This window comes from Schistocerca cancellata, chromosome 1 (assembly GCF_023864275.1).
Source record: "Schistocerca cancellata isolate TAMUIC-IGC-003103 chromosome 1, iqSchCanc2.1, whole genome shotgun sequence".
Classification (NCBI taxonomy): domain Eukaryota; kingdom Metazoa; phylum Arthropoda; class Insecta; order Orthoptera; family Acrididae; genus Schistocerca; species Schistocerca cancellata.
The window spans coordinates 14,338,662-14,591,481 of NC_064626.1; the positions used below are offsets into that span (position 1 = coordinate 14,338,662).

The 252,820-nt window shown below is 42.3% G+C and overlaps 1 protein-coding gene across 2 annotated transcripts; it reads left to right on the forward strand.

Annotated features, from left to right (window-relative positions):
- The first annotated feature begins 76,387 nt into the window (after positions 1-76,387).
- Positions 76,388-237,420, forward strand: LOC126164356 (cystathionine beta-synthase). 2 transcript variants are annotated; one of them, XM_049920233.1, is made up of 11 exons: positions 76,388-76,514; positions 140,537-140,696; positions 169,543-169,649; positions 175,942-176,076; positions 189,047-189,261; positions 192,258-192,537; positions 192,635-192,727; positions 199,804-199,981; positions 209,836-209,970; positions 215,243-215,436; positions 236,436-237,420. In XM_049920233.1, exons 1-11 carry the CDS (start codon positions 76,508-76,510, stop codon positions 236,582-236,584), a joined length of 1,653 nt encoding a protein of 550 aa, XP_049776190.1. In that variant the 5' UTR covers positions 76,388-76,507; the 3' UTR covers positions 236,585-237,420. The 2 variants fall into 2 exon arrangements, with proteins under 2 accessions (XP_049776190.1, XP_049776191.1); XM_049920234.1 differs by lacking the exon at positions 76,388-76,514 and adding an exon at positions 76,854-76,992.
- Positions 237,421-252,820: the final 15,400 nt, after the last annotated feature.

Sequence of the window (252,820 nt, forward strand, 5' to 3'; positions counted from 1 at the left end):
ATAGTCAGCTACCCTATGCAGCTGTCTTATGAAAGCTAAGACCACATTCCAACTTTTACAAAGGATCTAATAAAGGCACTCCAGTGCTTCGCCAAATATTTAGTAGAAGGTCGTTTCTAAAATACGTCTGACAAAGTTATTTTGCAGTGCAATTTGCGCATAGTGCCGGTCCACCCGAAATTTCTAGCCTTCACATTCCCGGGGACTACTTTTTTCGTCTGCTTTGCCGGCTACCTCTTCATTTCTGAATAAAAGCCCAGGTTCTGCGTGTGTTTTTAGGTTTGGGGGCGATTCAGTAGATGCGACATGGAGTAGGGAATTGAGAAAACTGTCTTTCAGCAGTTACGCTATGCGTAGGTTGTTTAGCGGCGTTAATGATAATCATAATAAGAAAAAAATGCAACACAATGCAACATTTGTGACAATTCTTCGTGATATAAATATCTAAGTGATTGACGACATCGGAGCTACAGACCAAAATACGTTCTACAAGAAAAAAATAAGAGATCTAAGAGTCATGACGATACCTTCAAGCATTTGGAAACTTCTAGAGGAGCTCCTGGTTCGATAAGAAGCCGTTCTGAAGAGACTGACTTTACCTAAAGCACATGTCTGCAACTGCTGAACTTACCCAAACAATACAATGTTCAGCTAACTGTACAAATAGAAAACTTAATATGCGCAAACCGAAAAGTTCAGTGTCAGAAGTCGAAAACAGGAAGCTCCGCAAATAGGTAGCATCACAAATATGTGGAACAAAACTTGACAACTGTAGTTTTTGGAACGCGACGTGACGAAGAATAAAAATATCCTCTTCTCTAAAAAAAAAACGGTGTGTGCAATCCAGTTTCAATTCCGAATTTTCATGCATTAGTGTATCTTCTTTCCTTAAGCGTCTGACTTCATTCTTAGGTGGTTGAAGCTGCTTCTGGAGTAAGCTGCTTCGTCTCTAGCCACCCGACCTGACGTCTTGTGTTTACCCAGTCACGAAATTAAACACGTTTGTTCCTTTTCTTTTGTACTGATTTCAAGTAGACAAGCCTGAACATGGTATCTTCTAATGTTATTGCCACAAGTTTCATTTCAGAGTTGAAACTGCTGCTTCGGTACTCATAGAATGTTGAAACTGATGGCGCCGTGTACATAGCCATTTGCGAAACTAGTTACGCAGCTGTAGTTTGTGAAGCGAGTTTCGCAACTGAGTATCTCCGTATAGACGAGACTTTAGGGTTTAACGTCCCATCGACGGCAGCGAGGTCGGTAGAAACGCAGCATTTGAGAAGGAAAGGGAAGGAAATCGGCCGGAATTTGCGTTGAGCCATTTGGTAAATCCACAGGTGTCCATATGGGGATTTGAACCGCGGTCCCTCCCGGATAGAACTGACGTGTCTTACGAGTGTGCACTTCGCTCGATCGGAAGCCTTGCTGCACATTCAAGTGACCTTCCAACCAATGAAATAAAGTGCGCCTACCAAGAGTTACAATGGAACCCTTGCCATTGTTCACCGTGAAGGCAGTAGTAAGGATATAATTTAGAATCGTTAACAAGGGTTTACTCTCACACGCTTTGTTCATTTATCAATCCTGTATGGCAGAACTTTATCACATTTTCCAAAGGATGTACCTCATATTTATCTGTGTGTTGTTCTGATGAATGCTACTCTTCACTACTTTTCTGTTTATTTTATTAATCGTTGCTCCGAAATATGTGTTCATCAGCCTGTCCATTGAATTTAATAGTTAATTCTTTCTCACTCACAGGCAGCCGGTTTCCACTGCCTCCTTCAGGACGGCTTAGCTGCCGATCGGCCTACGGCACCGGACTACATTGGTGCTCTCTCCCCTCTCCCCCGCACTTGCCCGTGCTGCTCCGGCTCTTCGAAGGGGGGAGGGGCGTCATGCTGTCGCCAAGGTAGCCCCCGTGGGCCGGCAACACATCTATGACGATACAGGTTCGAGGTTGTCTATGCCCAAAGGCGTAAGCAATGGTAAACATCAGCTGTTTTGGAAACAGACATTCCGTGTACTATTTACTGCACAGGGAGTTCGAGATGGCCTGCAGAAAGTATTACTACACCAACATCTGATTGGCTGATCAATACTATTTAAAGGCTAGAATCAGCACCGAACATCAGTTCATGCCAAATACCGACCTCAGTGATGTCTCCACGGAAGACTACATCTTCGCCATCGGAATAGGACTTGGAATTTAAGTGTCTGTGTGTATTACAACGGAGTCTTACGGGAAACTTAGAAGTTATCTTTTGTTGCCTCTAGTGGGAAATTCTTACTGGCTTTGTGATTGTGACTTTTCGTTTTTATTCAGTCATTTCCATGTAGACACACGTAAATAAAAGTTGTATTGTAAAAACGTTCGAATTGTTAGTTACAGCACTGGTGTTGACTTGCCAAGGAGAGGTGTAAAGCTTTGTGTCGTGCATTCGTCAAGTGTACACGAATGGGTCTTCGGCTTCAAAGGACCATATGGATGATGTTTCGTTGAATGGTTCGCACCCTGACACTTGTTGATGGCGTAGCAGTGAAATCTGCAGCAGTGAGCAGAAGGGTTGCACTTCTGTCACATTGAACGATGCTCTTCAGTCGTCAGTCCTTTCTTGCAGGATCTTCTTCTGGCCGCAGCGATGCGGAGATTTGATGTTTTACCGGATTCCTGATATTCACGGTACACTCGTGAAATGGTCGTAAGGGAGAATCCGCACTTCATCGCTACGTCGCAGATACTGTGTCTCATCATTCGTGCGCCGACAATAACACCACGTTCAGATTCGCATAAATCTAGATAACCTGCCATTGTAGCAGCAGTAACTGGTCTAACAACTGCGCCAGGCACTTGTCTCGTACAGGCGTTGCCGGCCGCAGCGCCGTATTCTGCCTCTGTATTTGAATACGCATGCCTATACATTTCTTTGGTGCTTCAACGTATAAGAGGTGGAGATATAAAAATCGCTCCTTTCTTTGATCAGATATTGTAATAGGTGAATTCTGTAAGTAAACTTTAATTTTTTTATTTGATCTATAATGGATGAGTAGAAGACGGGGAAGTGATTTATTGTGACTACAAAAGCTCACAGTTCAAGGATATTAATTTTTGAAATAAGCTGGTGCAGTTGTTCTGTAAGATGGCAAGAACTATGCCCCTTACATGAAGTCATTAAAGATCACCTAACTCACGTTGAGCAAACAGTAGGGCTGAACAAAAATGACTGACAAGGCACAATGCATATTGTAGAGGGTATAGTATGGGCGTATTGGAATAATTAATGTCGGGTGATGGTTTTAAAGTAATTCACGCGACATGAAAGATTTGTGGAAATGCATCGATTTACTGGAGGCTAGTTTATCCCAGGGAAGTATTCGAGTTGACCACTGTAGCCGGCGGGAGAGCGGCGAAGGGAAGCGACAATAGGCGGCTTAGGGCGGCTCGAGCTCTGAGAAAGCGGTAACGGGGCGCGGCCTCCAGCTGCCTTAAGATGAGTGACAGTGAGTCGGTGGTTGACCCCATGCTGGTGTACCGGGAAGCAGACGGAGAACTTGTATGCCTGTTGATAAATGTCCGTCGTCCCGTTTTCAGTGAAACATATGACAAAGCCGTGCAAAGCTATGGTGGAGCAGTCAACAGAGGTCAAAATATGCGTATTTGTGACTATAGCAACTTCACGCTGAATTCACGGTCTGCAGAGTCTGAAGTAAATCAGGTGAAGAGCGACAGAATGAAATACGCTGGCCTTCGATGGGAACGTAGGACCAAGGAATTTGAAGTACTCTCCTGGGAGTCAGAATTCCGGAAAAATTGGTGTTTGTGCAGACGCTAACCTTGATGGGTGGCCTGGGAAGAGCAGAAGTTGAGAGGAAGGGAAATTTTGTGGAAATTTGATCACTTCCCAGAGCAGGCATTGGTCGGCGATGGGAAGCGACGCATAATTAACGTGACTTGCGCTGCAATTGGCGTACGTGATTTTGCTGGAGGGGAAACCGAGGCGAAGAGTGGACTGGGAGAAGTCTCCGTAGGGGTCTTCCATTCCCAGCTTGCCTTGAGTGCGGACGTGGCGTTCTTTACTCAGCTTGCCTGAGAAACAGTGAGCATCTCTGCAGTTTAGGACTTAGCAAATGGAACGATTGAGCTTGGAGATAGGAAGTTTTGGTTCAGCTATGTGCTGAGCAAGATAGCTAGGAGGGAATAGACGAGCATAGCCTTGCAGCACCACGAGGTCGGCCAACATCTGCACGACGACGCCGCTCCGCCACGCTGTATTCGGTGATATTGCGCGTGCTCCGGCCACTGATTAATTTGTTGGATCACGTCGGCAAAGTTTCCTCGAGGGTTTCGTGGGCCGTGTATTGTAGAATTCTTCTCGCACTTCGCATTATGCCTGGGTCAGTCGATAGGAATTACTTTTGAGTTATCACGCTTTACTCCATGTAAACGCAATTTATTACCACTGCCTGATAGGAGAGTCTTGTAATGTGATGATTGAAGGTTGGGAGTTAAAATAAATTTGTGCTAATCGACTGCATCTGTTTTCAGTCAAGTAGTTGAAATCTCAAGTCACTTTCTTAATTAATTTTATGTTCAACATTTGCATCTGGTGTTCAATAGCTGAATACAACATCAATGTGCACCCCTTTTTAATTAAAAGTGATCAATTTGAATCAATTTATGTCAACACTGCCACCGCAGTTCAATCAGGAGTCACAGGGCCTTATTACTTTTTTTTGCGTTATCCGATATTGCGGCAGTTTTGCACTCTCTGTTGATCTGGTTAGCTGGGGCGAACACACGCCAAAACCAGATAAGTGATGGGTGGGGTGTTATAGTTCTTTTAGACTGTTACTACAATATTTATGTATCTACCACGTTTTTCGATACTGTATGTTCTGTAAAATGTAATTCTGTGAAAAGTGCATGGAAATATCCTTATTTGGTAGGAAGGGATGGTTTTGGGTACAATTTTGTTTTTATCTAGAGAGTAGCTTTGAATACACTTCTATTCCTTAAGACATTGCAGAGTTATTTTACGCAGTTCTGTCCTTTCGGTTTCCCCTTTGGTAACTGGTGCTTACTGGGGCCGGAATGGCCTGTGGAATATGTTTTATGCATATAATAATTGCATTATACAATGAAGGTAAGTTTCTGTATAACAGTATTTTGCTATTCTCTTATTGTTAGATAAGAAATAACTTTCACCGCGCGGTCTAGGGCGTCTTGTCACGGTCCGCACGGCTTTCCCCGTTGGAGGTTCGAGTCCTCCCTCGGGCGTGGGTGTGTGTGTTGTCCTTAGCGTAAATTAGTTTAAGTTAGATTAAGTAGTGTGTAAGCTTAGGGACCGGTAACCTCAGCTGTTTCGTCCTATAGGACTTACTACAAATTAAAATTAAACAACGTTTGGGGAGCAAGTTTTGTAAGGTTGAGTTACTATTTGGATGTACATACGATTTTGTGATGTTATTCTTACGTATGTGTCGTCCTGGAACTGTAGTTAATTGACTTGCATACTTCATGATGTTGGAGTTCGGCGTTTTCGAGTACATGTCAACTGAACACTTCACCTTCAGTGCGTGTTGGTTGTGTATCGATATTGCCGTCCATACGCATTGAAAGTTATCTAAATTAATAAAAATGTGGACAGAAATACTCTGTTTCTGATTGTAAACTCTGAGCTGTGATAATAAATGAACTGAATTAATGAAACTTGTACTGTCGTAGTGTGAAATACAATACAAGCTGCACTGTAAAAGTAATTAATTGTCGTAATGAAAAGGGAATTCTTTCATACTGTAAAAGTTAGCAATCTGGCTGCAAGAATTTTTAACAGTATAAATTGCCTGAATAATTAACTTGAACATGAAATCTAGAGTCAATAGTTTTGCAAAATTTGATCCAAAAAACTGTCTCTGAATAACATAAGTTGCCCCTGATTGAATAAATAAAAAACTCATAATCTTTTCTCCTTATCTTTATTCTGCGCAAATCTGTCGTTCTGCTCTGTCTTGCGCGCCGCTATGCTAAAGCTGCAAATTACTGTATTACTGTATTACTGAGACACTCGAGAGGTGCTATGAGTTTTCTGTTTATTACAAATCGAACTGTTTATCGAACATACTTGGTTGGATAATCCATTAAGAAGAATTGTAAGAGAAAGATTGATAAGAAAATGAAATATGCGCAAAAATGACAACATTATGTTTTTTTTTTTATATTGAGAAAAAGAGCTCAAGGCAGATTTTAAATTTAATGAAGTTCTCAACATCCCAAACAATATACTTTCCTATCTCTCAAATCTAACAACTTTCAGTACAATAACCAAGTTAGTTCTATGGCGCAGCAATAGTGGAAAAAAAGTAACATCATTATTGTATTTACCTGACATTCCATTAGATTTCTTCCTTCACAAATCAGTTTCACAATCATGTCGACAGAACAAAATGATAAATTGAGACATTAAATTTGAATCATAATATTTCCATAGCTTCCTCACTAACACTGGTTAATATTATCATCCTTACTCTAACACTGTTGAACTTCGACACCTTGTCTCCACCAAAGCTAAACGGAGTCTGCTTCACTGTGTCCTCGCGCAGCTCAAAGATACTTAGGTTCTGCGATACAGCGATTCAGATACCAAAAATTCATACACCAAAATTACACATGACACCTATCACACTTATCTACTTCAGTCCTTAGGTGTTCGTTCCACTTCATATTGCTGTGCAACGTTGCCTCTAGAAATTTAATCGACACGACTGTGTGAAGCAGCACACGACTAATGCTGTACCCGTACACTAAAGGTCTGTCTTCTCTCTTCGTCCCCTTCAAGTTAATTTCTTCTACGTTTAGAGAAAGCTGCCACTCATCACACCGAACAGAAATTCTGTGTAAGTCATCCTGCGCCCTTCTAGAGTCATTCAACGGCGACACGTTTCTGTACGCTGCAGCGTCATCAGCAAACAGCCGCAGACTGGTTTCACACAGTCAGTCAGATCGTCTACGTACACAGAGAACACTGGCCCTGACGATAACACTCGCCGTGCAGAACGACATGTCCCCACGATCGTGTTGCTTATCTTAATTACTTACTTATGCAAAGTAGTAATTTGGCTCCTTAACAGACCAAGTACGGTTGTACGCTTTTACTCTGATTGCGGAGTACGTAACAACGCAAGATATACCTTACGTAATGACAATGATAGTAGATTAGAGGAAATCGCGTTTACACCTCGGAAAACAGACAAATTTCCTTCCCTCGCGTGATTCTGTAATGGAACAGGAAAGGAGGAAATAGTAATGGTATTCTAAGTGCCCTCAGCCACGCACTCTCGGTGGACAGGGGAATACGGACCTGGATATCGTGGTCCCCCTCAGCCTTGAGAGTTGGGGAGCAGCTCGTTACGAAGGACCTCCAGGCAGCTACGGCGCGCGCCTCCCCTAGTACAACTGCAGGTTTTTGTAAGCAGCGGTTGCCGTCCCGTAGGACGCAGGTACTGTCGTTATCGCACCCCTTTTTTTTACGTCATTTTTCTCGGCCCGGTAGATGGCTACCCCCAAGTAACGATTTCTCCGTGGGACCCACGACTTTTCCGCCACTCTTTCCTTGGTGGCAGGGGTGTAGCGTGTATGGTCACGGCTTACAGTCACTGCATAGCAAAGCGGGCACTTTAAATGTTCCGTTATTGTGTGCGTTCTATGTAGGTGAAGAAAATGCGAGAATGTGTGTGGTAAATGAGGACCAACGAGAAAATATTACTATGATGACTGCACACTAATTAGAAAAAATCATCAAATAAAGTGCAACATACCTCGCATTTAAACCTCAGGTATCAAATGTGGTTGAAAGGACGATGTCCGTAGGCCTTATCCTGAAAATAATTAATTTCAAACGTTATGTAAACAGCTCAGTTATTACGAATATGGTGACACTTCAAGAATTTTGCGACTAAATATCTAAAGCGCATTAAGCTAACGAATAGTGACGGAAGAATCTACAAAAAACTGTTGAAAAACGAACAACTTTCAAGAACAATGTAAGCTACATACAATGAAGACTAAATGTAGTCTCAAAACATTAAAACCTAATAAGATAATCTCTTAAAAATAATAATGAACATAAAATTATTATTGGTTACCAGTCGAATTACCCGTTTTCCTGGAGAGTCGTGGAACAGATGCACTCGTCTACAAGGGGCCATCTAAAAGTTTCCGTTACGGGCGTTGCTGCAGCTTCTACGATAGCCAGCGCGACACCTATGCGGGTATATAAACACAGACGTGTAGGCAAGGGGTCAGTGTTGCCTTCCAACAGAAACTTTTCGATCTCATCTTCTACGTATATCACTGATTTCAGTCAGTTGTGTAATTTCTGAACACGTTTATGATCGCGTGTTATAACCTTTCTGAGGACCGAAAATCTCCTCTGCAAGAATCAATATGTATTCCCCAACAAACAACAGTCGTGTGAGGCCCACCTCACTCTGTTCGTCCTCGAGACGCATAATGCAGTAGATACCGGCGCCTAGATTGATTGACGGTTATTCCTTGACTTTCAGAAAGCATTCGATACCGAAATATGAGACCAGCATTGTCATTGGACGAAGAACTCTTCGCAAACAGAATACTGGATGTCAATTTTTGTTGAAGAGAAATCGTTAAACCCAAAGACTCTTACAGCATTACTGCTGTCGAAATTATACATAATTGTTATTAGATGCGATGGTATCCTATCGGATTACGAAAGCTATTATGTTTCAATCTTCAGGGCTTCGAAGTAGCTCTCATTTTCCATTTTTCTTCCTCCACTTCATTTTCGTCCTGGTCTGGTAGTGACTTAATTCTCTGGCAATATTTCCCAATTGCTAAATTTTTGTCTGCATAACTTTCTGCCGAGAAAGTGAAATTATACATGTGGCTTTTCTAGATGCTTTTTGATGTGGTGTATCCAGGGTATGGTTTTGAGTTTTTTTATCTACGTCACAATTTTGTGAGTGAGTCTTGTTCATGGGAGTCTGTGAATATGCCCATGAAATTTCAGTTTCCTCTTTCTGACATCTGCCGCGACAATCGATAGTTTTTCGGTTTTTTTAGAACTGTGGTTTATATCCAAGTTCTGTTCTTTTGGGACCAATTGTACTGGAATTTTGGGTTCTTCTTTAAGGATATCTTCCAGATCATCTTTACTGTGTAGGGAAAGCGTTGCTGACATAGCTGGTCTCCAAATATCGTTCGAAATACCAAATACATCCGTTGGAAACGCACTACTCAAAGACACTTCACAAAATATGGAGTCGAGAGAGCTCCATACTTCAGTATTAGGGCAAAATCTTTGAACCAACAGGGGGAGAGATAATGGCATAGATAATTCGGATGCTAGAAGAAGAACTTACAGTAAAATCTGCAATGTCCATACTCACGAAAATCGGGCACCGCAAAACAGTTATCAAGCCTGAAGTCTTGTGCACAAGCGATACGCTTATACTTCACAGGAAAGGTGGTCTGGAATATATCCCATAATAAGAACACTAAATTCTGAGAAAGCTACCCAGCCCCAAATTCTACAGGGTGTGAGGGGAGTAAGTGCAGATGTTTTTACTGGTGTCTGAGAATAGTCTGCTGAACGGCGTAACATCAGTAAATATATCATTTGCAGACTAATAATCATAGCTATTGTGAAAAGTATGTTTTCAGGTCGGTTAGAACCTCCAAGTACATGTGGCAAGAGCAAGGCAATAGTATTTATATACCCCTGGGAAGAGGTCAGGTGTTGAAGTGTGGGCACAAAACGATTAGCCTATACTGGAAGGTATAGTCCACTTAATGGTGCAGTTACGACCGTGCAGAAAACATCAAGTAGTAAATTAGATAATGTGTTTGTGGAAAGACTGTTCGAGGCAGAGAAAAAAACAAACAACGCACTAATGTGTGTACATAATGCGGTAAGAGCTGTTCTTTGACTACTCAGTTGCTGACCAAATGCAAGAGACAGTCACATCAATCAAAACTGGGTATTAGAATGAAACGATCACATAAAACTTATCATAGAAAAAGAAGATACCAAAATGAGATTCACAGAAATAGTCCTTAGACAGTGTATAGACCACTATAGTCCACCCACTAATAAGATAGCTTACAAATTCTTCCTTCGACCGGTACTTGAGTTTTGCTTCTCAGTATGAGACAGTTACTAGGCAGTATTGATAGAGGAAATAGAGAGAATTCAAAGACGAGCAGCGTGTTAAGTGACTGGATTCTTTACTAAAGCTGTCCTCACACGGGACGAGGCACCAAAAAATTGATGTGGACGCAGGTAGGAAATCGAATCTCACGGGAGACAGCACCCCTATCACACGAAACGAGCTGGTTAACGTGATTTCCGAATATAGCGCTCTCCAGCGGTAGTTCTCGGCTGTATCTGGCTCACCGATCACACAGTTTATTAGCGAAAATGGACCCCCGTAAAATTCCCACGTATGCTCCATTAGAATGCACAGTTCTTCCTTTGTCCGTATGCTAGTCGTGTTATTGTTCTGTCCGTAGTATAAATTAATAAAAATTTCGATACCCATGAAGATGTTATACACTACTGTCCATTAAAATTGCTACACCACAAAGATAACGTGATACAGACGCGAAATTTAACAGACAGGAAGAAGATGCTGTGATATGCAAATGATTAGCTTTTCAGAGCATTCACACAAGGTTGCGGCCGGTGGCGACACCTACAACGTGTTGACATGAGGAAAGTTTCCAACCGATTTCTCACACATCAACAGCAGTTGACCGGCGTTGCCCGGTGAAACGTTGTTGTGATGCCTCGTGTAAGGAGGAGAAATGCGTACCATCACGTTTCCGACTTTGATAAAGGTCGGATTGTGGCCTATCACGATTGCGGTTTATCGTATGGTGACAGTGCTGCTCGCGTTGGTCGAGATCGAATGACTGTGAGCAGAATATGGAATCGGTGGGTTCAGGAGGGTAATACGGAACGCCGTGCTGGATCCCAACGGTCTCGTATCAATAGCAGTCGAGATGACAGGCATCTTATCCGCATGGCTATAACGGATCGTGCAGCCACGTCTCGATCCCTCAGTCAACAGATGAGGACGTTTGCAAGACAACAACCATCTGCACGAACAGTTCGACGATGTTTGCAGCAGCATGGACTATCAGCTCGGAGACCATGGCTGCGGTTACCCTTGACGTTGCATCACAGACAGGAGCGCCTGCGATGGTGTACTCAGCGACGAACCTAGGTGCACGAATGGCAAAACGTCATTTTTTCGGATGAATCCAGGTTCTGTTTACAGCATGTTGATGGTCGCATCCGTGTTTGGCGACATCGCAGTGAACGCACATTGGAAGCGTGAATTCGTCATCGCCATACTGGCGTATCACCCGAGGTGATGGTATGAAGTGCCATTGGTTACACGTCTCGGTCACCTCTTGTTCGCATTGACGGCACTTTGAACAGTGGACGTTACATTTCAGATGTGTTACGACCCGTGGCTCTACCCTTCATTCTATCCCTGCAAAACCCTACATTTCAGCAGGATAATGCACGACCGCATGTTGCAGGTCCTGAACGGGCCTTTCTGGATACAGAAAATGTTCGACTGCCGCCCTGGCCAGCACATTCTCCAGATCGCCACCAACTGAAAACGACTGGTCAATGGTGGTCGAGCAACTGGCTAGTCACAATACGCCAGTCACTACTCTTGATGAACTGTAGTATCGTGTTATCGTGTTGAATCTGCATGGGCAGCTGTACCTGTACACGCCATGCAGGCTCTGATTGACACAATGCCCAGGCGTATCAAGGCTGTTATTACGGCCAGGGGTGGTTGTTCCGGCTACTGATTTCTCAGGATCTATGCACCCAAATTGCGTGAAAATGCAATCAAATGTCAGTTCTAGTATAATGTATTTGTCCATATGTTTATCATCTGCATTTCTTCTTGGTGTAGCAATTTCAATGACCAGTAGAATATGACGGAAAGGAAACATCCATGTCAAGACAGTAAGGAAATCAGCTTATAGAACTTCACAAAATCGAACAAACTAATGCCTGCGAGAGGGCACATTTATATTAGGTTGGCGCGTAAGTCCGTAGCGTTTTCCATAACTCTAATAAACACAAACGTAAGAGAAATGTTAGTCATCAATAACATATTCCCCTTCATTATTTACAACAATCTGCCAACGCTGGGGAGACTTTTCGATTTCGTGGCTATAGAAGTCACGTGGTTTTGAGGCGAAGAACTCGTCTAACCATATTCGGAGCGCGTTTTCATCCGAAAAGAAAGTTCCTTGAAGAATGTTTACTGTGAAAATATGGGGGCGCAAGATCAGGTGAATAACGTGTGCGGAATGATTTCCCAACTCGACTTCTGTTCAGTGTTTCTTATCAGTCTAGCAGAATCCGGGCGGGCGTTATGGTGGAGTAGCATCACTTCTTACAGTCTTGTCCTAGGATTGCGTGTGGAAGACGTCTCAGTTCTCGACAATAAATGTCAGCTGTGATTGTTGCACCTCGGGGAAGCAGTTCGTACTACACCGCACCGTCGCTGTTCCACCAGGTGCATAACGGTATCTTTTGTGGGTGAGAGCAGGTCTTCCTTTTCCTCATATTAGCGTAAAGACACTATTTCTCGTCACTAGTATCGATACAGGATAGGATCGTCGGTGTTGTCCACGAGTCAGTTGATGACGAGCAAGGAAGGATGCACATATGGCCATCGGCTGATTTTCGCTTAGAGCATGCGGTACCCATACACCCGATTTTTGAACCTTCCCACTGCATACAAATGTCGCACACTGGCGAAATAATCACAGTTCATAACATCTGCCAGTTCTCGAGCACACTGATGTTGAAAATTGGATCATTGTGGATTAATGCGTTTAAACGATCTTCATCAAATATCGAAGGTCTTCCTGAACGTGGTGAGTCATTTATGTCAAAATGATCCTGTTTAAAACGAGAAAACCATTTTGTTATCGTGATCTGTCCAATGGAATTATCCCCCATACACGGCGCAAATGTTTCTGCCTGCCCCCGCTGCTGTCACCCCTCTACTGAACTCAAACAGAAGAATATGTCCGAAATGTTCCGATTTCTCCACTTGGCACTCCATTTTCTAGCGTCCACGGCTCCACTCACTATGGCCAAATGAGAAAATGACAAATTGTCAACTCAGATAGCTACTGAGAACTACTAATAAAAAATGACAATCCATAAATAAGCACATAGCAACCGGAATACCAACATGCAAAACAAAAACACTACCAGCCTTCGGATCACACTAATATTTATATAACATCGAATATAACTGAAAATATTTCTATTAAGAAATTTCCTAAACCTTTCAGAAAACGCAGAGATAAAAGAAAAATGGGATACAAGGGACAAGCCCACTACAAGTTGCTTCGTAACTTAGCGCTTCTACCAAGTATGCTATGTTGACCTTCTACAGCAAATGACCTCGTGTTTTATGTTACGTTCTTCTCAAGTCTTTTGGTTCTTAAAACGACTTATTTTCATAACACGTTAATTATATCAGGAAAATGAATACGAAACTTCTTTAGCCATCGATGTGGTGTCTCCCGTCATTTTATTACAGCTAATCGTACCAATAACGACGCGTTTTGGAGAAATTTTCACTGTACTGGTGCTTAGAAGCAGTATACAGAGTGGTCCATTGATAGTGACCGGGCCAAATATCTCACGAAATAAGCATCAAACGAAAAAACTACAAAGAACGAAACTCGTCTAGCTTGAAGGGGAAAACCAGATGGCGTTATGGTTGGCCCGCTAGATGGCGCTGTCATAGGTCAACGGATATCAACTGCGTATTTTTAAAATAGGAACCCCCATTTTTTATTAAATATTCGTTTAGTACGTAAAGAAATATGAATGTTTTGTTGGACCACTGTTTTCGTTTTGTGATAGATGGCGCTGTAATAGTCACAAACATATAAGTACGTGGTATCACGTAACATTCCGCCAATGCGGACGGTATTTGCTTCGTGATACATTACCCGTGTTAAAATGGCCCGTTTACCAATTGCGGAAAAGGTCGATGTCTTCTTGATGTATGGCTATTGTGATCAAAATGCCCAACGGGCGTGAGCTATGCATGCTGCTCGGTATCCTGGGCGACATCATCCAAGTGTCCGGACCGTTCGCCGGAACGTTACGTTGTTTAAGGAAACAGGAAGTGTTCAGCCACATGTGAAACGTCAACCACGACCTGCAACAAAAGATGATGCCCAAGTAGGTGTTTTAGCTGCTGTCGCGGCTAATCCGCACATCAGTAGCAGACAAATTGCGCGAGAATCGGGAATCTCAAAAACGTCGGTGTTGAGAATGCTACATCAACATCGATTTCACCCGCATCATATTTCTATGCACCAGGAATTGCATGGCGACGACTTTGAACGTCGTGTACAGTTCTGCCATTGGGCACAAGAGAAATTACGGGACGATGACAGATTTTTTGCACGCGTTCTATTGAGCGACGAAGCGTCATTCACCAACAGCGGTAACGTAAACCGGCGTAATATGCATTATTGGGCATCGGAAAATTCTCGATGGCTGCGACAAGTGGAATATCAATGACCTTGGCAGATTAATGTATGGCGCGGCATTATGGGAGGAAGGATAATTGGCCCTCATTTTATCGATGGCAATCTAAATGGTGCAATGTATGCTGATTTTCTCCGTAATGTTCTACCGATGTTACTACAAGATGTTTCACTGCATGGCGATGTACTTCCAACATGATGGATGTCCGGCACATAGCTCGAGTGCTGTTGAAGCGGTATTGAATAGCATATTTCATGGCAGATGGATTGGTCGTCGAAGCAGCATACCATGGCCCGCACGTTCACCGGATCTGACGTCCCCGGATTTCTTTCTGTGGGGAAAGTTGAAGGATATTTGCTATCGTCATCCACCGACAACGCCTGACAACATGCGTCAACGCATTGTCAATGCATGTGCGAAGATTACGGAAGGCGAACTACATGCTGTTGAGAGGAATGTCATTAGACGTATTGCCAAATGCACTGAGGTTGACGGACATCATTTTGAGCATTTATTGCATTAATGTGGTATTTACAGGTAATCACGCTGTGTAACAACGTGCGTTCTTAGAAATGACAAGTTCACAAAGATACATGTATCACATTGGAACAACCGAAATAAAATGTTCAAACGTACCTTCGTTCTGTATTTTAATTTTAAAAACCTACCTGTTACCAACTGTTCGTATAAAATTGTGAGCCATATGCTATTATAGCGCCATGTATCACAAAGTGAAAAAAGTTGTCTAACTAGAACATTCATATTTCTTTTCATACTACACGAATATGTAATAAAAAATGGGGGTTCCTATTTAAAAAAAACGCAGTTGATATCCGTTTGACCTACGACAGCGCCATTTAGCAGGCGAACCATAGTGCCATCTGGTTTCCCCCTTCAAGCTGGACGAGTTTCGTTCTTTGTAGTTTTTTCGTTTGACGCTTATTTCGTGAGATATTTGACCCTGTCACTATCAATGGACGACCCTATATGTTCATAGCATGTAAGGTATAATACAAAAATAAAAAATATAGGTTTCAGCCGAAAACGAGGAATACAATATGGCGTCTCGTAAGTACTGCTTGTGGCGCAGAGTGCGTTCTTGCCTCTTATTGTTCAACCGTTTGTAGCACGTTTCCGAAGTACTGCAGAAGTGAGTTTCAAGTGAGGAAAAGGCTCGTCAACGTGAAAATAACGGGAACTGCCATCACGAAACGCGTATAGCTCCACGTCAACGTTAGCTAACTCGTCCCGTGTGAGGACAGCCGCGGGGCGAAGGCGACACACAGCTGATCATCAGCTCCAGTGACAGGCGCTCCAGAGGAGGCCGTAAGACTCACTGTGTGGCTTCCTACTAAAATTTCTGTGGTCGAGCGGTTCTGGGCGCTTCAGTCCGGAACCGCGCTGCTGCTATGGTCGCAGGCTCGAAACCTGCCTCGAGCATGGACGTGTATGATGTCCTTAGGTTAGTTAGGTTTAAGTAGTTCTAAGTTCTAGGGGGCTGATGACCTCAGATGCTAAGTCCCATAGTGCTTAGAGCCATTTGAACCATTTGAACCTACTAAAATTTCGAGAGCGAACGTTTTTGAAAGAGTGATCCAATATACTTAATATTCCTCGATAAATCTCGCTAAAAGACAATGAAGGTAAAATTAGAGACGTTCAAACCCACCCGTTAGCTTTCCAACAATTGTTCTCTCAGCGCTCCATTGGCGACTGGAGCGGGAGATAGTAAGGTTGCGGAGTGACGATGCAGACGTAGGTGAACAATAAAGAATATAAATTAGACACCCGGAACATGTACAAGGATTTTCATTCAGATCAACATACGAGGGGTGTTCGATAAGTAATACAGTACATTTTTTTTCTGAAAGCAGGTTGGTTTTATTCGGAATTCCAGAATACCATGTTATTCCCCACCCTTTGGGCTACAAAATCCTATTTTTCGACATAATCTCATTTCAATGCGATGGCCTTACGTCACCTTATTGGAAGGGCCTATATGCCCGCATGATACTACTCTACTGGTTGACGTCGCAGCACACGTCTTGCTGCATCAGTAACCTCTTGATCGTCCACGTACTGCTTCCCGCGAAATGCATCCTTTATTGGGCCAAAGAGATGGAAGTCGGAAAGCGCCAGATTCGCACTGTAGGCTGGATGAGGGAAAGCAGCCCAATGAAATTTTGAGAGCTCCTTCCTTGTGCGCATGCTTGTCCGAGCCCTTTCGTTGTCATGGAGAAGGAGAAGTTCGTAGCACAAAACACTTCAGAGTTGATCGTTCTACCGTTCGGGAGGCCTTCAAATACCCTAATCACTTCAACGTCCCAGAAGACCGTCGCCACGACTTTACCGGGTAAGGACGTGGCTTTGAACCTTTGCTTCGGAGGAGAGGTGGCGTAGGCCGCTCTGTCGATTGCCATTTTGTTTCCGGTTCAAAGTGATGAACGCATGTTTTACTGCCTGTGCCGATGTTGGAGAAAAAATCGTCACGACCAGCCTCCTGACACGCGAGCAGTTCCGCGCAGTCGGTCCTTCGCTGCCCCTTGTGGTCTTCTGTTGGGCGGCGAGGAGCCCAGCGGGTGCACACCTTTGAGTACCCCAGCTGGTGGACCAGTGCGTCAGCACCACCAACAGAGACGTCCGTTTGAGCAGCGGGGTGTTTCACTGATCCGTCGATCGACTCGAACGAGAGTGTCCGCACGTTACAACACTAAAGGAGTCGCATCTGTGTGCGGCCGGACGGCACGCGAGAAGTGGAACAGGTTTGCGCGACCTTGAAGCGATGATGACAGAAGGTTCGCCCACCAACTCACCGTGCTTTTGTTCACCTTCAGGTTTCCGCAGACATTCTGCAAGTGCCTACGAATGTCTACGACGCTCTGGGTTTTGTCCAAAGAAACTCAGTGACAGCTCTCTGCTTGGAATGCACCTCACTCAGCCGGCCGCGGTGGCCGAGCGGTTCTAGGCGCTTCAGTCCGCAACCGCGCGACTGCTACGGTCGCAGGTTCGAGTCCTGCCTCGGGCATGGATGTGTGTGATGTCCTTAGGTTAGTTAGGTTTAAGCATTTCTAAGTTCTAGGGGACTGATGACCTCAGATGTCAAGTCCCATAGTGCTCAGAGCCATTTGAACGATTTTTTTTCACCTCTCTTACAGACGCCATTTTGAAGGCCACGTATAGCGCCGCCACCTATTTCAGCTTCTTGAAACTATTGTGACTGAAGCGGGAATATTCCACGACGTCCCACAACAAATTCCGATTTTTTTCAACCGAAATTGCCCGAGAAAAAATTGTGTTACATTGTGTATTGAACGCTCCTCGTATTTAAGAACGGGTCTGAGAGGCGCGATACAACCTGATATCTTGCCAACTTGCCAAAGAAAATATATCAAAAATTGTAATTTGGATAATTCATAAATTTAAGTGAAATTATGCAAGAATGTTTTGTTTCTGTTAGTGTTGATTGTTCTGTCGGGAATTTCGACTTTTTTCCCTTGTTGTTTGTTACCGTTTATAAAGTAACATCATTTGCGACATTTTGTTGTGTGTTTCGACAGTCACATGCGAAGTAATATAAAATGGTAATCAACAGGTCCCTTGAAAAGCCTTACCCTACGGAAATCCACTAATAATCAAATGTAAAAACGCATGTCAATGACGGTACAAATAAGTTTCTCGTACGTGTCGCCGTAGATACGCCAGCATTTCCATTTAAAATGCGATGTCTGCTTCAGTATCTTGGTGGAAAATTGTTTTCAAACAACAAGGTTTGTAGAATTTTGATCTCACAATAGTTGGTTGTCACTTTGTTTGCTTTTAGTGGTTGATAAATTCATTTCGTTGTTTTCAACTACTTACGTCTATATCGGCTATAGCCCTTAGTGTTAGGTACAAATGAGTATTATAATATAGTATGCCGAAATGGATTCCGCCATTTCAGATAACTAATAATAGATGTGAAACCTCTAAGACAAAAGTGTAAGTCTCTCTGAGTTAACTTGTCGCTACTTCTCCGTTGACTTCATAGCCCACAGAGTCTCAAAATAGGGAGTATTTCCATTCGTCTGTACTTCAAAGAGTGACAACTCACTCACCACTTCGGCTGCAATGTGACCAGCACAGTCATCTATTTTCACACTGCCAACTGATTTCGGTGGTAGTGATAACGCTAAAGCAAATAACTGTGATCATAGTGCAGCGAAGATATAAAATGGAATTATCTTTTAATAAGTCCGTGACTGTGAAACTTTGGAACCATCAAGGTTTATTGGAAGCCACAGTGCTTTAGGATGGGTACAAATGGCGCAGCATGTTATCTTTGATAAAGGGTCATTGAGAAATGTGGAAGTAACTTCGGTTGTGCTCAAGCGAAGTGTGTTGGGTCCCTTACTGTTCATGTTATATATTAATGACACTGCATACAATATTGGTAGCAGCCTCAGATTTTTCGCAGATGATGTGTCTATTTATTATGAAGTACTAGCTGAAAAAAATTGCACAAATATTCAGTCGAATCTTAATAAGATTTAAAAATGTTCAAATACTGGTAACGTGCTTCAAAAGTTCATAAATGTGAAACTGTGCACTTCATAAAAGGAGAAAACGTATTATATGGCTCTAATATCAATAAGACACAGTTAACATCGGTCAACTCATACAAATACCTGGGTGTTACACTTTGTATGAACGTGAAGATCACATAAGCTCAGTCGTAGGTAAGGTAGGTGGAAGACTTCGGTTTATTGACAAAGTAAGAGCGAAACGCAGACAGTCTGCAAAGAAAATTGCCTACAGAACACTGGTGGAACCCATCCGATAGCTCGTGTGTGGGAGATGTACCAAGTAGGTTTAACAGGGAATGTTGAACGTGTACAGAATACATGCAGTATCTGCGAGAAGTGCAACATGGATGGTCATAGATACTGACACTTGAAGGTAGGTGCAAACTATTCCGAGGAAGCCTGCTTACAAAGTATCGAGAATCAGCTTTAAATGACGAATCTAGAAACATACGGCGCCTTACACGTCTTTCTCGCAGGGATTATTTACGGCGCGCACAGACATATTTTCGCGCACGGATATATTTTTCCGCGCTCCATACGTGAATGGAACGGGAAGAAGCCTTGATACACCACCAATAGCATGTAAAAGAATGTTTTTGCTCTTTCCATGCTTATGGCGTTTTACCAAACGCTAACATTTCTCGTGTCGGAAAATAAAGAACAGGGAGATTAGTGAATGGCATTGAGCCGAGTTGCGGCTCACGTTGGCGCCGTTGGTAGGTTGGCATCGTGTAATAGGGATGGTGGCGTCTGGTTTTCTTCTTGTCTATACACACGCCATGACGTTTGCTAGCGTTGTCTGTCCTCGAGTGGCAGCAGCAGCGGTTATCGATATCTAGTACGGTGGTACTATCTTTGGAGGGACGTCAAGTGTTTTCCGGGTCGGAGTGTGTCGAGTAGTTTGGTTGGGACGGAGCAGCAGTGAGGTCAGACACTGCAGGGACATGCTGGGACCGCTGAAGGCACGCAGGCGCTGCCGGATTGAGGGTTTGTGGTTGCGAGGGCGACAACCTCTTTCTCCACCGGACCCAGGACGTTTTAGTTGAGAAAAGATTAACCCAGTAGTGGAACCTCCACTATTTTGAGATCACGCCATTTGTTCGCTCGTTGTTGCTCACAGGGTCGCTGAGATGAAGAGTAACGAGTGGAGTGTTTGGAGTTCGCGAAATTAATTAGCCGTCCTCCACCTTTTTTTATTAATCATCGAATTCCTTCTGTTTATTGATGAAGTTCAACCAGCAGTATTTTTCTGCGTAGTGGCCGCTAACGCCCCATTTACCTGCGATGGAGGTTAGCGTATTTTCGCGGCAGTGTACCTTTCCTCACCTTGCCGCTGCTGTCCGGTAAGGCATGTAGTTCGACAGCCTCCTTGACTGTGGTTCGGATATTTCGTTCCTTTGGACTACTTTGGTCGTAGTGCATCCTTCGGCGTCGGGATGTTCTAAACACTGGATTCAGAAGACGAAGTGCCGTCTGCCGGTTCCGCCTTGCCTGGGTTATCCCATCGTTGTGTTGGTCATCAGACGTTAGGTAGATGTTGCAAGAGTGTTGGCCGGCGTTTAAACTGTCACTAGTTTGAGTTGCCATCCAGTTAAGAGGGCTACGTGGGGTTTCCTACCGTGGGGTTTCCTACAAGGGTGCGGCAGGTAGCGAAGCTGTCCCGAGCAACCGGTTCCCTAACGAGGTGTTTGCGAACTGAGCCTCTCCCACTGCTTTTCTACCCCAGTCGCTCACCCTCAGTGCAGGTTTCTCAGACAGTGTCGACGTCGATAGCTTTCGTTCCGTGCGTTTTCCTATACGACTTCTGTTCTATGCAGTGAACACGATGGAAGTGATAACAACAACGAAAGGGAGGCTGTGTCTTATCAAGGATGGTCGTCGCTGCCGTATTTATAGAAAAAATGAAGAATATACGAACTGGATGTGCGTCAATTATAAACGGAGTACGTGCAAAGCCCGTTTAAAAATTGCAAATGGTGAAATCGTTGCTCAACAGCAACATTCTTGTCCACCTGACAAAACAGATGTGGAGATAGAGAAAAGACTACATAATTGCAGAAAAAGAGTTTGTGAAGAAAAGACAGTGCCTATAGCCCAAATTTTTAAGCAGGAATTTCAAGATTTGAAAGATAAAGGATTAGAATTCGTGGCATATATTCCAAATTACGACAGCTCCAAGACTATTGTGTAAGGCGAGAAGAGGAGCTATTGGGACAACCCAGAACCCTGGCTCTATTTCGGAAATTCACCTTACCGAAGGCCTTTTGAAATTAACGGAAGGTAATAGTTTTTTGAAGATTGATGGTGGCTCTGTTCCAGGCAAGAGACTTCTAGTATTTGCTTGTGAAGAAGCAGAGAAAATCCTTTGTGACAATGGAACTGTGATTATGGATGCGACATTTGACAGCTGTTCGAAACAGTTCAAACAATTGTACATAATCCATGTCGACATCGGAAGTACGGAAGAGGCAACTAAGATATTTCCTGTTTTATTTGCTTTGCTGCCAGACAAAAGTAAAAATTCATACGAAAGACTTTTTTCTGGATTGAAATCTAAGATGCCTGGGCGGCCACCAAAAACTGCAGTGCTAGATTTTGAAATGGCTACAATTAAAGCAATGAATTCAGTGTTCCCTGAAACACAACTTTCCGGTTGTAATTTTCACTTTAACCAGTGTCTGTGGAAGAAGATACAGGAACTGGGATTAACGGAAGACTACAGGGATAGGGAGGAAGTCCAACTGTTTTGTCGCATGTGTGCTGTAGTGGCACGTCTTCCACTTAACACTGTCGATGAAGTGTGGATTTTAATAATGGAACAAATACCCAGTGGAGAGAAGATCACAGCATTTGCAGACTATATGGTTGATCAGCAGATGGAAAATCCTAATATACCTATTGAAATGTGGAATGTTTTTAACCAACGACACAGAACGATGAATGCTGTCGAAGGTTGGCATAGAAAACTGAACTCCTCAATAAATCAGAAACATCCAAATGTGTACTTTCTGATTCAAAAGCTGAAGGAGGAGGCAGTGAATGCTATTATTGAAATTTAAAAAGATTCCATTGGCCTACCTCTTTGAAGAAGAAAGGAAAGGTACATAGATCTTGACAAAAGATTGAAAGACATTACGAAAACATATGAAGACTCTGAAGATTTAAAGAGGTGTTTAAAATCTCTAGCCTTTTCACAAAAAATTGAATAAGAAATTACGATTGATAAGAAAAAAGGTTATCAATTTTCTACTGTAATGTTGAACAACAACAAAAACAACAAAAAATAAATAAAATGAAAAAAAATTAAACATGCCTATGTACTACGTGCATAGCCAGTCCTAAGCCTGGATAAAATGTGAGGGGATGTTCCTATTTTCACGTCAGTCGGAAAGTTCACGGTTATATTTCTAAAGTTCTAATACAAAATCTGCTATTTATTGAATTTTTAACTCAACAAAACTGAAATTTTACTTGGTAAATTTCTTACATAACATGGTCACTCGTCCTGTAAAGCTTCCAGAATTTTTTGTGAGGAAGGCGGAATGGGGACTCACTTTTCTGTCAGAGTCTTTTAAACACGATCATATTTGCCTTTATTGTGCTCCAACAGGAGCATTTTTCAACTGATTATTATGTAGTTCATTTTATAAAGATGAAATTCCAACTAGATGAACTTTGGTGGAGTTATCTATATCGAGCAGCGAATTTTATCATCTGTAGACGTCAAGAACAACACTCTAGTTATCGAGACTTTATACGCCGCATCTAACCATAGAAAAATATTCGGTAATTTCTTTCAGATGAACACGCCCATTATCACGTAAATCTTTATCTAATTACTAATAGTAAACCCAGCGTTGCCTGGGTATTTATTCATCCCAGTTTTATGTCAGTTCATCCCCTCTTCCCTCATCTCTCTTGTCCATTAGTCCTGTCTCGTCTCTCCTCCTTCCGCCTATCCGTTTCTCTTTCCATCTCCTCCATCTGCCCCCCTCTCTCACAACACTTCATCCTCTCCACCCTCCTCTCCTTCTCCATCCATCTTCCCGTCTCTGTCCACCTCCTCCTCCGCTTTTTCTAATAGTACATCAAATTCTCAATAACACAACTAATTTATGTATTTATTACAGTGTTCCATTAGTCATTCATCAGCTTCCCCCTTTCTCTGTTTACCTGCTGCTCCCTCTCTCTTTTAATCTGCTTCTCTCACTTCTCTGGATGCACCTCCTCCCCCTCCCCGCCCCCATCACGTTTTTCTCTCTCCGTATACCTCCTCCTCCGCCTCCGTCATGCCATTTCCTCTGTCCCCATCAATGAAAAAATACGTAGATCTGCCAACTTTCATGCTGACTGACGAGACGATGTTGAATTTATTTGAAGGTAGGGCAATCCTCAGCCATCCAGCATATATAAATGCCTTCATCACGAAAACATACATACATGAGCCAACTCCCAAGCTGATCAGTCAAACGGTGTGTAATTCTGTTGTAAGGTACCCTCCGCCATACACCGTATGAAATTTCACGTAGATGGTGAGGTTCCCCTTGTTTTGAAGATCAAATGTATAAATTTTCAATAAGATGGGAGCAGCACTGTGGATTTTGTTGAAATCCGTAAGTAAAGTACCCTGCACCATGCACTGAACGAGGTTTTATGTAGACAGTGACCTTCCACTTGGTTTGAGAAATAGGGATTCATTTTTATACACCCTGCTCGCTTTACGCCGACTTAGTCGCGAAACATAAATAATAGATTCGAACAACAGAAATCATGTAATGATTTCTGTCGTATAAGGGGCAACATAGCTATTAAATAATAGCAACGACATTACGAGAGCAGTCACTTTCAGTGTTACGTAAAATAACGTTATACCTTGTAAATTATCACGACACAAAATGAAGATGATAAGCAATGTGGGACTTTCTTCCGTTTGCGTTTGAAACTCCCGGAGAAATCCTGTGAGGAGGGTGGGAGAGAGCAGCAAGGGAAGCCTCGATTTGTTTTGCCGGCCCGGACCTCTGACAGGTTTAGTGCACCACTACTCGTAGCAAACCACCCGGTAGGAAACCCCACGACACCGTTAAGTGAATACAACTCTTGGCTGCCTGTCTCATCGTTTACGAAGTTGAGCGACTTTCCCAGGTCGATCCTTGGAGCACTGTGTGAGGCCCACTTCTCTCTTGATTTGGTCTGAGTGTGGTGATTGTCATTAAGGCCTTCAGCCGTGAATGCATTTGTCTTAAGAATTTTGATTAGATATTGTCTCTTAATATGGTAGTCCTTTTGTTTTTTATAACATTTTAGTAAGAATTTGCTATCTAGGCTTTCAGCCGTCAAATTCTTTTTGAGTAATTACTATTGGGGCCTTCAGCTGACAAATAATTTGAATTTCTTGTCAATAAACCTTCAGCCGTGAATGCAATTTGTCTTAAAAATTTTTAATTAGAGACTGTCTCTTAATATGGTGGTTGTGGTGTCATCGCCCGACACCACACTTGCTAGGTGGTAGCTTTTAAATCGGCCGCGGTCCGCTAGTATACGACAGACCCGCGTGTCGCCACTGTCAGTGATGGCAGACCGAGCGCCGCCACACGGCAGGTCTAGAGAGACGTACTAGCACTCGCCCAGTTGGACAGCAGACTTTGCTAGCGATGCTACATTGACAAATACGCTCTCATTTGCCGAGACGATAGTTAGCACAGCCTTCAGCTACGTCATTTGCTACGACCTAGCAAGGCGCCATAGCATTTGATAATTAATATTTTGAAGCCTGTACAGTAACAAGAGCGATGTTCTACAATTGTGGATTAAAGTTAAGTATTCTACCAGTTACTCTTGTTTTGCTAGTCTTATTTCTCTGACCTGTTCCAGACCTCATGGCAGCCTGCGTGAGCTTAATCGCGTGCCTTTCGGCTTCCTCCAAACTCCGTGAATTGGCTCCTGCCAATTCACAACAGTGGTCCCTTTTCTTTTTATAATATTTTAGTAAGAATTTGCTCTCTAGGCCTTCACCGTCAAATCGATTTGAGTAATTACTATTGGGGCCTTCAGCTGACAAATAATTTGAATTTGTTGCCAATAAGGCTTTTAGCTGTGAATGCAATTTATCTAAAGAATTTTTAATTATATATTGTCTTAACAGTCAAATTTGGTAATTGTTCCTTATTGTCAACTTTGTATGCAATTGGTTCCAAATAAAGTGTACGTGATTTTTTTTTAACTGATCAACCAACGGTAACTGAGTAAGGCCCCGTCCACACCCAGATCTGCCTTCCCCTAAGCACCACGTCTGTTATGCAATGAAACGCCGCTCCAAATCATTTACGCGTTTCACCGATTTGTCATAGTAGTGTTAATGGTGGCCACAGCTTCAAACGCCACAGAGACAGAACGGCCGGCCGAACGTTGCCTTCTTGTTTGTGTTGGCAGGGCGGGAGGCTAACCGATTCGTCGTCCTCACCTTAGCAGTGCCACACACGTACAGGTGGCGTGAAAGGTTTGCGCGTTGGGTTCAATGGTTCAAATGGCTCTGAGCACTATGGGACTCAACTGCTGTGGTCATCAGTGCCCTAGAACTTAGAGCTACTTAAACCTAAGTAACCTAAGGACATCACACACATCCATGCCCGAGGCAGGATTCGAACCTGCGACCGTAGCGGTCGCACGGTTCCAGACTGTAGCGCCTGTAACCGCGCGGCCACTCAGGCCGGCTTGCGCGCTGGCAACGTGTGCATAACGAAGCTTCACAGATCCGTTCGCCTCCACAGGCGACCACAGAGAATACACAGGTTCATCCGAAGTACGCTCACCTCAATGAACCGTGGAGCTGGCCGAGGTCGGCTGGCTTGCTGGCCTCAGCAACGCAGACAGCCGTGCAGTAGGAGGGGTGTGTGTTGAGACGCTAGGCAAACATGTTGCTCCTGAAGGGCGGCAGCTGCCTTTTCATACACTACTAGCCATTAAAATTGCTAGACCACGAAGATGACGTGCTACAGACGCGAAATTAAATTGACAGGAAGAAAATGCTGTGATATGCAAATGATTAGCTTTTCGGAGCATTCACACAAGGTTGGCGAGGAAAGTTTCCAACCGATTTCTCATACACAAACAGCAGTTGACCGGCGTTGCCTGGTGAAACGTTGTTGTGATGCCTCGTGTAAAGAGGAGAAATGCGTACCATCACGTTTCCGACTTTGATAAAGGTCGGATTGTGGCCTATCGCGATTGCGGTTTATCGTATCGCGACATTGCTGCTCGCGTTGGTCGAGATCGAATGACTGTGAGCAGAATATGGAATCGGTGGGATCAGGAGGGTAATACGGAACGCCGTGCTGGATCCCAACGGCCTCGTATCACTAGCAGTCGAGATGACAGGCATCTTATCCGCATGGCTGTAACGGATCGTGCAGCCACGTCTTGATCCCTCAGTCAACAGATGGGGACGTTTGCAAGACAACAACCATCTGCACGAACAGTTCGACGACGTTTGCAGCAGCATGGACTATCAGCTCGGAGACCATGGCTGCGGTTACCCTTGACGTTGCATCACAGACAGGAGCGCCTGCGATGGTGTACTCAGCGACGAACCTAGGTGCACGAATGGCAAAACGTCATTTTTTCGGATGAATCCAGGTTCTGTTTACAACATCATGATGGTCACATCCGTGTTTGGCGACATCGCAGTGAACGCACATTGGAAGCGTGAATTCGTCATCGCCATACTGGCGTATCACCCGAGATGATGGTATGAAGTGCCATTGGTTACACGTCTCGGTCACCTCTTGTTCGCATTGACGGCACTTTGAACAGTGGACGTTACATTTCGGGTGTGTCTACCCTTCATTCGATCCCTGCAAAACCCTACATTTCAGCAGGATAATGAACGACCGCATGTTGCGGGTCCTGTACGGGCCTTTCTGCATACAGAAAATGTTCGACTGCTGCCCTGGCCAGCACATTCTCCACATCTCTCACCAATTGAAAACGTCTGGTCAATGGTGGCCGAGCAGCTGGCTCGTCACAATACGCCAGTCACTACTCTTGACGAACTGTGGTATCGTCTTGAAGCTGCATGGGCAGCTGTACCTGTACACGCCATCCAAGCTCTGTTTGACTCAATACCCTGGCGAATCAAGGGCGTTATTACGGCCAGAGGTGGTTGTTCTGGGTACTGATTTCTCAGGATCTATGCACCCAAATTGCGTGAAAATGTAATCACATTTCAGTTCTAGTATAATATATTTGTCCAATGAATACCCGTTTGTCATCTGCATTTCTTCTTGGTGTAGCAATTTTAATGGCCAGTAGAGTAGTTGCAGTGACATGTGGTTGTCTGACTGATCTGACAATTTAAAATTAACCGACGTGACCTTGCTGTGTTGGTACTGTGAACAGCTAAAAACAAGGAGAAACTACAGCCGTTACATTTCCTCAGGGCATACAGATCGACGATATGGCTTAATGAGGATGACGTCGTTTTGTGCCAGTCTCACCATCCCAGAGCAGCACTTCAGCAGGTTCAAATGGACGTGGCCTGCAGAATGGCGTTGGCCATTTACCACCAGAGTCGGTATACAACATCACACATACATTAGAAACTACATTAATTTTTTGGTAAACTTCATGGTACAGTCTGTACATTCACGCACTCAACATAGTCCTTATATCACAACTTCTTACACTGGAACCTTTGAGTCTGACTTATAACTGGATACCACTTCTTGCAGAAATTGGGAACGGTGCCACAGTCCGTTGTGGTCAGCTATCGAAACAGGTCCGTCACAGACATACGATGAGGAATTCCTTCTCTGATCAAGGCCTTAAGAAACTTGCGGCGTTGTGTGTCATAGCGTGAACATCCTAGTATCACATGGTTGAATTGTGCAATTTTAGCTGGGCGGTCTTCGCAGTATGGAGATGGCTGACATTTCAGCGTATAAAGATGTGAAGGATAACAGCCGTGACCCAGCCGGACATTCATTACGGTAGTGCTATGACGTATAAATAGCTCTATTTGGGACAACCAGGTTTTTCGCGGAATACTCGGTTGTACTGCGGCATAGTGTCTTCCTTTGGACTGTTGCGAGATCTCCCACATTTGCGATCATTCTTGATGAGCCTTTTTCTTCATGCCAGCAACAAAATCTGTATGTGGATGGCAGGTGTAGAAAGGCTGGCCATCAGTCACTCGGTGCTTTGCCAGGTGGTCCGCCGCCTCATTTCATGAGATACCGGAATACCGCTTGGTCCATAATAACTGGACACGTTTATGTTGACTTTCACACTGCCAGAGTAACTTAATTACACCGCGTACATGCCGGTTTGTGTTGGAGCCCCATTGCTTCTTTTCCAGGTTTTTCAATACACTCCTCGAATCCGTGACAATAAGGATGTCGTTGAACGAATTTGCCGCATATTGGAGGGCTTCGTAAATGCAAGGACTTCGGCAGTAAAGATGCTCTTTGTCGTCGATAGCTTAAACATATTCCAAGGTAGCGGATCTTCACAGAAGTAAGCGAAGTCGGTGTTATAACGATATGTTTACGTAATGTGTATACATAAACATACAGTTATAAACGTCCCCGTTCGTAGTCTCTAATTATAACAATATGTTACTTTTATGCTGTAACATATAGCTATAATCAGCGGTGGAAACATATTTGCGAACGCCGACCGTGTGCGGCTATTTCTTGTTGGATCGTCTGATCAGTCGGAAGTTGCATTGCATAGGAGAGTAAATGCCTATTCAAAATATAATTATTTTGGATAGCTCAACATGAATTTCCTAAGGGACCGTAGTTTATCATGCATTTACCAGTAGAATATGGCGCGGAGAAAATATTTCGCCTCATGCAACTTCCGTCCGAACTCGACGAAAGAATTCGTGACTGTGAACTCTCTATTTGGCAGAAACATATAGAAAATTAAATAACTTCATGAAGGAGTGAGACATAGATTCTATATTAAATAAATAGTCCATACACCAGTTCCATTTAACTCTGAATTTATGGCAATTAATAGACGAACTTACACTGCGATGAAGGATTTAACATGGATGCCGTTTTGACTGGCACTTCTCTTAATGGAAACAATTCCTTGGACGTTTTCACATACACGTCGCACAATAAATCTACTGCTAGGCACTTTTAGTATTACACATTTACTTTACACTAGAACAATATTAATTTTGACAATAATAATACGGCGGCAAGACATGCGCGTCCGACACAAGTTACCGGAGACAAGAGAAGAATGAGTAACTGTTCATCGAGAATATCTCGTACCTCAAAAAAAAAAAAAAAATGGAATAAAAGTGTTCTTCTTCTGACCGTTTTTCGCGCCGCGGTTTTCAAAGTCAATAACTCACTGCATCTCTGACGGCGCTTCCACAATAAACAACTTACGTCACAGGTCGTTCACCTTTTACATTCTCGCAACATTATTTGCTAACTGTAGCTGTTGCCGAGCGACTGCTCGATTAGTGAATGATTTAAAATGATAAGACAATCACATAATGTTACAGTGTCCTCTCTTGTTTAGGGTGTAATCAAATGGGAAACGCCAGTAGAAGTAGTGTAGTTTCGATCCGATCCTCTGAGCTGACAGAAGGTTGTGGGCTGGTAGTTTAATAAGTCATATTCCAAACTAAATGCAGGAGGAAAAGAGTCGTTTAGGACCAGGGGTATCAAATTTCTTTGCTGGCTGAAACTTTGAACCAGGAGGGATACTCTCCTCCTTCGAATCCTACCGACGTACCCGTTGTCCTCAATGAAGCAGTTAAAATTTTGGAGAAGAGGATGAGGTGTTTGCGCTGCTCCACTAAGGATGAATTTCAGAGCCAAGATAGTCCTCCAAAACAGAAGAGGCTTCTGCCTTTCTTCCATCAGAAGCGCATTCACGAGTGTAGAATTCATTTCCCCAAGACAGTTAGCGTAAGGAGGAGGGCTATGTGTGAAGCGTTCAGTGAATTCGAAAGTAAAATTCTATGTACCGACTTGACAGAAAATCCTAGGAAGTACTGGCCTTACGTTAAATCAGTAAGTGGATCGAAACAACATATCCAGGTACTCTGGGATGATAATGGCATAATTCGATTCTCCACAGAGTACGCGAAAGAACTTGCCCCCCTTCTAACAGCCGTGTAGCGCAAGTCTCTAGAGGAACGGAAGGTTCCAAATGTTTGGAAAAGAGCACAGATAGTTCCAGTTTTCAAAAAGGGTCGTCGAGCAGATGCACAAAACTATAGGCCTATATCTCTGACATCGATCTATTGTAGAATTTTGGAACATGTTTTCTGGTCGCGTATCATGTCATTTCAGGAAACCCAGGATCTCTTCTGTAGGAATCAACATGGATTCCGGAAACAGCGATCGTGTGAGACCCAACTCGCTTTATTTGTTCATGAGACCCAGAAAATATTAGATACAGGCTCCCAGGTAGATGCGATTTTCCTTGACTTCCGGAAGCCATTCGATACAGTACCGCACTGTCACCTGATAAACAAAGTAAGAGCCTACGGAATATCAGACAAGCTGTGTGGCCGGACTGAAGAGTTTCTTGCAAACAGAACACAGCATGTTGTTCTCAATGGAGAGACGTCTACAGACGTCAAAGTAACCTCTGGCGTGCCACAGGGGAGTGTTATGGAACCATTGCTTTTCACAATATATATAAATGACCTAGTAGATAGTGTCGGAAGTTCCATGCGGCTTTTCGCGGATGACGCTGTAGTACACAGCATTAGAAAATTGCAGCGAAATGCAGGAAGATTTGTAGCGGATAGGCACTTGGTGCAGGGAGTGGCAACTGACCCTTAACATTCACAAATGTAATGTATTGCGAATACATAGAAAGAAGGATCCTTTATTGTATGATTATATGATAGCGGAACAAACACTGGTAGCAGTTACTTCTGTAAAATATTTGGGAGTACGCGTACGGAACGATTTGAAGTGGAATGATCATATAAAATTAATTGTTGGTAACACGGGTGCCAGGTTGAAATTCATTGGGAGAGTCCTTAGATATTGTAGTCCATCACCAAAGGAGGTGGCTTATAAAACACTCGTTCGACCTATACTTGAGTATTGCTCATGAGTGTAGGATCCGTACCAGGTCGGGTTGACAGAGGAGTTAGAGAAGATCCAAAGAAGAGCGGCGCTTTCCCTCAAATGGATATTTGTTAATTGTGGTAGCGTTACGGAGATATTTAGCAAATTCAAGTGACAGACTCTGCAAGAGAGGCGCTCTGCATCGCGGTGTAGCTTGCTGTCCAGGTTTCGAGAGGGTGCGTAGAGGAGATCACGAATGTAAAATTAGAGAGATTCGAGCGCGCACGGAGGCTTTCCGGCAGTCGTTCTTCCCGCGAACCATACGCGACTGGAACAGGAACGGGAGGTAATGACAGTGGCATGTAAAGTGCCCTCCGCCACACACCGTTGGGTGGCTTGCGGAGTATAAATGTAGATGTAGATGTAGACAGATGCTTATGGCACGGTACTATAGCGTAACGATATTTCTTAGTAGAGATGTCGAAGCACTGTCTTATAACGTGCGCCCATAATGCAGTATAGACCGAATCTTGCCACTGTGCAGAGAGAGTAGGACTGTATCATCAGCTCCCCACCATACGCGAGACACCGATTGTAGGATATTGAGCGATAGACCGGTCTTGGAAACCAAATATTCCGTATGGCTTGCCCACGTCGTTCTTCTGTCGACAAAGAGTCCAAGCCATTTGACTAAGCTCCTTACTGGAATAGTAAAAGGCTCTAATCGTATCTAGGGCGTTGTTGACGTCCATCTCTGCAGTGTAAAGACAACCGCCGAAGATGTGGTATCTGACAGATTCATTCCAGTTCTGCACGTCGACTAATACAGTACATACGCCACTCGACCAACCACCTTAGCGTCACCGTCAAGCTGAGAGATAACGCGTACATGCAGATGTCATCGGTGTGCATTAGAACTTTTACTGAAGGACCACAAAGTGTGCTAAGCTAAGACGAGCACACTGCGTAAAGAACAGGACTTAAGCTGCAGCCTTGCGGCAGTCGTCTGTGGACAATGCAAAATATTGTCCTGTTGTCTGACACAGTTTACACGTTGCCGTAGGAGAGAGTAAAGGTTGAAGGCAATGAAGTCTGGCACACCCATTGACTGGAGCTTCCGTATCAGGATGTTCACGTCCGCACTGTCATGCACACCGGAAACATAGTGTCGTCACGACCCACTAGAAGCATAAATAGGTTCTATGTCGGTAGTTAAGAGACTTGGGCAATCTATGGTGCCTCTTCTTTTTCGGAATCCGTATTGAGAGAGGGCCAAAGGGACATCCTCACAACCCACCATCCCAAACGGCGCTTCGTGATCCTTTCTAATGCTTTAAACACACAACAACAAAGAGCGATGGGACGGTACGAACTGTCTAAATAGCATCTTTTCCGGGATTAATTATGGGAACGACTACGTACGTGCACCAATCGTCTGGGAAGTTGCCTAATTCCTATACGTGTCGAGCAATATGTATAAGACTTCGTCCGGCAAATTGGCCAGCATTTTGTAGTGGATGTTGTAATACCCGGAGCAGCACTGCTGGTACCTTTTAAGATGTTCCACAGTTGTGAGAATTGGAAAGGAGTCAGTGAACATTGCGTCGATCCCAGAGACGAAGGAGAAGCAGCACGTGAAGTTGGCAGTGACTCAGGGATGACCGATGTGGGCGCGACGATTTGTGCCAAGTCATCCAGCCAGCAATGTAAACCTTTACTCAGTGCGGACCTGTTTCGGAATTTGCATGTGGTGGACGAAACCGATGACAACGGAGTTTCTCTGGTGAGTGTCTCACAAAACTGCTCCCAAGATTGTTTCTTTCGCTGCTTCAAAAACAGTTTGGTAGCGGCGACCAGCTGTGTGTATTTGAGAAAATTCGCCCAGGTGCGTTCTCGTTTATCGATTCTGTAGGATAGTTTTCGGTTAGCAACTCGTCTCGAGCAGTCCTGATTCCACCATGGAACTGAAAGATTTTTGGTCTCCGGATCGGTTTGACTTGACATTTGGAAAATACGGACGCCTCATTTATCAGGGAAATGAACAGTTTTTAACTTTCGTCTGCGGGCCCTCGCAATACACATGCGTGAAGGTGTACCTCGATGTATGTTTTATACGCCTCCCAGATTGCTTCGCGCATGTTCCATTTTGATGACGACAGATATGGACCTGCATCACTCTCATTTATCATCGTTATTCGAATAGCAAAATGATCAGACCCAAGCGGGTAGGGACAAACCTCCCACTTAAGTTCTTGGGATATATTCGAACAACGCAGGGTGATGTCTATTGCAGACGACCGTATTCCAGGTGCCGGGATGAAAGCAGGGCACCTGTACTCTAGAATATAAAGTGCATTCACCTACGATGTCCAAACTAGCTCCTAGATACCGATCGTTCATCTAGCATCCCCATGACGTATGGTCCGCATTGAAGTCCCCACAAGACAGGAAAGAGGGGGGGGGGGGATGAAACTGATTAACGTATGCTACTCATCAGTTTCGCTTTTGGTTCTTGGAGAGGTCTAAAGTTTTGTAGCGAGTGCGCCCCTCAACAGGCTGAAAGACTATTACATACGTGGGGACGACGTATCCAGCAGAAGTGGGAACTGAGGATCGAACAAACGGCGCAGCTCCGCCTTTTCCGTCGTGTCTGCCTTTCCGTAAAATGTGGAAGCCTGGGAGCGAGAAATTGAATGTGGTGTAAACCAATTTTCTGAGATAGCAGCAATATGTAAGTCTTGTAAAAGTAATTCTCTTTGCAGGGTCGCTCTGCTGAAATGGTAGACCTGGTATTCCATTGTCGAATTCTAATCTCCTGATTAATTTCCAATAACATCTGGCGTATCGCTGAGGAATTGACTGGTTCTTGTGGTGTCGTCTGGATTTCGTGAATGACCTGCATGATAAGATTAAAAAGTTTGTCTTGCAATGTGAGTGATGCCAGAACGGACAGTCTGCCTGTTTCCTTCTTCGGAATTGTTGGCCGACTTGGAGACTTGGTAATAGTAAACGTTTCTCGGGCTTCCAGCCACTTCAAGTGGTTTGAAATCCACGAGCTTTCGGCGGAGTTCTCCTCGGCCGTTGTCAAGTGGTGACTGTCTACTGGTTGCTGCTGCCATCTTTATATAGCGGCACTGCCTTCCGTGACGTCACTGGTACCCGCTCCAGCACCATATATTGAGCGTGTTGTCGCAAATTTTTATTTCGATCGCTTCTTTTATTATGGTATCCCAGAAGCTGTTGTCCGTGTGATAATAGATGTCTTGTCGAATGCAATACGATGACCGTTTTCTAATGTATGCTCTGCTACCGCTGACTTCTCTGGGTACCGTAGACGAAAACATCTCTCGTCTTCTACACAGCTCACAGTCTGTCTGATATAGAACTGTCCACACCCACAAGGTATTTTATATACTCCTGACGTTCTGAGGCCTACGTTGTCTTTCACAGGCCGCAAGAGTCGTCGAATTTTTGCTGGAGCCCCGAAGACCGAATCGATTTTATGCCTCTTTAGGAGCCGGCTTATCTTTCTTGTTATTGCGCCACAGAACAGCAAGAACGCAAACTTTTTCGAGTCCTCCTCGGAGTCTTTCGGAAAGATAAAAAACACTCCGTCTTCAGGTCACAAGTGGCCCATCGCGACCATCCGGCCGCCGTGTCATCCTAAGTTGAGGATGCGGATAGGAGGGGCGTGGGGTCAGCACACCGTTCTCCCGGTCGTTAGGATGGTATTCTTCGCCGAAGCCGCTACTATTCGGTCGAGTAGCTCCTCAATTGGCATCACGAAGCTGAGTGCACCCTGAAAAATGGCAACAGCGCATGGCGGCCTGGATGGTCACCCATCCAAGCGCCGACCACGCCCGACAGCGCTTAACTTCTGTGATCCCACGGGAATTGGTGTATCCACTGCGGCAACGCTTCTGCCATTTTCGGAAAGATAGCTTGCGAAATCTGGCGGTTGATGTAGCCGTTTTCCTTGAATACTTTCTGTAAGTGGCTCAATTCCTTCGGCAAGTTTTCAGAATCTGAGATGGTTTCGGCTCGATGCAGTAAGGTCCTCAGAAGAGAACGTTTCTGCGACGGATGGTGATAGCTGTCAGTGTGCATATATCGGTCTGTGTGGGTGGGTTTCCGGTAAACGTTGTGGCTAAGACACCCATTTACTTCGCGGCGGACATCAAGGAACGGCAGGCACCATCTGCCTCTATCTCCATCGTGAACTTGATGTTGTCGTGGGTGTTGTTGATGGGGTCCAAGAATTCGCCCAGCTTTTCACGTCCGTGAGACCAGACAACGAACGTGTCGTCCACGTAACGATAAAAGCAAATAGGCTCTTCAGGAGCCGTGTCCAGGGCGATGTTTTCAAAGTACTCCATTAACAGATTGGCTACAACTGGAGCTAATGGGCTTCCCATCCCAGCGCCGTCCGTCTAGTTGAAATATTCTCCATCATACAAGAAATATGATGACGTCAGAGTATCCTTGAATAAATCCACAACGCTGTCGTCAAATAACTGGGAGAGCAGATCTATAGATTCTTCAATGGGAACACGCGTGAACAATGACACTACATCAGAGCTGACCATAATATCCCCCTCTCCAACACGCAAGCATTTAATTCGGCTCATAAAGTCGGCTGTATTATTCTCCCATCAAGACAACGCAAACATTACCATATATGGTGCTGGAGTGGGTACTAGTGACGTCACGGAAGGCAGTGATGCCATACAAGGACGGCAGCAGCAACCAGAAGACAGTCACCACTTCACAATGGCCAAGGAATACTCGGCGGAAAGCTCGTGGATTTCACACCACTTGACGTGGCTGGAAGCCCGAGAATTATTAGTGCATATCGCCGTTACACTACGCACTCCCATATGGAGACTTGGTGTTGCGCTGGGTTCGGGTTGCTGCGGTTCGGTCCCAGTGACAGGGTGTTTGGGTGCAGAGGAGGTCGTAGCGTTCATCGGGGTTGTGGGCGAAGGGCGGGCGGCGTGGTGTGGCTGTTTCGTGACTGCGTATCTGTGCGGCTGAGATGGCAGAGACGGGAAGACGGGTTCATCGTGGAGGGGTGGAGGAGACTGCACTGCTTCGGCATACGGCCTATGTGATACAGCCACTTCGACTTCCACGAAAGTGACGCCTTGCCTAATAGCGACTTAACCTACTTTGGCGCACGTACTCTGGACACTCCCGGTTTATAACCTCGTGCGCGTCATTGCAGTGTACACGCCGCGGAGTCGGCTCGCGCATAATTTCCACATGTGGCGCATCTTAGGGCAGAGGAGCATTGGCTGCTAACATGGTTAAATCTGAGACAGTTAAAACAACGTCGTACAGAAGGTACATATACATCCACCAGGCAACGGATGTAATAAATTGAATCAAAATCTGGCAGTAATTGTTAGGCAAACTGAACCACACACATGCCAAATGGCGCGGTAGTGCTAATCCGCTCTTCTACATCTACATCATCTACATCTACATACATACTCAGCAATCCACCATACGGTGCGTGGCGGAGGGTACCTCGTACCACAACTAGCATCTTCTCTCCCTGTTCCACTCCCAAACAGAACGAGGGAAAAATGACTGCCTATATGCCTCTGTACGAGTCCTAATCTCTCTCATCTTTGTGGTCCTTCCGCGAAATAAGTTGGCGGCAGTAAAATTATACTGCAGTCAACCTCAAATGCTGGTTCTCTAAATTTCCTCAGTAGCGATTCACGAAAAGAACGCCTCCTTTCCTCTAGAGACTCCCACCCGAGTTCCTGAAGCATTTCCGTAACACTCGCGTGATGATAAAACCTACCAGTAACAAATCTAGCAGCCCGCCTCTGAATTGCTTCTACACTCCTGGAAATGGAAAAAAGAACACATTGACACCGGTGTGTCAGACCCACCATACTTGCTCCGGACACTGCGAGAGGGCTGTACAAGCAATGATCACACGCACGGCACAGCGGACACACCAGGAACCGCGGTGTTGGCCGTCGAATGGCGCTAGCTGCGCAGCATTTGTGCACCGCCGCCGTCAGTGTCAGCCAGTTTGCCGTGGCATACGGAGCTCCATCGCAGTCTTTAACACTGGTAGCATGCCGCGACAGCGTGAACGTGAACCGTATGTGCAGTTGACGGACTTTGAGCGAGGGCGTATAGTGGGCATGCGGGAGGCCGGGTGGACGTACCGCCGAATTGCTCAACACGTGGGGCGTGAGGTCTCCACAGTACATCGATGTTGTCGCCAGTGGTCGGCGGAAGGTGCACGTGCCCGTCGACCTGGGACCGGACCGCAGCGACGCACGGATGCACGCCAAGACCGTAGGATCCTACGCAGTGCCGTAGGGGACCGCACCGCCACTTCCCAGCAAATTAGGGACACTGTTGCTCCTGGGGAATCGGCGAGGACCATTCGCTACCGTCTCCATGAAACTGGGCTACGGTCCCGCACATCGTTAGGCCGTCTTCCGCTCACGCCCCAACATCGTGCAGCCCGCCTCCAGTGGTGTCGCGACAGGCATGAATGGAGGGACGAATGGAGACGTGTCGTCTTCAGCGATGAGAGTCGCTTCTGCCTTGGTGCCAATGATGGTCGTATGCGTGTTTGGCGCCGTGCAGGTGAGCGCCACAATCAGGACTGCATACGACCGAGGCACACAGGGCCAACACCCGGCATCATGGTGTGGGGAGCGATCTCCTACACTGGCCGTACACCACTGGTGATCGTCGAGGGGACACTGAATAGTGCACGGTACATCCAAACCGTCATCGAACCCATCGTTCTACCATTCCTAGACCGGCAAGGGAACGTGCTGTTCCAACAGGACAATGCACGTCCGCATGTATCCCGTGCCACCCAACGTGCTCTAGAAGGTGTAAGCCAACTACCCTGGCCAGCAAGATCTCCGGATCTGTCCCCCATTGAGCATGTTTGGGACTGGATGAAGCGTCGTCTCACGCGGTCTGCACGTCCAGCACGAACGCTGGTCCAACTGAGGCGCCAGGTGGAAATGGCATGGCAAGCCGTTCCACAGGACTACATCCAGCATCTCTACGATCGTCTCCATGGGAGAATAGCAGCCTGCATTGCTGCGAAAGGTGGATATACACTGTACTAGTGCCGACATTGTGCATGCTCTGTTGCCTGTGTCTATGTGCCTGTGGTTCTGTCAGTGTGATCATGTGATGTATCTGACCCCAGGAATGTGTCAATAAAGTTTCCCCTTCCTGGGACAATGAATTCACGGTGTTCTTATTTCAATTTCCAGGAGTGTATGTCCTCCCTCAATCCGACATGATAGGGACCCCAAACGCTCGAGCAGTACTCACGAATAGGTGGTATTAGTGTTTTATAAGCGGTCTCCTTTACAGTTGAACCACATCTTCTCAAAATTCTACCAATGAACCGAAGACGACTATCCGACGTCCCCACAACTGCCATTACATGCTTTTCCCACTTCATATCGCTCTGCACTGTTACACCCAAATATTTTATCGACGTGACTGTGTCAAGCGCTACACTACTAATGGAGTATTCAAACATTACTACACTACTAATGGAGTATTCAAACATTACGGTATTATTTTTCCTATTCATCTGCATTAATTTACATTTATCTATATTCAGAGTTAGCTGCCATTCTTTATACCAATCACAAATCCTGTCCAAGTCATCTTGTATCCTCCTACAGTCACTCAACAACGACATCCTCCCGTACACCACAGCATCATCAGCAAACAGCCGCACATTCCTATCCACCCTATCCAAAATATCATTTATGTAGATAGAAAACAACAGCAGACCTACCACACTTCCATGGGGCACTCCAGATGATACCCTCACCTCCGATGAACACTCACCATCACCTTTCTCGACATGGGCCTGACACGAAAGACTATATAGGGTGGAACTATCGCATGCAAGAGTTCTCCCTCTTTCAATCTGGTGTCAACTCTTCGGATTACACCCTGGCGCGTAATGACGTGACATAGTATGTAGGCCCCCAGATGATGACCTGAAAATACCGGGTACTAAGGAGCGAGGTGGCGCAGTGGTTCGCACATTGGAGAACGACGGTTCAAACCCACCTCCGGCCATTCTCATTGAGGTTTCCCATGATTTCACTAACTCGTTTCAGGCAAATGCTGGGATGGTTTCTTTGAAAGGGCGCGGCCGACTTCCTTCCCCATCTTTTCTTAACCCGACGGGACCGATGACGCCGTTGTTTGGTCCGCTCCCCCAAATCAATCAACCAACCGGGGACTCTACTAGTAAGTTAGCTGCTCTGGGAAAGTTAAGTTCAATTTTGATTCTGTTGCGTCCTATTGATAAGATGTCTACATCTACGTCTATGTTTATACTCCGCAAGCCACTCAATGGTGATCTCCTCGGGAGGTATAAGTAGAGGGAAACAATATATTCGATACCTCATCCAGAAACGCACCCTCTCGAAACCTGGACAGCAAGCTACACCGCGATGCAGAGCGCCTCTCTTGCAGAGTCTGCCACTTGAGTTTGCTAAACATCTCCGTAACGCTATCACGCTTACCAAATAACCCTGTGATGAAACGCGCCGCTCTTCTTTGGATCTTCTCTATCTCCTCTGTCAACCCGACCTGGTACGGATCCCACACTGATGAGCAATACTCAATTATAGGTCGAACGAATGTTTTGTAAGCCACCTCCTTTGTTGATGGACTACATTTTCTAAGGACTCTCCCAATGAATCTAAACCTGGCACCCGCCTTACCAACAATTAATTTTATATGATCATTCCACTTCAAATCGTTCCGCAAGGATACTCCCAGATATTTTACAGAAGTACGTGCTACCATTGTTGGTTCCGCTATCATATAATCATACAATAAAGGTTCCTTCTTTCTATGTATTCGCAATACGTTACATTTGTCTATGTTAAGGGTCAGTTGTCACTCCCTGCACCAAGTGCCTATCCCCTGGAGATCTTCCTGCATTTCGCTGCAATTTTCTTATGCTGCAACTTCTCTGTGTACTACAGCATCATCCGCGAAAAGCCGCATGGAACTTCCGACACTATCTGCTAGGTCATTTATATATATTGTGAAAAGCTATGGTCCCATAACACTCCCCTGTGGCACGCCAGAGGTTACTTTAACGTCTGTAGACGTCTATCCATTGAGAACAACATGCTGTGTTCTGTTTGCTATAAACTGTTCAATCTAGCCACACAGCTGGTCTGATATTCCGTACGCTCTTACTTTGTTTATCAGGCAACATTGCGGAACTGTATCGAACGCCTTCCGGAAGTCAAGGAAAATGGCATCTACCTGGGAACCTGTATCTGATATTTTCTGGGTCTCATGAACAAATAAAGCGAGTTGGGTCTCACACGATCGCTATTTCCGGAATCCATGTTGATTCCTACAGAGTAGATTGTGGGTTTCCAGAAATGAAAAGAGAGCCTATGGTTTTACGCATCTGCTCGACGACCCTTCTTGAAAACTCGGACTACCTGTGCTCTTTTCCCATCATTTAGAACCTTCCGTTCATCTAGAGACTTGCGGTACACGGCTGTTAGAAGGGGGGCAAGTTCTTTCGCGTACTCTGTGTAGAATCAAACTGGTATCCTGTCAGGTCCAGTGGACTTTCCTCTGTTGAGTGATTTCAGTTGTTTTTCTATTCCTTGGACACTTATTTCGATGGCAGCCATTTTTTCGTTTGTGCGAGGATTTAGAGAAGGAACTGCAGACTGTTATATCTTGGTCTTGCCTGCACTGCAAATTCGTTGTATACACGAGCTTTGCAAATGGCATAGGATGCAGCCTACCAACGTTCCTGCACGTCCTTCCACTTACATACAGAAAAGGCAAATATCATTGTATCGATACCGGTTATTTTCATTCACTGTATAAGCTGACCGATCGGAGGGAAGAGCATTGTTTGTATCACGAGTTGGTGCACCACTAGAAGAGCTTAGGAAGTGCAGAGTCAGGGATGGGTCTACAGCTGAGGGGCTCCCTGATGGCAAAGCTGTATCTACGCGCTGTTGCGATAAGCTGGCTTCTTCCCTTGTTTGGTTTTCGTACTGCTCCGCGGCGAGTGCTGCTCGTTTGTCGCTCTTCTGTTCTCCCTCGTGCTGCAGCGTCCGCTTCTGTACGCCACTGGAAGCACCGGAACCGGATGAGGTGATGGTGTCATTGCTGGGATAATAACTGACAACTACCATAGCCTTCGCGACCGCTTAGGATTGTGGCTGCTGGTTTGCTGTCACGTGTCGCACGGCCGCAGGCAAAAGGTCCCGGTAGCCGCATTCCCCGTAGGGCCTGCTGTCCATGTTTAGAATAATTTTACGTGGCTCCTGGGCTAACTATTGCACGCTATCAGCGTGTCGCAAGCAGAAGAATTTAGGTCTTCCTCACGCACGTACCACGAGCACAAGTGGCTGAGTGACACTAGACACGCAAACAGAAGTAAACAACGGTCCGCGACTACGAGAAAGTTAATGCCCTGCAGTCTCGGCGCAGTATGTGGATTACAATAATCATTCAGACATGAAGAGCATTGCACAGATAGACTTCCGTGGAGGGCTAGATCAGAATAGTCTTCGGACAGAAGACGACGACGACGACGACGACGACGACAACAAGCTCACTGGACAAAATATTACTCACCCCTCGGTATGGCAGAATGGCCGCTTTAGAGTGTTGTAGATAGATTGTTTACAAACTGCTTCTTGCAGCGCTGGGTATGTGTGGGTTCTTGATGTTTCTATGGTACACTGAAGCTTCAAAAAAACTGCTACAGACATGCATATTCAAATACAGAGATATGTAAACAGGCAAAATACAGCGCAGCTGGTTTTTTTTCTTTATTGAATTTCGATTTCCCTCGAAGGGAGCTGGCAGTAGCTTAGTACGCCGCTTTTCAGCATACAGAGTTTGTTTTAAAAAGATAAAGATAATAAATAATAAAAGCAGGCGATAAAATCGGTGACTTAAATGGTAAAATGGCGGAAAATCGTGGAATTTAAAACATAAAACAAAGGGTTGATGATGTTAATAAAATACATATGAAACAGACAGGTAAAATAATAGACAGACAATTAAAAAACACGGTGACAGTCTGGTTTCTGTTCGCAACAGATATAAAATTCACGCTCAGTGACAGCATGATTTCTTGACTTTGGAAAGACGAACAACACTGAACATTCACTTGAACACTGCACTAAAAAGTTGGCACAAATGTGACATACCACAGCCGAGGGCAGACGAGGAGAACCTGGACAGATGATGGGAAACAAAAGGGGGGGAAGGAGAGGAAAAAACGAAGTGGGGGGAGGCGGGAAAGGAGCCGATGGAGGACAAGGACACATAAGAAGGGGGGAGGGATGCTTGACAGACACGACAGGGAAGGGGAAAGGCAGAGGAGGGAATACAAAAGGACTCGGGTGGGGGGGAGGGGGAGAAGGGAGGCAGAGAGAGGTTAGGCGGGGAGAAAACAGGAAGGAAGGGGGGGAGAGGGAGCCTGGGGAAAGGACAGAGGAAAGGATTGGGGGTGAGGATCAGAGTTGATAGGAGGGATAAATGGGGGGGAGAAGGGGTCATCCGGGAGGGGGAGTTGACAGAAGCCACCTTGGGAAAGGAGATGAAGGGTGTAGAGATGGAGGGTAGGGGGACACAACAGTGAAGGCGTGGCAGGGGGCGGGGACGGGAAAGGAGAGGAGCAACCAGGGGGTGAGGGGGATCAAGGCGGCGGGAGGTGTAGAGTATGTGGATATGTTCAAGGAATAGGACCAGATGGGGGAAAGGAATGAGGTCATAGAGGATCCACGTGGGGGACGGGAGGCATATACGGAAGTCGAGGCAGAGTGCATGGCGCTCGAGGATCTGGAGGGACATAGAATTTGAGGGGGGGGGGGATATCCAGGTGGGACTGGTATAACAGAGGAGGGGACAGAGTAAGGATTTGTAGGTGTGGAGGATGGTAGAGGGGTGCAACCCCCATGTCCGGCAGCACTGCGGTTGGCAATGCCTATATAAGACCAGTTTCTGGCACAGTTGTTAGATCGGTTACTGCTGCTGCAAAGACAGGTTATCAAAATTTAACCCTTTCGGTCATGGCGTCCTCATATAAGGACATACTAAATAAATGTTTAGGCTATTAAAATTCATTAAATTTACCATTTGTGATTGTTTTCTCTTATTGTCACAAGGAGAAAGTTTATTTGAGAACAGTGTCGACATGTCCTGTCAACTTGTGCACAGTCACATGGGCGCTTCCTAGCAATCTTTGTACCTCCCATCAGCCGGTTAATGTCATCTGAGTTTAGGTAAACAAAATTATTTGTGCGTAGATAGTTGCATTCTTGAAGATGAAAACTAAATTAGTCTTTCAGAACGAAAGGTAAGTGACATATTTATAACTTTATACATGTCTGCAAATGAAGACACTGTGATTGAAAGATTGTAATAGCATAAAATTTGAGACATTATTTCACTGTGTTTTTAGTCATCTTATGGTGATTTCACAGTACCCCGAGTCCAAGATAGACAAAGGCCACGTACAGTAGAAGAAGTTATAGAGCTCCTTCATTCATTTGAAACTGACGGTTATCCGATGATCCTGGTGATAATTTTGAACAAAGGACTATGATGGAGGTAATTTTAGACGTTTTATATCATAAGGTATATTGTAAGCTGAGTAGCCTAGACGCAAAGCCAGCTAACTGCATGGTAAGTGACTCTGAGATAATCACGAAACACTCGTTCCGTCCAAACGACTACGCAATGGCAGCGGGAACGATATTGTTGCCTACGAATTTGTTACTGAACAGCCAACCTAAACCTTAATAAGAAAAATATCCATTATAATCGTAACAGACCGAAAGGTAGCTTTGAATGTCCACCCTGATGTCTGTTCACGTGCTTTGCATCCGGACATAGCACGGCGACAGCCACGCCTGTTGGGCATTTAACGGGCTTTGCACCCGAAGACGAGCCGGCCGCTGTGGCCGAGCGGTTCTAGGCGCTTCAGTCCGGAGCCGCACGTTTGCTACGGTAGCAGGTTCGAATTCTGCCTCGGGTATGGATGTCTGTGATGTCCTTAGGTTAGTTAGGTTTAAGTAGTTCTAAGTTCTAGGGGAATCATGACCTCAGATGTTAAGTCCCATAGTGCTCAGAGCCATTTGAACCATTTGCACCCGAAGACAACATGAAGTTAGCTACTTCTGAAACCCAACACCATTTTCAACAGCTATTTTCAACGGTTTACAGCCGGTTTTGCAACCTGGAACATATTCCATCATGTAGGCGCTGAAAAAAATCTATAGCGCCGTGTGTCCACCTCAAAATCGACATAAAATGAAATTAGCGGCTTTTGCATCTGGGTTACTCAGATGTACGTCTTTTATGAGTTTTTGTTTTCGTAATAGCAACTTTTATTATAGGGTCTGGGGATATATGTTGAAATCGATCGGCCAGAAGTTATTCAAGTTTACATACGGGAGGGGTCGACATGATGGAATTTCTGATCGCAACTTATCGCACATTCATCAGACCGCGAAAGTGGACCCTTCGCACGTCATCTCATGCAATTGATAATGCATGTGTAAATGCATGGAATATTTGACACATCTGAAAAATCATAATTCGAAGGACTGGATAGCAAAACAATGATTTTTTCAGGAAAAAATAATTCGTGAGCGAAAGGGTTAAGTGAGCTTCAATGTGGTGTACCGTGAATATCAGGTATCCGATGAAACATAAAATCTCCGACTCGCACAGGCCGGAAAAAATACTGCAAGAACGGGACCAACGAGAATCGTTCAACGCGACGGAAGTGCAACCCTTCCGCAAATTGCTGCAGATTTCATTGCTGGGCCATCAACAAGTGTCAGCGTGCGAACCATTCAGCGAAACATCATCGATTTGGGCATTCGGAGCCGTAGACCAACTCGTGTATCCTCGATGACTGCACGACACAAAGCTTTACGTCTCGCCTGGGCCTGTCTACACCGACATTGGACTGTTGATGACGAAATATGTTACCTGATCGGACGATTCTCGTTTCAAATTGTATCGAGCGGATGGACGTGTACGGCTATGGAGACAACCTCATGAATCCACGGACCCTGCATGTCAGCAGGGAACTGTTCAAGCTGGTGGAGGCTCTGTAATGGTGTGGGGCGTGTGCAGTTGGAGTGATATGGGACCCCTGATACGTCTACATACGGCTCTGACAGGTGACACGTACGTAGGCATCCCGTCTGATCACCTGCATCCATTCATGCCCATTGTGCATTCCGACGGACTTGGGCAACTCTAGCAGGACAATGTGACACCTCACACTACCAGAATTGCTACAGAGTGACTCCAGGTACAGTCCTCTGAGCTTAAGCACTTCACTGGCCACCAAACACTCCGGACATGAACATTATTGAGCATATCTGGGCTGCCTTACAACCTGTTGTTCAGAAGAGATCTCCAGCCCCCTGCAGGATTCCTGGTGTCAGTTTCCTCCAGCACTATTTCAGACATTAGTAGAGTCCATGCCACGTCGTGTTGCGGCACTTCTGCGTTCTCGCGGGGGAGCTACACGATATTAGGCAGGTGTACCAATTTCTTTGGTTCTTCATTGTATTTGTTGTATCTTTTTGTAATGTTATACTTACGTAATTTTTATACAGCTGCCCCCTTTTTTTTCCTTTCTCAGCTTAGATCTGAAGATGATGTGCTAAGCAGACCGAAAACGGTAAACGTGAATAAAGTAAATAATGATCCAGAGGGTGTTTATTCATTCAAATGTCAAATGGTTGCGTCTCATTGGGCAATACAAATGTGAAATTGAATTTTGTTTGGGCAAAGTATTTCGAAAATTATGGTGTATTTCCATTTATGTTTTAAATATTTAAAAGTAATGAATACGTGGTATCTTTAGGTAAAACGATCTATCTGAAGGGAGGTAGGACCGCTTTCAGACCAGGCAGTTCACCGCACGCACACAAACCAAGAAGAGAACGCCGCCATCAATCCCTGTTGTAAATATGACATCGCAAACTATTTTCGCCCTACTGCAGCAACGGCTGCAAGGACCTGGTACGTTCGCATCTAGGAGGGTTCACTGTGGTGCTCTACGGACATCCTTCACCACGTAGAAAACAAACAGAACTTGCAACCTGCACTCACAGTCCATGCCCTTTGCTCTTGTAGAGCACACATATCAGAGCTCATTTCCTCTGCTGAGTGCGTAGTGTGAAGTGGGAGACTTCAAAGTGATCCCATCTTGAATTTTATTTTCCAGGCATGGGTTCCTTATCAAAAGTGTATTAAGTAAGTATCCTCTACAGCCGCTAGGAGCCTATAACGGGATTTATGAAACACCCTGCATATTCATTATCTTATTTGTTAACCAGTTACAGATCGACTTGAGAATCGCTTGGATGTCGACGCCGAAACCAGGTGTGGATCAATTTTTGGGAATGTAGTAGGACGGCGTAGGTTATCTTCGATCAGGAAGATTCCCAACAATTAGTAATAAAATCGTTGTTATTAAATGTGAGGAAATAATCAAGTTGAATTATGCTTCTTCTTGTGAAATGCCCAGCACAATTACGCGTTTGAAATTATTACGTCCTCTTAAATATTAAAGTCCTGTCGCTGTGCCTCTGAGTGATGCCCATGTAGAGTCCAGAAGTGGCCTATGATGCTTTTGGAGCCTAAATTCCGGAGACGACGGGCGAACACTACAGCTTGTAGACTCGGCGGTAACTGGAAGCTGCACAGGACTCGGCGCACTGAAGAGAACTGTCCACCGTAGCTCATTCCTCCAGTATTTAACAAGACATCGACCAATCGCTATCCACACACTTGATGTCCGTGGGTTGGCAGCTGTGGCCCCTGGAGGACCTCGGTATAGTCAGTACTGCCAACCCCTACAGCTGCTGCGCTACGAGTGTTTCGAGCGCGGCTCGTCGATTCTGGTGCGGTACTCTCTGGAGTCGTGAGTGCCGACGTCGCATTAAATAAAGTAATGATCAGTAACTGGGGGCGGCTTTCAGTAATTGAATGTACCGCGCAGCGCAGCAGGAACGGTTTTGATGCGGGCATTCTGACCAGAATCGTCAATTGAAATAATAAAGCAACGAATTCCAAAAAGAGTCCCAGAGGTTTTATACGTGGAAGACGGGTATGCATTTGAGACACCTGCAGAAAAAAACCAATAGCTTGGAAAGGTAGCCAATAGTGCCACAGTCCGAGGATGGCGTAGGAGAGTGGAAGAGAGACGTGTTATCAGGGCAGGCGAGCAAGAGAGCTAAGCGACCGCTGTCCTAACCCTGTCTGACAGCTTCCGGAGCACCACGTGATCCCCTGTCGCAGCCCCATCGTCCAGGGGGTGTGAACGAAGTTCATTCAAGATGTACCCCGGTCAGCAACCCTTCCTTTGTCGGACAACAACAGGTCAGCACCATGTGCTGAAGCCGTGAGTGGGTTGTGAACACAGCGTCTCAGCTGGGAATGGAAATTCGTAATACAAACTTTTAAAATTTACTGCCCCTGTCCCCTCCGAGCAGTTGGTTCCCGTAGAGTGCAGCTGCCGAACAACTTCTCGCTCTGAACAAGGAGAAACTAATAACATTACGCAGATGCTCCGTGCACTCAAATGGCAATCCCTGGAAGAAAGAGGGCGTTCTTTTCGAAAAACTATTGGGAAACTCCAGAGACAGATCACAGAATCATCCTACACCAACATACGAGTACATCTCGCGTAGGACCACGAAGGCGAGATAAGAGAAGTCACGGCTCGCACGCAGGCTTGCAGACGGCCGTTTTTCCTTCGCTCTATTTCCGAGTGGAAAGGAAATTAGTAGTGATACAAGGTACCCTCTGCCATGTTCCTTACGGTCGCTTGCGGGATATTATGTCGCTGTAGATGTAGAAGATGAGGTCCTGACTTTAAAAAAATGCTAGTAATGTTGGTCACAACTTCTAAACAGGAAACCAAAAGCGAAAAGCTGCTCACACAACTCATAGAGTAAATATAGACTAGCTAGCTGTTAAGAAAAGAGGCGGATAATTTTAAGCGATTTTTTGTTATATCCGCAAACGTGTAACACGTAACATCATGACCAACTTTTGTTACAAGCAAATTCTGTTCGTACTGAAAAAAGAGCATTCCATTTGAAATGATTAGTTACATGTAGATCAAATACTGTCAAAAAGAGCGGAGAATTTAGCAGATTTTAACCACAGCGTAAGTGTAACTCAACAATTGGAATTTGATACTCGAAGGAAAACCACTTGCAAAACAAACTCGAAATTTTACATTTTCCAATCTGGATACCGTATCGAAAGCTGGAAAACAAAATCAAATTGACGAGTCCATTGAAAAGAAACCTAAATGTACGGTGTGGATGCAGGATTGGAATAAAAACACAACTGAAGCTCAGTCAATGAAATGGTGGGACGTCTCAGGGAAAGAACGAATGAGAGACGGAGGAAATGTACATCACAATGGACGCCGCCGAACGGAAAAAAGAAGACGGTAAAGAGGAAACTGGTAACATCAACTGAGAGTGTACACACATTCGTTGCTGCCAACGACAGCGAGAAGTAGGAATCGAGCGATAGGCGGTGGGCTCTCTACCCAGCTGCAGGACGCTAACGGCTGGCGAGTCTGAGGACCTACCTTCTTGATTCTATGAGAGAAGATGTCATTAACTTCTCATGGCCGGCAATCACAGTTATACAGAATTTTTTAAGGACCTCATATTCGCCGTTGACTGTAGAAACTACTCATTTCACAATTGCAGTTTCGTCCTTTGGGCCATTTTCAAGTGGTACCGCAAAATATTACACTTCAGCACGTGTCAGACTTCAAAATCCTCCGTCAAGGCTTATTTCTGACAGTGACGTGCGTACATGTCGGAGAGTTTTAAAGTCTGACCTGTGCTGGAGCGTAAATTTTTCCAGTAAACTGCAGTTGTGAAATGAATTTCTACGGCCAACGGCGGGTATGAAGTCCTTTAAAGAAGTAGTCATGCCCTAGAGGTTATCTGAGAGAAGAACAATAGACGTAAATTAGAGAAACAGATACTGACAAGGGATGTCGGCTCGTATAGGAGTGATTAGGATGGTGAAAGCGTTCGATTGTGTTACCCTTAGTTTGCCCACTATCTGACTTTAAAAATGTGCATGAAATTCCTCGACGAAATGCATAAAACAAAATGCAGATCCACAATAGGGATGTCCGTCGAAATCAATATCTAGACAGTCCTCAGAATCACATTCTTGAGCTGCAAAATCAAATTGAATTCAATAGCATGCGCGGGAGTATTCAGACTCTTTCTTGCAATATTGAAGCATAAGCTGATGCCTTGGAGCAGACAGCTGGTTATGAATAATAGAATGCGTTTTCGTTATGAAAATTCTCTTTCCTAATTTAGTGTCGAAGTCACTTATAGAGTTTGCTATCCTTCTTGCATAAATTTTATACTGTCGGAAGAAATATAGATTCAAAAGCTGTACGTATTTCATTGTGTTTGGGGAATGATCATGCATTCATTGTCTTCATCCACAGATAATTCATTTACCATTGTCGTGTTCTTGTGAGCACATCAAGGATCACAAAGTAGTATACACTTCTGGTCATTTGTAATACCGTCTTTAACAACATTCACGAAAAAAATATTAAATGGTCTTTTCACATTTTCCCACGTGTGCTTGCCTCCAGATGTATATTTGGTGGAAGACTGTCTTCAACAGTCTACTGCGTTTTGCGCTGAAAGTTTTTTCCTGAAGACAAATGTAGTTTTTTTGTTAGGTGTCCACTCATTGGCAATCCATCATCTATTGGATAGCTATGAGCTGTGTTGTGTGCAGATTCACTCAAGGTAACTGTTGATTTTTCCGTTTTATAGATAATGTCACACCAGAAGTTAGTTCATAATTAAATCCACTTCTATCAGTGTTCCAAATGCTGTGTGGCTGTGTTGGAAAATTTTCAGTTTCCTGGTCGTCCCCTCCGATGAAACGGACCCCATACTGGAGGATATCTTGGTCTTCCTATACATAGCTGTAAAAAAAAATGGCTCTGAGCACTATGGGACTTAACATCTGTGGTCATCAGTCCCGTAGAACCAGAACTACCTAACTAACTAACCTAAGGACATCACACACATTCATGCCCGAGGCAGGATTCGAACCTGCGACCGTAGCGGTCACGCGGTTCCAGACTGAAGCGCCTAGAACCGCACGGCCACACCGACCGGCATAGCTGTCATGAAAGCAGTGATGTGTCTATTGCAAAATTTGTTTTCTTCCTTGAGACTTGCTGTGAAAGCTACAGAACATTTAAAATTGGTGAGCCCAATTTGTCTTGCTTTTTGCATTGTCCAAATTTCTAGTGCCAGTAATGGACACATTTTACTTCATTCCCTGCTATGTCAATTTTGAATAGAATGTATTGTTTATCTCCAGTTCTTTGATTGCCTTGTTTCCTCGAAGTGGCTGTTCATTGACACATATTCGATGTGCTTTTTATAGATGGCTGTCTCTTCAATAACGAGTTGTTGGCGCAACTCTACGTAGAGGTGTATGGTAATCATAATAAACCTGTTTAAGAGGTTTTTCCAAAAATTTTGTTAAAATACTAACAATATTGGATTTCTTGTCTGGTGAAAGTTCGTAGCCACCAGAACTGTTAGCTTCTCCTCGAGTAGCACTGTTTCTGTCACTGCTACTAGCACTACAATCTTGAACATTTTTAATCGCGTTACCGTCTGTGAAGTCATTTTCTTCATCCAGTATCTTATCCAATGTAACGTGAGTTGAGCAGTCAACTGAATATTCATGTTTCTGAATAATCAGACCCATCAAAAACATTGCAAAATTGTCATCATCCTGTCCTACAGCGTGTCACGCTGGATTACGCCCTTGGATGCCACAGTATTTAAAACGATCCAGACATTATTGATTTCGTTCACTTATGCTGCATATGGATGGCAGTACTGTCACACGTATACTAAACATGTCAACTACTTGCTGACGTAACTGACTGACTGGCGTGTTAACCTCCCCCCCCCCCCCCTCCTCCTACAAAACTGCAAGCACCGTTGTGTAAGAACCAAGAGAAACTCAATTACACGCCGTCGCAGGCGTGGTTAGAAATGTCTGATGGTCGGTATACAAATATTTAAATACAAATTGCTGTTGGAGCCGACAAACGTCCCTTGTGAATAACCATTGTACAATACGATTCGAATACTGTGAACAGAGATAGAAAATGCGCTGGAAGACAAGCCGGAAAGTAGTTTCTGAATGGATATAAATTAAACCGCCTGTAACCTGAAATTCTCCCAAGCAAATATACTATTCACCATAGTCACCAGCGTTTTCAATTAATTCACGCTACCAGTGAATTCACCTGCGGAATTTTATGTCAGAGAGATCCGATCTGCTTTCTATCCTCTCATGGAGTAGAGCACCTGTTAACTTCGATTGATTTGTGTTAAACTTCTTCATGTACATAGCAGTTTTTTTTTAAACATGTGTCTTCCATTTAGAGTTTCTTTAGGTGGGCGAATTTCTTTCACTCAAGTTGCGGAATAGATCGTTATATTCGTAGGCGGTTCGTATAACTTAACTTCGGAAGTACGAGTACATGCGAGCAAATTGATGATATCTATAACGTCTTACGTGAATATTTATAGGTAATAAAGTAGTTGCAGCTACTGGAGTGTCAATTTTTTGATCAGTTCTCGTATCCAATCTCTGACTGAAATATTGCAATAAGATAACGATTTTGCGACAGTGCGATGATTGTGGGAAGAAAGGTATTGCAGTGATATAACCATGCTATAGATCTTCGATGACAGTGAAACGCTGTCAAACAGCTTCTGATATCTTAAAATACAGTTGTGGTGATCGACTTCATAGCGAAAGAAATCGGATTTGACAACCTTAATCCAGAATTTATACATATAACCATGCTATAGATCTTCGATGACATTAAAATGCTGTCAAACAACTTCTGATATCTTAAAATACAGTTGTGGTGATCGATTTCATAGCGAAACAAATCAGATTTGACAATCTTAATCCAGAATATTTACATTTGAAAGAGACGAGTTGAACATTACTTGACAATTGGAACAAATGTTTCTGCAGATTTCGACTAGTTTTACTACTCAGCAGACACTTATAACTGCAGCGACACAAAATCGACTGCAGGTACTAACCACCTACCGTATCTGACTTACCGCAAGTAACCTTACGACGAGGGATGCCCTACAAACGAGTTGGTTAAATAAGAAAAAACAAATATAATAATTATGTAGCAAAACATTTTTCCCTCTCTTGAACACGCCGTCATGATCAGCACACACCTCCAAGCACACGACGGAGAAAATTGTGTGATGTTCGTTGAAGATAACGTGAATGAGATATGAGTAAACATTACAGAAGCACTTAACGTTTAAAGGTTTATGCTGCCTAATTTAGTTCCGTTACTAAAGTGGAAATAATTGGCTGCGGAATTTCTCGAAGGAAACACAAACGATCTTGTACCTCCGTAAGCTGCGGAAGTTCTTTTAGTTACTCGTACGCCGAAAGAGACTTTCCTTATTGAAAATAATCATTTCGTATATGGCTTTTAAAAATATTTGTGATTACAATTTCGAAATTTTGTCATTGTCAAGTATTGTGAGAGCGAAGTCACCAAATGAAATACGCTGGAGTTAAAAATGAAGTAACTGAACTACAATTGAAAATACACTCCTGGAAATTGAAATAAGAACACCGTGAATTCATTGTCCCAGGAAGGGGAAACTTTATTGACACATTCCTGGGGTCAGATACATCACATGATCACACTGACAGAACCACAGGCACATAGACACAGGCAACAGAGCATGCACAATGTCGGCACTAGTACAGTGTATATCCACCTTTCGCAGCAATGCAGGCTGCTATTCTCCCATGGAGACGATCGTAGAGATGCTGGATGTAGTCCTGTGGAACGGCTTGCCATGCCATTTCCACCTGGCGCCTCAGTTGGACCAGCGTTCGTGCTGGACGTCCAGACCGCGTGAGACGACGCTTCATCCAGTCCCAAACATGCTCAATGGGGGACAGATCCGGTGATCTTGCTGGCCATGGTAGTTGACTTACACCTTCTAGAGCACGTTGGGTGGCACGGGATACATGCGGACGTGCATTGTCCTGTTGGAACAGCAAGTTCCCTTGCCGGTCTAGGAATGGTAGAACGATGGGTTCGATGACGGTTTGGATGTACCGTGCACTATTCAGTGTCCCCTCGACGATCACCAGTGGTGTACGGCCAGTGTAGGAGATCGCTCCCCACACCATGATGCCGGGTGTTGGCCCTGTGTGCCTCGGTCGTATGCAGTCCTGATTGTGGCGCTCACCTGCATGGCGCCAAACACGCATACGACTATCATTGGCACCAAGGCAGAAGCGACTCTCATCGCTGAAGACGACACGTCTCCATTCGTCCCTCCATTCACGCCTGTCGCGACACCACTGGAGGCGGGCTGCACGATGTTGGGGCGTGAGCGGAAGACGGCCTAACGGTGTGCGGGACCGTAGCCCAGCTTCATGGAGACGGTTGCGAATGGTCCTCGCCGATACCCCAGGAGCAACAGTGTCCCTAATTTGCTGGGAAGTGGCGGTGCGGTCCCCTACGGCACTGCGTAGGATCCTACGGTCTTGGCGTGCATCCGTGCGTCGCTGCGGTCCGGTCCCAGGTCGACGGGCACGTGCACCTTCCGCCGACCACTGGCGACAACATCGATGTACTGTGGAGACCTCACGCCCCACGTGGTGAGCAATTCGGCGGTACGTCCACCCGGCCTGCCGCATGCCCACTATACGCCCTCGCTCAAAGTCCGTCAACTGCACATACGGTTCACGTCCACGCTGTCGCGGCATGCTACCAGTGTTAAAGACTGCGATGGAGCTCCGTATGCCACGGCAAACTGGCTGACACTGACGGCGGCGGTGCACAAATGCTGCGCAGCTAGCGCCATTCGACGGCCAACACCGCGGTTCCTGGTGTGTCCGCTGTGCCGTGCGTGTGATCATTGCTTGTAGAGCCCTCTCGCAGTGTCCGGAGCAAGTATGGTGGGTCTGACACACCGGTGTCAATGTGTTCTTTTTTCCATTTCCAGGAGTGTATAACGGTACTTTCGTAGGATGTCAAGACCCACTATGCAACGTGAAACTACAGGTCCGGACACAGTTCGCAGAAGTCTGAATCCAAATACGAATGGTGGTGTAAGTATGGCCGCTCTTCCACGCACTATGCATGCGAGCACGAGCAGTGTGGCAAGCAAAATAACAGCTTGCATAAAAATAAAAACAAAAACTATGGCATCACCGTGCAGCAAAACGAACCGCACGTATAGCCAACGTGGTGACTGGATTACAATAGCGGTAAAAAAAATATTGTAGTGCATTTACGTATCTTGGATGACTAGATTGACCTCAAAAATATGACTTTATCAGACTACTTCTGGAAAATCTCATAAGACGGTGACTTTATATACGATCGGAATTTGTGTGATGCGGATGTGTGCAATTATTCTTGGCTATACTACTGTAGTTCATAATTAGTATCTGCTTGTAGACTACTGCACTCATGTGCGACTGTATCTCACATGCTTTACCTTTACAGTTAGGATTCTAGACCCTGTTAACATCCGTGTTTTAAAGCGTAGTTTCCTCTGACTAGGCAAACCATTTCATTTTTGTCATATGACGTGTCAGTATCATTAGAGGTACATGAACTTGTGTGATACGTGTTACAAACCGGACACAACGGGAAGGACCAGGCCCCTTTGCTTTTTTCTTTTATCACTCGTTTATTACATCAGAGAAATACACATTTTAAGACAAAATTTAACCACATTCAATATTGCTCCCAGTAAAGGTTAACATAAACAGTGACAAAACTCTCCTAAGGGTTTCTGATGGCAACAAATTTTAAGAAGGCAATGTAAGGTTTATATCAATTTAGCTCAAACACGTAGCTAGTGATTGAATCACGACACAGACACTTTAACAATTTCGGCAACAAATAAATAGCGTGAATTTGTACTCACAGTAACCAACTAATCAACAGCCTTGCCATTGAATAAGTAGTAGGCCATTTGGAACGAATTAGCAATACCCAGCAACTAGGGGAGTTAATACCAACCGTCTTTAAATGTCTTGCTCCCCAGTAAATAAACAAACTTACAGTAATTAAATGAATAACAAATCAAACACACTACGCTCCACTCAAACTCTTCAGTGGAAGCCAAGCCGAAATGAAGATTCCATTAACTGACTAGCACTGAAGTCACAGTAAAGCTCATCTCTGTGTTCCCAGACACACATGGGGCATACTTATATAAGACAAGATTTTGAACGGAGCACATCAGTAAAACCGGTAGTGGAGCTAACTCGCGCCACAGAAAATTAAGGTACTAGACTGGGGCACAAGGTGGTATACAATGAGGTTGCCTTAGTGCTATACTGCGACCCAAAATATTAATTTCAAATGGCCAATTCAAAATTAAGTACACATAAACCAGCATTAATTAACGAGGATTGACACCAGGTCGCTCGAAGGGATGACAATACTTAATTGAAAAGACGAATGCCGGAGGCGGCAGTAACATCAAACACCTTCTCCGAGTTTTAACCAGGAGTCACTTCCCGCTATACAAGTAAACATTTAACCAAGCACAATGAAGGAACCCCAAAGAGAAAATTCAAATGAAAGCCCCCAAAAGGTTATAAAGGACAGGGAACCCCAACTATTTAAATTTAAAAGAGCTCTCCCCAAAGGCAGTGTAAACTCTAAGTCCACCAAAACTGGTTACAAAAATCTTATACATTTGCTCCTTTTTCTAGAAGAAACACTTCTGCTGAACGTCCGGAGTGGCTCGTGTAGGATCGACCAGGCAGCAACCGAAGCTAGGCGGTCGCAAGGCACGGCGTGCAAAATCAGGAGAGCAGACAGGCAGGCAGGCAGCCAACACACATCCTCCATCCTGAACCGGCAGACCGCGTACAACCGACTCCACATACACGTGGTTGCTTCCCACCTCGTACCTCGCGGCGTCTCAGCAGGTAGCCCGAGCAAACGTCAACTGCAACTCGCCCCGCGAATGCGGAAAACAACAAGGCAAGCAACGATAAGAAACATCGAAGGAACTATAATGGACATCCAAGAGACTGGTGCGCCAGTAACGAGCGCCACGGCTCATAGTGTATGTAGACATTACCTACTTTTAATTTGACAGCATGTTTACACTCGTTTGGCTGGCTCTGAGCACTATGGGACTTAACTTCTGAGGTCATCAGTCCCCTAGAACTTAGAACTACTTAAAGGTAACTAACCTAAGGACATCACACACGTTCATGCTCCGAGGCAGGATTGGAACTGTGTACATTGTGGGCGTAGCTTTTATTTTTACGCAAGCTGATTGCTGCTGTTGTGCTAAACAATACGGCCATTCTCGCGTGGTGTGTGGAAGAGCCTATTGTACGTACTTGGATTCATACTGCTGGAAACTATGTCCCAGTATGTCGAGAGACTCATACCTGATGTCCCCACCAGACATAGAATGAATCATCCTCCAGTGTCGTATGCGCTTGTTGTCTGGTAATTTGGAACTGTAGACTGCCCCTCACCGTGGCCTTCTCCCCCCCCCCCCCCCCAATTTGGTGACAATTCCAGACGAAAAAACATTCTCAAATCACCAGGATTCGAACCAATGGACTGTGTCTCGGGCTTCACCACGAGCTGGCAACCTGCGGAACTAACTGAAGGGCACCTGGTAGAGAATTATCCCTAGTCCTCCAGAGTATGAACCAACTCGACAGTTATGTCCCACCTTGGTGGCTTTTCCGGTTAGATGTGGCACATAAACATGTAAGACGAAAAATTAAAAGCAGACTAGTGTACTAGTGAAAAACACGCGATACTGACGTAAGATCTCGTGTCCCACCAGTAAAAAGGTAGTAGCTGACTCCGAACGTGTCTGTCGCAGAATATGCAACTAGCATACGAGTAAACACATTCACTCGGTGCTTCGCCTCAGGACACGTTTCAGGCACTCGGCACGTCTGCTCCAGTTCTACCTTCCAGGTTCCACAATAGCGTAACATTCTGCTCTGCAACGCGGAGAAAACTTGTGAAACACATGTAAAAAAAGTACGGACAAGCACAACGCAAAAGGTGGCGGGTGACACTACTTAATCTACTGCTAACTGCCCAGTAGCTTCTGCTTTCACATCACTTGCAAGCTACCGTCTGCTGTTGTGTGCTAAGAGACTTGGTTCAGTGTTTAAGACAATGAATTCGTATTCGTGGTAGGTGGGATTCAAATCCACGTTCTCCAAGCCGGTTTAGGGTTCCCAAGCTAAACTTAAGCGAATGCTGGGATGATTCCTACCCTACCCTAGTCGAAATCTAGCTTATGTCCGAATGATCTCGCTACTGAATTAATCTTTCTTTCTTTACTTTTTTGTCACAATTTGTTTTGAAGTATGCGCAAATAACTACTCCATTAGATAAGATGCGATTTCTCAATGCGCGAAAACTTACTGAAGCTAAATTTCTTGATTGCTAGCACCGTTTACTCAACTGATGTCGAGGAGGAATAGAAAAGTTTTTCTCGATAACAGGTCGCTTCTGCACACCGTTGTTTGCGCAGTAAGGCAATTAACAAAACACTTCTGCTCTTGTTCTTGGAGACTACCTTGCGTCCAGACTATTAAACAACAAAGCGATGGCTTTGAAAAGTTCAGTGCATAGCCGGGTGTGCGTCCTCCACGAGGAATTTTAATTGTAGAGTGTTAGTAAAAAGATTATTTCGCGATGTGGAACGTTCATAATTACATGGTGACTATCATGAGAAGTCGTACGTATATGTGATCACTGGCACCTTTTTCATTTTCTTAATTGCTCTCCCTCTATAACTGACTTTCTCTTGCTTTGGAGACACGCTACGTGTTTTTCACTTTTAACTGGATACTGCTTCTTTGAAGCATACAAAGGATGATTCTTTCCAATCACGTAGGTTTTAAGACTGTACGTGCGTGGTGCCTAACAAGACTTTTAAAAATATAACAGCATCTCACGAAAACCATGGAGCATCGCAGAGAGACTTGTTTCTCTCCCTACATAAATCACACTTCTATCATCTATAGAAGTAAAATACGCCGTTTACAAGACCCGTAACTACGTATCGGCTGCTACTCACCAGCAAACTAAAGTTGTGATTATAGCACGCTGACGTCACATGTTTCCTAACGCTAACTGCGGATCAGAACTTGAGCCACTGACGCTAGCTGTCGAGACGCTGACACGCGCAGTCGCTCGAGGCCAGTTAGCAGAAACAGACCCCCAGTTAACACACTGGAGATGGTGCCCGAGTTTCACTCGAACAGTAGTATAGAAAGGGTTACTTAAAATTACTTTCATATTCCTACGAACTCCTAATATTTCTTTGTAGTTAGCGTGCTGGTGTACTTCAGTTTTTTATATTAATTTTATTTCCATGTTTGCGTAACTCTATACACAAATTTCTCCCTGAGAGAAAAATCGGAGACAAAGGCGACAGTGATAGGCAGATTGCTTACCTACTAGAGACCAGCATATCCGAATGTTATCTCTGATACGATCGTTATGAGAGAAGTTACTATTTTCATCAAAACAGTCGTGACCGTTAACAACAGCTAAAAATTTAAATAACTCCTTTTTCTTCTTCAGAGAGGCGCCTTGGTACGAGATACGTACATCGTTGCGTTGCGTTGGTTTGCGTCGAGGCAGGATGGGGGACCTCTGAGGTTCAAATGGTTCAAATGGCTCTGAGCACTATGGGAGTTAACTTCTAAGGTCATCAGTCCCCTAGAACTTAGAACTACTTAAACCTAACTAACCTAAGGACATCACACACATCCATCCCCGAGGCAGGATTCGAACCTGCGACCGTAGCGGTCACGCGGTTCCAGACTGAAGCGCCTAGAACCGCACGGCCACATCAGCCGGCGACCTCTGAGGAACAAAGGCATTGTCTATTTTCTATTTCTCAGCAGGTAAAAATTCGCCACTGCCTTTCTCAGCAATTGGCAAGAGACCTACTTTTTGAGCTCGGAAGCTTACTCTGGAGCCGTCGCTCTGAATAGAGATGGACAGAAACTAGAACCCTAAGAAATCGAGAAGAAAAAGGAATCGAATACACATCCGAAAACCGAGAAGTTCGGTAAGTACAGCGGCTCACCGACGGCAGAAGAGAGTGTACATATACTGTACAGCGCTCCTAGAAGGAGTGGTCAGTGTTCAGAGATATGACAGGAACGAAAAACATGGGCTCTAAGATGCACGCTTTAAGAGTTATGAGCATTTCATCTTCGACACTGTGGAACACATCTCTTCACTTGAAGCTCTTTGCTTTCCACATTTTGGGAGGAGGTAGTGTAGTATGGACCAAAACGAGAAAATATTCTCTAGTAAACTTCGGTTCTAAAATGTATGTTTTAACAGCTATGAGCATTTGCTCAGTAAAAGTGATCTTTCACAGTAGCAAAGATAAACAAGCGCTCACCGCTCTTAATGTGTGCGCTTCAGGATCCATGCTTACCGGACTCTTATTCTAATAGTGGTTCATACTAAGACCTCTCAAAATACGGAAAGCAAATAGAAGATACTTGTTTCACAGCGTTGTGCTTCAAATAAGAGTTCCTGTCATATCCCAGAATATTGACTGTTCGTCGTGGGACGCTCTCTACTTGGCGCGAAGAGTCTTCCGCGCTTCGGAGAATGAAAAATGCGTGCGGCAGTTTTCACTCTCATATTAATTCCTTGTCTGAATCGGCTAATTGGAAATTACGAGTTTGTGAGTAGCTTATTAAGAGTACAAACACTCTTACATTCGGGTAAATAAAGTCGGTTGTAGTACAGTATCAGAAACCGACATGAAAACGTTTGTAAACACTGGACGCCAGTTTCGCAAAGGCTTCGTCGCTACTGCTGTGGAGGCCGAGTTGCCACCGTTGTTAGCGGTAGGCAGAGTCTGCGAGTGCGTGAGACGCCTTCTGGTGCGGTACATCGCCAAGACAATTTCTTCCTCCAACTATTACACAGCTATGCCCCAGAGACAACTAACAGGATAGGGGAACGAAGGTTCTACAGCAGTCCAACAAATTGGTAACAAAGTCACACAAATAAGTTAAAAGGTTTACTTATGTTTGTGATTAGTTGAATAATGAAGTCTGAAAGACCGATGGTAACATAATACAAAAATATGCCCTCAATGGGCAAAGTGCAAATAATCGCGGTTAAACTTCACAGTAGCCGGCCGCGGTAGCCGAGCGGTTCTAGGCGCTTCGGTCCGGAACCGCGCGACTGCTACGGTCGCAGCTTCGAATCCTGCCTCGGGCATGGATATGTGTGATGTCCTTAGGTTAGTTAGGTTTAAGTAGTTCTAAGTTCTAGGGGAGTGATGACCTCCGCTGTTAAGTCACATAGTGCTCGGAGCCATTTGAACCATTTTTTAAACTTCACAGTACATAGCAAATGCAATTTACAGCAATTCCCTGTTCAGTTCTAAGATTTCACCAAACGACGTTCCCTGTCTAAGTCAGCCCTGTAACCAAGAGGGCGAGAGCTGCTCTTCTGAGTAGGTTCAAAATGGTCCAAATGGCTCTGAGCACTATGGGACTCGACTGCTGTGGTCATAAGTCCCCTAGAACTTAGAACTACTTAAACCTAACTAACCTAAGGACATCACACACATCCATGCCCGAGGCAGGATTCGAACCTGCGACCGTAGCAGTCGCGCGGTTCCGGACTGTAGCGCCTTTAACCGCTCTGTCACTCCGGCCGGCTCTTCTGAGTAGGCTCCCGTCCGTTGTCGTCCGGTCATTCGCGGAATGTGCTCGGCGGTCATTGGCCCAGGCAAAGTCGATGGCTTCGGCCCCAGCGCCGCCCGTGGCGGGTCTCAGTGGCGCCGGCACCAGCTCGCACCTCTGGGCGTGTGGTGCTTTTGCCCTGGCTGTATCTCGTTCGGACGACAAAGCAAAAACTAAAGAAAGACACGTATTTATTCACAACAAAATTATGCAATGGCGAAATGGTGAAACGGGCAAATGCATTTATTGAAATTTATTTTGTACAAAGCTCAAACATTATCAAATGGTCCAAATGGCTCTGAGCTCTATGGGACTTAACTGCAGAGGTCATCAGCCCCCTAGAACTTAGAACTACTTAAACCTAACTAACCTAAGGACATCACACACATCCATGCCCGAGACAGGATTCGAACCTGCGACCGTAGCAGTCGCGCGGTTCCGGACCGAAGCGCCTAGAACCGCTCGGCCACCCCGGCCGGCCAAATATTATCGTAAGCTTAAAAGTATGTCCTGAATGAAAATACTTGCAATTATAGCTCGTTATTATATATTTTCTTTTCTTTAAATTCTTCTTCGTCATCCATCTGCCAGTTGGGAATTTAAGATAATTACTAACCTTCATTTCAAATTTTGTAAAATTTAGCTTGACATTGCTACAAGTCTACGCTATGCCTTGATGACGTATATCACGGAGTGGTCAAAAGAAAAATTCAGGTCGGCTGCTATACTTTGTTCATCGTAAGAACAAACCTTATGTAAACAAACACAAACGCTATGATTGGTCAGCAGTCGTACCTCTGCGTACACTGTTGTTGGTCCGCTCCTGGAAGTAAGCCCGACCTATGTATTAATTGTCTTACTACTATGTCACTGTAAATGAAACTTTAAGACATTCTCATGTATTAATAGCCATCAACGTTTTTCCTAATCGTACTTTGGCTACGAAATTTTTATTTGAAAATTCGCGTATAGTCGCAGTGTCTGTAAGCGCTACTTGTGCTCTAAATGTCTCGCTGTTCACACGTACCACCAAAATGGATGGCACTGCTTTCTGTTTCGTGGTGAAACATGCGCGCGGAACACCGTCAATTGGTAGAAACAAATTGTTCCTAATATTTTTCACGAGGTTACAGATAAAAATGAGCTTTGACGTTTTTCGAGAAACAGTATGTAATAAGTATAAAAGATTGTCTCTGAGTTTTATCCGTAGCGTCATTGGTAGCGTCCGAACTTGATAATCGAGTGGGCTGGCAGGCGGCGATTCCAAACTTGTTGTGATCTACAATTTTTTTCTGTTTGAATACCTGCATCATTTAAATACGAAATTCATCAAATGTATGGTAAATAACTCATACTTAAGCATCATTTCTTCAAGAAAACTGTACGTCTTCTAATTTTGAATTACATGTTAAACGCAAAATTCTGGTTTTTGTAGCAAATACACGTTGTTAATTATTGCTGTTTTATAAAAGATTGTTGAAGTTAAGAGCACATTAAACAATAAATTTTTAGAGGAAAATGAAAAATCAAATTCTCTTCGTTTGAATATGCCCATTGCTTTGCAGTACTGACGTCTCACACGAGCCACAGTGATACAGCTTCGTAGAAACACGGAAAACAATTTTCACAGCGTCGAGCACACTGTACAAATGCTGCATTATTACAGCTGTCACAGCGCCACTGCTATCTGAACGCAGCAGAACTGATCTGGAGCCAAGTTAAGGGATTTGTCGCGAGACATACAAAGACATTTAAGCTGCCAAACGAATCTTTGTGACACGCCACTGTCAATGACACGCCACTGTCAAACGATGGTGAAATGCAGAAGAGCCGTCATAAAAGGGGAGGAGGAGGAAATGTGGACTTTTTGGTGGCTTAGGATTCTGTTGATCGCCTCGTGATCAACATGGCAGTATACCACATTCCTCAGAGTCTGATATGGAAGGAGTTCAAAGATTACCAGACGACTGACTGTAATACCTTCAATGGCTTCAATATTCAACTGTGTGGTGAAACCCCAGCAGTGCACTTTTACGCCGCATATAGCTCATGCAAAAAATTTCCCCTGTTAAAGTAAAGAATTCCATCAGTCTTGTTTTTAACTGATGATGATGATGAGATCCCATACTCCGAGGAACGTAGAGGGCGATGCGGGAGACTCGCACCGCTGTACTAGGCAAGGTCGTAGTGGAGGTGATTTGCCATTGCCTTCCTCCGACCGTAATGGGGATGAATGATGATGAGGATGGCGGCACAACAACACCCAGTCATCTTGAGGCAGGAAAAAATCGCTGGCCCTGCCGGCAATCGAACGCGGAACCCCTTGCCCGGGAAGCGAGAACGCTACCGCAAGACGAGGAGCTGCACTGTTTTTAATCACAATAATATAGTAGCTAAGACCGAGAGCAGGTTATGTTTTCCATCAGATCACCTTAGAAGCGTATCGTTTGAGTTTTGCCATTATTTTCTCCTGTTCAAAAATTAAATGACATTCAAGGCTATGTTGTTCTCTGCTCGTCTCTTTTTACATCTTTACTGCAACTTCACATCGCGGCAGGTTAGTTGAACCAGGTGGCTGGCCAGTGCCGTCCAAGTTAAATGCACCGATAAAGCTGTTGTACCGAATTATGGCTGAGTTGATGTACGCGTAACGCACAGTATAAAACGTATCTTCATTACTGTTCTTGGCTCTACTAAAGAAAACTTGGCTTCCGCTCCACGTAAAACGAAATCCAATGAGGTTGCAGCAAACGCAGAAGTATACATAGTGTAATGATTACATGAGGTTTATTCTTATGACGAACGGAGTACAGTTTGGAAGATCGTGTAGTGGCGGTAAGGGCAGTTTCGGGCAAATTGTGGATTTCGTGTGTCGAGCAGGTAAAAGTTGCGGAGTTTGTGTGAGCCGAGGACATGTAGATAGCTATTTTGCTAGCTAGAGCCACCGTATGTACGCTGATGTACGTAAGCTTTTCCAAGGGAAACAGAGACACCCTGTAGAGGGCCGAAGCTTGTGATGATTACCGAAGGGAAAAGCGAGAGGTGAGAGTGGGGTGAGGTGAGGAACAAATAACGTAAATACCGACCAGGCAGGTATGAAACGCACGGAGCTATTTTTTGCACAAAATACGGAAACACAGCGAGAAAGCATGCTTGAGCATAAACGTACATACTAGCCAAGACTGCAGATGGCGCCACTGTACTTGACCACTAACAACACTTGTGGAATGTCCTCAGAACGTCGCAAGTGTCGGTCATGGTCAGAACAGTGTACTGCGCAGTTGTGCGTGTATTAGAAGTCAGTTGGAACGAGGGCAATTTGTTGGCGCTCGTGTGGTGGACGCTGATGAAACCAAGGCAGCCGGAATGTTTGGAGGTCCGAGAGGCACCCTATCGAAGATGTATACCCATATAAGGAAAGCGGAAAAACATCATCCGCTAAGTCACATCGCGGACGAAAGTGTGTTGAATGATTGTGATAGAGAGTCACTGCAGAGGATTGTGACGTAAAGTAAGAGGACGACAGCTGCAAAAATTACTGCAGAACTGAACGTCGCGAACTCTGTCGGCACTAACACAACACGAAAGGAGAGAAAACCATAAGCTGGGAATTACAGGGCGAACTAAATTCCAATATCTTTGACACAGATGTCAACAGCAAAACGTGATGCCGAATCCATAATACCTGGACTATAGAGTAATGGAAGAAAGTCATTTGTTAAGATGAGTGTTGTTTGATAATGTTTCCAGTTTCTGGCCGAATTTACGTCCCAAGAACGAAACATGGCAGGGGTTCGGTAATAATTTGGGTAGCCATATGGTGGTATTCCGTGGGCTCTGCAACGTCGCATTACCGTCGAAGATTATGTGACCATTTTGGCAGATCAAGTCTATCTCATGGTACAGTGTTTGTTCCACATTTCAATATCTACAAATAGGCCTCCCGTTTTGTCCCACTAAAGAAAAAACTAAATGCACTTTACAGGTTTAAAAACAAATCGTTAACAAGCACTGCGACCATCTAGCGTGTTCATTAAAGGACAAAAATTTACACCACTGGCCATTAAAATTGCTACATGAAGGAGAAATGCAGATGATAAACGGATATTCATTGGACATGTGATTACATTTTCACGCAATTTGGGTGCATAGATACTGACAAATCAGTACCCAGAATAACGGCCTTGATACGCCTGGGCATTGTGTCAAACAGAGCTAGGATGGCGTGTACACATACAGCTGCCCATGCAGGTTCAGCACAATACCACAGTTCATCAAGAGTGGCGTATTGTGACGAGCCAGTTGCTCGGCCACCATCGACTAGACGTTTTCAATTGGTGAGGGATCTGGAGAATGTGCTGGCCAAGGCAGCAGTCGAACATTTTCTGTATCCAGAAACGTCTGTACAGGACCTGCAACATACAGTCGTGCATTATCCTGCTGAAATGTAGGGTAGAGCCACGGGTTGAAACACATCAGAAATGTAACGTCCAGTGTTCAAAGTGCCGTCAATGCGAACAAGAGGCGACCGCGACGTGTAACCAATGGCACTCCATACCATCACGCCAGGTGATTCGCCAGTACGGCGATGACGAATACACGCTTCCAATGTGCGTTCACCGCGATGTCGCCAAACACGGATGCGACCATCAACATGCTGTAAACAGAACCTGGGTTCATCCGAAAAAATGACGTTTTGCCATTCGTGCACACAGGTTCGTCGTTGAGTACACCATCGCAGGCGCTCCTGTCTGTGATGCAGCGTCAACGGTAACCGCAGCCGTGGTCTCCAAGCTGATAGTCCATGCTGCTACGAACGTCGTCGAACTGTTCGTGCAGATGGTTGTTGTCTTGTATACGTCCCCATGTTGACTCAGGGATCGAGACGTGGCTGCACGATCCGTTACAGCCATGCGGATAAGATGCCTGTCATCTCGACTGCTAGTGACACGAGGCCGTTGGGATCCAGCACGGCGTTCCGTATTACCCTCCTGAACCCACCGATTCCATATTCTGCTAACAGTCTTTGGATCTCGACCAACGCGAGCAGCAATGTCGCGATACGATAAACCGCAATCGCGATAAGCTACAATCCGACCTTTATCAAAGTCGGAAACGTGATGGTACGCATTTCTCCTCCTTATACGAGGCATCACAACAACGTTTCACCAGGCGACGCCGGTCAACTGCTGTTTGTGTATGAGAAATCAGTTGGAAACTTTCCTCATGTCAGCACGTTGTAGGTGTCGCCACCGATGCCAACCTTGTGTGAATGCTCTGAAAAGCTAATCATTTGCATATCACAGCATCTTCTTCCTGTCGGTTAAATTTCGCGTCTTCGTGGTGTAGCAATTTTAATGGCCGGTACTGTAGATTCACCCCTACCTGATGTTGGTAGTAACTTCATCTACTTGAACTTGCGTTACAAAGACACTTCTGGGCCTGAAGTGGATGAAAAGATTTCAGAGGTATGCCTAGAGTCAAGAATGTGTTCCAGGCGTCTGAACACGACTCCACTATATTCGCTAAACAAGAAAGAGAAGTAAATTTCACGTAAAGCACGGTAAATGAAAGGACTGAATGCTGCGTTGGAGTGCGAATAACAGCACAATATGTTGTGAAAGTGAAATGAAATTTTTCATAAGGACACCAATGAGTTCATTTTAAGAATTATTCTTTTGAAAATGTTCCATAATGTTATTGCTGAGATCTTTTCACTTTGAAAATAATTAATTCAAGAACCGGTGGCCCAACGGCAACGGGGGGCGAGGGTATCTGCGGACACACCAGACAACCTACAATTCCTGAAGAGGGGCAGCAGAATTTTCAGGAGTTACAGGGACAACAGTCTGGATAGCTGACTGATTTGCCTTTGCTGTGCTGGTACTGCAACCGGTTGAAAGTAATATTGCCGCAATATTTTTCCCGAGGCCTTCGACTCTTCTCCAATGGCTTAGAGGAATTTGTTGACATAAAATATCAATGTAAGCTCTAAATATGATTGAACGGTTTGTAATTATTCTTTCTCATATAATTACAATGACTATAATGAGTCCTACAATTGTGAAGGTCTTTGTATTGTAGTCTTATATGAAAGTGAAACGTAGACAATAAGCAGTTCGGGCAAGAAGAGAACAGTACTTTTGAAACGGGGCGCTGTGAAAGAATACTGAAGAACAGATTAGATTGGCAGATCGAATAACAGTCTTCTGACTGGTTTGATACAGCCCGCCATGAATTCCTTCTCTTCATCTCAGAGTAGCACCAATGTAAGGTGGGCATGTCATTTTTTATTTTTGTAAGTTATCGACGTGCACGTCAGAGAGAGAACAAGCTATGTTACCGTTAAACAATCTTTGGTCTTGTGGCACAATCTTTGCCTCTGCACAGTCTGATACGTTGTTAGTTGACGAGTGGTAGGCGATGGATGTGTTTAGTAGTGCGTGTTGGCTTGTGACCGTATCTCTTAAGTGAAGAAAAATATATTGTAAAGGACAGCAAACATCAATATGATGTACATATTGAAAGGCGGAAAGAGCTTAAACATTGAATAATTTTTTTTAATAAAAGAGAAGTTTAAGACTGCAGCTCTACCGAGCTAGTTTGTCGGAAGCTAGCGAACCTAATTCACTTCCTCAGAGGTGAGAGGAAGACCACCCCACTTCCCCAACTCATGCATTAACATGTCTACTGATTAAGCGGTTTGATTTTTTATAGAAACTTTCTCTTAACGTTGTACTCTTTTCAAATCATTGTTCACTTTGTGAAGCATAGTATTGTTCAGATCAATGTCAAATGTAAAGATCACGCCAAGTTTTACTCGAAATTCAATAAATACTTCATTCTAAAATCGTTATCATTGAAATAGTTACTCTCCCCGTTCCTCTGTTTAAAGAAGGTTTATCATTACGCATTACTACATTGCTCCATGTGGTATGAAACAGTTTGTGTACTGTTTGGAAATTTGGGCTAAATTTCATACAGAAACACATAGTGGCGAACTTACTCTTGCAATCTACATCTTTCGTTTTTGCTGGATATATTCCAATCTCTGCCTTCTTCTACAGTTTTTACCGTCTACATCTCCCACTAGTACCATGGAAGTTAGTTTGCAATGTCTTAACAAAAGTCGTAGCATCCAGTCCCTGCTTCTTGTCAGTATTTTCCATATATTCCTTTCCTCGCCAGTTCCCCGAAGAACCTCCTCATTCCTTGCCTTATCAGTCTATTTAATTTTCAACATTCTTCTGTAGCTTCACATCTCAAATGCTTCCTCTTCTTCTCCAATTTTCCCACAATCCGTATTTCACCGCCATACAATGCTGTGTTCCAAACGTACGTTTTCAAAATTTCTTCCACAAATTAAGGCCTATATTTGATACTAGTAGTCTTCTCTTACCACGAATGCCCTGCTTGTCGGTGCTAGTCTGCTTTTGATGTCCTCCTTGCTCCGTCTGTCGTGGGTTATCTTGCTGCCTAGGTAGCAGAATCCCTTAACTTCATCTACTTCGTGATCATTTTCTGCTACTTCACATTACTTTCGTTTTTCTTCGATTTAGTGTCAATACGTGTTCTGTACTCAGTAGGCTGTTCATTCCATTCAGCAGATCCTGTAATTGGTCTTCACTTTCACTGAGGTTAACAATGTCATCAGCGAATCTCATCGTCGATTTCCTTTCACCTCGAATTTTAATTCCGCTCTTGAACCTTTTTTTTATTTCTATCACTGCTTCTTAGAACAGCAGAGGTGAAAGGCTACGTCTCTGTCTTACACTCATTTTAATCCGAACACTTCATTCTTGGTCTTCCAATCTTATTGTTTCCTCTTGTTTCTTGTACATATTATTTATTACCCGTCTTTCCCTCTGGCTTCCTAGAACTGCATCTCTGGGGCCTTTATCTCTCTTAAAGCCAAACTGATCGTCATCTAACACATGCTAAATTTTCTTTTCAATTCTTCTGTACATTATTCTTGTCAGCTACTTGGATGCAGATCTGTTAAGCTGATTATGCGATAATTCTCGCACTTGTCGACGCTCGTAGTTTTCGGAATTGTGTGAGTGATGTTTTTCGGAAAGTATGGTGGTATATCGCTAGGCTCATACATTCTGCACACCAACGTGAATTGTCGTTTTATTGCCATATCCTCCAATGATTTTAGAAATTCCGATGGAATGTTAGGTAACATCCATTCTGCCTTATTTGATCTTAAGTCTTCCAAAGCTCTTTTAAATTCTGATTCTAATACTGGATCTCCTATCTCTTCCACATCGACTTACGTTTCTTCTTCTGTCACGTCATCAGACAAGTTTTTCCCCTCACAGAGGCCTTCAATGTACTCTTTCCATCTAACAGCTCTCTCCTCTGCATTTAACAGGGGATTTCCCATTGCACTATTAATGTTACAGCCCATACTTTTAATTTCACCTAAGGTTATTTTGACTTCCCTATATGTTGAATCAGCCCTTTCCACAATCATTTCTTTTTTGATTTCTTTACTTTTTCATGAAGCCAATTCACCTTAGCTTCCGTGCAATTACCATTTATTTCATTCATAAGTGATTTGTATTTCTGTCATCCTGAGTTCCCCTAAACATTTTTGTACTTCCTTTCTTCATTGGTAAAGTGAAGTATTTCTTCTGCTACCCATGGTTTCTTTGCAGTTACCTACTTTGTTTTTTTTTTCCAGCACCTGTGATTGCACGTTTCAGATATGTTCATTCCTCTTCAACTGAACTGCCTATTTACCTATTCCTTGTCGCAGTATATATAGACTCAGCGAACTTTAGGTGTATCTCTTCATTCCTTAGTACTTCTGTATCCTACTTTTTGGCACGTTGATTCTTCCTGACTAATCTCTCTCATTTCAGCATACTCCTCATCACGACTAAATTGTTGTCTGAGTCTATATCTGCTCCTGCGTACACCTTACATCTACATCTACATGGATGCTCTGCAAACCACAGTGAAGTGCATGGCAGAGGGTATGTCACATTGTACCAGTTACTAGGATTTCTTCCCGATCCGTTCGCGTATGGAATGCAGGAAGAATGTCTGGATGCGCCGCGCGGGATTAGCCGAGCGGTCTAGGGCGCTGCAGTCATGGACTGTGCGGCTGGTCCCGGCGGAGGTTCGAATCCTCCCTCGGGCGGGGGTGTGTGTGTTTGTCCTTAGGATAATTTAAGTAGTGTGTAAGCTTAGGGACTGATGATCTTAGCAGTTAAGTCCCATAAGATTTCACACATATTTGAACTGTCTGGATGCGTCTGTGCGTGCTATAATTATTCTAATCTTGTCCTCACAGTCTCTCTGTAGGTGATACAGTCCACTAGCTGATATCGGAATCTCTGCCTGACCATCATGTAATCTAACCGAAATCTTCCCGTATCTCTCGGCCTTTTCCAAGTGTATCTCCTCCTCTTATACTTCTTGAACAAAATATTCGCTGTTACTAACTGAAATTTATTGCAAAACTCAATTAGCCTTTCTCATTCCTAATATGAAGTCTACATTCTCCTGTAACCCTTTCTTATACTCCTGTCCGTACAACATCATTCCAGTCCCCCTTTTCATCTCCCTTTACGTAGTGTTACCTCTTCAATATCCTAATATACTTTAGTGGTTAGACACTGGACTCGCATTCGGGAGGACGACGGTTCAATCCCGCGTCCGGCCATCCCGATTTAGGTTTTCCGTGATTTCCCTAAATCGCTCCAGACAAATGCCGGGATGGTTCCTTTCAAAGGGCACGGCCGACTTCCTTCCCCGTCCTTCCATAATCCGATGAGACCGATGACCTCGCTGTCTGGTCTCCTTCCCCAACAACCAACCAACCAACCTAATATACTTTCTCTGTCTCTTCATCTTCAGCTTGCAACATCAGCATGTACGCCTGAATTATCGTTGCTGATGCTGTTTTGCTGTTGATTCTGATGAGAAAACCCTGTCACGGAACTTGTCACAGTAACTCACTCTCTACCTTACCTTCCTACTCCTAACAAATCACACCTCTTTATACCATTTTCTGCTGCTGTTGATATTATTGTATACTGCTCTGATCAGAAATCCTTGTCTTCTTTCCATTTCACTTCACTGATCCCCAGTATATCTAGATTGAGCCTTAGCTTTTCTCTTTTCAGATTTTCTGGCTTCTCTACCACTATCAAACTTTCGACATTCTGTGCATCTACTCATAGAACGTAATCCTTTCGTTGGTTATTCAATCTTTTTCTCATGGTCACCTCCCACTTGGCAGTCCCCACCTGGAGATCCATGACACTTTTTTTATTTACAGGCCACATGTCCTGTGGATACACATTATGTGTCTTTAATGCAGTGGTTTCCATTGCCTTCTGAATCCTTATGTCGTTAATCATAGCTGATTCTTCCACCCTTAGGGGCTGCTTCCCTCCACAAGGGGGAGAGACTGCCCTGAACCTCTGTCTGCTCCTCCGCCTTCTTTAACAAGGCCATTGGCTAAATGAGGGTGACTTCTTTTGCTGGAAGTTTTCAGCCACCATTGATGCTGATTTTTATTCAAAGTTTAAGCAGTTGCGGGGTTCTAGCGCGGGACCGAGACTCTTTAATTGCTAATCAAAGACTCTCCCCCCAGATCACGGGTGCAAGGAGGTACTGAACTGAATTGTGGAAAAGGAAATTTATGGTACAGCTTGACTAAAAGAGGCGATCAGCTGATAGGACACATACTGAGGCGTCAAGGAATTGTCAATTTGGCAGTGGAAATTTTAGAGTGAGACCAAGGTTCGAATGCAGTAAAAAGGTTCAAATGGACGTAGGTTCCGGTGGTTTTGCAGAGATGAATAGGCTTACACAAGATACACTAACGCAGAGACTTGCATCAAACCAGTCGTCAATCTGAAGACAAAAACAACAATATTTGAGACAGTAGTTCCAACATACCGGAATTCGAAAGAGCTACAAAGATGCATTAACCTAAGACGGTTGCTGTTTTCAGATAGTACGATATTTACAACAAGAAGTCAGAAACTGTAAATAAACAAACATAATGTAACCAGTCACTAGACTTTGTTTCCTTAAGATGCATTTCGGAAGTTTATCTGGCGACAGTTTTATTTATTAGCCATGTCATCAAGCCAACAACAATGTCTAAATTACTTATTTCCGATCAGTATTTTCCTCGAGAACTCTGCATTTGGGGTTTACGTATTCACTCTTTGTGACAGCAGAAATTTGCTTGGGAGTAATGTAGTTGAGCTAATAGGCAAAACTATAGCCTGATAATGGCGCTAGTCTCCGAAACACGTCCTAATTGCAGAATTAAGTTATGCGTCTGTTTCTTTGTAATTTAAAAGTACAGCCACAGAATGATCCATAAAATTGTTGTTGCTCTGGTCTTCAGTCCAGAGATTGCTTTGATGCAGCTCACCATGCTACTCTATCCTGTGCAAGTTTCTTCATCTCCCAGTACCTACTGCAACCTACATCCTTCTGAATCTGCTTAGTGTATTCATCTCTTGGTCTCCCTCTATGATTTTTACCCCCCACGCTGCCCTCCAGTACTAAATTGGTGATCCCTTGATGCCTCAGAACATGTCCTACCAACCGACCCCTTCTTCTAGTCAAGTTGGGCCACAAACTTCTCTTCTCCCCAATTCTATTCAATACTTCCACATTAGTTATGTGGTCCACCCATCTAATCTTCAGCATTCTTCTGTAGCACCACATTTCGAAAGCTTCTATTCTCTTCTTAACTATTTATCGTCCATGTTTCACTTCCATGCACGGCTACACTCCATACAAATACATTCAGAAACGACTTCCTGACACTTAAATCAATACTCGATGTTAACAATTTCTCTTCTTCAGAAACGCTTTCCTTGCCATTGCCAGTCTACATTTTATATCCTCTCCACTTCGACCATCATCAGTTATTTTGCTCCACAAATAGCAAAACTACTTTACTACTTTAAGCGTGTCATTTACTAATCTAATTTCCGCAGCATCACCCGACTTAATTCGACTACATTCCATTATCCTCGTTTTGCTTTTGTTGATGTTCATCTTATATCCGCCTTTCACGACACTATCCATTCCGTTCAGCTGCTCTTCCAGATGCTATGCTGTCTCTGACAGAATTACAATGTCATCGGCGAACCTCAAAGATTTTATTTCTTCTCCATGGATTTTAATTCCTACTCCGAATTTTTCTTTTGTTTCCTTTACTGCTTGTTCAATATACAGATTGAATAACATCAGGGACAGGCTACAACCCTGTCTCACTCCTTTCCCAACCACTGCTTCCCTTTGATGCCCCTCGACTCTTATAACCGCTATCTGATTTCTTTACAAATTGTATTTTACCCCTGCCACCTTCAGAATTTGAAAGAGAGTATTCCAGTCAATATTGTCAAAAGCATTCTCTACAAATGCTAGAAACGTAGGTTTGCCTTTCCTTAATCTGTTTTCTAAGATAAGTCGTAGTCAGTATTGCCTCACGTGTTCCAACCTTTCTACGGAATCCAAACTGATCATCCCCGAAGTCGGCTTCTACCAGTTTTTCGATTCGTCTGTAAAGAATTCGTGTTAGTATTTTGCAGCCGTGGTTATTACACTGAAATGACAGTTAAATGGACACCCTAGCTGCAAACAGGCATTGATATACTTCATTGGGGAGATGTTGAAAATGTGTGCCCCGACCGGGACTCGAACCCGGGATCTCCTGCTTACATGGCAAACGCTCTATCCATCTGAGCCACTGAGGGCACAGAGGATAGCGCGACTACAGGGAATTATCCCGTGAGACCCACATTCCCAACATGTCCACACCACCACATTCGTAGTGCGCCTAATAGATGTTTGCCCATCACACTCATTACTCGTGGCAGATTTATCTACCAAGTCCCGTACAAGTTCGGGCATAGCGTGTGCGTTCGCACAAGAAGGTCAATGGCCGGGATTCCATATTTTAACTATATATGACGGTAGTATCTGTTCCCGAAAGAACAGTTACCGTTGATGACCATGCAGCTTTTGCTAGAATGAAATGATAGTTAAATGGACACCCTAGCTGATACGGGACTTGGTAGATTAATCTGCCACGAGTAATGAGTATGATGGGCAAACATCTATTAGGCGCACTACGAATGTAATGGTGTGGACATGTTGGGAATGTGGGTCTCACGGGGAGCGTGCAAGGGATAAGACCCTGCACTCACACAATCCTCTGTGCCCTCGGTGTGTCAGATGGAGAGAGCATCTGCCATGTATGCAGGAGATCCCAGGTTCGAGTCCCACTCGGGGCACACATTTTCAACATGTCCCCAATGAAATATATCAACGCCTGTTTGCAGCTAGGGTGTCCATTTAACTATCATTTCATTCTAGCAAAAGCTGCATGGTCATCAACGGTAACTGTTCTTTCGGGAACAGATACTACCGTCATATATATCTTATTAAACTGATAGTTCGGTAATTTTCATATCTCTCAATACCTGCTTTCTTTGGCATTGGAATTATTATATTCTTCTTGAAGTCTGAGGGTATTCCGCCTGTCTCATACATCTTGCTCACCAGATGTTAGAGTTTTGTCAGGGCTAGCTCTCCCAAGGCTATGAGTAGTTCTGATGGAATGTTGTCTATTCCCGGGGCCTTGTTTTGGCTTAGGTCTTTCAGTGCTCTGTCAAACTCTTCACACAGTATCATATTTCCCATTTCATCTTTATCTACATACTCTTCCATTTCCGTAATATTTTCCTCCAGTACATCACTCTTGTACAGACCCTCTATATACTCTTTACACCTTTGTGCTTTCTCTTCTTTGTTTAGAACTGGGTTTCCATTTGAACTCTTGATATTTGTACAAGTGGTTCTCTTTTCTCCAAACGTCTCTTTAACTTTCCTGTAGGCAGTATCTATCTTAGCCCTAGTGATATATGCCTCTACATCCTTACATTTGTCCTCTAGCCATCCCTGCTTAGCCATTTTGCACTTCCTGCCGATCTCATTTTTGAGGCGTTTGTATTCCTTTTTGCCTGCTTCATTTACTGCATTTTTATATTTTCTCCTTTCATCAAATAAATTCAAAATCTCTTCTGTTACCCAAGGCTTTCTACTAGCCCTCGTCTTTCTACCTACTTGATCCTCTGCTGCCTTCCCTGTTTCATCCATCAAAGCTACCCTTTCTTCTTCTACTGTATTTCTTTCCTCCATTTCTCTGAATCGTTCCCTTATGTTCTTCCTGAAACTCTGTACAACCTCTGGTTTAGTCAGTTTATCCAGGTTCCATCTCCTTAAATTCCCACCTTTTTGCAGTTTCTTCAGTTTTAATCTACAGTTCATAACCAATAGATTGTGGTCAGAGCCCATATCTGCCCCTGGAAATGTCTTACAATCTCTGTCTTACCATTATTTAATCTATCTGAAACCTTCGAGTATCTCCAGGCCTCTTCCATGTATACAACCTTCTTTTATGGTTATTGAACCAACTGTGAGCTATGATTAAGCTATGCTCTGTGCAGAATTCTACCTGGCGGCTTCCTCTTTCATTTCTTACCCCCATTCCAGATTCACCTACTACGTTTCCTTCTCTTCCTTTTCCTACTACCGAATTCCAGTCACCCATGACTATAAAATTTCGTCTCCCTTCACTATCTGAATAATTTCTTTTATCCCATCATACATTTCTTCAATCACTTCGTCATCTGCGGAGCTAGTTGGCATATAAATTTGTTCAAATGGCTCTGAGCACTATGGGACTTCTGAGGTCATCAGTCCCCTAGAACTACTTAAACCTAACTAGCCTAAGGACATCACACACATCCATGTCCGAGGCAGGATTCGGACCTGCGACCGTAGCGGTCGCGCGGTTCCAGACTGTAGCGCCTAGAACTGCTCGGTCACTTCGGGCGGCTATAAACTTGTACTGCTGTGATAGGCGTGGGCTTCGTGTCTATCTTGGCCACAATAATGCGTTCACTATGCTGTTTGCAGTAGCTTACCCGCGCTCCTATTTTTTTATTCATTATTATACCTACTCCTGCACTACCCCTACCCATAAAATATATTTATTTATATAGAAGTTAGAAACACTTCACATAAAATAGTGGCGAAATAGAGGATCGGACAAGTGTTGCCCTCTGCTGCCTAATGTTACATTTAGTTCGCAGAAAACTACACGGACTGAGAGCCGTATTTTGGCAGACAGGGAGAGCGTCAGCACAGGATTTCGCGCGGCAGGTCAGGATAGGACCGGCGCGCCCACTGTCAAGGACGCTGCCCCCTCTCCTCCCCACCAGCGGCCGCCATGGGGCGAACCCCCTCCACCCCCCACCATTGTGCGTAGGCTAACGCGCTGGCCAGATTCGCCAGCGTGGAAAGCTACAGTACCACCCGGCATCCCACAGCACGAGACGGGGCACCGTACACAATGGAGAGTAAGTACACGCGAGAAATTCCTGGCCTGCCGCCAAGCCCGCTTCCTTAACGGCGCACGTGTTCTGCCAGGTGCTCGTACAACACGGTGCTCCGGCATTCCATGTGACGCTATTGCGCTTAAGTGACATCCCTTCTCCTTCAAAAATAGCAATAACTTCACTTTTCACTCAGTGCAACTATTGTCCATTGTCAATTAGGCTATGTACATGGACGACATTACCGTAACTCACTGTATAGTGTTCCTGTGAGTGCGCTTTATCTGTGAGGATACTCGAGTGATTGATGTCTGACCATACGATTGCAGCTTTGCGCAGTCTGTTGGAGCAGTGTTTACGATCTAGTCGTTTCAGTCGAGCGGTGCGTCAGCAGCTCTTGAATACTGCTACGTAGCGGATAAGCGATAACCGTTCTGCGAATTCCGTACCCGTGTCACATTTCTATCGGTGGCATTGGCGTCTTCAGGCAGCCTCACATAAAGTAAGTTTTACAGCACATCGACGCTGTATTCCTTGTTACTTGTTAGTTACTTGGGTTGGACAAGCACCGTGTTTTGTTACATGAGTCGCGAGTCGTTTGTCTTTACTTTCCGTGGTGCATATCGCTGAAAAAGAAACAATGAATTCTCTTTGCCATCTGTTTTGTAATAACTTTGATTATCACTGGCGTACGAAAAGGAATAGCTTCCTTTTCCTTGATGTAGCGTATGGGTGTTGTTTTTGTTGGCAGTGTTTGTTGTCGTTCTTGGAGATTCGCTTTTTCGTGAATTTGCTCTAGCGACGTTGAACGATTTACAAATAGCGTGGTGAACGTGTGAGAAAAACCTGCAAAATCTCCAGCTCTATGAATAAATTATTGTTTTGTTGCCATACGGAAACACTGTCAAATAGTAGCAGAGCGTAGCTTTTTTAGTGTATCGTAATACCACGCTGTTCTCAGTATTATAACGCAAATATAAAACATACGATGTATGTAGCAACTCTTATTCTCACTGTTATATTAATTCATTTACTGTATGTATATCATTCGGAACAAAAGTCAGCTGTTTTGCCATCGCTTATTCGGCAACATCCTTTCCAACGCTTATATTTTATTTCTTGCTGCCTCAGCATGTACGAATATTTAGCTTTTTCTCTTGATCTGTGGGCTGATTCTTTCAAAGAAGAACTCAGCAACCAGCCGCTACTGATAATGCAATTTATTTGCGTAAGCAGTGCAGTAACCAGTGTCAAACCGACAGGTCCATCTTCATAGACGGCTGTTCACAAGATGCACATTTGTTGAAGCTTACGTAAGTTTTTGGTTCTTTATTCCTCCTTGTGGTGAAAGATTCTTGGGATGGTGTCGCCTTACGTTAAAAGAAAAAAAAAACGGTGGTGGAAACGATCTATTTAAACATAAATGCCCTATTTCGTTTGCCTTATCAAACTGGTAATTTCGAATAGTAGCGCTGTAACCAAAGACAATGCAGATAGTGTGTTTCTGTATGGATAACATGAAAAACACAACTGCCATCAACAACTTTGAAAGCCCACCGGGAACGACGTTCACATTAAACAACTGTTTTCCGCATTTAATTCGTGTCATTTAAAGCATCAGTTACCGATAGCTCCAATGTCATTTAAAGGATCACGTACCGATAGCTGCAATGTCATTTAAAGCAACAGTTATCCGTAGTTCCAGGAATGGTAGTTTCTTAAATGTGTGCAGGGTTCTGTGGCTACTGAAGCAAGCTTAGTGACTCAATGCAACTACAGATTAAGGAGGGGAATGGTGTTTTGTATTAAAGATTCCAAAATTTGTGTCTCACTTCATTTTATGTTGTGAGTAAAGCTCAATGGAGAGCGTAAGGTATTCTGCCCGGAGGCCGAGCAAGAGATAGAAAACGAAAATTAACTCATGGCTGGTGAGTACGTCTTCTGTGGCAGTACTCTCTAATTTCATCGATTCAACGAAACGTGTGTTACTGTTTCGTTTGTCGTCTCGAACGTCCAGATTTAATAATTGTCGACACAAGCCCTTCAAGTGATGTAGCTCCGGGGAAAGGATTGGATGAGGAAAACACACTGTCGGGCGATGTGATGACTCTGCTTCATAGAAACCAAAACAAGCTTATGAAGAACTGTTGATGTTTTTCTATCTGAGGAGAAACAAAAAATATCGAAACGGTTATATGTTCGTGATGCAGAGCTTAAGCGAAAATAAACAACGCCGATCACGCGTCCTGATTAACGAAAATAAGCTAAGTGTCTCTTTGGCTCGGACCACGTTGTCATTTCTGGCGGGCGACCTTCAATTTGCGAAACAGTCTTCTCTGTTGGCGGCGCCACTTTCGTCGACAGCTGCCAATCACCTCTGGCATCGAGTTGCGCACTTGAAAAGCACACGTCACGCAAAAACATCTGTTCTTAATTGGCGCAGGTTGCAGCGTGCACGACGATGTTCGTATTTGTGCTTTCGTGTACTGGTGATTAATTTGGCAATGACGAAAGCGTTTCTGAAAGTTTGCGTTTGGAGCGTACTGGTACTTGCTACTTCAGCAAATCGTGGACGGTGGGAAAACTAGATAAAAGAAATAAATCATTAGTCTTGCGATACAAAGCGCATACTTAAGGAACTAAAGCTGCGAGCGAATTATGGTTTGAAGGTTGTTATATAGAACAAACTTAAGACAGAATTATATGGGGGGAATTTTAAAGAAGGAAAAACATGATATAGGCGGCCACAATCTTATCCATAGGAGGATCGGTAGACTAAACATATAATAGGGCTTCAAAAAGATTGGATTATGCAGTTCGGGTTAACGAAGACGATACGGTGATGGAGCTGTGCACACGACATTTCATTTCAGGATATCGCCAAAAATGATCGCTGGCAGAAGATATGCACATTACAGATACAGGGTGAAGCAGCAAGGACCAGTCACCCCAAATATGTCAAGAAGGCGCAAACATATGAAGATGCAGCGCTCCCTGAGCTGCATCGGACAATGTGGCGAATTACTGACGTACGCAAGAAACTTTGTACGTTTATAGCTGCTCACATATGACAGCAACTTTCTTTGTTTTAAAGTAACTATATACCTTTTTCTGTACCGATGCAAAGAGCCTTCGAAGAGGACTTCAACTACATAACATCCGTGGTATTTGCTCAATAATAGTAGAAAGGTACAGGAAGAGTCCCAGAAACGTCTACCAAATGTAATCGAAGCTCGAAATGTAGATCTGACATACCGTAATGTGGTTTTAGAAGACAGTACAGCACACTGAATTTCATCTGTACTGTTAGCTGCTCACAGGCCAGTGTTATACTGCAGTTGAAGTGTTCTGAAGTGGTCCGTCTTTCCTTGTAAGACATCTTGTTATCGTTTGTCTCCATGTAAAAGACCAGAGGCGTTAACTCTGGTGAGCGTGCAGTCCATTTTGTGCTAATAATTACCTGTACAAAATGGGCGGACATTAGTCATATTAGTACCATGGCCGTAATTACAACCTGTGGGCTCTGTGACAGAAGTACTGCACGCGCGCCAGATGTAACACCTCAGGACTTTTAATTGTGCGGAAAACTGAAGCAAAAGGTCTACAGGGAAACACCGACAACTACGGATGACGTGACATATCCTCCATATGAAATTCAATGGGCAGTATTGTCGTTGCGCAATTGCTTGTATCACTGGCACTTGGTTTGACAGCTATAATAATAAACACACTAACTGCACCATTTGGTATAGCATGGAAGACGTTAGTGGGACCCCTTTTCCTGACGCTGGGCCAGTTCGTGATGTTGTTTGTATCAGTGTAAGAGTTGTTTGCCACGACGACAATCCGTATTACTTCAGTTGCATTTCAACAAGGTGAAGTCAAACTCCACCGACAAAATTTCAATTTTATCCGCGCGATATTGTCTGAGTATTTAGGTATAACGGACCGGTGGTATCCTGTGGCTCATTATATACTAATTGTACGTCGTTTGAGTTGTTGCCGCCATTGCTGTACGTGTCTGTATTGCACTGAAAATACCTGCACGATTGTGCAAATGTGGACGGTATGCGCCGTGTATCTTTTTGGAAGCAAGCTTGTTCCATTCACACAGAGTACTCGCCGTCGACATCACTGATGGCCAGTTTACTGATCATCAACAACACTTCACTCACTGGCAGTACTATCTCGTTTTTTTCTTTTTTTTTTTATATTTTGGCCGATATGCACCTCGCGTATGAGACCCTACTATGGAGCTGTGCATGTGGGGACTATTGCATTATTGTGTGTCTTGTGATGTACATTTTTGTGACTACATATTACACTCTTTTTGACTACTGTGAAAGGTATTTTCACGGAAACGAAGATAAATGGGAAAACAAACTGAGTAACTCATTGCTCTATTATTCAGCAACGAGCCACCGAAGACCAAGGATGACTTGCACCAAAATAATCAGAAAGTATCCCTGAACAGGCACGGAAATTATAACCGTGGATTTCGGGTTTACCCGGTATTCTTGTTAAATTGTAAGTTAGATTTAATTTAAGACTATTTACTGTTGAGGAACGGGGTTGGGCTGAGTGAAGTTTCCAAGATGATCTTTCTTTTCCCTTAGATGGGTTATGTGTAGTTTAGTCCACTGTGTATTAAAATACTCGTTTTCTTAATTGTACGTTTCTCTTCACTTAAAACATTTTTTTTTTGTACACAGTGGCGCAGTTCTCTTTTGTGCATTATTGCGTACAATAATCTAATCTACATGTACACCACTGGTCTGCAATTCAGATCCAAATATTTGACAGAGGGTTCACAAAACCAATTTCAGATTCTCGGCCGTTCCACTCTCCTATCAGACGTGGGAAAAATCGAACACTTAAATCTTTCCGTACGAGCTCTGATTTCTCTTATTTTATTACTATGGCCATTTTGCCCTTTGTAGGCGGGAGTCAACAAAATATTTCCGCATTCAGGGGAGAAAAATGTTGATTGAAATTTTGTGAAAAGATCTCGCCGCAACAAAAAGGGCCTTTATTTAATGTTTGCCACACCAGTTCGTGTGTTGTATCCTTAACAATTACTCCCCTGTTTCCCGATAATACATAAAGTACTGTCCTTTTTTCTGTGATGTCCTCCGTCAGTACCGTCTGGTAAAGATCCCATACTGCGCAGCAATACTCCAGCAGAGGACGGACAAGTGTATAGTGCAGGCAGTCTCTTTAGTAGACCTGTTACATCTTCTAAGTGTTCTGCCAATAAAACGCAGTCTTTGGTTCGCCTTCCCCACAACATTATCTATGTGATCGTTGCAATTTAAGTCGCTCGTAACTGCAAACCCCAGATATTTGGTTAAATCGACAACATGAAAAATCATCGACGTTTGTCGTATTTCCTTTTTTTCTACTCTTCCTTTCCACTTTTAATTCTCCTTAAGAACATTTTTACTTTATTTTTGGCGGAAGGAACCCCCAGCTCCCAGGAGACCCTGCCGCACCATCTGCTTAGCGCTTGTGGTTGCTACCACACGGATTGCCGTAAGTCCAGTTGGATGGCTTCCAATAACTGTGGCTGCATATCTATTGGGGGAGTGTAGATACTTGTGTCTATTTAGAGTACCAACAATGGCCAAGTGCTATGTGTGTGTGTGTGGGGGGGGGGGAGGGGCGGGGAGGGGGGGGGGGAAGCGGCGCGCGCCTGTGAGTCCGTATATGATGAGTCCGTTCTCTGTTCCTCCTATGTACGTACCAAAAATGAAAAGAGCGGACCATTCCTTCTACAGAAAGTCGCGTAACTAATTAGCCACTGAAAGAGAACTAAGATACAATATTTATTCCAGTGAGGGCCAGTTTCCCCACAGAGGTATTTTTTGTTTTACTTTGGTATTTCTGAAGTATTAATACAATCGATTTCAAGACAATATTGCACCATCTTCAGGTACCACGCCGAATAGGGACATGCAGATGAGTTTGTATGTGTCGCATTCGATTGTACGTAGGTCAAAATAAAGAGAACATGAAAATGAAACAAAAAAATTAACTGCAGGAAAGTTAACGCCCATTGGAATAAATAAATAACAGCTGACAGTCCTGCGGATGTCTGATACGTAATAGGCTCCACGGAAAGTCAGTATAAATTTGAAAACGGAATAAATCACGGAATAATGTAGATAGAGAAGTACAAATTGACACAAATGCTTGGAATGACATGGGGTTTTATTAGACAAAAAAAAGTTTACAAAACGTCCGACAGATGGCGCTGGACAGCAAAACGTCAGTGACTGCGCATGACAATCGTGTATAAAAGGAGCTGTAATCAGAATCAGATGCGCCAGCAGTCGCAGCATGTTGACGTTACCTGAAAAGGCGCTTTTAGTGAAGCTGTATTATCAGAATGGGTAATATGCTAATTCAACGTTACGATCCTATCGCCATAGGAAGGGGATTCGAACGGGTAAAGGTCCGTTGACAAATGCAGCTGTGGCGAGAATGATTTCGAAGTTCGAAGCCACGGATTGTTTAGACGATAGACCCCGTAGTGGCCGACCGAGCACAAGGCGTAATGCTGCTGAGACAGTTCGGGAAGAAATGGAGACTGTAGCGGGTTCGTCTATGCACTGGGAAGTCAGGGCTCGTGCAGTCGCACGTCGCACCGACATTCCATACACTACTGTTTGGTTGGCACTTAGGCGTACCCTCCGATGCTATCGGTACAAAATCCATCGGCATCATGAACTGTTACCTGGCGATTTAGTGAAGCGGAGGGCATTTGCGGTGTGGGCGTTTCAAAAGATGGCGGAAGATGACGATTGGTTGAGTAACGTGTTGTGGACCGACGAAGCTCATTTCTCGCTCCGAGGGTCTGTCAGCGCCCACAACTGCAGAATTTGGGCTACCGAAAATCCTAGAACTGTCGTGGAAACTCCGTTGCACGACGAGAAAGTCACGGTGTGGGTTGGATTTACCACATCTACCGTTATCGGGCCTTTTTTCTTCGAGGAAATGCGTGATTCTGGTTTTGTAACTGCTAACGTGACGGGTGAGAGGTACGCCGATATGTTACAGAATCGCATCATCCCCAGCCTGGCTGATAAACACCTGCTGGAACGTACGATGTTTATGCAGGATGGCGCTCCACCCCATATTGCTAGAAGCGTGAACGATCTCTTGCGGGCGTCGTTTGGTGATGATCGTGTGCTCAGCCGCCACTTTCGTCATGCTTGGCCTCCCAGGTCCCCAGATCTCAGACCGTGCGATTATTGGCTTTGGGGTTACCTGAAGTCGCAAGTGAATCGTGATCGACCGACATCTCTAGGGATGCTGAAAGACAACATGCGACGCCAATGCCTCACCATAACTGCGGATATGCTTTACAGTGCTGTTCACAACATTATTCCTCGACTGCAGCTATTGTTGAGGAATGATGGTGGACATATTGAGTGAGCATTTCCTGTAAAGAACATCATCTTTGCTTTGTCTTACTTTGTTATGCTAATTATTGCTATTCTTATCAGAGAAGCGCCATCTGTCGGACATTTTTTGAACGTTTGTATTTTTTTGGTTCTAATAAAACCCCATGTCATTTCGAGCATGTGTGTCAATTTGTACCTCCGTGATTTATTCAGTTTTCAAATTTATACTGACTTTATCATCACCCGGTAAAATCCAAGCTGAGCATTACCGGATTCACTCTCCGCGTTTCAAACAGTAACATCAGCTCGTAAAGACAGAGAGAGCTGCTGTCTGCCACACCTAATGGCTGCTGCTCTGTCAGAACTACGAATAAACGACACTTTTTTACGGACTATGGGACGTGTTGGCATTGTGGGAATGAGAAGGCTGACCAACTAGCAAAGAACGCAGAAGAAAATGGAATACAAGAGAGAAGCATTCCGGTTGGAGATATAATTGGTTTAGCCAGAGTCAAGGCTAGAAGTGAATGGAACGTGGCGTGGAAGACGGAAGATCTGCACGCGTCACATGCTACAAGCAAATCCATTCAAACGTGCCGAAGGTACATTGGTGCGCCAAAAAGTGCGATACGAAACGCTGAGCCACTGGCAAAGGGAACAAGACCCATTTAGTAATGTCCGTTACCAGACTGGAATTCAACCACGACTGATGACGACACCATCTCCATAGAATTCACGTCATAACATCGTCACAGTGCGACTGTGGGAAGATGCAGCACATCAGCCACGTCTGAAAAGTTTCGAGACGAGTAAACAAGGACGCTAAAAAGCGTACATCAAAACTTATGAGTACTCGTAAATCTTCGCTACTGTCAGGCGCATCTTTTCTATTGCAAGCTCTTTGCTTTCCATATTTTGGGAGAAATTAGTATGGATCAAAACAAGGAAAAAATGTCCAGTAAGCATGGGCTCCAAAATGGATACCTTAAGAACTATGAACACTTCTTCAGTGGAAGGGATGTGTTTCACAGCAAGACGAACGAATGCTCATTGCTCTTAAGGTAAGCACTTTGGAGCCCATGTTTGCTAAACATCTGTTTTTTATTTTGGTCCATACTACTACCACCTTCGAAAGTTCATTGTTGTAATTCTGGCTCACCCTGTATGTTTGTGTAGCATATAATTAGTCTATGCCATTAATTATTAGCAGAAATGGTAAAGCTTATAGGACGAATCTGTTTCGAATATTTTTATTGTCAGGACCAATCTGTTTGAAGTATTTTTCTTAATATTTGTGATAACCTGTAAGTTACAGTGTGTGTTTCTGATACAATGAAATAAATAAATGAAAAGTATTAAGCATAACGAGTGGAAGACTTATTTTTTTGGGAAGGATCCTGGGGAAGTCCAATGCATCCGTAAAGAAAAGGCGTACGACATGCTAGTGAATTACGGTTCTAGATTATTGTTGCAGTGTTCGGAGTCGTTATCAAGCAGGTATGCAAATAGGCATTGATTGGTTTCAGGGACGTAGGCGTCGTAAGGATTCAGGGTCGCTCTGCTATGAACGTAACAGTGCAGTATAGCCCATATCGAACGCTCAGGGAATTTAAAATGGAATTATTCAAGGTATTTTTATTCCTTCTTTGCAACGACAAGAAAGTGCGTGTTTTTGTCACCAAACGCCTTCCGTTTTATCGAAATAAAACACGTTCAGTGGTCTACAATGTGATATATTCAGAAATTGGCTTCCTTTCTAGATCGAAACACATTTCGTTTAAAAGATGTTCATTGTAGTTAACAGTACGTCGTGCCTAGTTTTCGTTCACATCAGGAAACGCCGTCTGCTCGCGCGATTACGAGTTATTCATCCTTGTGCAGCGGTTGATTCTGGCCTAATCCCATGTTGCTTTTCAGAACGATGTATTTGTCGACGTAAATCTTGCATCTTTCTGGCAACATATCCCTCAAGTGTTTTGTGTACTGTTGCGAATGTTACCGCTAGTTTTCTCTATGACCTAGAGGTGTACTGTTTTTCTGTTATTCGTCATATGTGTGTAATGTCATTTAATTATGTTATTATGTATTTATGTAATGTGCAAGAGAAATTATAGTGTTGTGATGGAGTTGAAGGTTTAGCGAATAGATGGCGGTGCTGGGGGGATGATTTGACAGGGCAGGGCGGGGAGATGATTGCATAGTGAATGCAGAGTATATTTTCAGTAAATGACGCCCCACGGGTTGTGGGTATTTGAAAAATATCATGCTTAAAACAATGTGCTGCTGGTAAGAACTGTATTTAAACAACGAGTTTTGCTCGGCTGACCATCAGGTTCCTGTATACCGAATTGAAATAATACACAATTAGCACTACAAGATTAAACCGTCACAAATCTGTTAACTGACGTAAATGGTAACGACAACACACACTTAACAAAATGTCTCGTTCTCACTTAAAAGCACTTACAGCATCATATTAGGCGAATATAAAATAATGGACACCGGCTAATAACGGTTTACTTCCATATCTCCTTAAGCTGGCTTCTCCGACCCCGGGTTTCCTACCTAAAACTGTTCACTGGAGCATTCTCTATGTCCTGTTACATTTTTACACCTTCCTACGAAAAGACCCCGTATAAGCTGTGCCAGGCAGTGCGCTGTTTTAGGTTACTTCAGCAATCGGAGTTACCACACAGCGGATTACGTACTTAATCGCTGTTTACTGGTAGAGCCAAAAATGTCATAGAGGTCTTCATACATCGATAGTGATTAGTATCTTACGATTATACAACATGTGTGTCGTAAGCGACGACAAAATAAATGAGACCGTCATAACAGATAGTATGTTGCTACTACTAGCCACTTATCGTGTTACAATCGTAGTTGCGGTGAGAGAAATAAATGCAAAAAAGTAAGGACTTACATAGACACATAAACGCTCATGTGAAACAATCTACAGCGACATTCCACATGTGCACCGCTTTACTCGTACAGTGATTTTCAAGGCGCAGGCCGTACAGATACATAAAATGCTTTCGTATATATTACTCTATTACAGTTTAACGTATGCAACACGTTCGATTTCATAGACAATAACTTCGATTAACATCTCACGTAACACACTAAAGCGGTATTTGCGTCTCTTGTATGATGAGTTAAAATTTTATACAGTAAAGGACACTGCATAAAATTTTATTCGTCATATATTTGACGCAACTGTCGCTTTAGTTTGTTACGCGAGATGTTAATCGAAGTTATTGTCTATGACATCAGACGTGTTATACTGTGATTCACTGACGGAAAAAATCACAACACCAAAAAATAATTAATGTAGAGTAATGACATTTCGGGGATGCATTTATCTAGGTAACATGTTTAAGTGATTAATATTGCAAGATCACAGGTTAACGTAAGCCCGAGATAATCCAATGCAAATGTGAAGTGCTGCTACGTTAATAGCCGGTGTAACCGTCAAAATGTTGAATGCATGCATGCAAACATACATGCACTGCGTTGCAGGTGCCGGATGTCAGTTTATAGGAGGGAGTTCCATGACTGTTGCACTTGGTCGGTCAATACAGGTACGGTTAATGCTGTTTGTGGATAACGCTGGAATTATCGCCCAGTGATGTCCCATAGGTATTCGATTTAAAGACAGATCTGCTGATCGAGCAGGCCAAGGCGACTTGTCAACACTCCGTAGAGCATGTTGGGTTACAACAGTGGTATGTGAGCCAGCATTATCCTGTTGGAAAACACCTCTTGGGGTGCTGCTCACGAAAGGCAGCACAAGAGGTCGAAGGACTAGATTGACGTACAGATTTGCAGTCAGAGTGCGTGGAATAACAACAAGAGCGCTCCTGCAGTCATATGAAATCGCATGCCATACGAGGTCCAGCGTGTCTAGCACGTAGACGCATTGGCTGCATTCCCTCAGCTTGTCTTCTCCTACCCAATACACGGCCATCACTGGTTCTGAGGCAGCACCAGCTTCCATCAGGAAACAAAACAGAAAAATTGTACGTTAAAAGCCGGCGGCAGGCATAAAACGTCTTCCTAAATTGTGCTGAATGCTTTCTCAGAAAACTATTTTAAACAATTAGTTCATGAACACACTCGAAGCGTAAATGGTTGCGAAAGCGTACTTGATCTCTTAGCAACAAATAATCCTGGACAAATGGGGAGTATCATGACGGATACAGGGATTACCTACCACAAGGCAGTTGCTGCTAGGCTGAATACCGTAACACCCACAACCATCAAAAAGAAACGAGAAGTACATCTATTTAAAAAAGCTGATAAAATGCTCTTAACGCATTGTTAATAGACAATCTCTACTCCTTCCGATCGGATCATGCAACCCTAGAAAAGATACGGAATTATTTCAAAGAAATAGAGATATGTGCCACATAAATTAATAAGTGATGGTATTGATCTCCCATGGTGCACAAAACGGGTCAGAAGCAACGAAAAAAGCACGTCAAATTTAAAAGAACGCAAAATCCCCAAGATTGGCAAATTTCGAAATATAGCGCGTGCTTCAATGCGAGATGCTTTTAAAAATTTCCTCAACGAAATTCGGAATCTGGCAGAAAACCCAAATAGATTCTTGTCATACATAAAGCAAACCAGTGGCAAGACGCAATCAACACTTTTACTGCGCGACAACAATGGTGAAGTCACTGATGACAGTGCCACTAAAGCAGAGTTATTAAACACGGTTTTCCGAAACTCCTTCACCAAAGAAGACGAAGTAAATATTCCTGAATTCCAATCAAGAACAGGTGACAAGATAAGAAACATAGAAGTAGATATACTCGGTGTAGCAAAGCAGCTTAAATCACTTAATGAAGGCAAGGCCTCCGGTCCAGATTGTATACCAGTCAGGTTCCTTTCAGAGTATGCTGATACAATAGCTCCATGTTTAGCAATTATACACAACCACTCGCTCACAGAAACATCCGTACCTAAAGAATGGAAAATTTCTCAAGTCATACCAATACCCGGTCAGGGATTTTCTCTGCCTCGTGATGACTGGGTGTTGTGTGATGTCCTTAGGTTAGTTAGGTTTAATTAGTTCTAAGTCCTAGGGGACTGATGACCGTAGATGTTAAGTCCCATAGTGCTCAGAGCCATTTGAACCATACCAATACCCAAAAATGGAAACGGGACTAACCTGCTGAATTACAGGCCCATATCACTAACGTCGATTTGCAGTAGGGTTTTCGAACATATACTGTGATCGAACATTATGAATTACCTTGAAGGAAACGATTTATTCACACATAGCACCGATTCAGGAAATATAACTAGCTCGTTATACTCATCAAGTAATGAGTGCTACCAACAGGGGATGTCAAATTGATTCCATATTTTTAGATTGCCAGAAGGTTTTCGACACTGTTCCTCACTAACATCTTCTAACCAAACTGCGTGCCTATGGAATATCGCTTCAATTCTGCGATCGGATTCGTGATTTCCTCTCAGAAAGGCCACAGTTCGTAGTAATAGATTTAAAGTCATCGAGTAAAACAGAAGTAATATCCAGCGTCCCCCAAGGAAGTGTTATAGACGCTCTATTGTTCCTGATCTATATTAACGACATAGAAGACAATTTGAGTAGCCCTCTTAGATTGCTTGTAGATGATTCTGTCATTTACCGTCTTGTTAAGTCATCAGATGGCCTAGACGAATTGCAAAATGATTTAGATAAGATATCTGTATGGTACGAAAAGTGGCAGTTGACCCTGTATAAAGAAAAGTATGAAGTTATTCACATGAGTACTAAAAGAAATCCGCTAAATTTCGATTGCACGATAAGGCAACAAATCTGAAGGCTGTAAATTCAACTAAATACTTAGGGATTACAATTACAAAAAAACTTAGTTGGAACAATCACATGGATAATATTGTGGGTAGAGCAAACCAAAGACTGCGATTCATTGGCAGAACACTTAGAAGGTGCAACAGATCTACCAAAGAGACTGCTTACACTACGCTTGTCCGCCCTATTCTGGAGTACAGCTGTGCGGTGTGGGATCCGCATCAGGTGGGACTGACGGATGACATCGAAAAAGTACATAGAAGGGCTGCTCGTTTTGTATTATCGCGACATCGGGGAGATAGTGCTACAGCCATGATATGTGAATTGGAATGGCAATCTTTAAAACAAAAGCGTTTTTCGTTGCGAATGGGTGTTCTCACGAAATTTCAGTGACCAGGTTTCTCCTCCGATTGCGAAAACATTCTGTTGGCACCCACCTACTTAGGAAGAAATGATCACCATGATTAAATAAGAGAAATCAGAAAAATTTCAGTGCTCGTTTTTCCCCGCGCGCCGTGCGAGAGTGGAACAGTAGAGAGACATCTTGAAGATGTTCAGTGAACCCTCTACCAGGCACTTTATTGTGAATAGCAGAGTAATCACGTAGTCGTAGACCTCCATCCTGCCCTCCAATGAGTTCTCGCTTGACACTATTGAAGTCGAAAATGGCGGTGGTTTGGGGTCGGTGGAATGCACCTACATGGCATCAGGCTTGGAGCTGGCCTGAAAGTAAACGATTTATAGTAGTTCGTTGTGTGACTGTGGCGCCAGGTGGCTGCACATGCAGTACGACGCGCCGCAGCCACACGCCAGACACGGTGGTCTTTCTTCTCGGTAGTGCCACGCTGCCGTCCGGAACGCAGTCTTCTTGTGATGGTACATTGTCGTCAACACAGCTGCCAACAATCATGTACAGGGGCTCCATTTCTGCCAAGTTTTTCTGCGGTATCGCAGAAGGAACATCCGGTCTCTCGTAGCCCTATTACACAACCTCGTTCAAAGTCACTGAAGTATCGATAATGGCGTCTTTGTCGCCTTAAAGGTATGGTTGACTACCGTCAACTCACCACGTCCACTGTCGACGACCGTTGCAGCGCGTATCTGAAGCAAACCTGAAGTGCATCGTCGTGGTGGCGCTACAAGCGTCGCTCTATGCGACTGGCGCGAATTTGAGTAGACTGGACTTGGCCACTGTTTCTATGTTTCGATACAGTGTATCGATACCTGGAACTGTTTCAGTGTTTCGGAACGGCTATGGTTCACTGTTTCGAAACAGTGGTGTTTCATTCCGCCCTTGTCTCGGATCTCGAGCCAGACACACAAACTGTATCGTTGTTTCAAACTAAGACTGTTTCAGTCCACCTGCGCCTGGAACGGACTAATTGTATCGAAACAGTGATGTTTCATTCCGCTCTGTCTCTGACGAGATTCGGGCTCGGCACAGGTACTGAAACACAACATACCACTTCATGAAACACTTTCAAGAGTGTCGAAATCTTTTGACAAGCAATAGCATGAAGCTCAAGATATCCGAAAATAAAGCTTCGTTTCTAGCTGACTGTCCTATTCCGAAATGGCGTAACATCTGCTTTATTAACCAAATAATAAAACAACGCATACTATTCGCATTCAAAATAATAAATATGTGAAAATCATTCAGTTAAATTACACTTTTTTTATAACATACGCTTCTCTGTTCATGTACAGTAATCATATTAAGAAACGCAAGTAAGATTACAACATTTTAAATAAAAAAAAGGCGTAGAGTGACAGTTATTAGACATGTATATAAATTTGATGTAGGTATAATTGCAAGCAATCTGTTTGACATATCACCGACAGTGTAATGGTGAACGGTAAGCATCGTAAATTCATAGTAACGGTTCGAAACACATTGAAACACAATTTTTTTCTGTTATATTTTGTTATTTATTCGAATTATTTGGCGTTATTTGTGAGTCTATAGTCACTGTGTCTATTATCCACAATGATTCCCTTTGTGTGCATGGAAATTAGTAGGATGGGTATATTAGCCATACTAATGGAATGTGGGAATCCCAGTAGCATATCTGTTGTTTCTGCAGTTTGCTCCCACCTCCAGTTCCGTTCGTGGAGGTCCTTCTGTCTTCAGCTAAGGCTTTCCTCAGCCAATTGAAAAGTATGAAAGTCGTACATGATACAAAAGCAGCGCATTTGCTGCAGGAAATACGAAACTGCCAAGATGCCTAAGTGATAGTTTCATACTTTCTGCGATATGATTAGCGCTCTCGCACCTCATTTGTGTTTATATGGACATACTTATACAGTAGACATTCAAGATGATAAAATGTGTAGGTTTATTAGATTACAAAACAAGCTGTTTCACTGTTTCGAAAGACCGTATCTAAACATTACATTGTACTGCTTCATTTGTTTCGAAACATTTACGTGTTTCAGTTTGCCCATCTCTAGAGTAGACGTTATGTTGCAGTTGTAGAAACACGCCTGCCAACTTTCGTTGCACAGCTCCTTCTTGGTGTTGCGAGTTTTTTTCCCACCAGTGTATATTCACCCAATGCGGAATTAAAACGGTGTTGTATGAAGTGCACAGCTAACGTACGTTTACTAAATGTAGTGACCTTCACATTAGCATCTTTGCGGGTATGTAAGTTGTTACTTCTATGCATATATTTCCGTCACCTCGACGAGGTATGTAACACGCGTATGTTGCTCTTAGGTGCAATATGCAGACTATCTGTTACGACTGGCACATTTGCTTACCATATCATACGACTCGCGGCTTGTATAATCGTAAGCTACTAGTCACCATCGGTATATGAGGGAAGATCTCTATGACCTACTTTGGTTCTACCAGTAAACAGTGATCAGCCGTGCATTTGCCTCTGTGTGCTATGCATCCATCGAAAGCCGATTGCTGATGTAACATGAAAGAGTGGACTGCCTAGCATAGTTCACGTATTGACGATGTAATTTGTATTACGGTGTGACAACAGGTAATGTTTTTGTGTTATGATTTGTTCATAATGTGTCGCATCACTGTGTATGCCATACAGTTTTCAGTGACACATTCATGGTTTTATTATTTGATGTGAATGATTTTATATCCACCTAATACTGTACTGTAAATGATTTTAAGTGAGTATGTGAGTTGTCGTTTCCATTCATATCAGTTAACAGACTTGTCACAGGTTAATATTGTAATACTACTTGTGTGCTAGTTTCATTTGGTATAGAGGAACCGGGTGATCGTCAGTCAGCTGCAAGTTGTTGTTTAAGTAAAGATTTTATCAGCAGATGAAGGCGGCAATCGTGACATTTTTCGGATGCAAAGTACTGGAGTTGAGAGTCTGCTGGAGGAAATAAAAGGGCGAGAAAGTGATAGAAAGTGAAGGTGAGGAAGGAAAAGATTTTTTTGCACCTTCAATAGAAAAGTAACTACGAGCAATATGGCCACACAAATGAAGAATCAAACAGTGATGCTTGAAAGAAAGATGGCACAGTGCTTGTGCAAACCTGCTGGGTAGATTTAGGCTACCCGAATTCGAAAGGGAGTTTGCCACCATTCTGAGGCCACCACCCAATATCTAGCGTGGGGAGCATGAGAAAGATAAGGGCGATTAGGGCGAGTACGGGGGCATACGGACAGCCATTTGCTCCTCGTTCGATACGACAGTAGGAGAGAAAATCGATATGTCGCACTGTTCTGTACAATGGCTTGCGGAGTAGCTACATGGGGAGGACACAAATGTGGAAAGACCATAAACACTCCACATTACTGTGTGTAGTACGGTGTAGTAAAGCCGTGGGGTTCAAGACAGGTTCAAGTCATCTCGGAGTGGATAAATACAAGGCGTGTATGGTTTTCAAGAGAATCTTGTATGATTCTTTCTGGCAAAGAGTGGCAAGTTCAGGAAACGGTGATGGAGGGTCACAGTAGGGATCACGCACCCTTCTCTCCAAAGTAGATCAGAAAGGCTCAGTAATGATGACATATGGCCACTGTCGTTCAATATGCGGCAGTACATCCTCGTGCTCGCAAAACCGGTCCTGGACGACCCGAGCTGTGTGAACAAGGGCCCTGTCATCTTGGAACACATCATTATCACTGCGGACGGACCTGATCAGCCAAAAATGGTCACTTTATCCTTGGCAGTAATGTCTCCTTACAGAGTAACCATGGCTCCCATGGAATAACATGCTATGGCTGGCTAAATCATCGCCGACCCCTGCCAGGTTTCAGAAGTTGGAAACAGTGGGAAAGCGGACTCTTTCTCGCATTGCCCCTGTGCATCTCTGCTGAATGGTGATGTGACTGCGTCTCGCCCTCAGTTCCCCCTTGTGGAGCTCCCTTCGCGTTGTCTGGGTGCTGACAGCGATCGTGAAGGCGACGTTCAGTTCTGCAGCGACTTTTGCAGCTAACGTGATCTTATTTGTGGCTACCATCCTTTTCAGTCACCATCTGCCACGATCACTCAACACACACTTTCGTCTGCACTGTAACGTAGCGGACAAGTTTTTCCGCATTCCCTGTGTGCGGTTATAATCTTCGATTCGGTGCCTCCGGCTCCCTTGTTTAGTGAAGCGTCCAGCACGCGAGGCCGAACAATTTGCCCACGTTCAGATTCACCTAGCTCCGACACACCGTGATGCACTCCCACCTACACAGGACTCTGTTCTGACGACGACTGACGCTTCCAACATACACGAGAACATCGCACAGGCGCCGTTCGTGGCCAAATACGACAGCGTAACCTGCAAGCTAGGCCAGCATCTGCATTTATGCTCAACCATTTTATCGGATATTAATGTACTTTTCTCCAACCCCTGTACACGGGGTGATTCACGAAGATATATGTTATCAAGGTTAGGAAACGACTGAAATAACTCACTAACGGTTGCCAATAATGACATAAACGTTTCTACATTCTTAATGGAAAGGAAACAAACTTAGCCGAGCGGTCTATAGCGCTGCAGTCATGGACTGTGTGGCTGCTCCCGGCGGAGGTTCGAGTCCTCCCTCGGGCATGGGTGTGTGTGTTTGTCCTTAGGATAATTTAGGTTAAGTAGTGTGTAAGGTTAGGGACTGATGACCTTAGCAGTCAAGTCCCATAAGATTTCACACACATTTGAACAAACAAACATACTTGTATACAAACTTACTTGCTTCTCTTGATGTTCTGGAAAACTACTGCAGATACATATCTGGGACATGTTTTAATAGATTCTACAGACCAATAACAACAAAATAAATGGAAAACGTGCTTTGCGATGGCTTCATATTAACGAAGTTGCTAAATTTCAGGCAAAATCTTTTATTAGCCATAACATAACTCCGTAACTAAACGTTTGCGGACCTATGTTTATATGAACTTTTTTCTTTAGTTATACTTGTAGAATAACATATAAAAATATTTGCGTATCTTCGTGAATCACCCTGTATACAGTATATAGATGTGGATCCACACACGTCAAAAAAATCTTTGCATCATCTTGATATCCGAGAGTTCCGGAACCTGTACAGAAAAATGGAATAGAGATCAACATAAACATCATTTTCGCCATTTTTATTGCTCAAGAAAACCATACATGTTCTACCACCGTACAGGAAGACCTTGCTGTACACACCGGTACCTCTAATACCCAGTAGCACGTCTTCTTGCATTGATCATTCCTGTATTCGTCGTGGCATACTATTCACAAGTTCATCAAGGTACTATTGGTCCAAATCGTCTCGCTCCTCAACGGCGATAAGCAGCCCTTTTCAATCCATCCCAGGCATGTTCGATTGGGTTCCTGTCTGGAGAACATGCTCGCCACTCTAGTCGAGCGATGTCGTTGTCCTGAAGCAAGCCATTCACAAGATGTGCACGATGGGGGCGCGGATTGTCGTCCATGAAGACGAAAGCCTCGTCAATATGTTGTCGATATGGTTGCACTATCGGTCGGAGGATGGCATCCACGTATCGTACAGCCGTTACGGCGCCTTCCGTGACCAGCAGCGGTGTACCTCGGCCCCAGATAATGCTACCCAAAACAGCGAGGAACTTCCACCTTGCTGCACTCGCTGGATAGTGTGTCTAAGACGTTCAGCCTGACCGGGTTGCCCCCAAACACGTCTCCGACGTTTGTCTGGTTGAAGGCATTTGCGACACTCATCGGTGACGAGAACGTGATGACAGTCCTGAGCAGTCCATTGGGCATGTTGTTGGCCCCATCCATACCGCGCTGCATGGTCTCGTGGTTGCAAAGATAGTCCTCCCCATGGAAGTTGGAAGAGAAGTTGCGCATCATGCAGTCTATTGTGCACAATTTGAGTTGTAACACGACGTCCTGTGGCTGCACGAAACGCATTATTCAATGAACCTCCGAGCCATCCACTGCAGTAGTAGCCCTTGGGCGGCCTGAGCGAGGCATGTCATAGTTGCTGTCTCTCTATATCTCCTCCATGTCCGAAGAACATCGCTTTGTTCACTCCGAGACGCCTGGACATTTCCCTTGTTGAGAACCCTTGCTGGCACCAAATAACAATGCGGACGCGATGGACGCGCGGTATTGACCGTCTAGGCATGGTTGAACTACAGACAACACGAGCCGTGTACCTCCTTCCTGGTGGAATGACTGGAACTGATCGGCTGTCGGACCCCCTCCGTCTAATAGCCACTGCCCATGCATGGTTGTTTACATCTTTGGGCGGGTTTAGTTACATCTCTGAACAGCCAAAAGGACTGTGTCTGTGATATAACATCCACAGTCAACGTCTGGCTTTAGGAGTTCTGGGAACCGGGGTGATGGAAAACTTTTTCTGATGTGTGTATGAGGCACATGTTTGCCGATTGAAGTGAAGGCCACCATGCGTAAGACCGCTTCAGTAAGACCTCGAGTCAGAAAGTAAACCGACGGTATTAAAAAAAAAAAACCTCCGTTTTCGTTAATGGGTTTTGGTCGTACTGTGCCGGTTCCCGGAAGAGACACTTGTGGAACATGGTGCGCCATGTGTTTATAAAATTGGCTGCAGCCGATATTTTAAATGGTTGAATGGAACGAAAGATTTATGGCTCAGAGAACAGAAGATCTGCTATATTATGTTCGTGTTGCTGTCCTAGCATGTCGAATTTAAGGGAACGAAAGGCTGAAAATCGATGCTGCCACAAAACACAGTACGCTCAAAATACTGTCTTAAGAATATCGAATTTCGCGCTTTCGTTTGAGAGATTTCTCGTCATTGACAGTTGGCTCTGTAAGACACTAAAAGCTAGCGCACAGGCGAACGGTGATTAAAGCCTATAACCCGCTACTGCACTTCAGCTTGTTGGCCAAAGTGCGGCGACAAAAACTATTTCAATCATCATATTCGAAGTGGCTTTAGTGTGTCGAGTGCCCTCGCATTTTGAGTTACCAAGTAAACTGGAGGTCTGAATAACGGCAGTCAGAAACGGTCTAAGGCTCTTTCCTCGCATCTGCAGTCAACGAAATTTTTATGATGCTAAATTTTAAGATGACCAGCTATATTTTGTTTTAATAAGTCTCGTAACAGAGTAATTTTGTGATGCTAGGTCGATATCTTCACTCCAGTAGTGTGTCATCTATACGTGATACAAGAATAACTTTTTGCTGGAAGAACAGATAAACATGCAGTTATGTAATGTGCTGAGTAACGAAAACCAGCTGCTGTACTATAGACACTTGGAGATCATCGGTAGTGGTTGTCTTGCGCTGAGTCGACAAGAACAGAAGAAAGCCGACGGCACTGAACTATGTAGGCATTGATAGCAAAATATGGTGGCTGTGTGTAATGTCGTACTTTCTCCTAGATTTGCATCAGTATGACGACAGTTCGCACCGCTTCACCTAATAAAGTTGTGAAGAATTTTGCGATCGATATGGGTTTCGCATAACAACAACGACTTTGAAACGGTTTTTCAGCCAGTTTCACGAAATAGTGAAGGCGTAGTTAGGCAGTTGGGACTGCCAATAAATTATTACCGTGAATGTCGGTCCATGTTTAGAAAAAAATATGGAAGCACAGGAGGAAATGAAAATATCCATAAAGATATCAGAGTTGTCATACGCCTACGTTGACGCACATGCACGTGTACAAAAGTGGCCTAATGCAAACAGCTGCATCGTCTTACCAGGTTCCCAACTGCTTCATTATGTCTCCTCCTCAGCAATGCTTCTACTCAAAGTGCTGTAAATGATTTACGCCCTGTTTTCAAAATCCTGCTTGATCAACATCTGCTAGCAGAACATTTATTTAAATAAAGTTTATTTTAACAGATAATCCGGTTTGGCTTTAAAGATATGCTCAGACCTACAGGAGGAAAATAAAAGTATTTCAGAATTTGTGACAATGAACCTGTTACCTACAAAGAGTAAAACAAGTAAATGTGTTAGCTTATTAGGTAGCAGCACAGAGGACGCCAAGTCGTTAAGTGAACTGCCTATTGTTAACGACTACGCGTTTCCTCGAAAGGTCAAAGCAACTTCATTTCAAGAGTGTTTATCCTCTTGCTCGTAAAACGTTTTAAGAAGGAAGAAGAATTCGGGTTTGACGTCCCGTCGACTATGAGGTCATCAAAAACATGCTGCAAGCTCGGATTCGGGTAGGAAATTGCTTACATTCTTTCCAAACGAATTTGTCTGGAGTGATTTACGGAAACGAAGAAGAACGTAAATCTAGATACCTTATATTGGATCTGAACCACAGTTCTCTCAAATGTGACTCCAATCTCTTACCACTGCACCACCTCACTCGTTCAGTTTATGTGGGGAGAAGGTACCGGTGACCGTTGTTGACTACTAGTAGGCGAGATTAGTTTCCTAGACGGCATACGGTCGTCTTCAGGTTATCGTGTTTTGATATTCTCTTTACTATGGCTGGGTTATTCTTTTTGTTTCTATATGCAGATACACTCTAACACAGAAAAAAAAACCGCACCACGAAGGAATTATCCGAATGAGACGGAAATCGGTAGACGTGATCCACATGTACGGGCAAACAAATAGTTTCTCAGATAAATAGGATTAATTGTTGAAGAGAAAGAGCCTCACAGATTGAGCAGTTCAGTAACGCGTATGTTGACCTCTGACCCTTATACAAGCAGTTGCTCGCTTTGGCGTTGATTGAAAGGGTTCTTGGGTGTCCTCCTGAGGGATATCGTCCAACTGGCGCGTTAGATCTTCAAAATCCCGAGCTGGTTGGAGGTCCCTGCCTATAATGTTCCAAACGTTCTCAGTTGGGCAGAGATCCGGCCACTCTGCTCGCCAAGATAGGGTTCGGCAAGCGCGAAGACGAGCAGCAGACACTCTCCTCGCGCGCGGGCGCCCGTTATCTTGCTAAAATGTAAGTCCAGGGAAGCATGTGATGAAAGGCATCATAATGGAGAGTAGAATAACATCGACGTACCGCTGTGCTGTAAGGGTGCTGCAGATGACAAGCGAAGAGGTCTTGCTACGAAAACAATTGTCACCCCAAACCATCCGTCTTGATGGTGGGACGGTACGTCGGCGACAATTAGATTGGTATCTCACCGCTTTCCGGGGCGTCTGCAAACACTTCTTCTGCCCGGAATCTCATTTACTGGAGTATGATTGTCTTCTGTGATGAGTCCTGCTTTGAACTGAGCCACGATCAACAGCAAAGAAATGCCTAGAAACGGCGCAGACAGCAGTGGGATACTGAACTGTTGTCGCTTGCCATACCGACCTACCTACGCAAGATTTGAATACAAACAGTGGTTTCACAGCGGAGAGTCATATCTCTTATATCAACTTTTGCAAAAAGCGACAAGTTGCTCCATTGTTTGAGTTCTGTATTAATCATTACTGACGTTCCTCCGTGCCGGCCGCGGTGGTCTAGCGGTTCAGGCGCTCAGTCCGGAACCGCGCGACTACTACGGTCGCAGGTTCGAATCCTGCCTCGGGCGTGGATGTGTGTGATGTCCTTAGGTTAGTTAGGTTTAAGTAGTTCTAAGTTCTAGGGGACTGATGACCACAGATGTTAAGTCCCATAGTGCTCAGAGCCATTTGACGTTCCTCCGTAACCGCTAAGTGAGTTCCAAGGTTGGAGGAAGGCCACAGCAGACCACCCGCTACATATCCTTTCCTGGCAAAGCTCTGTGTTATTCTACTGATGACAACATTACTTAGATATTTTGAAACGAGGCGCGAACGTTACGCTAGAGCTACGGAGCGAACAACAAATGATGTAATCCTCACTAAACGGGACATCAGCCGTAGCGTCTGACGCATCACGCGCCCCATCATCGATAGCTGGAGGCGTTAATAACTGGACCTAATAGAGACGCGTTACTGACGTATCTCTGAAGGCAAATAGGTCGATAGCCGGGCAGTGGTGAACGCGAATTTTAAAAAGCAGTCTGTTGTGAGGAATGCTGTCGTCGAAGACTTGTGGTTCGATGAACGCTCTTCCAGGCCCTTAAGTGTGTTTTGCAGAGTATTCATGTAGATGTACATGTACATGAGAGGCGTAGTTACACAGTGCGAGCCAGCATTCGAGCTGGCCTAGTCATTCAGTGCAGTGCAGCTACCCATACGAGGTATTGTCAAGTGCGAGCCGATCAGTACCTCGCATCCGAATAACTAAAACATATTTCGTTTTTAATAGCCTCTCGTCTCCCCCACCATGCCACCGTCGGCAGCTTTCATGCTACTCGGAGGCCACTAACCTCTACACCAACAAGGCCAGCTTATTATCAGCGTGATGAACGTTTAGTGTATGTACACTCTGCACAATTGGAACAATTTTCGCAATCAATACTCGCTAGTGATGTACTTCATGCAGCAACGACGTTCTCTAATGTAATAAACGAAGCTACGAAGTACTGTATTACTATGCAGGGTTCATTTTTAATATACACAAAAAATTTAACAAACGAGTTATGAATTTGATTATGAATAATAAAAGTTACTTGCTTTCATAAAATTTTTTAGGTTTTCATTTATAGCGTCACACACTTCTGGTATTATTTTAATTACAGACGCTTTTGAAATTCTGAAAAATCGACGATAATATATACGATATCCCAGAAGAAAGGTATAATAGTTTTGTTTCTAACTTCACTCTTGCATCCCTTATGCGTGTACCTTCACGTCGAATTTTTAGAGCAATTAAATTTAAGAGCGTTTCTCCTTGTGTAGGTGTCACTATCATTACTGTTTTATAATCTCGCGGACCTTCATTATTTAGTTCTTTAAATGTTATATGCGTAGCCTTTTTCCTTTGCATCTAGTTCCTAACCCAGATCGTTTTTTTTTTAATTTTTTAATTTTCTTCATTACACTTTGAGATCGAAGCATTCTAGCATAAAGCATTTTTGTTAACTCCATTCATTATGGTATGAACTGTGATCAGTCGTGTATTTTGCGACGACATTGCACGAGATATTGCTACTGAAAAGATGCGAGTACATGCGTGCTTTAGGTGTCCACTTTCATGTCAGCAACTGGCACTCGTGTAGCCGTGCAATGCGATTTGTAGCTATCTACTGTCAGGTCAGGAACTCGTATTGTGTAACCGAGCTCTTAAGGCGAGGAATTGACACTCGCTTGGACGTGTCACGACAAGATCCGGTGAATGTTGGAGCTAATTTATCCAAGAATGAATACCACAGGGAAGGAAGAAAGAGACGGACAAACGGGGGAAGAAGCTGGCGATATGAACTGTGAAAATCCGGAAGCCGTCTTGGTCATCTATAGCGCGAAATGTACCTGGGAGAGCTTTTCTTCTAGTAGTGCGACACTCACTACTAAAAACAACCTTGTTTTCTACTTGTTGGCTTCAGGGGTACTTTAAATTCATTTGATTTCATTGTGTCACAATATGTTTTACCGCGGCTGACCTACCCTGTATGGTACAAGCCAAATAAGTGTACACAGCTCAAAAAATATTGAACAAAGACTATGGCTTGTATTCTCTTTGTTGATTCCCGTGGAGATATGAATAGTGCGGAACGGGGATTCGTCAACTGTAGATTTATGAAGCAATGTTACATGTATACTCATGCATACTTATGTACATTTCTGTACAAAAGTTGAGGAAAAAGGAAAAGGAAATAGCGCGAAGGACTCCTCAGACCAGCTTAACATAATTGACACAGATGAGTAACGACGACATAAATACACGATTAACGTTTAGAGCTTCAATAGCTACATTACTGCTACAAGGCGGGTACTTGCACATGTTATGCTGGACTGCAGTTTTATTTTCCAAGTCACCAGTATTATTATTATTATTATTATTTTATTTATTTATTTTTTTTTTTTTTGCGGGGCGCCATGAATTCTTCTCTTGTGCCGACCTGTTAGTCTCGAGAGTAGCGCCTGCACCTTACGTCCTCAGTTATTTGCTGGATGCATTCCAAACTCTGTCTTCCCCTACACTTTTTACAATCTCCAGCTCCCACTGGTACCATTGAAGTTATTCTCTGATGTCTAAGCACTTGTCCTATCATCCTATCTCTTGTCACTGTTTTCCATATGTTCCGCTCATAGCAAACTCTGCGGAAAACCTTCCCATTTCTTATCTTATTTGTGCACCAAATTTTAAATATTTTTCTGTAGCACCATGTCTCAAACGCTTGAATATTTTTTCTGTTCCAGTTTTCTCAGAGAGTCATAATTCGCTAGCATACAATACTGTGATGCAGACGTACATTCTCAGACATTTCTTCCTAGATTAAGACCTATGTTTGTTTCATATTAAGAGATTTCTCGTGGCAATGGGTGCCTTCGTGGCCTTTGCTAGTCTGCTTTTTAGTTCGTAGCTGTTTCGACTTCCGTACGTTATTTTGCTTCCCAGGTAGCAAATTTCCTTAGCATCGTCTACTTCGTGGTCACCAATTTTGTGCCGAGTTCATTGGTTCAAAAATGGTTCAAATGGCTCTGAGCACTATGGGACTTATCTGAGGTCATCAGTCCCCTAGAACGTAGAACTACTTAAACCTAACCAACCTAAGGACATCACACACATCCATGCCCGAGGCAGGGTTCGAACCTGCGACCGTAACGGTTGCGCGGTTCCAGACTGAAGCGCCTAGAACTGCTCGGTCACAGCGGCCGGCAGTTCATTGGTAATCTCATTTGTGCTTCTCCATATTATTTTCGTTTTTCCTCGGTTTTCTCTCAATCGATATTCTGTATGCATTATACTGTTAATTTAATTCAACAAATTTCAGGAAGGATAACTATGTCGGCAACAAATATTATCATTGAAATCCTTTCAACTTGAATTTGGATACCAATTTTGAATTTTTCTTTTATAGCCGTCATTGCTTCTTCGGTGTATAAATCGAACAGTAGGAACGAAAGAGTGCATGCATGTCTTACACCCTTTGTAATCCAAGCACTTTGTTGTCGGTCTTTCGTTCTTATTGTTCTCTCTTGGTTGTTGTACATATTGTATATTACCTGTCTTCCCCTATAAATTATTCCGATTTTTATCATAATTTCGAAAACCTTACGCCACAGCAAATACCTTACGCCTTTTCTATGTCGACAAATTCTGCGAATGTGTCTTAACTTTTTAAAGTCTTAGCTACCTCTCTCGTGCCATTTTCTTTCTTTCGTAAAGCCAACGTGATCTGTCATCTAACAAATCCTTCGATTGCAGTTAGATCTGTCTTATGTCGCACCATCAGACGCCCTGTAATTCGATTGACACTGGATGTCACGTCACATCCTGTCGGAACGTTACTAACGTATTTCAAATAGCGGAATTCGCACCACCCGTTGACGGAACGAAGCCTTAACGCGAGCTGAACGTCAAGTTATGTCACACCACTTCAAGGATTGCTCGCGAGAAAATTTTGATGTTTATGATGCGGTGACGTCACGTGACTGATCCAGTGCTGGCCCGAGGTGTGCCAACATTCGGTACTGATTGAATCTCGCTGAGTCGACTCGTGTAACGTTTGTGGCTTCCCCATTTTTGTGGCGTCTTAATAATATATTTTTATTTCTTGTATTGTGTTTTGATTGTTTGCGAAATTTGACCGCAGACTTGATGTCTTTTGTTCGAGTGTTGTCTCTTGAATGCGAAATGTTATATTCTATTTACGATACGTAGACAAAGAAAATTCATACTCGTCGTAAGTGAAATAGAACATAAACCATGGCTGACCAAGATTTGGGGCCCTGTACGGTTGACGAAGAAGACTTGTGCGCACTTGGGAAACGCGGGAAGAGGTGTTAGCAAGAGAGTGCGCCTACCTGCAAGACGCGTATATTGCAGCGTAGTTTCCTGAGCAGAGCTTTATCACTAGTGTTTCTTTTCAACTTTTTGTTTTTCTGCCAAAGCAATAAATCTGTTAGTTAAATAAATTAGATAGCGTTAATAAGATGAAGCGAACTACAAACCATTTTTATTGAACAAAAAGTTTACATACAGGCGTTTAACATTAGATTGCGATGTTTGTAAATTTTTATAATATACAATATACAGGGTGCGACAAATAAAAGTGGCCCAGAGAACAGAGTTCCATGGTGTAAAGAAACACAGCAGAAGAAAGGAGATACGGTATTAAACTATATTGAAAGTGACCACCATTCATCTATTGGCACTTTTGGGCGCTGGTCAGTAAGTTGCTGAAGGCAGATCGAAGCTGGACTTGTAGAATTGCTGCACTCTCATCCGAAATGTTCTGCTGCAGTTCTTGAAGACTATGAGGACTGTTGCGATTCACGTCAGATTCGTGTGCTCCCCACACAAGGTAATCGCACACTGACCGGTCAGGTGAGCAGGGCGGGCAGCTAGGGCCGCGGCCAGACTCACCTCTGCCAACCACGATGTCAGGAGTGAATATTGTGTAAATGCGCTACAAGGTTCGGCCGGCTGTATGGGCAGTCGCTCCGTGCCGTTGGAAGTAACCGTAGATCTTTTCGTCCTCCGTTAATGTTGCCACAAACGGTTTCAAAATGTTGGCAATATAACGCCCCGAACGTCTGGGCCACTTTTATTTGCCCCACCCTATATCTGTAACTGTGGTTTGTGACACAAACACCAAGAGGTACCCGTATTAAAATCTGTTAAATCGAAACGCTGGCAGGAATCTGTGAACATAATAACAGGAAACCTGCGCACAGGTGTCATTAAGCAAACGTTGAAAAATTTTAGCGGCTTGTGTGTGCGGTCGAGGATATTGCTCTTGGCATAAACTTTTATCGAAGTGTTGTGAACAACCTAGATCGGATGAACACGTCGTGGAGCGGATGCTGCGCGGTACGTCTGTGGAGCTCAAGTTGGAAGTAATGAAGTACGTCAGCAGCCAGAGTACGACCTGACAAGTAAATCTAAATCAGTCTTCAGTCGTGTAAAGTCTTGGTATGTCTTTGAGAGGCCACGATGTAACGTTTCAATTACCTCTGGTCCATAAGTGACTGCCCCGAGTTCTGGAAAATGTCCTCTGTCATGAACTTGAAGCTGATTTTTCCATTGGAGTACTGTTTCTTTTATAGTATCCACCTTGTCCGCCAAGTCTGTTAGCAAATGATTCTCCCCTTGCATTAAGAAACCTAATGAATTCAAATAATTGGTGACGTCAGTCATAAAAGATTTTGCCGTTAATCTAGTTACCATTAACTCAGTTTTGTCCCTAATGGTCGCCTTCAGTTCCGACAGCATGCACTCACGTCACGTGCATCATACTGTCTTCGTGGCTGTGTTTCAGGTTCTTTTTCCAGCTCATAAAAGTGCTATGGCGCCTTGAGCACGTAACACGGCCTTCAAACGATTACCTCTGTGGCAGGAAGTGTCAAGGAGCTCCCCACTCTTGACGCAGGCTAGTAGGCGCTGCTTCAGGGACGCGTGTAACAGCGTACCGAAGACGTGTTTTATTCGTCTCACGACAGTTTTACCAGTTACAGATTAACTAGCGGCCCGCCGCTGCTTCGTTAAGGATAGCAGTAGCTGACTACGGCCGCAACACTTGTCTGGTGTAGCGGCAGTGGCGGATGCAGAAAAACCTCAAGGAGGGGACGCTAAAGATATCTTGAGCTAGCTTTACTTTTACCGTTGTTGTTGTTGTTGTTGTGGTCTTCAGTCCTGAGACTGGTTTGATGCAGCCCCCCATGCTACTCTATCTTGTGCAAGCTTCTTCATCTCCCAGTACGTACTGCAACCTACATCCTTCTGAATCTGCTTAGTGTATTCATCTCTTGGTCTCCCTCTACGATTTTACACTCCACGATGCCCTCCAATACTAAATTGGTGATCCATTGATGCCTCAGAACATGTCCTACCAACCGATACCTTCTTCTAGTCAAGTTGTGCCACAATCTCCTCTTCTCCCCAATCCTATTCAATACCTCCTCATTAGTTATGTCATCTACCCATCTAATCTTCAGCATTCTTCTGTAGCACCACATTTTGAAAGCTTCTAATCTCTTCTCGTCCAAACTATTTATCGTCCATGTTTCACTTCCATACATGGCTACACTCCATACAAATACTTTCAGAAACGACTTCCTGACACTGAAATTTATACTCGATGTTAACAAATTTCTCTTCTTCAGAAACGCTTTCCATACCATTTACCTTTTATATCCTCTTTACTTCGACCACCGGCAACGGCCTTGCCGCAGTGGATACTCCGGTTCCCGTGAGATCACCGAAGTTAAGCGCTGTCTGGCGTGGCCTACACTTGGATGGGTGACCATCCAGCCGCCATGCGCTGTTGCCATTTTTCGGGGTGCACTCAGCCTCGTGATGCCACTTGAGGAGCTACTCGACCGAATAGTAGCGGCTCCGGTCAGAGAAAACCATCATAACGACCGGGAGAGCGGTGTGCTGACCACACGCCCCTCCTATCCGCATCCTCAACTGAGTATGACACGGCGGTCGGATGGTCGCGATGGGCCACTTATGGCCTGAAGACGGAGTGCTACTTCGACCATCAGATCATCAGTTATTTTGTTCCCCAAATAGCAAAAGTTCTTTACTACTTTAAGTGTCTCATATCCTAATCTAATTCCCTCAGCATCACCCGACTTAATTCGACTACATTCCATTATCCTTGTTTTGCTTTTGTCGATGTTCATCTCCTTTCCTCCTTTCAAGACACTGTCCATTCCGTCCAACTGCTCTTCCAAGTCCTTTGCTGTCTCTGACAGAATCACAATGCCATCGGCTAACCTCAAAGTTTTTATTTCTCCTCCATGGATTTTACCGTAATGAAAAATAATCAAGTCACATGCGAAGTTTAAGGAAGTTTTATTTAAACCGATATCGAAGGTTCTCTGTACAAGTTAACTATAGAATATTCGCGACTTTTCTCGAAGAAATGTCAGACAGAATAACGTATCGGTATCACTAGAATGGCCGCGACTTTCCTCGTAGCTATGTGTTAGCTATCTATGTGCCAAACAGGAACGTATAAAATACGATGATGCGGACGCGCGTGCTACATAGGAAAGCACAACTACTCGATAACTCGGTTCAGTCGAGTCGACTGACGAAAGAAAAGAACGAATAGTGTACGAGCTGACTGGCGGGGGCGGCGCGGGTGGCAGTGCCTTCACATAGAAAAACGCTGTAGAGAGGTGTGCAGTAATTTCGTTGTGTTGTCGAGACACTGTAAGCTTTTATTTATATGGTAATGGTAATTTTACCGCGCGGTTTGTAAATACACTGTTGGCCAATAAAATCGCAGCGTCATGACTGCGGCCTGCAGTAAACGTCAAATTAGCATAAAGTACGTTACACGCAGCTAACACGGTCCAGTCACGTGATTGTGACCACCGCCTGTGCTCGACGTCAGCCGTTCACAGACGGCAGGTGGCAGCACTAGCAGTGGAGGGTATATCGACTGTGTCGCGGGAGACGCAGTAAACAATGTAGTCGTCGTAATGGGGAGATGGAACGATTGATGTGACGTCCAGATGGGCACGATCGTTAACTTTCGGGCCAAGACTGGAAGCTTTTCCAAAACGGCTGCACGGTAACTACAAACCGCCCAGATGAACCAGGGGGTTACCAACAGTCTCTCCTCAACGACCTTCCAGCGAACGTCGCTGCGCGTGGACCTCCACAGCAGGCGGGTGGTTCACGCACCCATGTTGACTGCTGGACGTCCAATGAGTGGTGACAGGTGGTCTTTTGGTGTGAAACACTTTTTGTGCTCTATCGGACATGTGGCCTTTGGCGTGTTCGGCTTGAAACGACTGAAAGCAAACAACCACAACAATCATTGGCTGGGTCTAGGCCGGAGGAGGGAGCGTTATGATCTGGAGAATGTTTCACTGGCATTCCCTGGGTGCTCTCGTCATTCTGGAACGTACAGTGGATCGACACAAGTATGCATCTGTCCTGGGGCACCATTTCTACGCCTGCATGCAGTTTTTTTTTTTTTTCCTCGGCACGATGACATCCACGAGCAGGACAATGCAACGTGTCACACAGTTCGCAGTGTACGTGCATGGTTCGAAGAGCATTAGTATGAGTTCACTGTACTCCCCTAGCCGTCGAACTCCCCGGATTTGAAGCCAAACGAGAATCTATGGGACCACCTCGATTGGGCTATATGGGTCATGAATCCACAATGGAGAAGTATCGCAGTTGGCCGACGTGGCACCTTCCAGAACCTCTCTGATTCTCTTCCTGCACGTCTCGCACCGGTCTGAGCTGGAAAAGGTGGTTCTACAGGCTTTAGACAGGTGGTCACGTTAATGTGACTGGACAGTGTATTAGCGGCTCAGTGAAAAGTAGACAGCAGTGATGTTATCCACATACTTTGTATGAGGAAAGATTACTCAGGGGATTTCTCGTTCAGAAATCGCATTTAAATATTGTTTGTTTGTGAGGAGACAGTCTTACGCCTCGTGTAACACAGAGAAACGTCCTCGATAACGTGTCGGAATTTGGTAGTGGTGGGATCGTGGCCTGTTCAGGCTGTGGCTTATAGTTACGGTACTGCTGCTCGCTTTGGTCGGCGGAATCCCACTGCTGTCAGGTAGATGTGGAATCGATGGGTTCAGGAGAGCTATACTGAGCGCCTTCAGGATCTTAATGCCCCCTCACGTCTAGCGTCCGAGAGGACTGACACATTGTTCGCTCTCACTTGCAGGCTTATATGCCAACGTTACATACCTTGGATTTGTTTGCGACAAGACAAGTATCCGTACAGGCAATGCGACACTGTCTGGAGCATCAAGGACTGTCAGGACGGCAAACATTGTTGCGGCTTTCCTTGATACGACAGCATCAGCGACAGGACTGGACACATTAGTGGCACCACGTCGTATTTTCAGACGAGTCCCGTTGCTGCAGGCAGCGTCAAGAGGGATAATACACGTGCATGGCGGCACCGAAGAGAACGATGTCGCCAGATTGCATTCGTCATAATGGCCAGGCATGATGTTCTGCGATGCCATTGGATGTGCAACACGTTCGCCTCTGGTTTGGAAAGTAGGCATAATATTACTACCATGTTAAGACAACTGTGCCCATTTTCCAAGACTCGATGACGTAATGTTTCAACAAGATAACACAAGGCGTCGCCTTGCCCACGCTCTTCAGACTTAACTCGATACAGAGGGTGTTTCCAGAATGAGATTTTCACTCTGCAGCGGAGTGTGCGCTGATATGAAACTTCCTGGCAGATTAAAACTGTGTGCCGGACCGAGAGTCGAAGTCGGGACCTTTGCTTGGGTAGCTCAGTTGATAGAGCACTTGCCCGCGAAAGGCAAAGGTCCCGAGTTCGAGTCTCGGTCCGGCACACAGTTTTAATCTGCCAGGAAGTTTCACGGAGGGTGATGTTCCTCTTGCCAGTACGTTGTCCAGATTTCTCAGCCAGTTAAAATCTCTAGCACACCGCCATGTGACAGATACTACGATTATTAAGAACCTGTAGCAGAGAGTTGAAGCAGCACGTCATGACGCATCCAGATATGGATGCGAACTCAGTTAGACTTGATGCCCAGCGGGATGAGAATCTTTGTAGCCACAAGAGGCGACAGCTCTGTGTTCTCAATTTCGTATACCCATAGGTCATGTATTCTTACTACGATCTACACTGGTGTCCAAAGTTAAAGCAACAAACGGAAATTTTGTAAGGTTGCGTTTAAAATGGTTCAAATGTCTCTGAGCACTATGGGACTTAACTGCTGAGGTCATCAGTCCCCTAGAACTTAGAACTACTTAAAGCTAACTAATCTAAGGACATCACACACATCCTTGCCCGAGACAGGATTCGAACCTCCGACCGTAGCGGTTGCGCGGTTCCAGACTGTAGCGCATAGAACCGCTCGGCCAGACCGGCCGGCAGGTTGCGTTTATTTTCTCACAAAACATTATAAACAGGTAATAGTAAAGTAAAAACAATGTAAAGAACCCAGAACGTAAACAACTACAACACGCGTAACGGTAGACAAAAATTCTCTTCTTTTTTTTTTTTTTTTTTTTTTTTTCAACTTAACGGATTTGTACTCACATTCCGACAACTGGTAATGTGCTCAGTATGGGTTCTGATCACGTCTGACAACAATACAGGCCTGACAACGACGGGGCATGCTCTGTGTGACGTCACCCATCTCATGGTGAGGCAATTACGCCCATTCTTCCTGCACAGCTGGTCGCAACTCTTGGAGAGCGGTTCGTGGATGCTCACGTGATGCGTCCCGTCTCCCTAGTGCATCCCAGACATGCTCTATGGGATTCAAATCGAGATAGCGGGCAGAGCACGCCATGCGTGCAGTATCTTCTCTGTTTCCAAGAAAACCTCAATCACCTGTATAGTCTGAGGTTGAGCATTATCGCTCATCAATACGAAGTCTGAGCCCACAGGACTGCGCAACAACGGCACATGAGATTCCAAGATCTCGTCACGATACGCGACAGCAGTTAAATCATGCCGATTCATCCGTACAATTTCACGAAGATGGGTTCGAGTGGTCGACATAATCCCTGCCCATACCATGAGGCATCCTCCTCGATATCGATCTGTTTCCACAATGTTTAGATTCCGAAATCGTGTAGCACGTTCCCTGCAGATTCGAATCCCTCGAGAATGACTTTCGAGACCAAGTCGGGACTCATCTGAGACAAGAAAATTGGTCCACTGTTCGACCGTCCAGGTGGCGTGTTGACGACACCGCTCTAGGCGTTCCCTTCTGTGAAGACGCATCAGAGGTGCACATACAGCAGGTCTCCGACAATAAAGGCCACTCTGCCGAAGCCTTCTGTACGCCGTTTGCCTCGATACGACTGAAACGTCCCCTTTGAACAATTGTACACGACTGTGCTTAAACTGACACACAATATTTTTTTTGCGCAACGCAATCTGACTTTCAGAAATCGCTACAAAGGAATGGCCCTGACTAACATTAACCTGTACCTTTCACAAATCACTTACCTCACCAAAAATCTTCGTTACTCGAACTACTGCCATACAGCGAGCGCCACTACTGCCAGCTTAATATTCATAATTGACATCCAGTCTTACAAATTTCAAAACTCCGCCATCTCTCTCCCCACATCCACCACTGCTGGCGGCTCACCTCCAACTGCGCAACGCTACGCGCTGTTCACGTCCAGCTGCCCAACACTACAATGGCAGACAACAATGCAAACTAGCCACAGACTGCACACAGCACAGCCAGCGATTTTCATACCGAGCGCTACGTAACGTTGCCAATAAGAAAACATAAACAGTATACTTACATAGCCTACTTAGACGACACGTCTACTGGATGCTGCGAAGTCAGATGGCAGTTGGCGTGCAGTACTGGGCGGTGCTCTTGCGCCCTTACAGCCAAATAACGGACCTTACTTTCTGATCTCAAACGTAGTCGGCCCGCCAGTGGTCTTCGGGGTACAGTTTCGGTCTCTATAAGCTGTCGCCACATCTGAGAAATTCACATTAAGCCATCGGGTCACATCAGTTTGCGACCTGTCCGGCTTCCATTCTTCCTATGGCCCTCTGTCGCAGAGAGTCTGGTTGGCGTCTTCTCTGTGCCACACTGCACCGCCTGTGACTGTGTACACAGCGGCTGTGGGTGTGGGGCTACCCGGCAAACACTGCTCCATTTGGTAGGTGTCCTCACATTGTCGTTGGCGTGGTTTTCGGTGGACTGGGATGCTATCTTCCGTGCAGAACACGACTGAGCCGTCACGGCTCGCTATTTAATTTTTTTTTTTTTTAAACCACCCGCCTTCTCAGTACTCGCCCCGATGTCAGTATCGAGATCGGATTGGAATCTCTGGTCGCCGCATATCTTCGGCGAGTTGGTTTCCCGCGCGCCGCAAGGCGACAGAACGAGGAAGAATGGGGTTGCTGCGAGTGAGCTCTGGACTGTGCGTGATGAGCGACGTCGGTGTCGGAGGCGAGGCGGCTTGGTCGGTGGGTCCCGCGGAAGCAGTCGGTCGGGGACGGAACGCCGAGGGCTCGAAGATCCCAGTGTGGAAGGCCGGTGTTGTCCCGACGGCGGTCTATCTTGTGGTCATCCGAGGGCTGAGAAGTGATTTCTTGGTTCTGCCCTCGGATTCCGACTAAGAATTACAGCAAGCTTGGTGCACGAGGTGAACATAAGAATTCTAAAAGGTGCACGTTGGCGGCGCGTTATCAGCCTTGTGAGTGGCGTAAGCTTTGCTTCGGTACTGCAGTCTCCAGTTAGAGCGCCGCTTGGGAGTATGTCGGCATTCTCATCTATTTAGCTGCTTTAAAGTAAATGACTGTTTTCGATCGAAGGTGGATCCAAGTAAATACAACTTTCCATTTTTATGTTAAAACGTACTGCGAGGCACAAAATAAAACAGCAAATTGTTGTGGAAAGATTTTTTAACGTTGAATATCAGGAGAAAGAATTTGTCTAATGGTTTATATGCTGTGCTGCCATAGAGAAAGAAAATTATACAGTACATTTTCACAGCACGGCACAGTACAGCATTTTCTTTCTTTCTCGCAGTAGGTGTGACAGAAAACACGTAAATTGTTGGTACAGCACTTTCCCGCGAAAGGCAAAGGTCCCGAGTTCGAGTCTCGGTCGGGCACACAGTTTTAATCTGCAGACTACTATTTACGTAAGTAGTGATTTTGACCATCTTCCTTCTCGTATACTTTTTTCACAAAATAATCAGCATTTCCAATACCATAAACAGTTTTGTTCGTTGTACGTGGAAAATATTAACAGAATTCATGTGTTTATTTTACGTAGAGACTTCAGAAAGTAAGTTACACACGTCGTCCCACCCCAAAACCATTCCGCAACGAGTGTGGCACGTTGTCACAGGCGCGCAATTTTTTCAGGGTTCCTGCAGACACAGTTCTGCTGAGGTAAAATTGGTGCGGCAGCTGAAAACGATCTCCAGAAAGTTGAATCACTCGGTACAATACAATTTTTGTGGGTGAAACGACTAAATTTCACACAGACGCACCGCGAAGATGTATGGCCCAATTGCAGTATAGCGTCTCGCCGTAGTGGGTTGTGCCAACTATTTGACCAAGGCTGCACAGATGTGGTTGACCCTGATCGGGGAGGAAGGCCATCGGATATCGACCACAGTCGACAACATCCACGAAATCGAGGAAGAACATTTGGGGTAAAAGAGGTTTCTCGTTGATGGAAGACGTTCAACACAGTATTTTCGAACGGCTCCGTGATCAAGGAGCGGATTTCTGCCGTCGAGGAAATGAACTATTAGTAGAAAGTACAGGGAATAGGTGACTATTTTTTTAAAAAAATAATGTCATGTAGGGCCTGTCTTTGTCGCTCTGAAGTACAGGGTGAGTCAAAAGTCGCAGTACACCCTGTGATGTCAAAAATCCTGCAGGAACGGTGGAAACCTGAGTATTCCAGTAAGATGTGGGGGAGGTGGTCTATCTTTTACGATATGTACCCGAAAACGGGCGCCATCTTGTGTATATATGGGAAGGGGATCGTGTGGTACATTCAACTAACATCAGCATTTTCTGACAAGTTCGTTGCCGTAAACAAATTCGAACAAGCAGCTATGATTCAAAAGTCACATTTTGGTTGGAATTACAGGCTGGACTGTTCTCCATAAAGGACAGTCGTTTAATGTGTTCAACATTGTGTCCATCTCGGTCAAGGCACATTTGAAGGCGCTGAATCTTATCGTCATGCATTCGCAGGAGGATATCCCCCGAAACGCTGGCACACGCTTCGTCAGTGCGTTGCTCGAGATGGTGTCCGTTTCTTATTTTCTCTGCATATACGAGTTGCTTTAAATGACAGCACAGATAAGACAAGTGGTGTGAGATCAAGTGACGTGGATGGCCATTCTACAGACCCACGTCGGTCATTCCAGTGACCAGGAAATTGACCATCTAAATCATAGATGAACAACTGCTGTGCAATGTGGTGGAGCCCCATTCTGTTGAGTGTAAGAGGGAAAGCTGCCATCTTCATTTAGAACTAAGGGGATCACCACTTCTTGCAGCATTTCCAGGTAGCTCGGTTCTGGTCACTGAAAATGGATCAAATTACATGGGTACCCCATATTTCACACCACACCATAACCTTTTCGTCACTATCTACCTTGGAAAGTTTCATCCATTGTGGATGCTAGGCACTCCAGCGTCTGTTGTTGTGACAGTTGACTTCACCACTGACAAAAAAGTTGGCCTGATCAATGAAAAAGATGCATTGTGCAAAAGAGGGAACTTGTTGGAAAGGGCCCCCATGCAAAGCTGCCTAAGTCTGCTTGGGTCGTCCCATGCTATTTGCTCGAGTAGCTGAGTCTTGAGTGGATGTGATTGATAAGCATGAAGGAACTGTACGAGCGATGACTGGCTCATTCCAAATTATCCTGACAAACGTCGTGTGCTGCGGTGTGGGCTCTTCACGAGGACGCCAAAACCATTGTTGAGGTTGTCTCGTCAGTAGCACTTGTTGGACGACCAATTCGTGCCTTCTCTGTTGGTCCACCGCGGTCAGGACACATCGGCTGGTACGTACTTTTCAATGTCAATGAACGTTACGAACAGCATACACTTTAAGATATTTTATTTTATTCTGAAAGCAACCAGTTTCGGCATTTCACTTTGCCATCTTCAGACCCCATACGGTTTTTTTCAAATCAACGAACTTATCGTATAGCGCCATAAAACAGGATATCATGAATTCCAATCGTCATACGAAGACGTAACAAAATTCTATTTACACGGGTACCCCCATATTCCACACCATACCATACCATAACTTTTACGTTACCATGACCCAGACAGACGTATGCATTTTTGCATGGGGGCCTTTTTCAACAAGATCCCTCTTTTGTACAGGGTATCTTTTTCAGTGATGAGGCAAACTTTGCTGTCACGTCTTCGTATGAAGCATCTGCTCAACGATTAGAATTCACGATATCCAGTTTTATGGCGCCATACGATAAGTTCGTTAATTTGAAAAAAGCGTATGGGGCCTGAAGATGGCAAAATGAATTGCCGAAACTGGTTGCTTTCAGAACAAAATAAAATGTCTTCTTTCTGGGTGCCGATTGCTAAAATCTGTCGTTATGACACGCAAACTCCGTTCTCTAGACATCAAAATGACCGCAGTTTTCTTCTCGTTGATCAAAGCCATCTCTTCAGGTACCTGCAACAAAAAAAAGTGTTATAACTTTCGAACCATAACTGCTACTTTGAATTTGTTCACAAGAATGAATTTGTCCGAAAATGTTAATGCTATCTGATCTATCACACGACTCCCTTTCCATTTAAAAAATTGACTTAGATTCAAGATTATCGATTTCAAGATGGCGCCCATGTTCGGTACATACCGTAAAAGATAGACCACCTCACCTATACCTTACGGGAATGTTCAGATTTCCCACTTCTTGCAGGGTTTTTGACATAAGAGAGTGTACTGCGACTTTTGACTCACTCTGTATATTGCAGCATACAATAAAAATTACTTGAACTGCCATAGTAACTTACTGTTTGAAGCCCTTCGTATTTCCAGTTAGTATTTTATGCTGTAACATAAATTTTCTGGGCTTCGCTGGCGATCGAGTGAATTTGTTTTGGCAAAAACACACGCTTTTGCTGCACCAAGTGCTGTATCAAGTGAGTGACACAATCAGAATTGGCAGTTCAGCCTCAAATAAATATAGTATTGGATTGCTGATTACTTCGTGAAAAAAAGGCATTTTATTTAAAACAAAAAAGGTTTTCACAGGTCTGAAACGAAGTTTGCAGACTCACAAATGTCACCACCAACACTTGCACGGAGCAGCTTTACCGCTTGTTTATAGTCTTCAGGATTCAGCGAAACAGAAAAAATAATTCTCTGAGGTATGGATTTAAAAGCTCAGAAGGACAACACTCGTCCGCTAGAACTCTCACTTAAAACTGGAAGTAAAATACAATACACAGAAGCGTGCTTTCACGCATTGAAAAGTTTCGTATAAGAAGGGAGAGTCAAGCTGTCGAATTTTTCTTAATATTCTTAGGTTGCTCCCTTTCATTCTGTTTTCGCAACTGCTTAACCTTCATCATTATCAGACTTCGAAGGTCGCACGTGGAAGGTCTGGAAACCTCACAAACTGAAATATGTTTTGACGCCATCTGAGAAGCTTTACGCAACCTCTCGAAAATGAAACCAGCGATAATGGTTCCACGTACGGAAGCTGCGGCCTTGCGTCTTTTCGAAGAACCCAGATACGGTTAGCTGACAATTCTTTCATCAATAACAATAATGCAGACCCGAAATTACCTTCCGCATGCACCCATCAGTAGTCATCTGCATTAAACAATCACATTGAAGATACAACACATTATGCAAAGGAAAAGTTCGTAATTGGTGCATCCTTTCCGATGTATGCGCCTGACTCGCTCAGGAAAATACCTGCCGACAACGCTATGTGAAGTTATTACCTTTTTGCATTATCACCTTCTCTTTACTGTAGCTGAGACAGCGCATGATATAATTAAATGGGAACGAACAAATCGATTAGCTGTAGATTGTTTTTACGTTCAGTCGCTTCTTTTAAGTCAAATGAAACAACCGAATGTATATAATCTCAGTGTCAACGGCAATGTCAGCTATGTGAATGTTTTGACGCACTCTGTGGGTTTAAGTGGTTTCGTTTAATGTAAAACAACCGACACACACATGTCGGTGACAGCTACGGCAGTTATATGAATGTTTTCACTAGTCTCCGGCTGGTCCCGGCGGAGGTTCGAGTCCTCCCTCGGGCATGGGTGTGTCTGTTTGTCCTTAGGCTAATTTAGGTTAAGTAGTGTGTAAGCTTAGGGACTGATGACCGTAGCAGTTAAGTCCCATAAGATTTCACACACATCACTTGTCTCCAGGTTCGATCAATTTCATTTACATACTTTTTGAGATTTTTCAGCTATGCGTGAATCATGACTACGATTGCCAACATTTTTAGAGACAAATAACGCTCCTTATTTCCGGGAGAGTTGAATTAAAAGTATATTTCTGAAAATGAATTTCCAAAATTTACGTATTTATGTACTTAAATACGAATTTTTCGTTTTTCTGGCATTAAACGTCGATTTTTGGTTGCTTTCAAAAGTTTAATAACTGGTGCTACATTATAAATTTACACTCCTGGAAATTGAAATAAGAACACCGTGAATTCATTGTCCCAGGAAGGGGAAACTTTATTGACACATTCCTGGGGTCAGATACATCACATGATCACACTGACAGAACCACAGGCACATAGACACAGGCAACAGAGCATGCACAATGTCGGCACTAGTACAGTGTATATCCACCTTTCGCAGCAATGCAGGCTGCTATTCTCCCATGGAGACGATCGTAGAGATGCTGGATGTAGTCCTGTGGAACGGCTTGCCATGCCATTTCCACCTGGCGCCTCAGTTGGACCAGCGTTCGTGCTGGACGTGCAGACCGCGTGAGACGACGCTTCATCCAGTCCCAAACATGCTCAATGGGGGACAGATCCGGAGATCTTGCTGGCCAGGGTAGTTGACTTACACCTTCTAGAGCACGTTGGGTGGCACGGGATACATGCGGACGTGCATTGTCCTGTTGGAACAGCAAGTTCCCTTGCCGGTCTAGGAATGGTAGAACGATGGGTTCGATGACGGTTTGGATGTACCGTGCACTATTCAGTGTCCCCTCGACGATCACCAGTGGTGTACGGCCAGTGTAGGAGATCGCTCCCCACACCATGATGCCGGGTGTTGGCCCTGTGTGCCTCGGTCGTATGCAGTCCTGATTGTGGCGCTCACCTGCACGGCGCCAAACTCGCATACGACCATCATTGGCGCCAAGGCAGAGGCGACTCTCATCGCTGAAGACGACACGTCTCCATTCGTCCCTCCATTCACACCTGTCGCGACACCACTGGAGGCGGGCTGCACGATGTTGGGGCGTGAGCGGAAGACGGCCTAACGGTGTGCGGGACCGTAGCCCAGCTTCATGGAGACGGTTGCGAATGGTCCTCGCCGATACCCCAGGAGCAACAGTGTCCCTAATTTGCTGGGAAGTGGCGGTGCGGTCCCCTACGGCACTGCGTAGGATCCTACGGTCTTGGCGTGCATCCGTGCGTCGCTGCGGTCCGGTCCCAGGTCGACGGGCACGTGCACCTTCCGCCGACCACTGGCGACAACATCGATGTACTGTGGAGACCTCACGCCCCACGTGTTGAGCAATTCGGCGGTACGTCCACTCGGCGTCCCGCATGCCCACTATACGCCCTCGCTCAAAGTCCGTCAAGTGCACATACGGTTCACGTCCACGCTGTCGCGGCATGCTACCAGTGTTAAAGACTGCGATGGAGCTCCGTATGCCACGGCAAACTGGCTGACACTGACGGCGGCGGTGCACAAATGCTGCGCAGCTAGCGCCATTCGACGGCCAACACCGCGGTTCCTGGTGTGTCCGCTGTGCCGTGCGTGTGATCATTGCTTGTACAGCCCTCTCGCAGTGTCCGGAGCAAGTATGGTGGGTCTGACACACCGGTGTCAATGTGTTCTTTTTTCCATTTCCAGGAGTGTATATTTAAATAAATAAACGATTATTTTTATTTCAATTTATTGAACCTGTCTTTTCCTTCCCATTGGTCTGTACCAATCACTAATAATTCTGAGGTGATGTGAACAGAAAACATATAATCAACTTTTTTGTTGTTTGATGACTTAATCAGTTGCTTTTTTTTTGAAGGAATATTTGTCATCATTCGTGAATTATCTTTGAATTTCTTTACTTAATATCGTTTCATAATATGAATCACACTTGCAGGTCCTGTATATCGCATTGAAGTTATCTTGAGGATCATTTTTTAACGAGCCAATTTATTCGGCGATCTCTTTCATTCCCACGCCACTGAGAGTGCCAAACACAAGGATCACTATTAAGAAAACACTCGACCGTTCTCATAGGGTTGCACCCGTAGACTGGTTTCACTCAAAAGAATGAATTGCTAATCCAACCTACTGAATCGATCGTTTTCATTTGTTTGCTGCCAGAGACTGGTTTCACTCAAAGAATGAAGGAATAAATTAATTAAAACGTAAAACTGCGATGTAATGAGTTGATTACTTTCCAACATCTGACTCAATCGATTGTTTTCGTTCCGTTTTCCCCAATACTGATTGTAGGGGACTTCAGTAATTAACACCAATTTTTTTGTTTTGTTTATTGTAGTGTTTCGGCTCAAGATTATTTTATTATAAAGGTGAGCGAGAGTGACACAACGAAAAGTTTGAGTTGAAACTTTCGTTCTTACCCCGTCCACGAAGCTTCGCCAGTGTCTGGCAAAGTCCCTCTCGGAGCTAAGGTCACGGTTGATGCACTCTTCAGACGACAAAACACAGCGGTAGGTATAGCTACGGAAGTCTGCTAGACTGGAGACATCCATGTCGCTGGTTTCGTCAGCTGTAACTGGCGATATTTGAATTCAAACGTGTTTGAATCTTGTCGCTGGAGCACACGTCTCAGTAACATGTGTGAGACTTTTCGGTGAAGTGAAGTGCTGGGACTGGCGTGCGGGCTGCGGCACTGCAATATCGCATTTATCCGCCGACACCGGCCAAGCGACTTTCAAGTAAAATGTCTCCCCTGCGCTGGAATATGCATAATGGATGTACAGGTGCAGGCTGTAGGCACGTGGTTAACAACATATGGAAGTTTGAACAGACAAATGGTAGGGCGACCGCTCGTGAAAAGCCGGAAGTCTGGGTTCGAGACCCGATCCGGCACAAATGTTCATTTCCGTTATTCCTTTGTTCAGCTGATAGTCGTCGACACTCGCTGTAGCCACCGCAGTGCCTCGCATTGCACCGTAATTCGGAATAACACAGGCACTGAAACATCTTACATTGAAGTACAATATAAAGAGTATGTATAAAACTTGGTACACATAAGAGGTGATAGTATTGTAGTGGAGTCATCTAAAATTTAACCTAGGACTCTCGACAATTTGGATTACTAGCCAAAGACGCTACCCCTAAACCAAAGTTCCCACAATGCAATGGTAAGTCATTCTTGCACGCTTATCATCTATTCAAAATTATCACTTAATAAACACTCTCCTTTAATTGATTGAGGAGGTAGTCGAATATATCTACGCTCGTGTAGGCTTTCACAACCGGCGTCTTCATTAATTAAAACTTCCAGGCTAAGAGGCCGTGGTGGAGCAGTATACATTCTTCCTCCTACCGAGTCACCTCGGAAGATGTTGCTCACAATTGGCAATGAAACGTCAGGAACGAAGAATTGCTACTGTTCGACCACGGCCTCTTTGCCCGGAAGTTTTAATTAATGATATCTAGGCTCATCCTTGTATATTCGAAGAATTAGGCTGGTAATTTTCGTAGCTGATTATAAAAATTATGGAATTCTCCATTAAGATTCCTGTCTTTGTAAATTTCATGCACAACGCTCCATTTTCGCTTTATTTTTCTGAATAAAATTAATTTTGCTGCCACCTTCTCGAGCAACAACATTCTACGGTTTAGGCGCGTCACTTTTTTTGAAACAGGTGGTTCGTTCTTCTTGTAGCTTGAGGGGGAGATGTATTGCTCACACGCAGACACATGAACCAGTAGCCCGATGCTGCTGCTGCTGCTTGTAACTGCATTGTGGCGCATTCAAATATCGCGTGCGGTCGATCCCTTCTGTTGGTCACTGCCGGTAATAAATTTAGCAGTCCGTCTCTGAATTGCTTCGATGTCTCCCATTAATCCGACCTGGTGGGGAGTACAAACACTCGACCAGTACTCAACAATGAGACGCACTATTATTGTACACGTGTTCTTCCTTGCCGATGAACTTCACTTTTCTAAAATTTCTTGCAGTAAACCGCGGTAGATCATTCGCCTTCCATACTACCGTTCTTACGTGTTCATTCCATTTCATGCCCGGTCTCAAATATCTATGATGTTTTTATGCAGACTGTTTGGTGTTTAAGGAAAGTACTAAATTGTCTGAGGCGTGACTAGGAATTTGGACTGAGGAGGGAGCCGTCCACGTGTAGTCCGTGCAGTTGTGCAAAACTGCTGTGCCATGGTGGTCTACAGTTTAGCGCATCTGCCTAGTTAGCAGGAGACCAGGTTCGAATCCCGGCCAAGGCACAAATTTTCATTCATCGCTTCAGTGTGCATATATACACCATTTCATAACGCCTTGCAACATTACACCTAGATACTTAATCGACTTGACTGTGTTAAGCAACACATCACTCATACTGTATTCGAACATTGCGGAACTGTTTTTCCTACTCATCCTTACGTTTTTCTCCTCTCAGAGCAAACCGAGCGAGGTGGCGCAGTGGTTAGCACACTGGACTCGCATTCGGGAGGACGACGGTTCAATCCCGTCTCCAACCATCCTGATTTAGGTTTTCCGTGATTTCCCTAAATCGTTTCAGGCAAATGCCGGGATGGTTCCTTTGAAAGGGCACGGCCGATTTCCTTCCCAATCCTTCCCTAACCCGAGCTTGCGCTCCGTCTCTAATGACCTCGTTGTCGACGGGACGTTAAACACTAACCACCACCACCACCACCTCTCAGAGCAAGCTCCCATTCATTACACCAAGTACAAGTACTTTCAAAGTAATCCTGTGTTCTCCTGCACTCACTCAACCAGTACACTTTTCCCGAACACTATATTATCATCAACAAACAGTCGCAGATTGCTGCGCACCCTCTCCATTAGTCCATTTTTGTACAGTGTGTTTCCGTAAGGGCATGCAAAAATGTAACAGGGCATAGAGAAAGCTCCACTCAACAATTTGAGGTAGGGAACCTGTAGTCGGAGAGGCCAGCTTAAGGAGATATGGAAGTAAACTTGTCTACCCCTTTGTATATCGTAAGTGTTTTCCAGCTTATTTACAACTAATATGCCTACAAGTTTACGTGTACATTATTTATTTCCTGCAAGGAGCCGGCCGTTGTGACCGAGCGGTTCTAGGCGCTTCAGCCCGGAACCGTGCTGGTGCTACGGTCGCAGGTTCGAATGCTGCCTCGGGCATGGATGTGTGTGATGTCCATAGGTTAGTTAGGTTTAAGTAATTCTAAGTCTAGGGGACTGATGACCTCAGATGTTAACTTCCATAGTGCTCAGAGCCATTTGAACCATTTTCCTGCGAGGAAACCAGGAGGACGATTACTAGGAAGTCATGATGTAGGTTTTGTTTACTTTACTTGTTCTTAAGGGGGCTCTGTTGTATAGTATTTACGCTGTCCCATGACAGAACGTACTATGAAACAACAGACCCATTTATTACTCAGCGGTATTCAGAGGCGATGGCGCAGTACGGGTACAGTTCCGCAGAACTCACTGACATGCACCTTCTTTGTGGGGGAAGTACGCTGCGATGCTCTCGCTGCTGAAAGGATATACAGGGAACGATTTCCTAAGAGGCATCGTCTGTCACGACGAGTGTTTATTTCTCTCGATGGACAACCGCGGCGGACTGGTTCATTGGAAAGAAGAAACGAGGGACCAGGCAACACGAGGACTTCTCGCACACCCAATTTTGAAAAGGATGTGCTGGAACGTGTTGCCTCGGACCCTACAACAATTACACCCACAACGAGTCCGTGCAATGCCTGTGACTGACTTTGCACCAAGGGTCGCATTGTGTCAGTGCTTGCTCCAGTAACGGAGCGATAGACAAGATTTCCTCCGTATCGTGCTGTTTACTGACGAGACCTCATTTGATCGTGATGGTATTTCAACAACAGGAATAGCGACGTGTGTGATGAGGAGAACCCTCACACTGTAGCAGAGTCACACCATCAAGTACGTTTTGCTGTGAATATCTGAGCCGGCATTGCAGGCGACAATCTCATTGGGCCATATCCAGTCTGAATGGCCACCTGTACTTGAGCTTCGAGCAAAGAGTTCTACCTGAGTTGTTGGAGAACGTAACACCGCCTCACTTCAGTGTGGCTGTCCGCAACCATCTCAGTGCTGTAGTTCGTGGTTACTGGTTTGGAAGGGGAGGTCCTATTCTATGGCCTTGCGAGATCACCTGACCTGAATCTCCTTGATTATTTCGTATGGGGATACCTAAAGTCACTTGTGTATGGGATCCCAGTGGAGATGGAATTGTCCGCAGCTCGTGATCGTGCGGTAGCGTTCTCGCTTCCCGCGCCCGGGTTCCCGGGTTCGATTCCCGGCGGGGTCAGGGATTTTCTCTGCCTCGTGATGACTGGGTGTTGTGTGATGTCCTTAGGTTAGTTAGGTTTAAGTAGTTCTAAGTTCTAGGGGACTGATCACCATCGATGTTAAGTCCCATAGTGCTCAGAGCCATTTGAACCATTTGGAGATGGAATTAGTTGCCGGAATTGTAGCTGCCTGTGATGTGATTCGAAACACACCAGGGATATCTGTCAGGGTGCGTCAGAATCTTGATAGCCGACGTCATGCTTGCATTGAGGTTCATAATCGTCAGTTTCAGCATATGTCGTAAGATACATGAAAATAGTAACTTCTCGAAAGAACAGGTACCATTGCTGACTGTGCAGCTTCTCTAGAATAAATGATAATTAATTGAAACCCTCAGCTCCCGACAGGTGTTGTTGATACACCTCGACGGGGACAGCTGAAAATGTGTGCCCCGACCGGAACTCGAACCCAGAATCTCTTCCTTGCATGGCAGACGCTCTATCCATCTGAGCCACCGTGGACACAGATGAATAGTGCGTCTGCATGGACTTATCCCTTGCACGATTCCCGTGAGACCCACATTCCCAACTGTCCAGAATCTACATACGTAATGTGCCTAATAGATACTTGCCCATCCACTCATTACTCGCGCACACTCCCGAACTCTTACGGGAATCGTCACCTTAGTGTGCGCGAGTAGTGGGTGGATGGGCCAATATCTATTAGGTACATTACGTATGTAGATTCTGGACAGTTGGGAATGTGGGTCTCACGGGAATCGTGCAAGGGATAAGTCCATGCAGACGCACTATTCATCTGTGTCCACGGTGGCTCAGATGGATAGAGCGTCTGCCATGCAAGGAAGAGATCCTGGGTTCGAGTCCCGGTCGGGGCACACATTTTCAGCTGTCCCCATCGAGGTATATCAACAACACTTCTCGGCAGCTGAGGGTTTCAATTAATTACCATTTGTTGTAAGATACAATACAAACGGTACGTTCATTGTGTCAGTAATAGTATCTGCGGTTAACTGTAACTAATGTAAATAAAAAGGCACACAGTATTGTGATTGCATCCCTCTTACCTCCTTAAGCTGGCTTCTCCAACGCCAGCTTCCGTACCTCAAATTGGTCAGTGGAGCATCTTCTATGCCCTGTTACATTTTTGCACTCTCTTACAGAAACACCCTGTGTACAGAGAATAAGAGCGATTCTGTAACACCTTCCTGGCGCACTTCTGACGATAGCTCTGTCACCGATAAATACTCTTCGATTACAACGTACTGGGCTCTATTACTTAAGAAGTCTACGAGGCACTCACATATCTTGGAACCTATTCCTTATAGTCGGATCTTCGTTAACAATCTGCAGTGGGGCACTGTGCGATTCCAGAAATCTAAGAGTACGGAATTTGCTTGTTGCCCTTCGTCCATGTCTCATGGGATATCGTGACGTAAAAAAAAGGGCAAGCTGCGTTTCACAAGAGCGATGCTATCTAATTCTGTGCTGATCTGAGAACGGAACCTTTTCTGTCTCAAGGAAATTTATCATAATCCTCCTCTGTGTGTTTATAAAACGCCATTGTGAAAGGCGATGTGGGCCTCCCAATTAGAAAGGATATTTAAGTTAATAACTACAGACACTTTACAAAGCGAGCTGCAAATAAGCAATTGCTGGTGCAGAACTCAACACGGAAGAGAGTGGTTTACGCGTTCAGCAGCTCCAATATCTCACACACTATTTTGGCGATCATATTCTGCTCGCAAAACTCGCTCCCCTATACGCGACGTGTGCAGTGTGCATGGTCTACCGCGGTCTCTTGCCCTCGATGCCACGTTCCCGTGTGTGCAGGTCGTTGGAACAACATGCCGAATATTTTCTTGTGAAGTTATGAGGCGTTGGGGATATCATTTGGCAAATACCTATCACGTCGTATAGACTAATGACATTCTCCAAACCACAGCACGGTACCAAATCTGACATTTCCCACGTGGAATAGTAGCACTTCATTTTAGTGCATACGCTGTTCGCACTTTACAGAATCACTGACCTTGCTCACATGTCAGCACAACTTCCAAACAACTCCAGCTTGTTCAGTAAATGCAAAAATCCAATAACAGTTGCGATAGTTTGTAGTTGTTGTTCCCTCGAACTCATGTTACGGCAGACTCAAGTTCCCTTGCTTGCTGCACCTTGCATTCAGGGATATTGCGCGCCCCCCCCCCCCCCCCCCCCCCCCCCACACACACACACACACACACACACACAGAGAGAGAGAGAGAGAGAGAGAGAGAGAGAGAGAGAGAGAGAGAGAGAGAGAAAGCCTTGTAGTTGTATGAAACATTCAACTTTCCTATTCGTAGCTGATGGTGAAAGTTTTACGATCTATAATTCCATCTGTAGTTGTATGAAACATTCAACTTTCCTATTCGTAGCTGATGGTGAAAGTTTTACGATCTATAATTCCATCTGTTTGTATGGCAGTGAGGTGAGTTATCCAACTGTACCCGTATTCGAATGAAAAACTCAATCTGTAGTAATAGCATTTGTTGTGAATTACTAGTCGGCCTCACAAGAAAAAAACTTAATAAAACATTATGCGTGCCACAAGGGAGTCTTGTTGGTGCACAGGTGCTCGCAACATAAATAATTGATCACGTGAGCAACTTCGGAAGCTACGTTAGGATTTCTTGAATGAAGCTGTTTGTATACTGGAGAGTTCTGGCGCGAGAAAATAGTGACCAAATGCAGCAGGATCGATGCTTCGTGCGGAGGCTATAAGTTGACCGTCAACATAAATAAAACTACCGGTAACGTACTGCTTACTCTTAAATGAATAGGAAAAGCTCCGTTACTCGATTGGCAGTCGATTACTGGAAACAGCCGTAACTGCGCAAGGTCTTGGAATATGATCCAGGAGCTACTTACGCGGAATGAGCGCGTAAAATCAGCTGTAACAAAAGCATACGCCAAGGGGAAATTCACTGCCAGAGTCCTAAGGAAATGTCATTCACCGACAAATCAATTTGCTCACAATACTCTTTTTTATGATGGTTCTAGAGTGTTGGTCCTCAATATGGGACTCTTAACGAGGTAGAATTACAGAAGAAATAGACGAGAAAGGAAGATGAGTTTAACAGCTCATGCATTCAAATTGCTAATAAGAGTAATACACAGAAGAATGGAGAATAAAGTTAAGGATCTGTTAAATGACGATCGGTTTGGCTGTAGGAAAAATGAAACGAGTAGAGAGGCAGTTCTGAAGTTGCGCTCGATGTTGGTGGCAAGACTTATTAAGATTCAAGGCACTTTCATAGGATTTATCAACATAGGAAGACCATTAGACACTTTCATAGGATTTATCATTGGGAAAGAGTTAAACGTAAAATAGAGCACTGTAACTATGGAACCATCAGCTTGACAGCTCGTGCATCCAAGTTGCAGAACAGAATACCATACAAACGAATGGAAAAGAAAATTGAAGATGTGTTATAAGACGATCGATTTATCTGGAGAAAAGATAAAGGTACCAGAGAGGCTGTTCCCGATATGGAAGTATGACTGAAGAAAAATGGATGAAGCTTCTTACTATTTGCTGACCAGAAAAAGCGTCCGATAACGTAAAGTGGTGCAAGATGTCAGTAAAATAGGTACAGATTAAATGCAAAGGCAGGGAATACACAATGAATACGACCGAGAAAAAAGTGCTTAAATTGAGAAGACCGTAAAGCAGAGATGATATTTTTTCAATGGGAAGACGTCACTTTGGCAACACTTTTTTTCTTATTCGTGGCCACAATCTGGCATCTTGCACTTTCGATCTAGACTTCTTTACGTAACGACCCTGTACTAAATTCGATATGTGCTGTCGCATCGCGATACTCCTAATAAATTTGCCACTTTAATCGCAGCTAATCGTGCAGCGTCCGATTTCTCCTCGCGACGTTGTGTATATTCCGACGCGTTTTGACGTCAGCTGCCAGGAAGTCGTCAGCGGCAGCGTACTCTTTGTATCCGATGGAAATCGAACCGTACCGAAATAACGAAGAACTGTTGCGCCGCTTCCAGTCCAGAACTACAAGAGCGAAGCCAGTGTTTACAAATCCGATGCTACCATTGGTGCGCTACGGGCGTAGCATCGAAGGACGCGTATCGATCCCCGAGTGTGACATGGGTGTGCTTTGTAAACACGTCATTCCTGTCGGTGTCTCACTTACAGACGAGAATCTGCGCAGAAATGCTGAATCATGCATACGGTAAGAATGGACTTAACTTATACACTACTAGCCATTAAAATTGCTACACCACGAAGATGACGTGCTACAGACGCGAAATTTAACCGACAGGAAGAAGATGCTGTGATATGCAAATGATTAGCTTTTCAGAGCATTCACACAAGGTTGGTGCCGATGGCGACACCTACAAAGTGCTGAGATGAGGAAAGTTTCCAACCGATTTCTCATACACAAACAGCAGTTGACCGGCGTTGCCTGGTGAAACGTTGTTGAGATGCCTCGTGTAAGGAGGAGAAATGCGTACCGTTTCCGACTTTGAGAAAGGTCGGATTGTGGCCTATCGCGGTTGCGGTTTATCGTATCGCGACATTGCTGCTCGTGTTGGTCGAGATCCAATGACTGTTAGCAGAATATGGAATCGGTGGTTTCATGAGGGTAATACGGAACGCCGTGCTGGATCCCAACGGCCTCGTGTCACTAGCAGTCGAGATGACAGGCATCTTATCCGCGTGGCTGTAACGGATCGTGCAGCCACGTCTCGATCCCTGAGTCAACATGGGGATGTATGCAAGACAACAACCATCTGCACGAACAGTTCGACGACGTTTGCAGCAGCATGGACTATCAGCTCGGAGACCATGGCTGCGGTTACCCTTGATGCTGCATCACAGACAGGAGCGCCTGCGATGGTGAAATCAACGACGAACCTGGGTGCACAAATGGCAAAATGTCATTTTCTCGGAAGAATCCAGGTTCTGTTTACAGCATCATGATGGTCGCATCCGTGTTTGGCGACATCGCGGTGAACGTACATTTGAAGCGTATATTCGTCATCGCCATACTGGCGTATCACCCGGCGTGATGGTATGGGGTGCCATTGGTTACACGTCTCGGTCACCTCTTGTTCGCATTGACGGCACTTTGAACAGTAGACGTTACATTTCAGTTGTGTTACGACCCGTGGCTCTACTCTTCATTCGATCCCAGCGAGACCCTACATTTCAGCAGGATAATGCACGACCGCATGTTGCAGGTCCTGTACGGGCCTTTCTGGATACAGAAAATGTTCGACTGCTGCCCTGGCCAGCACATTATCCAGGTCTCTCACCAACTGAAAACGTCTGGTCAATGGTGGCCGAGCAACTGGATCGTCACAATACGCCAGTCACTACTCTTGATGAACTGTGCTATCGTGTTGAAGCTGCATGGGCAGCTGTACCTGTACACGCCATACAAGCTCTGTTTGACTCAATGCCCAGGCGTCTCAAGGCTGGTATGACGGCCAGAGGTGGTTGTTCTGGGTACTGATTTCTCAGGATCTATGCACCCAAATTGCGTGAAAATGTAATCACATGTCAGTTCTAGTATATTTGTCAAATGAATACCCGTTTATCATCTGCATTTCTTCTTGGTGTAGCAATTTTAATGGCCAGTAGTGTAGTTCGTTCCTCCAGTGCTAGGTAGCATATAGGGAAACAAGTTTCCTCCAAGATCCTTTGCAAAAGTTCGTTAGCAGGTGTTGTGAAGTCTTCTTGCTCCACTCATGCACCCAACCGTTCGTTTCCACAACAATGTTGATTTGTGGATTCGTCCATCTTTTATGCTTAGAACATATCCTGCAAGTTTCAGTTTTCTTTCAGCAACGATTTTGTGCAGGCTACGTAGACCACTGCTTCTCAGAACTTCATCATTTGAAACTACGCGCGATAACTGATCTTCTAAATTCGCCTCAAGCAATGTTGCTGAAAAACATGAGCTTGTGTGCTGAGTTTAGTGGCATTTTCCCGACCTCACATGCGTACATGATAATTGGTAGGATGATGGAGATGTACAGCCGAAGCTCTGTTGGACATCCTTATAGTCCAATTGCCATACAGGACGCTTTCGTTCGATGACTGAAAAAGTTTCGCAATCGTGCTGCTGCTGTCTGCATCTAAGTCCTTGTCATTACTGGTACGGCTGCCGAGTTATGAAAACAGGTAAACATCTTGTAGTACCGTCTGTTGCACCAGAATTTGAGTAGATACATTTCTACTTTTGATGCTAATTGTTTTTGTCTTATCACCATTTATTTTTGGTCCTACCGCACTGGCCATCCCATCAAGCTTGGTAGTCATTAAATGTAAACTTTTTGAATGCAAATTAAAGATAAAAGAATGAGTTGTGATAAGTAAATAAAATGTATAGTGACAATATCTAAAAATTGCTAAGGTTTCAACATGAAAAGAATAGGCTTTTATAAAGCCTCCTCGTCTTTTTACCCAAGCCTTGAAATTTTGCTGAAAGCTTTGTCTTTAATTGCAATCTTCCTATCTCCAGTATGGTACTAGGGCTATTAGAACTGAATTTACTGAGACAAATACGACTTACGGAAACCGACGTGTGATTTTCCCCTCTGATATACACGTCCGTAGTCATATCGAACACTGGAGTACATTCGATTTTACGCCAACGTTTAGCTGTTGAATTTTTCTCTTACGGGTGGATTCCCCACAAATTGACTGAAGTTAAAGAAGTAGGTTCCTGTCAGTTGGTGTAAAGGAATGCTGAGAAAATTCGTCCGAGAAATGAAAAATCCGTTTACAGTCTCGTAACAGCAGACGAGACTTGGATATATTCGTACGAGCCGGAAACTAAGCAGCAGTCAACTGTTTTGGCGATTCAGCCCACTGAAATTAACGAAAGTTGTTCGTTCGTGAAGCACTTCGAAGAAAACGATCGCATATTTCTTTGGTTACGCTATACTTATCGCGACCGTGAACGGTTAATGCTGAATGGTAAACAGCAATTGCTTGCCACGAGTCGCCGATGAAATTACGAAAAACAACCGAAAATGTCACATCGTGTCATTGCGAGTCCTCACATAGCACGTCTGTATAATAATTGAAGTGATCGGCGAAAGAAAGTGTTAACTCTCAGTTTAGAAAGACATGGCCTGATCACGGTTTTGCCGAATACTTCAATTGGCCGACCGAGGTGGCCGAGCGGTTCTGGGTGCTTCAGTCTGGAACTGCGTGACCGCTACGACCGCAGGTTCGAATCCTGCCTCGGGCATGGATGTGTGTGATGTCCTTAGGTTGGTTAGGTTTAAGTAGTTCTAAGTTCAAGGGGCTGATGACCTCAGATGTTAAGTCCCATAGTGCTCAGAGCCATCTGAACCATTTTTTACTTCAATTGACAATTTGTGTAAGAAAAATATCAGTGTTGTCGTATACACCTTATTTGTCACCTAACGATTTCTCTCTGTTCCCTTATGTAAAACAAAAACAGAATGCGTGCCCGGTGATCGATGAAGAAAAAGGTGGCAATACCGGAAGAAGAATCTGAGTTCTAAAAGAGCCTAGACAAAATAAGGCACGAAGAGTAAACAATATCCCTGGGACAACATATACAGAAAAAACTATTCCACCTCGTCTGCAAGATACAGGGGTTGGACAAAAATATCGAAACATCGCGGGAAACGCTTCCTTGAACATAAATGTAGGTGCTAGCTAAGCCAGCAGATGCGCTGTTGTATTTGAAGAGGAACGGCACCTGTGTGTGCGGTGTCATCAATACGCTGCACGTGTCAGTGGTGGCCAGAACAGAACAGTGTTCTGTGTAGCTGCGAGTGCATCATGTCGGAGCTAAGCGAATTCGAACATGGACAAATGGTTAGTGCTCCTGTGGTGGGCGCTTGCGTAACTAAGGTAGATGAAGTGAAGTGTTCGGTGTTTCAAGAGGCACCGTATCGAAGATTTGTACCGCGTGCAGAAAAACTGGAAAACCGTCGTCCGCTAAGTCACGACTCAAGTGGATTGTGACGAAAGATTAGAGGACGTCAGCTGCAAAATTCACTGCAGAACTTAGTGTCACATTCGGGAACGACTTATGTTAGATGGTAGACTCAGTAACAGAAAGCCTTTTATTTATAACATCTGCATTATGTAGAGGAAGTTTTTGACAATGTTGACAGAATACGCTCTTTGAAATTGTGACGGAAGCAGGGATAAAATACAAAATATGGAAGCTTGTTTGCAACTGCTACAAAAAGCCAGGCTGCAGTTATAACAGTCGAAGCATATCAAAAGTGAGGCAGTAATTGAGAAGGGAGTGAGGCAGGGCTGTAGTTTATCTCCGATATTTTTCAATCCGTACACTGAGCAAACGAAGGAGAAATTCGGAAAGGCAGTTACGATTCAGGAAGTAAAAATAAATGCACCGCGGTTTGACGATCACATTGCAATTTTGTCAGGAACGGTAAAGGTGTTGGAAGTTTAGTTGGGCAGAATGGACAGTGTACTGCAAAGAGATTGTAAGATAAATATCATTAAAAGTAAAACAAGGATAATGAAATGTAGTCGAATTAAATTAGCCAGTGTTGGGGGAATTCGATTAGGAAACGAAGCTCCGAAAGTAATAAATGACTTTTTCCACTCGGGCAGCAAAATAACCGACGGCGCGTGTAACAGAGATCATTTAAAATGCAGACTGGCAGTAACGAGAATCATTATTCAAGCAGAGAAATTTGTTAATTATTGTTGTTGTGGTCTTCAGTCCTGAGACTGGTTTGATGCAGCTCTCCATGCTAATCCATCCTGTGCAAGATTCTTCATCTCCCAGTACCTACTGCAACCTACATCCTTCTGAATCTGCTTAGTGTATTCATCTCTCGGTCTCCCCCTACGATTTTTACCCTCCAGGCTGCCCTCCAGTACTAAATTGGTGATCCCTTGATGCCTCAGAACTTGTCCCATCAACCGATCCCTTCTTCTAGTCAAGTTGTGCCACAAACTCCTCTTCTCCCCAATTCTATTCAATACTTCCTTATTAGTTACGTGATCTACCCATCTAATCTTCAGCATTCTTCTGTAGCACCACGTAATTTGTTAATATCGAATATAAATACAAGTGTTCAGAAGGTTTTTTTCCCGGAAGTATTTGTCTGAAGTGTAGCCATGTACGGAAGTGAAATGTGAACTGTAAATAGAACAGAAAAGAGCCGGCCGGTGTGGCCGAGCGGTTCTAGGCCCTTCAGTCTGGAACCACGCGACCGCTACGGTCGCAGGTTCGAATCCTGCCTCGGGCATGGATGTGTGTGATGTCCTTAGGTTAGTTAGGTTTAAGTAGTTCTAAGTTCTAGGGGACTGATGACCTCAGATGTTAAGTCCCATAGTGCTCTGAACCATTTGAACAGAAAAGAGGCTTTTGAAAAGTAGCGCTATAGAAGAGTACTGAAGAGGACTAGGTCGGATAACTAATGAAGAGGTAATGTATGAAACTGAGGAAAAAACAAAATTATGCTAAAGACACAATCTGAGGCTTCAAGGGGTCGTCAGTGTGACAATGGAGGGAAATGTAAGGGGTAAAGATTGTAGCAGGGACCAAGGCTCGACTACCGCAAGCCGATTAAAATGGATATAAGTTGCACCAGGCACGCAGAGACGAAGAGGCCTACGCAAAATAGTATCGAGAGCTGCATAGAACCAGTCTCCAGACTGAAAACCGTAACAACAACAGCAAAAGATACCTGGGTAAGTTTATTACCACTGATCAACACACTTCCGCCGTCTGAAAACTGTGTATTATTTCGCCAGTTTGTATTTGATGTTGAATCATTTACATCTTACAGATATAAAATGGGCCCATATACAGGTCCTTTTGGTACAACATAATTAATGTCTTGATAATCAGAACAATGTTTATTTGAAACGCTATTTTCATAAAATTGTATTTCGACCTTTAGTGTGTGTGTGTGCCACTGATTCTTATGTTGTGGATTTCGTAAGTTAATATATTTTGATCAATGATATAAATAGCCTTGGATAGGTCACTGCATATATAAATGGTATTACGTCCCAGGGGTGTAACTTAAATTTAAAAATGACAAGTGTCAGTCCATCATTTATTTTTCTGAAGCTATGTTGTGCAGTGGAAAAGAGTTGATAGCCTCATTTGGGAAACTTTCTAGTATTTTTGAGAACCTAGATAATATTTTGCTACGTATTCTTTCTTCCGTTTCCTAAATAGTGATTTATTCCTTACTTTCTTTAAACAAGGAAGAAAAGTTTCAGCTGAAAATCAACTGATGCTCGAATGGGACAACAATTTAATAATAAGGCAGTTCTTAATAATCCAATCAGTCTCATTTCCTTGTGAATATGATCCATATGCGTTTTGTGCGCCGATTTGTCATTATGATTGAGACGTGTGTCCATCACTTTCCACCAAAACGGACAGTACTAGTCATTACTTTACAAAGATGAATCAGTAATTCATCAATGGGTCGCAAGTCTCCCGAACCAGTTGAAACATGTATACCGGACTTGCCACCTTCTGAATTTTAGCTGTTCTTACATCTAGAGAAATTTGTGGAGGGAAACGTTTTCACCCCGTGGAACCGTAGTAGATTTTCAACAATCTCATTTCAGGCTTTAAAATCTATTAACAGGAAAAATGCTGGACAGTCTGCTAACTGGAGAAACGATGTACAAAGTATGTTTACCCAAAAGGGACTACGTAGGAAAATAAATACATACTTAAAGATAAAACACAGTCTTTCATTAGCAGACCGAGGATTTTTCATTGTCAAGAATTGTGTCTGTGTGCTTTGAACGTACTGCCGAGAGTAGCTACGATTTAAGTACGTTATTGTTTCAGAAGTAGTGTGTTTTTTTTTCATATCGTCCTTCAGTCGCTTTTGATATGGCATTTAGTGTTCCAGTTTAGATTGCCGGATTTTTTCTGTGATTTCTGAATTGCATTCTTAATTTTGTACAGCTGTCCAAAAGTTGCTTCTCTTTCCGTCATCCGCTGTTATTTACACCACTAGATCTCTACGGTGAAAAGAGTTTAAAATTATGGTTTTATCTCGGAAATTTATCCCTTGTTTCGATTTTATCGTCGTGGACCTCAAAAATGCACAGCTTATTTCTGGAATATGACAGCTCTGCGTTGTTGTTCTGTCGCACAACTACACTTATAAGGCCTAATGTTCACTGGATGCGTAAACGTAACGACAAAGCTTCGCGCAATTTTGCATGTCACTGCGCGGGTAAAATAAACAGGTGTATAGTAATGAACGCTACAGCTGCGAGTGACCGTGCGCTAGCTTCAGACCAGTTTTAATTATCCGAACCCGTCGCGCGACGCAGTGAAGGATGGCGACAAGCTAATCAGCCTGATACAGGAACTAAATGCCTGTGGTACTAAAAGTCATCTCAGTATCGGACGAGGAATGTTACGGGAGGAGCTAGCTGTGAAATTAGAAGGGACAGATACAGAGTCGAATGCAGGATTTTGGCCGAGGGGGGGATGTGGGACTGAGCTCATACACATTTTGTATCATCGTTCCGTCTCCAAATTCTCTAGAGTAACAAGTTAGTTTGCGCGGCCGTCCTCCGCAGCAAGCACAGAAATACTTGTTTTGTAAATACTTATTTACATTAAAATGCGGCGTGAATTATTTGACAATCTAAAAATAATAAAACTGTATCGTTCTAGATCCCGCTGAAGATACCTTTAAGTAAGAAAAAGGCGAAACGCGCCTGGGAAAAATAATTAAGTTGCAGCAATAAAAGGCGGTTTTATTTACAAAACAAGTATCTCTAGAGTAAATGGATGTGTTTTCTAAATATATGTATTGTAATACCAACTACAATAGCGAGAAGATTTTTGAGACTGGTAAGTCTGAAAGCTATGTTGCAAAGGGGGCAGCCCCGAATCCTCCCGAAACCAGGCAGGTAAGCAGGTAACAGGACTGTCCCAAACTGACACAAAGCGACAAGAGCATTGTGTGCGCTAATGACCACAGCTGCATGCGGCCATTTCGCAGTTCGCGGCAGATCGTTGTAGACTGGAACATGTCCTCAGACGAGCTTACTGTTTCAGTAAGTAGGAAGGGAAGGTTCAAATGGCTCTGAGCACTATGGGAGTTCATCAGTCCCCTAGAACTTAGAACTACCTAAACATAACTAACCTAAGGACATCACACACATCCATGCTCGAGGCAGGATTAGAGCCTGCGACCGTAGCGGTTTCAGACTAGAACCGCTCGGCCACACCGGCCAGCTGAAGGGAAGGGATATGGTTTTGAAAGGTAATACCTTCGGTTTTCAAAAACTGCTGAAAGGTGGTCTAGCGCGGTGGACGTGCAGCATTAATGGTTGCAGAAGTTAAAACTATTTCTATTGAGGAGCCGGAAGTCGTGGAGTGTCAAGAGCACAATCATGAATAAATGCCTCATAAGAAATGATTTCTGACCTAAAGAGAAAAGCCATATAAGATATTTGTGAGAGACCGTCAAAAATAATTTACCAGAAGTTAAAAGGAGAAGATACGCAAGATATAACTGCGAGAGATGTCAACAATTTTTGTAAATCTATTTACAAAGCTAGGCGCAAAATTCTGCCAAAACTGCCCACGAATGCTGCAGATGTTCATGATGTTATCAACACGCTGAATGTGGAAACCACAGACGGGACAAAGTGTTTATTAGAAAATAACACCGAGAGAAAAGTGATCATGTTTTGTGACTCTGCAAAGCTTAAAACATTAACGCAATGTGAATCTATATATGTTGATGGTACGTACAAGTGCTGTCCAAAGTTTTTTTGTCAGCTGTTTACAATACTCGGGTTAGTTAATGGCCATTACATTCCATTGGTCTGAGATAAAAACTTCGTCGTAATTAGTATGTGTTTCAAAGCGTTGTTGTTAAATGTAAGCTTATTTCCAAGGACTAGGAGCTTTCATCAAAGTAGGCCTACAGTATTCGGGCTTTCTCTGAGTCTAATTTATCAGTTACAAGGTCAACATTTATGCTTTTTGCAATATCGTGTTCAATCCAGAATAATTTTGTGCCTGTGCCCCAGCGGTGTGCTGGCTGCGGGTGCCAAAGCGGCGACCTTCTGGCCAACCCCTAGCTACGACACTGGCGTCCGCGCACGTTCTTATGGTAAAACTTTAATTCTCTGCTTCCAGGCTGCTTATACAGAAGAAATATGTACCAGATTTTACATTCGACCTGCAAAAATATGTGTCAAAACAGCATCCAACTTCGTTCATTACTTTTTGCATAATGCGAGTACAAACAGGCACGCAGAAGAAAAAATAAAAATATTTTTGCCGTCTATTGCGCTTCTATTGACCATTCAAATTAAGTTTTCTTAACCATCTCCTATATTCAGACATCGAACACTTATCAATTTGTTGTATGTATAGATTTGCTGGAAATGTAACCATAATTCATAAAACGAACACTATGATAGAATATATGTTGCGAAATCACGATTTGCTATTTTAATAAATTAATTGTGAAGAAATCAAGGCTGTAAATGATACCAGTTTCTAAAAATAAATATCTAAATAAGATAAAAGATAAAACTTTTAAACATACAATACCCGCAAAAAATTTTTACATCTTCTACTGTAACTTCATATGCTTTCCTTTGCCTGCTTGGACATAACGTTTAGAACTGCTACGTGCTTCAAACGGGAGGATTCGGCTCCATTGTTTTTCAGACCCTTGCGGGTTTGTGAGGATTCGGTACCATTTTTCTGACTGCGGGAGGATTCGGGGCTGCGCCCGTTGCAAAGCGTCTTCTCTGTCTTTCCGTTTTGAAGTTTATGAAGAAACAACATTCGCCTCTGGAGAAGTATTTTTCTTTGTCCTCCTATGTTTGTGATGAATAAAGGCGTTATTATAAATGTGAATTCTGAATTTTGAAAAGCGGTGGTCGCATGGGGACTAACAGGCCGCAGGCATGTACTTTTTTTTCCTTTCCTTTTCATCTCTTCGAGTCTAGAAACCACATGACCCGAGTACTCCGTTACTGCTCTGTTTCATTTTGACTAGAGCAGCGGTGCTAATAGTCAAGAACTGCGGAGTGAGCAGCGGCGTTCGATATAATTTGCATCTGCGCGTTTAGGAGAAACAGAAAAACGGAAGCCATTATAGCCATGTTATACTTTATTCTCAAGGGATTTCTTATTATTGCGGTGTTAATTTCTGTGAGTTAGATTATTTTGTTAGGTACGAGTCATTTAATTGTTCTATTTATACTTGGGTATTTTTGCCGCCTGAAATTGCCCCTTGAGTTTTCGAAACCAAGTAAGCGTCCAGAGGATTCAAATTTGCCTTCAGAAATTATTGCACTCATATACCATTTATTCTTAAGAAAGGAAAAATGTCGTACTTGTATACAACACCGACCATGATGACAGCGCTGCTGGGCAAAGCAGTAATGACAGGTGTGTACAATAAGACGAAACGAGGTGTAGATATATGTGCCAAGTTGTGTGCTGTCTACAAATGCGCAAGGCACACTCGCCGAATGCATGTGGTCATATTTTATTCCGTACTGAACGTTTGAGGTACCGGTCCTTTTGTAATTCTTGCCGCTAGCCCAGACATCTGCACTGGACAAAGACATTTTCTGCACCTGTGTCTTATCAGTCTGTTTCAGAACACTTGTGAGTCCGAACTGCCATTGAACTTTAAACATAGTGAATTATATATCCACAATTGTTTTGTTGATTTTTACTTGAAAATTTACGTTCATATCCATGCGGACTGAAAACCCACAGCGACTACTAATGATACGAAACATGGCGCTATTACTGCCGGGCAATAACATCGGTCACAATTCATGCCAGTATTAAGGGGCAGGTGTGGTCTGTCGATTTCCCTTCCCCTTTTCTGTAAACTATTTCAGGTAAAAATTAACAAAGGCAGGAGGCTGGGTGTCACGTACAAAACATGTAGGCGAGTAGATAGAGTGCGGTTTAGATTTGTGGCGTCCTGTTAAGGGTTGTGAGCGCAGTCGCTCGAGGCATGTTGCTGTGTGCGGCTTTTAGCTCCGGCGCACGCACATCCCTTATATCGACCCTTCGCAAACTTGAATGAGTACGCCATCTTTAATCTACTCGCCGTTCCCCCTCGCTTACAGCAGCGAACAAAAACTCAAGGCCACTCGCAGAGCCGTAAAAAAAGCTTTGCAGATAAGTATGATACCCGCTGAACTGAACTGAGCGTGGCGTAATATTTTAAACAGCCGTAGCATAGAGGCAATGATTTTATTTAAAAGTATTGCTTCACTTACCGTATGTAGGAGAATAGGCTGTAATAGATACACTACTGGACGTTATTGATCTGCTACTAGTAGAAAGAAGTGAGACAGCTTTAAAATTGTCAGCGTTTATCTTGGCAGTAGCTTTCTGTTTATCTATTACCGCGCCACCCTTTTCTGAAACACATATAACTTGAAATTATGTGAGTTTATGTTCCGTTCCTAATTGCTTCCTCATAGGAAGGACATTAAATGTCGTGCAGAAAAGAGGAATCCATTTACTGCACTGCTCTGCATCCCCCCCTCCCCCCCCCCCCATTTTTTGCTCTGTCACATAATAGCAAAAACACTTACAGAAAGTATTTTGTGGAGTCTCATATAAAAATCATTTTGAGATATGTGCTACAACAGCATTTTTGCCCGTTAGAACGAGACAAAAATAATTACTAACTGGAAACAGGGCTTTCTGAAATTTCAAAAAACTGATGAGGAATACTACCCTCATAAGGGGTACCTTTTAAAGTGGCACAGATTTCAACTGTACTCCATATGCATGTGTGGAATTGTAGTGTGTATGTCTATTGCCTGGATGCGTTTGTTTTTCCATTTAAATGTTACCATATACAATGTCGATAACACTGTCCCACCTTGACTTTGCCTGATAATGCACATTACTTCAAGAAGGTAGTACCGTTATGGTAATAAATTCTGACAGAACAAAAGCAGAAACAAATTCTGCATGATGAAAATTATAGATATGTTGAGAGACAGAAAGTATTGGCAGGTGACGCAATTGGGGATCAGACATTCCTGCACTGTTTGAAAGATTACATGTAAGACAACTGATGGAAGACTTAACTTGAGAAATTTTGATTCATAATCAAATAAAACTCCTAGCTTTCCATCTGATTCTGTTTAATTTTCTTACTTGCCATCATGACTGCTTACAGGAAAATGTGTATGTCACTAGACACAAAGCCATGGGAAAAAAAACCTATGAAGCTCCTGTAACATTAGTACAATATGCTTGCGTAACAACCAGTTTACCACGGCGTGTAATAATCTCTTAAAAATTAAAATAAATAGTGTCCTGCAATGGAGGTGTCTGATCCCACCTGTTGGCTTTGACCTGTGACATAAAGGTGTTGTGTTGTATGACATCATGATTGTATTGTGTTTAATAAAGAATCTAGTGAAAATTGTAGAAAGAGTAGTTACTTGAACAATTTTCAAAATTATCCACAAAAATGACTGGCTGTCACAAATCATATAACATGACCTGAGCTTATGACTGTAAGAAGGCAGGCTCATCATGCTAGACAGACAATGAGTAGTTAGTAAGGCTAGTTACAAGAAATTGTGAAACGGTCAGTACTGGTCATCAGTCATACTGAGGACATAACACAATTCCTCTTGTAAAATCATGTTTTTCATAGATGATACTTTTTTGATGTAGTAGTAAATTGTTCTGATGACAGAATTCCACTTGCATTTAGTCACACATGGATAACATTGTGGTAGGATTCATGTGACTTCTCCCAAACACTTCATTAAAAAAAGAAAATTATAACTTTTGGGGGACATACAGTATTGATTAATAGCTTTAGGGGTACATAAAAACTGAAAGCTTGCATTGCAGCCATTTCTGTTTGTTTCAGTGTAGCTACTGGCATAAACTATGTTATTAAGTATGTTGTGTATGGTTATTTTTTGGTTGAGATTATTTACTGATGTTCTTTGTAATTTCAGGGTGATTCTGTAAAATATACTTTTTCTTGCTACACGTTCTTTAATAAGTTATTCTTCAGTATTTGTGCAAAACAATGCATGTGAATTTATTTTCTCTTAATTCTGTCAGTGATAGCCAGTATAATCTACTAACATGTGCCTAAAGCATAGTCCTTCAGTTTAATTTCTCTTACTTTTGTAGTTAAAATTACCTGTTGTTTTTGCAGCATCTCCAAAGATGGCATCAAATATACCACCGGCTCCAGTGGTTATGAAACAAGGCCATGCAGCAGAAAAGATAAGTTTTGTTCCGCCAAATATGCCAAGTCGTTGTACCTGGCATCTCGGTGCTGATGGGAAAACAACACCACACTCTTTGGAGAAACTGTAAGTCATCACTTCATAAATTAAGACTATCATCTTTTGTATTGCTTATGTGTGACAGTTTTAGACAGTATACTCAAATGGGTTTTAAACTGGGTACCAGCCTTTCACTGGTAGTGTGTATCCAAACATGCTGCATGACTGACTAAAAGCTTTAGCTTCTGGGGGCTATGCTCCATGGTAATTAATAACACGGCTCACGGTCTAGTGGTTGCCGGCGTGGTAGCTCAGTGTGTTTGGTCAGAGGGTTAACTGCCCTCTATAATAAAAAAAAAAAACTGAGTTAATGGATCAACGACAAACTTAAACAGGTGTATTACGACATCCACCCCGAACAGATGCAACGAACGAGAATGAACAAAATGAGATAAAAAAAAGTGGGTAGCATTGCTGCCTCTGGATCACAGGGACCTGGGTTTGATTCCCAGCTGGGTCTGATATTTTCTACACTCAGAGACTGGTGATAATGTTTACTGAATTACTTCATCTCATCTTCATTAATGTTGAAGTTGCCAAAGTGGCACCAAATAGGGTCTTGCACCAGCCAGTCAAACAACCTAATATGGAGTCTTCTGGTCAATAATGCGACATAATAATTTCTTTTTGAAAGTTCCATACATCTGAGTTATGAAATGGAGAGCACCTCGGGGATCTCGGCAATTTGTGGTTGTTTGCAAGTTCGGTGAATCTGGAGTTCCTTAACTGGGGACTGGTCATGTATCTGAAACAGGTCATGACCTAATTGTCAAAGTTAAAAGAATTGTACAAATATCCATATATAAAAACATCTTACTCTCCAATCTTGGTTTAACTGTCAAAATTACAAGAATGGTACAAACATCTATAGTAAAAAAAAAAAAAAAAAAAAAACATAACCCCAGTGTGTGCTATATATTGATGGGGCAGGTGACTGTTGATGTGAAACAATCATTAGTAAGCAAGCTGTAGGACATCAGCTGCACTTGTGTCATATTCAGCTTGTTTAGGTGTGTGAGATTTTGCTTAAGGTGACCTAGCACCGAGCAAAATGGTGTAGTTGTGAAAAGAGACTCATCTTGCATCCAGTGAGAGTGAGTTGCAAATCCCCATCTGGCCACCATGTTTAGATTCTTCATTGTTTCTCTAACTTGATTAAGTCAAATGTGAGAATGATTTCTTTAAAGAGACCATGAATGATTTCCTTTTCCTTCATTGCCCTATCATAACATGTTTTATTTCTAGTGACCTCGTTATTCACAAAATCATGAGTCCTGATCTTCCTTCTATAGCATATTTATAGCACGAAGGAACAAAATTGCCCTATTAATTTACACAAAAGCAGCAATATGGATGGTAATTGTAGCAGCACTAACACCCAACCTAAAAAATGGGTTCTGGTAGGTGATCTGATTAAAGATAAGTCATCTATGGAGGCTGTAGTGGAATGTATGTAATTTCCTAGAGTATGATTTTAATCATCCAGTGAGAACAAGAAGATATGTTGAAACAATATCACCTTTCTGCGCACACACACACACACACACACACACACACACACACAATTATGACAAAGGCAGAATGATCTTGAGACAAATGTGCTAAAACAAAAAGGGGGGAATGAGTTTTTTTTTATTTTTGACACAGTTCTTTTTTATGATAAAATCATGACTGGGTTCAGCCTAGAATGGTAATCTTCAGATACTATGGATGGCATTTTATGTGTTGTAATGTTTGAGTTGACACTGCACGAACACTTCTTCGCCAAATTCTGCTCATAGTGTCTGAAGAAGGCCATTCTAGGCTGAAACTGGTTATGACTATACTATAAAAGAAATGGCTGTGTCAAATAATTCCTTACAATAAGTCATCCATCGTCTCTCAAATGGAATGGAATTTTACAAAAATGGAAGCTGGCAGGTGTCATTGACATTAAAAATGTTATGAAGGACATAAAAAGTGAGCTTCAGAAGGCAGTAGGATTTGTTTTAAAGTTGAAGACACTAGTCTGAGAATTTACTACAGCAGCCTTCATCTTCCCTACACTTCCTTTTAAAATGTTTCAAAAGTCACTATTTCAGTCACACTCACATGTAATGTTAAAACCAAGTGAGTTTTAAGTGAGAACAGGTCACAAAGGAGAAACATTGTGTTCATCTTCAATATACTGTATTAACTGCACTGTTGACCACACAGTTCGGCATGTAGTGCTGTATATATTTGTAGGAGTAAAAAGTCTTCAAAACATAATACTTGGTCTGAAGCATACAAAGGTCAGTTCACAATGAATGTCAATTTAATGGACCAGACTACCGTAAAATGGAGATGTCTTCACACTAGACAGAAAACTGACATATCATCTGGTCACTTAGGACAATACAGAATAGTGAAAGTAATGCTACGAGACATTACCTGTGTTACAGTATGTCATAGTATCAACATTAAAGAACTAGTAATAGTAAGAGAGTTCATTAATGGGCAAGCAAAAATTAATACTGAATTATATTGACAGCATGTCAGTAAGTTTTCCACATGAAAGAATATGAAAAGTGTCATCCAAACACTTCAACACAACATTTGATTGACAAAAATATGTGCATACACGTATGTTAAAAATGCTTAAAAGGCAATGCATAGCACCTTTTTACTTTCTCCTTCATTTCTTGTTTTCTTTTTGAGTGACATATAGTGTCAAAAAACTGTATCTTTCCCCTTCAATAGAGCTGGTTTCTTTACTGTTACAAAAAAGTGTTTTCAATGAAAAGTACTATATGTTAGCCTACATCATTACCAATGTACAACATAGATTTTATCTTCCCAGGTATTAGAAAACCTAAATTATTATTTACTTTCATATATTCAGTGTATGTTGTGGACAAATAATCACAGTAAAAATATCCAAGTCTTCATGAAACCTTTGCAATGTGTCATAAAGACAAAAGAAGCAATAAAATAAAGTTTAGGAAGTCACACAATCCACTACCACAGCATGAGTGAGTATTATGAGAATTTAACTGCTGATATTAGCAGGTGACACATTGTCCATATGTGAAAGTCCAAATTTTCTTCCTAAGATGCCTTGAGAGTGGCAGTTAACCCCACAGATGATTTGTGTGAGTGCCATAATTTGAAATACATTGTGGACTGTCTGACAGCACATTATATACAGTTCATTTTACAAAAATGGTATTTCGGACATCAGCCTTATTACACATGGATGTATGTGACTTAAAGGCTTCTTTAACCCATGTTATTACAGAAGTTGTCATTTTTAAAAATTAATTAAGGTGAGAGGTATTTTGAAAAATTTTAGATTATTAAAAAATTGATTATACAGTTTTCAACGTTTATGAAAAAAAAAACATTTATTACATATCATTGTTTTGAAACCATGAAATTACCTTTCAGGGTTAGTTTTATTCCTTAAAAATGAAATTAGTTGCAAAAAAAGGTTTTGCATTTTTTACCCCCTCTAACCACCTGCCAATTTTAATCAAGATCTTTTATTTACACTTGGGAATGTTTCTTAGTCAGTGTTGCAGTGGAGATTGCAGCAAAGAAAACTCAAACATTGCTGCTCAAGAGAACCAAGAAGCCTCTAAACTGCCTTCCCTCCCTCCCCTCATTACAAGCTACCCACCTGGCCGAATGACAGGGAAAAAGGACAAGATGGCTACAGTTCAGAAACAGTGGAACTTTGACTGTGAGCACAAGTGAGATCTCTGAGCATGTGTCTTCATGAGACCCAATGTAAAGAGTTACGCAGTTATGCGTTAAAGTATACAAAGAAGGGATTACTTCATATGGAAGAGGGATCAAGTTGTGCCCATCTTAAAAAAATGCATGTGAAGACTTGCCTAGCCACCTCGACAACACCTTGCAAATAGTTTTTGCTGATGTGTATGTGTCAATTCTCTCAACCTGACTCCAGGTAATGCCCTAGACAATAAGGCTCTACCTTCCCATTTCTCCTGTGTGGGAAGTTTAATTTGTCGCATTTGCAGTTATGCTCTTTGGGCACCTAGGCCCAGGGTAGAGCTGTTTAGAATCACAAGTCTTCAGAAGCCTGTGTCTTCTGAACCCAGGATAGGAAACTGAACAGTTCAAATTTGTAGGTGCTCAGATAGATAGTAAACTGTCGTGGAAAGCCCATGTTCAGGATCTTGTTCAAAGACTTAATGCTGCCATTTTTACTATTCAAACAGTGTCTGAAGTGAGTGATCGTTCAACATGAAAATTAGTCTACTTTGCTTATTTTCATTCGCTTATGTTGAATGGTATTATATTTTGGAGTAACTCTTCCCATTCTAAAAGAATATTTTTGGCTCAGAAATGGGCGGTTCGGGCAATAAGTGGTGTAAGCTGACGAACCTCTTGTCGACCCCTGTTCACGAGTCTGGGTATTTTCACATTGGCCTCTCAATGTACATATTCCTTACTGTCATTTCTTGTTAATGATATTAGCTTATTCCCAAGAATAAGCAGCTTTCACTCAGTTAATACTCGGCAGAAAGGTATGCAGTATTCTGCTGCATCCATTTTCAATAATCTACACTCGAATTCAAAAACCTTAGCAGTAATCCACATGCTTTCAAATCAAAACTGAAGTGTTTTCTCATGAGTCACTCCTTCTATTCTGTCGAGGAGTTCCTCGAAAAATTAAGCTGATTCTTGTTGTATTGTTGATTGTGTTTACTTAAACTTATGGATTTACTCCTCAATTTAGTCCTACGGAACTTTACGTGTAAATAAAATAAAATAAATAAGTGAAACACATTAACTTTACTGTAGGACTGTTCTCACCAATCAGTCTATCCTTCTGCCCTTCAGCCAGAACATTCACTTCTCAGTAGTAAATGGTCAGTGTGACACAAGGGGCCATTTTGTGATCTGAAACTTCATGGTGAATCAATTAGTGTGTGAAAATAGTCTGCCTCAATTGGCATTCAGCAAGGCAAAGTGGATGCTTTGCACTTGCGACGAAGCAAGCCGGGATAATTTTACTTCCCCTCTTGCTTTGCCACCTGCCTCCTAAAATTCAATTTTTCACTTCTGACTAATTACTATTAACATATGTGAGTATAATCTGCATTTTCATAAAAGAGAAAGGTTGGCCCTCAGTTTTAAAGAATATAACACCAGATCTAATTTTGGGCTTAGTTTTATGTATGTAATTGATTTTGTAATTTATTTCGATTATGCATAGTTAGTATCTTTTGTTACAAGGTGAAATCAGTAGTTGTTTTGTTAATTAACTTCTATTGTTGATGTATAACCAAATATAAATTCTGTATTAAATATAAACATTTGGAGGAACAACTAATAGTATTCTTAAAGGCTCTATTTTGCTTATTCAAAAACATGTTAGCAAAGCCAGCTCTTAATTAATTCCAAAGTAATTAACAGTTTTGTCAAAAGTATTGTTTGCATAATGATATCTGTTAATTTCATCACTTAAACAAATAATTCGATCTAAAACTTGTAGTAGAAGAAACTGTTAAAAGGAATGAATTTTTTGATGTATTCATTTAATTTAATGAGTTAAGTTTTAATTGTAATTTCTTTAAATTTAACTTTGAACAATGTGTTGTTTCAGTACCTATTATTGTGAGGATATATAAGGGCCAATTTTTGGTCCCGAGACAGTCAGTCCGTGGCCAAGTTTCAGATGAGAAACCTGTGTTGATTAGAACAAGAACAATGCTCCAGCTTAACTGTGAAATAAGTGTTACACAATTAGGCCGTGTGTTAAAACGACGACAGTGTTTGTTCCATATGTACCTTTTTTTTTCTTCAAGAACTGTGAACTTTGTGGTTAGGTCTTCACTGCTCGTAGATGTTCAATAATAAACTATTGTAGCGGTATGCAGAGGTTTGCCTGCAAACTATTAATGAGGCTTATCGAAAGTTAAATGTGTATATGGGGGTTGTGAAAAGTGAAAGTAAACAACTGTGAATTGCAAATGTGCACCTGTCGGCTACATCATTTAAAGTAGTCATTGATCTACTTCCACACCCTATGTTTCAGCCAGTATCATAACGCAGTACGTTGACACTGAGGACAACAAACGAAAAAGTAAAAGAAGGCAGACAGTCACACACTCACATGACTGTGTTTCAGCATAGATACAGCATCATTTTATTTCAGTCATTGGTCACATAAATTTCTTAATTACTGTACTGGTTCCAACTGAGTGATCTGGAAATTTACTGAAATAAAATTCATTCTGGTATCCTGGTCCAGCTATTTTGAAAACCAGCTGGAGGGCATGGAACTTGATGAATGGTGCTAGGCTCGCTGCACTGTACTGTACAAATCCAACGCCTCTCTCTCTCTCTCTCTCTCTCTCTCTCTCTCTCTCACACACACACACACACACACACACACACACACACACACACAATATATAATTATCTCTGTATCTATGTCTTTTAATACAAAAGTAACATTTCCAAGAACGGGTATGTGACATAGCTAAATTTATAAAGCATTTGGAAAGTAAAATGATATTTCAATACAATCGCAGGTAGAAGATGAGTCTCATTTCCAAACAGAGCATATATCATAATGAAACAGTGCTTTTAACTGCAGTAATTACTCACCTGACAGTCAGTGTCATTGACACTGCAAATTTGTTGCAGTTTGTGAAACCAATGAAGAACTAACTGGATTGTCAGTTCTTTTTTGCCTTCTAATTCATCTGTGGCCTCTTTAAATGGTCTCAGAAAATGTGCAATTTTTCCTGCAAGCTCATTATCATATCCTTGCAATCTGTAAGCGGAGTCCTTTTCCATCAGCAAAGCAGCAACTTCATTATACTGAGGGTGTAAGGGTTCCAGCATAGTATAAAAGCTGTTCCAGTGTGTGCAGACCTCTTATTTCAACGATGATTTCAAAGACGAGCAGAGGCCACTTTTCTTAATGTATCTTACAGTGCATTTTGCAGTATTTATTGTTGATGCCTTGTTCGGGGCATGATTTAACAAGAAGTTATCATCATTGAAACTATGGCTAAGTCCTGTGTTTATACAACAAGCAGCACAAGGAGTCATTTCATGATTTTCCAAAGCCTTTATTACATTGGCACCCTAGTCGGAGTCAAAAACAAAACTGTGCAACATGTCCGGCGAATGTCCCAATCAGTCGTCCTCTCTTCAATTTCTTTCATAATATTTACTCCTGTCTTCTTAACGTCTGGGCATTTTGTTGTAAATAAAACATTGTTCACAAGAGACCAACGTGTGTTAATGTAATGTGTTGTGAGCATCAAATAGTGCACCTGATTATGTGAATCAGTCCACATATCAACTGTTGCAGCACATTTTATTATACCTTCTGCAATAACAGAAGGCATTATGCTGTTTAGCATTTCATCAGCTTGTTCTTTGACATGTCTGCTTATAGTAGAGGGATGTGGCATAACATCTGCCATGTTAGCTTCTCCATAATGTGCACATAGATGTATTAATTCTTGGCCTAGTTCTCTGAAACCTTCCCCAGAAACAGCATTAAAAGGTCTCATACCTTTAGCACACAGTGCAACACACTTTGCTGTAATACTATTTTTTATTATTGCCAGTGTCCCTGAAGGGGCTGTATGTTTGTGAGGTTTCTTGCAACTGTGTTTCTTTAAATGATTGGTTCCCAACTGGAAACAAAATAATTTGGAGCAGTTTATGCATGATATGTACCCAGTAGATGCACTGTTTCCATCTACAATCAACAGAAATGTACTCCATACTTGGCTTTTTAGACCTTCCCTTTTCTTCAATGTGTAAACATGGTTACATTCTTACATCTTACTGCACTGGCTTCCTCGCGTTGCATGATTACAGAGAGAGAGACTCCACAAATGAGAAGTCCGTACTGGCTGCACTCTCACATGGATAATGACATGTGTAATGTGTTTGAAGTTACATGCTATGTATTCGGTCATGGCTTCTATGCTCAGTCACTAGAACTAGTGTGGGCAGCCTATCCAGTTAGGGTGTGCTCAACCCGTCTCTTATCTTATGCTCGCTTACTCGGTCATGCAGGACTCTCCTAGACACCACTGCTACATCTGTGAATAGTATCACCACTGCAACAGTGGCTGCACCAGTCTTGCAGGGCCATACCCACCTAGGCAGCTAATTAGTGCTCACAGCCACATTATATAGCTATGCATCACTGCTTGACCTTCAGTTGTGTATTTTCTGTGCCCTCATATTGCATGTGTTACACACCATTGGTTTGGTTTTAGATTTCACTATACCTTAGGTTTTTGCTCTTGAATTTATTGTTTGGACTTTATTATTCTTCCATGTTTTCTGTTGTCAGTTTTCCTATTAGAGCTGTCATTTGTTCATACTGTACGAACTGCTGTAGATGGCTCCTGATTGTTCTGTCAGTCTCTGCAAGTTCTTTGAGTTATTCCTAATCTTTTTCAGATTCTGATCACAGTCATTTGTGATGAAGTAAAAGGTTAGCAGTGTCCCATGGACCCAAAGCTCGTACAACTTGCAGAAAAGCAACAGCAACAGCTGCTCCTGCAACAGCAATTCCAACATCAGTTCCAACAGCAGATAACAATGGCAGAAAACTGAGTTGCTTCAACAAGAAATTTAGCAATAATAAATGAAAAGCAACAGTTTTCTTTTGTTGTACAATATTACTTATATTGTTAACTGGTTTGCGGCTTGATTAGGAAGTCTAGACGTTTTACTTCTCTTCCAATGTTGTTTGCAAACATTGTAACTTCTTTGGTGATAATACTCGGTAAATGTCTGAAGATGGCCTTGTAAGCCAAAAACAAATAAAAGTAATATTGTAGAACAAAAATAACTGGTGCTTTTCATTTATTATAAAGTTGTTCTACCAAGAACAGACGGAAGATTCTGTTAACATAAGAAATTTAGCTTTGAAAGGATCAAATGCAGACTGGGTCAAGGAGATGTACACATTGCTTTCGAATTATTACTCACAGTGGTCCCATGCAGTTGCACTGTGGCTCAGATTTCATTAATATCGCAAGCAAACTGGTCTGTCATACCACTCATGGGTGACTGATTTACAAGGATTGAGTCACTGATGCTACTTCACTTGTGCAAAAATGGCATTCATGACTTCTATTGCTGACTTCTTAATTCAAGATGTGTGCTCCAGTTGGCTTCTGATACAGGAATATACACAGCAGCTCTCAAGTTGGGCAACAACTGCTTGGACAATGTTTTGAAAATCACACTCTCTTTTGAAATCCCTCAGTCAGAAAATGACTGCCTCATGGCTCAAAAGTAATTACACTCCCAACAACTGCATCATACCCCAGCTGCTTCACAGTGCACACACATGTGGACTGTCCAGATTGCTGGGCATGCACTGCACCCATTGTGAAAAAGATGGCCACCTCCAAACTGTCTGCTGTAAATTGTCAGGACAGCTGGACACCAATCTCCGCACACATCAAGGAGCGGTGAACTTCATGTAATTGTTCCCCAGGTTGATCCTTTTACTTATAAGTTGTTAATCAGCCTCACAATTGCAAACTAAGATGTCCATTTCTAGGTGGTTATGGGAACTACCATTTCCTTGATAAATCTCCAAACGTAAGCTCATCTGTCTTCCCTGGAGTGCACCACAGGTTTCCAGCCTTGTATCTCCTTGTGCCCAGATGCAGTGCCTAATTTCTGATGGGTCTCCATTTTCCTTGCTGATGGTTGCCAAGCAGGAAATCGATTACCTCCATGAGGATGATGTGATGAACCTGTTAAAAGCAGCACTTGGACCACTTCCCTGGTGATCATCAAGAAACCCAGTTGCTCCCTGTGACTATGCATTGACTTCAGATCAACAATCAATGATCAGGAACAATTGGAAACCTAAAACATACCATGTCCTACACTAAACTAGTCTGGTGTATGTCTTTCTAACAAGGAGACCATATGGCAATTAGACTAAATTTTATATGTTTATGGTTTGTGAAGTTCAAAACTAAAGTATGTCTGTCACCCAAGGCAGTTCAATGCAACTCAAAAAATCTTGAGAAAGACTTCGAAGTTTACTGAAGTGTTTATCACCATAAAATAAGTACAGTATTTAGACAGGAAGTGTGGCTCTGTGGTAGAATGCTGGCCTGCCATGTCAGGGGTATGGGTTTGATTTCTGGCCAGTGCAAACCTTTAAACAAAGGTATTTGTTTTGCGAGTATTTCCGTGATACATAAAATACATAAAGATGAAAAATAAAATGGTAGTGCTTGAGGCTGATAACTGCTAGATTGCTGGTTTGTGTCTTGTTTTGGTCACATCTACATCTACATTTGTTTTCATTTTTTTCATTCAGTTCAAATATCTATACCACTCAAATATAAAATTCATCAGATATATGCTAGTGAATACATATCTAATTGTCACTTTTTTATGAAAAATGCACGTCTTCTTGTTTCTAAGTACATATCACACATAAAATTCCAGTTTTCATTGTAGATATAAACTCTTAATTACCAGTGTCTTAAAAAACATTGTTAATGATGATTGTTTAAATTAAAAAATCATTACAAGTTATTTTATATGTCTTTACATGTCTTACACTTCACAGAAATGCTTATGTATATTTCTTTAAAAATTTACTTTGGCTAGGAACTGAATGTGTGCTACCCATGTGTCAGATCAACAGTCTACCACGGAGCCAAGTGGCCTATTGAAAAATCATCCTAGATTTAGCACATTAAAGATCATCAGAAAAGTTCAAAGTTGATTTTCTCGATAACTTTTGAGAGTTGCATTGAATTGCCTTGAATGACTGATATTTGCGTTGCGAATTTCACTACCATATACATAAAAAATTACAAAAATCTCATTGCTACATGGTCTTCTTCTAAGGTCCATATTTGCAGATCCCACTGGATGAGAAGTCGCAAAGCATCATAGTTATCAGTACTTCCTTTGGCTTATATAGATACAAGTGCATGCCTTTTGGAGTCTCTTCCACCCCATCAATCTGCCAGAGATACCTGGAATTGTCTCCATCGCTGCATTGGGTGTGCTGATAATTCTACCCGTTCTGGCTTAGCAGGCCAGTCTCTGCACCTTGCCAAGCCCCTTAGCAGCTACCTGCTTGCACTATCTCGATGGCTTAATTATCATGAGCACTGTGTGCCAGGACCACCTACACAACGTTTACTCTCTCTTAACTACGTTGCTTACGCAAATCTTTCCAGTTGAGAACTTCCGTTTTTACCTGTTTGTGACTATATTTAATTTGATTGGATTAACACAAGGAGACAAAAACAAAATGGTCTTAATCCACTCACGCCCACACCAAAACAATGTATTGTGCAATTTTGTTACCTGTGATTCTAGCTAACTGTTACTTTTAAAAGTAATAGGAGTCCTTTTACTAGTTCCTTGTTAGACAAAATTTCTTCAGAACTTAATGACCAGAGTATTCTGTATGTTCGCATTGGAAGATTAGGTGTGGTGTGGTTTCATCCTCCTCACCACATAGTCAACACTTTGGGGCTTCTTCCTCTATGCCATTGTACATAGGTTTTTCTTAAAGTTCCCATGGTCAGTCATAAGTCCTACCATGAGGTTAATCTGTCTCCTGTTCATGTCCAGGATTACAGAACTTCCCTTCAAAGATTGCTGTGGCATTAGCTCACCATGTTTTTGTTTTTGGATCATAGTCCAATATTTTGCATGCTGTTCTCTGACCCAGCTACGTAATTTTGATTTTGCCATTGCCTTTGTGATGGTTAGGACAGGTTCCAGTCCAATAAATTGAATCGCTGTGCCTGTCCTAGCCAGTCTGTCAGCTTGTTCATTGCCAATAATTCTTGAGCAATCAGCGATCCACAGCAGGTATACCCTGAAACTTCCTGGCAGATTAAAACTGTGTGCCGGACCGAGACTCGAACTCGGGACCTTTGCCTTTCACAGGCAAGTGCTCTACCAACTGAGCTACCCAAGCACGACTCACGACTGGTCCTCACAGCTTCAATTCTGCCAGTACCTCATATCCTACCTTCCAAACTTCACTGAAGCTCTTCTGCGAACCTTGCAGAACTAGCACTCCTGAAAGAAAGGATATTGCGGAGACACGGCTTAGCCACAGCCTGGGGGTGTTTCCAGAATGAAAGGGAAGTTTCATATCAGTGCACACTCCGCTGCAGACTGAAAATTTCATTCAGGTATACCCTGTTGATTTCCTGCAGTTTCACAAGGGCTTCATGGCATTCTGCAACAACCTATGGTATCATTGCTGGGACTGATAGAGATTTCAGAGCTGCTTGGCTGGCTGAATAGATGTAGATGCCATGATCTTTGTAGCACCTACACAAATTCTCCTTCACACACACCCTGATGGTGCATATTTCCGTCTAGAATGTTGTGACCAGCTTCCTTAGAGATATTGCTCTCACCTGCGTAGACTGTACTCTGGCCCCAGTGCCTTCAACTGTTTTCGACCCATCAGTAAACCTTACAGTGTCTTCTGAATGGTGTCATGGTTTGGTCTTCTGCTGCTCTCCACTTCCAACTGTTACACTGAAAGGTTTACCGAAGCAACCGGAATTTATTGTATTGTTAGCCAGCATTTCCCTGTCCATCCCTATATTTACCACATTCTCTATATTATTGTGAGGGTCTGGATATATTACAGATATCCAGTTTTTAACTTGTATGCCCCTGCTGCTGCCTCCACAGTAGTGGTCTCCACCCCAGCAGTGGGTGTGCTGCTAATTTTGCCTGTTAGGGCTTAGCTGGCCAGTCTCTGCACCTGGCCAAGCCCCTTAGCAGATATCTTCTGCTCTACTTTATTCCACCATACTATAGCCCCATAAATTATGATACGACTTATTACAGTGGTGTGTATCCAGTACATATACCTGGGGTTTAAACACCAAATTTTTACCACAGGCCTTTATAGTGTTCATAATAGTACATTTTGCCATGTAACATATATTCTATATGAGAGGTGTTCATGATATTTTCACGTCCAGGGTTATGCCTAGATACTTCACTACCTCCTCTACTGGTAGAGTTTCACTGAGCCCAGGATGTGTGCAGGATATGCTTCCTTGTAAGTGGTATTATAACAGCTTTCTTGGGATTGATGCATAGATCCTGTTTTCTGCACCATTTTTGCAAAATGTTTAGTACATATTGTGCCATTGTTCTAACAGTACTAACAAATTTGCCAGCTATTACTGTGACATGTAAAGTGCCCTCCGCCACACACCGTTGGGTGGCTTGCGGAGTATAAATGTAGATGTAGATGTAGACTAATTCATCTGCATTTCCATGGCAAAAGTAGCCATTTAACTCCTTAATGAATTCATTCACCATTAAGTTCCACAGTAGTGGGAACAAAACAACATCTTGTGGATGCCCTCTTGTGGCACTGATCACCATTTTCTCATCCATCAAGGTGGCTTCCGCCTTTCTTATACTTAGTGTGGCCTTAATCCACATACATACGGTTGTCTCAGAATCATGCTCTTCCACAGCTCTAACCATGGATTTGAAAGTTGTATTGCTAAAAACCCTCTCCATATCAAAGAAGGTGCAGAGAGCAATTTCCTGAAAGTGTAGAAATTTTCCCACCTTCCCAAAAAGTTTGCAATTTGCCTGGTTGATATGTTAGTTGGTTTACATGTATAGGACCCTCAGTTAACCTCCCTTCCCTAATGTGTGAATTAACGAGTTTTTCTAATGACATTACAAGAGTACAGACTGATCAGTCTCATATCCTCAGCTTTGGTATGATCAATCCTTTGGAATGAAAACGACCCACACTGTCTTCCAAGCTTGCTAAGCTGACCATAAGCAGTCTACAAAGGAATCTAATTAAATCTTCTCTTGCTTGTTGCAGTAGAGCTGAAGGTTCCATCTGGCATGGTGACGCCATTGGTTGAAACATTCTCATTGTCCACTGGATCTTTTAGAAATCAACACATTCTCCAGCAGATTTTCAGTTTTCCCTTTGATTACCTGTAAACTAGTGCCTCTCAAAGACTGATTTTTGGTCTGTTGTATCTGACAGAGTGCATTTCGGGGACTGAGTCTTGAGGAGCACATCCAGCTTCTCTTTTGCCGTCTTTGTATGCTCGCCCTCCTCCTTCCTTAGAATACCTCTTGGATAAGTTGGTATTGTAGTGAGGACATGATGAAGTCTAGGACAAGGAGCTGTGTTTCCACTTCCTCACAGAATATCTTTCAGGAGGATAGCTTTGTTTGCTTGATCGCAAGATTGTATCTGATAGTCCTCCCGATATTTTACCCATTGTCCTTTCTTTTTTGCAAGGTTGAAAGTTTTCTTACCTGCTTTCTTTGCAATTCCGTATTTTTGTTCCACTAAGATACATTTCTGTTTGTGCAGTTTTATCAGTATGACATTGTAATGGTACATGTCACTGCATCTGCCATTTCCTCAAATCCTACTCGTTTTCTTATCAAAGTTCTGCCATCACAAAATCATAAGTTTAGGTCTTTCCGATATGAGTTCCAGCTTGTTTTCCTAGGATTCTTATATGTCATAGTCTGTTTAAGACCAATTTCAATCTCAAACATAATATAGATTTCGTCATCTAAGGATGGCTCCATTGCTACTTGTCATTATTGGATATAACTGCTCGTTAGAGTTGACCCGAAAGATGTGTCAATTACTTCTTCCATTCTTCTGTTCCTGAACATAGGTTCCCTACCCCTACTCATGATTTCCATATTACTCTCTAGTAGATATTTGAGTAGGTGATCACCTCAGCTGTTGGCGTAACTGCTTCCCCATACCAGGTTGTGGACACTGACATCACAACCAAGCAAAAGTTATCTATTCTGCTGTGAGCAGCTATCTACTAGTCTCCTCACTTCCTGGGAAGGAGAAGTACTATTCTGCTTCCTTTCTCATATTGTTTCATTCTGATGGTCACTAAGTCCATGGAACAAAAGTCCTCTGTCAGCAAGAATGAAATGCCATTCTTATAAGATAAATGCATGTTGCAGAGTTCTGTAGATTCCAAGCATAAATCAACATACCTCCAATTCTTCTTGGTGCCTGAAGTTCTTCCTTTATATCTGTAGGGTTTCTGGATTTGACCTCTATCTAACCCAACATCTCAGTGATAGTTTCCACTTCTTGGACTGGTCTGTCACTTGACCCAATTGCGAAAACGGTTCCATCGGTTTCAACCCCTACACTTAGGTGTTCGATGTCTCATCAAGTTCCTTAGTTTTTGTGTTACTTTGTTACTTGTTCTCCATTTAGGTCCCATGAGAATAAGGGTTTTATTTCGTCAACAACAGAGAAACCCAACCTGGTGCAAGGCTGGTTACTCAGGAAGGTCACCTGGTATCCCTGAGGCTCTGTTAGTGACACATTTTCCTCTGTCCCATGTATCCCTTGGCACAGATCACATCACACCTTGAGTTAAGTATCTGGGGAATTGAGGAAGGGCGTTGAGAATGGCTAGGAGACATGGGGCATTGTGGGACATTCTTTGTCTGGTTCAACTGCCAGGGTGGTATGGGAGACACTGCCAATACCTGTGATACAGCCAGCATAGCCCTCAGATTCTAGGGAACATACAAACATCCATGCCCGCAGGAGGCGATACCCCTAGGGAGACATTTGGGACTAAGTTTACACTCACTACAGACCACAAACCACTGGTAGTGCTACTCAGACTGTCTCCCGTGAACTCGGGCTGTCTGCTGTCTTCCAGAGTAGGCACTGTAACAGCTCCAGTTTCTCAGCTGCGAAAGTTATTATACCAACTAGCAAACAAGGTGATGCTTCACAATAACTAAATATATATGGGAATTGTCTATATGTCTAATCTTCCTCTCTCTCTCTCTCTCTCTCTCTCTTTTGTCCATCTCCTCCTCCCCTTTTGTTTTCCCATCCACTCCTACTCCCCAGCTCTCTGTTAAGATCCTCCTCCCACCTTTCCCTGTCCATCTTCTCATCCCCCTATCTCTCTCCACTTCCTCCTGCCCCCTCTCTACATCCATTTCCTGCCCACACCCCACACCCTCTTTATCCATCTCCTCTTCCCCCTCCCCTCCCACCCCGTCTGAACTTGAGCCTTGTTTACTGTTATTGCCAATGAAACCTTGATTGGCAACTGAAGTTGCTTAAAATTAATTGGTAAATCTGTTGGGTTCATTGTTATATGGGGCAAGAGAGACATGACCTTTTTGATGGGTCTGTCACAGTATTTCACATGTTTTTTAAATCCGCAAACACGAATCATTACAAATTTCTAGACAATTCAGCTTGCATAATAGTATTCTAAACATAAGCTGATAAGCCATAAATACAACTTCCCTGTTTTCTGTTAACTGACTGCAAGGAAGGGGAGAGGGGGGGATCCAGCACATGGTTATGTACACAAATTTTGTTTGGAAGTATATATAATGAAAAATAACATGTGTGGAAGAAATAATTTGTCTAATGTTATATATGCCCCATTATCATATTACAAACTGACTGAGAAAGGAAAGACATTTTCATAGCACACCATTTTCTTTCTCACAGTTGGTTTTAGCAGAAAACTTGTACATTGTTGCTTAAGAAAATTTGTAGCCTATGTCTGTCAGAATGTTTATAGTGTCATGTAACAGTTTGAAGTAAATTGGCAAAAACTTTTTGAGATTTTCGCTAACAGTTCCACTTTATACAGTTTGTATATATTTATATACCATTTATATTTTTAAAAACTTTGTTGGTTCGAATGTTTATGAGAGTATCAATTAAAAATTTGAAGTAAATCAGTCAATAACTTTTCAAGATTTTTGGTAACGATGTTAAACAACAAGATGCCTGTCTGTATATAATAGTATACATTAAATACTGCTCGCAGTACAAAATGCAAATGCAGACACTTTACCATGTCTACCCTTGGGACCAGACCTGGCCTTTGACCAGCAGGAAATCTTTTGTGTAAACACTCCTTGGACAAGGTTTTCCATTATGGCTGCTTGAATCACTGCAGACATGCACCACGACCCTTTCTTATGGTGAATCATGTGCCACATGCTCCATGGGTGGACTACACAGTTTTTTAAAATGCCTGTTTGGAGTGCTGGGACTGGGCTCATGTCTCCCACCATGTTTCAGTTGTAACCAGTGATCTACTTCACGATGAGACGGGAACTCACTGTGTCATCATCCCAAATGCTCTGTGGCTTCCAGTTTTATAACACCTCCATCATCCACAGGCTGAAATCCTTCGCATGGCGAGATGCCTACTGGTCGAGGCTGAAAAAATACATGGAAGCTACGATGAGCTACTGTTCCACTTGTGTCCGACACCCGGCTGGTCCACCACAACCCTTGCCCGTCCCCCCCCTCCCTGCTCCCCCTGCCCCCCCCCCCCACCCATGGCTCCACTATATTCCCTGTCACCTCTGGGACAACATTCATGTGGAGCCCCTTCCTGGGCTCTGTGTGGTTCATTGTAGTAGACATCACAGGGCTAGTAGTGCTGTATCCACTCTAGTAGTGAGCAGAATGCAGTCCACAAAGAAAATATTGGCTTCCAAGGTGACAAAGGACAAGGTTTATTGTTAATGATGCAGTCAACAGTTGACACTGGTCAGCAACTACTTGTACTTTGCTGTTTTCTTTTGTGACGTCAGGAAGAGCTAATACTTGTCTGTTAGCCGACAAGTCTGAACTGGTGTCTGGGTTGTCGTGCAATGGCTACCATAAACTCAGTGTGTGCTCTGTTCATTGGGCCCCTGGATGTGGCCAACATATAGCTGAGAATATGCTGTGCTAATGCTGAATGGTGAGCATTTGCTCCAGCTGGTGAGCCTCTGGGCACAGCCACTGTAGAGCCTGCAACAGATACTGGGTCAGTGGTTATTCTCTGAACAATGGGCTGCCAGGAATTCATAGCATAAGCAGATGCTGCCTACTAGTTATTGAGTGACATCTCATGTAGGCGGGAGAATCTCCATGCAGAGCAAGTGATGTGATTGCAGCACCACAGTCGTATGAGGTGCACTCAGCAGGTGGCAAAACTGGCACCTCATCTGGTGGCTGCAGGAGATACCAAGGACGAGAAACCACCTTGTTTTGCTCATTCTCTGCAAAGTTTGTGTACTTCTGGAGCAAGTGCTGGGCATTAGGCTGGTTTTGGTGGATGATTGGAGCCCGACAACCCACTGGACTTTGGTTAATGTCTGGTTGCAGAAATAGTCACCAAACAGCTGTCTCTTCCCCCGTAAAAATAAGATGGTGGAGCAATTTCAATAATAGCTGAAGATATTCCTCCCCTTTCCCCTAGGGAGAAAGCTGGCAGGCTTATTGTGCCACTGGCATGTCACGGTGCTGGTTGCAGAACCATCTTCTCCCTCCCCCCACGGGGAGAGACAGCAGTGCTAACCCGATGTTGGAAAACACAGTGCCAATGGGAGTCCACATGGGAGAGGTGCCTCCCCTGGACGTAGGTAGGGGATGATGTGGGGAGCTCATGGCAGCTGGGATCTGGTCCCTGCCATCCAGGACTTATGGAGAGGCAGTGTCTGATGAGCGTGTAGATGGCTGAGGCACATTTGTGAAGGAAACTTAACTGAAAAGACAAGACAGATGTAGCAAACAGGGTGTATACGGCCCGGGACAACCGGGAGATCCGGGAAAAACCCGGGAATTTTTTCATCCGGGAGAAAACCGGGAAAAACCCGGGAATTTTTTAGAATTCCGGGAATTTTTCGTTGTTTTAGTTTTCAGTTAAATTTTTGTAATTTTGACTGGTAAGAACCGATACTCTAACAAAGGATATTACTGTATCCCGCTACTGCAGAATAATACTACAGCATTAAAACATGAACGAGAGAAAAAAATGAAAATAAAACTTAAATTGCAAAGGAAAGGCGCCATATAAAAGAAGACAGTGCACGTACAAGCGTCTGCCAACAGCAAAATGTGTCATAGGCTTTAGGAAGACTATGCAATGCTTCATAACAACAATTGCCTCCGATGAGCATGAAGTCACAACTGTTTACATTAGATTCTTCTCCCGCTGCTGGTTACAGAAATGTGGCTGTTGGCTATGTAAGCGGCAGTAGCAGCAACCAGCCACATGGGGTACCCGGAAAAATATTACTGGCGCGTCCAAGCTGCTATATTCATGCGTGTGCTGCAGGCCCGGATCTGGGAGGGGCAGACCGGGGTATCTGAACCGGTCGGAAATTTTGGAGGCACGTGGCAAATTCATATTCGTGAGGAAAAAAAACCTTGTTTCACAAAGCGCCTAGCATCCAGTGCACATCGGTCTATCAATTATTCATCTAATTTTGAAACGCACCCCTGCTGGTTTTTGGACATTTTTGAACACCTTCTAAGTTGATTTCTGAATGAATTACAAGTTGATTTTGGAATGCGTGCATAGTGTACGTGATGTCTCTGCCAGGGGAATCCTCGTCGAATCTAGAGATGAACTTTACTGCAGACAAAACGGGACGGGGCGATAGAGCCGAGCGGAATAAAGCCGAACTGGTGAATGCCAGCTGCTGCTTGTTTATGTGGTTGATTCGGTTTGCAAATGTTTAGCGTTGTTATAATTACTATCGAAATCCATACATTCAGACTACCAGAGTGGAAATAAATGACTAACAGGTAAGAAAGATCATGTATTATCTTCTTGGTGTATCCAAGAAAGTGAAATTCTGACAGAAAATAGTTGGCCAGATCGCTACATTAGACAGGGCCAGTTGTAGTCTCCAGCTAGCAGCTGTTTAAGTTCCATTCTGGGAGTTGCGCGGAAAACGCGTTGTACGACCACGCCTGACCAGAGAATAATCGCTGGATAATTAAACCGGTGATTGTGGCAGGGTTAGTAAAGTTAACCGGAGAATGAATTTTGACAGTGATAGGAATAGTTACAGAATTAGTGATAAGATTGTTTATTAGAATGAGGAAGGAGAAGAAACGGGGACATCACACAAATTATGGAAGAATATGATGATTCCAAATTTGTACTACTTTTCGGTCTAGTGCATAACAAACTATTTCCTAACATGAAGCTTTTTGACTGTAGTAGACCAAATAGTATTTCGTATTGGTACTTCGTGAATTATATTGTCGTACTATAAAAATTATCATTATTGCCAAAACAGTCTAGCTTATTTGGTGTGTGTTACAATTGCTGTAATATTAGAAAGGTCTATTTTGTTTTATCCAGCATACAGTGACAAAATAGACGTAATCAGATCGAGAAACCACACCAGTGGGTACTATTTGTATTAACAGCTTTTTCAGTATTAGACGACGACATTTCGATTTTTCGTGTAGCAAAACGTTTGACGAACTTTGATAAGGTAATAGTTCTTTCACAGAAAGGAAAGCTGTAGCAAGTTTAGAGAGAAAAATCGCTAGGACCTAAGGATTGAAGAAATGTGTGCTGTCTTGCCTGTCTCTTGTCTTTACTGGTTTTAGGTATCCTATATTTAATTTTATGTCACACAGAAAAGCAGGTTATTAGCTAATAGGCAATAGAGAGTCCAGATTTTCTGAAGAGTTCTTGTTCTGCCGGTTACAAATAATCCCATCCAGTATTAATTGCGATTCTCTTTTTTTTTTTTTTTTTGTGTGAAGAGCGTGGCACTGCACTTCGGCACATGTAAGACCAAATAACATGTCTTACGTTTCCTCGATAATTATTGTTTTATGTATCAGACTATTCAGAAAGATGTGCGCTAAAAAATGAACTTATTTTTGAAAAGTCTTTTTTTTTTTTAATTTTTAACGTTCTGATGTGCAGAACAGTCTGAGTTATAGTTGGGGGTGGGCGGGGGGGTTAGTCTTCACGTGACCCGTGTTTACATTTAGTGATTTTTCTGTTTCCTCTTCGTTTATTGCTCTCACGTCCAATGAAAACAATGCGGATTTCTGTGGCTGTGCGCTATCAAGTGAATTAAAATACATTCACATAATTACGGAAGGCTAAAATATGTTACTAGTTTCGGATTTTATTTTATTTCTACCTTTCTGACAGTCAAGCATTAATCGCCTTGATGAACAATGAAGTCATTTTTGTCGGTTTGCTAAAGAAATTTGGCTTTTTATTAACCTTTCCTGCTGAGGCAGTAAATTTATTTGAAACGAAGTGTTTAATTCCACACTATTGGCTAGTTTCAACTGTTCGCTGCATTTAAAGTGCACTTTTCATCTTCTAGCACGTATGGCATTATTCCATAATAAAGAACCAAACCTGAGATAATACAGTACTGGCACTCCAAGAAAATTTACGTCCCGAAAACCATACCGAAAAGCTTAATATCAGATCGAGGCCTACATCGTTGGAAATCTGGAGATAAGAATGTGCGCTTTAAGGCGAACTATGCATTTTAGTATGGTTCACAAAATTCCGACGGTCTTGGAGTATCCTCTGATGTCTTGTTTCTTTTATGACATAATGTAAGATCTTTTAAAGTTTTACACGTACGAACATACGGGGTGACGCCTCCTATCTAGCGCTGTCTGGCAACTGCTGAGATGAATCTAACAGGTCGCGGGAAAATATTGTGAACTGTTGTTCGAAAAGTGTTATTATCAAAGTAAATTTGTCTTTTACGCAAGATGAACTATGTGCGAGAATGTACGATGAATTTCTTGAATCACAGAGCGTTTGCTCTTTTTTAAAAATCAACTCTTTGATGACGAGCCATTTAGAAGAATTTCGAGCCCAGAAGATAAGAGATTTATGTCGGTATTAAAAATTTTACTGGCGTATTTGTGTGATGTATGTTAAAGTGTAACATGCACTAAACAGATTAACATTATATGTGAAAACTTAGTTTCTCTTGTAGCTTTTAATCTTAGCGACAAATACTGTGTGCGAAAGCTTTTCTTTTCTTGTAGCAACACTATGTATATTAACTTAAACCATTCTCTTTTCCTGTTGGTGGAATTCGAATATATACTTTCGTAATACGAAAATATGCAGCGTACATGTTGGTGCGCATCAAAGATCTTTCCGAGACGCGTTTTTTCCCCTGAGTTTCTTTTTCTAAAGTGCCGAGAATTTCTACACTGCTGTATAAAACTATATCCATTCAAAGGGTTGATAAGTATAACAGTTCAGATGGAAAGTATACTGTTACTTAACACGGAAAAACTGTATTTTCAACCGGGAGAAAATGTGTTTTTAACCGGGAGATCCGGGAATTTTTTTCCTTGTCCATGTATACACCCTGAGCAAAGCTCACTGCAGCAAGACCAGTGACATAGAGCCATTGAAGGTGAGAGTGGAGCTGCAAGGAAGGAGCACAGGAGGACAAGAGCAGAGCACCGAAGGAATGTGCGTAGCATCTGGAGGATCTGATGTGGAGGAGGATGACAGAAAGAGTGCAGAACACCAGAGGAGTCTGTTATGTGTGAAATTACTGGAGCAGCCGATGTGGAGGAACATAGGAGGAAGGGCTTGTTGTCCACAAAGCCACCAGACTGTGCATAGGATCACAAAGAGAAGTGGTCCTCGGATAGGGGCTAAGGACTGAAGGCTTCTGTAGGGAGCGAAGGAGACCAGCAGGGCCCAGAGAGGAGTCCAAACCTAGTGCCATTCCAGAAATGGAGAGTTGCAGCAGTGTCATCTGGAGATGGTGGATGCTGGACGCACTCCAGGAATGGGGCTGGACACCTCCGGTGCTGTGATGGCTGTTGTTGAAGCTTCAGGAATTCCAGAGAGATGACTAGCTTGAGGCACACATGGTTTGTCACAAAAGCAATCCACTGCTAGGTTAGCCATACCTTCTGCAGGCATTGCAAGAAAACCACAATGAGGAGAGCCCCATTGGCATGTTTCACAAACATGGATGTGGATGTAGAAAGAGCACTGAAAAAAAAAATGCACTGTTTACTCAGGGAGCTGTCCAAATTGTCTGAAAACTTCAACATTAATGACAGAGAATGTAACTTGGCAAATCTGAAACATTACCATCAATGATGAAAATGTCACCATGCAACATGGAAATGACTTTGCCCACAATGGAAATGTACACTGCGGACATGGAACCTCATTGCCAGTGATAGAAATGTAATGTTGGAAATGTGGGACCTCCTTCTTAGCTCGGACAAGGGGCACATTGGTACTCATTAGTCTTCTTATTGGACACTGCCTAATGACTCACACTTATCTCTTGCGGCATAAGTATCCACTGGAATACAATGTTTGCAACATTCTACTCATGGTGCACAATGTTTTAATGTTGTGTGTTTTGTATGCTGCAAGGAGGGAAGCCTTTGGTCTACTGAGGGTCTAGCCCTCAGTTTAGGTGATTATGAAACAATACCAAGAAAATTGTTGACATTTTATGTGGCGTCCTGTGATGGTACCTTGCAGTAACCGCTTTTTCAAAAAAAAAAAAAAAAAATGGCAGTCCCGACAAGCAAACCAGCTGTAACCTGTTGTTACTCATAGTTTAGGTACTTGGGTTATACCCGGCTCTGTTTCAAAAGAACAGCTCAATGCAGTCATAGGATCTAGCCACACACATCTGCTATCATGCCCAACAGCTAATTTGCTGCAAATAGTAATCAGTAGCTGTGATCCTGCATTCAAATAGCCTGTGCATAGGCTAGAATTGTGAGTTAATAAAATGCACAGAAATACAAAATAAAAGTTAAATGAATAATTTAATAACAAGGATTCTATTCCAAAATCTGTAATTGATGTAATTTACAGATAATTATGTTGAATAATGGTTATTTGAGAAAGGACATCTCAAATAAATGGGAAGCGGTCCTATAATATTCAGGTAAAATTCTGACAAAAATACCCTTATCAAATGCTAAAGTTACATTGAGAGCATTATGAGACTGGTAGCAAAATCCCCAAACTAAATAGAAATCTATGCAAAAACTAAGTCTATTTCACACTCAAAATACATGAAACATGCACCAGCTCAAAACAGTTTAGAATCCAACATGTTGATTAACACACACTATCCAAAGAATGGCAACTCATACTCTGTCTATTCTCAGTTCTGTAATTCAAGCAGAAATAGTTAAGAGACCTGGAGCACATTCGGAATTATTAAGGCCCTTCAGAAGTATGGCAGTGGCCATTCACCACCCAGAATGTGATCTACCCATCTAATCTTCAGCATTCTTCTGTAGCACCACATTTCGAAAGCTTCTATTATCTTCTTGTCCAAACTATTTATTGTCCATGTTTCACTTCCATACATGGCTACACTCCATACAAATATTTTCAGAAACAACTTCCTGACACTTAACAAATTTCTCTTCTTCAGAAACGCTTTCCTTGCCATTGCCAGTCTAAATTTTATATCCTCTCTACTTCAACCATCATCAGTTATTTTGCTCCCCAAATAGCAAAACTCCTTTACTACTTTAAGTGTCTCATTTCCTAATCTAATTCCGTCAGCATCACCCGACTTAATTCCGTTATCCTCGTTTTGCCTTTGTTGATGTTCATCTTATATCCTCCTTTCAAAACACTGTCCATTCCGTTCAACTGCTCTTCCAAGTCCTTTGCAGTCTCTGACAGAATTACAATGTCATCGGCGAACCTCAAAGTTTTTATTTCTTTTCCCTGGATTTTAATACCTACTCCAAAATTTTCTTTTGTTTCCTTTACTGCTTGCTCAATATACAGATTGAATAACATCGGGTAGAGGCTACAACCCTGTCTCACTCCCTTCCCAACCACAGCTTCCCTTTCATGCCCCTCGCCTCTTATAACTGCCATCTAGTTTCTGTACAAATTGTAAATAGCCTTTCGCTCCCTGTATTTTACCCCTGCTACCTTTAGAATTTGAAAGAGAGTATTCCAGTCAACATTGTCAAAAACTTTCTCTAAGTCTACAATTGCTAGAAATGTAGGTTTGCCTTTCCTTAATTTTTCTTCTAAGATAAGTCGTAAGGTGAGTATTGCCTTACATGTTCCAACATTTCTACAGAATCCAAACTGATCTTCCCCGAGGTCGGCTTCTACCAGTTTTTCCACTCATCTGTAAATAATTCGTGTTAGTATTTTGCAGCTGTGACTTATTAAACTGATAGTTCAGTAATTTTCACATCTGTCAACACCTGCTTTCTTTGGGATTGGAATTATTATATTCTTCTTGAAGTCTGAGGGTATTTCGCCTGTCTCGTACATCTTGCTCACCAGATGGTAGAGTTTTGTCAGGACTGGCTCTCCCAAGGTCGTCAGTAGTTCTAATGGAATGTTGTCTACTACCGGGGCCTTGTTTTGACTCAGGTCTTTCAGTGCTCTGTCAAACTCTTCACGCAGTATCGTATCTCTCATTTCATCTTCATCTACATTTTCTGCTTTCAGTGTAGCAACCTCAATTAGCTGCTTGAGTTTTATCATCTGGCTTGATTATGGATGTAATGTGTACATGTCCACCAGAACAAAACACCCTGAAGTAATTGAAGGCGGTTGACACATGGACTAAGGCTGCTCAGGGGGATGTTTTGCATGAGCAGCATTCCCAACTCTTGTGCAGTGGCTGCTTAAATACCACTTCACATGTGTTGCCCACTCTTGTTGTTGTTGTTGTGGTGGTCTTCAATCTGACGACTGGTTTGATGTAACTGTGTGATATAGTCTATCCTGTACAAACCTCTTCATCCCTGCATAACTACTGCAACCTATATACATCTAAATCTGCTTATTGTGTTCATCCTTTGGTCTTGCTGTACAATTTTAACCAACCTCCTCCCCCCCCCCCCCCCACACACACACATATTCCCTTCTGTTAACAAATATACAATTACTTGATGCCTCAAGACGTGTTCTATCAATCAATCCCTTCGTTTAGTCAGGTTGTGGTGTAACTTACAGTTTCATCCAGTTTGATTCAGTACCTCCTCATTAGTCATTCAAGCTACCCATCTAATCTGCAGCATTATTTTGCAGCACCTCATTTCAAAAGGTTCTATTCTCTTCTTGTCTGAACCACTTATTGTCCATGTTTCACTTCCCTAAAAAGCTACACTCCAGACAATTATTTTCACAAAATACTTACTAACACTACCTGTTGTGTTCAACTGCTCTTCCAACTCCTTTTGAAGTATCTATGCTAGCAGAATAGAAATTCGGAAAACACAATTCCAAAAACAGTTTACTAGACTCACCAAAACGGAACAATAATACCATCTCCAAATAACAACAGACACGATCCCAGCTGTGGATCATTATGAAGATAAAACAACAAATAATAATAGAAAAGACCTGACTCTTCACAGGGACAGATCACAATAAAACAATTCTACAATGTCAAGATGTTTGTCGACTATACCAAGTCCATCTGCAAGAGGTTGGCCAGCTAGAAGCGGTGTCTGGCCATGGCTGTCGGGGGGGGGGGCAGCTCAGTATACTTCCTAGTGGTGTGTCAAACTGCCCTTTGCCGGCAGTGTGCCACCTTATGAAGTCCATTTGGCGGGTGTATCTGCCAGAATTATTTCTGATCACGTGCCTGGCATATCAAAGTAGTTCTTGGGCTAGCTGCAACCTCTGGTGAAGCTGTTCTGCAGGCTCCGTGAACTGGTAGCGGTCCCTGGAGGCCATTGGTGAAGACCTGGTGTTGTGTTGTGGCTGCCGGTAAATATTTGTGTTGACAACTGAAACAACATAGGTTTTCCTGGTGAATATATGCCCTGTGATGCAGGCATCCCGTGTTGATTGGATGTGAAGAGGGAGTTGCTGATGCAGCAGGCACTATGATGTATGAAGTGGGCAGCCACAGCACCTTTGCTTTCTCTGACACGACTGTAATCTCATCAGTAAACCACAAAGTTTTCATTTCCTCTTCCTGAAGTCTAATTTCTTCTCCAATTTTTTCTTTAATTTCCTTTACTGCTTTCTCATTGTACAGATTGAGTAATATCGGGATAGGCTACAACCCTGTCTCACTTCCTCCTTGACTACTGCTTCTATTTTATTTCCTTTGTCTCTTATAACTTTTGTCTGTTTTCTGTACAAGTTGTAAATAACTTTTCACTCCTTGCATTTTGTGCTTGCTGCCACCAGAATTTCTAAGAGTGTATTCCACTCGACACTTTCAAAAGCTTCCTGTAAACCTAGAAATGTGATAAATGTAGACTTGCTTTTTTAGCTCTCTTGTAAGAGACTTATAGGGTCAGCATTGCCTAGCATTTATCTGCATTCCTGCAAAATCAAAACTGATCTTCCTCAAGGTCAGCTTCTACCAGTTTTTTGTAAATTGTTCTGTAAATAATGTGTCAGTATCTTACAACCAAAAGTTATTTAATGAATAGTTCCATAATATTTAAACCTCTCAGCTACTGATTTTTTTGGAATTGGAATTGTTATATTCTTCTTGAAGCCTGACAGGTATTTCACCTGTTTCTATATCTTGAACATCAGTTGGAATAGTTTTGTCAGGGCTGGCTCTCCCAAAGATACCAGTAAATCTTAGGGAATGTCATCTACTCTAGGGTCCTTATGAGCATACAAAAATCCATACAAAACAATTCATACCCCATGTGGTTACATAATATACTATTGCTTGCCCACCCAAGGAGCAAGCAGTGTGGTTCCATAGGAGTCATGTAAAGAATGTTGTGAATATTATTGTTTTATGCCAGTGTTGGTGTAAGTTGACACCTTGGCTTCTTAAAACATGCAGAATTATTATAAAGTTTAGAAAATAATGCATTCAATTTAAATATTACAGGTAAGCATCATAAATTTAACATCTGGTGTAGAAATAGGATGAAATGAGGAGATTTCCTGTTCTGCTCATTTGCTCTATTTTGTCATAGCTTCACCATGCTTTTAAAAGTACTTTGACAGTATATAACACTGAATAGTATGTGATCCTGAAGTATCTGGAATAGGTGAGGCATCACCAAGATGCTAAGTTTCACATGTTATCTGATTCCTTTAGTGCTATTTTGGCTATACACCAAGAGATGTACCCAGCATAGAAAATTGTCCAGATCAAATAGAACTCCCTTCTCCTACTAAAACAACACACGGAAGTGCAAATTTTGCCACTCAGTAAAACAGAACACGTGTGAATAAAGGAAAATAAGGAAGCTGATACTGAAGTCAAGGAAGCCTTAGGATTGAAGAATGTGCCACTCATCTATGGGCTGCTATCTCACTGTTTAACTAGACCATGCACCAAAGGAAGAACATGTGGCTGGCATTGAGAGAAGAAAGGCTGTGGTCAGTGAAGCTAATAGTGCAATAATGTAAATTGTCTCACTTACAAGGGCACCATCTAGCTCCTTTGACTGTACTACTGTGAGAAGACTCATTTAACCATGGCTTCGTAGTTGTAACTTCCACCGTGAGGTGCAATTTCTGCAGCATGATGGAGCAGCATCTAGAGAAGAAGGAAGAAGCAGAGGAAGATGATGAGCTCATTAGAGAGGGGCTGAAGAACAGCGAGAAAAGCTCTGATTCTGCCTGCTAGGCATGCCCTGATGCGTCATTGTCCAACATACATTTTAAATTGTTACAGTTGGTGAACAGAGCACAGATTACTTAAAGAGGAGTATTTCCTCTCCAAGATGTAATAATGTTCAAAATTTATTTCCCCTGGATGGCTTCCATTCCCCCCCCTCCCCCCCTCTGCAATGTAATTTATCTCCCTACACAGGATATGCATAATTGATTATCATTTATTAAATAGTTTTCTGTGTCATATGGCAAAACTTCCTTGTAGATGATAAACTGGAATTTCTAGACTAGAAATATGTGTTTGCTGTTTTCCATTTTGTACATTTTGTGGCATATATGCTTACATCAATAATAGCTTACTATGTTTCAAGATATTACTTTTAGTTAAAACCTACATTTTAATTTTAGGACTACATGATCCTATCTACTGCATTTATTTATCTTCTTTATGCCTATAAAACCGGTGTGTTTATTTGTTTATCTAGAACACCTCCAAAGAAGATTATGCCAAATGTTCTCCATGTAATTGGAAACACACCAATGATCCGTCTGAATAACATTCCAAAGTCTCGTGGCATCAAGTGTGAAATGTGTAAGTCTGACTTGAAGACAAGTAGAAATTAAGTTTTCTTTTATAAGTGAAATAGTAGACAGAATAATGAATTTTTAGATTAATAATCATTCCAGATTGAATTTAACTGTTAATAATGACAGTGATACAAAACATTCATCTTCTGCTATGTGGTCTGTTACGTATATATTAAGCACAAAAAATGAAACTAGGACAATGAAGTGAATGAGTAAAAGGGAAACAGGGCAGGAAAAGTATATGTTGTTGCTGTTGTTCTTGTAATGGTCTTCAGTCCAGAGACTGGTTTGCTGCAGCTCTCCTTGCTACCCTATCCTGTGCAAGGTTCTTCATTTCTGAGTAACTACTGAAACCTATATCCTCCTGAATCTGCTTAGTGTATTCATCCCTTGGTCTCCCTTTGCAATTTTTACCCTCCACGCTTCCTTCCAATACTAAATTGGTGATCCCTTGATGCCTCAGAATGTGCCCTACCAACCGATCCCTTCTTCTAGTTAAGTTGTGCTCCAAATTCCTCTTCTCCCCAATTCTATTACATACCTCCTCATTATATCTAAAAACAAAGATGATGTGACTTACCAAATGAAAGCACTGGCAGGTTGATAGACACACAAACATACACACAAAATTCAAGCTTTCGCAACCAACGGTTGCTTCATCAGGAAAGAGCGAAGGAGAGGGAAAGACAAAAGGATGTGGGTTTTAAGGGAGAGGGTAAGGAGTTATTCCAATCCCGGGAGTGGAAAGACTTACCTTAGGGAGAAAAAGGGACAGGTATACACTCACGCGCGCGCACACACACACACATATCCATCCGCACATACACAGACACAAGCAGACAGTTGTAAGGGCAAAGAGTTTGGGCAGAGATGTCAGTCGAGGCAGAAGTACAGAGGCAAAGATGTTGTTGAATGACAGGTGAGGTATGTGCGGCGGCAACTTGAAATTAGTGGAGGTTGAGGCCTGGCGGATAACGAGAAGAGAGGATATACTGAAGGGCAAGTTATCATCTCCAGAGTTCTGACAGGTTGGTGTTAGTGGGAAGTATCCAGATAACCCGGACAGTGTAAAACTGTGCCAAGATGTGCTGGCCGTGCACCAAGGCATGTTTAGCCACAGGGTGATCTTCATTACCAACAAACACTGTCTACCTGTGTCCATTCATGCGAATGGACAGTTTGTTGCTGGTCGTTCCCACATAGAAAGCTTCACAGTGTAGGCAGGTCAGTTGGTAAATCACGTGGGTGCTTTCACACGTGGCTCTGCCTTTGATCGTGTACACCTTCCGGGTTACAGGACTGGAGTAGGTGGTGGTGGGAGGGTGCATGGGACAGGTTTTACACTGGGGGCGGTTACAAGGGTAGGAGCCAGAGGGTAGGGAAGGTGGTTTGGGGATTTCATAGGGATGAACTAAGAGGTTATGAAGGTTAGGTGGACGGCGGAAAGACACTCTTGGTGGAGTGGGGAGGATTTCATGAAGGATGGATCTCATTTCAGGGCAGGATTTGAGGAAGTCGTATCCCTGATGGAGAGCCACATTCAGAGTCTGATCCAGTCCCGGAAAGTATCCTGTCACAAGTGGGGCACTTTTGTGGTTCTTCTGTGGGAGGTTCTGGGTTTGAGGGGATGAGGAAGTGGCTCTGGTTATTTGCTTATGTACCAGGTTGGGAGGGTAGTTGCAGGATGCGAAAGCTGTTTTCAGGTTGTTGGTGTAATGGTTCAGGGATTCCGGACTGGAGCAGATTCGTTTGCCACGAAGACCTAGGCTGTAGGGAAGGGACCGTTTGATGTGGAATGGGTGGCAGCTGTCATAATGGAGGTACTGTTGCTTGTTGGTGGGTTTGATGTGGACGGACGTGTGAAGCTGGCCATTGGACAGATGGAGGTCAACGTCAAGGAAAGTGGCATGGGATTTGGAGTAGGACCAGGTGAATCTGATAGAACCAAAGGAGTTGAGGTTGGAGAGGAAATTCTGGAGTTCTTCTTCACTGTGAGTCCAGATCATGAAGATGTCATCAATAAATCTGTACCAAACTTTGGGTTGGCAGGCCTGGGTAACCAAGAAGGCTTCTTCTAAGCGACCCATAGATAGGTTGGCGTATGAGGGGGCCATCCTTAGTTACATGATCCACCCATCTAATCTTCAGCATTCTTCTGTAGCACCACATTTCGAAACTGTCTATTGTCTTCTTGTCTAAACTATTTATCATCCATGTTTCACTTCCACACATGGCTACACTCCATACCAATACTTTCAGAAACGACTTCCTGACACTTGAATCTATACTCGATTTGACAAATTTCTCTTCTTGAGAAAAGCTTTCCTTGCCAGTGCCAGTCTACATTTTATATCCTTCCCTACTTTGGCCATAATCAGTTATTTTGCTCCCCAAATAGCAAAACTCCTTTACTACTTTAAGTGTCTCATTTCCTAATCTAATTCCCTCAGCATCACCTGATTTAATGCGACTGCATTCCACTATCCTTGTTTTGTTTTTGTTGATGTTCACCTTATATCCTCCTTTCAAAACACTGTCCATTCTGTTCATCTTTTCTTCCAGGTACTTTGCTGTCTCTGACAGAATTACAATGTCATCGGAAAACCTCAAAGTTTTTATTTCTTCTCCATGGATTTTAATACCTACTCTGAATTTTTCTTTTGTTTCCTTCAATGCTTGCTCAATATAAAGGTTGGATAACGTCGGGGAAAGGCTACAACCCTGTCTCACTCCCTTCCTAACTGCTGCTTCCCTTTCATGCCCGTCGACTCTTATTACTGCCATCTGCTTTCTATAAAAATTGTAAATAGCCTTTCGCTCCCTGTATTTTACCCGTGCCACCTTCAGAATCTGAAAGAGGCTGCTCCAGTCAAGATTATCAAAAGCTTTCTCTATGTCTACAAGTGCTAGAAATGTAGGTGTGCCTTTCCTTAATCTATCTTCTAAGATAAGTCGTAGGGTCAGTATTGCTTCACGTCTTTCAACATTTCGACGGAGTGCAAACTGATCTTCCCCGAGGTCGGCTTCTGCCAGTTTTTCCATTCGTCTGTATGGAATTCGTGTCAGTATTTTGCAGCCATGACTTATTAAACTGATAGTTTGATAATTTTCACACCTGTCAACATTTGCTTTCTTTGGGATTGGAATTATTATATTCTTCTTGAAGTTTGAGAGTATTTCGCCTGTCTCATACATCTTGCTCACCAGATGGTAGAGTTTTGTCATGGTTGGCTCTCCCAAGGCTATCAGTAGTTGTAATGGAATGTTGTCTATGCCCGGGGCCTTGATTCAACTTAGATCTTTCAGTGCTCTGTCAAATTCTTCACACAGTATCATATCTCCCATTTCATCTTCATCTACATCCTCTTCCATTTCATTATATTACCCTCAAGTACATCACCCTTGTATAGACCCTGTATATACTCCTTCCACCTGTCTGCTCTCCCTTCTTTGCTTAGAACTGGTTTTTCACATGATCCCTTGATATTCATACAGGTAGTCACTTTTCTCCTAAGATCTCTTTAATTTTCCTGTAGGCTGTATCTATCTTACCCCTAGTGATATATGCCTCTACATCCTTACAATTGTCCAGCATTCCCTGTTTAGCCATTTTGCACTTCCTGTCAATCTCATTTTTGAGATGTTTGTATTCCTGTGCACCTGCATCATTTACTGCATTTTTATATTTTCTCCTTTCATCAATTAAATTCAATATCTCTTCTGTTACGCAGGGATTTCTACTAGACTTTGTCTTTTTACCTACTTGATCCTCTGCTGCCTATAGTATATAACTGTGAGCAATTATTTAATAATGCAGGCAGGAGGGGTTGCTTCTGCTGCCCCTTTCATTGCCATTGTAAAGAGTCCATGTTTTCTTCAGTCCATATTTTAGTTTGTAGTGATTGTCATGCATCAGAGGCATTTATTGCATTTGATCGCTTTGTCAAACAGAGAACTTTATGATTATTTAAACCATCTGCTGTCAGTCGCCTGTTCCACCTTCACTTCATCTTTTGATTCTGCACAAGCAACATTTTTTCCTTCCTTCCCTTCATTCTTTCATAACCTGTAAAGCTAGTGCATGTCTGTATGTACTAATTTTATTAGTTGTCCAGTCTTTTATCTGGCGAAGATGAAAAGTGTTGTGGAGATGCTCAGAAGTAGCTCATACAAGGGTTACAGAAATATGAATAGAGAGTTTGACTTGCAGACAACCATTTTGTATACTCAGTTCAAGAATGAAATAGAAATGTGAGTGGAAAATACTGATATGGTGCACTTTCTCCAGTGCAGAGTCTGGTTGAGTCAAAGTTCTTTGTTTGCCACTGATCATAAACATGCTTTGTCATAGGAAAAAAAAATTCTAGTTTTAAACATTCAGTTCAGTTAAATTGAAAAATTTGTTAGCAGACAATCAATTACATAATTTTATTTTAAAAGTTTTCAGTGGCCTTGATGGAGTGGAATGAATGGAGGTGATGCAGTAAACATTCTGAGAGCATTCACTTTGACCGAATTTCTAGTCTGAGAACAGAATTAAATATACAGATTGAAAACTGTTAATACTGAGAACAAGGACTGTGTTCCATCTAACCAATCTTAGACTCCCTACTTACAGAGTTGTGGCTTGGCAAGACAGCCAAGCCACTATGATTGGTAGCCGAAAGGCACGCATTAAGCTCACGCAGGCTGGCGTGAGGTCTGGAACATTTAAGGGAGTGAGTCTAGTAAAAATAAGTACGTAGCTTCTGGAATACTTAACTTTAATACATAATTGGTGAACATCGGTCTGACGGTACAGGCATCACAATAGCAAATGATAATGGCGCCTTGCTAGGTCGTAGCAAATGACGTAGCTGAAGGCTATGCTAACTATCGTCTCGGCAAATGAGAGCGTAGTTTGTCAGTGAACCATCGCTAGCAAAGTCAGCTGTACAACTGGGCCGAGTGCTAGGAAGTGTCTCTAGACCTGCCGTGTGGCGGCGCTCGGTCTGCAATCACCGACAGTGGCGACACGCGGGTCTGTCGTATACTAACAGACCGCGGCCGATTTAAAGGCTACCACCTAGCAAGTGTGGTGTCTGGCGGTGACACCACATACAGCACTTTTCTTTATATTATAATAATGCTAATGATGCGAGAAGAATGTCCCCATATGAGTAAACTACATGAAATATGTGAATGGAAGAGTCTGAAAAATGTTTTGGAGATAGAATTGTTACAAACCACACCGCAAATTTTCCACAGGTGATAAACAATCTCTGAGATCTTTTTGCATAACTGTTTAGTATGTTCTTTTCAGTTAAGAATTAATTCTTTAGGAATTTCTAAAATCCAGAAAAACCTAATAGAAACAGTTGACTTTTTTGTGTTGCAAATCAACTTATTGGCTGGAAACCAACCCATTGCAGTCAAGTGATTATAATTTTTCAAGGCGAGGGATGTTATGAGATGTTGTATCATCAGTATAAGCATGGTTGTATCACCTGTATAATAGATGACAGATTCAGATATGCAACAGGACAGATCACTGACAGCCATAATGAAAAAAATGCTGAGGACAGAATCCTATGGTGCACCAATACTACTTTCTCTGAAGAGATAATATCTGTTTTTCTCTAAGACAAAATGTCTGCTGTTATTCAAATTGGGAGGAATTGTGGGCAGTATGGCTCATAAATCTCCAGGTTTGTTTGTAAGGTGTCAAAAGGGAAAAATTCCTTACATCCAATGAAAAACATTAATTTGTTAGGGCTGACTGTTCAGGCTCAAAGTGAGACACAGAGAAAACAGCTGCAAGACACCAAAGAAAAAAAATTGCCTTTGAAGAGTATGGGTTAAAAGAAATCATAAGTGTTTTAACCAAGTTTAAAAATGAGATGAACAAGAGATCTCTACAACATGAGGTATGGAAACTTTAAGCACTATTAGGTGAAATAAGATATCAAAACCAGTGTTTATTTATCATGATGTTAATGTGCTGTATTGTAGTTTATAACACTAAAAAATAAGTGTAAAGAAATCTGTGATGCTTTAGTGTAGGTAAGAGTGCTTAAGAAAATAAAATACGACATATGATAATAGATAACTTTATGCTTTAGAGGAAACTACAGGAATATTGATTAACCTTCTCTTACTAAAGGAAGTCATATATAACTATTTTTACTATGTGTGCCTCAGTTGATAAAAATTGCCTCTAAATTTGTGTGTTTTTGATAGCTACATTACTTGCCTTAGACTTAAAAAAAATTAAAGTTTTTTTTGTGATCCTTTCAATATATATTCGTCTTTTACAGTGGTTAAATGTGAATTTTTTAACCCTGGAGGAAGTGTAAAGGACAGAATAGCTTACAGAATGGTAGAAGATGCTGAAAAAAAGGGAATTCTCAAGCCAGGAGATGTTCTTATTGAACCAACGTCGGGAAACACTGGTAATTTTTATTATTTCATTGTAATTATGATCTCTGTTATTTTAAACGAGAAAAGTGAAACAGTAGTAAACATTCCAGGAACAGGATTCAAGACCCCATCCAGCTATCCAGATTTAAACTTTCCATGGTTTCCCTGAGTCAATTTAAGTGAGTGCCAGGATATTTTTTTTCAAAAGCACATGACCAATTTCTTGTCTAATCATTGTCCACTGTGAACTTTAGTTCTGTCAAAAATTACATTGTTTTTGGTGCAACATTAACCCTTAGTCTTCCTTTCTTGACTGACAGCTTCATATTTTGAATGTCATTTGTAGGAACCTGAAAATGTGTCATCTGTTTGGAGCAAAATTAGCATCTATGTTTGGTGAAAATAGTGTTCGTTTTTGACAAAATAAGCATCTATTTTTGTAAATAATTTGATGTGCAAATTTAAAACTTTAGCTCACTATATTCGTGAAGTCAAAATTGATTACAATGTAAGAAAAATAATAAAAAACCAAAAATTATAAAAAGTAGTAATCATAAATAAAATAATAATAAAATAGTGTAGTATTTATTCTATATAACTAGAGCTTTTCGAGCAGAATATTTACTTCGGCAAAAGCTTCAAAAGTTTTTTTCTGCAGTTGTGTTTCAGTAAATGTTTCTGTTGAGAAGTAACATTATTTTAGCAATAGTGAGCAGAATGCTTCCGATTTTAGGCGTTTCTCGATGTTATCTTTCTTTTCCTACAAAATCTGCAGAACACTGATTTCAAATCTGTAGCATATAAGCCCTGATCAGTATATTGCAGAACCCTCTCACATGTGTGTAACATATATGTGATAATGCTACAGATAGAACCGACAAGGTACTCTAAAGGAGAAGTAGAATCAAAAAATAATTGAAATTTACAGGCATGCTCTCAATATGGTCATTGTAATGTGGACACTGTAACATCGCTGGTGGCCGTGAGCATAAATAAACAAGAACTTTGGTTGCCTGAGAAGTTAGTCAGCTGGGAACGGAAATAAGTGCTGCATCCATCTTGTAGGGCGGTCAGATTACACTGTGTTCCGTGTTTTAGCGAAAGCAGAACTGACTCATGGTCACATGGATTATGGTCATTTCTGGTGTCACATGACATACTCAAACACTGTGGTGGACTGGAATTAGTCTCTTCACTCATTTAAAAATAAGAAAAGAAAACAATGAGCTACACACAACACAAAGGAAAGCAGAGTTCATTAAGCATTTGGAAATGGCTACTGCAAAATTGCTTTCTACGGTTGGCAGCATCAATAACGAGATAGTTCAGAATTACGTAATCATAGATTAAAAAACCCTGTCTCTAAAACTGCAATTTCCCATAATACCAACTTTTTCCTGCAAACACATGGGTGCCTTTTTTTTAATATGCAAGGTCCCATGACTGACTCCTATATTGCCATCCATTTGGCTGTATCATGGAGATCATTCAACCACCCAGTGTTTGACACGGCACAGAATTTGCATCTATATTCATGTTTACCACAAATGTGAATTTTTCAGGTCCACAGTCATTTGCAACACCTGAGGCTGCAACAGATAATCTCACATAAGAGACTCTTAACATAACATTAGTGGAAGTATATCTTAGTATATGTATGTGGGAAGGAGTTGAACTGAAACAACAAGTGAGAGAATTGGTGTAGGGGGAAGAGTGTGGCAGAAGTGTAACATGGGTAATATATGTGTAGAAAATAATGAGATAGATCACAGTTCCTCTGTTTTCCTGAATGAAACTCATGTTTTTAACTCGGTCATTATTGTCAACTCGGCACCCCACTGCTGCCTTTGAATGGTGGACCAGCAAGCCCATTCCACTTTTCCCTTATCCACCTTGCCACCATGTCTTCGTAGCTTAAATGCAGTCACAGTTTAGTTCATGTACAATTTGTATTATGTACTCAGCATGGTCACATGAACCATAGACCTTGCCGTTGGTGGGGAGGCTTGCGTGTCCCAGCGATACAGATAGCTGTACCGTAGGTACAACCACAACGGAGGGGTATCTGTTGAGAGGCCAGACAAACATGTGGTTCCTGAAGAGGGGCAGCAGCCTTTTCAGTAGTTGCAAGGGCAACAGTCTGGATGATTGACTGATCTGGCCTTGTAACAATAACCAAATCGGCCTTGCTGTGCTGGTACTGTGAACGGATGAAAGCAAGGGGAAACTACGGCCGTAATTTTTCCCGAGGGCATGCAGCTTTACTGTATGATTAAATGATGATGGCGTCCTCTTGGGTAAAATATTCCGGAGGTAAAATAGTCCCCCATTCGGATCTCCGGGCGGGGACTACTCAAGAGGATGTCGTTATCAGGAGAAACAAAACTGGCGCTCTACGGATCGGAGCGTGGAATGTCAGATCCCTTAATCGGGCAGGTAGGTTAGAAAATTTAGAAAGGGAAATGGATAGGTTAAAGTTAGATATAGTGGGAATTAGTGAAGTTCGGTGGCAGGAGGAACAAGACTTTTGGTCAGATGACTACAGGGTTATAAACACAAAATCAAATAGGGGTAATGCAGGAGTAGGTTTAATAATGAATAGGAAAATAGGAATGCGGTTAAGCTACTACAAACAGCATAGTGAATGCATTATTGTGGCCAAGATAGATACGAAGCCCACACCTACTACAGTAGTACAAGTTTATATGCCCACTAGCTCTGCAGATGACGAAGAAATTGAAGAAATGTATGATGAAATAAAAGAAATTATTCAGATAGTGAAGGGAGACGAAAATTTAATAGTCATGGGTGACTGGAATTCGAGTGTAGGAAAAGGGAGAGAAGGAAACGTAGTAGGTGAATATGGATTGGGGCTAAGAAATGAAAGAGGAAGCCGGCTGGTAGAATTTTGCACAGAGCACAACTTAATCATAGCTAACACTTGGTTTAAGAATCATGATAGAAGGTTGTATACATGGAAGAACTCTGGAGATACTAAAAGGTATCAGATAGATTATATAATGGTAAGACAGAGATTTAGGAACCAGGTTTTAAATTGTAAGACATTTCCAGGGGCAGATGTGGACTCTGACCACAATCTATTGGTTATGAACTGTAGATTAAAACTGAAGAAACTGCAAAAAGGTGAGAATTTAAGGAGATGGGACCTGGATAAACTGAAAGAACCAGAGGTTGTACAGAGTTTCAGGGAGAGCATAAGGGAACAATTGACAGGAATGGGGGAAAGAAATACAGTAGAAGAAGAATGGGTAGCTCTGAGAGATGAAGTAGTGAAGGCAGCAGAGGATCAAGTAGGTAAAAAGACGAGGGCTAGTAGAAATCCTTGGGTAACAGAAGAAATATTGAATTTAATTGATGAAAGGAGAAAATATAAAAATGCAGTAAATGAAGCAGGCAAAAAGGAATACAAACGTCTCAAAAATGAGATAGACAGGAAGTGCAAAATGGCTAAGCAGGGATGGCTAGAGGACAAATGTAAGGATGTAGAGGCTTATCTCACTAGGGGTAAGATAGATACTGCCTACAGGAAAATTAAAGAGACCTTTGGAGATAAGAGAACCACTTGTATGAACATCAAGAGCTCAGATAGAAACCCAGTTGTAAGCAAAGAAGGGAAAGCAGAAAGGTGGAAGGAGTATATAGAGGGGTCTATACAAGGGCGATGTACTTGAGGACAATATTATGGAAATGGAAGAGGATGTAGATGAAGATGAAATGGGAGATACGATACTGCGTGAAGAGTTTGACAGAGCACTGAAAGACCTGAGTCGAAACAAGGCCCACGGAGTAGACAACATTCCATTGGAACTACTGACGGCCTTGGGAGAGCCAGTCCTGACAAAACTCTACCATCTGGTGAGCAAGATGTATGAAACAGGCGAAATACCCTCAGACTTCAAGAAGAATATAATAATTCCAATCCCAAAGAGAGCAGGTGTTGACAGATGTGAAAATTATCGAACTATCAATTTAATAAGTCACAGCTGCAAAATACTAATGCGAATTCTTTACAGATGAATGGAAAAAGTAGTAGAAGCTGACCTCGGGGAAGATCAGTTTGGTTTGTGTAGAAATGTTGGAACATGTGAGGCAATACTGACCCTACGACTTATCTTAGAAGCTAGAATAAGGAAGGGTAGACCTACGTTTCTAGCATTTGTAGACTTAGAGAAAGCTTTTGACAATGTTGACTGGAATACTCTCTTTCAAATTCTGAAGGTGGCAGGGGTAAAATACAGGGAGCGAAAGGCTATTTACAATTTGTATAGAAAGCAGATGGCAGTTATAAGAGTCGAGGGACATGAAAGGGAAGCAGTGGTTGGGAAGGGAGTAAGACAGAGTTGTAGCCTCTCCCCGATGTTATTCAAACTGTATATTGAGCAAGCAGTAAAGGAAACAAAAGAAAAATTCGGAGTAGGTATTAAAATCCATGGAGAAGAAATAAAAACTTTGAGGTCCGCTGATGACATTGTAATTCTGTCAGAGACAGCAAAGGACTTGGAAGAGCAGTTGAACGGAATGGATGGTGTCTTGAAGGGAGGATATAAGATGAACATCAACAAAAGCAAAACGAGGATAATGGAATGTAGTCGAATTAAGTCGGGTTATGTTGAGGGTATTAGATTAGGAAATGAGACACTTAAAGTAGTAAAGGAGTTTTGCTATTTGGGGAGCAAAATAACTGATGATGGTTGAAGTAGAGAGGATATAAAATGTAGAATGGCAATGGCAAGGAAAGCGTTTCTGAAGAAGAGAAATTTGTTAACATCGAGTATAGATTTACATGTCAGGAAGTCATTTCTGAAAGTATTTGTATGGAGTGTAGCCATGTATGGAAGTGAAACCTGGACGGTAAATAGTTTGGACAAGAAGAGAATAGAAGCTTTCGAAATGTGGTGCTACAGAAGAATGCTGAAGATTAGATGGGTAGATCACATCACTAATGAGGAAGTATTGAATAGGATTGGGGAAAAGAGAAGTTTGTGGCACAACTTGACCAGAAGAAGGGATCGGTTGATAGGACATGTTCTGAGGCATCAAGGGATCACCAATTTAGTATTGGAGGGCAGCGTGGAGGGTAAAAATCGTAGAGGGAGACCAAAAGATGAATATACTAAGCAGATTCAGAAGGATGTAGGTTGCAGTAGGTAGTGGGAGCTGAAGAAGCTTGCACAGGATAGAGTAGCATGGAGAGCTGCATTAAACCAGTCTCAGGACTGAAGACCACAACAACAACACTCAGCATTAGCATACTTATAACTGGAATGATGGAAAAAATTTCATGTGAAACTTTATATGGAAATGAGCTACATTCATTTTCGCATCTACATCTGTGATCTCCAAACCATTGTAGGCAAATGGCAGAGTGTATGTCCTACTGTACCAGTTATTAGGGCACCACCACATAACAAACCTGGCATCATACTCACCAATGAAAAGAAGAAATTAACACAACTAATCGAAATATCCATACCCAATACAACAAATATACAGAAAAAAACAGGAGAAAAAATTGAAAAAATACATCCAACTGGCTGAGGAAGTCAAGGACATGTGGCACAATACAACAACTACATCCAAAGGTATATATACAACTACAAAAATCTGTAATTATTTATACATGTTCAATTACCCGAAAGTTCCTAAATGCAATGTAACATATACCGTACAGTTAAAAGGAAGTCACGCTTGATCAAGGTCCGCATCAATTTCCAGTTTTAACCAGACATAACATCTGAAAAAGGAAAGAAATAATAATAATAATAATGTTTGTCCCAATAATCATAAGAGTCTATGCCATTAATATCTGGTGAACTGATGGCATCTTTGACATATCTCTCAGAGTTTTATGTTTCCCATTTTACATACCTATACTTCCTTTCTTCCATTTGTCAGGAGGTGCACACCACACTGAATCCCCTATCTGCTAAGTAGGTAGATGAAAAAACTAAAGTGAGCAGCTTAACTTCTGCTGCAGAAGAGAAGAGGAATCCTTTCCTTTAATCAGAAATGCTCATAACCATGTTGATGGAAGAGTGCTTGGGCTTCATGACAGTGTTTCAAATCAATCAACTTCTCTTGCAATCTCTAATGAAATTCTACTTCAAGTTTTTCAAAATAGATTTAGTACCCACAGTGGTATTTCAGGCATACATAGGTCATGAGATCAATTTTCCATATCTTCTTCAGCTTGTTTTAGATGTCCATGAAAAGCAACTGAGACAGTATCTTTAACTTTGCCTTTGTATGAGTACACATCAACTCAAGTTATTGGTGTAAACGATCAGTTTGAAAAATAAATGTAGGTAACATGTCACTAGCTTTAATAAAGTTAATTTTGTCTTTTTGTTAATCTTGTTGAATTTGTCAAATATACACTGTAGGGCCAAAATATTATGACCACTTGCTTAAGAACGAGGTGACACATTTGGAATCCAATGCAGCAGCGATTCAACATAGCATGGATCTGACAAGTCCTAGGTAGGTTTCTGGAGGTATGTGGCACTGGATGTCTGTGCACAGGTCACCAAATTCCCATAAATTAAAGGGTGATGGTTTATGGGTGTGGAACTGGTGACTGATTGTGTACCATATGTGTTCCATCAGGTTTAGGCGAGGCAAATTTGGTGGCCAAGACATCAGTGTAAGTTCACTGTCAAGCTCCCCAAACCACTGTAGCACTATTCTGACCCTGTGACACACACAGTTATCCTGCTGGAAGATACTATAGCAATCAGGGAAGACATGAAGCATGAAGGAATACAGGTGGTCGATAATAATGTTAATGTAGTCAACAGCTGTCGAGTTACTTTTGATTAATATTACAGGTCCCATGGAAGGTCAGATGAATGACATTCATAGCACAATACTGCCCCATCGGCCTGTGTTCCTGGCATGGTGCCTATTTCGAGGAGCTATTCACTGGATGACTGTGTATACAGGTAGCAAGAATCAGGATTCTTCTGACCAGGAAACGAGTTTCCATTGATCGATGACTCAATCTCATTGATCCCATACTCACTGTAATCATAACTGATGATGTTGCAGGATCAGTGGGAGAACACACGTGGCCCATCTGCTGCGGATTCTCATATTCCACAATATGTATTGCATGGTGTACTCTGAAACACTTGTGTGTATACCAGCATTGTACCCTCTCATCAGATCTGCCCCAGAACTTTGTCTATTCTGCTTTAAGATGGGGCAAACCTCTGAACTCCACATTTCTGAGATACTAATTCCTATGTGCCAGGTGGTAACAATCTTAACAATCTACCCTTCGACATAATCAAACAATGGGAAATCCAGGATGGAATGTAACAATTTATGAAGAGGATAGTTGCTACTCACCGTATAGCGAAGATGCTGAGTCGCAGATAGACACAACAAAAAGACTGTCACAAAATAATCTTTTGGCCAACAAGGCCTTTGTCAAAAATAGGTGACAGACACACACCCACACTCATGCAAATGGAACACACACACACACACACACACACACACACACACACACACACACAAACATGACCATAGTCTGTGGTAGCTGAAGCTTGTGTGTGTGTTTCTGTCTTTCGTTCGTCTATTTTTGGCGAAGGCCTTGTTGGCCAAAAGCTTATTTTGTGAAAGTCTTCTTGTTGTGCCTATCTGTGACTGCTATGTGGTGAGTAGCCACTATCTTTTTTTATGATATAATTATAATAATTTCAAGTATAGTGGATTTTAAACAGACTAAAAATCCACTTTATCAACCCATCATGGATGCAGCTCCATCAGCTGTTCATGCAGTTTGTTTGCAAATGGAATGTTTCTTTTCCCTTTGATAAAAACTTCCATATTCTTCCTTAGGAAAATCTCTTTCAACTTCGTGGTCAAATTATTGACAAACGACAGTGTTGTCATCACTTGACAATTCCTTGACAGCAATGCTTTCTGTCAGTAGCTATTCATACATAAACTTTTATTGCAAATTCTGTTTTTAAAAAATCTTTACTACCAATCAAATGCCATTGTTCTCAAAACAGTTTCATTACTCAAAGAAATTGATATAAATTATTGGATATACATCAGGCACCAGCATATTATTGACAATGTTTTTAACTGTGGGTGTGTTTTAAGTGTTGGTAAGTGAGTCACTTCATTCCGCTATTAATAATGAAGTTTCGTGGAAGTAAGGGTGCCTTTGTCAGTGCTGAGAGTAGATTATTCACATAATTTGCTACAATCTTGCCTTTTTCAAACTTATATTTTAAAGCATGGAAAAATGAAATAAACTTGCTCACATTATTAAACGGTAGTTTTCCTCAGTGACCACTTCATCTAGAATGTTCTGCAGCTTCATTTGAAAATGATTTTTCACAAGTGAACACAAAGGTAGTTGTCCATTTGAATCTATATTTTAAGTAGTGTTTGAATATGTATGACACTTTTATTTCTTAGCCACTATGAGAAAATATGCTTCAAAGTGTGTTGGTTATACCACTAATGGGATGTCAAATATTTTCACTGGACTCCACCAAATATGGGCCCAACATACCACAACACACATGCTGCCTCAATAGTCCAAGTACTGGGGATTTGCTGCTGCTAAAGAAATGGACACTGTTAAATTGGTTTTCATGACTTCTTTGTTATAGCTTTGTCTTAGTCCCAGATACTCCACTTTGTGCACTCATACAATGTCCTAGACAGAACACTTGCTGATGTTACAGCAGCTTGTGGAAGATGAAATATTAACTGTTAGAAAATTGAGCTTGCTGGTGTAGCAGTAAAGTGTATGCTTACAAACTGAGAGGTTGCAGGATCCAATTCCGGACAGATCACGGCAATTTTCAGTCTACCTTTAAACTGGCCTTCAACTCTCAATCATGTGAAGAGTTGCCAGTAATAATACATGGTTTAGATTCCATGCTAAACTGTAGATTCCATTTTCCTGGTTGAATAAATGGAGTACGTTAGGGACGGGCAACTCATCAAAGTAGCATTCAATTGAAAGACTGACACTTGGCTATTGACCAACACGAAATAAATATCTGTTAGAAAAATAAAAAACATTTAGTACTTGTACATCTTTTTAAGTTATATTGGTCTCATTTTTAAACCAGCTGGCAATAGAAATATCATTTTAATCAATGTTACAAGGTGTACAACTTTGCCTCCACGTTTTTTCCCCAAAATTTGAGGCTTTAATGAAACAATTTGGTCACACATGTATCATTCAAAGTATTTTCCATCACTGGCCACTACTTTCTCCCATCTTTCAAGCAGTGTACGAATCCCGCATCGAAAAAATTGTTAATCTTTTGAAGCAATCCACAAATTGATCCAATTTGTGACTTCTTCATGAGATTGGAATTGTGTGTCAGCCAGGCCATGCACCATTGATCTAAGCAGGTGATAGTCAGAGGGAGCTATGTCTGGAGAATATGGCATGTGGGGTAGGACTTCCTGTTTTAACGTTTCCAAGTATGTTTTGATCTCTTTTGCAACATGGGGTTGAGCATTGTTGTGCTGCAAAATCACTTTATCATGCCTCTCGCTGTACTGTGGCTGTTTGTCTTGTAATGCTCTGCTCAAATGCACTAATTGTGTTCAGTAACAAGCACCTGTGATTGTTTCACTTGGTCAAATGCAGAGCATGATCTTGGAGCCATGAATATTTGGTTTGGCCATCAACGTGGAAGCATTGCCAGCGTATCCTGTGATTTTTTGCATTTAGGATTATCATAATGAACCCATTTTTCATCCCCGGTCACAATGCAATGCAGAAATCCCTTCCGTTTTTGCTTGTGAAGCAGCTGTTCACAAACACACAAACACCATTCAACGTCTCTTGGTTTCAGCTCACATGAGGCCCAAGTTCCTTCTTTCTGAATCATGCCCATAGCCTTGAGACATTTTGAAATGGCTTGCTGTGTCACTTCCACTAATCATGCCAATTCTTCTTGAGTTTGACCGAGTCTTCACTCAGCAATGTCTCCAATTCTGCGTCTTCAAAAAAATTGTTCAAATGGCTCTAAGCACTATGGGACTTAACATCTAAGGTCATCAGTCCCCTAGACTTCGAACCTGCGACCACAGCAGCAGCATATTTCCGGACTGAAGCGCCTAGAACCACTCAGCTACAGTGGCCGGCTTCTCCATCTTCGAAAACATTCTGTCTTCCACCACTATGCCAGTCTACAACCTTAAAATCACCGTTCTTGAAGTGTTGAAACCACTCACAACACGTGCTTTCACTAATAGCGTCCTTACCATACATAGTTGAGAGCATTCGATGAGACTCAGCTGCTCTTTTCTTCATATTGAAACAAAACACTAACACCTGCCACAGATGACTAGAATTAGACTTGTAAACTGACATTTTCAATCAAGAACAACTTTATGATGCAGACTAATGTTTGAATGAGGTTATGTTGGCTGATGTCCAAGCTAACTTCCTGATGTCTGCAATCTGTTTCTTTCAATCTCTACTTACCAATGTCACCACCTATCGGCAAACAGTGGAAGCAAAGTTGTACACCTTGTATTAGTGTCAGCTGTCTTGCATCATCATACCTACACCTATGAAATTAAATTCATGTTAATTTTTGTCTGTCAATAGCTATGAGCATGACTAATGAAAACACAGAATATCTACACCCATAGCTCCCTTTTCACTGCAATGCCACTCTCCTACCAGCACCACCACCCAATTTAGTTACACAGTCCCCTTGAGAAGTGAAAACTTCACCTCAGAGGCAGTAATGCCCCCATACAGAATTACCATTCCAGCAGTTTAATACATTTACTGTTATAAACTGTAACATGGCTTGTGGAGTAGATATGTAAATGCAGATGTGGAATGTAACAAAAAAGAACAGAGATATGATAGAATATTCTTCACAAGAAATTACATTTGCATTCTCAGACTTAAGTAGAATTATGAATGAAAACTTACTTTTGAAGTGGAAGATTTCTATAGCTAAGAGGTGTTTACACAGCAGATTTTATGAGTTTCCCAATTGTATAAATATGATTAGCATATGGTCTGTTTGAAAAGTGATGGTGGGGTGTCATTATTACCATTTATTGATAGACTTCTTGGTAACTTGCAGTGGCCTGGTGTAATGTTAAGCATTTTCGTGGACTTACTTGTTGAAGAATGCTGGTTCTGCTTTCTTGCAGTGCCGATGTCTTCTGCTAGCACCGGACGCTTCTCCAAAGATTTAATTGCTAGGAAGGGGAAATTTTCACTCTCTCGTTCTCTCTCTTCTTATTTAAAAAATACGCTACTCTTGGAATATCATTCAATGCACCCGAACATATTCATTTCCACTTTGTATACAAAAACAACTATGTGTGGATGGATATGTGTGTGTGTGCGAGTGTATACCTGTCCTTTTTTCCCCCTAAGGTAAGTCTTTCCGCTCCCGGGATTGGAATGACTCCTTACCCTCTCCCTTAAAACCCATATCCTTTTGTCTTTCCTTCTCCTTCCCTCTTTTCTGACGAGGCAACCGTTGGTTGCGAAAGCTAGGATTTTGTGTGTATGTTAGTGTTTGTTTGTGTGTCTATCGACCTGCCAGCGCTTTTGTTTGGTAAGTCTCATCATCTTTCTTTTTAAATATAAAACAACTAAACTTCATGACATAAGCCCACACATTACTGGGCACCCAAGATCAGTTAATTACACATTTTGAACACAATTAATACATAAGCTATTATCATGGCTGACTATCCACGTCCAGTCCACGTACTCTCAACAGCAGTTCAACGTCTAATAAACAGTCACTATCTTGAGTCACTCCATTTGTTTTTCAACAATACAAAGCTACATTACTCTTTGCAGCTGGCCACGGGGCTTCCAGGCCATATATGTTTATTCTTGGCAGGTTGTGCTGAACACTTGCCAGTGCCGACAAATTTTCTCCCTTCCATTTTCGCCTGTGCAAACAATAAATGGGTGCAGTATCACATGCTCATCCTTACGCCCTGCTTTAAAATAACACGTGTTCGAAATGGCTGGAACACAAGTATCTCCAGACTTTCGTAAAATTCTGGGGGCACTACATAAAAAGAACAGAGATATGATGGAATATTCTTCACAAGAAATTACATTTGCATTCTCAGACTTAAGTAGTATTATGAATGAAAATTTACTTTTGAAGTGGAAGATTTCTATAGGTAAGAGGTGTTTACACAGCAGATTTTATGAGTTTCCCAATTGTATAAATATGATTAGCATATGGTCCGTTTGAAAAGTGATTTACTTTCCTTCTGGTGGGGTGTCATTATTACCATTTATTGATAGACTTTTTGGTAACTTACAATTAATACTCTGTCATGTAGTTCCTATTATGCACCAGATTTATTTAATTTATATTGTTCAACAAGATGTGTAGATACTCCAGTGGTAATAGTCTTCTTATTTAAAAATGTCTGATGAATTGTTTCTGTGACAGTGTGATTAAGAAAACCACAAAAATTGAATGCTGAAATTTTTTTTCAGCTTGGGAACTGGCTCAGGAGATTATTGTGTGCAGGATTATTCAGTGCAATAAGAACCTGTTACAGCTGTGATAGTTGACTGGGGTGGTTGGGGGTGATCAGTTAGTGATGTTTCAAGCAATGATACCAAACGACATGAATGTAAATACTGAATCATAGCTGTCATATGACATACTGATGCCTATATGTTGTGAAAAATAGAAAGCAGCTACTTTTTGAGATGCACAGATTGAGATACTTGTAATGTATTGCGACTAAAAAAGGCTTCTGGAATTTCCAGCCACACCAGTTTACAGAATATCTGTGAGGTTTTGAGAAGAATTAGGCCATTTTAATACAAAATGTGTTATACTTGTAATATGTGTACATAAGTGATCTACACATTATTAAACTATGATAGAAATGAAGTCACTGAATTTTTAACATTTTCTGAAATTTCATGTCAGATTCTGTGAACAGTTGTATAAGATTGTGACACTTTGAATTTGTTTTCAGGAATTGGTTTGGCAATGGCATCAGCTGTAAAAGGTTATCGGTGCATAATAGTAATGCCTGAAAAAATGTCAAATGAAAAAGTGGATGCCTTGAGAGCTCTTGGTGCAGAAATTATAAGAACTCCAACAGCTGCATCTTTTGACTCACCTGAGGGTCTGATTGCTGTTGCACAAAGACTGAATAAAGAAATACCAAATTCTATTATTTTGGATCAGGTGAGGGAAAAAATAAAGCAATTTGGATTCTCTTTGAGAGTTACAATCCTTCTCCTTTTTTTTTTTTTTTTTTTTTTTTTTTTTTTTTTTTTTTTTTAGCCGTTACTGAGTGCCATGCTATGAAATGAGATAGCTGTTGTGACTGACAATTCACAGTTTTTCACAAACACAACTTTTATTGATGTAAGTTCACAAGGTTGATTACTGAACAACAAACGAAAGGTAACAACAACGAAGCCAGTAAAAGTCTCCTAATTGAGGCGAACAAAATTTGATTTTCCACAAAGGTTCATGGTAAAACACACACACACACACACACACACACACACACACACACTAGTAACAGTCCAATTCAGAGACAAAGATGTAATCTTCAGTGGTCGCAGTACACAAAGTCGGCATCCAGCGTGAACGGAACTTTGGGGCTGTCTCCAACCAATCAGATTTTGGCATAGTGATACTTCCTGCAGGCTGTGGCTTGAGCTCCCCCTGCAGGAAGTAGTGCTCGGAATATCTGTTTCCATTATCTTGTATTTAAATAGTTGGTGTTTACGATGGTGCTTTTGGTACGCCTTGGGCATAGACAACCTCATCTTCTGTAGTGTAATATGGGTTGCCGGCCCTCAGTGGCTACCTTGGCTCCGGTATAACACCCATAACCCCTTGGAAAAGCTGGTGGGGCACGGGCGACTGTGGTGGAGAGAGTACCAATACAGCCCGCTGCCATAGGCTGATCTGCAGCTAAGTCCTCTTGAAGGAGGCGGTGGTACCCGGCCGCCGGAGAGTAGGGCACCACTTTCCACGTGAGGCGGCTGGAAAGCCGCAGCCGCAGCCGCAGCAGTGGCGGTTGCGAGGTGACATCAGGCTGGGCAAGTGGCATGGAGACGTCCGCGTTGTCCAACTGAGGCTGTGCCAAAGAAGGGCCAGGAAGTGGGTTCAGGGGAAGGTCTTGGAGCTCTCCCAGGTCCGGAGTAAGCGGCGGTGCAGTGCTAGCAGTCGGCGTCTGCTGGCTATCTCCGGGAAGACCATCCACCAACTGAGGAGAGAGCATCAACATAGGCCCCAAGGAAGGGACTGGTGATGGGAGTGAGAGAGGAGCCGGCGTTTGGGGCTGTGGCTGCTCGAGGAAACGAAGACACAGTTGGTTGCAGTGACACGAAACCACCCTGTCGTCCAGGTGTATGTCGAACATTTGTTGACTATGGGGCCGGATAGTGACCCCCTGGAAGCCAGCTGGGCCGGGTCTCGAAACTGCGAGCTCATACCTTGGAGGCAGATGAATATCAGGAAGCGCCTGGCAGAGCGCAAGGTCCAACCTGCGGCAGAAGGAGATGGAGTAGGGTCCAAGGCTGGTGACCATGGAGCAGTTCGGCTGGACTCTTGTGCTCAGAATATCTGTTTCCATTATCTTGTATGTAAATAGTCAGTGTTTACCATGGTGCTTTTGGTACGCCTTGGGCATAGACAACCTCGTCCTCTGTGGTGTAATATGGGTTTCCGCCCCTCAGGGGCTACCTTGGCTCCGGTATAACAATATCTTTCAAGTCTATATTGTTTTGCTGAAACATGAGGAGTAATCAAGTAAACTGCATTTTTAATTTTCTGTTTAAGAAAGGTAAGTAAGAGCAATGAGCTTATGGGCAGATATTAATTTCATTTTGTTAATTACTAATGCAAGTGAATCCTTACAACTTACATGATCAGTTTATTATTGATATTCTGAGTCACAGTCAATCATACAACATGATAGATGAACTGATGAACAGTATACGAAGCATCACAATATGTGCAGCAGACAGTGGCAACTGTGACCAACATTACATATATCTGGCTGAATTATGCTGCTTACTATACCCTGCATACTTGCCTACATGGTATAAACAGGTACTCTGGAGGATAGTGCTGCATGTGAAAGGTTCTTCACCATTTGCCAGATGATATATAGGCCCTTTCTACTACAGCACATTAATATGACCAACGAATTTCTAAATGGGAACTGTGTCTTGATTTTATGCTTTACTTTCATCTTAATTTGTGGACAGCTTTCAGTTTTATGATTATTTTGAGCATTTCTATTTGTTGTTCACAGTATGCCAGTCTCTTCAAAATAGAGTTCATTCAGTTTTCATTAAAAAGTCATTACATGTTAACTATTTTCATAGCTGCATTTTCTTGTTGTGAGCATTTTACTTTAGTGGCAGAATAAATTGTGCATGCATATCAGTTGCTATGATGTGTCACTGAGCCTATAGAAGACTGTATAACTATTAATGAGCTGTTGCACATTCATTTACACAGTTTTAAATTATAGACAGTTTGAATGTGCATTAGGCTCTGCAACACATCAAGCATACAGTTATGAAAGTATCTGCAGAATTTTTAAATTTTTGAACAAAATAATTAATGGAAAATCTCATATAAAGATGTGAAACAAATACTAACAAAGAGATAGAGGGGCTGGCCAGTACTTACCTCAGCTCAGTACAGCCGATAGATACACATAAAACAGAACCGAAAATTACATTCCTAGCTTTCGGAACAGATGTTCCTTCATCAGGGAGGAGAGAGGGGAAAGAAAGGGAAGAAGGGAAAGGAGATTCAGTTACTCACAACCCAGGCTATGAAGCAACAGGGAAAGGAAAATAGGGATGGTAGCAAGGATGGAGGCATGGTTGTCAGAGGGAAGCCAAAGATATTCTCTTTGGCTTCCCTCTGACAACCATGCCTCCATCCTTGCTACCATCCCTATTTTCCTTTCCCTGTTGCTTCATAGCCTGGGTTGTGAGTAACTGAATCTCCTTTCCCTTCTTCCCTTTCTTTCCCCTCTCTCCTCCCTGATGAAGGAACATCTGTTCCGAAAGCTAGGAATGTAATTTTCGGTTCTGTTTTATGTGTATCTATTGGCTGTACTGAGCTGAGGTAAGTACTGGCCAGCCCCTCTATCTCTTTGTTAGTATAAATTTTTGAACAGTAATTTTTAAACAATATCTTTGCAGTACAGGAATGCAGGAAATCCTTTAGCACATTATGATCTGACAGCAGAAGAGATTCTACAACAATGTGATGGAAAAGTTGATATGGTAGTAATGGGGGCAGGAACTGGAGGCACAATCTCAGGTGTTGGGCGTAAGCTGAAGGAGAAATGTCCCAACTGCATTGTTGTTGGAGTTGATCCTGAAGGCTCCATCCTAGCTGAACCAGCTGAACTGAACAAGACTGATGTTACCTTCTATGAAGTGGAAGGAATTGGATATGATTTCATTCCCACAGTATTGGGTACAAATATATATATTTATATATTTTAAAGCTCATGAAAGGTACTTTATCACTTGTGCTTGTGTTTGTTATTTTGCTGACTAGAATATCATTTCAGATCGAAGTGTGGTGGATAAATGGGTCAAATCAAATGATAAGGAATCACTTGTCATGGCAAGGCAGCTGATAAAAGAAGAAGGCCTACTTTGTGGTGAGTAGTTCTCGCACACAAAATAACTTTTAAGGACTAGTACATAAAAGTGGATCCCCACATTTGGTCTAATGCTTGCAACCTACAGAGCAGCTGTAATTCCACTAGGAGTGTTGTATGACGTTGTAATAGTGACCAAACAAAGATAACAGTTACTGCAGGAATGATGTATACTTGCAATATCACACAAACTGTATCACAGCATCAAAGATGGTTCCTTAGCATAACAAGCATTACACATAGACCTCCCACTGTAAAATTTTGTTATTGGAAAATACTGCTAAATAGAAAAATACTTCTTTCTGTATATGACTTTCTGTGAATGTAAGCCAACACATGAAGGATCTTCTGATTTCCATGATGTCAAAATCGCTGGAAATATCTATGTAATCAACTGCACATAATCTCCAGCTGCTGAGTGTGTCTGAGCCACTCTACTTTTGGTGCATTCATAAGTGATCAATGCTTGTGAGGACGACACAAGAGTGACCTGCAGGGACAGTATGTTAGGGCAGTCTTGAATAGGTTTTTTTAACTTCTGTCTTGGTTACAGTGCTCTTGGTCTCTGATGGCAACAAAGATGAAGAATAATAAGAAGTGACTGAAGAAGAAGTGAAGATTGTAATTAAAAAAAAAAAAAAGATTCAGAAACAACAAGGCCCCAGGGAAGAGAATTAATCAGAGGAGGAGGGGAAAGCTTGCACTTAGAAAGACATAAACTTATCCAGTTGATGTAAATGAGACACAGCCAAGAGAATAGAAACTGGCCATAATATGCCCAATATACAAGAAGGGAAGCAAAATGGAATGGGGTAACTACAGAGGTGTAAGCTTTCTGAATGTAACCTACAAGGTACAGTCTATCATTGTTCTAATTACAAACGTTCCTAGAGAATGCCGGATTTTGACCCAACCAATTGACTATAGATCACATTTTCATCCTAAGAAAATTGCCTGAAAAACGTTGGGAATATGATAAAAATATTTGTAGTCTGTTTGTTGATTTTTCAACATGTGTACAACAGTGCCACAGGAATAGTCTGTACAATGCCCTGTGTGACTTCAGAAGCCTTGAGAAGCTAGTGAGAATGATGTACACTTGTATGGATGGATCAATGTCAGCTATGTGTTTCTAAAGGGCCACCTCAGAAAAGTTAGAGACTGAGACATGTCTCAGACAAGGGGATGCTCTCTCATGTGTTCTGTTCAATATCATCTTACAGAAAGTAGTAAGAAAATGCAGGCAACAGGAATGGGCTGGAATACAGATTGATGATAATCTAAATTGTCTTGCATATGCAGGTGATGAATTAATCCACGAGTTGAAAGAAATCTGCCAGGAAATGGACAGCTATGCACAGAAGGTTGGGCTAAGAGTGAATCAAGACAAAATTGAGTTCATGCAATTAGGAAGAAGACAAGAGCAACAAGAATTTCTTGAGGTAGGTGGCCTGAGGTTAATAAGATGAGAAACTATAACACAGTGATATACCCAACAGTCATATATGGTTCACAAACCTGGAGCATGACAAAACACAAAAAGGAAAAACTAATTATATTTGAAAGGAAAATAATGAGGTCGATATGGGGACCAATCTCAGATAAAGGGGAATGGAGAAGGAGGAGGAATGAGGAAACCCTCCTCTTAATGCAGCAATCAGCAATATTACAGAAGCCAAAGAGCAAAAGAATCCAGTGGGCAGACAATGTAGCCCACATGCCAGAAGAAAGACAGACAAAGAAAGCATTTGAGGGGAAACTGAACACTAGGCACCCCATAGGATGACCAAGACAGTGCTGGATGGACAATCTGGTGAAGGACCTGGCAGCTCTGAAGACTGAAGAAATCTGGGAGAACTGAGCATGAAACAGAAAGGAATGGAGGTTGTTTGTGGAAGCTGCATGTGGCCTGCAGGGACTGTGGCTGCTGGATATGTTTGTATGTATGTATGAATGTATGTATGTACATGACAGATGCTAGAGTTCCATCTTGTAGACCAAATTGCTTTCACATAATGTTTTGTTCTAAACCTACAGTTCCATCTCTAATACATAAACGTAAGGAAATTCTTAATTGTCAAAACATTCTTAATCTTTCTATTTAGCATTATCTTATGTGTAATAGTAGAGAATATGTGAATGAAATTTTTGAATTATTTCTATGAGAATGATGATTTTGGTTATTTATTTATTCGGTGTCATGTGTAAGCTGTTGTGAGACAATGTTTACTTCACAGTAGAGATTAATGTATATCAGATAAAGTATGATCACATCCTGGTAGAAGCAAATATAATAAATTGCACGGCATAACAAGATTGTGAAAGATGACTAGAGTAGTATATGAACAAGGCTAACTTCACTTGGTCACTTGGCAGATTCTGTGGGTGGTAGCCAGAGCTAACAGTGGAATGAGGCAAAGGGAGGACCATTTGGCACTGGACATGCCTCTTTGAGAGGCATGGCCGTGTGATGACAAGTCCACTGATGGGACACTTGACAATGGGTGGCATCTTAGTCAATTGCAGTGATGGCCTGCATCGGCTAGAAACAGTGGCACTGGTCAGCTGTCAGCCTTAAGCTGGGCTGCTGTGTTCACCTACTTGATCCTCCATTTTCAGCACAGTACACAGATGTTGCATCTAACTATGGGCTGGAATGACTTGGTGGTGTCACTGGAACATTGTGGGAGGACTGTGAGCTTCCTATATCTACAGAGGGGCTAAAGGAGACTATATAATGTTTGTTCCTTTGTTTGCTTAGCACATGTATTCTGTCAAATAACAAGTATTTGCTGTAAGAAGGTAGTGAGCCAGGGTGTACTCAATCATTCAAAGAAGTTATGGTCCCCTTGAAAATGTCCTCCACAGATGGGTAAGAAATGTTGGGTTTTAATGGATAATCCACCTGACCATGGCATAATAGTCCAGAATATTTCTTTATTGAATCAGTCTGTTATTCTTATCCTATCTGGTAAATCTCCCATGACCCGGGGTTCTGTGTGACTTCTGACCTCTCCTCATTTCCTAAGCCTCACCAGTCCTTTACCTTCACCCCTCTTCCCCCAGTTCAAGGTTTGCAAATGTCATATGTGTTCTCTCCTGCCACCGCTTAGTGAGTAGATTTTTTATCTACCCAATTACAGTAAATGGGATTGTTATATATATTTATAAGTTGCAGTTTTGACTTCCCTCTTTTAGCTAGTAAACAAGGTTATTTGATTAAACAATAGAAACTCCAGGTAGGAATATCAACAATTTAGGAAAAGATAGCTACTAAGTGTAAAGAAGACACATCAATTAGCAGACAGGCATGATTAAAAGACAGTCACATGTAGCTTTCTGCCAACAGCCTTTGTCAGTAAACACACACACACACACACACACACACACACACACACACACACACACACATACACACATACACAAAAGGCAAGCACACTTAACACACACAGACTGCCAACTCCATCCTGGGCCAAAATGCAACATCACATGGGATGCGAGCATCAATTTGAAGAGGGTGGGGAAGGAGAAGAGGAAGAAGGAAGGGAGGGGATTGTAGTGTATGGGTGGGGAGAGAAACAAACACTGTCTGGTGGAATGTGCAGGGACTTGACTCCAACAGGTGCAGTGTCAGAGGTTATGGGGCAGAGAGGTGGGAGAAAAAAGGAACAAAAAATGAGAGGAGCAGGGAAAGATGGGTGGATGCATTGGCAGAGGACTGAAAATAAACAGGTTGGGAAACAAGAATGGGGAGGAGATGATAGGACATAGGGGGTGGAGCCTACTGGGTGGAGGGTGTGGGAACAGTATGTTATCATAGGTTGAGACCAGGATAATTAAGGGAGCAGAGAATGTGTTATAAGGATAATTCCCATCTGTCCAGTTTGGAAAACCTGTTGGTGGAGGGAAGAATCCAGATGGCTCAGGCAGTGAAGCATCTCCTTAAATAAAGTTTGTTACATTCAGCTGCATGCTGTGCCACAGGGTGGTCTACTTTGCTCTTGGCCACAGTTTGGCGGTGGCTGTTCATCCTGGTGGACAGGTGTTTGATAGTCATACCAATGTAAAGAGCTGTGCGGTGATTGCAGCAGAGCTGGAAAATGACATGACTGCTTTCACAGGTGACCTGGCCCCTGATGGGGTATGATAAACCTGTGACAGGACTGGAATAGGAAGTGTTGGGTGGGCATACTGGGCAGATTTTGCACCAGGGTCCTCCACAGGGGTATGATCCTTGTGGCAAGGGGTTGGGATTGGGAGTGGCATAGGCATGGATTAGGACATCATAGAGGTTGGGTTGGCAATGGAACACTACTTTAGGAGGGGTGGGAAGTATCATGCGTACGATGTCTCTCATTTCAGGGTATGATGATAGGTAGTCAAAGCCCTGTTGACGGATGTGGTTCAGTTGTGCTAGTCGGAGGTGGTACTGGGTGACAAAGGCGACACCCGTTTGTGGCTGGTTTTTGGGGGTGGTGGGAGGATTCGGGTTGTGAGGTTATTTGATGAGATGTAAATTCACATCAGGAGACATCCATTACAATGACATAATTGGAAAATGTGAAACTGACCTAGTTGACTATTCTAAACACCATTGTAGCAAGTTGAAGCATCAGTTCTGTGCAGGAGCATGTAGAGGAACTGTGGCTAAAAATTAAAAGAATAGTTGACCAATCATTGGATATATGTGTACTTAGTAAATTCAGGAAAGGAGTTACTGTCCATAGTATACTGTCTAATGTTCCTATACAAACATAAAATCCAAGAGCACCACCCCATTTTAATTTTTGCACCACTGCAAAGATATCTGATAAAGATACTAGTTTTAATGGCATTGAAAAGCAGCCGATAAAACTAAAATTGAATGAAAGTCCAGGGCTCGCTTGGATCCCCATCACACTCTATACAGAATTTATGGCTGAGTCACCCCTCTATTAACGATAATATACCATAGATCCACCAAACAAAAAACTGTGTCCATTGGTTGGAAAAAAGCCCAAGTCACACACATCTACAAGAAGGCTAATAGATGTAAGCCACCAAACTATCATCTTATATCTTTGACCTCTATCTGTTGTAGAGTATTAAAAAATATTCTGAGCTCAAAGGGACTGAGTTACATTAAACAGAATGACCTCCTCCATACCAACTGGCATGGGTTCTGTAACATCAATCACACAAACCCAACTCTTACTTGTCTAACATGACATCGTGCAAGCCATGGATCAAGGCAGTTAAGTGGGTGCAACAATTCTTGACTTCTGAAATGCATGCCACAGGGATGTGTGTTGGGGCCCCAGCTGTTCATTTATGTTAAGACCTAGTAGACAGTATTAGCAGTTAACTTCCAACTTTTTACAGATGATTCATTGTCTGTAATGAAATACTGTCTGAAAAAAGCTGCACAAATATTCAGTCTCATCATGTTAAGGATTCAAAGAGGTGCAAATATAGGCAGCTCACTTTAAAAGTTCAGAAATATAAAATTATGCTCTTCACAAAAGGAAAAAACTGCAGTGTTGCATTACTACAATGTCAATGAGTCATAGTTGGAAGAAGTCAACTCATACAAATATCTGGGTGTAGCACAAAATTTCTAAAATTTTAGGTCCTGGAATGCACCTTTCTGATCATACCATCACAAGTTTTGATTTTTGAGAACTTGCGACAAAAATTATAATGAGAAATCATTCTTTAGAGAATACTTTTATGAAATTTAGGTTTTTAAAACTTTAATACAAACAGGAGCTGGTACCATTATTCCTCATAGCAGTGTCACTTTGCTCCCTAGTTCTACTCCATACATATCAGCACAAGTCAGTAGTCTTCTGCTTTGTTGTTGTTGTTGTTGTTACAACAACAACAAAGCTTATGATGCCATATTTCCCATTGCTGGCAGCTACAACATTCAAACTGGTACACTGCAGCTGCTCAGTGATAATCCGTCCAATATTAATTAAAACTGCATTAAAATTGGACACTTCATTTGGGAGCTATGTTGGTGCAGACAGACGTGTACAGACTGACTTAACGGTATATACCTGTGTAACATACATCCATTTTGCATTTGGAGATAAAGATAGCCCTAGCATGTAGCTCCCCTGTGCTGTATAAGTAATCCAAAATATGTTGAGTATCGACCTGTGTTCTAACAGGGGATGCAGGGCAAGGTGAGAGGAAAAGACCTTTGGCACCAGGGGCAAAGGGACATGATGGAATGATGTTTACATATTGGCTCGACCGTATGCCATATGCACAGTTGATCAGCAGCTATGGCATAAATTACAATGAAGAAACATGTGCATTATACAGATGCTCATGTTCAAACACTCCTTATGTTATTTATTTCTTATTGACACACGTAACACAAGACTTCACCATGCTACTAGATTGCTGAAGTTGTTGGCAGCCACAAACAAAAGGCAATACGTGATATGTACCAATCACAACTTCGTAGTAGAGCTCAACTTATCTTGGGTTCACTTGCCCCCCCCACACACACACACACGCACCATGTCTTGCCCCCATAGCTCCACCCATCGCATCACATTGGTCACCCATTCACTGGTGCTGACACAGCATCAAATTATGGTTATGTTGTGACTGAATACTATAGATGTTTACTGTTTTAAAAGTCTGGTTCCAACTTATTCCAGTGAGTTAAAAACAAAAATTCCCTGGGAGGGGCTTGAATGCCATTCTGTCACTTCCTGGCTTAAAGTAAGCCCTGCCTGGGTGTATGGATATGAAATGGAATGATCAAATGGACTCTGTTGTAGGTAAAACAGGTTACACTTTTATCTTGATAATTACTTACATTCTATCAACAACTTTAAATTGTTGTGATACTGTAAGTTGTGCATGTAAAAATTACCAAGTTTATCAGGATTCATATTCTACATTAGATGTGAGATCCATCCCACAATTGGTCACATGATGCGTACGTAGATGAAAGACAAAGGTGTACTTGTCTAGTAGAATACTGTCTTGTTTAAGGCACACTTTTATCAATGAATTTTTCACTGTAGAGTCGATTTTATTTGATCATTTGAATGTACTAAATTCATTTTCTGTAGGTGGGAGCAGTGGTTCAGCAATGTCAGGAGCTCTGAAGGCTGCTGCTTCATTAAAGGAAGGCCAGCGGTGTGTGGTATTACTTCCTGATGGGCTACGAAATTATATGACAAAGTTTGTTAGTGACCAGTGGATGCAGGCAAGAGAATTTTTTGAAGATGATGGCTCCAGTCAGCATTGGTAAGCAGTTGTAACAGTTCCATCTGTGTAAATATTTTATGTATTTACATGTTGTGCAAATTACATAAAGGTGTATTAGAGGCTAGACCAGATTGATTAAATATCTGGAATGAATTTTTCTTGACATTTTCCAAAAACTAGGTAGCAGACTGTTTTCTATACCATTTAGCTCTTTTGCATTTTAAGTGTGATATGAATTTTAAGTGTGATGGATTATCTTTTATGGAATATTTTGATTTGGTTTCTTCTTCCTCATGTTATTGCAAATATTGTGTGTGACCATTATTGTAACAAAATTTATTATAATTAATTACCAGCAATTTGTCATGTATGATGTTTCCTTGTGATGTTGATTTATTGACCAAGATTAACCCTCCTTAAATATGACACAATGAGGATGAAGAAGAATAGATATTGATACTTCCTCTGAATTTTTTATTTTTATTTGTACTTTTATTATTGGGTTTTGACACCATACATAGACACAATATTGATGGACTACAGTCCAGGTCTCATAAAAATTGGCATTTATCTTCCCATCTGCAAATAATGTAAATGGTCTACTTCTATAGGTAGACTCAAAAAGGAGAGGAAAAGTACAGAAATTATAGGTAAAAAGTTATATTTTTTATTGTTGTATGTTCAGAATGTACCTTAGTCATTTTTCCACATCTAATTATGTGTCTATACATGTTGTGAGATTGGGCGTGGACTCGGTCACTCTATTGCTTCTTTGGGACACGACCATTCTGTGCCGGTCATACTATCTACCTCTAGCTCTTCATGTCTCTTGCCACTTCCTTCCGTTCAGTGGTACCTATCACTTGGCCTCATCTTGCCTCTACTTCTTGATATCCATCTTCCTGCCATATATTTGAGGGACTATTCTGTCGGGGTCGATTCTGACAACAAGGCTTGTCTATTGCAAATGGCTCTTTTTGCTGATGTTTGCTTCCAAGAAATGGCAGGCTAGTTTAGCTAGTTCATCGTGGGATCTCCAAATCCATCTTTGTGTCACCTGGTCAAATACTGGCCAAAAACTTTTTCTGCACACTTTGTTTTCAGATACTGAGAGTTGGTGCCCTTCTCTTTTGTTCAATGATCCATGATTCCACTCCATATAGCAGTACTGGTCTGGTGATTGTGTTGTAGAGACATGGGAGGATGTATGGAAAAAGTCTCGTATTTGGGTCTATTGCAGGGATATGATCCATGAGGCAAGAGGTTGGGAGCAGGTGTGAAGTAGGGTCAGACAAGGGTATTGTGGGGGTTTGGTGTAAGGTGGAATACCTCTGTTAGGAGGGTTGGGGAGGATAGTGGTAAGGTATTTCTGATTTCAGGGTATGACAAGACGTAGTCAAAACCCTGTTGGAGAATGTGATTGAGTTGCTCCAGTCCTGGGTGGTTGTGAGTCACAAGAGGAATGCTCCTTTGTTGTCAGACAGTGGGTATGTGAGGCCTCAGGCATAGTAGGAGAGGCTGGGCTGTATGGCAGTGACTTCTTGCTATATAATGGGTGGCAGCTATCAAAATGGAGGTATTGTTGCTGGTTGATAGGTTTGATGTGGACTGAGATACTGACGTAGCAATCCTTGAGGTATAGGTTATAATTGAACCTAAGTGATTTTTCAGTATGGCTTCAGTGTACCATTTTCTGTGTGTGATATGCAACCCTCTGATATTTTATACCAGTATTTTTATTTAATAAGATTTGTTTTGGTCACCTTTTCTTGATGTTTTCTGTGGTTGATCTGCTAGCATGTTCCACACAACCATGTTCTAGCAATCTTCATAGAACTTTGTCTCCTTGTGTGTGGATAAGTCCTGAAAGTGAGCATTAATTGTCCTCCAAGTTACTTGAATGAAATAACAACTGAACTTTAAACTTTCTGTATTCACATTTTCTTTTACAACCACACAATCTCAAATACTAAGCAGATCAACAGATCATCTTATACATAAGTACCTCATGCAAAAAGAAGGAAAAAAATCTTTATGTAAGCCAATTTGACAGTTGTCACAGCATCTATTGCAGCCATGACCTTTTCTCTTTTTCTCCTTGTCTTCTAAACACCTACAAAGACTGCTGTCAAGGAACAAGCAGCTTCACACAGCAGGTGTAGTGTGACATCTTTCATTCTAAATGTGATGGGTTCAAGATGTTCTCCTATCTGCACATATCATAATAATATCTCCCATAGAGAGGTATATGCCAACACTTACTACTAAGTGTCACTAACATATTTCATCATTACAGAACTGTGGAAATGGGACATGCCCTCCTAAAAATTTAATGTCATTCTTTAGGGTGAACATTGAGGAATATGGATTGTTGGTATGAGCAGGACCAGGTGAAGGGAATGGGGGAGAAGATGTTGAGGTACTGGAGGAATGTTAATATGGTGTGCTCACTCTTAGTCCAGATCACGAAAATGTCATCAGTGAATCTGAACCAGGTGAGGGGTTTCAGATTCTGAGTAGTTATGAAAGATTCCTCTAGATGGCCCCTGCACAGGTTATCAAAGGATAGTGCCTTGTGGGTGCCAACCTCTGTACCATCGATTTGTCTGTGGGAGAAGTAATTGTGAGTGAGTGTCATGGTGACCAGAAAGGAGATTGTAGGTTTGTAGTCAGTTGGGTATTGGGAAAGGTAATATTCAATAGCAGCAAGGCCATGGGGATTGGAGATATGTTAGTGTAGAGGAAGATGGTATTGACAGTGACAAGCAGGATTCTGGGTGGTAATTGAACAGGAACTATGGAGTGTTGGTGGAGGAAATGATTGGTGTCCTTTATGCAGGAGTGTAGGTTATTGGTAATAGGTGGAAGGTGTTGCTCCCCCCTCCCCCCCCCCCCCCTGCAAACACACACATTGACACCTAATCCCCACTCCCACCCCCCTTTCTCTCTCTCTCTCTCTCTCTCTCTCTCTCTCTCTCTCTCTCTCTCTCTCTGTATCTAGACCATTTACTCCTACTGCTTCCTCTCTTCACATGTATCTGCCCACAGACCTGTATCCCACTATTATCATCTTTTTATTTGTTTTCTTCCTTGATCACACTGTGTATTCACATCAGTTTAGTGCATTTTTGTCTTTTGCTATTGGCCTTATTCCCTCAATCAATAACTTTCCCCCTGAATGCAAAAAATATTTTGTTGATGACCACCTAAATAGGGAGAAATGATCATCTTAATAAAGTAAGAGAAATCAGAGCTCACATGGAAAGATTGAGGTGTTCATTTTTCCCACACTCTGTTCAGGAATGAAATGGCAGAGAAATAGTCTGATGGTGGTTCGCTGAACGCTCTGTTAAGCACTTAAGTGTGAATTGCGTAGAAATCATGTAGATGTAGAGGTAGATGTAAATGCACGGTAGGCAAGTCCTCAACTCCACTTTTCAGTCCAGTCCTGGTAAACATAGCCAGAGTTGTTATTAGCTGCACACTGCATGTATAGTAATAGCAAAAACCAGACAGTCTAAAAACAAAGCAGGGTCATGACAACTGACTGTATCCTTCATACAACACAGAACAAGTGCTGGTGTTGTCTGCTGTCTCATGTTCCTTGTTGCTGGGTGCTCAATATTCTAATACTGCATGAACTTCCGTGGATATTGATGAAACTCTTACCACTTTCTTGTTGTTGTGTGGGTTCTTCATAGCAGGAAACATCCAGTCAGGCTCTACTCTTTGTTGTTGCGAAAGCTTTGGGGCTACAGTATTTCATTTAGTTCATGATTCATAATATGGGTAATCTTATAACAAACATATGATGCAATCACCTAGTTTACTTGAATTGCTAAAGGTGTTCCTTCACAATATGTTGGCTAGTGCTGGTATTCAGTGGTATGTCTGATCAACTTCTAACATATCCAGAGAATCTAAATGAGAGGAATATTCTAGCATTTTTCTCAAGTATTGTTAAAAGTTTCCCTCTTGATCTCTATGGAGAGCTGGTTCTTTAAAATTTTCAAGATGATGCTCTGTGGAATCTCCTGTTCTCAGTATTTAACCTTATTCAAATGTTTTTCAGAATAGAGTTGGTATTTTTGTAGACAAGCTTTCTCAAACTCATATCTATTGTTAACTATCTGCAACTTCAGTTGCCCACAATGCAGCATCTCCTTTCATAAATCCACACAAAAATTTAATTTTGTGGCTGTCACTCAGCTCTGGGTAGGTATTCCATAAACACGATTTGATGTACATCTTTCCTTTCTGATGTGAATATTGTAAAGTGCCGGTGCCTTAGCATGCTCTCTTCCATTAAGTAAGTAATTAGTTTAGGACCTTCAATCCCTCATATCAGTGACTGAAACACAGTTCACTCTGGTAATTTATGTGGACTAATGAAGTTGTATCCATTCTGTTGTGGCGTAAAAAATAAATGTGATTGCCATGTGGCTAGGGTCTTCCGTCGGGTAGACCATTCACCTGGCACAAGCCTTTCGAGTTGATGCCACTTTGGTGACTTGTGTGTCGATGAGGATGAAATGATGATGATGATAAGGGCAACACAACTCCCAGCCCCTGAGCGGAGAAAATCTCCAACCCAGCCGGGAATCAAACCCAGGCCATTAGGTATGACATTCCGTCGCGCTGACATTTCAGCTACCAGGGGTGGACTGTTGTGGCGTGACATCTGGGTTTGTGTCCATTGAAAATACATTCTGTGGAACTAGGTTGTCATTCACTTTTCTGTTTACTCTTTAGTTTGTCTAATTTACTTTGCATAGACTGAATGCCAATCTTCATTTGTTCCATGGAATTTGATATAGCTTTCACTTCATAATACCAGAGAAGGAAAGTTGTTACTCACCATATAGCAGAGATGCTGAGACACGATAGGCACAATAAAAAGATTCACACACTCATAGCTTTCCGCCATTAAGGCTTTTGTCAGTAGTACACACACATACACACACGCACACACATACACATGCAAACGCAACTTGCACACACGTCCGCAGTCTCAGAGAGCTGAAACTGGTACACTGCGAGCAGCAGCACCACTGCATGATGGGAGTAGCGACTAGGTGGGGGTAAGGAGGAGGGTGGGATGGGGAGAGGGAGGGAGAGTATGGTGGGAGTGGCAGACAGTGAAGTGTTGCAGTTTAGATGGTGAGCAGGAGAAAAGGTGCAGAGGGGGAGGGGTTAAGTAGTGGAAAGCAGAGAAATAAAAATAAAAATAAATTAAAAGACTGAGTGTGGCAGTGTAATGATGCCTGTGTAGTGCTGGAGTGGGAACATGGAGGGGGCTGGATGGGTGAGGACAGTGACTAATGAAGGTTGAGGCCAGGAGGGTTATGGGAACATAGGATGTATTGCAGGGAAAGTTCCCACCTGCACAATTCAGAAAAGCTGGTGTTGGTGGGAAGGATCCTTATGGCATAGGCTGTGAAGCAGTCGTTGAGATGAGGGGTATCATGTTTGGCAGCTTGTTCAGCAACAGGGTGGTCCGCTTGTTTTTTGGCCACAGTTTGTTGGTGGCCATTCATGTGGACAGACAGCTTGTTGGTTGTCATGCTACATAGAATGCAGCACAGTGGTTGCAGCTTAGATTGTAAATCACATGACTGGTTTCACAGGTAGCCCTGCCTTTGATGGAATAGGTGATGTTAGTGACCGGACTGGAGTAGGTGGTGATAGGAGGATGTATGGGACAGGTCTTGCATCTAGGTCTATTACAGGGGTGTGAGCCATGACGTAAGGGATTTGGAGCAGGGGTTGTGTAAGGATATTGTGTAGGTTCGGTGGACAGTGGAATACCATGGTAGGAGGGGTGAGAAGGATAGTGGGTAGGACATTACTCATTTCAGGGTACGACGAGAGGTAATTGAAACCCTGGCGGAGAATGTAATTCAGTTGCTCCAGTCCCGGATGGTACTGAGTTATGAGGGGAATGCTCCTCTGTGGCCGGACTGTGGGACTTTAGGAGGTGGTGGGAGACTGGAAAGATAAGGCACAGGAGATTTGTTTTTGTACAAGGATGGGAGGATAATTACGGTCAGTGAAGGCTTCAGTGAGACCCCTCAGAATATTTAGAGAAGGACTGCTCGTTACTGCAGATGTGATGACCATGGGTGGCTAGGCTGTACGGAAGGGACTTCTTGGTATGGAATGGGTGGCAGTTGTCGAAGTGGAGGTATTGCTGGTGGTTAGTAGGTTTGATATGGACGGAGGTACTGATGTAGCCATCTCTGAGGTGGAGGTCAACATCTAGGAAGGTGGCTTCTTGGGTTGAGTAGGACCAGGTGAAGCAAATGGGGGAGAAGTTGTTGAGGTTCTGGAGGAATGTGAATAAGGTGTCCTCACCTTCAGTCTAGATAGCAAAGATGTCATCAATGAATCTGAACCAGGTGAGGGGTTTAGGGTTCTGGGTTTTTAGGAAGGATTCCGCTAGATGGCCCATGAATAGGTTAGCATAGGATGGTGCTATGTGGGTGCTCATAGCCGTACTGTGGATTTGTTTGTAGGTAATGTCTTCAAGAAGAAGTAATTGTGGGTGAGGATTTAGTTGGTCATGGAGACTAGGAAGGAGGTCCTTGGTTTGGAATCCATAGGGCATCTGGAAAGGAAGTGTTTGATAGCAGTAAGGCCATGGGCATTAGGAATGTTAGTGTACAGGGAGGTGGTATCAATAGTGACGAGCAGGGCACCGTGTGGTAAAGGGAAAGGAACTGTGGAGAGTCGATCGAGGAAATGGTTGGTATCTTTTATATAGGAGGATAGGTTCCGGGTAATAGGTTGAAGGTTTTGGTCTATGAGAGCAGAGATTCTCTCAGTGGGGGCATAGTAACTGGCCACAATGGGGTGTCCTGGGTGGTTGGGTTTGTGGACTTTAGGAAGCATGTAGAAGGTGGGAGTACGGGGAGTGGTAGGGGTGAGTAGAGAGATGGACTCTGGGGAGAGGTTCTGGAATGGGCCTAAGGATTTGAGTAGAGATTGGAGATTCTGCTGGATTGCTGGAATGGGATCACTGTGGCATGTTTTGTAAGTGGAGGTATCTGACAGCTGACGGAGTCCCTCTGCCACGACGGAGTCCCTCTGCCACGTAATCCTTTCGGTTCAAAACAACGGTGGTGGTGCCTTTGTCTGCAGGTACGATTATAAGATCGGGATCAGTTTTTAGATGGTGGACTGTGGTTCTTTCTGCAGATGTAAGGTTAGTATGCATGTTCAGGGATTTGGGAAATAATGGTGAGGCAAGGTTCAAGGATAAGAAATTGTGGAAAGTTAACAGAGGGTGGTTTGGAGGCAGTGGGGATGGATCAAGGATGGATGGAGGAGTGAACTGAGTTAGGCAAGGTTCAATATTGGTCTTTGGTTGAATCTGATTGGTCGGTTGGTGGTGGAAAAAGTGTTTCCACTATAGGGACCGGGAGAAGGTGAGAAGGTCTTTAACTAGTCTTGCATGGTTGAATTTGGGAGTGGAGCAAAAGGTGAGGCCTTTGGAAAGGACTGATATTTCTGTGAGACTAAGGCTTCTGGAGGCCTTAATGGCCAAAAGCTATGAGAGTGCGAAAATGTTTCTATTCCATGCTATATCATTTATCTTGGCTTCAGTTTTACTGATCTTGGTGTCAGGGTTGCTTTCATATTCTTCAAATTTCTGATCTATAAATTTCTCTAGAGTTGATCTGTTTCTGTTTTGTACTGGTTAAATGTCTTCTCAATAGCCTTTTCCAAATGTGTGTTTTGTACTATCTTCCATTCAGTAAATTTTGTGTGTGTTCTATTCTTGTGTCCATTTCTTGTTTCTTGTACCTGCCTACCACCTCTGGTCACTTTCTCTCTATGTCCTTGGTCTTATAAACTTCTGATATATCTTTAATTTTGCTAACTTCTTCCAAAATGTATTTTATTTTGCTAACTTCTTCTGAAACTGAGTTGATTTTTGCCACTTCAGTAGACACTAACTCAGTTGGTTTTTTTAAAAAAAAAAAGATCAATGATCTTTGCAGTAATGTCAGCTTGTATAGCAGCCATTCTTGAAATATTTTTCTCAAAACACGGAAAAACACAAATTTATTATTATAAGTGCATCAAATAAATTATCCTTCACCAATTCTGAAATTAAAAAATTCCATACCACTTTCCTTAATGGCTTCTTTTCTCAGCCATTGATGCTCAGCAATGCTCGATGCTTGTCTTGTGGTGTTGTCAGCCATTACACTCAAAGCTTCTACTCATTGATATTTTTGTACAAAGTTTACTGAAATCAGCACAAACTTCTTATATGTATTTTTCCAATGTCATGTAGTCAGTCAGTTTTAAGTCACAGTTGATATTTCCTTTATATTTTTCTCACGATTACGTGGTCTTCTCATACAGATTCAAAGTTTACAACAAAGTTGTTTTGTCTTGAACCATGATGGCCAAATCTCATGTTACTTTTATTGGGGGCTCAAGATTCCTAGTCTTCATGAGCTTCAGTGGAAATTAATTAAAGTTTTACCTCTTGTCTCATTGTTGTCGGTCTCTTCTTAGCAGAAAACAACCAATCGGGGTCTACTCTAGGTTGATGCTAAGGCCTTAAGGCTACAGAATTTCATTTAGTTTGTGATTCATAGTATCTTAATTAAATAATAAAATTATGATGCCATCACCTGATTGATTTGAAGTTTTAAAGATTTCCTCAGAATAATAATACATGATGTAGCACTAGTACTCAACAATACGTCTGTCTGCTGTTGCTACCAGGATGAGAGAGAGTGAGCTGTTCGTAAGGATTTTCATTTGTGTATAAAACAAGCTAAGTGGGAAATTCTTTAACATATAATCTTACTAATGCAGATGAAGGATACTCCACTCATGGCTTTGCATCATTGTATAGTTAAACAGTTTCACTTCTTGAGGATATTACAGCTAGCCAGCTTATACCTGCATTCGTGGGACTGCCCATGTCTTGCCTTGTCCCTTGCAGCTGGCTGCAGTGGCACTCCTACAAATGACTTGCAGCATCTCTGAGTCATTGTTACTGTTGATACCTGTTGTAGTTGGGCACATGAAATGATCCAAAGTGAAAGATTCATTCTAGATTTTCCTTGTATTTTGAAAAATAGTTATATAGTACATTGCTGTTACACATGTGCTGCAGTATTAATTTTAATAACTGGCTGTAACTACACAAGTACACGGTTTCTGAAAATGGAGGGTAATCAGCCATTACATGTTCAATTGATTTGCCTCCTGACTCCATGCACTGCATCTGTCAGCCACTTTCATCTTTAGCATGTCCTTCTCATCATTATTATGGTACAGCATTAAACCCTAATCTTTCTTACTTTCTTTAAGCTGTGTAGAAATAAAGCTACTCCAAGATTCCCTTGTCACTGGAAAATAGGATTTTTGACAACAGGTACTGAAATCACTAGAATTTTTCTGTGGTTTATGACCATGGTCCTCAGTATGTACATATTTAAAACTAATATTCTTGTGTTCTGTCTGACCTCAAGTGCTGCCTCGACCTGATGGGGAGGGAGGGGGTGGGGGGTGGGGGGTGGAGAGGGGGGGAACTTGGTCACTGTGTACCACTAACATTATCAAAACCAGACCATGCCAACCCCGTGAAGATAAGAGATTAAGAGATAAGCCCAAGGAAAAGAAAGAGATTCTTGTGTTCTGCCTGATAGTCCTCTACAACTAAAACAGTTTCAGCATGGGTTATTTCTGATACAAATAACCTATGTGAGCTGTCAGTTGTGAATAGATTTTTGTCATCTTTCAGCATATTTGTTCATGCAGAAGACTGCAAATAACAGACAAACTGCAGCCTATCTGATGAGAAGGGACAAATAATTTTAAGCCTATAAAGAAAGCTACATAGTACAGTCATGTTTTCTGTTTTTTAGGTGGTGGAATCTAACTGTTTCTAGTCTTGGCCTAAAAGCACCTCTAACCGTACTACCATCTGTAACTTGCCAAGAGGCAGTTGACATACTGAGGAAGGAAGGTTATGATCAGCTGCCAGTAGTGGATGAATCAGGGTGAGTAAAAAATAATGCTTCTTATATCGTAGTCTCAGAGTTCTGACAATGCAGTGCTCCACCGAAGCAATGTTTAGAATTACTATGTTGTGTGAGAAGTCAGATTGCACTAGCCATATTCTCAAAAGAAGTAGATCACGATTGCTTCCCTCTGAATTACATTAATTTTGTGGCACTTACAGACCATATTTATAGAATGGCAAAATAAAACTTGGCTTAAAAGCGTCTTTGCCATTTTGTGACAATGTAATCTAAAAAGCAAAGAGGTCATGAATCAGTCTCAGTTGTTACTATTTCTGGCATCTTTTATAAAGATTAACTCCCTTGTTCATTAAGTGGAGTAATTTTTCGTGTCAGATGTATAAACATTTCCTGTGCCAGTTTTATTTTGGTGCTTTAAAATCTACTCACCAAGCAAAAGCAGAACACATACATAAAAGAAGGTTATAATTAGGCAAGCTTTGGTAGTCAGTGGCACGTTCTTCAGGCAGAAGGGTTGAAGGGGAAGGAAGAGGGGTGAAGGAAAAGGGCTGAAGACGTCTAAGAAAAGGGGTAGGTTTCAGGAAAGTCAACCAGAACTGTCGGTCAGGGGAGACTTACCACACGGGATGAGAAGGAAAGACTGATTACTGGGGACTGCATTGGACGAGATTTGAAAAAGAGGTGTTCAAATCTTGTCCGATGCAGTCCCCATTAATGAGTCTTTCCTTCTCATCCCAAGTGGTAAGTCTCCCCTGACCCGCAGTTCTGTGTGACTTTCCTGAAACCTACTCCTTTTCTTAGACGTCTTCAGCCCTTTTCCTTCACCCCTCTTCCTCCCCCTTCAACCCTTCTGCCTGAAGAAGGAGCCACTGGCTACAAAAGCTTGTGTAATTATAACCTTCTTTTATGTATGTGTTCTGCCGCCATTTTTGAGTAGATTTTTTATCTATCCAATTAAATTGTTAATAGTCTTTACAGTTGTTGTAAATTGCATTTGCTATGTACTGTGAAATGCACCTATGATTACTTGCATTTAGCAATTTAGGACATTCTTTGTGTTATATTACATGCAATGTTGCAGACTTCATTATTTGACAAGTCACAAAGATAAGTAAACATTTTTAAACTCATTTGTGTGACTTTGTTCCTAATTTGTTAGAGTGTTGTAGGAACTTTGTTCTTCTACCCTGTTACCTGACCCTGTGACCTATATGTGTAATAGTGGTAGGGAGAAATTATCTAGTGATGTACTGCACCAGAAGCCGTTTCACCAACTCACAAACATGGCCTCCCGTAATAACAGTTGAAACTCGGCTTCCTCAGCAGTAGCGATGAGGCCTTTACAAAATTGGTGATGAGGGTTTACAAAAGTGACTAGCTGATTTACTGTACTGTTAGGTGCTGCATGTACTGTGCAAGTTATCGGTACAGTTGGACAGTTGGGATGTTACAATCAGTCAACTGTTGTGCATAGAAATAATGTAGCTCAGTATACTGCAATCATGAAATTGAATGGAAGGATTACATGGCTGCCACTGATCACTCAGTGTTATTGTACTAATTGAATACAGCCACAGAACAACGGAAGCCTACTAGCTGTTTAAGATAGTATATTGCTCGTATTTTCATCATATGCATCTGCAACTGTCATTGACCCTTGACCACTAAAATCATAATTGCATTGGGACTGCATTGCAGTCAAAAGTTCTCTGTTAGGTAACAGTTCATTTTGTACAATCAAGTGCAAAAGGCAAGGATTTGTATTCAAATCCTAATCCAATACACAGCTTTAATTTATCACAATAATTTTCTAAGCATATACTCTGCATAAAGCAATGCTACTGATTCTCAATTATGTACCAATTTGTCGAACAACGTTCAGTCGATTTGTCACAGCTGTTATCTGCAAGTGCACATTGGATTGGGGGGACCATTGTTGTTTTAATTTTCATTTAAATAAAATTAATTAATCAAATTTTGTGGGTCCATGTGAATTAAGCTGCTTGGTTGTGGAGTCACTGATTAATTCATAGGAAGCTAGTAAGTAAACTTAAGTCAAGAAGACTATAATATTAAAAAAGAACACCAAAAATGTTAACAATAAATGATATGTTAGCTGAGAGAAAACCAAATAATGGAGGAAGAAATAGGAGAAAGAGAGAACTTCAGAGCAAAAGTAAAATGTTTCAAGGGCTTCCAGGAGAAAACAAGGAAAAAGGTACAGAATGGACTGAAGAATGAAGAGAAAAACATATGGAAAGAACAAAAAACTACTGGAAAGAAAGAAGTTTACCTTAATAGCCTAAAACAATAAAAAATATTTTACAGTACAGTGCTCAAAACTGTTGCAAAGAACTCCTACACAGAGTAAAATTAATGTTCCATGATGAAGCTTTTCAGTTTAGAACTGAAAATCTTGGATTTATCACTTAAGTTTTTCAATTCTACTGGAAGCTCACTGAAGATATAAGCTGCAGAATAATACACACATTCCTGTACAGTAGTTAAAGAAGTGTTCATGATCATCATTAGGCATTTTACTCATTGCTGAGTGTTGTGACCTCATTTACTCATTCATTCTTATGTAGTTGAAACTTCAGACAGATGTCTCCATCCACAGTCATCTTCAGCCTTTCTTAATTTGACGTGAAGCGGCAGGCTGGTAATCTTCTTCGCTTGATCCAACCATCTGTATGCTGCTCTCCCACGTGGTCTCCTGCCCTCAATTTTTCCATACACGGTCTTTTCTAAATTATCCCCTTTCATTTTCAAGCTATGCCCAAGGAACTGAAGGTATCTTTGGTTGACACGAGAAGATAACCTTCTTGTGATTTTAAGTTCTTCTATTATTGAAAAATTTGTTCTTTTTTTGTGTCCATGGCACACGTAGCATCCTCTGGCAACACCACATCTCGAAGGCATCAATGCGACTCTTATCAGTACCTTTCACGGTCCAGGTTTCGCATCCATATAAGAATACAGGAATCATCAGTGATTATACCAAGCGCATATTCGTTGTCTTGACCATTGTGACTTGGCCAAGAATGATTCATCATCTTATCTCGCTATCACACTTTCCTTTGCAATTGATCAGAGAGCCTAGATATACATAATCACTCACTACATCCAAATTCCGTAAGCATCCTGTAAGTTGGTTTTGATCGATGCCTTGGTGATTTATAACCATTACTTTTTTTTTTTTTTTTTTTTTTTTTTTTTTTTTTCATGTTTATCTCTAGGCCAAGATTTAGACTAATATCTTTCACTCTTGAGAACAGAACTGCTATGAGTGTAATATCATCTGCGAAGCGTAAATTGTTGATTTTCCTGCTGCCAATTGACATCCACTGCCCCAGCCATCCATCACTTTCCTTTTTGCACACTCTGTATAGATATTGTAGAGCTTAGGTGACAGTATGCAGCCTTGTATGACGCCATTTGTCACATGAAAAAACTCCAGGTATTCACCATCTAATTTTATGGTTATAGTATGGCTATTATAAAGACCTTTTAGTAAGGATACCAGGTGTTTTGGAACCCCAAACTTTTTGAGCACATGCCACAACTTGTCCCACATGACACAATCAAATGCCTTTTTATAATCTAGGAAGCAAATGTAGGCAGGGACACAGAACTCACAACATTTTTCAGTTATCTGCCTTAAATTAAAGACTGCCTTTCGAGTACCTTTACCTGACATGAAACCCGCTTGTTTTGCGGAAATCTGAGACTGCAGAAAAAGTTTTGGGCATTGATTTATTATATGCAGGAGGACTTCACTACCACGTGATATTAATGCTATGGTCCTATAGTTGGAACACTCCCTAAATTATCCTTTTTTGTGAAGAGAAATTAGGACAGATGTAGTCAAGTCTTTAAGCCATTCACCCATTTTCCACGCCTTATTACATATTAAATGTAGGGCATGCATGCCTCCCTCTCCCATCAGTCAGCATTTCTCTGGAAATGCCATCTACACCTGGGGCTGCTTGATGGCATTTTCAATTTCACTGTAAAGGATATCAGGTTCTTTATCTGATTCCATAGAAATGTTGTCTTCTTCGCTGCTGTTTCCATTGCAATATAGTGTTTCACAGTGTTGCTTCCACCTAGCTATTGCTAATTGCTTGTCACTAATAATAGTGCCATCTATATCTCCTACCATCCACATGCGTAGTTTGAACTCTTGAGTGATGCTGTTTATCTTCTTGAGTAGGGCATGCGTTTCATTTAGTTTTTGATGTTGTTCTGTGTCATCACAAATACTGGTGAGATACTGTGTCTTGTCAATTCAGCAGCTGTCCTGTATTTTGCGGCAAAGTTCTTTGTATACTTCTTCATCTTGAGAGGTTTGTGTGCCACATTTCTTTAGTGTGCTCCATTCTTTGAGGAGCAGTAGAGTATTGTTCAAAATACAGGGGTTCTTCGCTTGAGGGGTCTTAGTAACCTGTTATGCAAGTGAAAATCCTGAGCAAATGTGTCTTTGCCTCTTGAAGAGGCATATCATGAACAGCAGACACCATATCTCTTCTTTAGTCTTCACATTCATTTGATGTGTACTTAAATGTGTGCTCACAGACTCTTATCAGGTGTCTCCATATAAGAATGACATGCTTGTTTTGAAGCAGCTGAATTTTTCTCAGTTAGTATGAATCAATGTAGCTCGTTCCAGCTATTATTGGGCCCAGAATTCTTGCATGCTGTTAATAATGAAGCATCAGTTATTTTCATGAGCTGCACTTCTTGAAGAAACAGTAATGACACATATTCTGTTCATATAAACTCTAAATTGCAATTAATAATACTAGAGTCTTCTAAGTGCAACAACATTCAGTTGTTAATTTTATCATTCAGTATTTGATCCCATTTCTTGAAATTTCTGTTTTTACTCTTTGTACTGAACCAATTTAGTTCCCTCCCCTTGTTACATTCTATTGCAGAGTTAATTCTCATGTGCTGTACACTTTTAGTGCCCATTACTTTTAAAAGAGAGGTAAACACTTGCCAGTAACAATAAGAACTTATGTTTCTTGTAGCATGCTTTGGCAACTGTGCCTTAACTGTATTTTGCTCCTTATGTTTTATATTTATAGTAGGTTGGTTTTAATTTACATTTGTTGAAAATTTTTGTAATTAATTTTCACTTTTTGTAGCTATACAAATAACTAATTTTAACAAGTAAGTGATTGCAAGGAAATGTTACAGAATTGAATATTTTCATTGACAGCCATGAACATATGAAAAATTGGTTAGACCAAACATTAATGTGTGTTGTATATTGATTTCACAGAAGTGTACAAGGTATGGTGACAATGGGGAATCTGATGTCACGTCTCGTAAACAGCCGTGCGTTACCAACTGATCCAGTGGAAAAAGTGTTGTACCGCCAGTTTCGGAAGATTACACTGGATACATCACTGGGCAAGCTATCCCGTCTTCTTGAAAGAGATCATTTTGTCCTTGTCACTCATTCACAGAGGCTATGTAAGTCAAGTAAATAATTTTATTTTGGTACATCATTATTTGTACATCACTTGTCTAACAGACACATTTACACCAACAGTAAAACTCTATATCTAGTATATTATTCAAGTCTCTGTGACTATTATTTTAACACTACCATTCTGGGATCTTATAAAACATTTGAAATACATTTCTTCGCGCGCGCGCGCCTGTGTTTTTGTGTTTGTGTTTGTGTTTGTGTGTGTGTGTGTGTGTGTGTGTGTGTGTCACTCAGAACATTAGCTCACATCAGTTATTTTCAATAGTTCACCCCAGCTTTTTTAACACCTCAATTATTTATCTTAGAAACTGAAACTTTTTGTATTCTCATCCATATTATCAAGTTTTGTAGGAAGAAATTATAACTTGGCCACAGCACATTTTAAGAGTTCAGAACTATAACAATTTGTCTTGAATACATATCATGATATTATAACACTTCTGGAGACCAAAAATCTGCCCCTTAGGAATCAACATGAGGTCTGAATATAACAATCATGTGAAATCCACCTCACTATGTTCAACCATGAGAACCAGAAGATACTGGCCCCCAGGTTGAACCCTTTTTTTCTAATTTTTGGAAAGCATTTGGCACCATTTCCCATTGCTGCCTAATGAACAAAATGAGAGTATATGGAATATCAGACCAGCTGTATGATAGGATTGAAGAGTTTCAATAAAATATAACACGCCACGTCATTCCAAGAGAGAGAAATCTTCAGATGTAAAACTAACTTTGAGCATACCCCAAGAGAGTTTTATGGGACCATTACTTTTCACAATATATGGCATAATCCATATCAATTCAGGCATGCTGCTCATATGAATGTTACCATGTTCACATGTCTTGCTTTGTCAACTTGCTCGGTGACTTACATGTGTTGTGTCGTTTTGAAATATATGTGTTCAACTTGACGTTATAGCAATTGGCGATGAGGTAGTGGATTTTTCCTTTTCATCGTTGACCCACAGGCTTCCCTGGCTACTTTGGAGCAACTATTGCAAGGTCTCATTGAACAGCAAACACTTCTCACATCGGCAATTCACGGCATCCAATGCAGGCCGTTTCTCATCATCGTCTATACCTCCTTTTCCTCCTTACGATGAGACGGCGGAAGACTGGTCTGCTTACGAAAAACGTCTTCGACAGCAGTTCTTGGCATTTTACGTCATGGATGAACAAACATGTTAGTCTCTGTTCCTTTCATGGATTTCACCTCAATTGTATCGGTTGTTGTCGCAATTGGCTCCTTTGAAAGATCCTGCGTCTTTGTCGTTTGCTGAAATGTGCTCACTTCTGTCAGTATATTTTCATAAGCAAACGCATGTGGTAGCCTCTCGTCTTGCCTTTTATTGTTGTCAAAAACAACCGAATCAATCGTATCGCACTTGGGCTGCTGAGCTTCACGGCATAAGTTGAAAGTGTCAATTTGTTACTGACGATCACAAAGAATCCTACGCAGATTACATGGTACGGGATGCTATTATCCGGTCGATGACCGACAAAGAAGTAAGGCAACGTGCCCTTCAGTTGGCAAATCCGACTCTAGATGAAGTCCTATCCATCACGCAGTCTTTTGAAATTTCTCGTGCCGCTGGAGCGCAAATAGAGGCGTGGGGTGACATTGGGGACATACAACCTCTGTGCGCTGTTGACAATGCATGCGGCGTGTCCCCGCCGGCTGACGTGGCTGCAGTATGCTCCCACGTGCAGCCTTGGCCTAACCGTAAACAACCCTCTCAGAAACTGCAGCAAAACCCCCGGCAACTTCCTTCATGTACGCGGTGTTTTACGAAACATTCACGCGAGGATTGTCCCCAAACGATTGGACCGTGTGTCACAATTGCAAAAAGAAGGGTCGTGTGTCTTCCGTTTGCAAATCCGACGTGATGTTCATGACCGTGTTCATGACACTGATTCTGCTTCTGTGTTGTCTGTCAATTGCACTTCTTTCCTTTCAGGGAAGTTATTCGTCACAGTCCAAATCCTTGGTCAGAATATTCGCATGCAGGTGGATACTTGTTCTGCTGCCACTATCATTAATTCTCAGACGTATCTTCAGTTGGGTTCTCCACTCCTTTACTCCAATTATGGACATACAGTAAACAGAAGATTTCTCTCTTGGGACAATTTAATGCTGAGGTATCTTACAAATCCGTCAATCGCACTGTTCCCTTATTTGTGGTCGACCAGAGTAACGCAGAAAATCTTTTTGGTTTCGATGCCTTTCACGTTTTTGGGTTCTCCATAGATGACTCTGTCAATATCGTCTCTGATGCTATTCCTTATGCTCAATCGAATTCCTTGTCAACGACATTTTCGTCCCTTTTTTCTCCTGGGGTAGGCAAACGGCATTGAAGCTCATATCACGCTCAAACCCACTGCTCGGCCTATGATTTTTCGGGCTCGGCCCACTCCTGTGGCCCTTCATGATCGGGTAAAATGGGAGCTGGATCGTCTCACTACTTCAGGGGTCGTGCTTCCAGTCACTTCCAGTGAGTGGTCCTCTCCTGTCGTTGTTGTTGTTAAGCCCAATGGTGATATTCGTCTCTGTGGCGATTTTAAAGCCACTGTAAATGCACAATGCCTCATCGACACTTACCCTATGCCCCGACCTGAAGAATTGTTCACTAAACTTGTGGATGGCCAGTATTTTTCTAAAATTGACCTGACAGAAGCTTATCATCAGCTTCCTCTTGACACTGCTTCCCGGCAGTTTCTGGTCCTTAACATGCCTTTTGGCCTCTATCAATACCAACGATTGCCATTTGGGGTTGCCAGTGCCCCTGCTCTCTTTCAGCGATTCTTGGAACAATTATTGCTCCCTGTCCCTGGGTGTATCAATTACATGGATGACATTGTTGTCACTGACTCCACTACGGAAGAACATCTTCAGAACCTCCGCACACTTTTTCATGTCTTACAGACTGCCGGTCTTAAGTGTAATCATCAGAAATCACAATTTTTTCAGGCATCTATCACGTACTTGGGGTTTCAACTCTCTCGGTATGGTATTCGTCTGCTTCAGCAAACTGTCGCTGCGATCAATGCCCTTCCTCGCCCTACATCTGTTAAGGAACTGCAGGACTTCTTGGGGAAAATAGCATACTATCACAAGTTTTTACCATCTGCTGCTTCGGTGGCTCAGCCGTTGCATCTCCTGTTGCATAAAAACATGCCTTTTCACTGGTCCATGTCATGTGATGCGGTTTTCCAGAAATTGAAGACTTTGCTGAAACAGGCCCCGTGCCTGGCTACTTAGCGAACTGGCCAACACCTTCTTCTTGCCACGGACACCTTTCAGTACGGGGTTGGTGCAGTCCTTGCGCACCATTTTTCTGACGGTTCTGAACAACCCATATTGCTTATGCCGCCAAAATGCTCACGGATGCCCAACGAAAGTATTCTCAAATTGAAGAAGAAGCTTTGGCCATTATTTATGCTCTTCATAATTTTGGTGTTTTTCTCTATGGATCCAAATTTCATCTTGTTACGGATCACAAACCACTTGTTTCCTTGTTTCATCCATCATCGTCACTTCCCGACAAGGCTGCACACCGCCTCCAGCATTGGGCTCTTTACTTGTCTCGTTTCAATTATGAGATTCATTTCCGGCCGACGGCTCAACATGCGAATGCTGATGCACTGTCTCGTCTTCCCATGGGTCCTGATCTGGTATTCGATAGGGATGAACTTTTGTGTTTCCACCTGGATGTTGCCGAGCAGCGGGTTGTGGACGGATTCCCCATCACCGGGGACCGGCTGGCGGCTGCTACGGGTTCTGACCCTACCCTCTCCCGGGTTTTACGCTGTATTCAGAAGGCTTGGCCAGATCGTCCATCTGCTAAGACTTCTGATCCATTGCGGAACTGCTACACTTTGCGCTACCGCCTCACGGCTAGGGATGCTGTTATCCTCCTTTCCACCGACAATGCTTCACCGCGTGTTGTGGTACCTGCATCTTTGCGTGCTTTGGTCTTGCGCGTCCTTCACCAAGGGCACTGGGGTGTGTCTCGCACAAAATCTCTGGTGCGCCGTCATGTGTACTGGCCCAGCATCGACTCTGGAATAGCACACATGGTCGCTGCCGGCGGCCCTTGTGCGCCACAGGCCGCCGCCCCAAAGTCATCTTTGTCACCGTGGCCTTCGCCTGAGACGTCCTGGGAGCGCATTCATGCTGACTTCGCGGGACCTTTTTTAGGTACTTATTGGCTACTCGTAATTGATGCCTACTCTAACTTTCCTTTCATTGTTCGTTGCCCATTGCCTACCACCGCGGCAACCATAAGTACTCTCGCCCGCATTTTTTCTTTGGAAGGCCTTCCCTCTACTCTTGTTACTGATAATGGTCCGCAATTTGCATCTTCTGAATTTGCAGATTTTTGTGCTCGTCACGGTGTCATGCATGTCACAGCCCCTCCGTTCCATCCACAATCAAACGGTGAGGCTGAATGACTGGTCTGCACATTTAAGGCTCAGATGAGGAAACTCCTGACTTCTGCTGCTGATGATGTGCTTCTCCAATTTCTGGCTTCTTACCGTTTCACCCCCATGGGCGACCACAGCCCGGCTGAGCTCTTACATGGCCGACAGCCCTGCACGCTACTTCATCTTCTGCAGCCTTCCACCTCATGGCCGCCGGTACCTTCGCTTGGCCGGTTCACCGCCGACGACCTTCTATGGGTACGGGGATATGGCAGGCAGCCAAAATGGAGTCCGGGCTGCATCTTACGACACCGTGGCCGACACCTGTATGAAATCCAGGTGGACACGGGTGTTGCAGTGAGTCATTCGGACAAGCCTCGGCCTCATGTGCCGGTAACGCCTGTTCCGAATGCCGCTACACCACCTTCAGCTCTACCTGATGCTCGGGATACTGGAATCACTCATTATTCACAACGCAGCCCTCTCACCAGCATCTCAGTGCCAGTACAAGAATGGATTCCACCAGAAGACGTGCCCATGCAGGAACCGGATGACCATCATCTGTCGGAGCAACTCTACTCGCCTCCTTCTCCTATGGACGCCAACACATCGCCCATGTCTCCTGTTATATCAACCAGACTTGCCGCAATGGGCAGATTGGTGCATGGGGCCCCAGCAGATTCAACCCCTATGCCTCCTGTCATCTCGACCCATTATCATCGGGGACACTTGCGTCCGTACGGGAAGCCTCCTCCTCGAGACTTTACAGCCAGTCAAGCAATGCCTATGGACGTTAGCAATCTACAGGCCACCTCCATCAAGACGAGTGCAAAAATTTCAAAGGGGGGAAAAGTGTTGTGACTCGCCGATCATTCAAAGTGCCGCTGCGCAATTACGCACATCCTCTACATGTGGCGCTGTCTGCCAGCCATGCAGCAGCCGCGCCACCTAAGCGGCCAGCCAGCCAGCGGCTTCTAGGCTTGGACTCGGTGCTCATTTGAATGTTACTGTGTTCACATGTCTTGCTTTGTCAACTTGCTCGGTGACTTACATGTGTTGTGTTGTTTTGAAATATATGTGTTCTACTTGACGTTATAACAGATACAGCCTCCCAAAGATGACATTGCGCATACCATTTTGAAGATGCAAATTTTGAAAAAATTTTTAAACTGCTGAACAGTTCTCGGTATTTTGTTGGGGCTTTTTTTATTTGAAAGAGAACTATTTTATAATTACAAAGAAATCCTCCATTTGAAACTTATTTGTCAAAGTTCTTTTACTATAGCATTCTGGACTTTTTTATAATTTATGGATTTTTTTTTTTTTTCAGAAATGCCAATCCATAAAATTTTGACTTTTTTTCTGTTGATTAGTACCATATAGTTCTATATTTCCTTAAAAGGAGAGCTTCCACTTTTAGGTTGAACAGGTTTTATAAACAATTGAAATTTTTGCCATACATAAAACCTGTTTTATTACCACATCATCACATAACAGGATCATAAAAATCAAAACCTAACCTTATTTAACATAATTTTAGTTTTGAAAGATGAGTAAGAGACTCATTTTTCAAGCATTTTAAATGGTTCCAAAATGTATGTGAAAGGTCCAGAGGCTTAAAGGTTTCAATTTATAAACCTTCTGTGCACTCTGTTCTGTACTGAAATTAACCAGTCAATGAACTAAAAATGTGTTCCACTGCTTCATTATCTTCTTTTGATATAGAGTGATGCTTTCCTGTTGAACTAATAGAAACTGGAACACTTACAATCTTCAAAACATTGTGAACAGGAAGGGAGCCCTAATGGCGGTGTTGCTGTCCTTAATGTGGAAACCTATATCCAGCAGCTGGTCTGTGTGGTAGCATAAAGTTCACTACAATTTTGTTTAACTCATAACTGGTGTCTATAATCTCTGCAATCCATCAGTCACAGTCATACATGCATGCCACAAACATCCCCCTTCTCAGGCTGTGAATCTGAATATTATCCTGCTGTTTCTGAGATGTTGGCTGAATGAATGAACTTTCTTCTTTCTTGCTCTCTAAACTGCGTGCAATATGAGTTTGCCCATCACTTTGAGACCAAAGTGGTGCCTTCTGAATTCCTTTCACAGGAGTAGCTTTTTGGACCATTCTTTTTTTCTCAGCTCATGGAATTCTTTGATTTCCTCTTTGGATAAAAGAATGAGGGCTGTGGGTGTGTAAGATTTCATGACTCTCAAAATCTTCAGCATTCTGAATCACAGCTGTATGTATTTGGTCTGGAAAGATTGTTTTTTAGCATGGTGCTTCAGCAGGCCTCCTACACCATCACAAAGCCCATTCCTGTGACCAGTAGCACTGTATACGCAGTCAGTTGCCACAGCTAACTTACTCAATTCAAACAGCTACTAATGATTTTTAAAATGGCTAGGAGCACCACAAGAAATAATGATGGTCTTCTCTGCCACTGTTTGCAGTTGAACAATTTTGTGCATTGCTAGCAAATCATGTGCTGAGTCATGTCCTGTATCATCACTTGTGGTCGTGTTTTGAAAATATGTCACTCCTGTAAAAATTGAAACCTGGTCATTGCTCCAATGATACCCTTGTACATCTTTTTGGAGAATTACAGACCAGTTCTCAGCAAAATCACTGAAGCAGTAAACATAGTTCTTCAACCTGTACACACCCTTTCACTTCTGCAATGTGTTGTTGTTGCAGTTTTTTCAGATACTGGTTTCACTGACTACTTAACAATGAAACTGTCAAAGGCAACAGTTTTCCTAATTAGTTTATTATCCTCTCATGTTGCATATGTAATTTCTGCAGAGTTACCTGTTATGTCTTCCAGGCCAAGTGTCTGTTACGACAGTCCTCCCTTTCCAGGGCAGTCATCACAGTCTTGAAACAAACAAGTCTCTCACTTTATGTCACAGATTACTAATGATTTCACACGCCCAACCAAGGTGTCATATGTCACATGCTCCAGTAAGTTCTTCAAAGTTACCACACAAAGTTCAAAATTCATGCATTACACAAATCTCTAGGTGGGTTTGGAACTACCCACTCAGTTCGTAGTACATAAAATTTTGATCTTCCAAAATGTGTAGTTGTATAGTTGGTCTTATAAATTGCAAAAGTTTCTTTGATACTGCAAGTCATGTACCTGTTCACTTTCACAACTTGTTGACCTGCTGTTACAGTTATAGTGTCGTTTTTGTTGGCATTCTGGTGAGAACAGTCCCACCTGTCTTCGAGATAGACTGACTGCACTGTTTGAACTTGAGCTACTTCTTTAGGTTGATCATAATAGGGCTTTGGTTTTCGAAAGAATCCTTTTACAGACCTCACATTTCTTGATTTGTCTACCATTTACTTTCAGACTGATGGAATGTGGTTTAAAGTTGTTTTCTTTGAAAATGTCTCTTGAATAATAATTAAAACTTGCAACTTTTCACTTTAGGATGCACAATATTCAACAGCTGAGTTGATATTTGTGAAACATTCCTGGCAAGAGTGCAAGAGTGCTTTGGTTAATTTTCTTCTGAATATGGAATTTCTACTTTGAAGAGTGTGGTCAGTTTTGCTGTAGTGTATTCATCCATAGCTTTAGTAATTTCTCTGTGTTTTCTTGATGTATAGAGCTTATGACTCAGCTTCACTGACCAAAGTTTCCTAAGAGGACTAACACCTAGCTCTGTAGTTGACTGATTCAGGCTATTTAATTCTTCCTCTAGTGATGCAAAATCTGCATCATCTGCACCATGGGAGGCTTCACCTTGTTCAGATACTATCATTGTTGTTATTCTGTCAAAACTTTTAGAACACAAGAAGTCATCACTGTAAACATCGTCACTTTGAAACAGTCTTCAAATGAGAACACTTATTCCCAACCTGAACAAAGTCTTTTTTTTCTTATATAACCCTTTTATGGATATGCAAATAGTCAGCACATTTCACTCTCCTGTGGCCCCGGTCAGAAGACATTTCAAACAGTCCATTTCACAAAACGCACCACAACTGTGTCAACTGACAAATTCCTCATGAAAACACAGGATGGTCTCAGATTCTTAGAAGCCTCATCAGTAAACAAATTAGCACTGAACAACTACAATATAGAAATATACAATAAACAACCATGACAAAGAAACTGACAAGAAACTACAACAGAGTGTAAGAAATATCTGCAACAGTGAAAGTGAAAAGAAGTTACTGCAACAAAGAAAGTGATAAGAAGTAACTGAAACAAAGACAATGGAAATAAACATTTTAACAAAGAAATTAGTAAGAAACAACAAGACATATATTACCCTTGAAAGTTTAAAAAAAAAAAGATTTTTTTGAAATAAAACCTTTCAACTTAAAAGTGGAAGCTCTCATTTATAGAGAATGTAGTACTGCATGATACTAATGAACAGAAAAAAATCTAACTTTTCTGGATTGGCATTTTTGAACAAAAAATTTTTTTCTGTAAATTATAAAAAAAATTCAAAATGCAACAGTAAAAGAACTTTGACAGATATGTCCAAATGGAGGATACCATTGTAATCATAATGCAATTATCTTTCAAATGAAAAAAACTCTACCAAAATATCTAGAACTGTTACAGGGATTCCATTTAAGAAATTTTTCCGAAATTCGTATCTTCAAAATGGTGTTCGCAGTGTGATCTTTGGAGGCATGTATCGTAGGGCAGGAAGTTTTTTGGAGAAAACAAAAAAAAAAAAAAAAAAAAAAAAATTATGTGTTTCTTACTTACTACTAATATGAATATAATAGAGGGAAACATTCCACGTGGGAAAAATATATTTAAAAAGAAAGATGATGAGACTTACCAAACAAAAGCGCTGGCAGGTCGATAGACACACAAACAAACACAAACATACACACAAAATTCTTACGGGACTCATCCGAGGCCCCGTAAGAATTTTGTGTGTATGTTTGTGTTTGTTTGTGTGTCTATCGACCTGCCAGCGCTTTTGTTTGGTAAGTCTCATCATCTTTCTTTTTAAATTTACTTACTACTAAATATGCTAAATCCAATAACATCTGAGACTATGAAGGTAACCCCCCTGCCAGAAGTGATATGGATTATGCCATATATAAATGATCCAGTGGGTAATGTCAGAAGTTCCATGATACTTTTTGTGGATAATATTGTTATGTAGAGAGAAGCTGCAATGATAGAAAACTATACCAAAATGCAGGAGGACCTGCAGAGCATTGACACTTGGTGCAGGGATTGGCAGTCCACCCTGAGCATAAACAAATATAATGTATAAACAACTTATGGGAATGCAGCCAGGTGACATCATAGACAACAACAACAACATTTTGACAGGTGACCACCCTGTCATTTTCAACGCAAAATATTGGTTGTTGTCAACAACATCATCCAGCTGCATTCCCATTAATTATTTGAACATTGTACATGCTGGGAGAAACTCAGGTGAATAAAAAGGCAGCAAGACCCTCTATTATATGATTACACAAATGAAGAACACTTGTTGAATCATATACATAAAATATATAGTAGTATGAAATGGACAAATTTACTTTGTGTGCGTGTGGGGGGGGGGGGGGGGGGGGATGATCATTCCACTTGGGACCTGTGGAAGGTACATTAGATTATTTGTTTTAGTTGTAAATATTTGTCATGTATTATTGTTTTTCTGACATGTTCTACATCCTGGAGGACCTCCTCACTAGGGGATCAATGGGAATGAAAATAAATCTAATCTAATCTGACCACAGGTAAGGAAGATGTCAGCCTTAGATTCATTGGAAGAATGCTCAGGAATTGTGTTTTGAAAAATAAAGAAACTGCAGAACAGTTGCTTAATCCACAGTTTTTTATTTTGTTCACACAATCAGTTTCAGAACTGTTAAAGTTCTATCGTATGGTGTAGTCTGTAATAGAAAAAAATGTTCTGTAACACACAAATAGGATGGGATCCTCAAATCTGAAATACCAGATAAGGAATTATGTGGCAGAAATTTACAAATTTAAACAAATTAAAAGAGTGAACAGGATTTACTCACAAATAAAATCACTTAATAAACTGAGGTCACTTCACCCAAATGTTGTCATGAAACCAAATTGTTAGATGTTTTTCTGCTTGTGTTCCTGGGAACACAGCCTTGGGGAATGGTTATTATTTAATTTTTGTCCCTTTTATCCTTGTGACATGGAACCTTTGGTTCCATGACAGTATTGGGGTGACAATGATCTCAGTTTATTAAGCGATTTTATTTGTAACATACTGTCTGCTCTTTTCATTTGTTTTAATTTACAAGTTTTGGGCCTGTAGTTCCTTCTCTCATACTTCAGATTTGAGTATCCCCTCCCATTCATGCATAACAACATTTTTATTATTACAGTTTACACCAGATGATGGGACTTTAACTGTTCTAAAATCGGCCATGTGCACACAATAAAAGATTGAGGATTAAGCAACTGTCCTGCAGTTTCTTCATTTTTCAAAATGGACTGATACAGTTGCAGTTGCCCCATAAGAAGAAGTCACGAATTGCAGCCCTTCCACAGACAAGGTAGCTTACAGAACACTTGTTTGACCAATACTTGAATATTGCTTGTCAGTCTGGGATCCATACCAGATAGGATTGATGGAGGTAACAGGGATGGTCCAAAGAAGGGCCACATATTTCATTTCAGATTCATTAGTAAGCACAAAAGTGTCATGGAGACTCTCAGCTAGCTCCAGTTGCAGGCACTGCAAGAGTGGTGTTCTGCGTGACAGGGTGGTTTACTGTTGAAGTTCCAAGAGTGTACATTTGTAGAAGAGATGACCAGTACATTGCTTCCTCCTACATGTATCTCAAGAAAAGACCATGAAGGCAAAATTAGAGAGATTTACGCTCGGACAGAGGCTTACCAACAATCGTTTTTTCTGCAAACCAGTTGAAAATGGAACAGTAAAGTGGTGTAGTGACACGAAGTACCCTCTGCTACACACCACAAGGTGACTTGCAGAATGTAGATGCAAATTTAAATTATTCTAGCACAGGGGAATTGAGCTGGCAGCTCTTGAGAGAAAGTTGTGACTTCCTTTCCTTACCAGATTAATTTGCATCTACCCCTTTATTCCCCCTGCGCCATTATATCGTATGGTATCATTGTGTTGCTCTACCTTTAGAACACACAAATTTCTTTTGTATGAGGAACCACTTTTCTAATGGTGGCACCTTGAAAAAATGGTTTGGGAAGGATTTGACAGTTTCTTGAAGAGCTGAAAATTACTTCCATCTATTTTTTATTTGACATAGGGGAAAAAAAGAAGTTTTCAGACAAAAATATTGTGCTGTGTGACTGCTGTAATTATCATGTGAAGAATTGTGTGACATTTTCTTGATGTCATTGATGGCATGTGGTGAACAAATTGTTGCATGCCCTTCATCATTCTTTGACCTTCGAAACCAATAATGCTCACAGCAGCAATCATTTTCTTGGAATATTTTTACAAATGAGTTCCAGCATCCCATGGGAATGTTGCAATAAAAGGCAATGACCAATCCTTCAAACACCAGAAAAGCAAAATTTTCTGTACGTGAAAATGATAATAAATGAAGCCCTTTTGTTGGTTCCAGTTCACCTTGGAAGACTGAAACATTTAATTGGTGCTTAGTTATGTGCTGGTACAAATGTAGCCAAATTTAATATCTGATTATGAGATGTCTTATACAGATTTTTCATTTCCTTGATCAAGGTTTTTGAATATTTCCATACACCTAATGACCCAAGCCTGGTTTAGAGGCTTTGGTCAAATTGTGTGAGATCTATCGGGAACAGATCTTTTTCGAAGATATATTTTTATGTAAAATCAAATATTTTGTTGTCTTTGATGTGTATTAAGAATGCATCTGCCTCATGGTGTCACATGCTGATTTTCTTCAATCATGTTTCACACGGTGTCAGTGTTTTTTGGAACAGCATTTGATTTTGGTCCATCTTCACAAAAGTGATTTCTGAAGAAAGCACAACTGTAATGAATTACTGCAAGCCAATTGTAAATAGTCTTTTCTGGAGGTGACTGATTACTAACAATTGAACGAAGTGATTTGAGATGTTGTTATTGAATTAGGCCTTTACAAAAATCATAAGAACCTGCCCACATGATATTTCAATTTGTTTTTAACACTGTTTCTTGAAACTTTCAATGTAAAAAAAGCTATATTTCCTATTTCTGAGCTTCCATTGTTTTAGCAATAACAAATGACAAATTTTCAAACAGTGGTGTCACATCTGAACACTGTCATCTAGTGGTTGTTTGTAAAATCTTAAAATGTGATGCACACAATACATAATATTCTGTGAATCACATTATGATGACACAGTGCTACCATCCAGACAAATCACAAGCCCATGGAACCTGCCACTGAAGATGCCTTGCAGGGAGTAAGGCAAAATGCATATGGCACAAAAACTGTGTTTCGCTCAATTGTAGCTAGATAGTCAACAAGTGAAAATTAACAATATTGGTGTATTATGATCACATGTGTGTTGGTTTAAGTTTTTTAGTATTTCTGTGATGCTTTATCATAGGCCAAAGAAACCTTTTACCAGTCTTGCTGCCCTTCATAGTATATGTATATACTAGTATAGGTATATAGACCTATCTGGTATGGATTGGTGGAAGTCGCATATGGCACACGTGTGATATAAATGAGGTACAAAACATTATGTTAGACATACACTTTATCAAATGAATGCATACACACATAAAGACACACAACTATACAACATGGACGCTAATATTGGACTGAAGTCTTTGGTCAAGTCACAGATAAAGCACTCACAGTATGGCACGAGCACTTAACATGCGGTATAGCTGATGCGGGAAGCATCTCTAAGGCACTGCAGTCACGGACTGTGTGGCTGGTCCCGGCAGAGGTTCGAGTCCTCCCTCGGGCATGGGTGAGTGTGTTTGTCCTTAGGATAATTTGGGTTAAGTAGTGTGTAAGCTTGGGGACTGATGACCTTAGCAGTTAAGCCCCATAAGGAAAAAACAAAAAAGAAAGAAAGAAAAAGAAGGGAAGCATCAGGATGCCGGTGCTGATACCATGTGGGGTGCCAGTGGTCAAGGTGAAGATGTTGGCATGTGGAGGTAATGGGTACCAGAGGGGCGGTGTACGTTGAGAGAACGGTATGATTGACGTGAGCCTCTAATTTATTAGCTGGTGTGACCTCCAGTGAATGTGGCCTGTGTTGTGACTGCCCATGATGGACTGGAGGCTGAGAGGAGTTAAAAACACTGAGTGCTGCCATGTTTTGAGTCATGGCTGAAGTTTGTGTAAATGGAGATGCAGTTGTAGAGTCCAGCACTGTTGTGTGGAACTCGTGTTGGGAAAAGGTGCCGAAGTGATTAGTGCAACTGACTGTGTCAAATGGCATCGTGTTGTGTTCAGTTCCTCTGATGTGTCCTGAATGTGGCACTGTAGAGCACCATTGACCTGTAATATGTGTGTGGTAATCTAATGGTGGAACCAGAAGAACACAGTCGATGGAGTCGCTGTCGTCACGTGAAGATCAGCAGCGATGGTGATCGAGCTGCATTTCGGTGAGTCGTGTGGAAGAGGTGTGATGGCAGTATGTAGTACAGTTGGAAGGGTGTGCCTGAAGGTGCCAGTGGTGGAGTAGCCAACTGGCAGGGAGAAGCACAGTGTACCATTGTGTGTGTTTCATTGTGTGTCTGGGTTTGGTGATGACACACATGTTGCCTGAAGTGGGGAGACATAACTTCAGATGTCAGGTAGGCATGACCAGTTGGCAGGACCAGGGTCACACGTGCACTCGCACGTCTGTCATCATGATGGTTGTGTGTCAAGGCAATGAGCAGCTTGCACACCATGGTAAGGACAGCAGATATGTCATCATTATATTATAGGACCAATGTGTTCTCCATACGGAATGCATCTGATGGTGCATGACAGTCAGCATAGTGTAGGTGAATCACAAGAACTCTTCAGCTGAGGGGGCACACTGCTTGACTGTGTTGATGGATGTACAATTGTCTCTCTGTTGTTTGTCTTTGATGGTCGATGTACCAGGTAGAGTTGGAGGTGCCAGCGTGAAAGGTCCTGGGATGCGGGGCCCTGTTGAAGTAAAAGATTGTGGTGTGTTGTTGTGTTGTATGACTGAGGAGAGGTGGAATTGGCATAAAAAGCTCCATCACTAGGTCTGGCTTTATGATTTCCTTAAAAGAGAGTGTCCGTATAAGGTGGTCGGATAGTGATTGTAGTGGGTTCTTGGTCATGGGTCTGTGCACTACGATTGACAAACTGGCAGCTTCATGCGGTTGCAGTGCCATAGATTTGTCCATTGATGATGAACCATCAAGTAGTTGCAATTTGATGTCAGAGCTGATGTCTGCCAAAATATGGTTTGCCAGAAGTGGGACAAATGGAGGTGGAAGCTGCACGAAATACTCGTCAGAAACTGGGTTGATGAGAAGATGACATTCATGTGTGCAGTCAGAGATGTGAAGTCCAGTAGCAGTCATTGTCAGTGGTGTGAGAAAATATTCGTTGTTGTGCAGAGCGTGGAGGTGACTAGTATGGTCTTCTAGGTAGGTGAACCTGTTGCGGACACTGTCGAGTTGTCACTAGTCAGTCAACACTCGTGTGCCAAACTGCAGCAGGGATGCAAGTTGCCGGACAAAGCAGTTCTGCCTGGGTGCGGCAGAACTTGTCACGTGAAGCTGTTGTGCGGGCTTTGAGTGTTGATGATGTTTTGTGTAGGTGAGAATGCAGCGTGCTTGGCAGTGTTCTGTGCAGGCCTGGGCATGACGCAGATATGTTTTGTGCAGGCACAGGTGCAATGCTGATGTGAATGTGCTGAGCAGGTGTGGTACAGGTGTCGGGGATGTGGGGGTTTGTTGATGTGCAAAGGCTGTCAATCCAGACAGGTACAGTGATGCCAGAGTCTAAAGCGATTTTGTGAAATCGGTTCGACTCGAGTGCTATGAGGAGAGATGCGTGCATAGGCTGTTGCTGTGGTTCACAACAGCCAACATCGTCATCACCAATGTGAATACCATAGCGGTAACCCACAGAACATTCTTGTTGTGATTGTTCATTTGCAATATCACTAGTTAGAAATAAGACATACACTTCGTTGAATGAGTGCATACCCTGGTAATATCAAACTGAGGTGACTGGTCTAGCACTCACGGTCCATCATCAATGCATATTGTAATGTTGTCCCCAGCAGGTCCCACACCCTTCAGCAGTATTTTGCTATGGCTCCCATGAGTGTTTTGTAAACAGTCTTCTTTGTAGACTGATTGCCTTTTCCTAGTATCTTACTAATGTACTGAAGTCTGATACCTGCTTTGCCTACATAATAATTCCATTTCATACTCTTATGAATTGTTAAATCCAGTTATTTGTATGAAATGACTGATTACAGTAGTGACTTGTTGATGTTGTAGTCATAAAATACTACATTTCTACATTTTTTTAAGTACATAGTTTTGCATTTCTGAACATTTAAAGTGAGTTATCATCTTAGCACCACTGTGAAATCATAACACAATCTGAGGGAATATTTGTGCAATTTCTTTCAAACCGTACTTATTTATAGATAGCTAAATCGTGCACAAAAAAAGTCTGAGGTTGCTATTAATATTGTCCACCAGGTTATTAATATACGGTATAAATAGCGAGATGCACCTCTAAGAGTGTGTTAAGAAGCTGTGGATAAATACCAGCACCAAGATATGTCTTAAAAGAAAGCAGGCCAGTATAATGAACCTAGAACATGAAACAGCCATTAAAAACTCATCTTCTTTGAAAAGTATTGAAACATTATTCACAAATTGATGTTGTTGTTCGTGGTGGTAGTGGTGGTGGTGGTGGTGGTGATTATTGTGATTTCCTTTACACTTGCACAGTGTACTGATTGAATAACACTGTGGATAGGCTACAACCCTGTCTCACTCCTTACCCACTACTGCTTGTTTTTCATATTCTTTGACTCTTATAAGTATGGTCCTCTTTCAGTCCAAGTTGTAAATAACCTTTCCCTCCTTGTATTTTATCCATGATATCTTAAGAATTACAAAAAATGTAGTCCAGTCAACATTGTCAAAATAGAAAGGATAGAGTGTTACTCACTACATAGAGGAGGCATTGAGTCGCAGACGGGCACAATGAAATATCCTAGTGAAATATTTGTGTGGTTTCAGTTGCCTGAGATTGCAGACGTGTGTGTGTGAGTTGCGTTTGCGCGAGTGTGTGTGTGTGTGTGTGTGTGTGTGTGTGTGTGTGTGTGTGTGTGTGTCCTATTTTTGACGAAGGCCTTACTGGCCTAAAGATGTATTTGTGACAGTCTTTTTGTTGTAACTATCTTCGACTCAGTATCTCTGCTATATGGTGAGTAGCAACTTCCCTTTTCATAATACTGTTACAATCCATCCCGGATTTTCCATTGTGAAATATTTGAGCTGAAACTTCCTGGCAGATTAAAACTGTGTGCCCGACCGAGACTCGAACTTGGGACCTTTGCCTTTCGCGGGCAAGTGCTCTACCATCTGAGCTACTGAAGCACGACTCACGCCCAGTACTCACAGCTTTACTTCTGCCAGTACCTCGTCTCCTACCTTCCAAACTTTACAGAAGCTCTCCTGCGAATCTTGCAGAACTAGCACTCCTGAAAGAAAGCATATTGCAGAGACATGGCTTAGCCACAGCCTGGGGGATGTTTCCAGAATGATATTTTCACTCTGCAGCAGAGTGTGCGCTGACATAAAACTTCCTGGCAGATTAAAACTGTGTGCCCGACCGAGACTCGAACTCGGGACCTTTGCCTTTCGCGGGCAAGTGCTCTACCATCTGAGCTACTGAAGCACGACTCACACCCGGTACTCACAGCTTTACTTCTGCCAGTACCTCGTCTCCTACCTTCCAAACTTTACAGAAGCTCTCCTGCGAACCCTGCAGAACTAGCACTCCTGAAAGAAAGGATATTGCGGAGACATGGCTTAGCCACAGCCTGGGGGATGTTTCCAGAATGAGATTTTCACTCTGCAGTGGAGTGTGCGCTGATATGAAATTTCCTGGGAGATTAAAACTGTGTGCCCGACCGAGAGTCGAACTTGGGACCTTTGCCTTTCGTGGGCAAGTGCTCTACCATCTGAGCTACCGAAGCACGACTCATGCCCGGTACCCACAGCTTTACTTCTGCCAGTACCTCGTCTCCTACCTTCCAAACTTTACAGAAGCTCTCCTGCGAACCTTGCAAAAGGCAAAGGTCCCAAGATCGAGTCTCGGTCGGGCACACAGTTTTAATCTGCCAGGAAGTTTTATGTCAGCGCACACTCTGCTGCGGAGTGAAAATCTCATTCTTGAAACATCCCCCAGGCTGTGGCTAAGCCATGTCTCCGCAATATCCTTTCTTTCAGGAGTGCTAGTTCTGCAAGATTCGCAGGAGAGCTTCTGTAAAGTTTGGAAGGTAGGAGACGAGGTACTGGCAGAAGTAAAGCTGTGAGTACCGGGGGTGAGCCGTGCTTCAGTAGCTCAGATGGTAGAGCACTTGCCCGCGAAAGGCAAAGGTCCCGAGTTCGAGTCTCGGTCGGGCACACAGTTTTAATCTGCCAGGAAGTTTCATATCAGCGCACACTCCACTGCAGAGTGAAAATCTCATTCTGGAAACATCCCCCAGGCTGTGGCTAAGCCATGTCTCCGCAATATCCTTTCTTTCAGGAGTGCTAGTTCTGCAGGGTTCGCAGGAGAGCTTCTGTAAAGTTTGGAAGGTAGGAGACGAGGTACTGGCAGAAGTAAAGCTGTGAGTACCGGGTGTGAGTCGTGCTTCGGTAGCTCAGATGGTAGAGCACTTGCCCACGAAAGGCAAAGGTCCCGAGTTCGAGTCTCGGTCAGGCACAAAGTTTTAATCTGCCAGGAAGTTTCATATCAGCGCACACTCTGCTGGAGAGTGAAAATCTCATTCTGGAAACATCCCCCAGGCTGTGGCTAAGCCATGTCTCCACAAAATCCTTTCTTTCAGGAGTGCTAGTTCTGCAAGGTTTGCAGGAGAGCTTCTGTAAAGTTTGGAAGGTAGGAGACGAGGTACTGGCAGAAGTAAAGCTGTGAGTATCGGGTGTGAGTCGTGCTTCGGTAGCTCAGATGGTAGAGCACTTACCTGCGAAAGGCAAAGGTCCCGAGTTCGCGTCTCGGTCGGGCACACAGTTTTAATCTGCCAGGAAGTTTCATATCAGCGCACACTCCACTGCAGAGTGAAAATCTCATTCTGAATATTTGAGCTTTTTAGACAGAGTCCTTTTCCCAAAGTAGAAAACACACACACAAATACAACTCAAACAACATGTGGCCCCTGTCTTCAAGTGCTGGGGCTGGGGATGAGTCCAGAGACAGTGGCCATGTCTGTGTGAGCTGTGCTTGTGTTTTCTACTTTGGGATGGGGACACTGTCCAAAAGCTTAAATATTCTACCAGTATTTTTATTGTGCCTGACTGCAGCTCAATGCGTACTCTATGTGGTGAGTAGCAATCTATCTTTTCCATATTGTTGTTATTCCATCCTGGGTTTTCCATTATTCAACATTGTCAAAAGCCTTCTGTACTTCTAAAAATACTATAAATATAGGTTTCCTTTTCTTCAACCTACCTTGTAAGATAAGATGCAGGATCAGTATTGCCTTGCATGTTCCTTCATTTTGGATCACAAACTGATCTTCCCTGAAGTCGGCTTCTACCAATCTTTTGAGTGTTCTCGAAGTACATTGTGTCAGTATTTTGCAACCGTGACTAATGCGACTGATAATTCAGTAATTTTCACTCCAGTCACCACCTACCTTCTCTCGAATTGAAATTATTGCATTCTTCTATAAGGATACATGTACTTCACTTGTTTCATGTATCTTGCACACCTGGTGGAATATTTTTATTATGTTATTCTCTCAAATTTCTCAGTAATTGTCTACTCTCATGGGTCTTGTTTTAACTTAGGGCTTTCAGTGATCTGTAGGATTCTTCTTGCAGTATTTCTGGCTACACATTTCCTTTTTCCAGTTGGGCATAAGGGAACCAAAAGGTCATAAATAGGATGAATCACCTACCTTTCTGTATTTTCTTCAGTTTTAATCTGCAGTTTGTATTTGGCACTGGAAATGTTTTGCAGTTTAAAATCTTATCGTTATGTAATCTATCTGAAGCCTTACGGTGTGTTCAGATCTCTTCAACTTTCAGATATACAACCCTCTTTCACGATTCTTAAACTGTGTTAACAAAGACCATATTGTGCTCTGCGAAGAATTGTATGAGTCAGCTTCCCCTTTCTTTCCTGTACCATAATCTAATTTCTCCTGCTAGTTTTCCTTTCCTTCCTTTTTCAGAGTATCAAATTCCAAACCACATCACAGTTACCTTTTCATCTCTCTTAGTGATCTGAATAAAGTGACAGAAAAATAAAAATGTAAAAATGAGCCAGGAGAGACATTCAGCAGGGCTTCAGCTGTTGTTCTGAAATTTATAATAAGCAAATGATTGCCAAAATATTCAGTGAACATTTCCTTAGTGTAACAGAGCCGATAAGGCAGCTGTGTGTGAGGCAATAGATATCTTCAAAAATGAAGTTTTCATTACTTTTGATGAAATTACCAATCTCCTGTAGTCATGGTGAACTGAGGAAGACAACTGCTTCATCAAAGAATACACACTTTTCAGAAGTGCTCTACACAGTGAGCTACTGGAAACCTGAACTAGTGAATGATGTAGAGTTGTGCCACCCACAGGATGGTAATGTACCAGGGAATATTCCCAGGAAGGATGAAATTCGCATCATAGAACCACTACACAAAAAGGGGGATGCTAGCAATGTAAACAACTGTAGAATGGTCTCACTATTAACTGTATTTTCCAGAGTATTTGAAAAAGTGTTGGTTACCAAGATTGGAAACATTTTGTCCAATTTATTATTATAAATAAAAAGCACTTTGTCTTTTAATTAATGTATCAATTGAACTAGCTGTCTTTACATTTGTGGACAATGTCATAGAGATCCTTAATAACTATAGTTTGCCAGAAAATAACGTAAAGAGCACTCCTAAATTATTTATATTCCACCAAGAATTTTCCATTACCATATTAATAGTTTGCAGTAAGTATCTGCTGGAACTTGTGAAAATCCTCCAGCTGTTTTGATCACAAATTTCTGTTGGAGAAGGTATTTGTTTTGAGAGCAGAAGTTCTATTGCTATGCTTGGCTTTAGAATTTTATTTATTTGTTTCATTTTCCTACAATTAATTTCAAAGTCACAGTCTCATTTCTCAAGTGCTCATTCATGTATACAGTCAAGATGTCAAACTGATCATTGACTATGATTATATTATATTACATGTACTATAAGTTTATTACTCATTTTCAATAGTAAAACAATGTGCAGTCAGAATGACAAACTGCTAGAGCTCTATAGCATAGGGCAAGAAGTGGTACATAGATCTACAACAAGTAGCTTTTCTAAAATATTTCTCAGTATTTTTGTATAAGTGTGTGATACTAATGTGTTAATTTTTCTAATATTTGTTTCTGTTTCAGACACAAATAGCAATGTGGTTGAGACAAGGGAAGTAATTATTGGAATTGTTACACCTATAGATCTTCTGAACTATATAACAAACAAAGGCGGTGTAACAAATGGCAGTGACATCCTTAATGGAAGTATAAAGACATCTGAATCAGAATAAACATGTGGACTGTGATTTTCAGCATTCTATTACACATAAATTGGATGTTTAAGAGTGAAAAAATGTGTCCAAGAATGAAAAACTATACTGAACAATATAGATAGTTTTTGTTACATCCATCAATTCACAGACAAAGGAAATGATTAATATGCCTGTCGTATACACCAAATGGAGAGGCACCGGCACCACCAAAGAAACAATTAACTAACTTTTTATATAGATGACTATTGATCAATAAAAATTGTTTGCATTAGAAAAATTAATTTTGTTTCATTTGTTACGTCAGTGTCAAATGCAAAAAAATTCATCATAAATGACTGAACAAAGGAAACAGAAGGTAGAATATAGTCGAAGGAGGGACTGATGGCTAGTAATTTTTTAAAATTAATCTGTGAGAAGAGAGAGGAGTATATTGTTCAAATGGTTAAAAAGAGTGTAGTTCCTCCAGTAGCTGAAAATATACATATTCTCAAAGTGGACTTACAGTTACCTTTTTTGATACAAAATGCTAAAGGGAATTTGAAGAGTATAAGTGAATTAAATCATAATTTATGTTCATACTAAGGTTAAAGCAGAAACTGCAAAGCACAAATGCAAATGTCTGTGAAGTTGGAGTTTGATTTTGTGACATATATTGTGTTGCATAGCATTTACAGTGGTGCTTATTCATGGTTAAGTGTATTGTTCAATTGATAGGCATCATAAAATACAATTTAAGAAATGCATTGTGGCATGTGTTGTCTTATGAAGTGACTCAGTACTGATGTTAATGTGCACCTTCATATGAGCTATATTTTTTCACTGTTTTGATGATCAATAAATACTTTTTTAGAAAATATCTGTCTAATAAATTGACTTAAAATAAACAACATGCTAAACTAAATTTAAATAATATTGTTATAGTGTCTGTTATGGAATAATGTATTGGTCCATGTTTTCTTGTATGTATGTAAATCAAATTTCAAGGAAAGCAGTCATCAGTTGCCGTGTGCATTAACACTGTACACAGTCCAGTCAAATTAATGTGCCCGCCATTTATGTTCGATGACAATGTGCAGTAACAACCCACAGACAGAAGGTCTAGCAGTGAAGGGTATATGGAGGGTATTGGGGGACGCAGAAAAAAGGGCAGTCATATAATGCAGAAACAGAGCTGTGCATCTAATGTTCAAAAGGGCATGATCATTGCCTTTTGGACCAACTGTGAAAGCATTTCTGAAATGGCTAAGTTTGTGAACTGCTTGCATGCTGCTGTTATTGAAGTATACCATGCATGGCAAAATGGGGCTATCCAAAACCAGTGCTGAGACAACTGGTGCACCACAGACCATAGATGACAGGGATGAACATTGGCTGTGGAGGTGTGTACGGGCGGAACATGCAACTGTTGAGCAACTGACCACCCAGATGTACCAAGGGGCTACCAACAGTGACTCCTCAACAACCGTTCACTGAATGTTGCAGCATATGGGCCTCCACAACAGGCACCTGATTCATACACCCTTGCTGACTGCTGTTCATTGGTGATGGAGAGGAAGGCTGGAATTTGCATGCCAATGCTGTAAGTGTATGTCCACGGACTGGCAACAGATGGTCTGTTTATATGAATCATGGTTTATTCTATGTCAGACAGATGGCTGTGTAAGGTCCTGCTAAAATTGTTGGAATGGTCCAGGCTAGAGGAGAGACCATTATGGTCTGGGGAATGTTTTTTGACATTCCCTGGACAATCTCTTCATTCTGGAAGGTACAGTGTGTCAACACAAGTATGCATCTTTCCCTGGGGACAATATATGTTTTATCGTTGGCACAATGACATCTACTAACAGAACAGTGCAACATGTCATACAGCTACAGCTTGCAGTGTACATAAACGGTTTGAAGAGTGCCAGGATAAATTTGCAATACTCCCCAGGCCACCAAACTCTCTGGTTTTAAACCCAATCAAGAATTTGTGGAACCATCACGATCGGGCTGTTCGTGCCATGGATTATCAACCGAGGAACCTAGCAGAACTGGCCCTGGCACTAGAGTTGACATGGCTTCATATCCCTGTCAGTACCCTGCAGAACCTCATTGACTCTCTTTTTGCATGTTTGCAGCACAGTAGTTAGTTATTCAGTATTTAGATAGGTGGTCACATTAATGTTACTAGATCGTGTAGTATTTTATGAGAATTGCATGTGATGTCATAGTAGCAAATGTCTGGAGGTGCTGTACAACATATCAAATATTTTGGTATGGAGAAAAAAACTCTCAGTGTACAGATAGAATACTGAGAGGTAACCAAAATAAAAACATATCTTACATATCTTATTCCTACAGATTACCTGATGAACTATATTCAATGAGTTGAAGTGGCTGTTAGCAACATTTCAAATAAAATTGCTAATTTTAAGTAGTGCTCTGTTCTTACAGTATGCAAATTGGTATTCTCTTATAAATATTAACCAAGCAGTGGTAAGTAGTAGCTACTTAGCATGGCTAGAAAGGGTGCGACCTTGGTGGAAATATATTGGATCTAATGGCACAAACCAATAGACCTGACCTCTTTGAGGACGTCCACATCAAAATTGGTATCAGTGACCATGACACAGTTGTGGCAACAATGATTACCAAAGTACAAAGGACAACTCAAACAAGCAGAAGGATATACACAGGGTGTTACAAAAAGGTACAGCCAAACTTTCAGGAAACATTCCTTACATACAAAGAAAGAAAATATGTTATGTGGACATCTGTCTGGAAACGCTTACTTTCCATGTTAGAGCTCATTTTATTACTTCTCTTCAAATCACATTAATCATGGAATGGAAACGCACAGCAACAGAATGTACCAGCGTGACTTCAAACACTTTGTTACAGGAAATGTTCAAAATGTCCTCCGTTAGCGAGGATACATGCATCCGCCCTCCATCGCATGGAATCCCTGATGCACTGATGCAGCCCTGGAGAATGGCGTATTGTATCACAGCCATCCACAATATGAGAATGAAGAGTCTCTACATTTGGTACTGGGGTTGCGTAGACAAGAGCTTTCAAATGCCCCCATAAATGAAAGTCAAGAGGGTTGAGGTCAGGAGATCATGGAGGCCATGGAATTGGTCCACCTCTACCAATCCATCGGTCACCGAATCTGTTGTTGAGAAGCGTACGAACACTTCGACTGAAATTTGCAGGACTTCCATCGTGCATGAACCACATGTGTCGTACTTGTAAAGGCACATGTTCTAGCAGCACAGGTGGAGTATCCCGTATGAAATCATAATAACGTCCTCCATTGAGCGTAGGTGGAAGAACATGGGGCCCAATCAAGACATCACCAACAATGCCTGCCCAAACGTTCACAGAAAATCTGTGTTGCCGACTTGATTGCACAATTGTGTGCAGATTCTTGTCAGCCCACACATGTTGATTGTGAAAATCTACAATTTGATCACATTGGAATGAAGCCTCATCCGTAATGAGAACATTTGCACTGAAATGAGGATTGACACATTGTTGGATGGACCATTCGCAGAAGTGTACCCGTGGAGGCCAACAGCTGCTGATAGTGCCTGCACACGCTGTACATGGTACGGAAACAACTGGTTCTCCCGTTGCACTCTCCATACAGTGATGTGGGCAACGTTACCTTGTACAGCAGCAACTTCTCTGACGCTGACATTAGGGTTATCGTCAACTGCACGAAGAATTGCCTCTTCCATCGCAGGTGTCCTCGTCGTTCTAGGTCTTCCCCAGTCGCGAGTCATAGGCTGGAATGTTCCGTGCTCCCTAAGACTCCGATCAATTGCTTCAAACGTCTTCCTGTCGGGACACCTTCGTTCTGGAAATCTGTCTCGATACAAACGTACCGTGCCACGACTATGGCCCCGTGCTAATCCATACATCAAATGGGCATCTGCCAACTCCACATTTTTAAACATTGCACTGACTGCAAAACCATGTTCGTGATGAACACTAACCTGTTGATGCTACATACTGATGTGCTTGATGCTAGTACTGTAGAGCAATGAGTCGCATGTCAACACAAGAACCGAAGTCAACATTACCTTCCTTCAATTGGGCCAACTGGTGGTGAATCGAGAAAGTACAGTACATACTGATGAAACTAAAATGAGCTCTAACATGGAAATTAAGCATTTCCAGAAACATGTCCACATAACATCTTTTCAGACCTTGCCGTTGGTGGGGAGGCTTGCGTGCCTCAGCGATACAGATAGCCGTACCGTAGGTGCAACCACAACGGAGGAGTATCTGTTTAGAGGCCAGACAAACGTGTGGTTCCTGAAGAGGGGCAGCAGCCTTTTCAGTAGTTGCAGAGGCAACAGTCTGGATGATGGACTGATCTGGCCTTGTAACAATAACAAAAACGGCCTTGCTGTGCTGGTACTGCGAACGGCTGAAAGCAAGGGGGAACTACGGCCATAATATTTCCCGAGGGCATGCAGCTTTACTGTATGATTAAACGATGATGGCATCCTCTTGGGTAAAATATTCCGGAGGTAAAATAGTCCCCCATTCGGATCTCTGGGCGGGGACTACTCAAGAGGATGTCGTTATCAGGAGAAAGAAAACTGGCGTTCTATGGATCGGAACGTGGAAAGTCAGATCCCTTAATCGGGCAGGTAGGTTAGAAAATTTAAAAAGGGAAATGGATAGGTTAAAGTTAGATATAGTGGGAATTAGTGAAGTTCGGTGGCAGGAGGAAAAGACTTCTGGTCAGGTGACTACAGGGTTATAAACACAAAATCAAACAGGGGTAATGCAGGAGTAGGTTTAATAATGAATAGGAAAATAGGAATGCGGGTAAGCTACTACAAACAGCATAGTGAACGCATTATTGTGGCCAAGATAGATATGAAGCCCACACCTACTAAAGTAGTACAAGTTTATATGCCAACTAGCTCTGCAGATGATGAAGAAATTGAAGAAATGTATGATGAAATAAAAGAAAATATGCAGATAGTGAAGGGTGATGAAAATTTAATAGTCATGGGTGACTGGAATTCGGTAGTAGGAAAAGGGAGAGAGGGAAACGTAGTAGGTGAATATGGATTGGGGGGAAGAAATGAAAGAGGAAGCCGCCGGGTAGAATTTTGCACAGAGCACAACTTAATCATAGCTAACACTTGGTTCAAGAATCATAAAAGAAGGCTGTATACATGAAACAAGCCTGGAGATACTGACAGGTTTCAGATAGATTATATAATGGTAAGACAGAGATTTAGGAAACAGGTTTTAAATTGTAAGACATTTCCAGGGGCAGATGTGGACTCTGACCACAATCTATTGATTATGAACTGTAGATTAAAACTGAAGAAACTGCAAAAAGGTGGGAATTTAAGGAGATGGGACCTGGATAAACTAAAAGAACCAGAGGTTGTACAGAGTTTCAGGCAGAGCATAAGGGAGCAATTGACAGGAATGGGGGAAAGAAATACAGTAGAAGAAGAATGGGTAGCTTTGAGAGATGAAGTAGTGAAGGCAGCAGAGGATCAAGTAGGTAAAAAGACGAGGGCTAGTAGAAATCCTTGGGTAACAGAAGAAATAATGAATTTAACTGATGAAAGGAGAAAATATAAAAATGCAGTAAATAAAGCAGGCAAAGGGGAATACAGACGTCTCAAAAATGAGATCGACAGGAAGTGCAAAATGGCTAAGCGGGGATGGCTAGAGGACAAATGGAATAATGTAGAGGCTTATCTCACTAGGGGTAAGATAGATACCGCCTACAGGAAAATTAAAGAGACCTTTGGAGATAAGAGAATCACTTGTATGAACATCAAGAGCTCAGATAGAAACCCAGTTCTAAGCAAAGAAGGGAAAGCAGAAAGGTGGAAGGAGTATATAGAGGGGTCTATACAAGGGCGATGTACTTGAGGACAATATTATGGAAATGGAAGAGGATGTAGATGAAGATGAAATGGGAGATACGATACTGCGTGAAGAGTTTGACAGAGCACTGAAAGACCTGAGTCAAAACAAGGCCCCCGGAGTAGACAACATTCCATTGGAACTACTGACGGCCTTGGGAGAGCCAGTCCTGACAAAACTGTACCATCTGGTGAGCAAGATGTATGAAACAGGCGAAATACCCTCAGACTTCAAGAAGAATATAATAATTCCAATCCCAAAGAGAGCAGGTGTTGACAGATGTGAAAATTATCGAACTATCAATTTAATAAGTCACAGCTGCAAAATACTAATGCGAATTCTTTACAGATGAATGGAAAAAGTAGTAGAAGCTGACCTCGGGGAAGATCAGTTTGGTTTGTGTAGAAATGTTGGAACATGTGAGGCAATACTGACCCTACGACTTATCTTAGAAGCTAGAATAAGGAAGGGTAGACCTATGTTTCTAGCATTTGTAGACTTAGAGAAAGCTTTTGACAATGTTGACTGGAATACTCTCTTTCAAATTCTGAAGGTGGCAGGGGTAAAATACAGGGAGCGAAAGGCTATTTACAATTTGTATAGAAAGCAGATGGCAGTTATAAGAGTCGAGGGACATGAAAGGGAAGCAGTGGTTGGGAAGGCAGTGAGACAGGGTTGTAGTCTCTCCCCAATGTTATTCAATCTGTATATTGAGAAAGCAGTGAAGGAAACAAAAGAAAAATTCGGAGTAGGTATTAAAATCCATAGAGAAGAAATAAAAACTTTGAGGTTCGCCGATGACATTGTAATTCTGTCAGAGACAGCAAAGGACTTGGAAGAGCAGTTGAACGGAATGGATAGTGTCAAGGAAAGGAGGATATAAGATGAACATCAACAAAAGCAAAACGAGGATAATGGAATGTAGTCGAATAAAGTCAAGTGATGTCGAGGGAATTAGGTTAGGAAATGAGACACTTAAAGTAGTAAAGGAGTTTTGCTGTTTGGGGAGCAAAATAACTGATGATGGCCGAAGTAGAGAGGATATAAAATTTAGACTGGCAATGGCAAGGAAAGCGTCTGAAGAAGAGAAATTTGTTAACATCGAGTATAGATTTACATGTCAGGAAGTCATTTCTGAAAGTATTTGTATGGAGTGTAGTCATGTATGGAAGTGAAACATGGATGATAAATAGTTTGGACAAGAAGAGAATAGAAGCTTTCGAAATGTGGTGCTAAAGAAGAATGCTGAAGATTAGATGGGTAGATCACATAACTAATGAGGAAGTATTGAATAGGACTGGGGAGAAGAGAAGTTTGTGGCACAACTTGACCAGAAGAAGGAATCGGTTGGTGGGACAAGTTCTGAGGCATCAAGGGATCACCAATTTAGAATTGGAGGGCAGCGTGGAGGGTAAAAATTGTAGAGGGAGACCAAGAGATGACTACACTAAGCAGATTCAGAAGGATGTAGGTCGCAGTAGGAACTGGGAGATGAAGAAGCTTGCACAGGATAGAGTAGCATGGAGAGCTGCATCAAACAGTCTCAGGACTGAAGACCATAACAACAATATATCTGTCTGCTTGTGTCTGTATATGTGGGGACGGATATGTGTGTGTGTGCGAGTGTATACCTGTCCTTTTTTCCCCCTAAGGTAAGTCTTTCCACTCCCGGGCTTGGAATGACTCCTTACCCTCTCCCTTAAAACCCACATCCTTTCATCTTTCCCTCTCCTTCCCTCTTTCCTGACGAAGCAACCGGGGGTTGCGAAAGCTCGAAATTTTGTGTGTGTGTTTGTTTTTTTATTGTGCCTATCTACCAGCGCTTTCCCATTTGCTAAGTCATGGAATCTTTGTTTTTAATATATATATATACATTAATATAATAGAGGGAAACATTCCACGTGGGAAAAATATATTTAAAAAGAAAGATGATGAGACTTACCAAACAAAAGCGCTGGCAGGTCGTTAGACACACAAACAAACACAAACATACACACAAAATCCTAGCTTTCGCAACCAACGGTTGCCTCGTTAGGAAAGAGGGAAGGAGAAGGAAAGACAAAAGGATATGGGTTTTAAGGGAGAGGGTAAGGAGTCATTCCAATCCCGGGAGCGGAAAGAGTTACCTTAGGGGGAAAAAAGGACAGGTATACAGTCGCTCGCGCGCGCGCGCGCGCACACACACACACACACACACACACACACACACACACACACACACACACACACACACACACACACACACATCCATCCGCACATATACAGACACAAGCAGACATTTTCAATTTTCTGGTCCTGGGATTGGAATGACTCCTTACCCTCTCCTTTAAAACCCACATCATTTCGTCTTTCCCTCTCCTTCCCTCTTTCCTGATGAAGCAACCGTTGGTTGCAAAAGCTTGAATTTTGTGTGTATGTTTGTGTTTGTTTGTGTGTCTATCAACCTGCCAGTGCTTTCGTTTGGTAAGTCACATCATCTTTGTTTTTAGGTATATTTTTCCCACGTGGAATGTTTCCCTCTATTATATATATAAACTAGATAAAATATTAGTAATGTCATATCTGAATGACACCTTAGGACAACTGTTTGACAGAAGGGCTATTCTGAAACACAAATTCATTGCACAGTCCAACAAAAATGACTCCATTCAAGGAAACAAAATGAAAAAACAGAAGCAGTCCATATCTAGCCATACATTGGATGTATTTCCTTAAGTACCTGGAGAGTCCACTACAGGCACAATGTTATGTGCGTGTTTCATCCTCCAGCTAAATTGAAGAATTGTTGGGGCCTGACAAAGGTTATCTCAGTCTCAGGAAATAGATGTATATAAGGTTATAGAAAATGTGTGATGATGTATATTGGTCAGATCTAAAGTGAAAAGACTGACATATTGAATACCACTGTCATACATGTCTGAGCCAACAGGATGAAACTGCAATAGCAGAGCACTGCTTTAGTACAGGGAACCATGCATTGTACAAGAATACAAAGATTATATTTTAAATTGTGTCTTTCTGGACTGTGGTAAATACAGGACCATAGTTTTAAAATTAAGTACAGTCTCGAACCACACTTGTGGGAGAAAAACAATAATTTTTGACAGTGGTTCCACTGTGACATGGTGAAGGCTTGACCTAGCTACAAATTTTGGTTTGGCTCATGAACATTTGGCAACAACACAGGTGATCTGGTGTAAGCAGGAAAGCCAGAGCTTTGCTCCAGTATGGGGTTCTTAACATGCCGCTGGAAGCATCTTGGTCATGCTTACATAACTTTCAGATGAGGCCTCCACAAGAAGATCGTTGCAGTGTGGACACGGGCAGTTGCTACTCGTCAGAAGTAACCAAAAGCTCTGATGATGCTGAGCAGTTGCCTTGAAGAAATATTCTGGGATTTACAAAATGTGGTCTGGCAGCAGGTCTGAGAGCAATAACAGATCTATTGGGAAAACCTGAAGGGTCACATATACAGGTACACAATCCACGTCACTGCATGATGTGTAAATTGTTCAATGAATAAAAGAATTCTATATCCCTAACAATTGCAAATCTTGAGTTTAGTCTTTGGGCCATGCTATAGAATGACAGCAATGCAACTCACACTTTCTGTAAATAGTGCTTGAGTGGTTTTCTTCAAAATACAATGATTGATAACACATGCACTAAAGAGTCTATTGATGACTGATCCGCTATATTCATGTAGATTATCATCACCAGGCACAATACAAAAGTTGCTCAAAAGCTGTGTCCAGGAATCGGTTCAGCATGGACCACTTTCTCTCAAGAAATAAAAAGAATCAGCATCCTGTTAATTAGGTAAATATGAATTTTGTGTTTCAGTTTGTCTCCTGAGTAAGATTGTTTAATAGTATTGCGTGTAAACACCAAAAGTAAACATAGCTTCACCATAAACAAAGTGTATGAACTGTATCAATAAATCCAACTGCCTGAACAATTTAATAATGTCCCATCAGGAACTGACCATATCACACCATCATTAAAGAATGTAGGACAGAGTTTTATTATTAACTGCAAAAACTATAAAGGAGTAAATTTAATGGAAACATTATTCTAATGTCCTCGAAAACATCTGTGTAAGAAGTGCAATCATCTACTTTATACTAAGATTACAGTTCACTTATGCAGGATAAATACTTTATGTACTTACTTTCTATTACCCCAGATGATAATTCTGTATGAATAGGCAAAGTAAGCTGACATTACATCCTTTGAGCACAACTGGAGCTAATTCTAAGAGCTAAAGTTGCCAAACTGAGCTTCTTTGTTAATTTATATGTGGATTCTAACTTTTTATCCTGCTAGAAATCTAGAAATTTTGCATGTAATGTATCATTTACTACAAAATTATTAGCATCTATTGCTGCAGTGCCTGCCAAAAAAATTATGCACCCCAGAAGCAGAGGAGGAAAAGAATTAAACTTCACATGTTGAGAGAGTATGTGATGTTATTTCACTGATTACAAAATGGTATCAAATTTACAAAGAACTTAGCAGTGTGAAGCCACTTATAAATATGACATTGCGCCAATTGTGGCCTGGATGAATGTGCTGATTTGTTTGGGAAGGGAGTCATAAAGCAGTTGCATCCTCTCCTGAGGTAAGCTGGCCCACAACTGTTGAAACTGGTCCTTGACATACTGGTAGTGTGATAGAGTTGATGTCCAATGTGTTGCACCAGGGACAAATTGGGGGATATGACTGGTAATGGGCATTCCTCAACACCACACAGACAGCATAGAGATACATGCTGTATGGATGCGCATGGTCTGGTTGAAAAATGGCACCACGATACTGATGTATGAGAGATGACTGAGAGGATGCAGGCATCCACAGTGTGCTGTCATGCCATCAGAGTTCCCTCAATGACTACCAGCCATGACCCAGGTCACTTACTTGCTGATGACAATCACCTGTGGCAGTACAGAACTGTGATTTATTCCTGAACACAATGTGATGCAACTCATCAGGAGTCCCTGCTTCTCTGTCATTGCTCCACTCCAAATGCAGCCTTTTGTGTTGTGGTATTAATGGCAGCCCGTGTGTGGCACAGTAATTCCCTAGTCTGGTGGCTGCTAGTCTCCATTCAGTGGTGCAGATTGGCATAAAATTTTGCAGGGATTCCATTACTTGTTCTCAGATGGCAGGTTCAGAAGTGAAGAGGTTACAGTATGCTTGGTGCACAATATGGGAGTCCTTCCTTGTGGTGGTCAGTTGTGATCATCTGGAACCTTGACAATGAATGTGCCTACCTTCACATTCCCATGCAGTTCAACATTGGACCCTATCGCATCTGAATGCCCCAGCAATTGGGATATTGCACAATTCAACCAGCTAACCAAATGGAGACACAATAAGGCTCTTAACAAACTATGTCAGGTGCTGATAAGGCTGTTACCCACACATATGAGGCATCTAAATGTCTATCAGAATGATAACTCAATATTTGACACTCTTCAGACCCCTTCTGTACCCTATCAGTCCTGGTAACAACAGTAAATATGAAAAAAACTGATGGACTCTGGTGGCCATTGTACCTGTCAAAGAGAACTGCAACTGTAATCATTTGCATATGTGCAATAGTGTATATGTGTGAAAATAGGCATTGACATCCGACCATGTCTTCTAGCTGCTAAACTTCCTTTTCTGTCAAGCAATGTACTTTCAGTAAGACACAATTTCTGATTTAAAATTAGGCTCCAGAGATTTGTAACAATATAGTGGAGATGCTGAGTCGCAATTGTTACACTCCATCCTGGATTTTCCATTGTTTGATCTCCAGAGATTTGAGACGATCAATTGCAGGCCTGTTCAACTATCAACTGAATTGTGTCTCATATGGTTGCATTTTAGCCTTTATCAAACTGCTTGTCCTTAATGAACATCCTCATTTACAAATGATGATTTGAAGTATATTGGAAGTTATTCACGTAATTGAAGAACAGGAATCGATCTTGTGATACTCCACATTTCACACTCCCCCAATTTTGATTTTAATGATACTCCTGTGATGCAGTTTGTTGTAAAAAATAACACTAGAATAATCTGTTTTGTTTGTTCTTCCAGGATTTAATTTCTAAGGTCATACAATGCTTTTTCTGCACAAAATGCTTTACAAAAGCAAACTAAGAGGACATTAGCGAGATTTTCTCAGTAAAGTGGGGCAGTACTTCATTGTAGGCCACATTCTCAATAAGAGGAAAAGTTAGGACTGTAAAAGATATAATTAGAGGTCATATGCTTATCAAAATTTTTGTCAATGGCTGCTGCTTCAACATATTTACCTTTCTTCAGGATACAGAATTAGTGACTCAAGTTAACAGATCAGCATAACCAAAAAAACTGCCTCTTTTAGCAGCTAATGGTTTTTGTAGCCTTGTGATTGCATTTCTGAAATTAATATGTCTGTAACGTATTTGCTGTTGCTGCAACTGAATTGGTGAAATGAAAAAAGGGTCATGTCCCAGAAGGTAAATTTTCCAGGTGACACAAAAAATTGTTTTACTACACAGTGGGTTTAAGCATAATGTCATGGGGTTGCTATGTAGCAATTGGCTCCAGAGTGAATCAAAATATACCATTACAACATACTTTAGCCACCAAGTGTGGTCAGTGATCCAGTATGAATGTACTGGAGGTGAGCTTATTCCAAACTTGATGATGTTGATGAGGCAACTAGCATTCTGCTTCCAGTGGAAGGATTGCATTATGAAAGCTTATATTATTCATATTCATTGTAGCAATATAAGAGAGTATTATGAACATTATTCATAACATACCCAAAATACAGCCACAATCAAACCACAGCAAAGCAAACAATGGTGGATATGCTTCATCTTTAGCTTGTCCATCCTTTGCTGGTTGCTAGCAGCTACCGGAATGCTTTCTGCTTGTCAGTGATTTATTGTAGAATTTTCTGTACATCATCTATTTTCTTCTTTTTTATTGGAACAGGTCCACTATTTGAACAGGTCTGCCATACAGTTGTTTATCTGGACATGGCCCCTTCTCTACCTCAGTACCTTTGTAACAAGCACTTATGTTGCTGGGATATAACCCCTTGTTCTCCCAAAGAATCTATACAGATATAAAGATCAGTTACTGCTGGCAAATGTAATTAGAAAAAGTGGACATGACCCCTTTTCCAACTCACCAACTCAGTTGTAACTTATCTGTATTTGCTCATTTATTGATAGGTCTATGTATTTTTATCACTGTTGGAAAATTAATTTGGTGACCAACAGTTTTGATGTTTGCATCTTAAATTGTTTAATATGACACAATATTACTTTTGATTCATTCTGTGTGGATTTTTTCACCAAAATGTGTCTGCTCTACTGTTAGTGAGTTTCAGCACTTTGCAATATTTTTGTCAATGCAGTTTATACTCTTGTTTCCAATCTGTCTTCTATCAATTTTTCCTAGCACAAGATACTTTAATCCCAGTGACAGAACACCACATTAGGAGGGAAGGGAGGATCGTGGATAGGATGTCCCTCATTTCAGGGCATGATAATAGGTAACTGAAGATCTGAGAAGAATGTAGTTCAATTGTTCCTGTCCGTGGTGGTATTAGGTAATGAAGTGGGTACTCCTTTGTAGCTGGTTCTTGGGGGTGTTAGGAAGAATTTGGGGGGGGGGGGGGAGGGTGTATGGAAATAATGCACAGAAAATCTTTTTGTGGGCTACATCTGGGGATAATGTCTGTCTGTGAAGTCCTTTGTGAGACCTTCAGCATACTGTACAAGGGAGTTCTTGTCATTGCAGATACACCATTCCCAGGTGGCCAGGCTGTATGGGAGGTATTTTTTGATGTGGAAGGGATGACAGCTATTTAAATGCAGGTACTGTTGGTGGTCATGGGTATGATGTGGACAGAGGTGTGAATGGAGCCATCAGAGAGGAGGAGGTCAACACCCAGGATGCCCACCCAACCTCCACAACATCCTAGTCCATCATCTCAGCCCCTGACCATAAGGATCATGTCCCTGTGGACCTACCCAATCCATCCACCCAGCATGTCCTATTCCAGTCCTGTTATAGGTGTGTCCTACCCCATCAGAAGCAGCTATGTTATATATCAGCTCTGCTGCAATCATAGCTTTTTACATTGTTATGTTACCAACCAGCTGACTACCAGAAATAATGACCACTGCCAAACTGTGGTCAAGAGCAAAGTGGGCCACCCTGTGGCATATGCAGTTGAACATAACATTCATGATTTCAATGGCTGCTTCACAACATGGGCCACCTGAATCTCCACCCCCCCCCCCCCTTTCACCCTTCCCTCACTGTCAGCTTCTCTGAACTGCTCAGTTGGGGGTTATCCATACAAGACATTCTCTGCTCCTGAAATAATCACAGCCTCAGCATAAGGTAACCTACCGCCCTCACACATTCCTTCCAACAGTGTCCACCCTCTCTGTCCTATCACCTCCCAATTCACATCTCCCACACTCACTGTGCTCCACTGCATGTCATTGCCACCAGACTTTTTCCTCTCTGCTGATCTCCTTTTCCTCTTCGCCCCCCCCCCCCCCCCCGCCCTCCCCCACAGTCTCCCAATACCACACCAGGCAACCTTGCCTGGCCACCATCTAGTCCCTGCATGCTCCGTCAGGTAGCACTCGCTGGTTCCTCACCCCCACGTGGATCCTGCTACCACTCCCCCTTCCCTGCCCCATTCCATACTGCTTATTCTGCCTGACATTACACCTTTGCATTCCAGCTGCAGCATCCAGAGAGAGTGGTCATGTATGCATGAGGTGTGCTTACTTGTGTGAATGTGTGTGTGTGCTTTATTTTCCTTTCTGAAGAAGGCTTTGGCTGAAAGCTAAGTGTCTAACAATCTTTTTGTTGCATCTGTCTGCATCTCAAGATGTAATCTTTATGGTGAGTGGCCATCTTTTCATTATATTGTTGATATTCCAACCAAGACTTTCCATTGTTTTGTATTAGAAGTTTGTTACTTTTCTTTGTCGGGTGTTTTATAATTTGATAGAATGTGAAAGTTTTTTCATAACCAGACCAAAGCAAGATAATGTACCAGAATTGGTGCCTTTGAAGCCCTTGACATTTGTGTCTGAAATGCTGTCAGAAAATGCTTCTGCTTCCTGGCTGGTACCCTGTCAGCTACTGTGATGTCCCTACAATACATAGGGTGCAGGGATGGGGACTTGGCCTTGATATTCCATTGGGCTGCTGGCTGGGGACCACCCTCCAGTTGGAAAAATTCCTGGCATTCCAAAAGCTTTGTGCAGCCATGAACATCAATGGGCTGGGAGAGATACAGCAGAAAGTGATCTTTTGGATAGTCATCCCATATGAGAATGCCACCTCCTCAAGAGACAAACTACACATTTAGTATATAAATTGATTTTGCAACTACTTTGTCTATGTACATGTTTTTGCGTCTATTATTATACTGAGAAATAAAATGGTTTAACAGCATTAAGGCAGGTCACAAAAATAAGCTCCGTAGCGAAAAGTCAGATATCATCATTTTAACAATTTGGATAATGGTGAAAACAATGAGAGAGTTGTGTGCGGTGGCATGTCACACACTGTATGCAATCGTCATTAATGTTACAAGTAGGAACTGCTAATGTCATTTGACTTTTATGTAGTTATACAGTAACCGCTTGTCATTGTGACTTCACCGTATTGTGATGCTGAACTGCTGATGTTAATAAGAAGTGATATTAAAAAGAAGCTGCTACTACATTCATTATCAAAAATAAGCTAGAGATCAGTAACAATGATGAGCCATGCTTGAGAAGATTGTGGGAAAAATTCTTCACCTGTGACATTGATTTTTACCATGAATCAGCTGTAGTTCTTCCAAAGAGTGTAGCTGGTTTTGAGAATAATGATAGCATGCATAATAAATTAAAATTTATTGCCTTGTTAACATTAGTATACAAGATACCAAAGGTGTCAAACTGGCAGTTTCATGTTTTCAGTTCAGTGGTGATTATTTAATACATAAAGATGTGTTAATCTTATTTACAAATATTTACACATACAAAATATTACTCACAGTCTATCTTGGTTAAAACTAAAAGGCATGACTGTAATATAGAATATGTAAGTTTTCACATGGAGCACTTTATTTTACAATTATTTTTTAATTTTACAGTTTTTTTCAATTTTTGTGAGTCCATATAGTTTAGTGACATTATTAGTACATCAATAGTAAAGCTGCCAATTATTAAGATTCCATATTAACAACCATTCAGAGTCTGGACTAGGCTACATTATTCCAGCATGTTAAAGTTCACATCAATATTACTTTATTGTTTATTTATCTTATATATACAACACACCATTAAGCTGATG

Coding starts and splice junctions, on each gene's coding strand:
- LOC126164356 (XM_049920233.1), top strand. Junction 189,262..192,257: donor ATTCTATTATTTTGGATCAG/GTGAGGGAAAAA, acceptor ATATCTTTGCAG/TACAGGAATGCAGGAAATCC. Junction 215,437..236,435: donor CACTCATTCACAGAGGCTAT/GTAAGTCAAGTA, acceptor TTTCTGTTTCAG/ACACAAATAGCAATGTGGTT.